General features: G+C 45.7%; 2 long non-coding RNA genes across 5 annotated transcripts; one reads left to right on the top strand and one right to left on the bottom strand.

The window, feature by feature from the left end:
• The first annotated feature begins 34,785 nt into the window (after positions 1-34,785).
• LOC309611606 lies at positions 34,786-247,574 on the top strand. Of its 4 annotated transcripts, none has more exons than XR_014234623.1 (3): positions 34,786-34,798; positions 243,515-243,821; positions 247,274-247,574. It is a non-coding gene; the product is annotated as an uncharacterized lncRNA (long non-coding RNA). The 4 variants fall into 4 exon arrangements; XR_014234624.1 differs by lacking the exon at positions 34,786-34,798 and adding an exon at positions 190,545-190,726 and having other exon boundaries at positions 243,534-243,821; XR_014234625.1 differs by lacking the exon at positions 34,786-34,798 and adding an exon at positions 190,545-190,726 and having other exon boundaries at positions 243,531-243,821.
• LOC309611612 lies at positions 54,100-77,392 on the bottom strand. Its single transcript, XR_014234633.1, has 2 exons — positions 66,057-77,392; positions 54,100-60,001 (listed from the first exon to the last, which is right to left on the bottom strand). It is a non-coding gene; the product is annotated as an uncharacterized lncRNA (long non-coding RNA).
• Positions 247,575-278,377: the final 30,803 nt, after the last annotated feature.

The following is a 278,377-nucleotide window of genomic DNA, read 5'->3' as shown; positions in this document are numbered from 1 at the left end:
TCCTGGTACTTGTTGGATATTGCTGCTGCAGGCAGCTGGGCTCTCGGGGTCAGTTTGGCCCCTCCCAGAATAACTGGGATAAGAGGACAGCACGACTGTGGGTGTGCACATGCCCTAGCGCATCTCTGTAGACTTCTGTAACATTTGCGTGAGTGAGGACTTATCTATTACTTGAGTATTTAATAAGTACATAAAAAGAAAACAATAGTATAAGAATAAAGGGAGAGAGAGTATGCAGCAGGCCCAGCAGAGGGTCAAGTTGCCCTTGGTGAGTCCCCTTCCAGAGCTGGCCTGTGCGTCTCGGAAGGCCGCTCTACCTTAACTCACTGCTGGAAACACCGGGCTCGTAGCTGCTGAGAATCTGATGCTCATTTAAAAAAAAAAAATTTTTTTTAATTTTTTGGTCTCACCACGTGGCATATGCGGTTTTAGTTCCCTGACCAGGGATCGAACCCACACCCCCTGCATTGGACGCACAGAGTCTTAACCACTGGACCGCCGGGGAAGTCCCCGATGCTCATTTTTTCCTGTGGCTGGTGCTGCCCTGGATCTCTCAGAGCCTGACTGCGGAGCTGGAGGAGGGTTATTATTCCTTAAGGCGTCTCTGCCTCTCCTCCCGGACTCACCCACCTAACCAGGGTGGCCTCTCTGGGAACCCAGGGAAAGTGCTGGACCAGCTCCCATTGGAGAGGCAGTGGGTCTGCACAGCCGGCCTGACATCTTGGACCCATGGGTCTGGGTTAAGAGCTTGTGTCTCAGGGAAGTGCCTGCTCCTTGAGCAATGAGATCTGCCCTCCGTCCTCCTTCACCCAGGCATGTGGAGCCGGGAACCCCCAGCAAGAGAAAGCAGGCTGGTGATGCTCAGGGTGAAGGTGGGACGGTCCTGGGCCACCAAAGGTGGCTGGAGCTGCAGGATGGCCGCTGCTGGCAGGGCTCCAGGCAACTGCCCGGGGAGCCAAGAGCACAGGTGGGGGCCCTGAATGCCCAGCCGAGCGGGCTGAGGGACGCAAGGCATTTCCTGCACACGCTAGTCGCTTCTGCTAAACCTTCCAACCCGCCGACGGCAACTCGTCAGCTTGCAGAGGGCACATTACGGCTGGGTCCCGACTCTGGGAGACGGTGTCTGCCCATCCTCTCCTCCCTTTTTCCCTCTCCTCCGTTCTCTCTCTCCAGCCTAAGTTGCTGTGGCATCACAGGAGTTGTAGACACCCTTGATTTTGTGCTTAACAAAGTCTTGAGGGGCTCTGTTGATGTCTTGCCACACCGCTGGTGTTTGGAGGGACGGGACCCTTTGGTGAGCTGCCACTCCAGCCTGGACTTGGCTCTGTGTTCATGCTGGGCATCTGGCCGGTTCCCGTGTCGACGTGACTAGGATGAGGCAGTCTGCTGTCACATTTCAGGGCGGTGGGGTGGCCAAGAGCCTAGGATTTGGAGTCAGCGGGCCTGTGCTCAAATTCTAGCTCTGCCATTTACCTGCTGGGTGACCGTGGGCACTCAGGCTCCTTGTCGGTAAAAGGGGGGGATAGTAGAAGCCACAGTACGAAGTCGCTGAGCACGGAAGGAGATCACTGCTGCAGGGCTTAGCTCAGTGCCAGACACACAGCACCCGGAGTCATCAGCTGTGACGAGGGTTTAGCGCTTTCAGGGACGGGGTCGGTGTATTTCTGACTCACTCCTCTGGGGCAAAATTCCCTCAGTTTGCCCCCTTCCCTCCCATCCCTAGACATGGACTTTTCCTTGAAAACTTTGAAGGGTGTTTTTTTGTTTTACTATTAGGGAATTGAGTCCGCTGCACCAACAAAGTTCTTTATTAAACCCAGCAAAGACAGATGTCAAGGTGGCTGCTCAGTCATTCTGGGGTCACTTCCCCGCCTCCGCAGGGGCGGGCGTGCAGGGGACCGGGAGTTAGAAGAGCCCTCTGGGGACATCCCTGGTGGTCCAGCGGTTAGGACCCTGTGCTTCCACAGCAGGGGGCCCGGGTTCGATCCCTGCTTGGGGAACTAAGATCCCTCGTGGTGTGGCAGAAGAGTCCTCAGGCCACTCAGGCCAGGAGGAGAGGTTCACTTGACCTTGTCAACCCGGGCAGGGGGTGGCAGGAGGCAGGAGGACTGTGTTAGGACCCATGTGACCTGAGCCTGCTGCCACCTCACTTGGTGGGGGTGGGGGGAGGCTTCCCGTTCCCTGGAAAGGTCTTTTCAAGTCTTATGAGTGGAATCAAGACTCTCCACATGGTTCCCCTGTGCTGACTCACCGGTGGTTTTCATTCCCAAAGCCTCCTCTGCGGTGTTTCGGTTCGGGGGGGTGGGCGGGGAGCTGTGTGGGCCCCGCTTCTCCCACGGCTGAGCTGGGCCCGCCTCGCCCTTCACCTGACCTTGCAGGGTAAACTTCTGGTGTGTGGTGTGCTGTTTCCTAGTGGCCGAGAAAAGAAATGGAGAGTGAGCTGCTCTTTTGCATCATTTCGAACATTTTTAGTTCAATAAAAACAACCACAGCAGAACCAACCTTCTGCGGAACACACCTTCTAGAAACACCTCGTGCTCTCCTGAACTCGTCGTACCCAGATCCCGTCTCTGGGCGCTGCTCTCACTCAGCTCTGGGACAGGCCTTCCCTGCCCTGTGAATCCTTCCCAAGCCGCTGGCCACAGGGCTTCCTACCCCACTGGTCAGGGCGGGTGTTTTACATCTTCCTTTTTTTTTTTTTTAATTGAAGTATAGTTGATTTAGACTGTGTTAGTTTCAGGTGTACAGCAAAGTGATTCAGTTACACATATACACATATTCTTTTGCAGATTCTTTTCCATTATGGCTTATTACAGGATATTGAATATAGTTCCCTGTGCTATACAGTAGGTCCTCGTTTATTTTATATATAGTATTGTGTATATGTTAATCCCAAACTCCTAATTTATTCCTCCCTCCCCATTTTCCCCTTTGGTAACCATAAATTTGTTTTCTATGTCTGTGAGTCTTTTTCTGTTTCTTAAATAAGTTCATTTGTATCATATTTTAGATTCCACGTATAAATGATACCATGTAATATTTGTCTTTGTCTGACTTACTTCACTTACTATGATAATTTCTAGGTCCATCTATGTTGCTACAAATAGCATTATTTCATTCTTTTTCATGGCTGAGTAGTATTCCATTGTATATATGTACCACATTTTCTTTATCCATTCCTCTGCCAATGGACACTTATGTTGCTTCCACGTCTTGGCTATTGTAAATAGTGCTGCTATGAACATTGGGGTGCATTACATCTTCCTTTTTATTAGTTTATAGCAGATTGCCCCAATCAGATGGTGTACACCAAGGGCAGGGATTAAACCGCGAACTTTTCAGAAGATCTCTGTAAAAGCAAATAATACTCACTATAAATGAAAATCATTCAAACAGGAAAATGCAAGGAGGAACGTCCATTTCGGTTGAGATCCAGCCCCAGAGACAAGCACTGGCCATGCTCGTGCTGACACCCCCCTGCTCACCTGTGCCAGGTGATGTTTGCACAGTCATTGCACAGATGGGATCACACTAGCCATCACTGTGTGGGAACTGACCAGCACCACTCTTCTTTATTTCTTTCCTACTTTCCTGTCTTGACTCTGGGCCCACACATCTAGTGTAATATTTTGCGTGAAGTCGGTTTCTAAAGAACCTTGATTGATGGCCTCGACCATCAGTGATTCAACACACATTCCTTGAGAGTCAGAATGACAAGTGGTTAAGAACACAGCCTTGGTAACCAAACTGCCAGGATTTGGAGCCTGACTATATCTGTCTGACCTGGGCAAGTAATATAAACTCTCTCTGACTCAGTTTCTTCATCTCTAAATTGGGGATTAATCATAGTGCTTACACCCTACGTTTACGCTAGTGCTCAGTTGCGTTTTAAACAGTGCCTGGCACGTGGCAAATGTTTGGTGAGAATGACGCCGGCTACCTATTAACGTGTAAGCCCTGGGCATGTGGGGAGCAGAGGCTCCGGCAGCTCTCACTCATGCAAACCCACAGAGCAAGGCTTCTAATCACGGTGGTACTGAGGAAGGGCACTTAGTCCAATCCCAGAGACGCCGGAGAGCATCCTCTGCAAGGGTCCACGTAGGGAATACATTTGTACCACACACACTGGGACACAGGTGGGATGAGACGGTCTGTGGCTAAAGGAGACCAGCTGGGTGGCCTCCTCCAGGCATTCTAGTCTCAGCCTTTGCGGCCCCCACTGGGGAGGCCTGGGGGTGGGCACATTGGGTGGGTAGCTCTGACTGCATAGGCCGCACCCCAGCACCTTGGGCGGTGAGTTCTTTTAGGCCCTGACTTTCCTCTTCTCTTATTCTTGCATCCTTGACTTTAGTCCAGCAACCCCACCGAGCCCTTCCTCTCTCCTCCTGTGCTGTTCATCTTAGTGGCTGGTGATCCTGAGTCCGAGGGCCACCGTGAAAGCAACAAGGAGCTCAGCGGTTTATTTCTGTCCAACAAGGAAAGATCATGATTCCTTTTGTTTTCTGGTCCAGATACAAGAAAGGAGAGATGGGGAGAGGCCAGGCTATATGGTACTTTAATTATACCCAGACAAGGTTTTTTTAAAAAGCCCACACCAGCCAGCCTTCCTGTGAGGCTGCTAAACAAATCACTCTCTTTCGGGGCTCGCCCTTGGTCCTGGACACGATGAGGGGGCGTCTCTTTGCTCTGTTCCTACTGTGAGCCATCGAGGGTGAGTGACGGAGGGCTTCCTGAGGAGGGAGTGAGCCGGGATTCCATCTGGTTTTAAAAGCCCACCGTTTTGGTTAGATGCTCTTGTTCTGTTGGCTCCTAATGGATGGAACCATCACATACATCCATGTTTAAGTGAGCTGCAGTGTAATTCCAAGCAATACATGATCAGTGTGTATATTTAGCAGTGGGACACATGGTTTAAGGTTCTACAAAATTCGCCTTCATAGTATTGCTTCTGGGGTGATAGGGAGGGAGGTTGCATGAAGGGAAGATGGTGGAATTCAACATAAGGAGGTTACCTGAGTGGAGCGGGAGACCTGGGCCAGATATACCTGAGGGAGTAAACAAGGTGGGGCAGCTTCTGAATCCACGGTGAACTGGTCAAATGGCCTCAGCCAAGTCCTTCAACCTCCTTAGCTTCTCCTTCTTCTTCTTGTAAATGAGGAACAGTGAATGGTGTTCCAGATGCTTGTAGGTGTCTCTCCTTGGTCAAGTGCATCTGGAAAACAATGACTTCTCCATCTTTTCTCTTATGAAACTTGTTAGCATATTACAGGCTGTGCAAATACCTGCAGGAAGAGGACTACTCAGGGTGTTCAGTGAGCATTTCCCTCGACTTTTGACCACAAAACCATCTTTGTGTGGTGATGGTGGTGATGAGGGGAAATATTGGGAAATGCTGGTCCAGGGGTCCTTCCTGCTCTCAAACTCGATGTGAAAATCGTTGCCTGCACAGTGCACATTAGTGGTACGGCCGAGCGTGCCTCTGCTCACATCTGCTTTAGGAAGGAAAGCCTTGGGCAGCATCTTGTAGCTCAGCGCCCCTACCAGCCTCCCGGAGCGTGGCATCCGGAGACGCTCCAATCCCAAACCCAGCACCTGAAGTCCTTCCAGGTCCCTGGTGAGGGCCTGCTATCATTTCCTTCGTCCCCGAGACTTGCACGCCCAGCGACCCTTGGGCCTCTCCCTCTGCTCCCCACACCCTTGTGTCCTCCCTGCCCAGCTCCCCAGAGCTGTCCTTGCGGGCCCCGCCCTCCTCTGCCCGCCCCCTGGAGCTGTCATTGGCTGACCCCAGTCTCTCCCTGCCCTCCGCCCCGCCCCCTGCTCCGCCCCCCAGCCCTGCTCTGAGCGCTTGTCCTTCCTTCTTCTCCATCCCGCTTCCTCAGCTTGAAGCAGAAACTCTTACCTGAAATCACTAATGTCTACATCTTTAGGCTTATTATTACTTTGCCTTAAAAAAAGTTTTTTCAAAAAAAAAATCAAAATAACTTGCATTTACATAGGATTTTCACCATTTTATCATCGATACCAAGCCTTTACCATGATCTCATGTAATTGTCTCAAATTTGCAAGTTAGGGTCAGAGATGCAGCCCACAGAGCAGAAGCGCTCTAGGGCGTACGTCACCTGGTCCTGGCGGCGGCAGAAGTCCCGAGGGCCCTTCCTTCAGGCCCCCTGCACCTCGGTGGCCTGGCCGACTCCGTAGACCTGAGCGCCAGGCCAGCTGGAAGGCTACCCCTTCCCGTGGGCTCCCCTGTCTATTGGGGGCTGATTCCCAGGCTGGCCACACGGGGCCACGTCCTCTGTTCCCGAGGCTGGGGAGTGCGGATGTGAATCGTCCCTCCGGGGGGTGCTTGGCCGCCTCGTCGGGAGCCCTGGTGTCGTCAGGATGTCTGGAGTGTGCAGGATTCTGAAACCAAATTCTCTGGCCTGTATTGGAGAAGCAAATTTTATTATCTAAACATTTGCAGGGGGAGTGGAGGAAGCCAGGTGGGAGATGCCCAGGGGCATGTGGGTGATTACGCAGCGTCGCGTGCAGTCACACTCCAGTGCTGCTTCCGTCCTAACCAGGGAACTCGCCCTGGCCAGTCCTGCTGGCTGCCTCCGGGGAGGGGCCCATCCGCCTGGCCTCCTCTCTGTTGCAGCCGGTACAGCCTTGGAAACCGCCCCTCCCCGCCCACCCCACAGCACTCCAGGTGGAACTGCCCCTTGGTCAGAGCTGTCGTGGGACAGGGAAGCTGTGGCCATGGTCACGCTCCACGCTGGGGTCCATGAGTGTCTTCAGCACCTTCATGTATCCTGTGGCTTATACCTGACGCCTTTCTTTAAAAAAAAAAAAAAAAAATCCCCCAATGTAAACAATTATATAACCTTCTCCTGCATCTCATTACAGCATCAAAAACATCCTGAAAGACACAGAAAACGCTGGATGCTTTAAGTCAGACGTACTGAGACACTTTGTTGTGAGTTTCAAGCGTTGCTACCCATCCTTTGCTGCCCGGCCTGAGCCCTGTCTGCTTCCTTCTTGGAAACAGGGACAAGAGGCCGGCACCGCAGGTCAAGCCCATCTCTGCAGGGCCAAGGCAGACCAGGGCAGCATTTAACTGAAGTGCCATGTAGAAAATTTTCCTCTTATTCCAAACTTGCACTGTTAACGATGGAACATTTTTTTCTTGTCACTTTTGGTGGAAATTTCAATAGCTTTTTTAAATTCGAAAGACAACATATAGAAAATAATGAAGGGACATAGGAGAAAATAGAAATGAACTCCAATCTCACCATGCAGAGATAGCCACTCTTGACATTTTGTTATATTTCTTTCCAGTTATATGTTTATACACATATATGTATGATTTATTGTAGTTTCGGTATTCATTGTGTATATAATTTTGTGTAACTATAGCTTTCCACTTAACATTAGAGCATAACCACGTTTCCACATTGTTAAATTGCCTTGAAAAACACCATCTTGGACTTGCTGCTGTTTTTTCCATCTTATGGATGTACCATAATTTATTTAACCATTCCCATATTATGGGACAAATACACCAGTGCCAACTTTTTACAGCTATATATAAAACTTCGGTGAACATCTCTGCAAATCAATCCAAGTTTGTAAAGAGACATCAAGATTTGACTGTTACTTAAAGAGCCCTAGGCCAAAAAAGGAGGAAGAAAATGCACGAATATTAAGAATTGACCTTGTGTCCCAACCTGTGGAAACAACAACAGTTAAGAGTACGATGCCGGGGAAGGAGCTCTTTTCTAGAACATGCCACACACTTTCTTGGCTTCGTTAAGTCGTCACTAAAATCTTTATTATTTTCACCTGTAGGGCAACCAGGTTTTAAAGATTTTGTATATCCAGGTAAAAGTCATAAAAGTCACCCAAGTTGTGATAAGCAGTCATGGCCAGTGGGCATGCAGACTCCCGGACAGCAGCTATTTTTGCTCCTGGCTTTTCCTTGTTTCTGGTCACCAGCCAGCATGTCCTAGGCACTCTGGGGCCAGGCTGGATGCTTCCCTCTGAGGAGTGTCAAAGTTGTCACTTTACACATCATTCTAAGTCTGTAGACTGAAAAGGAGGCAGTCTTGAGGGTGTCTAGAGAAGGGGTCTTGGCCTTCTGAAGTGATTTGTCTCTTTCCTTGAGGTTCAGAGGACTTTTTTTCCTGCTAACGGCTGGGTTCGGAGCCTCAGGGGTGAGATAGATTCTGAGTGCTGCAGAAGCGGAACGTTATGACTCTCAAATTCAAGGTTGTTTCTTTTCAATACCCATAAAAAAGATTTGTAGAAATGTCTTAGCTAAAACGATGAGGCGTGCAGCCAGCCGTACACCAGCCAACGCTCGTGATGCTGATGTGAGGTGCCGGAGGGCGCCCAGAGAGGCTGTCCAAAGACGCCCTCCGGGGCAGAAGCCCCCCTGGACCACCCCACCCCACCTTCTCCCCGAGATGCCCGGTGCCGAGGACCACTCTGTGGCAGAGGGTCAAGCATTAGACCCTCCAGATTCTTTTTCTCTAGGGCACTGGCCTCTGCCAGGTGCAGCTGGAAAGTGAGAAACTGTGCGTGTGTGACTGCAGAACAGAGGTCTGCAGCATCTGATGTTCACGGGTGGAACTGGGCCTCCAACCGCCCACCCGGCCCTGCACACGTTACATAACCTCACTCTGCTTCAGCTTCTTCATCCATAAAATGGGCCAAACCTCCCGCCTCTTAAGCTGGTTGGGATCCTATGTTGAAATATAGGAAATGTAGTGAAAAAGCTTAGAAGGTCCTGGCTGAATGTCACATTTCTTGTGCCTCATCCCACAGAACAGTCAACGGAGGAGCGGAGGCAACAAGCTAGGACCAGCCGGGCGTGGGGGAGGTTCGAAAGACGGGGGGTTCCCAGTTCGCGGAGAGACCTCGGGGGGAGATGATATGTTTCCCTGAGCAGAGTCAGATTTCCTTGCGCCCTGGGCTGATGCTCCCATGACAGGCGTGAGCGGGGCAGCTCCTGCAGGTGAGGGTTTGGACACCCAACCCCTCCTCACCCCGGGGCCCCCAGGCAACCCGTTCATATTCCTGCCCTTCGTGTCTTCTCTGAGTTTCAGCTGCTGCCTTGTCCGCGAGGTCCTGAACACCGTGCTTATGGGTCAGCTTTCAGGGAATGGAGGTGGTCCCCAGGGCCTGGGCAGGCTGGGGAATCGCAGGGGACCCAGGCAGAGGCAGGCGCAGCAGGGCAGGAGGGTGGAGGGTCTAGGGGCCCAAGGCGCTGGGCCAAGGGCAGGTGGAGGTGGGGCTGTCCCCTCATCTGTCCCTGCTGTGACCTCCAGGCTCTTGCCAACCCCGAGAGGGAGACTCTGATGGGTCGGATGGTCCCAGTCCCCCGCCTCCTCCCCGGGGAAGCGCCGCGGAACAGGCCACCTCACAGCCCACCGAGCTTACCGTCCAGCCCAAGGAAGGCAGCCTTTGGCTTGGGACCCAGGCCCAGTTCCCTCCAGGTGCGACCACGTGCCCTGAGCTGTGTGACACAGAGCGTGACAACTTCCACACTGGCCACCTCTTCCCGGAGGGCTCTGGGGCCTGGCTGGCCCGGTGCTCTCATGGGCAGCTGGGCTCGTGGCACATAAACAGCCCAGCTAGCCAGGAAAGGGCCTTGACTTGTGCCTGGCATGTGCCAGACCCTCTGCTCGTGGGAGCTCAGAGTCCCAGACTGGGTTAGAGCTTCCTGACCCGGGTTTCCAGAATGGGGTGCATGTTGTGCTGAATTATTTTTTTAAAGACCAAAAAAAAAAAAAAAAAAAGCAAAAATCTTTCTCAGGGTGTAAGTCAATCTTCACAGCTATTCCTGGTGCGTAGGAGAGTGAGCTTTCTTAACGTTTTCTTGAAGTTTCTTAAAGGAAATCTCTCACCAGTTCTCTCGGGTGTGGCACTTAGCTGCTGGGAACAGACACGGTTTATCTTGCAGAGAAACTGTTTTGCAAGAGGTTTCCCACAATTATGGTCTGAGGGAGGGTCCTTGCTAGCTTTTCTTAGTCACTTGGGCTTAAGGGAAAGGTGGGTGTTTTTTTTTTGGCTGTTCTTTTTCTTTTTTTTTTAAATCTGAAAGCAAGAGCGATCTGGGAGCAGGCCACATGGGTAATTACCCTGAGTTAGGGAGACAAAAGGACTGCTGATCGGCATTTCTGTGCCCCTGCAGGTGGGTGATGGCTTTGGGTGGAATGTCACAAACTACTCAGACTAGGGGGTGAGTCAGAAATCCTTGGGTCACTTGTGGTTTTCTTCATGGTTTTGGTGTGACTATTAACTTGTTTTTACTTAACAAGAAAAACAGGTGTTTGGGTGTCTGTTTGAAATACTGCTGCCCTGCTCTTAGCAGCTTACTGTACTCCCATGGCTACCCCAGGTTGGTTGACACCAAATAGATAAGTGAGAACCAGGGGCTGCTGGCAAACCCTTTAGATGGGGCATCCCTGGGCACCAACACTGAACCTTAAACCCCAGATCCTGTGATGTTCGTGAAGAGGGAAGGGGAGCTTGGAGCAACCAATCATTCTGAGGCAGGAGATAGATGGGCCTCAGGCTGAACTGCTGGAGTTTCTCCCCTGTGGACAGATACTCCGAAATAGCAGGAGCAAGAGAGGAGCTGAGCCCTGCCCAGATGAAAGATAAAAGACCACATATTCCTCATTCTGGAGATCAAGGAGAACTTCCCGACTACACATGTGCACAAAGGCTCCTTGAAGGTCAAAAAGGGAGGGGCTGCCACCCCGTAGTAGGTGATGTCAACCTACCCATAGGCCTCTTCGCTAGAATCCATCTTGGCTAAGAGATGTGCATGCACACAGGGGAGGGCCCTGAGATAAACCAAATACGGACTCAGAACCAGGCAAAGCAAGATAATTGGCCAAAGGAAACCGGAAGAAATGCCCCATAATTGTGATTCAAACTACCACAGAGGCGAGACTCTCTCTCTGAGCCCGCCCGTGTGTCTATCCACACGTACCTTTTTCCTCCTAATAAACACTTTGCTTGTTTCACTACTTTCTGTCTCTCTGTGGAAATTCATTTCTACACAGCTGACGGGCCAGGGCCTTGTCACTGGCAACTCGTCCCTGGTGGTCTAGAGGCTAGGATTCAGCACTCTCACTGCCGCGGCCTGACTTCAATCTCTGGTGGGAACCGAAATCCTGCTTCAAGCCGCTGCAGGTCGAGGCCACCCGAGCTCAGTTTGAGGAGTTTAAAGTGCTCACTGTCGGGCACTCACAGCCACTCTGGAGCGAATGCCCCCTTCGGAAGTGAGCGTGTGTGCTCTGATCTGGCTTTGATGCTCTACCTGCCGCCTGGATGAGCTAACGGCTCTCACCTTGACCTCTGTTGCTTTTTGGATGGAAGTAATAGTAGCACATTTGTCCAAATGCTGCTTTGGGCTTTCTTTCCAGCTGGCCAGATGCTGTGGCTTTTCCATGCTCACTAATGTCCACACGCATGTGCTCTGTGTCACGGGTACCAGGAGACTCCCCACGAGCCCTCACGCCCTGCCCCGTTCCCTGGCTACAGGAGCCGACAGTTTCCCTCAGGTCCTCAGGCCTGAAAGGATGAGTTTCGGGCTTTCCTGCTGAGACCTTTAGAAATGAGAACATTTGTCTCCTATCAAGTCTGTTCTGTTCACAGGGATGAAGGGGGAGGGAGGCACCAGCTTGGACCCTCTGCCTCGTGACTGGAGGTGGCTGGAATCTACCAGAAAAACAGACCAGGAGTCTTTTTCACCAGGAGCTAAAGGTGGCCCCAATTGTCCTTTTACCCCCTCCTCATGCCCCTGTCTTATAGCTGTGTCTGTGACCCTTAGACGTGGAGTTCTGCAGGGCTGGGGTTTTAATCTGCAGCTTGGAGCAGGGGGGTTTGGCTGCCAAATTGTCACAGCCCAGTGTGTACCTTCTCACAAAGCCAGGCCCCAAGGTTTGGGGCCCCCTTGAAATCATGGACTTTCCTGTCGATGGCTGGGAGCTCCAAAGATTTGCTGTCTCGCCACGTCCCTGCAGCTGGCAGGAAGAATCAGGGCAGCTGGTGAGTCAGAGACTTGGGGTGTTAGACATGAATGTCATTTCCGAGGGAGATGGCCAGTGCAGCATCGTACGTGCCGGTGGTGCAGCCGGGAGAAACAGCTGCGGCCAGTCGCCTTTGTGCTCTTTCCTGCTGTGTCCCCAGTCCTTGAACATGCCTGGTGTGTAGCAGTTGGATGACTCCGTTCCCTTCTCTTGGGGAGGTAAGAGGCGGTGCAGGGTGGGACGCTAAGTGCTTCACCAGTCACTGTCAAGGCCACCTTTTACCTTCTCTTCCCGTATGTAATTACTGGGGGGGCATGGGGTGGTGTAAGCAAGAGGGCTCTTGCTAATGAATGAGCACATCGGCTAGGGCTTCCTGGGCCCTCTTCCTGCCCTTGCCAGGGGTGGAATTCCTGGGGGAAGCGGAGCGGGAGCTGGGCAACGGTGGGGGGAATCTGCCTTGTGGATAAAGTAACGTTCTCTCCAGCTCCTCCTCGCCAGAAGGTAGAACTCCATCAGGATGAAGCCCAGGACCAGCCGGAAGCAGCAAATGAGAGATTCCTTCCAGCTCTGAAATTCCCACACTCAGGGAACAACTGTCCCCACAAAGCCTGTGGTCAAGAGGCCGGGGGGTGGCTCATCGCCCCCAGCCAAGGAAGCCAGAACGAGCTACTGTGCAAAAGGGTTTTGGAAAGATCTGAGATTTCCCAGGTGCCGGGAACCCCATAGACTTCCAAGCTGTGGATGAGGCTGGTGGGTGAGATGTCTGCCCCGCCGGCCACACTGATCTAGTGCAGAGATGGCTCTGCTAACCTCTGGCCACTCAGGGGGCATTTGTTATGCCAGTGGAGACCATGAAAACCCTGAAACCCAAAGTTGCAGTGTCAGAGATGGACAAGGGTCTTAAAATGCACCGGAGCTACTGCTAAGTTTTTCCTTGATTTGATCAGCATTGATGGAGCATCAATAATACAGAGGGAACTGAAGCAGATTCCAGAGGACGTAGCCATCGCTGGTAACAGATGAGATGAAATGTCCAAACAGTAGCTGCTGTCACACTCCCCGGAGCCCAAAGTTGTTCTTAGGGAAATGGGGAGGAAGTGGTCCTTAGAAACTGCCAGTATTTTAAAAATCCAGGACTTCCCTGGTGGCACAGTGGTTAGGAATCCACCTGCCGATGCATGGGACACGGGTTCGAGCCCTGGTCTGGGAAGATCCCACATGCCGCGGATCAACTAAGCCCGTGAGCCACAACTACTGAGCCTGCGCTCTAGAGCCCACGAGCCACGACTACTGACCCCATGTGCCACAACTACTGAAGCCCGCGCACCTAGAGCCTGTGCTCCGCAACAAGAGAAGCCACCACAGTGAGAAGCCCACGCACTGCAACAAAGAGTAGCCCTTGCTCGCTGCAACTAGAGAAGCCTGCGTGCAGCAACGAAGACCCAGTGCAGCCAAAAATAAGTAAATAAATAAATTTATTTAAAAACCCAGATCCAATCATGGTTTTTGTTTTTCCATCTGGCAGCAGCTCTGGGAACACAGTTACCCCAACCTACTTGCTTGCCGCGTACCTGCCCAGCCTGATCTTCCCATCTAAGACCAGGCTTGAACACAAAGCGTGGAGGGTTGGTGCCCAGAAGAGGGGCTAGGAGGAGGGGAGCCCCCGCAAAGCAGCCCGGTGCCCCCTCCTCCTCTGTCTTACTGGTTTCCGAGAAAATCAGGGTGTGTCTGGGCGAGCTTTGCTGTGTGCGTTCCATGAACCCTCTCCTCCTGGGGCTGGGCATTGCCGTCCCTTTACTCTCCCACCATGACCAATGACCTCCATCTTCCTCCATAGTCAACGCTCTACCAAGAGGAGTTCTCATTTTGTGCAAAGCGGTGTGGCCAGGGGAGAGATGAGCCAGGCCTGGCCTGTCCTCAGAGAGAAAGGAGTCCAGTGAGTCCCATGCAGGATCTCCCAGTTCAAGCCAGCGCTCCCTTTCTGAGTGGCTGGGAGGCTTTGAGTTGTAGACACGTGTGAAGCATTCTTTATTATTTGGGCCTCTCTTATGAGCATCGCTGAGGTCAGAGGGAGCTGTGAAAGCAACTTTAACACAAGTGCCTTGGAGAGAATCGTGGAGCAATTGCACCTAAAATCCTTTTATTTTTAAATTTTTGACCACACTGCCTGGCATGTTGGATCTTAGTTCCCTGACCAGGGTTCGAACCCGGGCCCCCTGCAGTGGAAGCGTGGAGTCTTAACCACTGGACCGCTGGGGAAGTCCCCTAAAATCCTTTAATATGCTGTCTAGGTGGGGATTTTTTTCCTCTGTTCTCAAGGTCACCTTGAGGGGAGGAAGCTTCCTCTCCCCTTCCCTGGAGGGTTGGGTTGAACACTTTGTTTTTCTCCACTCACCTTGCTGACCTGCCCCCAGAGAGGAGCTGTGTCACGTCTGACTGGGGAGACTAGTGAGAGCCTGAAACACGTTGGGCCACATTTGCAAGGAATGTGACCACCATGTTGTTTTTGATACCAGTTTCTCTTTCTCGCCCCATCTGAGTCTCACCCACTGGGAAGAACAGCCAGGGCCACTCTGTTTTCTTTCTGGAGGATATGCACAACGGGGGGAGAACTGGTCTCTCTTGACAGCCCATTTCTCTCCTGTCATCTGCGGGACTTAGTGGCCAATACTTAGCAGACCCAACTCTCCCCTTTGGCAGTTCCAAGGGCTTCACCTGGGCAGTGATACTGGGAGTCTCCAGTTTGGTCTCTGGGACCAACCAGGTTCCCTAATCCAGCCTTTTCACGGAGCTATGAACTTTGTGAGTTTTGGGTCATTTAGTCTTTATTTTCATCAAGTTTCTTTCATGGAAATTCAAGTTTTCTTGAGCACTGACTACCCATAAATACTCTTAGAAGTGACAACACTCATTAATGAGTTTGCCCTCCATGTCCTTGTTGTAGTGACATCTCATGAGCTACATTGGCCCCATTGTCTAGTCTTTGCTCCACGATGTCTGGGGCCTCAGCTGGGGAGACACAGAGGCTGAGATCAGGAATCATCCAAAGGCTTGCCTGTGTTTGTGGTGATTGATGCTGGCCATTAGCTGGGACTTAAGCTGGTGCTATCGGCCAGAACACCTACACATGGCCTGAGTTTTCTCTCAGCATGGTGGCCTCAGAGAGGTCATACTTCTTACAGTAAGTCTCCTACATACGAACAAGTTCCATTCCGAGAGCATGTTCGTAAGTCCAATTTGTTCATAAGTCCAACAAAGTTAGCCTACATACCCAGTTAACACAATCAGCCATATAGTACTGTACTGTAATAGGTTTATAATACTTTTCACACAAATAATAAATAAAAACCAAACAAACACAAAAAATGAAGAAGACATTTTTAATCTTACAGTACAGTCCCTTGAAAAGTCCAATAGCTGGCATACCGGGGCTGGCATCGAGTGGACAGGCAAGAAGAGTTACTGACCGGAGGAGGGAGAGGAGGTGGGAGATGGTAGAGCTGAAGGATCGTCAGCAATAGGAGGTGGAGGGCAAGCTGCAATTTCAATCACGCCGGACGTGATTGGGCATGCCAACTCACGTTTGCATCTTTGAAGGTTCGCAACTTGAAGGTTCGTATGTAGGGGACTTATTGTACATGAATCTCTGGATTCCAACTACAAGGTGGAAACTGCCTCAGCTTTTATTACCTAGCTTTGGAAACCAGGTGCGACACTTTTGCTACACTCTTGAATGTAAGCAAGTTCCAAGCTTGTCTGGATTAATTAGATCCCACCCCTTGGTGAAGAATGTCAGGTTCTGGGAGAGCAGGTGGGATCAGAGGTGTTCTTGTGACCACCTTTGGAAACAGAGTCTACCACAGAACTATCAGGAGACCCAAATTACAGATGCTTCCTCCTTTGTCTGTCCTGTTCTACAGGTGGACACAAGGTAGAGAACAGCAAAAGCTGGCGGGAGTGTTCTCAGGAACCGTCAGTCATGGAAAGAGTGGTGGGTTTCTCATATATTTGACCAGGAAGTACATGTGGAAGGCAGGGGACTCAGGGACCCTCGCTTTAGAACACTGTTTGCTGGCTACACACCCTGATCTGGACTCCTGAATCTCAGCTCTTGCAATGTGCAGCTAACATTCGCCCCCTTGTCATTTTGGGCTAAAAATACTGTCATGAAGGGGTGGTGATAGGTTTCCATCAAAGTGCTTTGTGCAGAGCCTGCAACTTAGTACATGTTCAATAAACAAGGCTGTGGTTACCATCGCCTGACTTTCTCATAATCTTTACTGAGTGTCCCACACAGGGGACTAATGTGTCCTTTCTCTTCTTCAGACCTATCTGAAGATGGTCTATGTACAAGAAGAAGGTTTCTACCTGGCTACCGCACTAAGGGTTTAAAAAGTCGACCCTCACCCTTTCCAACTCATGTCCCTAAGAGGCAAGGAAGTTTGGGATAATAATTTGGATATTATAGTATTTGTTCAAATAGATAGGAAACTGCCTTATTATAGTATTGAAGTATAGTTGATTTACAATGCTGTAAATCACTGTACAGCAAAGTGATTCAGTTATAGATATATACTATATGTATGTATTTTCAAATCTTTTCCATTATAGTTTATTACAAGATATTGAATATAGTTTCCTGTGCTGTACAGTAGGACCTTGTCGTTTATCTACTCTATATATAGTAGTGTGTATCTGCTAATCCCAAACTCCTAATTTGTCCCTCCCCTCCTTTCCCCTTTAGTAGCCATAAATTTGTTTTCTCTGTCTGCCAGCTTGAATGCCAACATCAAATAAACAGATGGTCCCGGCAATGTTTGCAGCCATTAAAAATCATGTTTTCCAAGAATATGTAATGACAGAGGGAAATATGATCTAATGTTCAGTGAATTGCTTCAGTATTCAAAACTGTGTACCCAGGATGGTCTGGTGAGTCAGCTGTAATAACCACAGGCAGGAGGAGGGGTCAGCCAAACCCTGCTTATTCATTCTTACGGATGGGGAGATGGGGAGGAGGCCCCAGAAGAAGACGCAGAGCCCTGGGGGAGTCAGTTAACACCCGGTTGACAGGGTCAGAGGGGAAGGAGGATCTTGCTGAGCAAGAAGGAGTCAAGGCTGCTGGAAAGGGATTGGGCAGCGCCATAGACAAGCCTCCTCACTGTGGACCATGTTCCCATGAGCCAGTCCGGTTGTGCCATCCCAAACCTGTCCTACCCCTTTGACTGGAGGCCATCGGTTGCTGCCCTCTTTTTTGGCAGGTCCTTTAGGCTCCCCTAAGGTCCTGTCTACATGGTTCTTATTTTTATTTTATTTTTAAAATTTTATTATTATTATTTTTTTGGCCTCTCCGCGAGGCTTGCAGGATCTTAGTTTCCCAACCAGGGATTGAACCCAGGCCCACGGCAGTGAAAGTGCCGAGTCCTAACCACTGGACCTCCAGGGAATTCCCTTATTTTGATTTTAGAGTACTATTTGAAAGGCAACGTGAACGCAGGCTAGTCCCATAACTAGAGGATCAGCTTCAATGAATCTCTGTGGCTTCAAAAATAAATTGCACATGTAGTTTTCAGTTGTCACCACTAATAGTTATAAATAACTTGCTTTGGGAAAGGTTGATCATATCTGTGGGCTTATTATGGTCATATGAATGGAATCTATGAGCACAGATTTGGGTGGCCTTTGCAGACAGTGGTGTTGCTTTATTTATAGCTGTTGGTTTAGATAGAAATGGAAAGAAAAGAAATTGTCTTAAAAAGGTGAGGAAATGGAAAAGAACAAATTCTGGTTCAGAGGGACTGCTTTTGATGTGCCATTGGCCTATCTCAGCAGCCCCTGAAAACCCAGGATCACTTAAGGAGAGAATAAGGAAGAGAGTGAGGGGTTCAGGCTTCAGGAGCCTGCCAACTGGGGGTCTGGTCACCTCAGCGGCTTCTTGGTATTCAGGCAGAGGGCATCCTAACCTTTGCTTCCCTTTCCTGCTTCTTTCCTTAGGTATTATCAGGCATCACTGCATTCACTGGTGCCTGTCTAAATTCCTTCTGAGGGAAAAGTTTTGGACATTCTTGTAAAAAAAAAAAAAACAAAAACAAAACAGGAAAAAGATTTAAAAAAAAGCTTGCGTTATTTCACAGGAATACATGCTTACTTTTGAAAATATGCATGTTGACTCTTTGCTATAAATCCTTTTTTTAACAATTTTTTATTCTTAAGTTGTTGTAGATTCATAGGAATTTGCAAAGATGGTGCAGAGAAGCCCTGTGTGTTCTCCATCAGTTAACCCCACCGGTTACAACTTAAATAATTATGGTACAATATCAAACACAGGAAACTGGCCTTGGCACAGTGTGTGTGTATAGTTTTATGCCGCATTGTTACATGTGTAGATTCCTGAAACCAGCACAGCAATCAAGGTACAGAACTGCTCCATCACCATAAAAATCCCCCTCGTGTTTCCCCTGATAGTCACACCCCTCTCTCCCCACAAACACGAATCTGTTTTCCATGTCTATATTTTGGTTATTTTGAAAATGCTATGTAAATTGAAACATACAGTATGTGACCTTTTGAGACTGCATTTTTTCATTTGGCAGAATTCCCCCGAGTTTCAACCTGCTATTCCTTTTTATCGCTGAGTAGTACTCCATTGTGATGTTAATTTTATGGGTTAACTTGGCTAGGTCATGGTTCCCAGATATTTGGTCAAACATTATTCTATTTGTTTCTGTGAAGATATTTTTAAAGATGAGATTAACATTTAAATCAGTAGAATTTGAATACAGCAGAGGCCCATAATGTGAGTGAGCCTCATCCAATTCATTGAAAGACTTAATAGAAAAAAGATTGACTTCTCCCAAGGAAGAAGGAAACTGCCAACAGACTGTCTTCAGATTTGAGCTACAACATCAACTCTTCTCTGGGTCTCCAGCCTGCCAGGCTATTCTGCAGATTCTAGGCTTGACAGTCTCCACAATTATACAAGCCAATTCCTTAAAATCTATCCATCTATCTATCTATCTGTCTGTCTGTCTGTCTGTCTGTCTGTCTATCTATCTATCTATCTATCTATCTATCTATCTATCTATCTACCTATCTATCTATCTTCTATCTAGCTCTAGAGAATGCTTACTAATACATTCATAGTATGGTTGTACCAGTACATTTAACCATTCACCCATTCATTGAAGGACATTTTGGTTATTTCCAGTTTGGGGCTATTATAAAAGAAATAAGGTAACAATAAAAATTTGTGTAAAAGTTTTTGTGTGGACCTAAGTTTTTACTTATCTGGGATAAACACCCAGGACTGCAGTGGCTGTACTATTTTACATTCCCACCAACAGTGGATGAGAGATCCAGTTCCTCCAAATCCTCATCAGCATTTGGTTTTGTCACTATTTTCATTTTAGCAATTCTGATAGGTGTGTAGTGATATCTCATTGTGATCTTAATTTGCATTTCTCTAATGACTAGTGTTGTTGAACATCTTTTTATGTGCTTATTTGCCATTCATGTATCCTCTTCAGTGAAATGCTTTTCATCTCTTTGCCCATTTTCTAGATATGAGTCAGATATATGGTTTTGGAGATAATTTCTCCAAGTCTGTGGTAAGCAAAATCTCAAAGATTTCCCTCCAATATTCCTCTTCCCTGATTATTCAGTCAAACATTAATCTAGGTACTGCTGTGAAGGGAGTTTTCAGATGCAATTAAAATTAGTAAGTGAGGGACTTCCCTGGTGGTCCAGTGGTTAAGACTCCGAGCTCCCAATGCAGGGGGCCCAGGTTTGATCCCTGGTCGGGGAACTAGATCCTGCATGCATGCTGCAACAAGAGTTCGCGTGCCACAGCTAAGACTTGGTGCAGCCTAAATAAATAAATAAATAAATCTTTTAAAAAAGATTAGTAAGTGAGTGATTTTTGAAATAGGGAAATTATGAATTATCTGGCTCAATGTAAGTACATGAGACCTTAAAAGTAGAAGAGGAAGCAAGCAGGGGACAGAGAGAGAGAGAGAGAGGGAAAGAAGAAGAAGAAGGAGAAGGAGAAGGAGAAGGAAGAAGAAGAAGAAGGAAGAAGAAGAAGAAGAAGAAGAAGAAAGAGAAGGAGAAGGAGAAGGAGAAGAAGAAGAAGAAAAGAAGAAGAAGAAGAAGAAGAAGAAGAAGAAGAAGAAGAAGAAGAAGAAGAAGAAGAAGAAGAAGAAGAAGAAGAAGAAGAAGAAGAAGAAGAAGAAGGAGAAGAAGAAGAAGAAGAAGAGGAAGGAAGAAGAAGGAGGAGGAGGGGGGAGGGGGAAGGGGGAGGATGTCAGAACGATTTGAAGTGTGAGAAGGATTCAACCCACCATTGCTGACTTTGAAGATGGAGGAAGTGGATCACTAGCAAAGGAATGCAGGAGATGTCTAGAAGCTAAGAATGACCCCAGCAAGGTAATGGCAACATTAGTCCTGCAAATGCGTGAAACTGAACTCTGCCACCAACCAGAATGAGTCTGGAAGATTAATCACCTGCGTCTCTAAAGGAACACAGCCCTCCTGCTAAAGGAGACCTAGAGCAGAGAAACCAGCCTAGCCTACCAGACTTCTGACCTACAGAACTGTAAGAGAATGAATGGGTGTTGTTTTAAGCTGTTAAATTTGTGGTAATTTGCTATGGAAGAAATAGAGAACTAATATCCAGTCTGTAGTTTTTCTTTTCATTCTCTTAACAAGATCTTTTGAAGAGCAACAGTTTTTAATTTTGATGCAAGTCCACTTTATCTATTGTTTTCTTTCATGAGTTGTGCTTTCGGTGTCAAGTTTAACAACTCTTTACCAAGCTCTAGATGTTGAAGATTTCCCCCTACGTAGTCTTACAAATGTTTTATAGTTTACATTTGAAATTTAAATATATGACCTATTTACAGTTAATTTTGTACAAGATTTGAGATGTGGTTGAGGTTCTTTTTTTTTTTGCCTTTGGATATCCAGTCACTCCAGCACCATTTGTTGAAAACTCTACCCTTCCTCCATAGAACTGCTTTTACACGTTTGTCAAAAATCAGTTGGCTGTTCTCGTGTGGGGCCATGTTTTGGTTTTCTATTCTGCTCCATTGGTCTATGTGTTTATTCTTCTGAAATACCTCACAGTCTTGATTACTATAGTTACATAATGTCTGAAAATTGGGTTGAGTGACTCCTATTTTATTCTTCTCCCTTGAAATTATTTTACCTATTCTAATTCCTTTGTCTCTTCATACAAATTTTTGAATAATCTTGCTTATATTTACAAATATTTTGCTGAGATTTTGATAGGAATTACTTTAAACCTGTACATCAATTTAGGGAGAATTGACATCTTTACTATGTTGAGTATTACAGTCCATGAACATAGGGTGTCTCTCTATTTGTTTAGGCTTTTTAATTTCTTTCATCAGCAGTTTCTAGATCTTAGCATACAAGTCTTGTACTTATTTTGTTAGATTTATACCTAAATATTTCATTTTTTAAAGGGATTGTAAATGGTATTTTATGTTTAGTTTTGGCTTCCAGGTATTCATATGAAGATATAGAAATACAATTAATTTTTGTATGTTAATTTTTTACCTTGAGACCTTGATGAACTCCCTTATTAGTTCTAGGAGGTTTTTTTCTTGGTAGATTCCATAGAATTTTCTATGGAGACCATCACGTCATTTGCAAAGAGCAACACTTTACTTCCCTTCTTATCTGTAAGCCTTTTATTTACTTTTCTTGCCTTATTGCCTTAGCTAGAACTTCCAGTATTATGTTGTTAATAGTGGTGCAAGCAGACATCCTTATCTTGTTCTTGATCTTAGGTGGAAAGCAGTCAGTCTTTCATCATTAAGTTTGATGCTAGCTACAGTAAGTCCCCTACATACAAACCTTCAAGTTGTGAACTTTTGAAGATGCGAACGTGCGTTCACATGTCCAGTCACGTAAGTTAGTTCACTTGTCTGGTGTACATTGTCACATGCTTGCATTCTCTACAAGTGGTTATGCTTTTGTGTACTTTACTGTACAGTACTGTATAGAGTACAATAGTACACTATCTTTATTTCAAGCCCAGGATGTCCGGAAGCAAGTGTAAAAACTGTGGTGATGTAGCTGGTACTGCTAAGAAGTGCCAAGCAATAAAGATGGAAACAAAAGTGAAAATAATTGAGAGAGTGGAGCAACAAGAGGAAGAAGAAGTAACTGAAGAACCAAAGAGATTCACGATGAAGGAAATGACAAGGGGATTTTCTTTATTTGAGGATGCACTGTTAGTTTTTGAGACACAGGACCCAAACCTAGAACGGTACATGAAGATTGCAGCAGCCATTCAGAACGCAATCCAGTGCTACCGTGTCATATATGATGAGAAAAAAAGAGCTACTACCCAGACATCACTGGATCAGTTTTTTCAAGTGGGTAGATAAAATTGAATCCAGCAAGGAACCAGAACCTATGCCATCGAAGTCGGGCGTGAGTGAAATTGCAGCTTGTCTTCCGCCTCCTATTGCTGACAATCCTTCAGCTCTACCATCTCCCACCTCCTCTCCCTCCTCCAGTCAGTAACTCTTCTTGCCTGTTCACTTGATGCCAGCCCCGGTATGCCAGCTGTTGGACTGTACTACTGTACTTTTCAAGGGACTGTACTCTAAGATTAAAAATGTTTTCTATATTTTTTGTGTTTGTTTTTCATATATGATTTGTGTGAAAAGTATTATAAACTGATTACAGTACAGTACTATATAGCCAATTGTGTTAGTTGGGTACGTAGGCTAAATTTGTTGAACTTACTAACAAATTGGATTTATGAACACGTTCTTGGAGTGGAACTAGTTCGTATGTAAGGGACTTAAAGTATAGTTTTTGATAGATATTGCTTGTCAAGTTGAGGAAATTCTCCTCTATTCCTAGTTTTCTGAGAGCTTTTGTCTTGAACAGGTACTGAATTTTGTCAAATGCTCTGTTCTGCATTAATTGATATGATCTTGTAATTCGTCTCCTTTCACCTGTTGATGGTGAACTACATTGATTGATTTTCAAGTATTGAACAACCTTGCATCTCTGAAATAAACCCCGCTTATCATGTGGTATTCTTTTTATATACTGCTAAATTTTATTTATTAATATTTTGTTAAGGATTTTAGCATCCATAGTCGTGAGATACATTTATCTTATCTATAATTTTCTTTTTTATACTGTCTTTGGTTTGATATCAAGTAATACTAGGTTAATAAAATAAATTTCTATTTTCTGGAAGAAACTGTGTAAAATTTGTGTTAAAAGAAAAAAAATTCCTTTCAGTGAAATCATCTGGGCCTGGAGATTTCTGTTTAGGAAGTTTTAAAATTATGAGTTAAATTTATTTATTAGTTATAGGGCTGTTCATAGTATCTCTTTCATCTTGGATAAATTGTGGTGGTTACTAATTTTCAAGGAATTTGTTCATTTCATCTAAATTGTCAAATTTATGCATGTAGTGTAGTTTGTAATATTTCCTTATTATCCATGTGATATGTTATATCTCTTGTTTTATCCCATTTCATTGATGATACTGGTAATTTGTATTTTCTCTTTTTTGCCAGTCTTGCTAGAGGTTTGTCAGTTTTATTGATCTTTTCAAAGAATTAATTTTTTGTTTCATTGATTTTCTCTATTGACTTTCTGTTTTCAATTTTATTGACTTTTGCTTTTTCTGATTTTCTTATTTCTGGTGCACCCCCTCACCCCCTGCAGGAAAGATTTGAACTGTGTCATGGAGGTGAAAGTGAAGAAGTGGTTGGGGGTGAGGAAGATATTCCCATCCCTACATTTGGAGAGTTGCTGATGGGAGGAGGGGATAGGTGGTAAGGAACAGCCCATGGAATGGAGAAGGGGTTTCCAGACGATCCTGTGCATTTGCTCTCCTTCTGTCTCCAGGCTGCATTGTAGAGTGAATTGGAGGCTGTGAGGAGATCAGACCACCCCAGACGCTTCCCGGACTCTCTTGAAGGGGATCCTGAATCTAGCAGGGCTCTGGGCACTGGAGGACACAATCCCTCTTAAACCTTTAAACCAGTCAGGAAGAAATGGAAGAAGAAGCTGAGACTCTTTTAGCCTCCATGTCTTGGATATGTCCCTCCCACTTTCAGCACCCATCTGGAGAATTCTGGAGACTCCTCATTTGCATTTAAAGGAATGTTTGCATAGGAGGATTCTTTCTGAAAATGTTTGCATTTGGGGACTCAAATCTCCTGACTGGGTCCAAGAGTTCTTTCTTGTTTGTGGAGGTAAGGTGGCCTGGACAGCGCCCAGCCTGACCTCCTTCCCTGAAGTGGGATGTGTCTGCTCTTAAGCCTGCCCAGGTTGTCAAGGGGGCGGGGGCTGGGGGTGAGCACTGCCCACAGCACAGCGGAGCACTCCATTCTACTTAGGAAGACCCAGGCTGCCTTTCACATATAACCACGCGAAGGGAAATCTTCCCAGACCTTTTGGAGTTCACACAGCCCTTATAAAATGACATTTTGATGAGCTGAGCATAAATGAATTGGAAACATTCAGACAATATTTCCCCAGGGTTTAAAAACCAAGGAGAAACGTGCTTGGCAAAGGGTCCAAGGGACTGGGCCAAGAGTTTGAAAAATGATTTGAGATTTGTGATGAACTCAAACTACCACCAATTTCTCTCATCTCTGCTTCTGCAGAGAGCCCTGGAGAGGGGGCCTCAGGCAGGAGGGGAGAGCTCCTTTCTCTCCCAGGGAGGAGAGAGAGCCACTTCGAAACAATTGTCATCTAATGTGGGGCTTTCTATCTGGGCTGAGTTTGCTATCAGATCTGTCCATCCATCCATCCATCCATCCATCCATCCATCCATCCATCCATCCATCCATGCATCCATCCATCATTCCATCCTTCTATCCATCCATCCATCCATCCATCATTCCACCCACCCATCCATCCATCCATCCCTCTATCCATCCATCCATCCAGTGAGCAGTTATTAAGCACTCACTGTGTGCATTGCTCTGGAAAGACAGAAGGTAATGAGCCTCAGCACCTGACCTTTCAGATCTCAGCATCATGGTGGGAGAAGCTTGAAGACAGGCAGGGGCTACAGGAGTCAGGGGAGGAATGGTACCCATTTGAGACTGTCAGGATGATAAGCTTGCCAAAGTTTCCAGTATCACCCTGGTGGGGAGTTAGGATGCCTCCAAGTTGGACTAAGGACCCACAAGATGAGATGCCATTTGGGATGGAAAGTTAAGGAAGGGGTTCACCCTACACTTGAGTCCAAAGCTGTACTAAACCTTCTCCAGGACAGTGGAATCTAGACATGACGGCAGTGGGAGGGTCATCTTTGTTAGGGGAGAGCCCCTCCCTCTAAACGCTGCCCTAGGACCATTGCTCGTTACCCCATGCAGCCTCCACCACAACCCTATGAGGAGATACTCTTGTCCTCCTTTAGAAAAAAGAGGCTTAGGGTGAGGAGTCAGCCCAGGGTCACCTGGCTGGAAAGAGGGGAGCTGGGACCTCAATCTGGGCTTATTGGCGCCTGCCCTAAGTGATGGGGCACCTCTCTAGCAGGTGAGAGCAGAACCAGGGCACCAGTTGCTACAAAATCCAGGCTCTGCCATCAGGCTGGGGATGTAGTGTTTGACCTTAGCCAGGAAGGGCAATGGCTGAGAACGGCATGTCTGTAAGCTGCAAGGATTTGCCGGCCCATGGAGGTCTCTTGGTGCACCTAAATCCTTGTTGGTGCAGAAGACAGAATCCTGGAAGAGATTTGCAGGCCAGGGGATCTGATTTCTAATTACACTGACCCATCCTGCCCCCAAAGGGAACTTTTCATACATGGACTTTTTTTCTTCTTTCTTAGACACGATTATGTTTTGGGTCTGTGGTATAAACTTAAATACTGGGGAACTTAAGATGAATATTTCAGCCTTTTTTTCCCCCTTGCCTATCCCTTACTCTCGTCATCGTGCCCTGCTGGGCGAAAGGATTCTCTGAGTGACGTCTGCACACTGGCCTGCTTCTAAATATAGAATCACCACGAGTGCAACAGCTACAAATGCAGACCAGAGCAGGGGTGTGGTTCCGGGGATGGAAACACCTGGAAAGCAATGGTGTTTGTGCCCTAATTGTCCAGACTGAAGAATGGCTCTTGGAAAAATTCCAAACAAATCAAAGTACTGTATAGATTTCTCTTGATATGTGCAGTGGTGGCATTACTGGGAAAGTCAGTGTATTTTAAGCCGTGTTAAAAAAAAAAAACGCAACACAATGCTTACATGTAATACGGGGTTCAGTTCAGGCTCAGATAATAATGAATGGATTCTCACCTACACAGATGTCAAGAATGACGTTCGAAAATCACGGGGGATGTGGCGTGATTCTTTGTTGTGAAAGACTCTCCCGGAGTTCCTGATTTGTATCTGACAAATGCTGTCAGAGTCCCTCCCCCATCATGGTGACAACAGAAAAGGCCCCATCGACTTCCTAAATGTCCCTAAGGAGGCCTTGCCTCCCTTGATGAAACCCACTAGCGTGAATGAGACATTTTGGAAAGTATTCTCAGGTGGGCTACAGATGCCACAGCCTCTGTTTGGTAAAGGGATGCTTCTCTCTTTTCACCTGAGAACACAGGACTGTTTTAGAAATCTAGAAACTTCTGAGGCCCATCCAAAATTAGCCCCTTTGAAACACAACATGTTACAATGGTTTTCCTGGACAGGTGATGTTTTTCTTCGTGTACTGCTCGAAATGAGAAAATGACGGTCACATTCCCAAACAACAACCAACAAAAACACCTTGTAAAACAAACTGGTGCTTTAGAAGGCCAGCTGCTCTTAGCGCCCAAACTTATACAAGTGTTGCCAGTTTCTAAATATGGGGGTGGTGAAAAATCATATGTTTCACCAGCCCCAATCGCCATGGGGATAAAGGCAAAATTCTGTCTTCAGCATCCTTGGCGTGCCCTCTGATGTCAACAAGCTCCTCAGGCACAGCGTCTGGGTGAAGATGCAACAGCATGAAAAAGTGCTTGGGCTCTTTTGGGGGCAGCAGTTCTGGGGATTCTGAGGCACCTCCAAGCACAGGTGCGATCTGAGTATGAAGGGATCAGGGGACCCTGTCCTTGGCCAGGCTGGGACAACCACTCGTCCCTGGTGTCCCCAGCAGGGATTGGGGGCAAAGCTGGGAGACCGTCAGTGTGCTCCGTTCTAGACTCTGTTCCATCCCAGTTAAGAATCCAAACCTCTTTGGGAGCTGACCCTTCCTCATCAGGAAGTTTGTCTGCATAATACAAGGTTAGAGCTCCTGCTTCTGTACCTGGCCTGGTGATAGGGCCCAAGAGAACAGGAAAGAAGAGGAAGCTGGTTCCTTGCAGGAAGAACCCCTGAAAGTGACCCACCAGTTCTCCAACCCTCCGTGCACCACAAGCTGTGCTTCTGAGGTGCCCTAATGGTCAGAGCTACACATGGCTGGAGCTGGCGCACTGGGCCCTTCACGGATGCACGTAGCCCCAGATGCAAGGCCGCTCTCTTCCTGATTCGCAGAGCAGGTTGTAAAGTTTGGATCAAGAGGAACACCAGCTCTCTGTTGGAACCACACCCAATCAATTCTCTCTCAGAGGTGTGACAGCAAGTCTGTAGCCTGAGGGTTGGGTGGTGAAGTTTGGACCTTTGGTCCCTACAACCCTCAATTCTCTTCCTCTTTTAATCCTTATCCCACCACACAGTCCTAGGAGGGAGATGCTATGAAGCCCTTGTTACACACCAGGAAACAAGGCCCAGGAAGGTTAAGTGACTTGTTGGAAACCCGCCAAGCCCCAAGGAAGGGCACCAAGATGCAGCCTGCTTCCAAGCCTGCAACAGAGCTTCGCTTTCTGGAACCTGGCAGAATCAGCCTGTTCTGCTGATGACAAACCTGGAGACCCAGGTTCTGGCACCTGCTGGCCGGGGGAAACCCTTCATGCAGCCGCAGGCCTTCCCTGAATGGTTGCAGCTCTCCACTTCCAGGTGTGGCCGGCTGGCGCTTCCTGCCTGGTGGCCGGGTGGGGCACGTGACCAGTGCTGGCCAATGAGCTGCGAGCCAGTGGTGCTGTTCACTTAAGTGCTGTGTGAGCCCCTCCAACACAGAGGTGGGCAACATTTGGGGTGGAGGTCCCTCTATCTGTGGGGTCCCTGAGGGACCCCAGCGAGCACCTAGTGGTGGGGCTACAGTTGAAAAAAATCAAGACCTTCCCAGCCGTGGGTACCTGTGGGGTTATCTGGTGGAAAAAGCCACAGCCACAGAATTGGGCATCCAGGGAAAGTGTTACTCAGAGAGATGGGAGCAATTCTAGGGAAACGTTGCCTGAGTCGAGAGATTCCCCTCATGTGGCTGGATGCAGCATGGATCTAGGTCATTATCAAGGCTCTGCCGGTGCAGGGACCAATGTGGACTTGAGCGAGGGAGGGGTAACATGTTCAGTCTTCACCACGTCTTCAGTGCATTTTGCAGAATGAGTTAACGTATGGTCCTTGGGCGTGTGGTTTACACCAGGGCTCCTCAAACTCTGCTGTGCACATAAATTCTCCGGAATCTTGTCGAAAGGCTGATTCTGCTTCAGCAGATCTGGGGTGGGACCTGAGATTCCACATTTCCTCCGGTCTCTCAGATGGTCCCGATGCTGTCGGTCAGGACTGCACTTTGAGGAGTGAGGGTTTAGACACCAGAGCGCCTTCTAAGAGCAGTGAGTGTGGGTGAGATGATGGGCTCAGACCCACCTATGCAGGCCCCGGTGGTCCCTGGAGAACCACCTGGTGGCTCGGGGTCCCTGGGGTGTTCTCATGATGCTAATAGCTGGTGAGAGACTATACTGCTGGGCCTGCACAAACAGGTTTCAGAGTAGGCTGGGTTTTATTTCGGTCTCTGAAATTTTGCCAATTTGGCCACAGAATAGATTGTCAGCTCCAAAATAAGTTTCATTTTCTGGCATATCGAAATAATTAGAAGTAAGAGATCTTTTCCTGCTCTTTTTGAATCAAGAAGATAATGAGGCCCAGTGAACCAAAGCCAAGGCACTGAGGTAGGTGGAATCCTAAGATGGCTCCCAAGATCCCTGCCTCTGTGCACACACAAACCTTCTCCCAGCTATTCAATCAAACACTAACCTAGGTGCTGCTGTGAAGGGATTCTGAAGATGTAATTAAGGTCCCCAGTCAGTTGAATTTAGGGAAATAAGATTACCCTGGGTGAGCCTGGCCTAATCAGGCAAGGTCTTAGAAGAGAGATTTGAAGTGTGAGAGGGACTTGAGAAGGAGATTTCCTTTGCAGGTTTTGAAGATGGAGGAGGGTGTATGTCAGGGAAAGCACTTGGCCTCTTGGAGCTGAAAGTGACCCCTGGCTGACAGCCAGCAAAGAAACAGAGATGTCAGTCCTACAACTCAGTCATCCAACCACCTGAATGAGCTTGCAGGTTGAATCTTCCCTAGAACATCCAGAAAAGAATGCACCCATCTGACGCTTTGATTTCAGTCTTGCAAGATCCTAGGCAGAGAACCCTCCCACGCTAGCCATGGACGTCTCACCTAAGGAGCTGTAAGATGACAAATGAGTGTTATTTTAAGCTGTTAGGTTTGGGATAATTTGATATCCCAAACGATCTGAAATAGGAAACCAATACGGCCACAAGAGGAGATCTTTATGACCTTAAGAACTTTATGGTGGCCCCGTGCACATGGAAAAGCCGTGTTCATTTATTTATATGGACCTTATGGGTCAGAATTGTCACAGATCAAGTGACTGGAATCTGAAAGGCATCGTTTTTCTACCTTAAAGCTAATTTTGTATGTAAAATTTGGTTTATTCTTTTTTTCTTGTAGGAAAAAACGTTAAGACCATATATAAAGGGAAGAACTGTTATTTCCTTAAAGTGATTTGCCTGGTAAAGACAATTGCAGTAGTTTAAGTACAGTATTTATGTTTTTCTGTTCAGTCCAGTAGGGAAAATATGGTTTGAAAAGGTTTGGTAACCACTTACGCTCACAAAGGGAGATGGGGGCGGGGAGTGGAGGCGGGGGACCGAAGCTAGGTCAGAATGTTGTCATACATTCTGTTGACTTTTTCTGGTTAAATGTTATTCAGGTTTGTAAAGGAGATCTCAGTTGCTTTCTTAGTCAGTCAGGGCTGCCATAACAAAATACCATAGACGGGTGGCTTAGACAACACACATTTATTTCTCATGCTTCTGGAGACTGAGAAGTCAAGATCAAGGTACCAGCAGATTCCGTGCCTGGTGGGGACTCTCTTCCTTGTTTGCAGATGGCTGCCTTCCTGTTATGGCTTCCTGTGGCCTTTCCTTGGTAGGTGCTAGTGGGGAGGGGAGGGTTGATGGGGAAGGGAGGGGGAGAGAGAGAGAAAGGAGAAGAAGAAGAAGGAGGTGAAGAAGAAGGAGAAGAAAGAGAAGAAGAGGGAGAGGAAGGAGAAGGAGAGGAAGAAGAATGGGAAGAAGGAGAAGGGGAAAGGGAAGAAGAAGATGAAGAAAGAGGAGGAGAAAAAGGAGGAGGAGGGGGAGGGGAAGAGTGAGAGGAAAATGGAGGAAGAGGAGAAGAGGGGTCAGCAGAGGGGGAGGGGTGAGGGAGACAAAGAGACAGAGCTCTCCTGTCTCTTTCTCTTCTTATAAGGTGTCATCACGAGAGCACCGCCTGATGACCTGATCTAAACTTAATCACCTCCCAAAGACCCCCACCTCCAAAAGCCATCACATCGGGGGTTGGAACTTCGACATCTTAAATTTGGGGGGCGGGTCACAGAAATTCAGTCTATAACAGTTGTTTGGATAAGAGGTATACAATAGTCAGTTTGATTACCCAGATGTGTTGGGGTAGCATTTTCCATGGGAGCTACCAAGAAAGACTCCTTGGAGGCACATCTTATTCCTCTGGGCCCCTAACTGCAGTCAACAGGGAACTCTGACTTGGTTGGTATCAGACTTTAAAGATTCTGAAGAGATTTCAAAGATGGGACTTTTCATGGATGATCTTACAAACTCTGCAGACTCAACACAGTTTCCAAATAGCACGACATCATTTATTATTATTACTATTTCATAATTGCCACGATGATTTGTGTTTTCATGGGGGTACAGATGGCTGATTTGGGGGAGAGTCCATGTTTTTTATTCTTTAATTCTAAGTTCAAGTTTTTCAACAGAAGCGCCTTGCTCTGGGGGAGCACTGCATCCCCCTCTGCTATCCTTCCTCCATCTCAGCTCTCTTGACGATCAGAGGAGGTAATGGCTGGACCTATGTTTGGGGTGTTGTGAGGGGTCATTTAGGTAAAACCCATGTTGAGTGCTTGACTCCGGTGTCATTGAGGGATCTATCTAGACCCATCTCATCAGCAGAAGGTTGGGGGAAGTTGGGGAAGGGGTGATGTGGCCCGATTTGAGGTGTAGCAAGCTCTGTCTGTGGTGGAGTGCAGGAGCATTACCCATAGAAAGGACCACAGAGGCTGGAGAGCACCAGGTTGGCTTCAGGGAAGGGGACCTGGGAGGCAGAGGTGAGGGACCAGGTGGTAGATTCGACGTGGGTGGTGCAGAGGACAGAGGAGGCAGGCGAGACCGCAAGGCTCGCAGCCAGGACACGTGGGCAGATGGAGGGAGGAGCAGGGGGAGGGCACAGCAGAGAGGGGAGGCGTGGCTTAGGCTCCAGACTTGATGTACTAGATGCTCCTAAGTACCGTTAACTGGAGAGATTTAGATTCTGTTGAGAAAATTGTCCAGAGCTAAGGAGGGAGGCAGGGATGGGCTATGGAGAGCCACTGATAACTACACTTTTTAACATCCATGTTTTTATTAACCTTCCCCCACCCCGACCATCCCCTTCTGTGTTAATCTCCTGTGGCTGCAGTAACAGATGACCACAAACTGGCTGGCTTGTGACAGCAGACATGTATTCTCTCACAGTTCTGGAGGCCAGATGTCTGAAATCAAGGTGTCAGCAGGGCCCTGCTCTCTCTGAAGGATCCAGGGGAGGACCCTTCCTTGTCCCTCTAGCTGTTGGTGATGGCCGGCTATCCTTGGTGTCCTTTGGTTTGTAGATGCATCTCCAGCCTCTGCCTCTGTCTTCACGTGCTGTTTTTCACTGTGTGTCTCTCCTCTTCTTATAAGGACATTGGTCATATTGGATCTAGCGCTCAACCTAATTCAGTATGACCTTATCTTACCTAACTATACCCACAAAGATCCAAATTCCAAATCAGGACACATTCTGAGGTTCCAAGTGGACATGAATTTTGGGGGAGACAACTTCCTTACAGCTTGCATTTCAATATCCACGTGAGTAAAATGTGGATACTAATTTCAGGAACACTATTGCAAATTACACGGTAGTATGAAAATTTTCATATGTAGCACCAGACTAGTGCAAAGCTGGGATTGCCCGTTTATGTGATGTATGAGTAATGAAGCTGGCTCTGGCACTCATGTTTTTCTCCACCCAAGACCAGATCCAGAACCCAGTGTCTTTCCAGCTCCCCGCAAAGAAGCCAGTCATATGAAAATATCATGCATCACAAAACTCTACTGAAAGTTTCCAGGGAAGGTGCAACTCACAGTCACCAACTGGCACATCGGGGCTGGTCCCTGCAGGGTTATTTTTCTGACTCCTTCCTGCCCAGCCTGGCTCAGTGGCTCCTCCCCTCCTCCAGGAGATCCTTGCTCCCCTTCCACTGTGTGGAGTTGTGGCAGGAAACAGCTGCCCAGCCAGGGGCCAAGTCCCCAGCACCCCTGGCATCTAGATGGGACCCCTTGACCAGTCCTTGCCAGTGAAACCAGAGTGGACATGATGTGCATCGCTTCTTGATCCAAGGGGTTGTCCACTGGGTGGAAGCCACCACGAATTGAAGGATCCTGGATCCCTGAATTGCCGTATGGAAGGCTGCCTGCTGACCATTCATGGCCTGTGAGCAAGAAAGAAGCTTCCAGGGGAAGTCTCTGAGCTCAGAGGCTTATCAGCCACAGCACTAAGCCTCACGCCATCCCCAATGCAGCTGCCAAGTCTTCATCCCTCATTGCCCGGAGGCACTTGGTTCTGCCCCAGCTCCAATCCCAACACATATCCCAGCCCTGAACAGTGTTCAGTAGAACACGTGGTGGCCCAGGGAGCGGGGCCCCCGCCTTAGAGGGTGGTCGGGATTATAAACAACCCAGAATTGTTCTGGAGAAAGTTAAACTTAGGCAAATATGATGTTTCAGGATTACCTGGGGATGGAGTGGGGCAGGGGGGCAGGGGGACAGCCTTGAGGGGCTGAAGGAGGCTCTGCATCACCCAGCACACGCCTAAGTCCCGCTCGTCCCTATACCTTCCAGACAGCACCCCTTCTGCCGCTTAGAAAATGCCAGCATCACTTTTATCCCTAATGGGACTCATTCCATTCTATGAGAGAGCATGTGCTGAGGGGTCTTGTTTTTTGGAGAACTTAATTTTTTTTTCACCTGCTCACCTGAAAAATTCGGTCCTAAGTACAAGACCATGGTACCACTGACGCGACCAAGATTTCCACCCCATCTCATCTGAGTAAAGGACATGCCTCTTTTTGGCACTGCAGCATCACTAACGCACGTGAGGGTACTTGTTTCCCCACTTAGCTGTGAGTTTTAAAGCTCTCTCTTTTTTAAAATAATTAATTAATTAATTAATTAATTTTTGGCTGCATTGGGTCTTCGTTGCTGCGTGCGGGCTTTCTCTAGTTGCGGCGAGCGGGGGCTACTTTTCGTTGCAGTGCGCGGGTTTCTTGTTGCAGTGGCTTCTCTTGTTGTGGAGCACAGGCTCTAGGCTTGTGGGTTTCAGTAGTTGCAGCACATGGGCTCAGTAGTTGTGGCTCGCGGGCTCTAGAGCGCAGGCTCAGTAGTTGTGGTGCATGGGCTTATTTGCTCCGCGGCATGTGGGATCTTCCCGGACCAGGGCTCGAACCCGTGTCCCCTGCATTGGCAGGCGGATTCTTAACCAGTGTACTACCAGGGAAGCCCAAGCTGTGATTTTTAAAATGATGATGCAAGCCTGTGGTTTTTGACCCTCATGTCTGTTGAACTTGATGTCCTCTTAACTGTGGCCACTTTTGAACAGAATAGTGCTTTAGTATATTTTATAAGGCATCAGTTATTTTGGCAATTTCATTCACTGATTCATTTATTCAAGTATTTAATGAGCAAATATTTTGTACCAGGAACTGTTAGAGGCCCAAGGATCTAACAGGAAACAACTCCCAAGTTTTTTTTTTTCACTTTGAATTAAGTTGTAATTAAGTTTACACACTATTTCTTCTTATGTTCAGGTTTGCATTCTGCAGCTGTGTTTGATGCTGGGAGAAGGTGACTTCTTCAGAACCTGGCAGACAGGGCGTGGAATCGTCTTTCTGCCCCTGAGTTTTCCCTGAGTGGTGAGGGCCATGGGACTGCTGCCTGCCGGTCTGTGTATGCAGGACGCTTAACCAGAGACAAGCAGTCAGTGAATTACTTATTTTGCATGACTCATGCATCACTGTTTTGCATTTTACAAATCAACTCATGTGAGTGCACATTTATCACACTCTTTTTGGTTTATCAAATACCTAAAAAAAAAAAAAAAAAATCGCTCCATTTCCCAAGGCAACATCATCCTGGTCCCTCCACCCCTGAGCTTGCTTCCTCCTTCTTGGGCTCACCAGCCCGCTCCCCCGACTCAGCACCATCACATAACAGAAAAGCGCAAGCTTGGGGCACTTCTAGAGGAGTCCTGACTGCTTAGGAGAAGGCAAGCAGAGGACGAGATTCGGGGGGAAGGTGGGCAGTGCAGGACCAGCAGTTAAGCCTCCCACAAAGGCCAAAGGCAAAGCTCTATTCGTCTCCATTTAAGCACAGAACCACCTTCATGGATTTTGTTGAGGCCCGTCCTTACTCTTATAGGGCTGAGATGTGGACATTTTCACATTTGCATTTGCTGATTTAAACTTGGAAAAGCGGGGTGAGGGGGTGATGAATTGGGAGATTGGGATTGATATATATACACTAATATGTATAAAATAGATAACTAATGAGAACCTGCTGTATAGCACAGGGAACTCCACTTCGCTGAACAGTAGAAACTAACACAACATTGTAAAACAACTATATCCCAATTAAAAAAAAAAAAATCGGAAAAGATGGCTATTTTCAAAGCAATCAGAACATGGTTATTCTATTTGTGATTCTCTGCACAGCTGAAAATATTTCTTCCCGTCTGTCTGGGGCTCCATCACTGGACGCCCCCAGTGGGTGGGAAATACTAGCATAAACTTGAACTGGCTTGGCTTAATTTGCTGCACGGGGTGATATCCATCCCCCAAATGCAATTTTGCAAGCATCTGATTCTATGTGCGTAACCAGGGTTACAATCCCTGTTCTATGTCAAAATGTTATGAATGAAAAATAGGGGTAAGTCTTATTGCCACAAAAGTTACTGTGCTAACTTTGAATTGGTAGGTCTTTAAAAATTCTTTTAGACTTACATTTTCTGATGATAAAAGTGATATATACCCACCTTCCAAATGTGGAAATCAACAAAGCACTAAGAAAGAGGTCGACATCTCATATGATCCCAGGTAGGATTTGCTTTCTCACCAGTTTTATTTTGGGCATCCTTAATTCACTAAGACATTTCCCACCTTCTCCCTCTATGTCTTTAGATGCCTTTGTCATCTCTCTGAGGGTGCTCTTGTTGAGAGAAGGGCGTTTCCCAGATAGATGAGCTTTGGGACAAAGCTATGACCCAGACCCCAGACCCCCAGGGAAGGCAGACCTTCTTAAAAAAGGACATTCAAGGCAGTTCCCAAGGACGAAAGAAGGGGATGGACAAGGACCTTGGAAGGCACACCTGTAATAATAATTAAGACCTCCACCTGGCAAGCATGGGTCCAAGTGCTTGATGAGAATGAACTGGGTCCCCCGCTGGTGCAGTGATAGCCCATTGCCGATACCACAGGAGGGGTGAGGATGGCTGAGCACCCAGGGGGGCTTCCTGTGTCAGGTTTGGCCAGCTGGGGTGATGCCCAGCCTGTGTACCCTGGCATCAATCACTCTTGTATGGTACCTGAGTGCCTGGCACACAGTAGGGACCTGATAGTTGTTTTATAGCCTAAATATATGGTACTTTAAAATACCAACCAATAATTAATAGTATTGTAGGAAATGATGTTGTTTCTGAAGAGGAAAGTCCCCATGCTCTCCCAGCTCCAGAGGTCTGACTGCAAAATCCCTTCTCTGGGTTCCTCCGTTCATGTCCAGGCGGGATGGCCAACTGTCTGGGTTTCTCTGGGTTTGTCATACCCATATGTGAATCACATACCTGTGTGAGATTTGCCACCCACAGTGTGCTCCCAGGGCCGTGGTGCTCTGGTGGTCAGTGCAGCCAAAGCCCACGTCACCTGCAAGGCCAGGTACCAGGTTCCTGCACCTGGCTCCATGAGCTGGGCTGGGCCCCTGTCCTCAGCTTGCTTCTCAGGTCTCTGAGGGATATTTCTTTCCATGAGTTCCACAAGCTCTTGTTTTATCTTCCTTTGACTTATATTTTAAAACCATTTGAGAACTAAAATACTGCCTGCCACATCAGTAAACAAAGGATGTTGCAGCCATCAAGCCATCACATTACAGCCGCCTGAACTTTGAGCCCTGAGGGAACTCAGGATGAGAAAGCACAGGTTGCTGGCCCCAGATAGCTGAGGTGCATAGCAAAGGAATGATTTCAGTGAGCCCAGACTCTTGCATCTTCCCATGCGTAGAAAAGCGCTCAGTTCCTTGACATGAGATATCTGGTTTTCTTTTATTAACAGTAATCTTTCGATGTTCCAACTACATGGTCTTTTGTTGCAAAAACTCCTACATACCCTGGCTTCCCCACCTCCACCATAGACATGGCAACACAACCTCCACCACCATCACCACCATCACCACTAATGCTGTTATCATAACACCCGCTACTACTGAGGCAGGAACTAGATGGGCTCGAGGTTAGACATTTACAGCCAGCCTCCTGTTTACACCTCCAGATAGAAATAACAACAGGGAACAGGGTGAATAGCTGAACTCTGTCTCCAGTTGACACTTTAAGATAACAGAAATGGCAGGGGCACAGAGGAGCTGAGTCCTGCCCAGATAAAAGATAAAGAGACCACATATATCTCATTCTCCCAACCACACATGCACAGAAAGGCTCCTTGGGGGTCAGTAAGGGAGGGGGCGTCATCCCATAATAGGTGGTATCAACCTTCTCATGGGCGTCTGTGCTGGAATCCATCTTGGGAAAAAAGTTGCATGTCGGGGAGGGCCCTAGGGCAGGGCAGGTGTGGAAAAAGAAACCAGATAAGTGGGCAAAGGTAAACAAAGACCCGGAAGAACTGCCCTACATAAATGACTTAACTGCCTCGTTACTGCACTCCTCATTTGGGAGGACGCCCACACCCTTTCTCTCCCGCTGTGTGTCTCTGCCTTGCTTCTGTCTTAAGTAAGCAAACTGTTTCTCTGTGTGCTCTCCCACTTGTTGTGTTGGGTCTCTAATATTAAACTTTGTACCTGTGTTTATAGTTTTTGCCTCCTTGAAACATTCTTGATTCCAAAAGGGGCAAGAGCCAGGGAAACTTTTCTTCTAGCCTCTAGTCCCTAGTGGTCTAGTGGCTAGGATTGCTGGTTTTCACCCAGGCTACCCAGGTTCAGTTCCTGGGCAGGGAACTAAGATCCTGCTTCAAGCCACTGCTCACTGCTGTCTCCTTAAGATCACTTCCACAATCACTACAGTTGCCACCGCTGACACTAACACCTCCATGATCACCATCACTACTACCACCCCCCAACCCACTTCCCCCACCACCATTACAACCACACCATCATTCCAATGATCACCACCACTGACGCCATCACCACCACCAATTACATCACCTTCACACAATTACACCACCGCAGTCATCATGAGCGCCTCTATTGCCGTTGCTACCATTAGCATCACCACCACTGGTCACCACCCCCACTCCACAGATGGGCAAGACTTCATAGCAGAGGTTTGCAAATCGCACTCGAGAAACCCTCAGACTCTGATGAACCTCTGAGGGGTGGAGTGGAAGTGGGGACGCAGAGGTCACTAAGCAGATGGGGGTCCAGGCTCACCCTCTTCCGCGTATGGTTCAATCTGAGAAACCCTCATTATTTGCTTTTCCTATTGGAGCTCCTAATCAAATTCCATCAAGGTTCTCAGATCCTAAAAACCGTTTAAGCCACAGCACGCACAGTGCTTCAGTATATACTTTGGCACATTAATGAGTTGCTTCCAAGAAGCGTTTATGAAAAGGCACATGTAAATGCCCAAGGAGGGCACACAATCAAAGGAGAAATATAGTGGGTCTGTTTGTCACTGGGGAGTGGGGTGGCTGTGGGCGGTGATGGGGAGAGGCCTGGACCCTACACTCCTGGGCTGGTACCACGGAAGGCAGCTGGAAGGAAGTAAGAGGGGAGAAGAAAACTTGAAGGCAGCAAAGTCAAGAACTGTTTTTGTTTCTGATGTGTATTCAGGATGCGATAGGTTAATCTAAGCTTGCAACAGCTGGGAGGCTGGGCAGTTTCCTGCAGGACTCGGCGTGATGACAGGCTTTCCCTTCCAGCCCTGCCGCCCACCGCCTGGCCACTCTGCCCCCATGCCAGGGTAGGCGGCATGTTCTGGGGAGGGTTTCTCCCTCTGCGTTCATTCTGAACATCTTATCCTTGGAGTTGAGGGAGTCTTATCTCTTTGGGATGATAAGTGCTGGACAGCTTTATTGGATACTTCTCTCCCTTGAAATTTTACTCTCTGGGGAAAAATACATACTCTCCTTAGATATGAAACACATCATGTTTTATTAAAATCCAGGCTGGAAACAGATCTGAGACTTCCAAGCAGGTCCGGCACTGATGACAAATCCTTCATTAATCTACTCAACAATTGTTTCCTTGCCCTGCTGTGTCAGACACGGTCACACCATGAGGCCAGTGTGAAATCGCCCACGTTCCAGATGCTAGCCGAAGTTTTCTTTCTTTTTCTGCTCTGAGGAGCAACTAGATGGGCATAGGGGTGAGGATGGGGGTGTCGAGGCCGGAGAGGGATGTGTCATGAGGGAACCAGACCCCAAGGTCTACTTCTGGGGTGCGAGCTCACATGCCTACAGGCGGCAGGTGGTGGGTGCAGAGGGTAGCTGTCGGGCGGGGGTGGGGAGCTCTGGGGGACATAGAGCTCGTGACCCCTCTCAAAGGAATGAAGCCACTCCACTCCGGCCAGTTCTCGCCATGGGAAAATGAGAGCCATTGCTGCTCTCATCTCAGACGGTCTGATTCTGCCCGCCCCCGCCCCTGCCTGAAAGAAACTACAATCTGAATTTTTTAAAATGCAAAAATGCCTGATTTTTAAGCGTTGACAACGTATTACTTTTTAAAAATGATAATACCGTGCAGGTCAAATGTACACATTTGGGAATAGTATGTGGCCTCCAGATAGCTGGTGTGCTTTCTCTCCGTGTTTTAACCAATAAAGGACTTCCGGTCTCCAAGTGAATGTACAGGGAAAATGTCAGAATATCTATGTCTAAAGAGGACTCAGCTGGTGAAGATCCATTTTCCCCGACACAGGCAAACCTTTAAGAATCTGTTGGGGAGCAGCCCTGATCTAAGATGCTTCCGGTAGGTCAGGATGCTCTAGGTCCTTTCTCAGGGCAAAAAAGTGTTGTGCTCAGAACCCTGGTCATGGGGTTGAGGGCTGGTATTTTAACTGTCACCAATGCTGATTGCCCCTGCCCCAGTCACCTGTTTATTACCTGTAAAATGAGAGAACCGGGTGGGGTGCAGGGATTTTAAAATGTGTATGTGTGTGTGTTTAACACTCTTATTTAAAACTCGGGGATTCCCTGGCGGTCCAGTAGTTAGGACTTGGTGCTTTCACTGCCAGGGAGCTAAGATCCTGCAAGGCGACAGGTATGGCTGAAACAAGCAAACAAACAAACAAACAAACTCAAAACGCAGCAAATGATGCAGATGCGTTAAGAGCTTCTGCAGAGAAGGCAAGGGGAGGGGCTGCAGACTCAAACTCCCCTCCCGCACCCCAGACCATATATCTCTTCCAGAATCTCCACTCTGAGTCTATGTTCCCTCATGCTCCTCTAAGAGCCAAGTTTTTGGGGACACACATTTGGACGGATGCCTTTAAAGAGGAGGGCTTGGCCAGAGCCACTTCTCACTTAGAGAGGAGAGTGGAAAGTCCAGAACTCAAGGCAAGTCATCTTCAAAGGTAAAACATATTTTCCTCGTGAGTTAGAACTCCCACTTCCACTAAGCAAAGAAATACAGCCTAAAGAAACTTCAGGAACAGGAGACGTGGTCTTGGAGGAGGCATGGGTCCAGGTACCGTTTGGCTATCATTCATTAGTGAAAAATCACAAATTCAGTCCTTAGGACTTTGATGGAAAAAATTAGATGGATTACGTCCTGCTGGCAAACCAGGCCCTGGCAGTGCCAGTTTTGTGCCAGTCCAGCTCCTCCTGCTGTGCATCTGGCCTTCAGAAACGCAGGGACCACAAATGCTGATGTGAAACGTTGAGGATAAGCTTTGGTAGAACCAGCAGAGGGAGACAGCATTTGGAGTGAACTCTGTTCTCAGACAACATTTGTCACAGGTGCCCGGGTTGTTACCAATGAACCTGCACATTTGTGGAATTAAAACTGAGGCTAAGAGCTTCTGATCAGTTGTAATGGCAATGATGATAACGGCTATGTTGGACACTGTAAGTGGATTTCCTCATCGGATCTGCACAATGACGCTCTGAGCAAATACTCTGACAAGTTTCACAGAGGAAGACCCCCGGGATGACAAAGCAACAGAGGTGGGAAGAGGGGGTCGGAGTCCCCACCTTGACCTGTTGCCAGGCCCACGCTCAAAGCCGTTGATGCTCCTACGAAGCCAATTCCTGCTTATCCTACTGGCCTATAGTATTTGCGAGGGGCTCTTGGCACCCTTGTCTGTAGTACCACCGACGGAATCCCTGCTTCCTGGGGGATGAACACAGAGATAAAATGTGACACAGGTGGCCTCCCAGGTGACTGCCAGCCCGCAGTTCCCTGAGGCCTTTCTGCTGGCCCAGGCAGTTCCAGGAGGGTCTGCAGTTCACTCCCATCAGGGCTAGATCTGCAGAAACTTCTGGTTTGTCCTGTCCGTTCCACCTTCCCTGGCAGATTCTGGGTTGACTCAGAAGCTGAGTGCCAAGGTGGCAACTAACAGTGCCTGGTTGCCCTGAGTTATGGACTGAATGTCTCCCCTCCAAATGCATGCTTCCAAGCCTAAACCCCCTATGCCATGGTATTAGGAGGTGGGCCTTTGGGAGGTGATTAGGTCATGAGGGTGGAGCCCTCATGAACGAGATTAGTGTCCTTGAATGAAGAGACACAAGAGAGATGGTCTTTCTCTCTCTCCACCATGTGAGGCGGTGAGGCTACAGCAAGACAGCGAACCAGGGAGGGGCTCTCACCAGGTCCTGGACCTGCTGTACCTTGATCTTAGATTTCCAGCCTCCAGAAAGGTGAGAAATAACTTTCTGTTGTTTAAGCCGCCCCGTTTATGGGATTCTTGTAGAGCAGCCCAAACAGACTAAGACACCTGGCCTCCATTCTGCAGGAGAGAAATGCAAAGCTGGGTCCATCTTTTGCCTTCCCCTGGCTCTCAGGGACCTTGTCACATCTCGGAACTGCAGGAGGCAGTCATGTGGGCAGTGTGGCTTCTCCAGGTGCTGGGTGAGAGGGCCTGGGTCCTCCTGGGGGCTCCTAGGAACGGCAGGCTGGCTGGGAACTCAGGGAAGGAAGAAGCTCCAGACAGAGCAAGAAGGGGCAGGTGTTACCTGAGAAAGGAAGCGAGGGCACAGCAGGGCTGGCGGTTTGAGGCCTCGGCCCAGCCTGGAGTTGGGACCAGATGGGACACTGCAAGAGGCTGCCAGCAGATGGTGTCTGCAGTTCAAAGCTGGTCCCAGAGTAAACATCGGAAGTTGCCCTTGGGCCAGAAACACATGTTTTCACAAATGAAACAAAGCGAGGCTTAGAAATGATTATCCCCAAGAAAAGAGGGTTGTCCTTCTCCCTCCCACCCTGTTAGTCCCCCTCCCCAAATTACAGTGAAAATGGCTGTGGTCAGGGCTGTGCGTGGATGCTTTGTGTACTGGCAGGAAGTACAGTGTGAGTCACACGTGCTGACACTATCTAAGTCCCCTGCTCCGTGATTTCCTTTGGCAGAACCATGGGAGAGCTCTGGAGAGACCCTCGGCATTTTCATGTTGAGATGAGCTTTGGGAAGCACCTGCTTCATGCCCTTCATTTCAGAGACGAGGCCTTGAGGACCAGGAGAGCAGGGGGCCCTGACCAGGGCCACGCCGTGAGCTACTGGGCAGAGGAGCCAAGGAGTTGGAGCCAGAGGCCCGCCTGAGGTCACGGCTGTGCCGTCTACTAGTTACGTCCTCTTGTGAACACCTGCTCTCTCAGAACCTCATTTTCTCGGCTGCAAAATGGGAATAATAACGGCACCTATTCTAGTGTTTTGGTGTCGCTTGAATAGGTAAAAGCACGTTCAATGCTCAGCACTGCCTGGGATGTTAATCATTTTTATTCTGCTATTATTAGTGGTTTCAATGCCTTATTCATTGAAATGATTAGTTACTCCTCCTTAAGGGTTTATGATTCAATTTAACAGAGATTTACTGGATCCATACCATGTAGCCAGTAATGAGGCCAAACGTATGGCAACTCGAAGGCTTTAGCCTGGTCCCCTGGAAACCTGCAGTTTCCACCTGGAGGTAGGAGTTGAAGAGATGGCAGTGGGTGTGGCTTTGAATGTGGACTGGAGGGAAAGGGGCGGGACCTCTGAGCACAGGAGGAGCCAGGGAAGGAGGCCAGGAAGGGTGATGCTTGCAGAAGGAAAGCCAGGAAAGGGAGCCAAGCAAGGAGAGAGATTTGAGGGAGAGTATTAGTAGGAAGAGGGCTGAGGCAGGGAAGAAGCTGACAGGGAGAGAGTTGATGTCTCTTTATGCCATTGAGTCGAGACCTGTTGTGTTCTCCCGAGGGAAGAAGGCAGGGTGGGGCTTGCCTTCAAAGCTTACACCCTAGAAGGGCACCCAAGGATAAGAAGTCTTGGGCAGGGAGTCCATGGACACGGCTTTGTGCTCTTGGGGGGTGAGATTATAGCCATTCCCTCACTATAGTCTCTTTGGCTTCTTTAAGCCTCAGTGTCCTCATCTGTAAAGTGGGTCACTAATAGCACTGGCTTTATAGGCTGTTGAAAGGACCAAATGGGGAAATACACAGAAGTGACTTAGGCCCATGCCGAATACATGTTTAATACACGCTTGCCCTTCTGTTTAGGCTTCGGTTTTCTCATATTTAAAAAGGAAGATTACAACAGCCTTTCTGCTCTGGAAAGAAAACGAAAAGGGCCGTGTGTGGGAAAGTAATCTGGGAATGTAAACTTGCAATGTACTATTTATTGTTGGAGGAGACTTCAGTTCAGTTTTGTTGGGGGGATGGGAGGGGGGCACATCAGGGACACGGGGAACTTTATGCGTTGAGTTAGGAGAACAATATACAGACTCACACGCTGGGTTTTGAAAGAAAAAGAAATGGTCTGAAAGAAAGCTGTGTGTTTTCCCAACAGATTTGTGGAAGGAACGTAAAATCCCCCATCACTGGCCTCTAGTTTAATAAAAGAAAGGGAAACTTGATTTATGGGCCTGCCGACTGTATCAGCGCCGTGCAGTAACATCAGTGAGGTGGGAGACGTCATTCCGGGCAAACCAAACTTTCAAAGTGGGAGTGGGCTGCTTGTTAATTACCAATGCCTGCTAATCTTGAAGGTAAGTCAGGAAACGTTTGTGAAACTACTTTTCTAGCAGTGATAGTCGGGGGCACATACTGCTAACAGAGGTTCACGTGTGCTCTGCCCATCACATTATTGATGGTGAGTCTTTCAAAATTGTGTTTCCAAATGTTCCAGTTTGAGCATGATGCTTTATGCCAGCTGAGAACTCTTTTTATTTGGGGAGAGGGTAGATAACTCCTTTTTGAGTTTCCCACTGTGAATTTCAACCTGCAATGGGCTAGGCTGTCTGCCCCTCGGTGATGAAATTACCCGTGAACCCGCTCCTTGGTGCTCCCTCAACAATCTGGTACCACGTTGAACACGACGAGGACGTCCCGGAGCTGGAGAAGGTATGTGGTGGTTGTGACCACGTCGAAAGGCAGACGTTCCATCAGAGAGAAGCTGGTGAGAAAGAGGCTAGGGAGGGAATTCCCTGGTGGTCCAGTGGTTAGGACTTGGCGCTTTCACTGCCGGCGATCACTCCTCGGGGAACTAAGATCCCGCAAGCCGGGCAGCGTGGCCAAAAACAAAGCAAAACATAACATAACAAAACAACAACAACCAAAAAACCCTTAAAAGAAAAAAGAGGCTAGGGAATGGGATGGCGGCCCTTCATCCAGGGGCTGGGAGGGATGGAGAGTGCATCCATTCCGATGCAAATTCTCCTCCACCAACTGCGTATCCTACAATTCCCATCGATTCTGCATTACCCAGATTTAGTGCAGACCCCACAGGTTCGGGGGCTCAGTTCCACAAGCCCACCCACCACTTCAGACACCAGTTGCAAGTCCTGGGTCCCCAGGCTACTCCCACTTCAGTCTGACAACAATTTGGGGGCCCCGTGACCCTCTCTTCAGGTTCCAAAATTTGCTAGAATAACTCACGTTGTTCAGGAAAGGGCTATACTTAAACAATCACCACTTTCTTATAAAGGATACAAAGGAGCAACCAGATGAAGAGATTCGTAGGGCAGCAAGGTCTGGGTGGGGGGCAGGCTGGGAGGGTAGGGCGGCAGGTGCAGAAGTTTCTGTCCCGGTGGAATCAGGGCGTGCCACCCTCCTGGGACATCAACATGTTCACCAACTAGGAAGCCCCTCAGCCTCGTTGTTTCAGGTTTCGTCTGGGGTTTCATCACGTAGGCGGGCTTGAGTTAACCATTGGCCAGGTGATTGAACTCTATCTCCAGCCCCGCCCTGGAGATTGGGGGTGGGGCTGAGAGTTCCAACTCCAATCAGGTGCTGGGCAAGGCTCTGCCCTCTCAGAACCTGGTGGTCTTTCTTGGTGAAATGAGGATGGTGACAGGACCTGTCCTTGAGGGTTGTCATCCAGATTCGACAGAAAAGGCCAGTGAAGGCTGGGTGGCCTGGCACCACGGGAGCTCTGAAAGGACAGGATTCAGGGTCATGCTGAGAGCTCGAAGGGTATGGACAGCAGAAACACCACACTGTTAACACATCCCCCAAAAGCCCTTAACGCTCTAAAAAGGTAAAGTTAGGACACATAGCTTTGTCAACATTTGGAATCTGTTGTCTTGAGAGAAGGTCTTGGTTGAAAATCTAAATAGCTTGGAGACCGGTGAGAATGATGATCATTAGTACCAAGTCTGAGCCTTGATGGGCCGTTAGGGGAACAAGGCATTTTCGGGGCCATTTCCCTAACGGACTGGTTCTGGGAGGAAAGGCCAGGTCCTTCTACAAACATCTTGTGTCCAGGACTGTGAGGGACATATCCCAATCTAGATAGCCCTTAGACTTGACCTTGATGGCCTTTCTTAAGTTATTATGATTCTGTTTATTACCCTCATTGTTTCTTAGGAGGAGAAATGAGCTCTGCAAACACTTTGCCACATACTTAGGAAGCTGAGTTGATAATTGTGATCAGAAGTGTCTTTTGGATATAAAATATGCATCAAGTGAAACCCAGTTTTTCCCTCACTTCATCCTCACCTGGGCAACTTCACTGCTAAGGCGTTTCGCATGGGAGCCCCGGGGCTGTGCAAAGGAAGCAGAGCTCCAGGCCTTTGAGAGGCTTAGTCAACAGAGACAGGATTTAGGAGATGGGACTCCTAACTCCAGCTGTGCCCGTACACGCCTGAGCACCCTAGGAAAACAAAGTTCCAACTTCTGGACGTTGGTTCCTCAATGCAAATCAAGAGGATTCGACCAGATGGCATTTATTCGTTAGTTTTCCAGTTCTCACCGCCTGTGACACGGATGATCCCACCACCGTGAATGATGCTGCTTCCTGAGCATTTAGCACATGGCAGGCCTGGAGTCATCACTTCCCACCCCCAGCCTCATTCTCCCCGCCGGTGACTTCAGGAAGCCACACCTTACCCTCCTTTGCGGATGAGGAAATTGAGGCTCAGAGGCTGAGTCCACTGGGCGACAGAGAAGAAGCTGAGAAAGAGATAAGGGGAAAACTGGCTTCATTAAAGACTGAAGACCAGTGAAGGGAAGCTGCAACAGAAAGGTGGGTGTGGTAGAAGACAGCTGGAAAGCTCTACAAAAAAAGAGAGAGAGAGAGAGACCCCCAACCTCCTGCATAAGAGACTCTGCCTGGCTCAGGGCTGGCCCTGGCATCCGCATCACTTTCTGCCCAGGAGTAAGGGATGGTCCCCGGGTAACTCGGGAACCTTGGTGATGGCCCTCCGGAAAGAAACAGTTGGACCTTTGCCCCGTGGCTGATAACAAAACAAAGAAACATTCAAATAAGGTGACACGGAACAGAAGTGAGAGCCATGGCAAGGTTATCTGAAGAAAAACAGAGCAGTTTTGTCTGTGGGCCGTGGGAGGATTGAGCACTGAAGCTTTCTAACCTGTTCTCTGCACAGCCCGTTCCCCCCAGGATTATCTTGAAGGCAGGAGGGAGGAGAGGGAGCAGGGAATTGAAACCATTTGGTCTCGGGGCTGAGAGTGTGTTTTGCAGATTTGGCAAAGAAATGTTCAGTCATTACTTTTATTAACCCTTGCTTGGAAAACAGAGGGCACACGCTTTGGATAGGCAGAAAGGCAAGGTGGAAAGCCAGGCACCAGGCCTGGGAGGCTTGCAGCCTGGTTGAAGAGAGCCATGCGTCTCCTTGCCTTTTTAGTAGATGACAATATTGTGTCACCTCCACTGGGGGATGGATTAAACGTACAGGTGGTTGCCAAAGTAACAGATGGTTCCTTTCCATTTTGCCTCTTGAGTGGCTTACTTTCCTATCTCATGTTTCCCCAATACAGCACCCCTCACCTGTGTCCCCTGACTTACCCACCTCCTCGCCAAGCAACAAACACGCTCCAGCCAGAAATCGTGGTACTTTTGGGCTCCGTATGAAGGTTTGGGTCGGAAGTGGCCCACGCCACGCAGAAGGCTGAGTGCCACAGGTCTCTGCACTGTGGAGGGTCCCAGCCCATTGCTGGAGAGCTGGTAACCTCAGCAGCACCCGCTGTGGTGCTTAAAAAACTAATAAAGAGAATAATAAGTTTCCAGAGCAAGACTCTTGGGGGAGTGATTTACCCATAGCATTACAAATAAGCATTAAAGGAAGAGGGGGAGAAGCTCAGGCATTTTTTTTTTTTTTTAAAGAAATCTGGTCTTTAATAACATTTGTAAACCTCTTCACCAACTGAAGACCCTTGGGGGGAGAGGGGCTTGAAGAACTCTTTTATGAGTCTTGCCAGCTGCATTCTTAGAAGTTCCTTTTTTCTCTTCTGGTAGAAAGGCTTAACGATCTTTATGTTTTGCAGCATCTATTGATCAGATTTGGGTAAAAAAACTCAAACCTGTTCCCTGAGGTTGGCTGACTTCTCTTTTCTTTCTAAAAAAAAAGGAACTTTTGCTTATCTAAAGTTGGGGCAAAATAGAATCTAAGACGAACGATGATGGTTCAGAGAGAAACCCAGTGACAAAGGAAAAGTCCAAGATTGACAGACACCAATGTCTGCTTAGGAAGAAACAGAGCGAAACACTATGAAGTGACACTTCAGGATGACAGCTGCTCTAGAAATCCAGCAGAGTCTGAGGTTATTACCAAGTGTCAGCAGAGAGCACACTGGTGTGAGATCTGAGCATTATTTTTTTTTTTAACATCTTTATTGGAGTATAATTGCTTTACAATGGTGTGTTAGTTTCTGCTTTATAACAAATTGAATCAGCTATACGTATACATATATCCCCATATCTCCTCCCTCTTGCGTTATTATTACTATTATTCATGAAGCTTAAGAATTAGCTGTGCCTGTATTGACAAAGAATCACTGAAACATCATTTTCTGAACAAAAATAAATACCAGAGTTCTGGTTTCCCTTTTGAAAGACTGTGGGCGTGGTGCGTGGGAGCGGGTAAGGGGCGAGTTGGTGTCGGGTTGTCAACAGTTAGAAGCGTCCCTGGGCAAGTCCCCCCCTCCCAGGGCAGAACCATCAGATGCCGTTTCTGGCTGTAACCGCCTAACACGAAAGAGTGGTGTCTGTGTTGGTCACTGAGCTGGGCTCAGTATGCAAATTTATTTAAATCTCACAGCAAGCCAGTCAGTAGGTTTAACTGGCTGCGTTTACGGATGAGGAAAGTGAGGTTCAGAAAGGCTGAGCCACCTCTTTGAGGTCACCCAGCTGTGAGCAGTGGAGCTGGGAATAGGTTCAAGGGCATCTCTGTTCCCTGTGCTGCTGGATAACCTGCACAGAGCCCCCTAACCCCCACTTCCCTGCTTTTAAGGCAGGGCCTTCGATGCCAAGCTGTCCGAGTTTAGGCAGCTATGCAGATGTTGGGGCCATGTTTCCACAGCTGGCCCAAGAACTTGATGCCTGATGCACGTCTGGGTGATCAGTACGAGAGCAGGGAGTTTGGGGAGGAAAGACCAGAGATGGGAATATGATTTGCCTTCCTTTTCATGGTTCAGGACTCAGGGTTGCTACAGTTTGCCCCACGTGAGAGGCAGGCGTCTGGTTTTAACTAGATGATGATCATGGAACCTCCAGTAGAGTGTGTGCCCATCAGGATGAAATACTGCGATTAATGGAATTGTTAGAAATCAGAACAATCATTTTATGTCTTGCGCTGCTTGGGGCAACATTTTCCATTTACACAGGACTTTGTATCGTAACGGTTTGAGACATGATATCTTGTAGATGCCATCTGGAAAAGAATATGGATGTTCACCAACAATGAAGACCCATGTTCCCTTCCCTGGGAAGGTGATCCTTGAGGCAACAGTGTCCTTCCACTTAAGGCACAATGTCACAATTTAGCTACAATATTATCCCCTTTTATTTCCTTTTTGTCCCTGTGGAATCAAGGACTTCAAGCTTTAACATAAAAAGGAGCAATTCCCTCTGTGGCCATGCTTCTTTGAAGGAGTTGATTCCATCAGCTGTAAACAAAAAAGGGTGATGTGAGTGACTTAAGAGTGGCTTTCACAGCCTGTACGCTAGAAAACCACGGGCTTATTAGCCTCGGCACAACTGATCTGTAACACATTCCAAATTGTGCATTGACTTCTTTACCACGATTGAAAGCTGATATCTTAGAAATCCCCATAAATGATACAGACAAGGTCCCTTTTGGAAAAGAAGCTGGTATACCTCAGTGCAGACCTTCCCAGTTTGGAACAGTTCAGGCTCCATTGCTTTAGGCCAATTTACATCCCTGGGCTAGTTTACATCTGTCTTACATCCCACCTTCTAGCCCTTAGAAGATGCAAGGAATACTCATGTGATACCCCCACCCCCCAACATCTATCTGCTTTGGAATGCTCCAGAAAGAGAGGAGGGAGGAAGGAGTCTCGACAGTATCAGCCAGGGGGCCAGTTCTGTCAGGACACTGATGAACAGCTTCTGAGGCCAACGCAGAGCTGCTTCAAGTGGTGTGGCATCAAAGCTTACGGAGCCACCATCCCACAGAGCAGTGGTTAGAAACACAAAAGCAAGCTATTCTCATTACCTACTGAGCATAGCCTGCCCTTGAAAAGTTCTCCCAGGGGGAAGACCCTTTTCTAGAGGTGATGCGAGGGCTTCTCATTACGTTGGCTTCTCTGGTTTCGGAGCACAGGCTCTAGGCGCTTGGGCTTCAGTAGTTGTGGCTCACGGGCTTAGGTGCTCTGTGGCATGTGGGATCTTCCCGGACCAGGGCTCGAACCTGTGTCCTCTGCATTGGCAGGTGGATTCTTAACCACTGAGCCACCAGGGAAGCCCAGTGGTTCAGTTTTATAGAACAAAGAGCAGGATTTGGTGCTGAGATTGAATAAAACTTTTAAAGTGCATGTGAACCTCTTGAAAAGAGCATCATTTATAGGTGATGAACTTTTGTTGTTTGTAGTCATTTCCATAAGAAGCTTGAGATTAGTCTTTCTGTTAGCAATGTGATGTCTTTAGGGGGAATCAGACTTAGAACTGCAGCCTCTTTCTCTGGAACATACATTTTACCCTCTGTGCGTGTATTTTGTGCTTTGGATTTGAAGTCCTTAAGAGTATTTCTCCAGAAATGAACCCAGTCTTGCAGAAGCTGACCTCGGGAATCTGTAGCGGTGACTTGGACTTGGGTCATCAGGAGGTGGTAGAGTGGAGAGGTGAAGCATGTGGGGCAAATCCCAGCTGCACTATTAACTAGGAGTGGCAACATGGGAAGATGCCTACTTTTTTGTACCTCAGTGTTCTCATCTGTGAATTGGGGATGATGATGGTAAGATATGCTTCATAGGTTTATTGGGAGGATTAAACAAGTTCATAATACATACAAAGTGTGACGAGCACTGCTTGACACATGGTGTACGCTCAACTGGGCTAGTTGCGTGATGCCATCGAAGTGGTTGTGACAGTTCCAAGTAGCAGTAGAATTGTGTATTGGAGTTTCGGTGTCACACAGTCACCTTCCAAAGGCTGTCTAATATTTTCCCCGGTCATCTTCAGAGACGCTTTTAAAGTCAATTACATGTATGCACATTCCTTCCTTTTGTGCTGTCAGAAAGAAAGGAGTTGGATATGGTTCAAAACCATGGGGAGGAGGCCAATGAGATAAAGTTTTCTATGTGGACCGAGTCAGCTCTTGTAAACTGTCTGTCTCTGATACTCAGAGAAGCAGCTGCTCCATCTCAGCAGGACCAGCCCTTGATCCTGCCTGGCACAGTTGACAAGAGGGGGGAATCCTGGTTGTGCTTTTCGACTTTGCTCGCAGGTTCTGCTCAGCCTCACTCTCACCTGCCCTGCTGTCTCCTCACACTCCTCCTGGTGCATTCTGGATGGCCTTTCCAATGCTTTTTTTTTTTTTTTTGGTGAACCATTTAATTTAAGTGTCACATACATGGAGAACAATGTGTGCATTGTGCTGAATTATTACAGAGTCAGCACACGCCACCTAGATAAAGACTTTGAGCATTAACAGCACCCGATATGCTCCCTTCCTGTCTCCCTCCAAGCATCACCTCCTCCAAAGGTAACTAGTCTCACTTCCCTCACAATAGATTGATTTTGCTGGTCTTATTACACTTTGGATAAGTGGAACCATACAGTATGTGGTCTTTTGAGCTTGGCTTCTTTTGCTTAATATTCCACCTGTGAGAACCCTCTGGGTTGTAGTTCTTTCTTTTCCACTGCTGTACAGAGCTCTATTGTATAAATGTATTCATGAATTCTATTTATTCATCCCTTCTCCCTTTATGGACATTTGAGTTGTTTTCAGTTTTGGACCATTATGAATAATGGTGCCATGAACATGTCTTTTGACAAATATATGTTGGCATACCTGTTGAGTCTGCATCTAGGAACAGGATGATGGGACATAGATGTGTTTATGTTCAGCTTCAGTGAACATTGCCTAACAATTGCCCAAAATGGTTGAACCAATTGATAGCCCCACTAGCAGTGTACGTGTGTTCCTTTGCTGAATATCTTTACAGATACTCGATACTCTTAATTTATTTTCTGGAGTGTGTGTAGTAGTGTCTCATTGTGGCTTTGATTTGCATTTCCCTGACGATTAGTGAAGCTGAGCATCTTTGCATGGGCTTGTGTCCCTCTGTATGTCTCTTTTGGAAAAATGTCTGTTCCAGTCCTCTGCCCATTTTTTAACCTTTTTTTTTTTAATGTTGATTTGTATGAGTTCTTTGTATATTTTGGATATTAACCCCTTATCAGCTATACCATTTGCAAATATCTTCTCCCATTCAGTAGGCAGCTTTTTGTTTTGTTGGTAGTTTCCTTCGCTGTGCAGAAGTTTTTTAGTTTGGTGTAGTCCTATTTGTTTATTTTTGCTTTTGTTTCCCTTGCCTGACATATCCAAAAAATATTGCTAAAAGTGATGTCAAAGACTGTACCGTCTATGTTTTCTTCTAGGAAGTTTATGGTTTCAGATCTTACATTTAAGTCTTTAATCCGTTTTGAGTTTATTTTTGTATATGGTGTGAGAAAGTAGTCCAGTTTGGTTCTTTTGCATGTAGCTGTCCAGTTTTCCCAACACAACTTATTGAAGACACTGTATTTTTCCATTGTATATTCTTGTCTTCTTTGTCAAAGGTTAATTGGCCATGTAAGTGTGGATTCATTTCTTGGCTCTCTATTCTGTTCCATTGATCTGTATGTCTGTTTTGGGGCCAGTACCATACTGTTTTGATTACTGTAGCTTTGTAGTATAGTTTGAAATCAGGGCATGTGATGCCTCTAGCTTTGTTCTTCCTTCTCAAGATTGTTTTGGCTATTTGGGGTCTTTTATGTTTCCATACAAATTTTAGAATTATTTGTTATAGTTCTGTGAAAAATGCCATTGGTGTTTTGATAGGGGGGTATGTTCCCTCTATACCCGTGTTGTTGAGAGTTTTTATCATAAGTCAATGCTGAGTTTTGTCAAAAGCTTTTTCTGCATCTATTGAGATGATCATATGATTTTTATACTTCAGTTTGTTAATGTGGTGTATCACACTGATTAATTTGTGGATATTGAATCATCCTTGCATCCTTGGGATAAATCCCACTTGATCATGATGTATGATACTTTTAATGTATTGTTGAATTCAATTTGCTAATATTTTGTTGAGGATTTTTGCATCTATGTTTATCAGTTATATTGGCCTGTAATTTTCTTTTTCTGTGGTGTCTTTGTCTGCTTTTGGTATCAGAGTGATGCTGGACTTGTAGAATGAATTTGGAAGTGTTCCTTCCTCTAAAATTTTTTGGAATAGTTTGAGAATAATAGGCATTAACTCTTTAAATGTTTAGTAGAATTCACCTGTGAAGACGCCTGGTCCTGGATTTTTGTTTGTTGGGAGTTTTTTTTGTTACAGATTCAATTACATTACTGGTAATTGGCCCATTCATATTTTGTATTTCTTCCTGACTCAGTCTTGGGAAATTATACATTTCTAGGAATTTATCCACTTCTTCTAGGTTGTCCATTTTATTGGCATATAATTGTTTGTAGTAATCTCTTTTGATCCTTTGTATTTTTGTGGTGTTGGCTGTAACTTCTTTTTCATTTCTGATTTTATTGATTTGAGCCCCCTCTCTTTTTTTCTTGATGAGTCTAGTTAAAGGTTTATTAATTTTGTTTATCTTTTCAAAGAACCAGCTCTTAGTTTCTTTGATATTTTCCATTTTATTAGTCTCTATTCATATATTTCTGCTCTGATATTTATGATTTTTTTCTAGTAACTTTGGGTTTTGTTTGTTCTTTCTCTAGTTCCTTTAGGTGTAAGGTTGTGTTGTTTATTTGAGATTTTTCTTATTTCCTGAAGTAGGCTTGTATTACTATAAACTTCCTTCTTAGAACTGCTTCTGTTTCATCCCATAGATTTTGGATCATTGTGTTTTCATTTTCATCTGTCTCCAGGTATTTTTTTTTATTTCCTCTTTGATTTCTTCAGTGACCCGTTTGTTGTTTATTGGCATATTTTTTAACCTCCATGTGGTTGTATTTATTTGCAGTTTTTTTCTTATAGTTGATTTCTAGTCTCATACTGTTGTGGTCAGAAAAAATGCTTCATATGATTTCAATCATTTTAAATTTATTGAACCTTGTTTTGTGGCCTAGCATTTGATCTATTCTGGTAAATGTTCCATGTGCACTTGAAAAGAATGTGTCTTCTTCTGCTTTTGGTTAGAATGTTTAATATATATCTATTAAGTTCATCTGATCTAATGTGTTGTTTAAGGCCAGTGTTTTCTTATTGATTTTCTGTCTGGAGGATCTGTCTATCGATGTAAGTGGGGTGTTAAAGCCCCTACTATTGTTGTGCTACTGTCAATTTCTCTTTTTATGTCTGTTAATATTTGCTTTATGAATTTAAGTGCTTCTATTTTGGTTATATTTATATCTTCTTGCTTGTTTGTAAAACTCTTCATTTCTCCTTCAAATCTGAATGATTGCCTTGCTCGGTAGGATATTCTTGGTTGTAGATTTTTCCTTTTATCACTTTAAATATATTGTGCCACTCCCTTTTGGCCTGCAAATTTTCTGCTGAAAAGTCAACTGACAGTCTTATGGGCATTCCCTTGTCCATAATAAGTTGCTTTTCTCTTGCTGCTTTAAAGATTCTTTATCTTTATTTCCTCTTTGATTTCATCATCAACCCATTGGTTTTCTAGTAGCATGTTGTTTAGTCTCCATGTAAGCATTTTTTCCCTCATTTCTCTTTCTTCTTTATCTTTAACACTTGCCATTTTAATTACAACGTGTCTTGGTGAGGACCTCTTTGGCTTATCTTGTTCAGGACTCTCTGTGCTTCCTGTTCCTGGATGTCTTTTTTCCTTTCCCAGGTTAGGAAGGTTTTCAGCTACTATTACTTCAAATAAGTTCTCTACCCCTTTCTCTTTCTCTTCTCTTTCTGGGATCCCTAAGGTTAGTATGCTTGATGTGGTCCCAGAGGTCTCTTAAACTGTCACCATTTTTTAAAATTCTTTTTTTCTTTTTTCTGTTCAGCTTGGGTGATTTCCACTACTCTGTCTTCCAGTTCACTGATCTGTTCCTCTGTGTCATCTAATCCACTGTTGAGTCCTACCAGTGTATTTTTATTTAGTTATTGTATTCTTCAGCTCTGTTTTGTTTTCTTTTACATTTTCTAACTCTTTGTTAAACTTCTCATTGTGTTCATCAGTCTCCCAAATTCATTGAGCATATTTATAATCATTACCTTGAACTTTTTATTAGATAGATTGCTTATCTCCACTTTGATTAGCTCTTCTTCTGGGGTTTTATCTTGTTCCTTTGTTTGGAACATATTCCTTTGTTGCCTCATTTTTCCTAATTCTCTGCGTTTATTTGTATGTATCAGGTTGGTCAGTTATGTTTCCTCATCTTGGAGAAGAAGTCATAGGAGATGTCCTATGGGGCTCAGCAGCACACTCCCCTCTCTTCATCAGAGCTATATAATCTAGGGGTGCCCTATATGTGGGCTGAGTAGGCACTTCTGTTGATGCATGTCTGACTACTGTGGGTATGCTGGTAGGTGGGGCTGGCCCCTGGTCTAACTGCCTGCCAGGAGCTGCCTCGTATGAAGGCTGCCAGCCACTGGTGGTCATGGCTGGGTCCCAGTGCAGCTGGCTGCAGGTCCTGGGGGTCCCAGAGCTGGTGCCGACCAGTTTGTGGGTGGGACTTGTCCTGCGGTGGCTGGCTGCAGATGCTGGAGTGTCTGGGGCTGGTATCATCCCACTTGTGGGTGGGTATCAACTCACTCGTGTGGCTGCTGTGGGGCTCAGGGCCCTGGAGATGGTGCCAGCCTGTTGGTGGGGAGGGCCAGATCCCAAGGCTGCTGGATGTGGGGCCAGGGGTCCTGGGGCTGGTACTGGGCTGCTGGTAGGTAGGGCCAGGGCCTGTGGGATCTCGGGGCTTGTGTCAGTCCACTGGTGGGTGGGCTGGGTCCTGGGTCTGCTTGTGGGAGGGGCTGGGTCCCTGTGCAGCTGGCTGCTTGGCCTGAGGGTTCTGAGACTTGTGCCAACTGGCTGGTGGGCAGGTAAGCCCATGACCTTAATAGACTAGAGGAAGGAATCCAAAGTGGCACTTGCCAGCACCAGTGTCTTTGTGGTAGAACGAGCTCCCCAAATGGCTTCCACCAGCATCTAGGTCCCCAAGGTGAGTCCCAGTTGCCTTCTGGGTCTCTGGGAGGCTCTCCAAGATCAGCAAGTAGGTCTGACCCAGGCTCCTTTCAAATGACTGCCTCCGCGCTGGGTCTTGGAATGTGTGAATTTTTTGTGTGCCCTTTATGAGTAGAGGCTCTGTTTCCTACAGCCCTCAGGCTCTCCATATGCAAGCCTCACTGGCCTTCAAACCAGATGATCTGGGGGCTCATCTTCCTGGTGCAGGACCCTGAGGCTGATGAGCCTGATGTGGGGCTTAGACCCCTTGTTCTTTGGGAAGAAACTCTGCAATTATGATATCCTCCCATTTGTGGGTCACTTACCCAAGGGTGTGCTATCCAAGGGTTTGAGTCTTGACTATACTGTGTGTTCACCCCTCCTACCCATCTCATTGTGGTTCCTTCCTTATACCTTTAGTTGTGGAAAATATTTTCTGCTATTCTTCAAGTCGTTCTCATCAATAGTTGCTCTGTAAATAGTTGTAATTTTGGTGTGCCCATGGGAGGAGGTGAGCTCAGGGTCTTCCTACTCTACCATCTTGGCCACTGCTCTGAAATACCACTGATTTTTGAATATGGATTGTGTATCCCATAACCTTGCTGAGCTTGTTTATTAGTTTTAATAGATTTTGTTGTTGTGGATTCTTTAGGATTATATATATAATCATATATATCTATATACATATATGTATATAGATATATATGACTATATCACCTGCAAATGGATATAGTTTTACTTCTTTTCTAATTAGATACATTTTATTTCTTTTCTTCCTGAGATTTAGTTGATTTTTCTTTCCCTGGACTGCTGCAAGCCTTTGATTAATTTCCAGAGTTCTGAAAAAGTTGATTTTGAGAAATTTTGCCAGTTTTTATATTGGTTTTCTGGAGAGGCAAACTTTTGGAGGTCTTTACTCCTCCACTTTTGCTGATGTCACATCAGTCTTTTAATTGGAACATTTGTTTTATTTCCATTTTATATAATTATGTCCACCTTATAATTTGTTTTCTATTTGTAATTTGTTTTATGTTTCTTTTACTCTCCCTTATTGCTTACTTTTGTATTAATAAAATATTTTTATTGTCCAATTTCCCCTTTTCCATTAGATAGTTATTTTTATATTCTTGGCCTTTTATACTTGAATATAAATAAATATTTTTTTCATCATTTCTCAGACAATATTATTATCTTGAAACAGTTTAACTTTGTTTACTCCTCTCATGCCTTTTGTGCCATTATAGTAATCATGAATTTTAATCCTACATATATTTTAGTTTCCGTAAGACATCATTATTGTTTTGTACAATTAGTATTTGTTTACATTTACCCACATGTATGCCTTTTTCCTTGCTTTTCTTTGGTTTTGTGTTTTTTTTTTCTTTTCTGGTGGGGGGGAACATTTTCTTTTTGCTAAAGAGTATTTCATTCAGTGTGGGTTTTCTTCTGATGAATACTCTCAGGTTATTGTTGGAGGGACTTGAGGTCTGAAAGTGCATTTATTGTGCCTTCAATTTTGAAAGATATTTCACTGGGTATAGAATTCTTGGTTGTAAATTTTTTTTTTTCTTTCAGCACTGTTGTTGATCAACTGTAAGCTGTTTTTGTTAACTGTAAGGTTTTTGTTTTTAATTAACTGTAAGCTGTTTTTGTTAACTGTAAGCCTCACTGTTGCTCCTTTGAAGGTCATATGTCTTCCCCACTCTGGCTGCTTTCAGGATTTTTCTTTTTTTGAGTTTTTGGTTTTCTGTAGTTTTACTATAGTATACCATAGAAGATACTGTCAATACTCCACATGTTTTCCCTGGAAGCCTTTCACCAGTAGGTGGTTAGATTGAGATTGAAGCAGGGACATACTGAATGACACAACAATTACAACACTTCTAATATTAATAAATTTGAAATAGCCATAATGAAGTTTATTTTCGTGTGAATCTTAGATTCTTTTGTTCTAGAGAGATGATGAGCCAAGGCCAGTTTTTGGCATATAATTAGCACTCTGTAAATATTTCAATGAAATGTTTTAGTAAATCTTTGAATGAATGAATGAATGGGCAGATGGTGGATGGATGGATGAATCAGAGCAAATTGATGATCAGGCCAAATTGAAGAAAAGTGGGCTTCAGCTTTTGATCAGACAGTCATCTAGTTTTCTTGAACAGGTCCCTGAAACTCTCTTGGGGTCATTTCCTTCAGGTCACTTTCTTCACTTGTAACAGGAGGGCATTGGTGTGGAACATCTTAGGGTCCTCTTCTAACTCTACTGGTCTATGAAATGCCTGGCAACAAAGTATCTGTGCACAGAGCTCTGAAGTCAACTGTCTTGGTGGCTTCTCGGCTCACCTCAGGGATTCCAGACAGAACAGACTTGACTAGTTTGTAAGTTTTTCTGCACGATTTCCTCACATCTGGGAGTAAGGCATTGACACTGGCTGTCCTGCTCCACCCCAGATCAGACGTTTCCTGTGCTCCCACAGCTCTGGGTCAGCTTCTTTGCCTTCCTGCCCAGCTGTCCAGTCATGCAACTTCCTGTGTGCTGCCTTCTTCACCTGTGCTCAACTCCCAAGTGCCTGGTATAACATCTGACACATGGTGGGAACTCAGTGAGTCATGAATAAAAGAATTATGTTCCTATATTTTTCTCCTGGGACAGAAGGAGCTCCGTGGCATAATCTTCTTATCAGGTGGAAACTTCTTTCTCTCCTCAAGATGTGGTTTATATGTAGTGGTGGGAAAGAGATCGTTTTTTAAAAATTAATTAATTAATTAATTATTGGCTGCATTGGGTCTTCATTGCTGTGCATGGGCTTTCTCTAGTTGCGGCGAGTGGGGGCTGCTCTTTGTTGCAGTGCGTGGGCTCTAGGCGTGCGGGTTTCAGTAATTGCAGCACATGGGCTCAGTAGTTGTGGCTTGCAGGCTCTAGAGCACAGGCTCAGCAGCTGTGGTGCACAGGCTTAGTTGCTCCACAGCATGTGGGATCTTCCTGGACCAGGGCTCGAACTTGTGTGCCCTGCATTGGCAGGCGGATTCTTAACCACTGCACCACCAGGGAATCCCAAGAGATTGTTTTTTAAAAGGAAGGGAACCAGACTCCTTAAAAGTTCTTCCTTGCATGTTAGCTACTAACTTATGGGGAAAGGGAGGAAGGACCTTGGCTCAGCTTCCTCCTTCAATTACACCCCTCCCCATGTCCCTGTGCTCTGCATTCCTGGTCTGGATACCACATCTCTCAGACTCAGAAGGCAAATAAGTTCCCATGCAAGAGGAAGATCTGTTTGTTCGGGAGAATGTTGTGTGCAGGTGTGGTCTGGTGCTTGCTTGAGTTCTTGAAATCTCACCCAGCAGAGCTCACTCAGCGCCTTATCCATAGCTCTCAGCAGCAGCAGTTCTACTTTTGGCTTCTTGTATTTTCTTTGTTCCAGTCCACTGAAAGCCTGTGAGACCCTGACTGCCTCATATGTTCAGCCTACCGCGAGGGGAACCCGTCACTGTCTGTTGCTTACTTTTCCTGTATAGGTTATTACAGAATATTGAGTAGAGTTCCCTATGCTATATAGTAGGTCCTTGTTGTTTATTTTATATATAGTAGTGTGTCTATATTAATCCCAACCTCCCAATTTATCCCTCCCCCCACCTTTCCCCTTTGGTAACCATAAGTTTGTTTTCTAAGTCTGTGGGTCTGTTTCTGTTTTGTAAATAAGTTCATTTGTATCCTTTTTTTTTAGATTCCATGTATAAATGATATCATATGATATTTGTCTTTATCTGCCTGGCTTACTTAACTTAGTATGATAATTTCTAGGTCCATCCATGTTGCTGCAAATGGCATTATTTCATCCTTTTTATGGCTGAGTAATATTCCATTGTGTATATATATATACCACATCTTCTTTATCCATTCATCTGTTGACGGACACTTAGGTTGATTCCATGTCTTGGGTATCATAAATAGTGCTGCAGTGAACAATGGGGTGCATGTATCTTTTCAAAGTATGATTTTCTACAGATATATGCCCAGGAGTGGGATTGCTGGATCATATGGTAGCTCTATTTTTAGTTTTTTAAAGAACCCCCATACTGTTCTCCATAGTAGCTGCACCAACTTACATTCCCACTAGCAGTGTAGGATGGTTCCCTTTTCTCTACACCCTCTCCAGCATTTATTATTTGTAGACTTTTTAATGATGGCCATTCTGACCAAAGTGAGGTGATACCTCATTGTAGTTTTGATTTGCATTTCTCTAATTAGCGATGATGAGCATCTTTTCATGTGCCTTTTGGACATCTGTATGTCTTCTTTGGAGAAATGTCTATTTAGATATTCATTTACTTACTTTTCAAGTAGAAAGTCCTTTCTGTGGCAGCCTTTACCTACACTGTGGGAACTTAACCTTCCTTAAACCTGTTTTATTTGAGGAAAAGATGTTGTGGTTTTCAACCTTGTCTACATCTGCTCCAGACGGGCGACCTCTGATGGACTCCTCAGAAAGTCAATGACAAAGATTCCTCATCTGTACCAGTGACAGCAGTGGACGTGAATGAAAGCTCTGGCCCCTGGCTTCAAATCTGGACCTCATGGTCCACTAACTGAGGCATCTTGGGACAGAATCCTGTCGCAGGCTCTGTTTCTCCATCTACATATTGGGGACTTACAGCTGCGAATAATAAATGAGATGGTACACGTAACAGGCACAGCAGAGTACCCAACTCGATACATGTTAATGGTTGGCATTGCTGCAGGCACTGAGACTTGGTAAATATTTAATACCCATTTCTTCCTCTCTTCTTGGCCTAGAGGAGTTTGGATAACAAGTCAGATTGTGATTTCTCTCTTTACTTCAGCAATCACAGGAAGAACCTAAGCCCAAAAGTCATCTCTTCTGACGCCCCCGTGGTTCCCAGCAGAAGTTGCCAGCATGGGGGCCTCATGGAAAAACCATTACAAGCATCCTCTACTTTTCAAAAGTTCGACTTATGCCATTCCACTTTTACAAAAGACCTACATTAGTACCTGTTTTTGCTCATCGAAAGAAATCCCAAGAAGATTTTTACTTTTTTGGAAAAAGGCAGAAAGTTAAAGTAGCGATCAGCCTGTGTTTTGCTTTGAGCCGTTAGAGGCAGCGCGCGCCCCAGCAGCTAGAGTAGCGCCACCAAGTGCCTTCGCCTGGAACTACACTCAGCATCTCCGCATCAAGCCGCCATAGCTTTGAACTGTGTCTGCCAGCCTCTGTGCTAGATCTCTATTTATTTTAAGCGTCTGTTAGCAAGATGGGTCCTAAGGTAATTGATTATTTGCTTTATGCTACTTCTGTTTAAGAAAGATTTCCTAGGGACGCTCCGCTTTTGGATAGCGGGGAGGGGGGGGGCGGTTTGGGAGGGGAAGTACCCTTTTAGGAACTCTTTCCTTATTTGTTATTTGCTGAACTGAAAGGTTCTTCATTCCAAAGACTGCCTACATTTCACGAATTGCAGATTTCCTTCTTTAAAATAAAATGAGGAATTTCCTTTGGAGACTTTAGTAAAGTCCTGTGGGAAGACAGTGATCTGGTGGGGTTAACACTCTGTCTTCATAGAAAATCAAGGTTCCTCTGTGGGTCACAGCTGCTGTGTCATGACTGCTCTTTGCAAAAGGAGGAAATACTATCAGTTATGAAAAACGAAAAGTCATTGAGGGATTAACGTTGGGTGAAACCCCTTTTGCAATTCAGTAGATCGCAGTCTGCAAAACCATGGTGTATTATGATGATTGTTATTTCATTTTAGAATTCTGAGAATTAGTGACAGAAAAGTCAGAGACTGTGACTCCTTTGTGTCAGTTTGTGATGTTTGTCATCTTGATCTTCATCAGATAGTAAAAGAAACCACACCACTCATTAGGGATTCTTTTTTACCCCCTCTGTTAACCAAAGACTTTTTATTGTAATTTTATATATGGTTTGCTTGACTTTCTTTTTTAAAAAAGTCTTCTTAGGATGATCAGTTTTGTTGAAGCCAGTAGGTTTGATCTCCCATGGCAGGGAGTGCCTGGGGGTGTGGACTTTGGTTCTAACACTTTCTTAAGTGACAACCTTTTCCTATTGGAGGAGCAGCTGCTGAATTTGAAGACCCTTTTTCCCAGAGATGGGAGTCTAGAGCCTAGCTCCCAGGGGGCTTAGGTGATCCTTCCCCAGACCGGGTCTCATAGCACGGCCCTGATTCTCAGCCCTGAGCCATTCTGCAGAAGGACGTGTGGATAGCTCAGTGGGCATCTCTGTATGTGTGAGCTGACTGAGTAGACACAAGGGGACTTGATTAGGAAACATGAGTCATCTCAAGGAGTTAAAAAAAAAACTGAGAAAATTGACAATTCTTAAATCTACAAAGCATGCTTATTTCGGAGTGATACCAGCTTTGCACTCCTACCATGTGTCAGGCTCAGGGCCCACTGCTCTCTGTGCATTAGCTCCTTTAGTATTCCCCAAAGCCCTGCAAAGATTTCCCCCTTTACCAATGAGAAAATGAGCTGTAGAAAGGTGAAGGGTGAAGGGCATTGCTAAAAGTCCTAAAACTTGTAAGTGGTGGAGCAGAGGCAGAATCTTCGGTGAGCACGAGGGAGAGATGACCTTAAGATGCAGCACGAAGGATTTAGGTTAGACACGAGACTCATTTGGGGAAAATAAATCTCACTGCAAGGCTTTGCAGTGAGTTACTGTGCAGTCTTCTGGACGCCTTTAAAAAAGGCATAGGATGACTTTTGCAAAAGCCAAAAGATGGAAGCAACCCAGGGGTCCATGGACGGATGACTGGATAAACAAAATGTGTTCTATACATAGAACGGAATATTATTCAGTCTTGAAAAGCAAGGAAATTCTGACACACGCTGTAACATGGATGAACCTTGAGGACATTATGCTAAGTGAAACAAGCCAGTCACAAAAGGACAAACACTGTATGATTCTGCTTATGTAAGAGATACTTAGAGCAGTCAATCTCATAGAGACAGAAAGTAGAATGGTGGCTGGCAGGGGCTGGGAAGAGGGGATATGGGGGTTGTTGTTGAATGGGTATGGAGTTTCAGTTGGGGTGATGAAAAGAGTTCCGTGGAGGGATGGTGGGATGGTTGCACAACACGGCGAATGTACTTAATGCTACTGAACAATACACGTGAAATGGTTAAGACGGTAAATTTTACGTTATGTGATGACCACAATTAAAAACAAATAGGATGGTTAAACGCAGTACTTCCTGAGGGTGAGGGCTGGTCTCTAGGACAGGTTGTCGTGCCCTCAGATGCCGTGTCACATGTGCTGGGAGAACTGATGTAACTGTCCTGTCTTCCCCGGACCTGGCCCATGTCCCCCGATGTTCTCTTAATTGTTAACTATGAATTCTGCCTCATATGCTTAGCTCTTAATGTCTCACATGGCTGAGTACCCTCCACCAGGGCTCATCAAGCTTGTGCCCCTGGGAGTGGTGTTTTTGTGGGCAAGCCTGGCTCTGTGGTTTCTAAGACGTTGACTACGTTTCGTGTTGCAACCCTGGGAAGAAGGACTGGGTGCTTTTTGCATGAAAAAAACGTTGTGGCCTGATTTACATGTGGGTAAGTTTTCAAGAATAATTACACACTAGACTCACTGCGGAATGTGTGCTCCAAAAAGGAAAACAAAGTGTGATGGTAGTTATGAGGCAGATGGAAACATCAAAGAGCTTGTACTGCTGTCAAAGTTCCAGACATTTTGAGGCACAACTTGTGATGAATCAAAGAGACCCTTTAGGTCAGGATTCAAGGTTTGGTGGGAGACATCCTCGGTGAATGCCTCCTGCTGGCACACTGAACTTTTCCTCCATTGCTACTTTGCAAATCTGCAAGGGTTCAAGTGCAAGGGTGTGTGCTTTTCTCTGCCTTCTCTCTTCTCCACGGCCCTTAGTGCAGACACTAGTGAGGCTGGTGTCTTTTTACATACGTAGTGCCTATTTGTATTTCTCTTTGCGTGAGTTGCCTATCCACAGTCTCCTGTTTAAAAAAAGGTTTGAAACATATATCTGCTGTAATATAGACCTGAAAGTTGTTAAGAGAATAGTAGATCCAGAGCCTTCTCATCACATTTTCCTTTCTTTTTAGATTTCTTTTTAATTAAAAAAAATTTTTTAACATTTTTATTGGAGTATAATTGCTTTACAATGGTGTGTTAGTTTCTGCTTTATAACAAAGTGAATCAGCTATCCAGATACATATGGAATCTCAAAAAAATTTTTTTAATTAAAAAAATTTTTTTATTGGAGTATTATTGCTTTACAATGTTGTGTTAGTTTCTGCTGTACAATGAAGTGAATCAGCTATATGTATACCTATATCCCCTCCCTCTTGGACCTCCCTCCCATCCCCCCATCCCACCCATCTAGGTCACCACAGAGCACCGAGCTGAGCTCCCTGTGCTATACAGCAGGTTCCCACTTCAATCTATTTTACATATGGGAATGTATTTATGTCAAACCTAATCTCCCAATTCGTCCCACCCTCCCCTTCCCCCCTGTGTCCACATGTCTGTTCTCTATGTCTACATCTCTATTCCTGCCCTACAAATATGTTCCTCTGTACCATTTTTCTAGATTCCACAAATATGCATTAATATACGATATTTGTTTTTATAGTTGATTTACAATGCTGTGTTAGTTTTAGGTGTACAATAAAGTGATTCAGTTATGTATATGTGTGTGTGTGTGTATTCTTTTTCAGATTCCTTTCCATTACAGGTTCTTTTGTTCTTTTTGTGTCTATATGAGAAGCTAGATGTTAATTAAACTCACTGTGGTAATCATTTCACAGTATGTGTAGGTCAAACCATTATGCTGTGCATCTTAAACTTATACAGTGCTATCTGTCAATTATATCTCAATAAAACTGGGAAAAAAAGAAAAGAGAAAAAAATTTTAAAGAGTTTGTTAAAATAGAATGATTATTATGCTTTACTAAGAGTGATAGAAAGCAATTTAGAACAGATTTTCTTTTTACAATAGTAATAGTGAAACAGCAATAAATGTTCTGGCTAAACTTTACCTCCTCTGCTTGAATATGGATGATCAATTTTATGTAGAAACTGTTTCTATAAGTAAAAACAGAGCACTATAACATTTCTGGATCTATGTCATATGGACAGGAGGCTGTGTTAATATATATATGTACACACACACATATATATTCTTTATTGGATTCTTTTCCCTTATAGGTTATTACAAAATATTGAGTATAGTTCCCTGTGCTATACAGTAGGTCCTTGTTGATTATCTATTTTACATACAATAGTGTGTTATCTGTTAATCCCAAACTCCTAATTTATCCCTCTTCCCCACTTTCCCCTTTGGTGATCGTAAATTTGTTTTCTATGTCTGTGGATCCGTTTCTGTATTTTTTTTTTTTAGAAGTTTGTTTGTTTGTTTGTTTATTTATTTATTTATTTATTTATTTATTTATTTATTTATTTATTTATTTATATTTGGCTGTGTTGGGTCTTCGTTTCTGTGCGAGGGCTTTCTCCAGTTGTGGCGAGCGGGGGCTACTCATCATTGCGGTGCGCCGGCTTCTCATTGCAGTGGCTTCTCTTGTTGTGGAGCACTGGCTCTAGGTGCTCGGGCTTCAGCAGTTGTGGTGCATGGGTTCAGTAGTTGTGGCTCGCAGGCTCTAGAGCACAGGCTCAGTAGTTGTGGTGCACAGGCTTAGTTGTTCTCTGGCATGTGGGATCTTCCCGGACCAGGGCTCGAACCCGTGTCCCCTACGTTGGCAGGTGGATTCTTAACCACTCTGCCACTAGGGAAGTCCCTTGTATCAATTTTTAAAAAAATTCCACATATAAGCGATATGTGATTTTTGTCTTTCTCTGTCTGGCTTACTTAACTTAGTATGGTAATCTATAGGTCCATCTGTGTTGCTGCAAATGTCTTTATTTCATTCTTTTTGATGGCTGAGTAGTATTCTGTTGTATATATGTACCACATCTTCTTTATCCATTCATCTGTCAATGGGCATTTAGGTTGCTTCCATGTCTTGGCCATTGCAAATAATGTTGCTATGAACACAGAGGTGCATGTATCTTTTCAAATTATGGTTTTCTCCAGATATATGTCCAGGAGTCGGATTGCATGTTCCTATGGTAACTTTATTTTTAGTTTTTTAAGGAACCTCCATACTGTTCTCCATAGTGGCTGCACCAATTTACATTCCCACCAACAGTGTAGGAGGGTTCCCTTTTCTCCATATCCTCTCCAGCATTTATTATTTGTAGACTTTTTGATGGTAGCCATTCTGACCCGTGTGAGGTGATACCTCATTGTAGTTTTGATTTGCATTTCTCTAATAATTAGTGATGTTGAGCATCCAGTATGGTTTCTTATATGGGACGTTAATTTCATGTAGCTGCAGAGTAAAAACAGTGTGCAGAGGCTGTGCTCTGATCAAGCGGTTGGCACCTGGAACACCATGACAGCATCATTTTAGAAGAGGTTATGCATGGTGAGTTCCACATCTCTATCTAGACAGCTACTCATGTGGCTTTCTATCAACATAATACAGTCAGGTTACTTATGCTGTGGGTTTTGGAAGGTTGTATTTCACTGGTGTATACCAAGTCTGGGCAGAAAGCTAAGGAGAATGAACGCTGAAATCACGGACCTCTTTATTGACTTTCTTAGGGTAGAAAGAAAAGGGGAGGGGTTCTTACTTTTTTCTGATTAAATTATTTATAATTCTGGATGCTAATTCTTTATCTGTAATGCATGTTGCAAATATTTCAATCCATTCTGTGCTTTTAAACCTTATTTTTGTTCTTGTTGTACACAATAGAAAAATGTATGTAGTCCTTTTCTTTATAGTCTTTGCAATTTATTTCTACTCTACCCTAAATTTACAAAAACGTTTATCTTATATTTTTCGTAATGCTTTTATAGTGTTTTATGTTTGTTCTTTGATTCATTTGGAGGTCAACTTTATGTGTATGGTGTGAGGTAGGGATCTACCTTAATTCTGTTGCAGTAAACTTTATTGATTGTTCCAATTGAATTTATTTAATCTCCACTAACTTGAGATCCCATCACTTTTATATTTACTTGCTTACACACACACACACACAGACACACACACACACAACTAAATTCTAAATTCTTGACTCCTTTTAAAGGAGTCTGTTATTTAACTATTGATCTAGTTTTCAAGAAACGAATCTTTGGTTTCATTTAGCAACTCATTTATTTATGCTTTTATATTTATTAGTTCTGCACTTTTTTGATATTTTGTGGTTTTTGCTTCTTGAGTTGAATGCTTAGTGCATTCATTTTCATTACATTTTTTCTAATATTTGCATTAAAGACTGTAAATCTTTTTCAGAATAGCTCTCTGGCTGCAATTTACAGGTTTTGATATGCAATGCTCTGTATTTGTTTTAAAATAGTTCACTATTCTGTCTGTTTTTGATGTTAATTTATTAATTTTTATCATGTAAGTGGATGTGTTTGAACTAACACTTTGCTACCAGATTACATCACTTTTAAGAGTTAGAGTAATATTGTGATCTTGAACGCTCTAGCAAATAGCTTGACAAAGCAAGACTAAATTAAGTCTTACATGTATACATATATATATATTTTATATTTCAGTGACCACATCTCCTTGTTTTAGGTGTAACATTAGAAAATTTATTGTACACTTAGCTTACTTGGCCTATTGTATCCTAAGTTCTGGGCACACTCTCTCCTCAAAAATATCATATTCAATAGCATTTTAAATCTAAAGAGAGTTTGATGATACAGGCTTTAAAACAAATAAGCTTAATTTGAACCAAGTGTTTTAGGACAAAATATGTCAATTGTTTACAGATTGGGTGTGAGAGAGGAGATGCAAATTCAAGGTACATTTTTTTGTCTACCTAAAATGTACATCTTTTACTTGCTTGAAGACCCCTTTATAAAAGTAGCAAAATCAGCAGTCTTCTTTAATGTAATCAAAATATTCTTAAAGGTACAAAAAAGAATCATGTAGAAAGAATACTGTAAAAGATACTTATTTTAAGAATAAAAGACTATGAAAATCTTTTATTATGTTCTGTACAGCCAGTGACTTCCACAAATTTTCAGCGACATAAAGAAGAAAAGAAAAGGATATTTATATCTAAATACCCTCTGACTACAGTTCTTGATTAAGAGGTGGATATTCTAGGAGGGAAAAAGATACACCGAAAAAAATAACATACAGCAGTGGAAAATTTCAAGAGCAACAATCTGGGAGGCATGAGTAAATGACTTGGCTATGTCTGTTTTTTTAGAAGGTTATTTTAAAGTTCTCAGATGAATTGGGTTTTTGGTTCTTTTTTTGCTATTAATTTATAATTTATGGAATTGAGTTCAGTGAAGGCACCCTGTGAGATTTCTGCTTTGAGAAACCTGTTGAAGTTTTCCTTGAAGTCTGATAGTGGCCAATTTTTGTGAGGGTCTTGTGTGTTTGAAATTAATGTGTATTTTCTGCTTGTTGGGTATGCATTTCTCTATTCAGTTATTCCTGTTAATTATATTATTGAAATCTTCTAGATCCTCACTTTTTGGGGATCTATTGTTGAGTTTCGGAGGAGGTGCATTAAAGCATCTGTTGTGAGGTAGGTTGACCACTTCTTGCTTTCTATCAGTTTTTTAATGAAATATTTCAAAATTAGTTGTCAGGAGCATCAAAGCTGCTGATTGTTATATAAAATTTACTTTTGTAATAGATATATTTTTCTTTGTCTTTTTTGATGCTTTTGTATTTGAATTCTATTGTCTGGAAGTAATATTGTTCCAGTGTCTATTTGTTAGTATTTTCCTGCTATGTTGTTCTCTTTTTAATCTTTTCTTTGTATCCTTTTTGCATCATTTTGTTTCAGGAGTGTCCCCTAATCCCAGAATTTCTGCCTTTATAGAAGAATTTAACCTTGACTTTTTACTGATGTGTTTGAATTCATTCCTGCAATGTCGGTCTATGTTTCGTCTCTAAAAAGCTGCCTGTTCGTCTCTTTTTTAATTAAAAAAAAACTTTCTTGCCTTCTGTGGATTGATTGCTTTCTTCATTTTAATCTGTTCTTTTTTATTCTAATAGACTGAAAGTAATACATCTCAATTCTATATTTTTCTGGTGATTACCATTAAAACTTTGATTTAGGGACTTCCCTGGTGATACAGTGGTTGAGACTCCACACTCCCAATGCAGGGGGCCCAGGTTTGATCCCTGTTCCGGGAACTAGATCCCACATGCATGCTGCAACTGTAAGGAGCCTGCCTGCCACAACTAAGGAGCACACATGCCACAACTAAGAAGCTGGCAAGCCGCAACTAAGGAGCCCACCTTCCACAACTAAGACCTGACGCAACCAAGTAAATAAATAAATAATAAAAAACTTCGATTTACACATTGACAGTTATTTTCCCCTATTGATGTTGACTTAATTACATCTATATTCCTCATTCCCTCCTGTCCCATCTGAACAAAACATGAACCTTTTTACTTTCCCTGCTATCACCACTTCTCATTTTGAGACCATCTGGAATAAACATCAAGATTATTGTTAATTTTTTCCTACAGTCAATACCTATTTAGATATAACTCTATATTTTATTCTTTTCCTATCACTTTTTTTTGTTCCCTGACCATCTCTTAGATTGTACTGCATTTTGCTGAAGGATATTTTCTAGTAATTCTTTCACAGAAGGGACCTGAATAGTAAGCTTTCTGTGTCTGTCTATTAATCAGGTGTTGCTGCATTAATGCTATACAGCAATTAGCCCATGGTCCTGTGACTTATAATGACAAACATGTATTTTGCTTACTTGTGGGTCAGCTGGAGTTTGGCTGCTTCTGGATAGGCTTGGCTGGGCTTGGTTCCAACTGTAAGTCAGATTTGGATCTGCTCCATGTATCTCATTATGGGAGAGCAGCTCCTGGAGTCATACTCTTCTCATGGCAAATGAAAGGAGTCCGAGAGGCCAAGCCAAACCACATTCCAAGGTTTTGCTCACATATGATTGGCCAAAGCAAGTCATATGGTCAAATCCAAAGCCAATAGCGTGGGGGTATAAACCTCACCTTCTCTGCTGAGATGCACTTCAAGGTACCATAGCCAAGGGAGGGAGCAAAGAACTGAGAACAACAATCCAACTTACCATGACATAACTGGAATTTTTCCCCCTGATACTTGAATGATAGTTTGGTTGGGTATAGAATTTTCTGTACCCCTCTCCTCCTCCCATTCCTCCTCCTTCTTCTTCTCCTCATTTTCCCCCTTCTCCTCCCTCTGTCCTCTTTTTCTTCTTCATAAAACCTATCTTCTCTTATACCTAGAAGATTTTACTTGTAAGTGCATGGCAGGCTCTTGCACTGCACACTTTCCTGATGTGGGAAGTCCCCTCGGGCTCACTTTTCTTTTTAACGTATCCTTTATCCCAGGAAGGGCCTGTAATTCTTTGTCAGCTGAAAGATGCATTCGTGTACTTGTTGAACATTGGTTGAGTGCTATGTGCCAGGTGCTCAGGTGAGAAGCTGGGCATCTGAAGATTATTTGCAGAGGTCCTGCCTGGCAGGAACTTTTCATCCAGTAGAGTGAGACCTTTGTGTAGGGTTATGGTACTTACAAAATATACAATATGATGTCATTTCTGCTTACCGAGGTGGGGAGATGGATGGACTGGTTGGGAGAGAGTTTATAGTGGCTATGAGTCTTAACTGAATCTTGAAAAGTGAGTAGGCTTTTTCTGAGCAGTGGAAAGGGAGGCTGTGAAGGAGACGGGGGCTCTAGACCCCATTCCAGGCAGTGACGCAGTGAGTCTCCAGAAAGTGCTGAACAGGGGAGATATGCAGCTCCATGTGGTTTGGGGTTTCAGAAAGACTCATCTGGTAGCTGTGAGGAGGAGGGATTGGATGGGGCAGGTCAGATGGGGAGCAGTGTCAAGAGGCTGTTTGGAGTCCTGGGAGTTGGTCAAGAAACTAGTGCCCATGAGGGTCTTCCTGAGTTGGAACCTCTGTACGCACTCATGTACATGCATACACACAGACACACGTGCACACTCACGTACACTCACACACTGCCAGATGCAGAAGCTGCTGGACCAAAGTCACTGCTCAAGCTGGTGCCAGGTCGCATTTACCACGGAAGGAGAGTCCACGGAAACAACAGCTCCTGAGAGCCAGTTTCCTTAAGAAACCATCTCTTCTCGGAGCCCTTGGGGACAGGAACAGGGCTGAGCCTGAGAAGGGGAGTAGACCCTCCAGGGGATATAATTGCCTATGTCATGCAGCTGCAAAGTGGGCAAAGTAGGCTTCAGCACAGTTAAATAATCATCTGACAGTTCAAGATGAAGTGATCAGTGTGTTTGGGGGAGGGTGGGGGGAAATATACATCCAAATAACACTTTCTATTGTGCATCAGAGGAGGTGAGAAGGAGAAGGAGGGTGTTTTGTCTAGTCCTAACGTGTGCTATTAGTAAAGTTTTTATAGTCTTGGCAAAAGTTTACTAGGAAATCAGGGCATATGATTATTTCAGGGACCCATTTGAATCCAAATAAGTAAGTTTAGAAGTATTTGGCAGTCTGTTATTTTTGTTCAGTGAAGTCACACATGTCCATTTACCAGCGAGACCTAATTCCAGGGCCTGGTTTTGGGCATCCAGATTTCCTTCTCAGTGACTGGAGGTCCCTGGCATGGAGCTTCATCGTTAAAATCTGGGTCTAGGATAGGAGTGTTCTACATTTTGGAAGTGGTTTTATCCAGTATCTAGTTAATGCTAACTATAATTGGATTTAATTTCCAACAAAACTCAACTGAAACCCCCTTTCACTTTCATACTATTTTCTTGCAGAAGAGTTACAATTAAGTTACCCACAGCATTGTCAGATTTTATTTTGGGTTGAAATGTCTCATGTTTGACTTTGGCACAGAAACAATTTCTTTTGGAGAAGGTCATAAAATATCCTTTCAGCTCTTCTCTTGTAATAGAAAAGTAGAAAAAAAGTATCTTCACTTTTGTCTATTTTACCCAACAAGGGCTTATTGAGTCCATGTCACAGAGCTTAAAACTGTTAGGTGTCGTGTGGGATGGGGTCTGTTTACAAAATACATGCCAAAATGCTTCGTTTTTCTAGAGGCCACTTTTCTAGCAGCCTTGATTATCTGGAACACAGCCAATAACGAAAATGTAGTAAAAACAGCCACCAAACTGCCAAAATATTATCAAAACACCAAGTACAAAGCTCTGGCTCATAACACACACATATGTTAGGTGCCCCTGCCCAGTCAGTTTTACTCTTCATTTAGAAACAATAGAAACAATCTTGTCTAGATGATTTCCTTGACCCTCAGCAAATTAGAACTAAGGATTGAAATGAGGAGCCTTCCAAAAGTAGGTACCCTGAAGTCAGAGTGACAACTGACAAGCTGACAGTAAGGCAGGAGAGAGGGGAGCTACAAAAGCAGGTAGAAGCAGATGACAGGTAGGTCCACTTACTGAGCTGGACCATGGGCAGGAGACACAGTACAGCAAAGGGTGGAGGGCACCAGGAAGAATTCAGATTTTGATCTATTTCGTGACTGTACAACACATTGAGAAAACCGTTCATCCCATATGATTAAAATAAAAGCAACTTTGGGACTTCCCTGGTAGTCTGGTGGTTAAGACTGCACGCTTTCACAGCAGGGGGCACGGGTTCGATCCCTGGTGGGGGAACTAGGATCCTGCATGTGGCACGGTGTGGCCTAAATAAATAATAAAAATAAAATAAAAGCAACTTTGAAACTTTGGATTAAAGGAAGATTCGCTCTTGTGAGACTTTATCTCAGGCTACCACTGAGAAACCTGTAGCCTTGTAGCAGAGGTACCCCATCATCATGGTCCAGGCAGTCAGCAAGTCCATGAGGGTTTGCTTCTGTCTGGGTAGCTGTGGAAGCTGAGTGCAGGGCCCTGCACGGAGTGGGTGGCAAACATACCTGTTAGCTCTTCTGGTTCCAAAACAAGATGGAGTATACTCATTCTCCTCTGTTCCCCTCTCCCCCAAAGTATAACTAAATACCCTGGAAATTATTGAAAAGACAATTACAAAAGGACTCAGAGCTGAAAAGGAGGAGGAGGATGGGATAGGGACCTCAGGACTTGAGAAACAACTATGCGGTGAGTTCCTTGGGTCTTCATTTTATCTCCTAGACTGGGTGCAGGAGAGGTCTGCAACCTGGAACTGCCAACACGAATAGGCAACAAACAGACAGACAAACAAGAAAAGCCTGCTGTCTCTGGCCAAAGGACTAAGGAAGGAAGTCCAACAGAGATCTAATGGGGACCCCCAGCCTCAACTCTACAACCACAGCCCCTGCAGGGGGTCTGATCTGTTTACAGCAGAAGCAGCAAAGCCTTGGCCATTCCAACCCCTGATCACAAGCTGACCAAGTGGGTGATCTCATACACTCACAGCTGCAACAATGAAGCCCTGTGTCTGCCTGTGCTCTACCCAGAAACGTAAGGAGACCCAGGCCCGATGGCTTCTGCCCCTTCCTCCACAGATGGTCACCAGCAGACAGTAAACAACCCAGACAGGCACCTTCTGCCCCTGCAGAAAACATCATCATAGGTTGAGCAGGAGAAGTAGCAGCACCAGAAGAACAAAATTGACAAGATAGCATTGTAAGTGCTCAAAAAACTAAATTGTCATTGGAACGAAAGCCCAAAAAAGTAGCACTGAACCTATACTCTAAAACTAAACAGAGCAACTGCCTACTAAAATAGAAGACTTAAATAGGTCAAGATCAAATGATTAAAATTTCCAGGATACGGGGCGGGGGGAGGGGGGGAACCTTCATCATACCAGGAAAACCACAATTTGAATGAAAAAAGATAATAACTGGTGCAATTCCAAGATGACTCAAATGTTGGAATTATTGGACAAGGATTTTAAAGCAGCCATCATAGAAATGCTTCAACAATCAATTACAAATTAAATTCTCCTGAAACGAAAGAAAGAACAGAAAATTACAGCAAAGAAATAAATTATAAAAAAAGAAGTAAATGAAAATGATAGAATTGAAAAATACAACAACCAAAATAAAAAACTTACTGGGTGGACTTAATAGTAGAGTGGAGATGACAGAGGATAGAAGCAGTGAACTTGAAGAGAGATCAATAGAATTTACTTAGTCTGAACAACAGAGAGATTATAGGCTGGAAAAACATTGGAGAGCCTCAGGGATCTTTGGGACAATAATAAAAACGATTGAACAGTTCTGTCATTAAAGCTCTAGAGAGTAAAGGCTGAAAATGTATCAGAAGAGATAATAGCTGAAAACTCCCCAAACTGCAAAAGATATAAATCTACAGATTCATGAAGAGGAGCAAATCCCAAATAGGAAAAGCTCAAAGAAGTCCACACCAAGACACATCATAGTCAAACTTGTAAAAACTAAAGACAAAGAAATATTCTTAAAAATAGCCAGAGAAAAATGACACATTATCTATAAAGGAACACTGACTTGAATGATGGTGGATTTCTCTTCTGAAACCATGGAGGTCAGAAGGAAGTAGCACAATATTTTTCAAGTGCTGCAAGGAAAGAACCATTAGCCCCAAATCACATAGTCAGTGAAGCTATCCTTCAGGGTTGAAGGAGAAAACATTCTCAGATGAAGACAATTTGTTGCTAGCACACCTATCCTTAAAGAACGCCTAAGACATGGATGTATATACACCACCAAATGTAAAATAGATAGCTAGTGGGAAGCAGCTGCATAGCACAGGGAGATCAGCTCGGTGCTTTGTGACCATCTAGAGGGGTGGGATAGGGAAGGTGGGAGGGAGACGCAAGAGGGAGGAGATATGGGGATACATGTATATGTATAGCTGATTCACTTTGTTATAAAGCAGAAACTAACACACCATTGTAAAGCAACTATACTCCAATAAAGATGTTTAAAAAAAAAAAAAAGTCATCCTATCCAGGATATATCCCAGATCAGTTAAATCATGACCTCTGTGGGTAGAACCCAGGCATCAGTATCTTTTCAAAATGAAAATTTAGGCTAGCTATTTTTTAAAAACTGCAACAATAAATTCCAGTGTCTATATAATCAAAAAAAAAAAAAAAAGAATGCCTAAGAAAGCTTTCCAAACAGAAGGAAAATGATAATGATAATAGAAAAAAGGCTAGAACCATCAGAAAGGAAAGAGCAATGGAATGGATAAAAAGAAATAAACATAATAGGCTATCCTTCATCCTTCATCTCATGAGTTTCTTTAATCACATTTTATGGTTTCATGGTCGAAGAAAAAGTTATCACACTGTTTGATGTGTTCAATAATTGTAGAGGAAATACTTTAAAGGTGATTATATTTATTAAATTGAGGTAATAAAGAGACCTAAATGAAAGTGAGATTTCTATACTTCACTTGAAATGGTAAAGCATCCACATCAGTAGGCAGTGATAAGTTATATGCATGTATAATAATACCTAGAGCAACCACTAAGGAATCTATACAAAGAAATACTCTCAAAAACGTTATAATTTAATAAAAATGAAGCATCAAAAATGTTCAAGTAACACAGAAGAAGCCAAGAAAAAACAAACAGGAACAAGAAATAGAGGGAACAAAACAGAAAACAAATAATAGATTTCTTGGATTTTCTACATAGTCTATCATGTCATCTCAAATAGGGAGAGTTTTATTTCTTACTCTCTGATCTGTATGCCTTTTAATTCCTTTTCTTGCGTTATTGCACTGGCTGAAACTTCAGTACCATGTTGAGTAAGAGAGATGGGAGCAGATATCCTTGTCTTGTTCCTGGTCTTAGCATCTGAAAGCAGTCTTTCATCTTTAAGTGTAGTGTTAACTGTAGATTTTGTTGTTGTTGTTGTTAAACATTAGCTGTAAGTTTTTGTAGATGCTTTTTATTAAGTTGAGGAAGTACTTCTCTATTTTTAGTTTTCTCAGTTTTCATCATGAATGGTGCTCAATTTTGTCAAATGCTTTTTATTCATGTATTGATATAATCATATGATTTTTCACTTGATATGTTGACATGATGGATTACACTGATTAATCTTCAAATATTGAAAAGCCTCGAATTCCTGAAATAACCCCACTTGGTCATGGTGTATAACTCTTTTTACATATTCTGCATTATGATTGCAAATATTTATTTATTTATTTTATTTTTAATTTTTTTAACATCTTTATTGGAGTATAATTGCTTTACAATGGTATGTTAGTTTCTGCTTTATAACAAAGTGAATCAGCTATACATATGCATATATCCCCATATCTCCTCCCTCTTGCATCTCCCTCCCACCCTCCCTATCCCACCCCTCTAGGTGGTCACAAAGCACCGAGCTGATCTCCCTGTGCTGTGCAGCTGCTTCCCACTAGCTATCTATTTTTACATTTGGTAGTGTATATATGTCCATGCCACTCTCTCACTTCGTCCCAGCTTACCCTTCCCCTTCCCCGTGTCCTCAAGTCCATTCTCTATGTCTGCATCTTTATTCCTATCCTGCCCCTAGGTTCTTCAGAACCGTTTTGTTTTTTAGATTCCGTATATGTGTGTTAGCATATGGTATTTGTTTTTCTCTTTCTGACTTACTTCACTCTGTATGACAGACTCTAGGTCCATCCACCTCACTACAGATAACTCAATTTTGTTTCTTTTTATGGCTGAGTAATATTCCACTGTATATATGTGTCACATCTTCTTTATCCATTCATCTGTTGATGGACACTTAGGTTGCTTCCATGTCCTGGATATTGTAAATAGAGCTGCAGGGAACATTGTGGTACGTGACTCTTTTTGAATTATGGTTTTCTCAGGGTATATGCCCAGTAGTGGGATTGCTGGGTCGTATGGTAGTTCTATTTTTAGGTTTTTAAGGAACCTCCATACTGTTCTCCATAGTGGCTGTATCAATTTACATTCCCACCAACAGTGCAAGAGTGTTCCCTTTTCTCCATACCCTCTTCAGCATTTATTGTTTGTAGATTTTTTGATGATGGCCATTCTGACTGGTGTGAGGTGATACCTCATTGTAGTTTTGATTTGCATTTCTCTAATGATTAGTGATGTTGAGCATCCTTTCACGTGTTTGTTGGCAATCTGTATATCTTCTTTGGAGAAATGTCTATTTAGGTCTTCTGCCCATTTTTGGATTGGGTTGTTCGTTTTTTTTGATATTGAGCTGCATGAGCTGCTTGTAAATTTTGGAGATTAATCATTTGTCAGTTGCTTCATTTGCAAATATTTTCTCCCATTCTGAGGGTTGTTTTTTCGTCTTGTTTATGGTTTCCTTTGCTGGGCAAAAGCTTTTAAGTTTCATTAGGTCCCATTTGTTTATTTTTGTTTTTATTTCCATTTCTCTAGAAGGTGGGTCAAAAAGGATCTTGCTGTGATTTACGTCATAGAGTGTTCTGCCTATGTTTTCCTCTAAGAGTTTGATAGTGTCTGGCCTTACATTTAGGTCTCGAATCCATTTTTTTTTTTAAACATCTTTATTGAAGTATAATTGCCTTACAATGGTGTGTTAGCTTCTGCTTTATAACAAAGTGAATCAGTTATACACATACAATATGTTCCCATATCTCTTCCCTCTTGCATCTCCCTCCCTCCCACCCTCCCCATCCCACCCCTCTAGGTGGTCACAAAGCACCGAGCTGATCTCCCTGTGCTATGTGGCTGCTTCCCACTAGCTATCTATTTTACATTTGGTAGTGTATATATGTCCATGACACTCTCTTACCCTGTCACATCTCACCCCACCCCCTCCCCATATCCTCAAATCCATTCTCTAGTAGGTCTGTGTCTTTATTCCCGTCTTGCCACTAGGTTCTTCATGGCCTTTTTTTTTTTTTTCCCCTTAGATTCCATATATATGTGTTAGCATACTGTATTTGTTTTTCTCTTTCTGACTTACTTCACTCTGTATGACAGACTCTAACTCCATCCACCTCATTACAAATACCTCCATTTCATTTCTTTTTATGGCTGAGTAATATTCCATTGTATATATGTGCCACATCTTCTTTATCCATTCATCTGTTGATGGACATTTAGGTTGCTTCCATGTCCTGGCTATTGTAAATAGAGCTGCAATGAACATTTTGGTACATGACTCTTTTTGAACTATGGTTTTCTCAGGGTATATGCCCAGTAGTGGGATTGCTGGGTCGTATGGTAGTTCTATTTGTAGTTTTTTAAGGAACCTCCATACTGTTCTCCATAGTGGCTGTATCAATTTACATTCCCACCAACAGTGCAAGAGTGTTCCCTTTCCTCCACACCCTCTCCAGCATTTATTGTTTGTAGATTTTTTGATGATGACCATTCTGATCGGTGTGAGATGATATCTCATTGCAGTTTTGATTTGCATTTCTCTAATGATTAATGATGTTGAGCATTCTTTCATGTGTTTGTTGGCAATCTGTATATCTTCTTTGGAGAAATGTCTATTTAGGTCTTCTGCCCATTTTTGGATTGGGTTGTTCGTTTTTTTGATATTGAGCTGCATGAGCTGCTTGTAAATTTTGGAGATTAATCGTTTGTCAGTTGCTTCATTTGCAAATATTTTCTCCCATTCTGAGGGTTGTTTTTTCGTCTTGTTTATGGTTTCCTTTGCTGGGCAAAAGCTTTTAAGTTTCATTAGGTCCCATTTGTTTATTTTTGTTTTTATTTCCATTTCTCTAGAAGGTGGGTCAAAAAGGATCTTGCTGTGATTTATGTCCTAGAGTGTTCTGCCTATGTTTTCCTCTAAGAGTTTGATAGTGTCTGGCCTTACATTTAGGTCTTGAATCCATTTTGAGTTTATTTTTGTGTATGATGTTAGGGAGTGTTCTAATTTCATTCTTTTCAATGTAGCTGTCCAGTTTTCCCAGCACCACTTATTGAAGAGGCTGTCTTTTCTCCATTGTATATTCTGATTGCAAATATTTATAAAGGATTTTCACATCTATTTTCATGAGTCATGTAAGCTTGTACTTTTCTTTTTTAAAAATACTCTCCTTGTTTTGGTATCAGGGCAATACTTGCTTTATAAAATAAATAGAGAAGTGTTGTCTCTTACGTTCTGGAAGAGAGTATATGAAATTGCTATTAAAACTTCTTTAAAGAAGTTTTTCTCCATTTATATAAAACCATGTAGGCTTGGAAATATCTTTTTGGGGAGCTCCAAAATTTGACTTCAAACTCCTTAATAGTTGTAGGACTATTCAAATTGTCTGTTTCATTTAGGGTAGATTGTGGTGGTTTGTGCTCTTTAATGAATTGGTCCATTTTGTTGCCAAATTTATGCATGTAGAGTTGTTTGTAGTTTTAACCTTATAGACTTTTGAAGTTAGCATATCTAGTGATGACTCTTCTTTCATTCGTAAAATTGGTAATTTGTATTTATTCTCTTTTTTCTTTGCCAGAATTGCTAAAGGGTTGCCAATTTTATTGATCTTTTAAACAATCAGCTCAGTTTCATTGATTTTCTCAGTTGTTTTTCTCTTTTAATTTCATTGATTTCTGCTCTTATATTTACTATTTCTTTCTGCTTGCTTTGAATGTATTTTGCTCTTTTATTTCTTAGGTTCTTGAGGTGAAAGCTTGGATTGATTTGAGACATTTTTCTTCCTAATATATGCATTTAGTATTATAAATTTCCCCCTTTGCACTGCTTTAGCTGTGGCTCACAAATTTTCATACGTTGTATTTTCATTTTCATTCAGTTGAATGAATTTTTAAAAAGTCCTTTGGGACTTCCGTTTTGATCTATAGATTATTTAGAAGTGTGTTGTTTAATTTCCAAGTGTTTTGAGATTTTCTTTATTGATTTATAGTTTCATTCCATTGTGGCTGGAGAACACATTGTATGATTACAATTCTTTCAAATTTGTTGAAGTGGCTCATTAATTGAAATGAATTTGTTTTATGGCTTAGGATATGGTTTTTCTTGGCATATGTGGGCAATGGTAAAGAATGTGTATTCTGTTTTCGTTGGGTGGAGTGTTCTATAAATGTCAATTATATCTTATTGGTTGATAGCGTTTTTCAGTTTTCTTGTTATCTTTGCTGATTTTCTGAAGAGTTGTTCTATCAACTGTTAAGAAGGGGATGTGGAAGTCTCCAAAAATAATTGTAGATTGGTCTATTTCTCCTTTCATTTCTATCAATTTTTGTTTCACATATTTTATAGCTCTGTTGTTGTATACACATTTATGATTGCTAAATCTTCTTGGTAGATTGATCCTTTTGTTATTATATAATGTGTCTCTCTGCTTCTGGTAATTTTCTTTGCTTTGAATTCTATATTCTGATATTAATATAGCTATTCCTTCTCTCTTTCAATTGAAGTTTGAATATATACATATATACAAACTTCAATCAAAGTTCGTAACATCTCCACTGCTTTTTTTTCCAACCCTGCCTATATCATTATATTTTAAGTGAGTTTCTTATGGACATCATATAATTAGGTCATGTTTTTTGATCCACTCTGTCAATCTCTGCATTTTAATTGGTATAACCATTTACAGTTGATCCTTGAACAAAATGGGTTTGAACTGTGTGGGTCCACTTATATATGGATTTTTTCCCCAATAAATAAATACTGTAATACTAAATGATCCAAGGTTGGTTGAATCCACAGATGTGGAACGATGGATATGGAGGACTGACTGTAGAGTTATACACTGAGTTTGGACTGCACAAGGGTCAGCGGCCCTAGCTCCTGCATTGTTCAAGGGTCAACTGTACATTTAATGTAATTATTGATTTGTTATGGCTTAAATCTGGCTTTCTTTTTTGGTTTTCTGTTTGTTCTTTCTGCATTTCTCTCTTTTCCCCTGCTTTTCTGTGGGTTATTTGAACATTTTTTAGAATTTTATAACTATAGAGTTTTAACTTTAGAGTTTTTGAGTGTATCTGTGTGACATTTTAGTGATTGCTCTAATAATACATTATATGTACATAACTTATTACAGGCATCATTTTACCAGTTCAAGTGAAGTGTAGAAATCTTATCTGCCTTTATGTCTCTTCACTCTCCCCACTTGTATTAAATATTTGTCTTAAATATTTCGAACCACATTAAACAGTGCCATATTTTTTGCTTCAGATGTCAATCATAATTTAGAAAACTCATGAAGAGAAGGAAAATCTATTATATTTACCCATATTTTTGTTTGCAAACTTTCTTCCTGATTTTCTAAGATTCCTTTTATCATTTATTTTTTATTTATAGAACTTCCTTTAGCCTTTCTTTTGTGGTAGGTGTTCTGGCTACAAATTCTTAGTTTTCTTTCATTTGGGAATGTCTTGATTTCCCCTTCATTTCTGATATTTTTGCTACATATAGGATTTTTCTGATATTTTTTCTGGATTCTAGATTGACAGTTTTTCTCTTTCAGCACTTGAAAAATATTCCTCTTCCTCCTGGCCTCCATGGTTTCTGATGAGAGATCTGCTGTCATCTGAATTGGTTTTCATCTATAGGTAAGGTGTCACTTTTCCTTTACTGCTTCAAGGTTTTTAAAATTTTGTTTTAATTTTCAGAAGTTTGAATATGATAGATATTTGCATGGTTTCTTTGGTTTTATTCTGTTTTGGGTTTGCTCAGTTTCCCGTATCTGTAGTTTATGACTTTTGCCAAATTTGGGAAGTTTTCAGTTACTGTTTTTTTTTTTTTTTTCGGTCCTTTTTAAATTTATTTTTTATTTTTTAACATCTTTATTGGAGTATAATTGCTTTACAATGGTGTGTTAGTTTCTGCTTTATAACAAAGTGAATCAGTTTTACATATACATATGTTCCCATATCTCTTCCCTCCCCTGTCCCTTTTCTTCTCTCTTTCCAGAACTCTGATGACATGAAAGACAGACCTTTTGTTACAATCCCACAGATCCCCATGGCTCTGCTTATCTTTTTATTTTTATTCTAATTTTTCTCCATTAGTCAGATTGAGTAATTTCTATTGTTCTACTTCACAGCTCACTGATTGTTTTCTTCTGTCTCCTTCATTCTGCTGTTGAGGTCATCCACTGAGCTTTTAATTTCAGTTACTGTATTTTTCAGTTCTAAAATTTCTATTTGATTTTTTTTATATCATCTTCTCTTTCTTTGCTGACACTTTCAACTTATTTGCTGAGTGTTTTTATTTTTTCATTAGTTTAAAGTGTGTTTATAATTGCTTGCTGAAGCATTTTTTTATGATGGCTACTGTAAAATCTTTGTCTGGTAATTCTAACATCTCTGTTACTTCAATGTTGGTATCTACAGATACCTCCCTGGCGGAGAGGGGTAGGAGTGGCTCATTACTACTCCTCATGTGGCCTCAAAGGACATCATCAGTGGGGGTGGGGAGGCATTGGCCTCATTACTGCTGGGCTCTGGTGAAAATCGTGACCTTCCACTCTCCATTGAGACTACTCCAGCAGGGAGGAAATAGAAACTTCCCAGGTGGTTTCCATCAACACCACGTGGTGGTAGAGGGTGCTCCTTATTGCTTGGTGTGGGTGAAAGCCTCAGCTCCATACTCAACGTTATCTGAGAGGGAGTTGGGTCACCTCCTTAAACCTGCTGAGGATGGAAGTCTAGGCTCTCCATTTGGCTTTTGCTTGGTAGGAGTGCAGCCATAGTTTTTTCTATGGTGTTTGATTGGAGTAGGATGTTTACCACCTAAAAGTTTTCTGTCTTGCTAGAATGTCCTTTCCTTCTCCTGTCCTTTGGTTAGAGAGAGCAGGCTTTTGCTGGGGCTATTTTTGTCTGTAGTCGTTGGTGTTTTCAGTTTGCTTGGCTTCTTCAGCTCCAAGTCTGGGATATATGAGGCAAAAAGTTGACTCAGAGAATGCATTACTGTTTTGTTACTTGGGTTCTGAGTTCCCTAGTTTGTTTGCCTTCCCCCCACCTTTCAGAGTCTCTCTTTCTCTCTATATATATTATACTAAATGTCCAGGGTCTTTAGTTGGACTTAGCAGAAGGAACAGGAAAAAGTACATGGACTTCACCTTCCTGTAAGCTGAAATTCTGGCATTACATTTTTAACGATAAGAAACTTTCTCATTTTAACTAACTTGTGATTGGTTTCAGCCTGGTGGATTATTAATTTTTAAATGTGATCAAAATCCAAATAAAATAAAAACATCACTAAAGGGACTGTATTGAATATACCACCTACCAATTATACTGATTTTTTGAACAGTGACTAGCTTCTGTGAGCAAATCTTGTAATCGGAACCCTCACTGTAGCTTTCTTCTTAGAAATCTGTGTTGAGAAATGCTCTACTCCACTGGGCTTAAGTAGGATTAGCATCTAAACACGTTGCTTAACAAAGCTACACTTTCTATGCAAACTGATTTATAACAGGGAAATCTACTTTTGACATCTCTTTTTTAACATTTTAAAAATTAATTAATTAATTAATTAATTAATTAATTAATTATTGGCTGTGTTGGGTCTTTGTTGCTGTGTGTGGGCTTTCTCTAGTTGCCGCGAGTGGGGGCTACTCTTCGTTGCAGTGCGTGGGCTTCTCATCTCTGTGACTTCTCTTGTTGCGGAGCACGGGCTCTAGGCACGCGGGCTTCAGTAGTTGTGATGTGTGGGCTCAGCAGTTGTGGTGCACGGGCCTAACCCGCATCCGCGGCATGCAGAATCTTCCTGGACCAGGGCTTAAACCCATGTGCCCTGCATTGGCAGGCGGATTCTTAACCACTGCACCACCAGGGAAGTCCTTGACATCTCTTAAAGGAACACATCCAGATAATTCATAACAAGCACTTACTTAGCAGAGCTGGATTAGCAGGGGGAAAAGAAGTCATTCAGTAAAAACAGTAGATCTGCCATGTGTGAGAAGGATGGTAGGTCCTGGAAGATGGAAAAGGAGAAGTGGTCCCTGATCCAGCAATTCACTGTCTAGTGGGAGAGAGATAGTGCAAAGAGATGATTTCAGTGCAGTGGGATAGATGCTAAAATAGTGGGGAGAAAAGTCCTAGAGGTACCATGACAGAGAAGCTAACTGTCAGGGAGGATGATGGAAGGTATAACGGAGAGGCAAGAAGCAACTTGTGGACTGAGATTCTGGGGACAATGACGGTGTGGAGGGAACAGTCGTGGGGGAGAACCTGTTACTGCTGAAGGACAAAGTGGATGTGGAGCCATGTCAGAAGACATGGCTGGAAATACAGACAGGGACAGATTACAAACAATCTGGATGGCCTGGATTAGTGAAAATTCTTTTTAAGTAGTTTCTTTAAAGAAAAAATGGTTTTGAGGAGTTAATGCTCTTTAAGTTTTGATTTGTAGATTTCTAATAGTTAAGAATATGGAAGCAAGACTAGGAAGATGCAAAAAATGGGAAACCCTGTTAGATGTGGAAGAAGTGGAGGTGAGACCCTCCAAAGGCATTGTTGAGTCAGGAAAATAGAAGAGTAGGGCAGGGTGGAACGCGTCTGCACACATGCTGGGAAACGTTCAGTGGAAGAGGTATCTTTCTGATGGTGGGTGGCCCTGAGGCATAGAGCCGGGCTCAGTGGGGAGCCAGTCAGGCTGCTTTCTCTTTGGTGCAGTAATGTTTTCACAGGGTGATGCACAGGTGCCACGGGCTGCCTCATCACGGGGTGGGTTCCCTGTGACTGGAAGCATGCAGATACTGGAAAGGTTGGCCAGTTACCCATTGGGTTAGTTAAGTTATTTGAAAATTTCAGCATCCAGTGGGGTAATTGGATGAGATGATCTCCTGGGCCCTTTTTTAAAAACAATTTTTATTGGAGCATAGTTGATTTACAATGTTGTGTCAGTTTCTGCTGTACAGCAAGGTGAATCAGTTATATGTATACATATATCCACTCTTTTTTAGATTCTTTTCCTACATAGGTCATTATAGAGTATTGAGTAGAGTTCCCTGTGCTATATAAGAAGTCCTTGTTGGTTATCTATTTTATATATAGTAGTGAGCACACGTTAATTCCAAACTCCCAATTTATCCCTCCCCCTCACCTTTCCCCTTTGGTAGCCATAAATCTGTTCTCTTAATCTGTGAGTCTGTTTGTTTTGTAAGTAAGTTCGTCTGTATCATTTTTTTTAGATTTCCATGTGGTCTCTTTGAAGAGGAGGAAGAGAAGGAAAAGAAGGAGGAAGGGAGGGAAGGAAAGAAAAGGAGGGAGGAGGGAAGGTAGGAAGGAAGAAAGGGAAAGAAAGAAGGAAGAGACAGAGGGAAGGAGAGAAAGCAGCTGTCAGATTTGTCTGCGGGCCTGGCCTGAAAGAAGACTTTTCTGTTACCAATAAATACACCACTTGCTCCAGCTGCTGTGACGGGCCCAGGAAACCTGTTCACACATGAAAGTGATGTTTGCTTTGTTCAGTGCTGCCTTCTTGCCTCTAAATAGATCATCACAACCCAAGCATCCTCCGGAGAGATACCATCTCCAGGGGAACATGAAAAGGAAACCCTGGGAAGAAAGGCAGTCAAAAGAGTGACACAAATGTGACAAATGAAGGTCACAGAGTGACAGTCTGTGAATATGCATATTTTTCTGGGTCAAGGGGAAGTGAAGACTTGACTGTGGAGGGGAAGCTGGGCCTTTTCCAAAGCCAAGTGCCTGGGGGTCTCTGCAGCGCCAGAAGAGCCGCTGACTCTGAGCTCGCTGCCCCCCCAGGGCCAGGTCCACTGCCCTGAGGTCCTGGGGAAGGAACCTCTTCCAGGCAGTTGGCACCAGCGTCCTTTCTGTTTTGCAGCAGGCAGGAAAGTCATCTCCCGGCTCCCTCATCAACTGGAAAAACACACCGGTTGCGGCCAAGTGAAACAAAATGCCCCTCCCTGCCTGGGAGTTCAACCGGCATCCCTCTGACAGCTGGCCGTGATGGAGGACCACATCTGCTTCCAAACCCAGAACTGTTGTCTTTGGATCTCCCTCCAGCACCCCAATTCCAGGACTTGGGGCCTCCCAATGAAAGCGGCTGGTTACCGTGACCTCTTGAATCAATTCCTTGTGTCCCAAGGGCAAAGACCATGTTCAGATCCCCAGCTGGAGCCCCACTTCTTGGCCGTCTGTTTGTCGTTCATGCCACTGCTGCTTCCCTGGGGATTTGGGGAGGATAATCTAGAAGAGGCAGCAGGGTATAAGGAACAGAAAAAGTAATAATCCTGGAACGAGCTGGATCTAATTTTAAATCTGGGCTCTGCAATGTGCTGGTTGGGTGACCTGGGCAAATGCTAGCTCCCCTGGGTCAGGCCCGGTATAATTTCTTCAAGAGCCCTGCAGGTTCAGGATTTCAACCTACTTTCCATGGGGGGAGGTGGAAGGACTGCCAAGACCATCTGGCCAAGGTGAGACCGAGCAGGATTTGAACCTGGGCTGGTCTGGCCACAGGGTCACCCTCTGTCCCCTACTCCACACTCACTGCCACAGGCTGGGAATGCATCTGGGCCACTGGCATTCCCATAGGTCTCATAACTCTTCTTGTGGGTGAGGGTGAGGGGGGCTGAGGAGCCCTTCCCGCCCAGAGGAGCATGCATTCTCCTATTCATGGTGTGGCATGTTTATTTCACCCTTCTTTTACAGTTAGATACCAAGATTGCTCCCAATTTTTACTATCATAAATGAGACTGTGTAAAACATTTGGGGTCATAAGTCTTTTCTACGTCTGTATTTCCTTATGAGACATACCTAAAAGCTGAATTACTAGGTCATAGGGTATGAAAAACTTCAGGCTTTAATACCTGATGTCAAATTGCTCTCAATAAGGGTTTTGGTGGTTTATACTCCCCTCACTCAGAGACTTTTTCCTTGTTACTGGAGGCTCTTTCTGAGTTAAGGTCAAGGCTGGTGTTTTGATATTTCATTAATACCCAAAATACCCATTGTGTGTGTGTGTGTGTGTGTGTGTGTGTGTTTGGGGGAGGAAGGGCTGCAAAATCATTGTCTATTAAAAAAGGAAGTCCTCAAAGTCGCCCCTTTTGTCTTCCTGACCTGTTGTTTAAATCCCTTAGTATACAGACAATGCACAGAGAATATAAGGAAATTAAAAAAAAAAAAAAAAGAATCTTGTCTAGGATGGTGGGTTATGGGAGGTTTTCTTTTTCAGTCCAAATGTTTTTATAATAAAAATGGGAGGAGAGAGGAATCTCATCCTTAACCAGAATGTGAACCCAGCTCTCTTAGACGTTAGGCATATCAGGGTAGACTATGCCTGTCGATAAACTTTTTAGTTGGAAAATATGGAAGGAACGCCCTTTGTCCCACTTGGAATCCAAAGTCCAAACCTGGCCTGTCTGTCCTCTGGACAGGCAGACTGTGATTTATTTGCTCTGGCCCTATGCCTTGAGCAGGTGCTTCTCAGCTGTCACGCCTCAGAGTGACGTGGCCTGGAGCCAGCCCCCTGAAGCTGACCTGGGATTTACCCGAGAGCAAAGGGCAGGGCTCGCAGGCAGCTCAGGTGGGCTCCCCGAGGAGCACCGGTGATCAAGCTCTGGCTGACCCCGCTGACTGGATGTGGGAAACAGTGGCAGCATCTTTGAATGCAAAGATGAAGGGTGACCAGTGAGGTCCTGTTACTCAAAGTCCTAGGGACAGGAGGCAATGGGTTCCACCTGATCACCTTCAGAGTCTGCATTGCATTTATATCCCATTACAAGGGGGGGGGGGCGGTGTCTACCATCTTCCACTTACTTCTTGCCTCCTCGGTTACTGGGAACGGTGATGCCAGGAGTCGACTCGGGAGGAGTGGTCCTGAGACAGGGGGCCAGTGGCAAGCCCCTCCTGGTGCTCGGGCCGCCACTCTTTATCTATCATGTGATCTGTGCACAGAGAACTTTCATGGTGTCTTATTTTTCCTTTTAAAATCAATTTTATAGTAATAAAAATATATTACTACTATACTATAATATATAATATTATATACTATAATATATAGTATATATTATATAATTATATATTATACTATATTTATACTTATATATTATAATATACAATACTTACATATAAGTATATATAATATATAATACTTATAATATACATAATGTAATGTATTATATAGTATAATATATATAAGTATATTATACTATATAATATATATAAAATATAATATCATATATGTTATAGTATTATTAGTACAATACTATAATATACAACTCTAATATAATATAATAAGAGAAATAGCAATAGAAAAGAGTGAATGAGAATGAAAAAATCGTAATCTCTTCAATCAGAACAACACCATTAACATCTGTTATAGGCTGAATCATGTCCCCCACAAATACATATGTTGAAGTCCTGACCTCTAGTACTTCAGAATGTAACCCTATTTGGAGATAAAGTCTTTAAAGAGGTGATTAAGTTAAAATGAGACCCTTAGGGTGGGCCCTAATCCAATCTGACTGCTGTCCGTCTAAGAAGAGGAAATTTGGACACACAAAGAGGCACCGGGGTGCACTCACAGAGGGATGGCCAGGTGAGGACACAGCAAGAAGATGGCCATCTGCAAGCCGAGGAGAGAAGCCTCGGAAGAAACGAGTCATGCTTACTCTCTGATCTCCGAAGTCCAGCCTCCAGAAACTGTGAGGAATAAACGTCTGCTGTTTAAGTCACCCCATCCATGGCATTTTGTTATGGTGGCCACAACATCTCTCTCCATCTCACACACAGTTTAATAAAATTGGAGCCATTCTGCACATACAGTTTTAGACCATGCACTTAACGTCGCATTGTAGGCATTTTCCAGTGTCCGCCGCTCTCTGTTCCCAGGAAGATAAGGTTCCATCCTTGGATCTGGGCATTCGAGATCGTGCACAGATGGCCCTTCTGCCTAGCCACGTGACTTGCTGGCTGTTTCCCAGACTTGCTCCGTCTCTTCTGCTCTTGCCAAACCCAACCTCCCCAAAAGTGCTTTCGCGTAAAAGTCATTCTAGGCCTAGATCATACCTAGAGCTGTTTCACCATGCAGCCGCTGGCCACACGAGGGCAGGGCATAAATAAACCTACCTGTGTCCCTAGCACTTACCAGGGTCCCTCTAACATATATTGTTTTCCACCAACCTTAGATGATACTACCTTTTTAAAAGGGAGGATTGAGAATTACAGGCAGAATTAAATTACTCATGGGCCCCTGTCTCCTGTTTCCATGGATGTTAGAGAAAGGATATATATTATGAACAAGTTGGGTTTATAATATAAATAGGAATGCAAGCTTGGTTATGCATTAGAAACAGAATCAATGTAATTCACTGTATTAACAGAATGAAAGGTTAAATTAACCAGATCATTTCAATAGATGCGAAAAGCATTGAACAAAACCTGATACCCATTCATGATAAAAATTCTCAGCAAACCAGGAACGGTAGGGAATTTCTTCAAAATGGTAAAAAGCATTTACAAAATTCCTACAGGCAGCATCAGACTTGGAGGTGAAAACCTGAATTATTTCCTAGACCCACTTCTCCTCCGAGAAACCTTTCCTGACTCCCGACTAGGTCAAATGCCCGTTCCCTCCGGGCCACCCCCTCCTCCAAAGCAGTGACCACAATTGCAATTGAAAATGTTTGTGCCCCAGTGAGGTCCGTGTCTGTTTCCTGATCTACGCACTAAGCTCTGTGGGTGAAAGCCTTCTACTAGGTGCTGCCCTGTGTCCACGCGGGGCCGAATGAACCACACAGTGAGGGATGGGCCGTCTGTTTGCCCAGCGCTTCAGGCCTGGTGAGGGGGGAGGTGTCTCACAGAAGCACATTCGTACACATATAAACTCCACAGGAAAGAGCAATGCTTCTAGATCATTCTGGGCCACTGCCCCATAGGGGATAGATGCTAGTGCTTTGTTCTTCTGACTCGCGAGAGTTTTAGGGCTGGAAGGGCTATTGAGTGTCATCCCGACCCAAATTGTTAGAGGAGGTCACTAGGGTCGCGATCTGAAGTGTGCGCACCAAATGCACCCTGAACCCTAGTTTGGAGCTGACAGGAGTGAAAACTGCAGAGGAATGAGGTCTGCGGGCAGCAGCCAGTTCCCATGTGGTGGCTCTTTGTAATCCTTGCCCCTGGGGGGACTGACACCTGCACTTTGAAACGGCTGGAGGAACACTGCAGCTCCCAGCATCCTGGGGCAAAACCCCTGCCCCGTAGGCTGCTGGCAGACCTGCCTTTGCTCTGGTCATCAGAAAGCTGGCTTTGCTCTCGGGGTCACCTGACCAGGAGGTAGGTCCTGGCCTAACCCCTTCTCCTGCCTGGAAGCGGACTTTCTCCTTCTTTCCAAGGACAGGTAGGCAGCTCCTTATGGATTAAGGCCAGCAGCGACAACTCCAGAATTCCTCCACCTGATGGGTGTTGGGAGGAGGAATGGCAGGTCTGGGAAGCTCTGCTGGCAAAGACTTTGTATGAGATTCACAAGATAGCAGGGGTGGAGGGTCAAAGAGGAGAGCTGGGAGTGGCTGGGGAGAAGCCAAAGCCTGTGCACCCCAGCCCCTTGGAGACATGTGTCTCTGCCACTGGACTAGGCTGGTTTCTGCACTGTTCCTCCTGAACTGTGTCTCGTCCGACTGCTCCCTATGGTCAAGGGAATGGAAGAGAGGAAAGAACAGGTGCATTTAATCTACCCATCAGTTGTGGATTTCTTAAAGGATACATAATCCTCGTGTTTGTGGATTCAGCTGCCTCTTTCCTGAGCTCTGTAAAAGGATTATTATTTTGCTTAAAGGAAAAATCATGACTCTTATACAAATGGAAAAACACACCTCAAAGGTTGATTTAATTCATTAATTGGTGAGGAAACCGGTAAGACGTTACAACCAATCCAAGAGGAGAAATGAAAATACCACCCATCGATAGGCAAGTGGGAATGCTGAAATGAATTCACAAATAGATGCAAAATTGACAATAACCACCACTGAACAGAGTTCATTTACGTGTATATAAACAAGAATGGTGTGCATTCCTACAATTTGCAGAGCTGTAAAATAGGTCCAAGATGAGGACAAGCAGAGAGAGCCAGGAAGGGTACTCTAGATGGAACATGCAGTAATTTTCCCCCCCCAGTTTTAAAGCCTTCACAGATCTGGGCATGGATAGCAGCAGGAGACTTGGACATTTATTTCACCAAAACAAGGCAGCTGAGGCAGGAGATGGGCTTCAGACAAATGATGACGAATCAAGGTACTGGACTCCCTGCCTGATATGTGCATGTGAGGAAGAAGCAGAAGCTGGGAAGGAGGGAAATGGAATAAACAAACAAACAAGAGTTAAAAGAAAGCCTAAGAGAGGTGGGAGGGGAGCTCTGTTTGCTCATTCACTCCAACACTCATGTCCTCATCCTTTACTGGCAGGAGTACAAGCTCAGCCAGCTGCACGTGACCCCCCTCATGCAAATCTTAGTGGGAAAGACACAGTGAGGACAGGTTGAGTAATGGCCCCCCAAAATTGTCCATGTCCTCAACTCCTGGAATACGTGACTATTGCCATATATGTCAAAAGGGACTTGGCATGTGATTAAAAATTTTGAGATGGAGAGATTATTCTGGATTATCTGAATTGGCCTGATGTATCACAGGGGTCCTTATAAAAAGGAGGTAGGTGATCAGGATAGGAAAAGGCAAAGAAGTAGAGGTTAGATGGATGCAGCTGCAAGCCAAGGAATGCTGGCAGCCTCTAGAAGCGGGAAGAGGCAAGAAATGGATTCTCCTCTGGAGCCCCCAGAAGGAACTGTTAGGGAACAGTTGACCGAAACTGCCGCTTTGGCCAGGCATGATAATAACCGCTTGCATGAGTTGTCTCACAACAGGAGGTCCTGATAAGGCACATGGTGCAGCTGCTGAAAACTACCTGGGAGAATTTGGGAGGGGCCGAAAGGAGGGAGGAGACGCCAGCCCATAATATGTCCTGCCAACCTCCCAGAAACCATTGCACTGGATACCATCTTGACTGAGATATGTGCACACCACCAGGAAGGTCCTTGAATGGGACCAGATATGGGCACAAGCAAAATGATTGGCCAGAGACAACCTGGAAAGCTAAAGCCACCACCATAAACCCTGAGACTGTGATCCACGTGGCAGAGCAGTTCTGGGTGCTCCCCGCCCGGGCCCCCCTTCCCAATAAAGTCTTTTGCTTTGTTAGTACGTGTGTCTCCTCAGACAATTCATTTCTGAGCATTAGACAGGAGCCCACTCTCAGGCCCTGGACGGGGTCTCCCTTCCCGTAACAGAAGCAGCCCTTCCAACACCTTGATTATAGCCCTGAAAGACCCATTTTGGATTTCTGACCTCTAGAACTGTAAGAGAATAAATCTGTGTTGTTTTAAGTCCTTACATTGATAGTAATTTGTTCCAACAGCAGCAGGAAGCTAATTCACACTCTGAACAATTGCACTGTAGCATGATTGCAATGCAGAGTGTTTTGATGGGGAAACTGAGAGGGGAGCCAATGACAGGTGTCCTGGAGGAAGAGGTTTCCTGCTGAGACCTGGGGGCTTTGGAGGAAGTGGCTCACAGAGCGTCAGGCTTCTGGTGCTTTTGCGGGTACAGGGATGGTGTCGCACAGTGGATAAGATAAGGGAAGAATCCCGCAGGGGCCCCGAAGCAATGCTTTCTTACATATCCCTCAGGGGTAGAGGGAGGCTGGTGGCAGCAGCCATTGAGGTGTGTTTGTGGTGTTTGTAAGGGGGGTGCAGGCCTGAACCCGTGATGGGGTGACAATGCAAAGGAGATGAATTCCAAAGGCTTTTAGGAGGCAACTGCAGGAAGATGGGTGCTAGATAAATCCAAGGTGGTGTTTTTAGACACAGGGCTTGAAACCATTAATGAGTCATTTGAAATAAGTGTTAGCTTGGCTGGTGGCACCATGGAAGTAGCTGGCAGCTTCCCTGTAAAAGCAGTCCCAGACTCCCTTTGCTTGGGATGCTTAGAAAATGTGAATTTAGAGGTACCTACATTGCCTGACAAAGTCTGTTGTTAACCGGGTATAAAGAGAAGTGAGATTTACCACTGCCTTGCTTCTGAGCCTAGTGTAAAATTCCCTCTAGACATCTATAAAGCATCTTGCTCTTCTGCACATTCCTAAAGGTCACCCAATCCGAAGCCTTAACAGCCATGGCCAACTGCATGGTGCATCTGACATCTCTAAGGTGTCACTTTGGAAGTAATGCCAAGTTGCATTTCTTAGATGCTGGTGGCCTGCGCACCTACATGTTACCTAGTGAACACGTTTTTTTGTCCAGCCATTTGAGAACCTTGGTTTTGATTGTTTGTTTGCCTTTGTGTGCTCAGATATTCTCCCTTGATGAGTATTTGTGAGCCAAATTATTTTGCTGGAGACTCTGGTGTCACGGGTCGCCCCAGAATCAGCATTTTAAAAAAACTCTCTGCTTTCACTTGCCCACTCCTCTTTTTGACCGTGTACATACACGCCCTCTAGCAGCCCTAGTAGTTGTTGTACAGACAAGAACGGCCAGTCCCACAAGCACTGATTCTGTCCTTTGGGCTTGAGCCTGAATTGGGTTACGCTTCTTCCTTGTGGTATGTGATGGAGCCTTTCTCCATAGATTCTTAAATCTCCATTTCTTATTAATTTATCACTTACCACCTTGGTTCTGCTGGGGGGTGTTCTGAAAAGCTGCATTTGGTCTCACAGTGAGTGAAGGATCCATGCTGAGATCCCCATAGAGGTAGGTCAATGTTGGATGATTTATAACTCAGTACGGTGGAAAAGTCTAGAATTGAGGGATGCGGGTCCATATGAAAGACCTGCAGCTTTCAGGGCTCTCTGTCCAAAGGGTCATGCACGGGCAGAAAGAGCTCCCCTTACCTGTGTTTTACGAAACTTGCTCGAAACTTTCTGATCACTTAACTTTGGTCTCTTTCAGTGTCATTACCAAGTCCTGCAAATTTAGGAAGTGCCAGCAGGCAACCTGTTTCTCCGACTACTCAGGCTGTGAGCGGAAGTTGAGCGTGCTCTGTCCACAGCCTGAGTTCTGCTCCTTCCATGTTGGTCTGTGTGTGTTTCTGATGACTCATGGATCAGCCCCATCTGGACACCAACGTCACTTAGAAAAGTGGTAACCAAAAGGATTCCCTGAAATCAGTCAACACAATACTTCTTACTCTGCTTACTAAGCCACGCTCTCATTTGAAGAATTATTTTTATTTTTCTCTGCTAGAATACGTTAGCTTAGAATAGAATAGATTTTTCCATCTTCTATTTCCTCCCCCTATGGGATGATTTTTAGGAGGTGGGTTTCTGAATTTTTGCAGAATTTGGGTTCTGGCTGATGCCGTAATGTTGATTCATGGCAGCTATGTCACAGCAGTTCCTGTTGAGGTTACTGGAAATGGACCATCCTGTGTAACCTGGATTTGTTGGAGCCTCAATTTAGAAATGATTTCTTTACAACTCTCTTTCTTTTGAGCATGTGTGTTGTGGTTAAGAAGGACAAAAATTTTAGAGCCCTGGAGACCGAACAATTTGCACAGGGAACCAATCTGCATAGTGTCTCATATATAAAGAACATTTCTGGGGGTCAGTTAAACTGGGGCTCATGATAACCAGATGACCTGAATCGAGGGTGCAAGTCAGGAAATGGAATTCACGAGAGTAGATGGGCGTGTTGTTCTGTGGCCTCAAACACAGCCCCGCCCTGGGCCTCCTGCCTTTGGCAGCAGGTCTGTCTGGCTATGGTTGCACAATGCCGAATTCCCTCTCCCTGAAGAACCTGTATGCTGGGAGCTGTGGGTTGGAGAGAATGGAGGGGGATCGCCAAGGTCCCATCCACAAGGCCCACCTGAGGACCAGAGGAGTCAGGGCTTAATTAGGCTGCATATACTGGAAAATCCAAAAGGCAGAAGTTTAAGAGAAATGGGCTTTTTCTGTTTGCAAGAAGTCTGAAAGTTGAAAGTCCAGGCTGGGGTCAGAGGTTCAGGGATGCTGGGACTGAAGGCTTAAGGGCTTCTTTGGACTTTCCTCCTAGAAGGTGGCTGATGCAGGTGGGGTGAGGCTGGGTTGGAGGGTGCAGTGGGTTGTCAGTGGTACTGGTGTGGGGATGGTCGCCAGGAGGGCTTCTCTCCTTCATCTGCCACTCTGTTTGCAAGGCAACTGCTTTGAAGAAGGATGAAGTGCACCTGTGGCAAGAGGAAGACTGGATTCCCACAAGGGCGGGGCAGTCCCAAGGAGCCTTGGTGGCTCTTCCAGATACTCATGTGAGCTCCTCAATCATCCAGCTCATCAAGGCCAATACACTTGGCCTTCCATATCCGTGGGTGCAGAACCCATGGATACAAAGGGCTGACTGTACTATGCCATTTTATATAAGGGACTTGAGCATCTGCAGATTCTGGCATCTGCGGGGGCCCTGGAACCAATCCCCTGTGAGTACCAAGGGACAGCTGTATTATCAGTTCCAAAATGGTCACCGCCTGGCACTCTATTAAACACCTAAGTACACCCAGGGCTGAGTCCTTGGCCATATGGAGCTCACTTTCACTGTGAATGACACAGATGTTGAGATGGAGAGAGAAGCAATTACCCAGGAAGGCCCAGCATCCCTGATCCTCAGGAGTTGTTATGGCACAAAACAGCGGGACAACCCCCAGATCCCATCTTTCCCTCCGGCTTTTATCTGTTTTGCTTTCAAATCTTTGACTCTCCTTCTTCCCTCCCACCTCTTCCTTAAACCCTTTGGTTACAGCCGGCAGGCTTACTGTGTGTCACGTGCTCCCTGTCCCACCTCCCTTACCTGGCTGACTAAGGAGAAGCCCATACAATCCAACAAGCTCGTGTCTGGGGGGCATGAATCTCAGACCCAGGAGTCAGGTGTGCAAGAAATGCACCTGGGCCTTTCTTTAATTTAATTTCTCAGGCTCCCATTGTGCACAGGAAGAAGAGACTTAATCTCGGTCCACTGGGGGTCCCCTGCCTCTCCTGTGGATGTGCTTGGCTCTAGGGGATTGGGCTGGCCGCCTGGTCCTGGAGTGGCATCTCTTCACTCGGGGTTGGGACACTGCTCCCCCTGGCTGCTCTTGTTTGTCAGGCCCTGCTGGTCTGTTGTCCTGGCTGCACCCCAGCTCTGCTTCAAGCCTGCGCTCCAGGCCACAGCCTCCTTCCTGGAGCTCCCCCCACCGCCCACATCCTGGAGGAAAGTCCTGTGCAGTTGGGTCGGGCTTGTTGATCCTGGATGATTAAATGGGAATTTGCTCTGCCTGCCTCTTCTGGGGAACTTCAGGGTTTTGGCCACCATGGGCTTTGCCTTGGAGTGTGAGTAACCTTCTGCACACTGATCCCCCAAACTGTACAAACTTCAGGGTGCAGGCCCATCCCAGGACCCTCCACCCCACTCAGGAGACCTTTGTGTAGCTGAGGCCAGAGACGTGCTTTCTGCAGCCACACATTCCTCTTGAACCCTGGTCCCATGCCAGGGCCTGGGCTTTGCACTCAAAGGTAAAGGTAGAGACTTGCATTTCCTCTGCTCTCTGCTAAGTCACCTTTGGGAGAAACAGGGCACAGGAAATGACCCTGTTACCTGTCCCAAGAGAGGACCTTGGAGAAAGAGGGAGAAGAGCCGGGTCAGCATCTCAAGAAATCCCGCCACAGCTACTTAAGGAGAAGAAGAGATAAAGGAGGATCAAGAGAGCATTTTCCCTTTTAATACAACACAGATTAAATTTTAGACTTAAAAAAAAAATTTGGGTCCTTCAGATGGTAGAAAATTCCAAAATATATTAGTAAAAATAAATACACATCTCAATGTTCTTGGGGTTTCTTTGAAGTGATCAGAAGTTAAGAAACTCAGTTACATTATTTTACTTATTTTTTTCCCCACTTTAAAAATTGTCTACTAGCACATCAAGGAGTTTTCAAAGCTTTTTAGGTGCATAAACATCCTATTTCTGAAACCGCTGGTATTATACACTTTCACTTCTCACATACACCAGCTTGGTAATAAGAAACTGTCTGAACAACGTGCAAAATTGAGGTTCTCGGAAATACGTCCGGGGCCTATCATTCCGCAGTGTGTCTGCTCGGCTGTTCCCTCTGCCCGGCGTGTCCCACCCAGTCCTGAGCCCCCTGGCCAACTCCTGTCCCTTTTGCGGGTCCAGCTCCAGCACGGTCTCCCCAGCTTCACCTGGCAGCCCTCCTCCCCTCTGGAGCAGGAGAAGTGATTGCTCACCTGTGATCCATCCTCCAGTAGAGCTTCTCTCTCACTGTATTAGAGAAGTTGGGTCACCTGAGTGTCTCCTGTCTCCGTGCTGTTGGAATCTATGGTTTACCCAAGTCTTAGACATATTGCCTAAATATTTAGACCTGCAGAATCTGAAAATCTCCCCTAACGTTACCTGTTTACCTGGGGTAAACAGTGTTATCCCAGTGTGCATTGGTAGATCTTCTAGATCCTGGGCATTTGGACTTGCACGTCTCATGTCTGTTTTGACCTGGTTACAACTGTGAGAGCAGAAGGGGATGCAGCTGTCAGTTTCCCCACAGGTGAGCTGCTTCATTCCCAGAACCTGGTCTTACTTATCTCTCTATCTCCAGGGCTAATCCAGTGTCAGACACAGTGTTATGGGTTGAATTGTGTCACCCTCCCAAATTCATATGCTTAAGTCCTAACCTCCAGTACGCCAGAATGTGACCTTATTTAGAAAAATTAGTTGCAGATATAATTAGTTAAGATGAGATCATACTGGAAGTAGGGTGAGGCCCTAATCTAATACGATTGGTGTCCTTAGAAAAAGGGGAAGTCTGGACACAGACATGTATTCAGGGGGAACAGCGTATGAAGATAAAGGCAGAGATTGTGAAGATGCTTCTACAAAACAAGGAGCACCAAAGATTGCCAGCAAACCACCAGAAACTAGGGAGAGCGGCATGGAAAACGGATTCTCCCTCACAGTCCTCAGAAGAAACCAATCCTGCCAACAACTTGATCTTGGACTTGTAACCGCCAGAACTGTAAGATGATAAATTTCTATTGTTTAAGACCACCAATCTGCAATACTTTGTTAAGACATCCATAGTAAACCAATACACATAGTATGTGTCCTGCGTAAATATTAATCAAGCGAGTGAATGAATGAATGAATGAACGAATCTTTCCCGTAGCAGAGGACTGCTGAATAATGTCTCATGCTGACTCATGGGCCAATTCATGCTTGTCTGATGACCTTGACAATGTGAGAGCCAATGCTTTGGCAACTTGTTGAATTATGTGATATGTGTATGAAGCATCTGGCATCCAGAGGCTTAGTGACAATTAGCAGGGTGACCTGGACAATGTGGGGTAGCCATGTGAAAAACTGTACTTCTTAGATGAGGGAAGGAACAAATGAGAAACTCTTTTCACAGCCTTTGACACGTGTTAATATGAAGTTATTTTTGAATTGCTTATTCTTTAGGAAATATTTGATTTTTCAGGGGAAACTAATTAAGGAGCATACACATCGGGGCCTGAGTTATGTTAGGAAATCTCCCCCCATTCCAGCAGTCGGCTTTGTTCTGAGCCTCCACGCTGCAAGATCGGCACTTGTGGAGCAGGATGGGGTCGGTCTCTTGTTTACAAGATTGGAGACCAAGATGGGATCTCACTTCATCAGTCCATTTAGCTGTGTTCACACCCTCTTCCTCCTTGTGCCCTGGTCTGAATACACCGACGCTGGTGACAAGCCCTTGTAGTTGCTTATGTCTGTGCCTCTATCAAGTTCACTGACAGTTTCTACTTGAATGTGTTACATTTGAGGGGTGTTGTGCGTTAAATTGTGTCCCTCCCCAAAGGTGTCGAAGTCCTAACCCCTTGTACCTGTGAATGTGACCTTATTTGGAAATAGGGACTTTGCCGATGATTAAGTTAAGATGAGGTCATTAGGATGAGTCCTAATCCAATATGACTGATGTCCTTGTAAAAAGGGGGTATTTGGATGCACACACTCTCGCACGCACATAGGGAGAACCACGTGAAGGTGAAGGGAGAGACCAGGGTGACGCATCTACAAGCCAAGGAATGCCAGCGAATGCCAGCAAACCCTCCCAAGCAAGAGAGAGGCAGGGATGTAGCCTTACCTCCCAGCCCCCAGAAGCCACCAGCTCTGCTGACATTTGGACCTGGGACTTCGAGCCTCCGGAACTGCGAGAAAATGCATTTTTGTTGTTTAAGCCCCCCAGCTGGTGGAACTCCGTTATGACGGCCCTAGTAAACTAATAGGAGAGGTGGTCTGAAAGCTTCATACCTGGAACAGGGCATCATTTGGAAGAGGGAAGCCCAGTTTGCCTTTTCATGAACATGGGCATCTCACATTTAAAGACACAGTTCTGGGTTATCTGAGGATACTTGTAAGCTCCCATCTCAGGCGCAAACTACTGGAAGTCACATTGTGAAGTATTTGTCTTTATGGCATTTCTTTTATGGTTTTCTTCCCTTCTCTTTTTGTTTCCTTGCTTGTCCCTCTTTTTTCCTGGCAAATAGATGGCCAGGAGAATTTTATTTATGTTGAGCAGCCTGTGCTTTGGCCTGAGCCCCTGGTGCCCATATGCCTAGAGCTGCACCAGGTAGGGAGGTAAAGAGTGTGCTCACGAGCTCCCTGTCTTCTCACAGATGAGAGTGGAGACGTCTCTCTGGCCCTATTTACAGCTTGCCCTGCAAGCCCACGTGTCCTCATAGGCCCTGGTGACAGGTGGAGGGGAAACACAGAGCCAGAGAAGGCTGTTACAGACTGGAAGTGGGCGTCCCTGCAAAATTCATCCGTTGGAGCCCTAACCCCCATGTGATGGTTTTTAGCGATGGGGTCACCGAGAGGTAATTAGGTCATGAGGGTGGGGACTCTTATAAGAAGCGGAAGAGACCAGAGCCCTCTCTCTCCACGACACGAAGACACAGTGAGAAGCTGGCTGTCTGCAAGCCAGGAAGAGGCTTCTCACCAGACATGGAACCAGCTGGCACCTTGATCTTGGACTTCCAGCCTCCAGAACAGTGAGAATTAAATGTCTGTTGTTTAAGCCACTCAGCCTGTACGTTTTGTTACAGCAGCCCTAGCAGACTAATACAAAAGCTTTACTTTTCTGCTTCAGAAGGGCGGGACCTCCCAGGATGGAGCAGAGAGAGCTGTGAAGGCCGGGTTTTGAATCTGGCCACTCAAGATCGGCTCCCTGCCCCAGAGCAGGAACAAACCAACTGTGCCTAAAAGAGGGTGTTTTCCAGCCTTGTTGAATGCATTTAGAAACCCCAATGCACGTGAATTCTCATTAGTCCAGAGAATTAAGCTAGCTTCACTCATTTGGAGAGAACCAGTTTGCTGCCTGCCCTACGCAAGCACTTTCTAAGCTCTTGTTATGTGCCAGGGAGTCCTGGGACCTCAAAGATGTATAACCACTGAGACGCAGCCAACGAGATGCCGGCCGTCTTGTATGTGAGTGTGTGTTACAGGAAAGAGGAACACAAAAGGTATTGGCCCAAGGCACAAGCAAGGGAGCTGTCACTTCTAGACGTGACAGCTCTTCTGCAGATGTTACCAGATGTTTCCTCATTGGTAGCTCATCCTCAGACCTTCAGTGAAGGTGGACACCATAGTGACTTAAAAAAAATTAACCCTCCACAGAATTCCACAAAGTGAATGAGTTTGCATCAATTGTGTTCTAGCTTAGAGCCTGAATATTTTATTTCTGCTGATGTACTTAGTTCTGTTCAGAATCTGTCTATTCAGTACCCACTGTTTGGGCTAGATTCCAGGGAGGAGAGCTGTGTGTGGGACAGGGTACCCACCCTCGGCTGTACAATCTTGGGAGGGAACAATGTCACGCATGGAACAAGTACACGCAGTGTGGGGCTGAACGTCCAGCATGAGTTACGGAGGATGGAGTGGGGAGGCCAGCTGCCCTGTCTCATCCAGCCAGGGCTGGGTGTCCCTCTGCATCTTGACAGGTGCGGAGCCTTTAGAAAGCCTTGGAGGCTTTCTGGTTGTGAAGCCGTCGTAAGTGAAGTTTGGAGGCAGCTGTGCATTTGGGTTCGCTGGGCTCTTCGGAACAGACATCTTATTATGGGGTGTAAGACTGGAGACATATACAGACAGAGATGATTTCTGCCTTTTGGAGACAGACAGCTGTCAGCTTTGTCATCTGGGTCCAGGCAATGAATACCTACAAGGTATCTGAGCCTAGAGGTGACATCACAAAACCAGGTCTAACGGAGGTCGATGGCGTGGCAAAGCACACAGAGCTGAAGGATGAGAGAGAGAAAAGAGAAATGAACGAAGCAGGACCCAGGACTCAGGGGCTGGCTGGACCCACAGCCTGAGCCTCTGCATTCTTAGTCAAATCCAACATGGATCAGCTTAGAACACAACGAGTTTGATGCCTGCAAATGCTTGTCCTTTTTCTATAAAGGTTGGTATTTTTAAAACCATTTCTTGCTTTTCTAAAGAACAAAGCCTGAATTCCATGCACAGCGATGACTGTTTCGGTCATACTCCCTTCATGGTTAACAGCATTAAATGACATGGTAAAAGAAACCGACACTTCCTTTTGCATTTATCGGTAATAAATTTTTCTTTGGCAGGTGGAGATGCAATTGAATACTATTTTCTTCAATGTCAGGATGGAACAGACGCTCACACCAGGGAGAACCTCTGTTTGGCAGAGGGAGCCTCTCTTTTTATTCCCATATGGAAAGAGATGTAAACTGGGGGAGCGTTTGCTTCTTCCTAGGTTTCTGTGGTCCACGGTTAACAGTCTTCTCAAGAGAGTTTCAAATCCTCTTTCCAGTGAGCTGCAAAAGAACTTAAACCATTTATGTGTTCTGGTCCTGAAATCAGAGTTACTCAGTGAACTCCCAAAGAGTCCTAAACCACGAGAAGAAGTCAGTCCAAGGTAAAGTGACACGTTTAAAAGTTGCCATAAATGCTGGCGACTGGATAGGATGATAAATCTGGGCCATTTCACAAGATCGGTTGGGTCAGTCATAAAAGACATGAACTTGAAGTATATTTCCTCTTGCCTTTCATGGCTATAAAGATCAATAAATTTTGTAAAATTTAAAGGTAAAGGGTGAGACCTTTTGGATTTTATGTGAACGGCGTGCCTGGTGACAGTAACCGTGTCGTGGCCCTTAGAGGCGGAGGTCATTTACGGTGGATGGTTTCTTGGCATTTTCTATATGCATTTGAGGGGTAATATTTACAAATCACCCAGCACATGGTTTTTGATAAGACGCATAACTCAGGGACTCAGAGTTGTTTTATAGGAAAAAGATGAACGCGCATCATGTAGTTATGATCTGGGCACGTCTCTCCTCCCTCGGGAATGACAGGGCTGGAAACCTGCCTCCCGACAGGGAGTAATAAAGCGTGCCCGTGAAAGCTGAGTCCTGGACCCCAGCTCAGCGCTCCGAAATTCAGGGCTCTCCCAGGACTCCGGCGGCTTGAAGATGCCGGGACAGACGGGGCCGGGCTGGGGCAGGGAAGAGGCCCCTGCCTGAAGAAAGGGTGGTGGATCGTGTTCCAGTGGGTGCGCTCTGTCCCCAACCTCTGCGCCAGCCTGAAGCCTTGCTCTCTGATGCTTGGTTTAAGACCACGGAGAGCAATGGAGATTTGCCCTTCACAGCCAAATTCTGCTTCATATGGAGGACCGTGTGTCCTGTTCGTGCAGGAAGTTCACTCTCTTGCTGAATGGGAGGGAGGGGCAGTGATCGGACCCAAACACTCCGGGTTTGCTACCCACCTGGTTCTCAGGAGCCGGCGTGCAGGGGCTGGGTGAGCCTGCAGACTTCTGCGGCCTCATGACAAGGAGAGGGGCCTGCGGACTTCTGCGGCCTCACTCACCAGAGGCCCGTCCAGCACTTGCTGCGTGCCAGGCTGGGGGCCAGGGGCTGGGGGTACTGCAGGGAACAAGCCCGCCCCCCCGGGGGAGCTCACTTCCTTGAGAAGTCAGCTATCCAATTAATTATGCAACTTTAAGTGGTATTTAATTCCAACGATGAAAGTGGATCTTGGGAGCTTTGAGAGTCGACAATGGGGAGACCCATCTAGTTAGACGGGGTTGGGGGTGACAGTCAGCGAGGACCTTTTGGAGGGAATGACGTTTGATGTCTGGAGGAAGCTGCGGGAGACAGAGGAGGAGAAGGAATTTCAGGCAGGGTTAACGGTGCCCTGATGGGCCAGGGGAAGGAAGGGCTTTGGCACGTGGGGGAAGCTGAGGCAGGTGGGGATGGGCATGGTGTGGCAGCTGAGGGCTGTGTGGTATGAGGCTGCCGAGGAAAGCAGCGGCCAGGCCCAGGAACGCCAGGCAGCCAGCAAAGTATTTCAGCAGGACGGTGATGTGAATAGACCTGTGTTGCTCTGGCTTCTGGCTGGGGAAGAGACTGGGGTGGGGGGATGCAGAGTGGGGTGGCAGTAGTGAGACCAGTTGGGGCTACTGCAGTAGACCAGACGGGGACGGTCACAGGGGCCCGGACTCGGAAGTCAGCCTTGCAGACGGGGAGGAGGGGACTAGTTCAAGGTGACAGATGTGGTTAGATCTTGATTGGGGTATCTCTATTCATTGCCTCCTCGTATCTTCCTTGCCCCCTGACCATCCCTTGTAATTTGTTCAGCTTCTGATTGTAACAAGGGAAATGGTCACACATCCCCAAGGGTTCGTGCCCTTTCACCTTCTCACATAGACCTGCGTGATGACCCACAGCACATACTTGTGAGACCTGAGGTTGCCAATGAAGGTTTATTCCCTCTTGGGTCCCTGTATTAGTCAGGATAGACTAAGTGCTGCAGCAGTAACCAATTTCCCCATAATCTCAGTAGCTTAACAGAACCAAGGCTGGTTGACTGTGAATGCTGTCTGTCCAACAAGTGGAGGTTGTTGGACAGACTGGTTGACTGTGTGGAGGGCTTTGCTCCACACCGTCACTCAGGGACCAAGGCTGGTAAGAGTGCCTCTGTCTTCAGGCTGAAAAACCTGGAACAGGCAGCCTCCTTAGCCTCTGCAGCAAAGGAGAGAGACTGGAGGCTCGCTTATGAGCTTCTCCCCCATGTGTCACTGCCACTCATATTTCATTGGCCTGAACTAGTCATCATGGCCCTGTCTTACAGCAAGGAAGCCAGGAAATGCAGGAAAGCCAACTGAAATAGTTGATGATCAAACGAGACATTCGGGGAGTATTTCTGTTTCTGTCACAAGCCGAGATTCAAGGCAGAGGAGACCCAACAAGTGGGAATCGAGAGAGCTGGTGAAAAGACTCACAGCTCTACACATCACAGGAAAGGTTGTTCTATTACGGGGCGTTAGTTTCCCACAGCCTGGAGAAAAATGCCCAGAACTCAAGTAAAGACCCCAAAGCTATTTCTCCTCTTGTATTTCTCCTCCTCCTCTTCCCCACCCCCCTCCCCTCCTCCTCCTCATCCCCTTTCCTCTTCTTTTTCTCCTTCTCCTTCCCCTTCCGCTCCTTCTCTTTTTCCGTCTCCTCCTTCTCCTTCTCCTTTTTCTCCTTCTCCTTCTTCTCCTCCCCTCCCCCTCCCCTCCCCTCCCCTCCCTCCTCCTCCTCCTCCCTACTCCTCCTCCTTCTTCTTCTTCTTCTTCTTTTTTTTTTTAAATCAACTCACAGTACTTAGTAATAGTTTAATCTGCTTAAGGCAGTATGTGATTTTTCCCCACGCCAAAGCCATGTCTGATGGGGCCACAGCAGGTCTCTGCAGCCCAGGGTCTCCCCTGGACCACTACCCACCCTTTCCCAAGCATGGCACAGCCTGGTATAGCCCTGCCCTTTGCCCTTCGCCATTGTGATCATCAGCTTTCAGATGGCCTCTGGTGATTCTTGACTCTGTTTTATTCCCTCTTAGGACTGACCTGTGTAACTCATCTTGTGGAACAGAGTGTGACTCCCGAGGCTAGGTCATACAAGACGTAGTCCCTTCCGCCACATTCTCTCGTGGGTGACTTGCTCTGGGGAAGCTGACCTCAGTCTTGTGACACTTGGGCACTCGGGCAGCCCCCCATGGGGAGAACTGAGGCCTTCGGCCCACAGCCAGCACTAACTTGCCAGTCACATGCAGGAACCATGTTGGAAGTGGACCCGCCGCCCTAGTCAAGCCTTCACATGACTGCAGCCCCTGCTGACGTCCACCTGCAATCTTAAGAGAGACCCTGAGGCAGAAACATGCAGCTGAGCCACTCCTGCATTCCTGACTCACCAAAGCCATGTGAGATAGTAAATGTTTATTGTGTGGAAACCTTAAGTTTTGCAGTAATTGATTATACAGCAATAGATAGCTAATAGACCGAGAATTCTTTAGACTTCTCTTTATCCCCCTGTGCCCTTCTGCCACAGGGCACTCCCAGATTCACCAGCAGGGTGAACTGCTCCAGCCATTGTGTTCCCATAGTTCGAGGCTTTTACCTTGAGTTCACCTTTATTTCTCAACTGTATTAAAGTTGGTTTTTTCCTTGTCATCCCTTTTCACTTGAGGATGAGCTCCCTGAGGCCAACGGTTTGGTCTGGCTCACCCTTGGAACCCTCAGGATCTGTGGCATGTAACAGCATACACACGCGACAGTAATAGCACATACATATGTAGCTTTTAGTTCAAGCGACATGGTTTCAAGAGCTTTACATATGTCAACACGTTTCATCCTCACATAACCCTATGATAGAAGCACTGTTGTTAGCCTCAGCTTTATACCTGAGGAAACCGAGGCACAGAGAGGTTAAGTAACATGCCCAGGGTTGCACAGTGTGTAAGTAGCAGAATCAGGATTGTGAATCCCAGTGGTCGGGCTCCAAACCCCTGTTCTTTTTTTTTTTTTTTTTTTTAATTTATTTATTTTTGGCTGTGTTGGGTCTTCGTTTCTGTGCCAGGGCTTTCTCTAGTTGCGGCGAGTGGGGGCCACTCTTCATCACGGTGCGTGGACCTCTCACTATCGCGGCCTCTCCTGTTGCGGAGCACAGGCTCCAGATGCGCAGGCTCAGTAATTGTGGCTCACAGGCCCAGTTGCTCCGCGGCACGTGGGATCTTCCCAGACCAGGGCTCGAACCCGTTTCCCCTGCATTGGCAGGCGGATTCTCAACCACTGCACCACCAGGGAAGCCCCAAACCCCTGTTCTCATCTTGCTCTTCCATCCAGTTTGGACAGTGTTTCTTGGGAAGGGAATAAAAACATGTCAGGCAGGCCAAGGGCTTAAGGGAATAGGGCAAAAAAGATTTATTAGAGGGAGACTAGTAAGTACAGTAAGTCAGGGAATGACAGGAAAAGACAAATGGGCAAGTTTAGACTGTCCGGGGAATAAAAAGTATTCTCCTGCCTGGAAGAATAGTTTTTCCAAATTCTAGATTAGAAGCTTGATTTCAGTTTGGGATTAAATCTATGGAACTGCAGACAAGGGGTGAATCTTGTGGATTGTTAAGTCAGGGAAGTCTGAAATAAAATAAAACTAGCTCAGAGGAAGTCATTAGTATTTGTTTGTTTTTATATCTATCTGGGATGAAAGCCTAGGTCATCCTAGCTCACTGCTTCCTTTCGGGCCCTTTCCAACTCCGTGTATCTGAGTTAAGTGTGGAGAACAGACCAGCAGACATGGTACATCTCTGTGCTTCTTGCTAAGTGATGCTGCAGGCCGCCGCTTTCTGGTGCATGCCTGGAACCGAAGGCAGGAAGGCAGCACCAAGCGGGCAGCAGGTGGGAGTTGAGGGCTGCAGCATCAGCAGAGGAATTCCCAAGGAGAACAGAAAACACCCATCAGAAAAGCAACCACGGGCAAAATAAGGTCCAAGACAGCCATGTGTGCATAGGCTGAATTCTTCCTGGGTTTGGTCCAGGCTATTAAAAGAGAGCATGTGTTTGAAATATTTAGGAAGAAGCCTAATTGTCATTACAGCCTATGAAGTGTGCTCTTGGGTAGAAGATCATCCTCATGGCAGGATGCGCTGTGGGGAAGCTTGTACAAGGGGAGGAATTTCTTTGTCTGCAGACTTCACCTGCTCCGGTGATGTCTGATGCACAGGAATAGCCACAGAGGCCGTACCTGCCGCGAATCTGTCGCCTATGCATTGAACCACTCACACTAGGGTCTCCATTTTTAAGCCATGAGTAGCAGCAAGGTTGGCCTGGACCACATCGATGGTGGAGTAGGGGAGAGTGACAGGCTGACAACGGTGGGCAGAGGGAAGAAGAGGGCCTGTTTCCGGGCTGAGAGGGGAGTGGCATGCTAAAAAGGTACCCTGAGCTGGGGCTGCCTGCCTGCGTCTGCTGCGGCTCTGGCAGTCAACCCAAGCTTTGAACTGCCTCCAGGGACTGGTGTCCTCGTCTTTCATGTCATGACCCTCTTCAGCACTGTGTCATTGACAGCATTATCTCAGACTTTAACAGAGGGTGGTTTACACTACGAGAGTACAAGATACGTAGATAGAAAATGATACATAGATAGAAAGATACGTAGATAGAAAATGATAGGTGCATAGAGCACTTTATCGACCTCACTGTTTTTTTGCCCTTAGAACAGCACGTCCTGCCTTGGGCCACAGGCAATGTATGCTGGCCTTGAGGAGCTGGGAAAGAAGAGCTGCCCCAGGCCTTTCTCGTGCCTTCCTTAAGGATGCTGTTCATGACTCATCCACCACAGGGGGACCGATGGGGATTCCACCACGGGTCAGCGCTAGTCAGAGCTGCTTCTTCCAAAGAACGCTTTCTTTGTGTCCAACAGACAGTCTGAATTGTAGAGCTGCCTGGGCTACCTCCTTTGTTTGTTTATTTGTTTGCTTTGGTTTTGGGTTTTTTTTGGCCACACTGCGCGGCTTGTGGGATCTCAGTTCCCCGACCAGGGATTGAAGCCAGGCCCTTGGCCGTGAGAGCGCGGAGTTTTAACCACTGGACCACCAGGGAATTCCCCTCCTTTGTGATGGCTGGGGGGACACCAGAGCCAGAGTGCGGCCTGGCCCTCCAAGCATCCATGGTGTGCGGGGTGTCATCTAAGTGGCTAGAGAGCAGGAATGGGATGAAGGATTTGGAGGGTCTGGCCTGAGCCAGCACCCAGAGGGGCTGGGCTGGTCATAGGACCTGGGGAAGAGCTTGTGGCCTCTCAAAGCCTTTATTCCATGTCCTTGACTTCTTATGAAACAGGCCCAATACCACCAGACTAAGGAGGTAAGGGGGTGGACGTAAGAAAGTAAGGAATCAGTCTGAAATTTGTAAATGTGGATCAGTGCCGCAAAATGGAAATTCTTGTGTCAATATTTTTTTGAGCCAGCACTCGAGGGACCTGATTTCCTTAGTAGAGTAATAACAAACATTTCCTTCATTAATGACGTAATGTAAATATTTCCTTCGTGTGAAAGTCACTGAATTTACAATAAAATAAAGACATTTAAATACCAACTTGTATTTTAGTAAATGACATTAGAAGCAAAAAGACCAAAGGTCATGGCGGGACCCCTGTGTTTGTTGTAGACTAGCTAAATCATCACCTGGGTGTTTCTGCTGTTGCTTGCAAACTGCTCCATGCACAAAGATACTATTTAAAAAATTCTCTCCATAGCTTTAAAATTCACAATTTTATCAACTTATTCTTATCAGTTACTGTAATACAATTTTTTGTCTAACCTCTACTTGTAGCATAAGTTTTGGAAACAAGATTGTTCTTAAATTTTACTCCCAAACTTGACAGTGTGACCTTGGGAAGTCTTGCTTTCTTCTTGAAGTTTTTGATGTTCTGTGTGCAAAGTGGGTATAATTGAGTCTTTCTCAGATCTGTCTTGAGGAATTAAAGAAATAACACATGCAGAAGCACTCAGATCAATTTGCTTCCACTTTATCTGATTACCTAGGTCAAAAGTTTACCTGGCTCATGGAAAAAAGAGACCCAGCTTTTCCAAGTGGGACAGATTACTTAGCTGTGCTTTGTATCTTGGATCTGTTCCTCATCATTGGGCTGTGTTCTGGGTGAGCACTGAAAGGGGTAGATAAATTAATGCAGGAGGGAAAAGAAAAAAGACTCACGCTTGGCAGGCACAAGGGCAGTGAGAGAATCCTGTGATTCTGGCCATACACTGGCTTAAAGACTACATTTCCCAGCTGCCTTTGCAGCTGGATGTGGCCAATGAGACGTAAGAGGAAGTGTTGTGTGGGGATTCTGGGTAGGTCCCTTAAGGGATGCTAGTTTAGCTGGGTGGTACAATTTCCCTTTTGCCTTTCCTCTTTCCCCTTTCCCCTTTCTGGAACGTGGACAGGATGACTGGAAACACAGGTGACTTTGGATGAGGAGGTCATGCACTGAGGATGGTAGAGCAGAAAGATGGAAGGAACTCACGTGCTTCTCCAGGTGAATCCAGGTATCCTGAGCCACCTGTGCCTCCATTTATTTTAGACACAAAATAAGCATTGGTATCACACCTATCTCCCAGGGGCTTCTCTAAGATGAGATAATGTGTATAAAATATTTAGGGTAACGGCAGGCCCACAGAAGTAGGTATCAGGTGTTATTAAGGTGGTGTTCCCCAGCTGGGAAGAGGTTCAGTTTGGCTGGTTAGTCCCTGATGACCTTGTGGAGCTACTGTACTAGTCCTGGACCACCCGCCTTCTGTCTTTGATGTGTGAGAATAAACCCTCCTCTCTTTGAGTTGCCATTATTTTGTGATCCTTCTTAACTATAGGCTGAATTTAATTCTTAATGAACGTATCTGCCAAACTATTCTATCAAAGGTGACCACAGGAGCAAAGCAGACCTATTTACTACATTTGCCTTCCTCTCAAAGTCCCACCTAGTCCCAGAGTTTGTGTGTTCCTTCTCTGTCATTATAGGCAGAACCTACCTGGTTATCAGTGGCCAGAGTTGGAATGGCTGCTCACCCATATGGAGTCTTTGCGCAAATCAGAAAAAGGTACCCCTTTCCTAAGACACCTCTCTGTCACTTGCAATAAAAATGTCTTCATGCAAATTGACATTGCCTGTGATGGGAAGTAGCCTTGCACATGATGCTTCCTGTACCACCATTTGTAGGCCCCTTGAGCCGGTGGCTTCTGCCCACCATGGAGTCAATGTTCAGGCCAGTATGTGACCTTGAACTTCTTTTCCTAGGCCTTCCACCCGTACCTAACACAGGCCTTAGAACAGCCCAGCCAGGGGGCCGGGAGCAGAAAGGGGCCATGATTGTGTTGGATGGGGCAGAAGACAGGTTCTAGCAAGTCCCTGCTGATTAATGACTTTTTACATGAGCAGCTAATTTCTGTCCCAATCACTTGGACCAGTAAATTGGCAGAAGCACTGCTGTTACTCACATTCTGGCCCATGTTTCAAGCTGCCTGGCAGGCTGAGGCTGTTGCTTGGCAGGCTGTGTGCGCAGGGTTGGCTCCTGCAATCAGCCCCTACCTTGGAGCTCTCTGGGAGTCCTGAGCTCCCTGCGTTCCCCATGTTGTTTTGTTGTGAACAAGATAGATGGGGCTTACATAAATAAAATCCCTGCAATGGAAAGAGAAAACCCAGGACTTGGATTTCGTGCTTTTCAAACGATATTCAGTCCAGGTTTCCAGTGCTGGCTTTAGAATAATCCCCCTTTCCCTCTTTAGCAATTTCCCACACCTCTGCCTGCCCACCCACAGTGGATCGAAGGAAATGGGGGAAAATGGCCAAAGCCCCAGAAGGAAAGGTGCCAGAGCTGTGAGATAGCTGCTGTCGACTTTATAGGATGGCCAACGTGGGTCTGAAGAAATATGAGCTGACACAGAAAGGACTCATGTGACTTCAGAAATCACCAAGTTTGTTGTGAGAAAGTCACTTGCCCTAAAAAAAATGTTGGGTTCCTTGTCTGTCATGGTTTAAGCGTTTTCATTTTATTTTCTGTTTTATTTTAAAAATACGTTTTTAGTAGTTTCAACTTGAAACTACTAAATATGACAGGACAACATAAGTTCTTTTGAAACTGCACAATGAATCTTGGTAGCAAGTTGTTCATTCTGAAGGATATATGTCTTAGGTTGGTACTACGTGGAACTGTCCCCTGGTGAATTTATTTAGATCCTTTATTCTTGTTTTTCCTGGTCCCATCTTATTGGTAGCTTATTTGAAAGCTGTGGTTTGTCAGTGTTAGGTTTTTTTGAAAGGCAGCAGCCAGTAGGCCAAAGGTAAATCTTCTTTATAACTTGATGCGTATAAGATATTATTATAAAGTAAGGGAATTAAAACGTTATTTACAACACAACTGTATACAATAAAATAAATGCTGTTTTTTTTCAAAGCAGCTTCCTAGGGGATGTAGACTTATTCTAACCAAGCCTCCAAGGGGCCTGGTTCAGAATTGATCTGGAACTTTCCTCCCTAAATTCCCCCAGAACCCCAGGATGGCTCACAAGAACACCAACTGGCCGGGGTAGAGCTGCGTCTTATTTCTGGTGCCCTTTTGGTTCTCCACTTGACTTCAAATGACTTCAGACTCTTTCCAGAAAGCTAATCTGCCCTCAGAGGACAATTTGCCACAATTTAGAATTCTCATCAGAGAGGCCGCAGTTCTGAGGGACCTCCCAAAATGTAGTTTGAAAAGTGTTTTGAGTGAAGAAGTTTCATTAGGGTGAGCATGTGACCTCCCATGGAGAGGACGTTGATGGGAAATAGTCACTGATAATACAAATTCAGATGTCTTTTCAAAGAGCAGTTTTGAACAGTGCATCTGATCTGATTCTAACCATGGTCTGTCCTCCCATTCCAAGTGGGAAGAACAGAATTGACCCTCCCTGACCGTAAGAATTAGACTGAAAAAGGGAGCTTTCATCCCCATCCATTTAATCCAAGTGGAAGTTGAGTCGTAGCTGAAAAAGGAATGTCAAACTTCTGTCAATACTAAAAGCCTTCTTATGAATCACATACTTTTAAATATTTTGATTAATAGAGGGAAAATGAATCACATAGTGAAAGAATTGTATTTTCATTAAAATGCACACATGTAAAAATTAAAGGACAGGGGAGAGGAAATAGCCCAAGACTTTCTGAGTTGATCCAATCAAAACAATGGAGTAAAAAGATGCTCAACACTGCTAATTATTAGAGAAATGCAAATCAAAACTACAGTGAGGTACCACCTCACATCAGTCAGAATGGAGAAAAAGGAGCTCTCTGACACTGTTGGTAGGAATGTAAATTGATACAGCCACCATGGAGAATGGTATGGAGGTTCCTCAAAAAACTAAAAATAGAGCTACCACATGATCCTGCAATCCCACTCCTGGGCGTATATCCAGACAAAACTGTAATTGCAAAAGATACATGGACCCCAATGTTCATTGCAGCACTATTCACAATAGCCAAGACATGGAAACAACCTAAATGTCCATCAAGAGATGAATGAATAAAGAAGATGTGGTACATATATATGCAATGGAATACTACTCAGCCATAAAAAAGAATGAAATAATGCCATTTGCAGCAACATGGATGGACCTAGAGATTATCATACTAAGTGAAGTAAGTCAGAAAGAGAAAGACAAATACCATATGATATCACTTATATGTAGAATCTAAAATATGACACAAATGAATATACATATGAAACAGAAACTGACTCACAGAGATAGAGAACAGACTTGTGGTTGCCAAGGTGGGGAGGAGGGAAGAGTTAGGAGTTTGGAATTAGCAGAAGCAAACTATTATATATAGAATGGATAAACAGAAAGATCCTACTCTATAGCACAGGGAACTATCCTGGGATAAACCATAATGGAAAAGAATATGAAAAAGAATGTATATATATATGTATAACTGAATCATTTTGCTGTACAGTAGAAATTAACACAACACTGTAAATTGACTATACTTCAATGAAATAAAAAACCAGAAAAAACCCCAAAAAACGATGGAGTAGTTTGAGGCCCTTCTGGCAATCAGCGTGTGCTGTGGTGTCTCAGCTGAGGTCCATGGACTTAGGGGTCTCTATTTGCAAGAACAAGCAAAGACAAGAAATTGGGGATCAGTCAAATGCTCGGGCCTACGAGAGATCCGGAGCAAGAGGGATGGGTGCCTTAGCCGCGTCCATCTGTCCATCCCTCTGATGGTCATGACGCTTTCAGGAGCCCTCTCTCTGTTCTGTTGGCTGGGGGCTACAGTGAGTAGCCCAGTTTCACCTGCTTTCAGTGCCCCTCTTAGATCCGTGGGTAGGACTCAGAGAAATGCCTCCTGAAGGAATGAGTCCAGGTGATGCAAACATTAAGAAAGGCAACAAAACCTCTTCACCCTTCACCTCTGGAGTCCTGGGGCGCAGCCTGCACAATTGCTCATGTCCTGGGCTCAGAAGAGCCCATGCTTGGTTCAATGCTCTGCTCTCGCTGTCTTGAATTCCTGAGTCCAGGCATATCTCATTTGAAACCAATTGAAGGTCTGGGGCAACCCTGCGTTGAGCAAGTCTATTGGCTCAATTTTTCCAACAGCCTTTGCTCACTTTGTGTCTCTGTGTCATACTTCGGTCATTCCCACAATATTTCAAACTTTTTCATTAGTATAATATTTGTGGTGGTGAGCTGTGATCAGTGATCTTTGATGTTACTATTGCAAAAAGATTATGATTTGCTGAAGTCACAGATGACGGTTAGCATTTTTTAGCAAAAAAGTATTTTTTATTGTTATGTATATATATATTTTAACATAATGCTATTGCACACTTAATAAACTACATTAAAGTGTAAACATAACTTTTATATGCATTAGGAAACCAAAAAAATTTGTGTGACTCGCTTTATTGCAATATTCAACTTATTGCGGTGGTCTGGAAGTGAGCCCACAATATCTCCAAGGTGTGTCTGTGCTTTTTGAAGAAGGGGCCCCGGTTTTCATTTGCACTGCAAATTATGTAACTGATACCGATCATCAGTCACCTCCCAAATAACAATTTGGTGGTGCCTGCTTGGTCCGAAAGAGATCACGTGACTTCAGAAAATATGGAATTTGTTATGAGCAAGTCACTTGCCCTCAAAAAAAAAAAAAACAAGAGGGCTTCTAGTCTGTCACAGTTAAAAATTCAGTTAAAGGGTTATTTACAGTATGTTTCATCCACGTGAGAACTCTTGGTAGATAAACTTGAGAAGGCGTGTTACAGATACCAGCAAGTGTGGGGAGGCCGTGCAGGTCACCCTCAGACAACGGAAATGGGAGGAGGACGATCTTTTTGTCAACCCCTCATTTCTACCAGGAGCTAATGACACGACTACAGACAGGCCAGCCGTCCCCAGATGGTCATTTACAAACCTGCTGTGAGTCTGAAAGTCAAGAAGCCGCCCTCGAACCGTGGACACATTGACGGTTGTCAGTGATCTGCTGAGCTGACTGCCGTCTCTCTGATCATTGAACTCAACTGCCTTGCAGCGCGCAAGGCTGTAGGTTTTCATTTCCCCCCTTTTCTTAAAATTAAAATATGCCACCACCTGGTGACAGGGGAGCCTTGCTCAGGTGGTCTTTTCCGAAGTCGAAGGCCAGCCTTTTCCCTCCATCCGCTGAGACAGCATCCAGGGGGTGTGGGCTTGGCTGACAGCCCCCCAGAGCTCCTCCTCCCTCACCTCAGCTTCCTCATGGGTCCCCAGGCACCCCAGGCCTGGTCTGCACCAGCACAGTGACCGCTGAACACCGTCCCAGGCTTTCCTGGGTATCTTTCTTTTTTTTAATTAAAAAAAAAAAATTATAGCAGCTTTGTTTGTTTGTTTATTTATTTATTTATTGGCCGCGCACATGCGGGATCTTAGTTCCCCGACCAGGGATCGAACCTGTGCCCCCTGCAGTGGAAGCGTGGAGTCTTAACCACTAGACGGCCAGGGAAGTCCCCTACTCGGTATCTTTCTAACTCGCATCACCAGGCTCCCCACTTCTGTCGTCTCTCTTTCTGCCTCTGCTGTGATCCCCCTGGTTCCTGTGGTCAACATGGGACAGAGATTTGGAACTGGAGCCTTTAGACCAGTTCGAGACCAAGCTCTGCTGTTCAAAAGCTGTGTGATACTGGGCAAGTTACTTAACTTCTCTGTGTCTCTCTTTCCCAACTTATAACTGTGTCGACCTCACTGAGCTGGTTAATCCCTGTGAAGTGCTTTAGGGCAGTGCCTGGCCCGTGGCAGGTTTAGATGATGGCTGTCGTCTCTGGTTTTCCCATGTGGAAACCAGGCCCAAGTCAGGTACCCAGTAGGGCAGCACGATGCCCAGCCCAGCCACGGGCAGCCCACATTTCAACAGAGGGTGTCCTGAGATGGCCCAGGGTGGACCTGAATGCTCCTGCGGATGATGGCTTTTGTCCCTTGGGTGGTCTGCGGACGCCTTTGGTGTGGAGGTGGAGCTGAGGAAACAAAGCCTGGATCCTTATCAGCAGCTTGGAATGAGCAGAGATGTGAATAGAGTGAGGATCTGGGCTTCCTTCGTGTTTACAGAATGTGTAAGTAGAGAGAGAGCATTTGGGGTGTTTGAGGAAAGGGCTGATTGGATTGTCGAAAAGGTTTCTGAAACTTAGAATATTTTTGAAGAAATCAATTGTTATGCTCTTTAGTTTATATGCAACTCATCTCAGAAATAATTATTAAATTATAATAACAACAATGATAATATGACTACTACTACTACTAAGAAAGCACATTCATTAGGTGTTGGCAAAGTGCCAGGCCCTGGACACACAATTTCTCATTTGACCCTCAAAAACCCTCCGTGGAAACCAATTAATATGTTGTAGAATTAGAAGTCCTAAAATAACTGTACATTTTGATTAATAGCAGCAGTAATATTATCAGTGTAAATACTTTTCTGAATAGTAAAATACACAGTTATAAATGGTACACAAACATAAATGTGTTAGGGAAACTCATCGGAGCTTGTTGGTATGATAGTGTGTGTTACAGTATCCTATGCTGACATCCCCGACTGACACAGGAGGACATGGGATCCTGGGAGCTGCGTGTTATTTCCCAGATCACAGCCTCTGAAAGGAGGCGGCCCTACTCCAGGCTCCCAGCCTTTCGGAGACCTCCTGCCTCTCTCTCTGCTCACCGATTCTATGAGAAGATAAAGTGACTTAATAGCAGCTGTTCATCACCTCTCAAGTGCTTGAAAATAGTTCTCCTAAGCAAGGAATGCTTTTTCCCCAAACTATTGTGTTAAAAAAGAAACCTCCTCTGGTTTCCCCACGTCTTTGGATGGGGTCCGTGGTCATGCACACACATCATTTCACGCATGTTGAAAGGAAAAGCAGTTGTCAGTGTTGGTTGTTCTTGGAGATTAAAATCATAGAAAAAGAGGACTTTGCATTTAGACAGCAAGAGTTCCAGAATGATTTGGCATTGTGTCACCTTACGGATGGCGACCAGTTCCCCGGGGCAGCTGGTGAGTCTCTCCACAGTCTTCTGCCCACATTCCCCCAAGCTGCTGCGTCCTTGCTGGGTTCGCATCAGTCCCAGGTCTGGCTGGTGCAAAGCCGGGAAGGGCACGTCGGTGGTGTGGAGGCTGTGTAGGCCGAGTTGGACGGAGTAGCGGCCTCACAGCCCTCTCTCAGGCTCCATCCAACCTGCGTCAGGTCAAACCTGCCTGAACTTTCTGAATCACCTGGAAAAGTGCTATCCAGGCCCGGACAGCTCACTTTACACCCAGCAAATGGGAGGATTCGGGAGAAGAGCTGTCTCCTTTGAGGCTCCTGCCCTCCCAACACACCCTTGTCTTCTACGTCCTTCAGACTCCAGTGCTGCTTCTTCCAGTGAGCCTCTCCTGATTCCCCATCACCACCACAGGGCTGGATGCCTCTCTGTGCCCCTATGGTCCCACTGCACTACTGATCCCTGTTCTCACCGTATCGGATTGAAATTCCTGGTCCTGTGGCCCCTCGTTTCTCCTGGTTGGGGAGAACAGTGTCTTAACTGCCTTAGCATTTCTAGCTTACAAGAGGGGCAGTTATTCATCATTGCTTTCTTACCCTGACTTAGTCTTCCTTAATAGATGGAACTCTGTCCTGCTAGTTCCCTAGTCTGGAAGTCATGGGCAATGGAGTCAGTCTTTGGCATTTTGACAAGAGACGACCTTTGTGACTTCATGCCCTAGCCACGGTCTCCTTCTGGATCTGTCCCAGTGGGCGTCATGACACCATAAGTGTCATCCCAGAAAAAAGCTATCGTACCCTTATTGAGTCTGTAACCAACGTGACTCAATTTCTCCTTCTTCCTCTCCTCCCTTCTTCCTATTCATTTTCATTTTTTCTTTTCTTACTATAACCTTAAAAAAACCCTCCTCAAAGGTATAACAATTGTAAATATTTATGCACCCAACATAGGAGCACCTCAATACATAAGGCAAGTACTAACAGCCATAAAAGGGGAAATCGACAGCAACACAATCATAGTAGGGGACTTTAACACCCCACTTTCACCAATGGACAGATCATCCAAAATGAAAATAAATAAGGAAACACAAGCTTTAAATGATACGTTAAACAAGATGGACTTAATTGATATTTATAGGACATTCCACCCAAAAACAACAGAATACACATTTTTCTCAAGTGCTCATGGAACATTCTCCAGGATAGATCATATCTTGGGTCACAAATCAAACCTTGGTAAATTTAAGAAAATTGAAATCGTATCAAGTATCTTTTCCGACCACAACGCTATGAGACTAGATATCAATTACAGGAAAAGATCTGTAAAAAATACAAACACATGGAGGCTACACAATACATTACTTAATAATGAAGTGATTACTGAAGAAATCAAAGGGGAAATCAAAAATACCTAGAAATAAATGACAATGGAGATACGACGACCCAAAACCTATGGGACGCAGCAAAAGCAGTGCTAAGAGGGAAGTTTATAGCAATACAAGCCTACCTCAAGAAACAGGAAACATCTCGAATAAACAACCTAACCTTGCACCTAAAGCAATTAGAGAAAGAAGAACAAAAAAACCCCAAAGCCAGCAGAAGGAAAGAAATTATAAAGATCAGGTCAGAAATAAATGAAAAAGAAATGAAGGAAACAATAGCAAAAATCAATGAAACTAAAAGCTGGTTCTTTGAGAAGATAAACAAAATTGATAAACCATTAGCCAGACTCATCAAGAGAAAAAGGGAGAAGACTCAGATCAATAGAATTAGAAATGAAAAAGGAGAAATAACCACTGACACTGCAGAAATACAAAAGATCATGAGAGATTACTACAAGCAACTCTATGCCAATAAAATGGACAACCTGGAAGAAATGGACAGATTCTTAGAAATGCACAAACTGCCGAGACTGAACCAGGAAGAAATAGAAAATATGAACAGACCAATCACAAGCACTGAAATTGAAACTGTGATTAAAAACCTTCCAACAAACAAAAGCCCAGGACCAGATGGCTTCACAGGTGAATTCTATCAAACATTTAGAGAAGAGCTAACACCTATCCTTCTCAAACTCTTCCAAAATATTGCAGAGGGAGGAACACTCCCAAACTCATTCTACGAGGCCACCATCACCCTGATACCAAAACCAGACAAAGATGTCACAAAGAAAGAAAACTACAGGCCAATATCACTGATGAACATAGATGCAAAAATCCTCAACAAAATACTCGCAAACAGAATCCAACAGCACATTAAAAGGATCATACACCATGATCAAGTGGGGTTTATCCCAGGAATGCAAGGATTCTTCAATATACGCAAATCAATCAATGTGATACACCATATTAACAAATTGAAGGAGAAAAACCATATGATCATCTCAATAGATGCAGAGAAAGCTTTCGACAAAATTCAACACCCATTTAAGATAAAAGCCCTGCAGAAAGTAGGCATAGAGGGAAATTTCCTCAACATAATAAAGGCCATATATGACAAACCCACAGCCAACATTGTCCTCAATGGTGAAAAACTGAAACCATTTCCACTAAGATCAGGAACAAGACAAGGTTGCCCACTCTCACCACTATTATTCAACATAGTTTTGGAAGTGTTAGCCACAGCAATCAGAGAAGACAAAGAAATAAAAGGAATCCAAATCGGAAAAGAAGAAGTAAAGCTGTCACTATTTGCAGATGACATGATACTATACATAGAGAATCCTAAAAAGGCTACCAGAAAACTCCTAGAGCTAATCAATGAATTTGGTAAAGTAGCAGGATACAAAATTAATGCACAGAAATCGCTTGCATTTCTATACACTAATGACGAAAAATCTGAAAGTGAAATTAAGAAAACACTCCCGTTTACCATTGCAACAAAAAGAATAAGATATCTAGGAATAAACCTACCTAAGGAGACAAAAGACCTGTATGCAGAAAATTATAAGACACTGATGAAAGAAATTAAAGATGATACAAATAGATGGAGAGATATACCATGTTCCTGGATTGGAAGAATCAACATTGTGAAAATGACTCTACTACCCAAAGCAATCTACAGATTCAATGCAATCCCTATCAAACTACCACTGGCATTTTTCACAGAACTAGAACAAAAAATTTCACAATTTGTATGGAAACACAAAAGACCCCGAATAGCCAAAGCAATCTTGAGAATGAAAAATGGAGCGGGGGGAATCAGGCTCCCTGAGTTCAGACTATACTACAAAGCTTCAGTAATCAAGACAGTTTGGTACTGGCACAAAAACAGAAATATAGATCAATGGAACAGGATAGAAAGCCCAGAGATAAACCCACACACATATGGTCACCTTATCTTTGATAAAGGAGGCAAGCATATACAGTGGAGAAAAGACAGCCTCTTCAATAAGTGGTGCTGGGAAAATTGGACAGGTACATGTAAAAGTATGAAATTAGAACACTCCCTGACACCATGCACAAAAATAAACTCCAAATGGATTAAAGACCTAAGTGTAAGGCCAGACACTATCAAACTCTTAGAGGAAAACATAGGCAGAACACTCTATGACATACATCACAGCAAGATTCTTTTTGACCCAGCTCCCAGAGAAATGGAAATAAGAACACAAATAAACAAATGGGACCTAATGAAACTTAAAAGCTTTTGCACAGCAAAGGAAACCATAAACAAGACCAAAAGACAACCCTTAGAATGGGAGAAAATATTTGCAAATGAAGCAACTGACAAAGGATTAATCTCCAAGATTTACAAGCAGCTCATGCAGCTCAATAACAAAAAAACGAACAACCCAATCCAAAAATGGGCAGAAGACCTAAATAGACATTTCTCCAAAGAAGATATACAGATGGCCTACAGACACATGAAAGAATGCTCAACATCATTAATCATTAGAGAAATGCAAATCAAAACTACAATGAGATATCATCTCACACCGGTCAGAATGGCCATCATCAAAAAATCTAGAAACAATAAATGCTGGAGAGGGTGTGGAGGAAAGGGAACACTCTTGCACTGTTGGTGGGAATGTAAATTGATACAGCCACTATGGAGAACAGTATGGAGGTTCCTTAAAAAACTACAAATAGAACTACCATACGACCCAGCAATCCCACTACTGGGCATATACCCTGAGAAAACCATAGGTCAAAAAGTGTCATGTACCACAATGTTCATTGCAGCTCTATTTACAATAGCCAGGACCTGGAAGCAACCTAAATGTCCATCGACAGACGAATGGATAAAGAAGATGTGGCACATATATACAATGGAATATTACTCAGCCATAAAAAGAAATGAAATGGAGGTATTTGTAATGAGGTGGATGGAGTTAGAGTCTGTCATACAGAGTGAAGTAAGTCAGAAAGAGAAAAACAAATACAGTATGCTAACACATATATACGGAATCTAAGGAAAAAAAAAAAAAAAAAAAAAAAAAGGCCATGAAGAACCTAGTGGCAAGACGGGAATAAAGACACAGACCTACTAGAGAATGGACTTGAGGATATGGGGAGGGGGTGGGGTGAGATGTGACAGGGTAAGAGAGTGTCATGGACATATATACACTACCAAATGTAAAATAGATAGCTAGTGGGAAGCAGCCGCATAGCACAGGGAGATCAGCTCGGTGCTTTGTGACCACCTAGAGGGGTGGGATGGGGAGGGTGGGAGGGAGGGAGATGCAAGAGGGAAGAGAAATGGGAACATATTGTATATGTATAACTGATTCACTTTGTTATAAAGCAGAAGCTAACACACTATTGTAAGGCAATTATACTTCAATAAAGATGTTTAAAAAAAAAAAGAATTACAAATGCATATAACCTTTGCAATTCTATTTCTAGAAATTTATTGTAGAGACATACTTTCTCTTAGAGGGAGAGATAATAAATAACCTAAATGAAAAAAAAAAAAAAACCCTCCTCATTATTTGTTATTAATTGCATTTATATCCTAGTTTGTCCATGTTATTATTATTTTTTGTCACGAAAAAGTTGTTGTTATTGTTGTTGTTTTTAAATGTAGTTGAACTCTTAACTTTTTTACAGTTTCCGAATTTTGAATCATAATTAGAAGCAACAGGATTGTAGAATTAATTTTTTTCTACAAGATACATATGTAAATCAGTTTCTTATACGCTAAGCAATCTGTACAAGTCCTCTTGGAATTCATTAGGTTGGATTTTGACCTTTTCTTTTGAGTCAGGTCATTATTTGAAAACCCTTTGCATTCAGCAACATCACAAATGTGCATGATACGTTGAAGATGGGTCTAGCACCCTTCGGCTAAAAGGAAGTGCACCGAGAGATCATAAGATATTTATCAAGTGTTACATCACTAGTTGAGTGGCGGTTAACCCCACCACTTTTCTCTGACTAGTATGATTTCCCACACAGGGAGTTTCTTCACTTGCGTTTGACTTCCTATGTGGGCTTATACTGCATAGTCCTCCTCTCTGCATCAGACCCAGGGGATCCAAAGCTCCAAGTAGGGTGCTGGGTCGTGCTTTGTGTTTAAGAAACATTAGTTGAGTCTCCAACTGCAAAGGTATGGACCTTCCAGGTGCATTTTCATCCGCATCCCTGACAACATACTCTACCATTGAGTCAGCATCCATACATTTCCAGAGTCACTTGAAAAGCTGCACATGTGGTTTATAGGGTGTCAACTTAGAACACAGTTGTGTGGAAAGTTCCACTGCAGTGTACTGGAGAGCCACTTGACAGTTCACGATGAACTTTTATTTTCAGCATCTCATTTTTTGGTCCTGACTTTAGAAATGAGGAAGTTGAACCTCATATATGATAAGTGACTTGTCCAAGATGACCCTATTGCTATTCTAGCTTCTATAGTGCATCTGGCGCATGCTGTGTCCTCAATGAAGAGCATCTGAGGTGACATGATTTTCCCAACTCCCATTCCAGTGCCCACATAACTATCCCATGACAGGCATGATCTGAGACGGTGGTCACTGGCTGGTTTTCCTCCCAAGGTCCTCTACATCAGAGGTCCGCGGCCTCTTAGGAACCGGGCTGCACAGTAGGAGGTGAGCGGCGGGCGAGTGAGCGAAGCTTCATCTGTATTTACAGCCGCTCCCCATCACTTGCATTACCGCCTGAGCTCTACCTCCTGTCAGATCAGTGGTGGCGTTGGATTCTCATAGGAGCGCGAACCCTACTGTGAACTGCGCATGCGAGGGATCTAGGTTGCGCGCTCCTTATGAGAATCTAAAGCCTGATGATCTGAGGTGGAGCTAAGGTGCTGATGCTAGCCCTGGGGAGTGGCTGCAAATACAGATTATCATTAGCAGAGAGGTTAGACTGCACAGAGACCATAATAAATCAATTGCTTGCAGACGCGTATCAAAACCCTATCAGTGAGTGGCAAGTGAAACAAGCTCAGGGCTCCCACCAATTCTGCATTATGGTGAGTTGTATAATTATTTCATTATATATTACAATGTAATAATAATAGAAATAAAGTGCACAATAAATGTAATGCGAGTGAATCATCCAGAAACCATCCCCCCACCGTGGTCCGTGGAAAAAGTGTCTTCCATGAAACCGGTCCCTGGTGCCAAAAAGGTTGGGAACTGCTGCTCTACTTGGGCAGTCAGGAAGGCAGGGATCATTCATGCTAACCCCTGCCCTTGTGTCCCACTCTCCCTTGGTGAGAAAGCCTCATTTTCTCAACATTCACCATTGGAAAAGTGTATGATAATAATAATAACCACCAAACACTGAGGGCATACAATATGCCAGTTAATGTGCTATGCATTTAATTCTCACCCAAGCCTTCTTTTTTTCCCTTTCTTTTTTTTAATTATTAATTTTTATTGGAGTATAGCTGCTTTCCAATGTTGTGTTAGTTTCTGCTATACAGCAAAGTGAATCAGCTATACGTATACCTGTATCTCCTCTTTTTTGGAATTCCTTCCCATTTAGGTCATCACAGAGCACTGAGTAGAGTTCCCTGTGCTATACAATAGTTTCTCATTAGTTAGCTATTTTATACATAGTATCAATAGTGTATATATGTCAATCCCAATCTCCCAATTCATGCCACCCACCCCTTCCCCCCTTTCACCCAACCCTGCTTAATGTTAGTATTATTACCCTTATTTTATAGAGATGGAAATTGCGCTCAGAGAGGTGATAGAACTAGTTCAAGGCCAGACAAAGGAAAGGCTTGAGCCAGGTGGAGACACAGGTCTGTAACGGCCCCAACACTTTACCCATCGGACTTGGAATTTCCAAACACGTTTTTGTTTTACAATCTTCAGGCACGGAAGTCCTCATCTGACAGGAGGCCGTGTTCCTTTACATTGTGGGAAATGCACTGACCATGAATCACTGTTGGTGGAGAGGGGTGCTCTGATCCCTCCCTCCCGGCCATCCCTGCTCTCAGGCTGGGCCACCCACTTCTGATGGAGCCTTCAAATTCTCGGTGTCTGTGGGAAGAAAAGAGAGGGAGTTTGTTTTTCACTTTTGCTGCAATCATTAATTTTCTTTAGGAAAGCACCTTGTCTTGAGAGAGAATCGTAAACACTGGGAGAATGAGAGGACCTTGGAGTGAGCTTATGTGTGCTCCAGACTTCCGCCGGCTGACCCTCGGCTTCCTGACCCAGCAGACTGGCAGCCCCTTGGCTTGTGGGACAGACATTGGCTGGAGGCCAGTGTCCGAGTTGAATGGCTCAGGCCGGACAGTCCTTCTCTCCAGCCAGAGTGGCAACGAGCCCACTCCTGAGAAGGCGCCTTGGCTTGGAAAACAAACTGTGTGTTAGACGTTGGCGTCCACATCAGGGATCTGAGGCCAGAGACATGGCCAGGCATCTTTAGGAGGCCTGGCTTTGCTGCTGGGCTGCTGCAGGCTCTCAGGAGAACCAGACCCAGTGTAGGAAATGTCCTATCACCCAAGAGAGAACCCAATGTCTAAGAACTGATATAATTGGGAGACCAATAAAAATTAGAATGTGAAGTAGGTGGCCTGGAGTAGCTGTGATGTTTACTTTTCTTTGAAAATACCCTCTTCCTGTCTCCCTACGGTTATGAATCTATTGCACACCCATCCAAGAAAATTTTGAAAAGCAAATAAAAATGTCCAGTAACCATTCTACCCGGAGATTTAACTTCTGTTTTTTAAAAATGTACCTACCAATCATTTTATTTTGTAATCCAGACGTCAGGTGTGCAAAACCAGATTGTGACCCGTGATCCGTGACACCCTCTCATCATAAAATGCTTTATTTTGTTTGTTTGTTTGTTTTCATAATGAGCATCTCTACCCAATACGAACACTAGGTCTTTGACGATGACCTATGACACCTTTGGGCTCAATGGTTTTCCTACAACATACTCACCTAGCTACATTTTTTTTTGTCTTACTTGAGCATGTGCTGTATACACTCCTCCATGTGCCTCTCAGGGGGTCTTCTGTGGTGGAATTCCATCACTTAGGTTGCTTTCCTCTGCATTGTCCTTTGGATCTCAAAATGGACCACCCGTTTATCTCTCTCTGCACAAGGGCACTTGGGAGTTAGGAGTGTCCCTGCTTTCGCTCCCTCGTTTATCTCTGGGGCTTCAGCAAAACCACCGCCAAGCCCAGCCAGGTGTCAGCTCAGCTCTCCCTCGAGGGTCCTCCATAAAGGAGAGGCTCCACTGTCCTTTGTGGCCTCGTAAACTGCTGTGGTCCGGCGCGTATCCTGTCATCTGAACCCCTACCACCTGAGCTATGAAAGTCACATGTTTAAAAAATTATTTGATAGAAATCGGAAAAGGTGTTATTCACCGTCATGTACTTGAAAACCCTTCTCAGCCTTCTCCAGAATTCACTTTTGTTTCTATCTTGCCTTTTGTCATTGGTTTCATCCGTTGGTTATTCTTTTATAGCCCTTCTCTATATTCCCAAATTTCTCTTGTTTCAGACCAGGATTTGGGTCTGACTTTCCACACCCTGGTGTTCACGAGGGGGACAACTCAGGCTCTTTTGAGAGCATATAGAGCTGGTTCACAGGTACAGGAGGAGAACTTTCCCTTTCTTTCCCACTCCCTGTCCTCTTGTTGCCTCTGTTATTGATTTTCCCAGCTCTTCAGTCTATGTCCCTATGCCTCTCCTTCCATCCGGAGTCTGCAGTAGAGAAGTGTCCAATCGTGGTGGGCTACATGCCTTATCTAGTGAAAGTCTTGTCTTATGGATGCCAGAAGCCACTCACAAGCATATAAACAATTTTTGATGTTCCTTTGAGATTGATAGATAGTAGGCGATAGTATATGTTTCACAGCATTGCTACAAATAAATGATTTAAAAAACAAAATAAGGGAACTCCCTGGCGGTCCAGTGGTTAAGACTCGGTGCTTTCGATCTCTGGTTGGGGAACTAAGATCCCACAAGCTGTGTGGCAAGGCCAAAACAACCCCAAACAAAGACAAAAACAAACAAAAAACAAACAAAAAGCAACAAAAGCAAAAAAAAAAACCAAAACAAAACCAAAACTCCCAACCAACCAACACCCCAAACCAAACCCTTTTCTACTGTGATTAGCATTTCTACCAAACTCAATCTGGGCTTTTGAGTTTCCAGGCACTCTATCGGTGCATAGGGCTCAGTTTTTCTTCTCTTTGATTGTGTGCTTTCCTTGTCCCCATCTTTCTTTCGTGTGCTGTTCTCATCCGAAACCAGTCCAGAGCTCCCTATGCAGTTACGTCAATGTCAGGCCAGACCGGGCCTGGGCACAGAGAGAGGGGCTGATGTGGGAGACCCCGAGGGCAGTGTTGGTGGATCTGTGAGCTTGCTGAACGGTCCAGGCCCTCTGACACATCCCGAGAAGACAGACCTGAGTTCTGGCCCCGCCCTGCCACTTAGCCCTCTAAACTTGGGAAAGCCAACCACCCTGACAAAGCCATCGTTCCACACAGATCCAGTAGAGAGAATAATAGTCCCCACATCCTCACATGGTTGTGATGGATTAAACATATGTCATGTGTCACCAAGGCAACTGACAAAAGTAAGTGTTCACTAAATGCTGAGTGTTCTTCTTCTTTTGAACAATGATAACAAGTCTACAGGGAAGGGCTGGCCCCCACCTGGGGCTGACAGGCGCTGTGTAGGTCGCACAGGCCACCCACCCCCTCTGGATGCTGGGCTCCTGGTCCCCTGCTTCCTGGCCTGTTTTCTCCTTGCCTGGATCTTTGCACATGAACTCTGCCACTGCTTGTGCCTTTCTTTCAAAATAGGTCCCTGGCTGCCTACCTGTAGCTGGTACCGTCCAGCCACCTCATGATACCTCTGTGGAGCTTGGTCTCTGGTGACCTGTTCCGCTCTTTGCTCCAAAGGCCCTCACGTGCGTATTCTTGCCTTTGCACTTACCACGGGTTCAGATGGCAAGTGCCTTGGAAACGGGAATAGGGTGTCCTCATCCCATCCCTGGCCCCTGGCAGGCAGCTGGCCTCAGGGCATCTTCCAATGCTTTTCGGCCAAATGCATGAAGCGCTGAGTGAAGGCAAGGAGAGGAGGTAGATGGATCGCTCCACTTCCTTTGTTGAATCCAGCTTTAGTAGAACGTTCCTTTCTAGCTGCAAATCCACAGCAATTCATGTCAAGCACTTAATTTTAACATCTTCGTTTCTCTTGAATGATCCCTCAGGCCAAGCCAAAATATATCCACCTTTTAATAGTTTCATTAATTTCCTTTCAAGTCATTTCAATTGGATTCAGTACAATTCATTCGAACAAATATTTACACAAGGATCATTAGGTGTTGGGCATTGTTATGTGGGCATGGCTGAAAAGGGGACGGTCAAGGTTCCTGCCGGGACAGAATTTACATTCTACAAGGGAGCAAGGTGCTGAGTTGCTAACCCAAAAATACACAGGGTAAGTTAATTTTGATAAGAGCTACCAAAACAAACACCAACACCACAAAGGAAGCTGAGTGGAATAACGGGCTGTGACTGATGGTGATCTGTGTACGTGGGGGTGAGGCCTGAATGGTGAGGGGCAGCTGCCTTGTGGAGATCCAGGGAGGAGCACTCTAGCAGAGCAATGGATGTGCAAAGGTCCTGGGGTAGCAGAGAGTCAATGTATTTCAAGGACAGAAAGGAGGATAGAGTGCCAGAGCACTGAGGGAAGGAGGCCAGGGTGAAGAAGTACACAGGCATCTCGATTGCAAACAGTGCTGTGTTTTCTCAGGGCCCCGGTACAGAGGACCCTCTTTGGACTCAGTATGTGGGTGCCGATGGCTGCCATGAATCCTAGAGCCACAGAAAAGGGCATTACCGGGAGGAATCTAAGTAAAAACCCAAATAACAAAAAGATGTTATGTTCACAATCTGTGAAAATGGATAGCAAATTGGAAAAATTTTTAAATGAGCACTTTAGGAAATCATGTTTCTTTCATTTGCCTTCTGTCACGATCTCTGAAAAGGTGAAAAACGGTGATTAAAGGTCTGGGACGGAGAGTTGAAGAGCTCAGGTATCAGTTACCAGGCTTCCCTGGTGGCACAGTGGTTAAGAACCTGCCTGCCAATGCAGGGGACACGGGTTCGAGCCCTAGTCTGGGAAGATCCCACATGCCGTGGAGCAACTAAGCCTGTGCACCACAACTACTGAGTCTGTGCTCTAGAGCCGGAGAGCCACAACTACTGAGCCCATGTGCTACAACTACTGATGCCCGTGCACCTAGAGCCCATGCTCCACGACGAGAAGCCACTGCAATGAGAAGCCCACGCACTGCAACGAAGAGTAGCCCCCGCTCGTCACAACTAGAGAAAGCCCACGCACAGCAACAGACCCAATGCAACCAAAAATAAATAAATTAATTTTCAAAAATCATAAAAAAAAGATATCAGTTACCTTATTACATAAAGAATATGTGGTATATATACACAATGGAATATTACTCAGCCATAAAAAAGTATGAAATAATGCCATTTGCAGCAACATGGATGGACCTAGAGATGATCATACTACATCAAGTCAGACAGAGAAAGACAAACATCCTATGATCGCTTATATGTGGAACCTAAAATATGATACAAATAAACTTATTTACAAAACAAAAATAGACTCACAGACATAGAGAACAAATTTATGGTTACCAAAGGGGAAAGGGGAGGGATAAATTAGGAACTTGGGAGTAACAGATACACATTATTATATATAAAATAGATAACCAACGAGGACCTACTATATAGCACAGGGAACTATACTCAATATTTTGTAATAACCTATATGGGACAAGAATCTGAAAAAGAATATATATATATATGTCACTTTGCTGCACACCTGAAACAAATACAGTGTTGTAAATCAACTATACTCCAATTTAAAAAAAGGTATCAGTGATCTTTTTTTAATAATAAATTTATTTATTTTATTTTATTATTTATTTTTGGCCGCACTGGGTGTTCGTTGCTGTGTGCGGGCTTTCTCTAGTTGCAGAGAGCGGGGATACTCTTTGTTGCGGTGTGCAGGCTTCTCATTGCGGTGGCTTCTCTTTTTACAGAGCACAGGCTCTAGGCTCGCGGGCTTCAGTAGTTGTGGCTCACGGGCTCTAGAGCACAGGCTCGGCAGTTGTGGCTCATGGGCTTAGTTGCTCCGCAGCATGTGGGATCTTCCCGAACCAGGGCTCGAACCTGTGTCCCCTGCATTGGCAGGCGGATTCTTAACCACTGCGCCACCAGGGAAGCCCAGTATCAGTGATCTTATTTCAAATAAAAAGGAGGCAAAATTGGCATAAACCTTGGGCCAGATTTCTCTTGTACCAAGTCCAGAATCAGCATGTACAACTGAAGCCAATGTACCTCATCTCAGACTTGCTGGACATTCATTTAAGGCTCCAGACCCAGTGTGTGCAAACAGAGCAACATTTCTAGTTGAAAAAGCTCTCAAGGACCATGGATTAGATACCCTCTCGAACAACAATAGCAACAACCATAGAGGGTTGTATTTACTGAAGAAGTCAAACAGTTCGAGAAGAGCTGTGGGGAACAGGGTCAGCACACAGAAAACAAGCTGTAAACTCAAAACGTCTTTTGGAAAAGGAGCCGGCATGGGCCAGCTTTAGAGGCACCGCAGCGTGCTTGTTATAAATTCTTCTCTTCTGGCGCTCTGTACTTTTTCTGATCCACATCAGCAATGATCCAGCATCCAAAGCAAACTCAGCTTAAACCAAGAAACCAAACAAATGGTGATAAAGACGATAGTACCCTAAATTCAACTCCATTTGAAAGAAGAGAACAAAAGGAAATGGCTGTTATTGCTTGCAGGAACACGATTTTTTTTTTTTTTTCGATTTTTTAAATTGTAGTTCATTTACTATGTTGTGTTAATTTCTGCTGTACAGCAAAGGGATTCAGCTATACATATATACATTCTTTTTCATATTCTTTTCCATTATGGCTTATCACAAGATACTGAATATAGCTCCCTGTGCTATACATTAGGACCTTGTTGTTTATTCTATATATAATAGTGAGTATCTGTTAAATCCCAAACTCCTAATTTATCCCCTCCCCTTCCCCTCTGATAACCTCAAGTTTGTTTTCTATGTCTGTGGGTCTATTTCTGTTTTGTATATAAGTTCAATTTGTATCATGTTTTTATGGGTTTTTTTGGGTTTTTTTTAAGATTCCACATTAAGCCGACCCCTTCAAATGGCAACAATGACACTTAGAATGGAGTAGCTTATCATAATCAAGTCATTCCACCTTGTGGAATAAAAAAGAAACGCACATAAGAAAAATGAATAAATGCAGCATAAGGTATTTTCCGCCCATTATAGGAGAACATTTTTTTTTTTTTAAGAGATTGAACCACAAGAACAGCTACAATTACGACACGCTTCTCAGAAGGCATTTGGGGAAAATCATGTAGTGTGGTGACAGAGCAAGTCTTTCAACATAAAAAAGCCCAGAAACTGAGCAAAAGCATGTATTTATTTCAGAATCACTGCATACCTTCGAGTAATAAGTGTTGCATGTTGAATCCTGCGGAAATAAACGGTAAAAAGGAGAAGAGCACACAGTTATCTCCACAAACTGATAAACAGGGTCCATTCTTGATGTTTTTGAGTACAAAATATAAACAAAAGTGACTTAGAAAAACAACAGACAGCGGTGCAAGTTTCAAATTTCAGTCAGGAGATAGTGCATCTCACCTCAAACAAGAGGCAGATACTGTGCTTCTTCCAGAAAAGGAGCTGAAGAAAAATGAGCATTATTCCACACTTACTTGTGGTTCTGACCTAACAGCAAAACCAGGTCACAGAAGATCACCTAAAAATTCAGAGACCCTGCCCCTGAGCACCCCAGTGAACGGGCACTGAAGGAAACTTCCACGAGATTGCACCGGGAGGAGGAAATATTACAAAGAAATAAAAAGGAAAGTCTGAAACCAAATGTGAAATTAGTCACGAACAAGAGAACTTCTTACCACAGAAGAAGAAAAGAGATTAGTGGCTCACCAGTGCATTCCTGGATGGAATGATTTCAAACTCGTTATGAGAATTCAGAATTTGGAGATTTCACAAGCTATGCTGAAACTGATTCCACCTATGGTATTTTAGATATAAGAAAATCAGTCTGTTGGCAATATTTTTTTCCTCTTCAACTTCAACGTTTGCTGGCTTTTAGTTTTTTTAAGAAATGTACATTTGGGTTCTTAGTTCCGGTCAAAATGGAGTAGCTCCATTCTTTCTAGGTCCTTCCTCTTACAACTAAAAAAAAAACTCTGGACATAACACAGCAAACATAGGAAGGCTCTGAAAGGGGGAAAGAAGAAGATGAACTGTCTAGGGACATCAAGACTTGAGTAATAACATGGTGGGGAATTCTGTTTGATTTTTTAATTTAATTTCTTTTGCCTCCTAAATAGCACAAACTGTTGGAAAAGTTTGTAACTCAGAACCACAAATAGATACAAACAAAAAAAGCTGTAAGTAAAACCTGCTTCTTCTAGCCAAAAGACTGGGAAGAGGGCAGCCTAGCAGAATAGAAAACCTTTTCATATTACCAGCTCTGTATCAGTCAAACACCGACAAAAAAAACTGTCTCCCATTCCAGGATAAGAGGGGAGATCATCTTCTACACATTCCCACGTCCAGTAGGTGGAAGCAGGTGATGACACTCTGATTCCCCTGCTGGGGGATTGATCTTCTACCCAATCCCCCACCTGGTAGAAGCAGGTAGTGAGACAGGCCTGGGACCTGGGACCCTTTGCTGCCGTGCTGCAAAGCTTGTACTGGACACACCTCTCCTTGAGCTTCAAAATACAAAGAAACTCTATGGGATTAAAAATAACTGTGTGCATGCACAATTGGGGCAAATTCTGGACCAAAAGATACAAAAGACAAAAACAACAACAACAAAAAACAAAACCTCAGCTACCACTTCTGAAGAGCCAGGAGCAAAAACATGGTGCTGGGAGCTAAAGCAGGGTACTGAGTATGCCCCCTGCACTCAACACCACCTAAGGGGTGGGCAAAACACCTAAGCCACCCCTCCAGCCCAACCTGTGGACACACCCCTTCCCTCACCCCATATAAGGAACAAGCTCGCCCCACCTCAGCCTGCGAACAGCAAGGGAACCTGTTGTTTGTTCTCACTCCATCCGCCGCCCCCCCACCCTGTGCTGCATCAGGGGCCCCTTGCCTGGGGGCAAGTAAAGCCTTGCCTGAAATTTTCGTCTGGCCTCTAGTCAATTTCTATTGATTGGGGATTTCTCCCCACCTCCCCCACTGGGAAAGCAAACGGGGAGCAGATCTTTCACTCTCCCACCACAGAAGCAAGCGGTGCTCTGATTTTCCCACGACGTAGTGTCAGTGGAGACCAGTGGGACCTGAGCCCCACCCTCACTTGGAAGCAAAGAGACTGAGTGAGGCTGTGCGAGTGGGGAGTCAGGACTGCGTTCCCCACCGCCTGGTGTCAGAGAGCAGCATCAGTGATGCAGAACTGGGCTCTGCAAAATGGCATGATTTGGTCCTTCATTTCCATCCCCTTGACTGGCAGCACTCCACGGAGGTAATATTAAATGATCCCCGGCCATGATGTGAGCCCTGGGCTTCATCTTCCTTTTCACCGTCGGCGGACTGACAGGCATGGTCCTAGCTAATTCATCATTAGACATTGTCCTTCGTGATACCGATTATGTAGTTGCACATTTTCACTATGTACTGTCAAGAGGGGCACGTTTCCACCCCCATGGCAGTGGAGCCCAGCAGAGCTCACAGCCCACTCAGTGAGTCAGGGCTCATAGGCGCCCGGCTGTAAAGCCATTTTTTGGCTTCTTTTAACTTACTTGTACTTTCCACATGTGACAGCATGAGCATGGGAGTCTTTGATCACACAAGAGTAAAGCAATGCAAAAAAGAATTTCAAATCTTGTAAATCTCCTCTTGGTTTGGCCCCCGGAGCCCAGTTTTCTGATCTGTAAAATGGGGTTGATGACAATCATTCCAGACTCACAGGCTGAGTGACAGTTGAACGTAGGCCTCTGGCACAGGTGCAGAAATTTGTGCCACAATTTCACATTGACGTTGGTCGCCCCGGTGACCTGTCCTGAGCCATGAAATGAAATGTGGGTCTAGGGACGTGTGGGGTGTCACACAGCCCACGAGGCTGACTGCGTGTGAAAGCTTTGTCTTGCCTTTGAGGGGAGGGTGTGGTTATGGCCCCTGTAAGGGGATGCATTAGACCTGTTTCTTGGGTTGCCGGATTTAACAAGAGACAAACTGGACATCCAGTGAAATGTAACTACCAGATAAACAATGAATAATTTTGGGTATAAATATGTCCTGGGCAATATTTGGGATATGCTTATACTAAGAATCATTTGTTGTTTATCTGGAATTCAAATTTAACTGGGCATTGTGTATTTCATCTGGCAACCCTCCCATTTCTCAAGGCCACGCATTTGCTCATCTCAGCCACTGCTCTCACCTTCTTTGCTGGTTGCAGCTGTGAGCATTTGAGCTTCGCTGATTCTCCAAGATAATCTGGACCGGGTCCCCTCTCCTGGGTCCATGAGTCTCACAGTGGCCCAAGGCCAAGGCCAGGCTAGAATCAGCCCCCACCGCTCTGGAGTCGTCTTTCCCTGACGCTTCTGTCCATCTTGTCGTGGGTCATCTTTTGACTGTTATTGGCCTGAGACCTGGGCAACTCACGGCCCGGCTTGCCAGGAGGTGAGGGAGGAACGGTCTGCTGGGCAGTGAAGAGCTGGGGTCTCCCAGTGTTCCTGCTTCACCAAGGTGGAGAGGCTTGCGGGGTACAGTTCAGAGCCACGAAAGTGGGGAGTCAGGGTCCACTGCGGCCACCTTTCTTCCGCACCTCCCTCTCCCATGCCTCCCTGCCCACGACCCAACATTCCCAGCCTTTAGAAATTCCACGTGAGTCCCTTGCTCAGGGCTAGGAATTCAGTCGGTGGCTCTGGGAGGTGGTGGGACCAGTGTTACCGCCTCTTTCCGGGTCTTTCCAGGAGGTTCTGCGGTTTCCCCCCAACCCCCGCTCCTGTGTTCTGGCTGCTGCCCTTCTAGCACATTCCCACAGTCGGTTTCTTTGGTGGCCCGTTGTAGCAACATCCCTGAAACTCCTGAGGAGCCCCGCCTGGCCAGTGTGTTTCCTTTCCCCCAGCGAACGTGGGAACGGCAGGCGTCCGCTGGGACGCACAGAGCACGCGATTTCCGCCGCTCTCTCGGCGCCAGCTTGCTGTTGGGAGCCCCTGAGCGCTGAGCCCTGTGGGACCCACGTGCCGGAAGTGTGGGCGTGGCAGAGCCCCCGGCAATGTGGGCGGGGCAGAGCCCCCGGCGGGCGCCCTGGGCCCCAGCTCCTCCTCTGTCCTCAGCAGACAGATGTGTGGAGCCGCCCGCTGGCTCACCAGAGCCAACTGGAAGATCTTCAGGAATTTGGTGAGCTGGTTGTTACCCACAGCCATTATTAAACATTACTTAAATCTTCAATTAAATAAATTATACCCAAAGCAAAGGTAGTAGATGGTCATGAACTCGAAACTTACCACTTCTCATGATTTTACTCTAGTTTACGATTATCTGTCGCAAGGTTATTTACATCAACTGTATCCATACAGTAAGGATGCTCTACGATATGATGGTATATGGCTGCCCGTCTCTTCCCAGTTCCGGTCCCCAGAGCTGGGTGGTCCCCGGCGCTGGGGGTGTCCTCCGGCTGCTGCCTGCCCAGCTCAGGCCCCACGCCCTCTGGGCTGCTGCTAACAGCGAGCGTCCTCCCTAGAGGAGAAGCAGCCGGGCTGTGAAACCACACGACGGCCCTGAGCGTGCCTCCCAGCTCTGCTTTTTGCTTTTTGTGTGTGTGTCTCAGCTTCCTCCTCTGTAAAGTCAGAACAATCACATATACCCACAGGTTTCTCAGGAGGGTTAAATGATGGCCATGGTGATGAATAATGGGGTGTTTGTCTGTGTGAGTGTATAAAGCTCTGTCGCCACAGAACTTAGATTCTAGTAGTGGAAACAGATAAGAAATGAATAATCACGAAATAATATCAGATGGCAAGAAGGAAAAGCTACACCCAGGCAAGGGAGCAGACAGAGGCAGGGTGGTCAGGCCAGGCATCTCTGAGGGTCCCTCTGGTGTTGTGAGTCTCCTTGTACTGTGTCCAGAGCCCCAAGGTGGGGGGGGGGGCTTGTCCACTGGTCCCTTGACGCCTGCTGTGCTGTCACCGGAGCTCCTCCCTCCCCCACAGCCCCTCCTGTCCTCCTTCCCTCTCCAGCTGGTCCCATTCCTATTCCTCCCCCCCACCCCCCCTTCTCTGGAGCGTCTCCTGCAGCACTGCTCAGTGCAACTTCCTGGCAGGAAGTTAAATGTCCTGGCCAGGTCGCGAGGCCCAGGCCCTGAGCTCCTGGAGAGGCAGTTCTCTTGAAAGCAGTGCCTCCAGCCGGGCCGGGCTCGCTAGAGAGCATTTCCCAGGGAAGTACTCCCTGGGATGCAGAAGATTCCCTGGGCCCCCCAAGAGACACCATCATTTGCAATGATTCCTTCAAAGTTCAATAACAAAACTTAAAACAAATTTTTTTTATTGGAGTACAGTTGATTTACACTGTTGTGTCAGTTTCTGCTGTACAGCAAAGTGAATCAGTTATACATGTACATCTAGCCACTCTTGTTTTAGATGCTTTTCCCATATAGGCCATTACAGAGTATTGAGTAGAGTTCCCTGTGCTCTACAGTAGGTTCTTATTAGATCTATTTTATTTATAGTAGTGTGTATATGTCAATCCCAATCTCCCAATTTATCCCTCCCCCCCTTATCCCCTGGTAACCATAAATTTCAATAGCAAAACTTTTAAAGGAAGTATTGATGCATAATATTTCTTTTCATTTATTCATTGGTGCAGAGAGATCATGACGGTATAAAAAATATGTGATAACATGGTACTGCCAGATAAAAGGATACATTGTGCAAGTTTAGGGGGAGGATTGCAGTAGGTTTTCATACACCACGTGAGCCATATGACGCTGATGCTATGGTTAGAATAGGTTTTATCAGAATGATTCTAAAGGGTGAAACTTTCGCTGTTAGGGGCCTAAGTTGTAGTGGCCATGATGAAAAAGGACATGTTCTGGTGTCCATGTCCAGTTTTCAGCACAGGGACAGATCCCCGTGCTGGATGGCTGTGATGGATTGTTCAGTGCCCAAACTCAGACCCTGCCAAGGACCTCCCCAGGACGATATAAATCACCTCACCTGTGGAGTGACCCTTGGCTGCCCATGTCTCCCCCTCAGCAGCTGTTCCCTGGACACCCTGCTGGCTCTAGTTGTCAGGTGTTTTCTTCGGAAACCTCCCACTCCCACCCCCTTCTCTCTGGTCCCCATCCCTACCCCTCTCCTCTCTCCTCTGGCCTCTCCCATGCCCCTCCCCCAGCATAACCATCGCCATCCCCCCCCAGGCTCCTGCATCCTAAATCAAAATGCCAGCTCCTGCAGGTCCTCTGCTCACCCCAGAGCTGTCAACAGGTCTCTGCAATGCAGACACACCCCTGGCCTCAGCCTGAGGCAGTTTCTCGTGCCTCCTGGGATTTGATCCACGCACGTGTCCCACACGGTGGGAATGGCCGGGCTGCCGCCAGGCGCCTGCTCCCAGCCAGCCTGGTGTGCTGGGCCTGGAATGCTGCCCCCTGACGTGGTACCATTCATACGGCGCACACTTCCTCGCGGTGGGCAGCTGTTTGCAGAAAGTTTTAGCGGAAAGATGCAAATGAAGACGAGAACATTAAACAAAGAGAAAGAATTAAAGCCTCCATAGCATGTGCCACAGGAACCAAGAGAGAGTCCAGAGCGGAGTGTTTTTGGAAAGTGATGCGGAAGGTGCAGGGAGAGGGAGGGGTCCACCCTGAAGCTTTTGCCCAGCGGGTGTAAGGCTAGGCTTGCGAGGCAATGAGGAGAGCTGTGGGCACTGGTTTATTGCCCAGCATGACAGGTGACAGATCGTCTCTAAACCAAATGCCTTTCGTGTCCAGAGCTAAACTTGTCGGGTGGCAGGTGCGGAGCCAGCAGGGAGCAGGGCTCGCCCTGCAGAGTGCCTGGGGTGGGCAAGGTTGCAGGGATGTGGGGAGCTGGACCCTGTAGTGAGGGTCAGTCTCCCCAGGGCCACCTGCCTCCAGACAGGAAGGCTTCACGGCTGAGAGCTCCCTGGAGCAGGGCCTCTCCATCAAGCCATATTCCAGACGGGCTGGGTCTGAGGCATGCTGGGGACACTGTCCCACTTCTGGGGGCGCAGCTGTCTCCCTCCCCCCCACCCCATCCCATTCAAGGCAGTCCCACCACGCTGGCCTGAGTGGGTCGGGTGTCCTGGTTTGCCCAGACATGCCGAGGCCTGGCAGCCGGGGCAGCCTTTTGGAGTGAGACTGGGGGACCCCAGTGGGCACCCCAGTGGGCACCTCGTACTTGCTGGCCTTTTGGTCGGTGAGGGGCCACCCAGCCGGCTGATGGAGATCCAGCGGTGCAGCTCCCACCTAACCAGTGTGGTCAACTTTGCCTGAACAGGGATGTGGGGATTTGAAACTTTTGAAATAATACAAAGTTTCTCTAGTTGAAAAACAAAAATTACGTTTTAAAGACGTGGGAGTGTGGGTGTGAGTGGATTGTTTTCTGTTTCGGTGGCGGGCAGGCAGGCAGAGATCCCGCTGGCCTCCGCTTTCTGGTGTGAACCACGCTGTTCATGCGCTTTGTGACCTTTGTGCTTTTGCTAATTATTGTGTCATTTTAACTCTGGCTGCGTTTTAATCTTTAAAACAAATGGCGTATTCTGAAGCAAGATCATCTAATTATTCAAGGGATGATCTTGGTGCTAGTGTTAAATAAAAATACACCCACAGTCAGTAATTTTGAGATGAAAGTTCGATGAGATAAAACGCCCTAAAGAAGACCCCTAAACATCAGGAAATACCGGGCTGCTACCTTTAGAACAAGCATCCTAAGAAATTTTTGAGATGATGCTGAAAATCAAAGTAGCATTAAAGATCCATAGATAGCCCCAGCACTTTACCTTGTAGTCAATGTGAAGGAAAATCGCTCCAGCATGACACGAGGGCTTCTGCAGCCCACTCCTCATCTAGGATGTCTCACCCTGCATCCTTAGGGTCAAAGCTCCCAGAGCTCCCAGGGCGGATCATTTCCTGACAGCTGCAGCTGGATGAACACCCCATGGGGCAGCAGCCTCTCCTTGTCAGTTTCTTCAAGAGAGGGGTCAGTGGATCCGTTCCCAGACCCCATTTCCATGCCTCCAGCCTCAGCTTCACCCACCGGATGTGCACAGAGAAGGAACGGGAGGCTGCGCCAGTACCCCGCTGACCGTGGGCCCACGTGGGGCACGGGATTTGAAGAAGGTGAAGGGACTCTGACCTTTTACCTGTACACCTTGGTAGCTGCTGGATATCTACAGTTTTTGCAATTTTAAAAAACAGCTAATTAAAAAAAAAATAAAGGAAGAAGGACTGAGTTCTGCTGTGGAACTGGGGCTTTCCTAGAAAGCAAGGAGGAGGTCAGTGGGAAATCTCAATACAAGGTGGTCAAGCATCTGCCCGCTGCCAGCCGCTGGTCCTACTCTGCAGCACAGTCACCTGAGCAGAGGGCAGCAGAGCCGCCCTCAATCAGCTCCATATGCCTGAGTGACAGCCATCCGCCAGGGGCCGTGGGGATGCGTTCAACATCTTAATCTACTTGGGCTGCGCTAACCAAAAAGCATTGACTGGGTGCTTTAAACAATGGAGGGCATTAATTTCTCACAGTTCTGGAGGCTGGGAAGCTCCAGATCAGGTGGTGGCAAGGTTTGGTGTCTGGTGAGAGCTCTTTTCCTGGTTTGCACACAGCCACCTTCTTGTATTCTCCCACGGCAGAGAGAGAGGGGGACCTCTTGGTCTCTTCCTGTTTTTATAAGGGCACTAATCCCATCATGGGGGCTCCACCCTCATGACCTCATCTAAACCTAATTCCGTCCAAAGGCCCCACCTCCAAATACCACATTGGGGATTAAGACTTTAACATATGAACTTTGTGGGGACACAGGTGTTCAGTCCACATAATAGAGAGGGGCTCAGGATGTTCAAATGGGAGTAAATGTTCCTTAGGGGGATTCCTCCACAAGAGGCTGCTCTCTCTGGGCTGGGGGCCCACCCCACCTCGCTTCCCATAAGACTCTGGGACAGGGCAGCAGTGCCTCCCGCCCCCCCCACCCCCACCCCAGTTCCACAGCATGGCCCTCACCTGTGCTGTCCCTGGCTTGGCCACCTGCAGAAACTCAGAGAAAAGGGGCAGCCAGGTCTGCAGGAGAAAGGAGGAGAGAAGGGTGGAGATGAAACCCCTCCTTTGTTCTAAGAAGAGGCTACTGGGAGGAGCCTGGGCAGATCCTTTGGTTACAGGAATTGCCTGGGAAGTATCAGGATGGCTCCAGCCATCAGACCACTGCCAGAGAAATGACCATTAGCTGGCAACGTGGGAGCCTTGTGTCCCTGTGGCCAGGGAAGTCTGGGAGAGAGAAAGATGAATATTGAAGCTATTGCAGAGTGACGGGTCAGTCTTCTGTTGGGAGAGACGGAGTCCCCTGCTGTGCATAACCCAGGGAGGGGCCGGCAGACTCCGGAGCCTGCCCCATCGTTGTGAGAGGCTCAGGGGTACCATCTCATGGAAAAGGGAGCTAGGGGCCATGTCCTGAGGCTACAAAATGCACGACAAGCACTCACTTAGATGGGGAGAGCGGTAAGGAGTTAACCCAACTCTAGCATGAGTGCCCCCATCCTCCCCAGTGGAGCCTCCACATTGTCCATACACCACCGTGTGCTCAGCTGCAGCTCTGCAGGGCACTGCCCTCTAGAGATGGTGCCACCTCAGTGACTGGGAAGGACTCAGTCTACAAGCTGGGGGACTGAGAGCACATGTTAACAGCACTTCCTGACTCTGCCCAGTCCTTCCCAGGACCATGCTGCCTGCAGCCCATCATAAATCCAGTCACGGCCCAATCTCTTTGAAAATGATTTTGCATATGGAATTGAGCAGCTCAGGGCAATGCAAAGTTACGGTGCCTCAACGCAGAGTAGCCAGCCCTGCTCTATTCTGAGATGAGCATTTCCATTGCTCAAACATTTCAGACCAGAATGGGATCCTGATAAATTTGCCATCTGTATATGTGGTCCACCCATTTCCACTCATTGCGTCAGCAGACATTGTTAAGAGCGAGCTGCAATGTAAAAAGATTATTTGTCTTTTTTTTTTTTTTTTTTGCAAAAGATATTACAGAAGAGAGCTCACTCTGAACCTGAAAAGAGGATTTCTGTGTTAGCATGGTTTTACAGGTTTTAGCTTCTGTCTGGGGGATGTTTGCAAGCATTGCCTCCTTTCTCTGCATTCATTTGTAAAGCAACCTCCTACATGGTGCGATTAAAATAAAAACTTACTCAAATGCTTAGTCAATGCTGAGCAGCCCTTCTTTCATATGTACCCTATGAATGAGTTCTGAAGTAACAGGCCTAGAAAATGAAACTCCTCAAAAAGAATATGAAAATGATTTGAAAAGGTGCCAGAAAATACTTTGAGTGTGTGTGTGGGGCGGGGGGAGGGATATCAGCTCATGGGACTCTTCCAAGACCTCCAGATTGTGATGGCAAATGAACAACCTTGAGAGTTGATGTGGGGATAAATGACCCAGGTTTAAAGTGGGAGGCCCACCCATCTTGGACACCATGGGGGCGTCTCCTTTTAGTCAACGGTCCACTTCTAAATGCATGGACTCATGGCTGCCTGTTGGTTACGTGGGTGTCGTCAATGCTCTGGCTTTGGGTCTTGCTCTGCTACTTCTTAGCTGTGTGGTCTGGGGCAAGTTGTTTAACCAGCCTGAGTTTCCTTGCCTGTAACATGTAGATAATAATAGCACTTACCCCACCGGGTACCCCTTCGCCATCCCTCAGAGCTCACAAATTAGATTAATCACAGTCCTTGGTTATAACAGTTTCCACCTCTGATCTGTGTGTGGCTTTGTCATTTATTTAGCTCTGTAATGAGTTATTTACAATAGTGTGATGGGCACCCATGTTTCCATCACCCAAAACGAAAGCTATGACCAGGACGGTAACCTACATCTCACTTTATGGTCCCCAATATCTCATTAACACCTTCTCTCCATTCCTGAGGTCACTATCATCTTGAGTCCTGTGTTCCTAATACCCCTGTTTCCCTTTATTTAGTTTTATGCTTCTGTATGTATTTCTAGAAGGTATGGATATTCTTATCTTAATTGTTTTTAACTTTGTAAAGATGGTATGCTACATGTAACTTTGGGGGACTTACTTTTTTCACTTAATGTTATACTGTTAATATCCATCCATGGTATTGTGTGTCACTGTAGTTCACTTGTTCTTACTGGTGCATCACAGGGTATACTGTAATGTACTCATCCACTCTCCCACTGAGGGGCACTTGGGAAGTAGGGGCCCAGACTTGTGCTAGTTAAAACAGTGCTGTTATAATCATACTTGTGCACATCTGCTGTTTTACAAGTATAAGAGTTTCTCTTGGCTATGAATCTTGGAAGGGAATCATGACAGAGAACATATGAAAGTTCAACTTCAGGCGATCATGCCAAACCATTTTCCAAAGAGTTTGCACCAATCTACAAGGCCACAAGATTCATCTTCTCTAACACTCCATCATATTAGACTTGTTAAACTTTTTGCTAATTGAATGGGTATAAAATGTTATTTCATTGTGATCTTGATTTACGTTTTTCTTTGTGAAGCTCTTTATAAATTAATTGGGCATATATGTTTCCTCTTCTGCAAAATATCTCTTGGTTTCTGTCCCCCATTATTATCATGGGTTGTTTGTGCTTTTTTTTTTTAATTGATTGGTAACAGTTCTACATATCAATATCTTGTTCCAGTTTCCACTCTGACTTTTCACTGTTTAAAATTATCTCTTGGTGAACAAAAGTTCTTGATTTTGATATAGCTAAATGTATCATTTTATGATCAATTTTAAGTGCTTGTTTAAGAAAATCTTTAGCTCTCAGGAGGTATAAAAGATTGTCACCTGTATTATCTACTATGAATTTTAAAACTTATTTTTGACATTTAATTTTTTACCTTATCTGGGGTTATTTTCCAGTTATAGTTTGAGGGAGATAGCCAAGTTCCTTTTTTCTCACACGGTTAACTATTTTTTCCAACTCCATTTAATGATGAGTCTCTCCTCTCCTCACTGACCTTCTTTACCCCTCTCTCAGATACCAAAATTCTTTATATGCACAAGAGTCTTTTTCTTTGATCTCATTTGTATTCCATGGTCAAATTTTCTATCCATGAACCAATACTACAATGTTTTAATTATTCCAGCTTCATAAAAGTCCAGATGTCTGGTAAGGTAAGCTCTCCCTCACTTCTTTTATAGAAATGTCTGCCTATTTTTGGTCCTTTACTCCTTCAAATAAGTTTAGAATCATCTTTTCAGGTTCAATTAAAAAACCTATTGGGAACTTGATAGGAATTCACTGAATGTATAGATTACATTACAATATTAAATCATATTATCTGTGAACATGATTTATCTCTCCATTTATTAATATCTCTTTTAAAAGATTTTTTTTTTGATGTGGACCATCTTTAAAGTCTTTATTGAATTTGTTACAATATTGTTTCTGTTTTATGTTTTGGATTTTTGGCCGTGAGGCATGTGGCATGTGGCATGTGGCATCTTAGCTCCTACACCAGGGTTCGAACCCGCACCCCCTGCATTGGAAGGTGAAGTCTTAACCACTGGACCACCAGGGAAGTCCCTATTAATACCTTTTAATAAAATTGGATACTTTTCCTTTTAGAGGTCTTCCACATCTATTGCTAGATTCATTCTCAGGGAATTAATATTTTCTGAAACTATTATAAATGGTTTCTCTGTAACTGAACAGGACCCTATGGGGCCTTTATGGGACAGACCTCTCATCTCCTCTGCCTACTTCTTGTTTGTAGAAAAACTTTAGCCTCCTAGGCCGAGTTCCAAAGAATAAATTTAATCAGAGAAGTGAGAAACTGCAGAAACAAAGGAAAACAGTCAAACAAGACAAAATAATAAGAGTTAAGCAAAGTCAGGGGCCTTTAGTTACTTCTCCAGGGCTAGAGATAATATTCTGGGCCAAATCCTTCAGCTGTGTTGCAGATACTGAAACCCCCACCAGGGAAGAAGTTAATTATATGCAGCCAACAGCATATAGACCCCAGATTGGTTGGTACCTCAACCCCCCTCCCTCACCCTGTCTTTAAAAACATTTCCCTGAAAGCCATTAGGGAGTTTGGGTCTTTTGAGCACTAGCTACCTGGACTCCTTGCTTGGTGCCCTGCAGTAAATGCTGCACTTTCCCTCACCACAACCCGGTGTCAGTAGATTGGCTTTACTGCGCGTGGATGAGCTGACCCAAGTTTGGTTCCGTAACATCTCTTTAATTGTACTTCCTAGTTCTTTGATGTGTATACATTTTATATCTTCACTAAATTTTATTATTTCTAACAATTTATAGAGTTTTGGAATTTTCTATGTAAACAATCAAACCTTATGCAAATGATAACAGTTTTACTTCCTTCATAAAATGATTTTAAGGGTGAATTGGGGTTATGCAAACAAAGCAAATCTCAGTGGTTGGCAGCTAGTAAGCACTCAAGAAATGCTTGTATAATGTTTACTGACATTATTGTCATTAGTAATTGACGGAAGAATTTTAGAAATTGTCTTAACCAATTCCTTCATGTTAAAGGAAGAAACAGAATCCCAGAACAGCTTAACGATTCAGCAGGGATCCCACAGCTGCTCCATGGCAGGACCAGCCCAGAAAACCTCAGCCGCTGGGCTACACAGTCAGGGGTCCTATCTCTTAATCCCCAACCACATACCAACGTGTACTTCCGTCCAGCACACACACCTGCTAAGAGGAGCGTTCGGTGAGTGGAGCTTCCCTGCACCCCCATGACAAACATTTATTAAACCAGCAGCATGAATTAAGCTCCTTCTGTGTGCTGGGCTTCCCGTATCACGCACACTTCTGGCAGAGGAAAAATTTAACACTGTAACTCAGATGTGCAGAAAAGGGTAATTTATTTCATTTAAAAAATTCTCCATAGAAATCTCATTTCCTGCTGACGGCGGTTGGGATGGAGGAGAACCTTAAACTTGCCTGCTGAAAGCAACTTGGAGTCTTTGGGTTTAATTCACTTTTGGGTAAATACATAGCTAAATCAAATTCATATTTCCTTCCAAAAAGGTGTCTCTTCCCCTGCTTCTGTCCCAGGATGGCAGCTGAAGAGGGAGAAGCTGATGGATTCTTGTCGTATGTGGTGGGGCCACTGCACTCATCTAACCTTTGGTCCATAGAGGGTGTTGGTTGGGCTGGGGCTGACCTGATCCTGTCTTTAAACATCATCACTGGGCACCACTGGGTCTGGCTGGCCCTTCTGTCCTTTGGGACCACCACAGCTCTGATCTCCTTGGCCTTTCAGATCCTCTCAATATCAGCCTTGTCTGTCACCTGCTCCCAGGCTTTGTGATGATGACCTCATGTCAGGTCAGCTCCCAGCTACACCTGTTTCTCCTCTGTGGGCACATAGGAGCACTGGGCCTTTTCAGGCCACGTGGAAGCAGAGGGAAAGGCAGGGGTGTTTACCTGGATACCCCCCAGCCTTTCTGGTGTGGATGAGGAACAGCACACAGGATCTTCTCAGACCCTAGCTCAGCCCCTACTTCTCTCAGAGCCCTTCCCATCTCGCCCTCTCGTTCTCACCAGGCTGGGGGTTTCTCCTCCCACCTCTGCCAGGAGGGGTTGTAAGCAGCTCTTTGCAGGAAACTGCCCTCAGCAGGAAGCCCCTTTCCTTGTCACTTTAGCAAAGCTATATTGTAACTAACTTTTAACCAGGCACCCCATGCTCTACCCATCTCCGGCCGAGCACACCTTTCAAATCTTTTAATCACACAATACCTTGCCCAACTCGTTGGTTCTTTCCATAGATTAAAGAAGTAGGAATGAAGAATAAGTAATTAACAGGTGACTGGATCTCTTCTCTAGCTTCCCCTTCAGTAATCTCACGAACAAATGGTGTGACCAAACTGTGTGAACAGGATAACGTCTGGAGGAACATCACAGGGAGTCCACGGGCGTGCGTGCAGGAGGGGCTGGCGACGACTCTGACCTCCTATCTCAATGCTTAACTGAGATTACTTCTGGTCCTTCCTTTAAAACTTTCACAGCCAAGCAGAATCTTCGGAGGTGGTCCTTTGGGGACACGGAGTCCACCAGCTCCCCAGATTGCCGGCATTCTGATCAAAGACAGTGTTCCCCTCTACCAACGTTTATGAACTTGACTCTGTAAGTGGCAAGCAGCAGGACCCGATTATTCGGGAACAGGATGGGGACGCACCCCTCTTCTCTCTGCATCTCTTCCTCAGCCACTCTCCTCGCTGCCAGAGGGGGTCTCCCCTGCTTCCCGAGGCTTCAGGAAGCTTCCGAACGGAAGTCCTCACCTGCTCCTCATTCAGGCTTACAGCAAACCCCACGGTCAAGCTAGCCAGGTCTTTCTTGCTCTTGATCGATTCAGGGAGCTTTTGGAATCTAAAATAACGTGTGTCCTCTCTTACCAAAGCCTGACTTTAAAGGTGCTTCCCTGTGACCTCTGAAAATGTCAGTTTTGACATGCAGATATCTTCCTAGCAGTCTCCTGATGACCCACAGCCGGCTTTGGGGTCGTGAGTCAGACGCAGTTGTGCAGAGCAAGTCACGCTCCCGCTCTCCACTTGTGTGTGGAGGTGACTGTCTTTGTGGACGAGGCACCCTGTTCTCCTTCTTTAGCCCATCTCTGAGCTAAAGAAGGCCAGATCTGACTGTTCTCAGCAGCCTTTCTCTACTTCGTCACTGCCCAGGATGCTGTAACTAAACATGTCCTTCAAGAATGGCCTCGGACTCACCCAACAAATCCTTGTTCATTCACCCACTGGGTCTCCATGCAGCCTTTATTGAGGACTCGCTATGGGTGTGGCCGTGAGAACCCAGAGACTACGACAGAAGAAAGCCTTCAGGTTGCTTGAAGGGGCACAGAAAGTGCAGACAAGACCAGTAGCAACTGTGCTTAAGTGGCAGTTCCCACATAACCGGGAAGAACAGGTCCCAAGAATCAAGGAAAAGCAAGACTGGGGGGTCTCGTTTCTTGGCTCGTACATAGAAGAAGGCTGAGCAGTATTTACCCTTGCTAAGGGCCATGGGCTTTACGCCCAGTACAAGTCTGAGATTTTGCCTCTGGGGACCACTGTTCCACCGGGGCTGGGGCCAGAGTGTGTTTCCAACGCTGGCCGCCTGGCTGCCGACCAGGAAGGCAGGTTGCTGTCCTATTCCACCCCCTGATGTGCTTTAGGGAGGGCAGGTGCCTCGGATGAAACCACTCAAGCCATCGGATGTGGCAGGCCTGCTTTCCAATGCCAACAGAAGTTAAGGAAATTACACACGGCCCCAAAGGAGCTCTTTGAGAGCTGGGTTATTGTGAAATGCGAAGTGGGGTTGCCTCTGGGAGAAGGCTAAAAGAAACTCGTTTCAATTTTCTTTGGCCTTTGGAAGCATCAGCCTCAGCAGCGTTCACTGCTGCCAAGATGAGCTTTCCGTTGAGAGTCGGGTTCCCCAAATTGTGTTGAAAGGTGACATGGTTTTCCTCACACCAGCAGGGCCTTAGCATGACACCAAGTGTGTGTGTGTGTGAGTGTGTGTGTATGTGTGTATGAGTGTGTGTATGTGTGTATAAGTGTGTGTATGAGTGGCTGTGTGAGTGTATAAGTATGTATGAGTGTGTATGAGTATGTGTATGTATATGAATGTGAGTGTGTGTGAGAGTGTGTATGAGTGTGTGTGAGTGTGTGTATGAGTGTGTGTATATGAGTATGTGAGTGTGTATATGAGTGTGTGAGTATGTGAGTGTGTGTATGAGTATGTGTGTATAACATGTGCACATGGAATTCTTTTTGCACATCTCTTAAACACTCTCCCCAACACAGAAGAGTGTGGTTTTTTTTTTTTCTTTTTTGCTGCTGTTGCCTCTGCTGCTTTTAGCCTAATTTTTCTTAGGTTTTAAAAGGTGTGTTAGAGATATCTCAAAACCCTTTCCTCCAAATTCTGAGATGTTCCTCAGTGGGCAACGGAAGGGTGGTGTGGATGTGGACAATGGTGAAGATGCACAGAAGTATTTATTAAGGGTGTCAATGCTGAATATTGGAAAAGCTGCGCATTCTGAAATATGTCTTACCACTTCTATGTCCAGACATGCGTGCTGTATTTTAAACATTTTATGTTATTAAAAATACAATTAAACATTAAACTAATATTTAATATTAGTATTAAAAATATTTGCTGGGTTGTATCAATAGAACTGACAGTGTCTTACTACCTCATCTTCACCATTAATTTTTTTTAGTAAAACTTAGAGTCTTAATATGGCCAAGGAAAGAACGTCCTAATGAGATGATTATCTTCTTCTGATGTTTCTGCTTTATAGAACTTGATCCTCTTTCCTGGAGTTTGGTGAGAATAAGGGAGCATGTGTCTGTCTGGTAACAAAGGTCCCTGTGTTTGACAGCCACAGGGCAAGGACGGGAATGGTGTCAGTCGGAAAGTGAGATTTGTTCATTTATTCGTACGAATCCCAAGAAGCCAGGCGGTTTTGGTCACCATATGTGAATCAGAGAGAAAAGGTCCATCTCATCTTCCAGCTAAAAATAAATAAATACATAAGTAAAAGAATGCATTCAAGTCCTTTGAACAAATAAGAACAGCTAATGTTTTTGACTGCTTATTGCATGCCTGTTCTCCATTCTAAGGGCTATGCACAAAGTCACTTGTGTCTTCTCACAATTGCCCTCTGTGGTCCACGGTTGTATTCTTTTCACCCCCATTCTACAGATAAAGCCACGAGTGGAAGACCAGCCTGCCCAGAGCTGCACAGCTAATAAGCAGCTAAGTTGGGACTCTCCCCCAGCAGTGTGGTCCAGGCCTGACTCCCTTCTGGCGACCACCTTCACAGAGGATGCGAGGGGCAGGTGCATTTGATGTCATATTTTGTCCTGGGCCCGTGTCCATCCATTTCCCCGCAGTCTGCCAAGATTAGAGCTGGAGAAAGATTCTCTAGTTCTCTCTTTAGAATTCTAAGAGTGGGCTTGGGGGGGTAGTTCGGGGGGCTTCTAAGTGGGCACCCACCCGCAGCTCCCTGTGGTCCACTCTGCCCCCCTGGGTGACAGCATGGGGCTGCTGTACCAGCAGCACTTGGGCAGACCACACATGGGTCCAGGGGTAGCGGTGGGATGCTTTATCTTTTATGCTCTGGGGCTCTTGATAGGATTCTTTATTTCACTGCTTTTCAAATCCTTTGCATTAGGTTGTACAGGAAGGAAGAAAGAAAGCCTTGTAGTTTTTATTTATTTATTTTTTTTATTTATTTATGGCTGTGTTGGGTCTTCGTTTCTGTGTGAGGGCTTTCTCTAGTTGCGGCGAGTGGGGGCCACTCTTCATCGCGGTGCGCGGGCCTCTCACTATCGCGGCCTCTCTTGTTGCGGAGCACGGGCTCTAGGTGCGCGGGCTTCAGTAGTTGTGGCTCACGGGCTTAGCTGCTCCACGGCATGTGGGATCTTCCCAGACCAGGGCTCGAACCCGCGTCCCCTGCATTGGCAGGCGGACTCTCAACCACTGCGCCACCAGGGAAGCCCAGCCCTGTAGTTCTGATCCGCGTCCTTCGGAGGCTGGTGGGGGTCTGTATCTGGAGTCGTGTGGACACACCTGCAGAGCCTGCAAGGGCACCCAGGAAGTGGCAACCAGAACAGACCTTGCCTTCTAGGGGCCGCCCTCACCCCACTTCCAGGAACAGGCTGGCTGCAGCCTCGGGACATGATGTTCCCAGGAAAGGGGAAAGGCGATGCTTGCGTCTGTGCAGAAGCACCTAGCACGGGGAACACTGACCTCTATGGAACCTTCTTAAGTTCAGCAGAGCAGTTCAGCTTGGCCAGCCCGTCTTCCTCCCGACACCCGTCCCCCCAGCACTTCCTGGAGGGTTCTTCCTGTGCTCCCGAGGCTGAGATGCGGGCCCCAGGCTCTGTGCTGGCACAGCCCATGGAGCAGAGGCTGCGTGCCACAGCTGTCCCAGTCTGGCCCCGATTTGTCCCTACTCGCCTCCCTCCCCTTGTGTGGAAGAGGGGCGACCAGTCTGCCCAGAGCTGCTGGCGGAGGCAGCAGAGGCAGATGCATGGGAACTTGGCCACGGGTCCTCTAACTCCGGTGGTCAGGACACGGGGGCCACACGGACCCCAGATCCTCTGGGTCCTACCCCCACGAGTGATGACCACAGAAGCAAGGCGCTCGCTACAGCTGCAGGAAGAAGAATGCTCTTCACCACCACCAGTGATTTAAGAATAGAATTCACTGGCTCTGCGGCTGTTTCTCAGCGATGATGCCACTTTCCACGCCCCTCCTCTCACCAGAGCCCCTCCCACCCCCCACCCCCAGCCCACGTGTAAGCAAGGGCGCCCGCAGCTGATGGACGGCACAGATTCTGCCAGGCCTCCGAAGTGGACGCCCGTGAAGCAGCTCTGCCAGAAGCAGATTTTATAGAAAAGGAAAGAAATGCAGAGGATTTGGGGGCAGTAGAACTACTCAGTACGATACTGTAGTGATGGATACATGTCATTTTACAGTTGTCAAACCTATGGAATGTACAACACAAAGAGTGAGCCCTAATGTAAGCTATGGACTTTAGTTAATAATAATAATAATGATAAGGCTCATCGTTGTAACAAATGTCTCACATTAATGCAAGATGTTAATAATAGGGAAGACTGGGGAGGGTGGAGGAGGGAGTATATGGGAACTCTTTGTACTTCTGGTTATTTTTCTGTAAACCTAAAACTGCTCAAAAAAAGTCTATTAATAAAAAACCACTTAGAGTGAAAAAAATCAATTAGTCATAAAAAAAGAGAAAGGAAAGAGGAAGGGTGCAGGGCACCGTCTGTTCCCAGAGGACTGCTCGTGTGGTGTAGACACAGCCCGGCCTCGTCAGGGAGCAAGAGCCCCCGTGAGCTCTGACAGCTCTTGAGATTGGGGCTGAGGCCTGGCGACAGGACACTAGGCTGATGACAGTTTCTCTCTGGCCCTTGGCTGCCAGTGGGATTCCATACAAAGCCCTGATTTGGATGGAGATGAGACCCGCCAGGAGGGAAATAGGTTGCCTTCATAAGGAGAGGTCCTTTTCAGGTCAGACTGGCCCATGCAGGAGGGGGCACGGGGGCACCCCCAGTCCTTGGTCACCTCACCACCCGGGCACCCCAGTGCAGCTTTCTGCTTCAGAAGGCAGGGATACTGCATTCCTGGTTTGCACAAAGGTGATGCCCTGTGGCTGGCATAGCCTGGTCCAGGTGAGCAAACTGAAATGACCAATCCTAGAGTGTTCACTGGACCACTCCAAAATCGGGAGAGAGACTCTTAGCTGTGGTAAGCGAACCTTCTGGATATTGAAAGGAAAGATCTTAGGGCAATACGGGTTGTCACATAGAAATAAAATAGCATTAATAGATTGCTATAAAATTAATAGAATAGAAATGTTTATTGAGCACCCACTCTGAATATGGTACTGTGTAAGGTAGCTATTTGATAAAACGTTGGCAGGGATGGCCTTTATTAGTTTGTGTAAAATCTGACCCTCGCCTTTAGCATTTGGCCGGCTGTCTTCTAGTGGGCGTTTCACTTCACTTGTTTCTTGTTCACTTCAAACGCTCGTTGAGTGACTTCCAGGAGGCAGACGTCATGCTGGGTCCTGAGAATGTGGTGACTCCAGACTAGAGCTCCCGGAGCAGGGGAGGAGCTGCCCTGGGCACCTGTGCTGATACTATTGGCAACTACTCTGAGGGCCGGTGGGGTGGTACCAGGTGGGGGAAGGACACAGACACTTAGGGAAGAAATGGCTGCCATGTCAACTTGACAAGGTTAAGAGGGTGTGTAAACCCATATGTCTCAAGCATCCCATGACGTCCTTGTGATGCTTGCCTTATCCACGCACTGCCGGCAGACTGTTGACTTGGTCATTTCCTTCATGATGGCTCACTTGTGCGTAAATAACTGGATTTAGGGTGCATACTTTACATTGCTATCAGAAATGAAAAACCAGTATCACTTGTCATTAATAAATATCAGACTGAAGCATATGATCAACTTTATATTGATAGAAAAAGACCACAATGAAACAAAGCAATGTTCTCCATTCTCTGGCCCATTGGAGGCTGAACCTCAGGCTTGTTCTCTCTGTGGAAAAGATAGATCCGCAAGAACACAGACCAGTAAAAGCAGCCACTTTTTCTCCTTGATGAGGTCAGAGTTCAAAGAGAATGGAATAGGACAGACCTGTTTTCCTCAAAGACCCAAGGTCTAGGGACAGCTAAATCTTTCACAGCAAACAGTGCCCATGGATGAAATCTTGTGTGTGTATTGCTGGTTCATTCATTACTTAATTCCAAGAATGTCCTTAGATCATCTGATACATGCGAAGCATCCTGATAAGTCATTGAGGAGAACACGAAAGAGACATGACCCTTGGCCCCAAGGGACCAAAAGCCCTAGTTGGGAGATAATAACTGTATCCCCCAATGTGGTCCAACACACATGGAATAGGAGCCCTAGTTAGGCCAGCACACACTGCCTGGGAGGGGGCACTGGGAAGAAAGATGTTCCTTCTGTTGGGCTGAGTGAGCTGGACGTTCTGCTCCAGAAGGTCCTTTGAGCTAAATCCAGAGGTCTAATTGGGATTTTAGCAGAGGCTTCAAATGAGAAGGGGTAGTGAAGAATTCAGAGAAAGCCTTGCTGATTCATTAGATTTTAAGGCCACTGGGATAGGGGCTTCCAGAAGATGTAAAGGGAGTTTGGGTCAGATCCTGGAAGGCCTCGAATATCACTGAGGAGCTTGGGGTTTTGGTAGACAAAGGGGAGCCACTGAAAGTATTTGGGCAGAAGGTGACACAGAGCTAGTCTTTTAGGAGTTACTTGGCAGTGCTGTAGAACTATGAATGGGAGCCAGGGAAATGACACAGGAGGTGTAATGAAGCAGTCAGGGCCAGAGGAGAGAGAGCCTGTGCTTGGATGTACAATGGGCGCACACAGGGAGCATACCCACACATGTTGCAATTGGGTTATTATGAATAGCATGGCGTCTGCACATTACATAACATGTGGCTTGTGTATATTTCATTTACACTCTTGGAAATGAACACATAGAACATGGCAAATTTTATTCATCTTCGAAAACTCACTGTATTGAACATTGGATATTCCAAATGACAATATAGTTAGGCTTTGTGAGTACTAACTACATCCAAGGTGCTGTCCTCAGCCCTTCAAATGTCTTAATCACTTAATCCTTACAACCACCCAGTGAAGTAGGCACTATTATTATTCTTGTTTTACCTGTGGGAAACTGATGCATGCAGGAGTTAGGTAACTTGCCTGAGGTCACACAGATAACCCCAGAACTTCTCTAGGATAACTCGTAATGGACTTCCTTTAAATAAAATTCCATTCAGGCATTCACGATGTAATTCCTTCCACACAGTGGATTTCACAACTTTTTTCGGAGCAGAGAACTTGAGCTCAGGGAATAAGCACCCAACAGGTGCAGGTTAGATGTGGAAGGATGCACTGGAGAGTTGGCTCTTAAGCTTACTGGTCAGACATTTCTGAGAAGCTTCTTCACCAAGGTTTACAGTCAGTTTCAGAGGTGAATAAACCTTTTCAGATGATCGGAAAGATGTGCTCTTTTAGTATCCTCTGAAGAATAACCTTCCCTTCTGTAGTTTGCTGATAAAGCAGGAGTCAATCCATGATATTATCATCATGACATGAATGTTTTGCTCAAGTTCAGATGTCTAATAAGAGCCATTTTCTTTCCGAGGGCGTGTTATCAGTTTCACGAATATATGCTCTGTATTTCATTAGTATTCTTCTAGCAAAACACGATTCTGAGTCATTTCTGTAATATCTGCTCTCGCCTGCATGTTGTTTCTCAGTTTTTACAAAAATTGCCTTTTCTACTTACTGGCAGAAAAATTTAATACCACACAAGCCTAAAATGGATGTGCTGAGAAAAACACAGCACACCTATGGAGTTGTGACCTCCCAGCCCATCATTCTTGATCATCTATCTCCAGGGAGGAGCCTTGAGAGGGAAGACTAAGTGGGAGGGAGAGAGAAAAGTTCTATAATATGGATGGATATTCACCATCATGACTTCCTCAGATATTGAGCCAAAATGAGGTTCAGAGAGGTTGTCAGAGGATGTCGAGTGAAGAGAGATGGAAAATTGGAACCAATATGTGAAGAGCTGCTTTATTCATCACAATCAGAGGGTGTCTGATTAAATACCACTCACTTGCATTCAGTGGAAAGCAGTTCTGACCCAGCCTGTTACCCTGTCCCAGGTGGATACTTTCTCTAGGATGAACAAGAAAAGATGGTCTCTACTCTACTAGCTAGTAATGTGTTTCTTTCAACCGGAGGTACCTAGGTCCCTCACTCTATCTCATTATTGTAACAATGGTCTAGCTCACCCCTTAGAAGCCAACCAAAGCATTCTCCTCTGTGCTGTGCCCACCGGCCCCTTCCATAGCAGTGATGCCACAGTGGGTCTCTGTCCCAAGTGATCACATGTGTTTTAATCACTTGCTTTTGAAGGACCCTGAAGTTCAGGCACTGTTCTGTGACTCTGCCCCTCCCATTTCCACCGGATGTAGATTCTCCATCATTTGAGGTCCATCTGTTTTCCAAAGTGCATGTCTTTGAGATGGAAGCCCCAGACAGGGCTTCTTCTCCCTCTGCAAGTAGGGTTTTGACAAACTCATCTCATTGCATAGCCACGAAAGACCCCCAGGAGGTTCTAGAAACTTCTGATCATGAAGGCCACCTGAGCAGACCTTCTCTGGGTGTAAATCAAGTTGTTTTCAGTGGGTTTGTCTTTGCACAAGTCTCTGACAGGAGGCTTTGTTTCCTGAGCCCCAGACTGAAGGCAGGATCTAGAGATTGTGTTACTGGATCTTCTCAGTTGCTTTCAGCCCATGAGAGTGGTTCTTGCTTCTTCCTGGACCGTTGCGAGAAACTAAATGTGACTGCTTGGAAGTGTCTCTGGTTGGTTCTCCAGTCCCCATGTTGCTAGCTGACTGGCTCACACCTCTGAGAGCTCAAGGCTGGCAGAGCTGAACACTGAGGACCCCTTTCCCTCTGGTAGGTGGGACCAAGAATGAACTGGGAGGAGGTTGCCGCCTCCAGAAGAGGTACAGGTGCCTCAGGGAGAAGCTCAGATAAGGAGAAAGCAGAGTGGAACCCCTTCACCCCCTCTGTTATCTGTTACCGTGATGAGGCTCCCGACCTGGGGAATGAAGCCTCGGTCAGCTTGGTCATCGGCCACTCACAGACACATTGTCAGGGGAAAGGGCTTGGGACCCTCTTGGATGCATGAGTCAGTGCCAGGAGTGCGAGGGGAGGCTTGTCCGGAGGCCCAGGAGCCTGGAGCTGCATTGCGTCCAGGTCCTTCAGATGCACATCTCAGGCCATTTAGGCGACTGGCTCCTGGCTCTTCACCCACAGGCCTGGGACCTCCCGCTGCCTCTCAGGGCAGAGCAAGGGCTGCTCAGTACTGAGACTAGCAGTCCTGTGTGCGGAGCCTGGGATTCACAGCCCAGAAAGGATAAAGAAGCAAATTTCACAGTCAAGTCATTTCAACACTTTCTTTTGGACATTTACTATAGCACAGTTGTATACAAAATACTGTGGAGTATATGATATGACAAATCCTACCTGCCCTCCCCGCCAAGGATATGAAGTTCTAGCAAGAGTGACCAGCCAACAGGCCAGCTCTAACCAAGGCTAAATCAGATGGAGACCCTCCTGGACTTTTATATATGCCTTTAGAATATATATACCTTTAAAAATAAATAACCTTGAACAAGTTTGGTCATTAATATATTGGGGCCTATAATAGGGACTAAATTTGTCCTTTCATGAACTGGCTGAGAAACCCTTCATGACAACCCTCCCCCCAGGCCATCGAAGTCAGTTTCAGGAATGTCCTCCAAGCCATGTTGGTACAGTTTCCAAATGGCCCATTGCATTTCGCTTCTATTATTTTATAAAAATGAACAGGAAACAGAATGAAAGTGTTGTATGCTTGTGATAAGAAGCTTCAACTGTATACATTCAATAGAGGGAAGGCCAAGTTGAAAAATCACTGGAAATACTGAAGGCTTTCATTCATTCATTCACACATGCATGCATTCACCCAGCAAATTTCAACTGACCACCTACTGTGTATAGACAACTCTTCCAGGCAGACTGAGGTGCCTGCCCTCAGGGAGCTGACAGTCTAGTGAGGGAACAGGAATAAACAAGGTGCATAATATGTAGAGTGTAGACAATGAAGAGGGTCATGGATGAAGAGCAAAGCAGGAAAGGGGTGAAGAAGTCACATTGGGAGAATGGTATAATTTGAGAAGGGTGCCAGGGAAGGCGTCACCGGGAAAAGGTGACTTTGGGGTAACACCCAAAGGAACAGAGAACATGATGTACTCAGATTCCCAGGAGGAAGCCAGCTCACGGCAGAGAGAGCCGCAGATGCAAACGCCCTGAGGCCAGCGCCGATGGTGAGGCTGTGGCCTTCTTCTGATGTTGTGTCTGAGTCTGTGTTGGTCAATGGGGAGCACTTCCAACAGCTGCTGGGGCAGAACATCTGGAAAATGGGCTTTTCCTGAAAAGTTTTGGATGAACATAACTCACATGAACTTCAGCCCAAATGACCAGTCTGTGAATGTTGGGCACCAAATGTGATTTGCTTAGTAATGAAACATTACTGAACATGATTCCTCTTCCTTTGGTGTTCTTGCTCACTTACTCCCAGTGCCTTGAGTGGTGCCAGGCGCATAGCTATGACTCAATTAGAGTTTGTTAAGTGGCTATTCCAGAAGACACATGAGGGCCATCAGTGTGGCATTTGTCAGCGGGCATCCTGGGCCTTAGATGAGTGCCCCATGGGGCCTGTACTGTCTAAGAGCCAAGCATGGGAGCCCATGGGCCAGTCACCTGAGAGGTTCTGAGAAGCCCTGAGCACAGGGGCACGGGGGAGGCGACACTGGCACCTTGCAGGTTCAACCAGCGCAATCGTCAGTAAGAGAGTTTTGCCAGGTCACCTTAAAAATAATCACTCAATCCCGAATGTCCTGAACACGCTCAGTACCATGGAGCCTCTGTTTCCAAATTTCCAGGCAAACTGTTTTTTCTTCTCATCAGCACACTGGAGGGAGGACTGGATTTCCCTTGCTGCCAAAAGTGCCCTTGCTTTCAAATTCAAACCCCAAAGCAGCAGTGTGGCTGTTCTTTAAGCTGATCCGTTCAGAGTAACCGCAAATGCCAGCCCGGGTGATGGTTTCTAATTGAATGTGACTTTCTTTGTTAACGCCTGTCCTTGCCCCCAGCAGCAAACTGACAACCAGGACTTGCCTTTGTGAGCTGAAATGATGTAGCTGATAACCAACAGCCTGTATTAGTTTTTCCTGATAATCTCACAGTACTTTTAATGAGATTGGTGGCAAACATGCCGTTTCTGGGGCAAATTAATTTGTCCTTGCAAAACAGAGTGTCAGCGATTTTTATTTCCTTTGTGTCTGACATACAACTGGTGGTGTTTTCAATGGCAATTGATACAACCTAGTGTTTCGGCTGCACTGTGAGAAGGACAAGATTTTGCCAAGGGCAATAAAATCAGCATAACCACAATTAAATGTCAGATGACTGACATTTGGAAAACGGTATGCTGATATGTCTCCCTTCCTTCTCTGTTCTGTGACTTAGCAAAGGGCCAAAGAGATAAACAAGGCAGCTCAGGTAGTCGGGCCACGGAGGAGCAAAGTGGGCATGAAATGTAACCCTCTGTTCTTTCTGTGCCCTCATACTCAGTAGATGGGTACTTGCATTCTCTGTATATGTGCTGTTTGGTGACTTGCACTGATGCCATTTTGCATTGCTGAAACCATGAAGGTGAAAACTGGCATAAGTGTTGGAAATACTGCACCCAACTCTTCCAGTCTCTCATTTCCAACGTATTGTTGCCCCCATCCCCAAACAAAAATCAACTCGAATTTTCTATCATAGTTGGAAGAGTTTTGGCCGCAGTATCAGTCATGGCAGTTTCCATCTTCTTTGCTGTACATCTTTTATCCTACCTCCTTTAATCAAAGTTTAGGATAAAGTTTTGATTTGGGCAGATCATGGAATAACAATGAGAATTAGCCATCTCTTTCTGAAGTTAGACAGAAAAGAACTTGCATGTTGAATCCACCAATGCAGTTTTAAAATTTAATGCTCCTAGAATGTTAACTGGGGCATTTTCTGCTGTTAAGGGACCGATCACAGAAGAGAAAGGGATGCTAATATCTTCTTTGATGAGCATTGGGGTCCTGAAGGATATGAAAGACCTGCAGGGCAGAGTGGGGTCTCTCCACTGGCACAAGGTAAAGAGTAGGCGGGTGTGGTAGATTTCATTCTACCCTCTATTTAATTTCATCAACAAACCAGTCAAGAACATGAGAGGCTGTCCCCAGAGCTCCTTTGTCCTGTTAGGGGTTGGCCTCATTGGCATGGCTGGCTGTGGGTTAGATCACACGTGCTAAAAATCAGCAAAGAAAGGTGATATTAACAACCTGAAACACTATGTAAAATGGGGCCATGGATCAACTCTCTTTCCTTCCTAACTTTTGATTGACAGCTTGGAGCAGCCAGTGGTGACAGCTGTGCCCAGAAGGTGAACATTTTCCCTTGAGCTGAGGTCTCAGTTCTATTATTCTTAACTTGGAGTTAAAAGAAGCAAATCATACAGGTAAATAATTAGGAGTGGCTTAGAATCCATCATAGCAAACAAAAGCCAGGTATTTTTAAGCGTTTGCAACATTGGCATGGACAACAGAGCTAAATAGAGTTCTGTAGCCCCAGGATGGGCATGACTCTTTCCTGAGTCACACAGTCTGCTTGTCCCCTGCTGACATTCCTGTGTCTTTGATAGAGTCCTTAGTAATCTATCTCTGAAGAGAGTTTTCCAGCTCAAAAATCATCATGTTCAAAGAAAAAAAAAAAAATCATCATGTTCAAGACCCCATATGTGGGAGAGCATTTTCAGTCATGAATCTTACCCAAGACTTTTGGTTCAAGTGATTTGGGGGAAAACATGGGTCCTTCCAGAGTCCACAGGTCATGTGGATGTATAATTCAGTTGGTCTTTCAACTGGGCAGGATTAAGGACAACTTTTAAAATGTTCAGATCAGCCAGACAGCTCTGTCTGTTTCAAGCAGGCTGGAATTCGGGTTCAGCCAGAAGCAGCACTTGGTCCAGGTACTTGAATCTCACCCTGCCCAAATCTTTATAATATGGGAACTCAGATTCCCTTGGCTGGACCCTTCCCTCAGGCAGCAATATTTTTTTCTTTAATGTGAACCTGCCAAGATCACTGATGATCGCTTTTACAGCTTGGAATAAAAAGTTGTTTGTGATCCTATAAATAGGACAGCATATGGTTTTGCTTTTTACCTAAGACCATAGATTTCATTTGTCTTCATATTCAAGAGAAGGATAAATAAACTGCTTCCCTTGCACAGTGGCTTGGCCACCTGAAAAACCAGTATCTGAAATCAATTCCCAGCGGGAGAACTGTGCTTCGCCACATCTCTCTAAATCAGTCTCAGATGTTCTGGTTCTGACTCAGGATGCCACCCCGTAAATGCCAGGGTCTTCCATACTAGACGAAGACCACGTTGCTTTCTGGGTGCTCACGGAGTCACATCTGTGACCGAAATACTCATCATGCTCAGAGGTAAAGAGAAATGCTTGATATTACGCACGAATGGTATCACTTAACCTATCCTCCAAATTATCTTCATTTGGTGGTTAGGCTGGGTTCTTTTTGGAATTTCCCCAATTTCACCCAAGCAGATCACATATTTTCATAGGCGCACCAATATAAATGTATTTAACATAATAAATATTGATAAATATATAAATAAGTACAAGTAAATATAATGTATATAGCACTGCTAACAAGTATAAATATTAAATATAAATAAATGTATTGTGAATGTATATTTATAATACAAATATCAATAAAATGTTGTTGAATGAATGAATGGGTCCTTCCCTAAAACAGTCTAAGTGTCTTGAATAGTCACCATGATTCATTCATCTCGTATAAGCAGTCTCTCTCTGTGCGTAATTAATATGACAAATTGAATTTTTTTTTTTTTTTTGGCCGCGTGGCTTGTGGGATCTTAGTTCCCACACCAGGGATTGAACCCGTGCCTGTGGCAGTGAAAGCAGGGAGTCCTAACCACTGGACCGCCAGGGAATTCCCAACAAATTGATTTTTATTTGTCGTCATAAAATGGAAAATTGTTTTCTGCTATTCTGACTGTCCTAAAGTTAAAATAGAACAATGTTGTAATTTTAGGGTTTATAATTTTTTCCACCCAGAAAATCAATACTTTCTATCTTCCCGATTTCTTATTTAAAAAGAAAAAAGAAAAAATTATGACAAACACAACCCAATGACTATTCATACTATATTTAAGCACCAAATCAATATTTAAAATAATGTTGCTAAAAATTAGTTCCAGATGGCTGACAGGTTTAAATGTGAAAAGCAAAACAAGTCAACTTTGAGAAGAAATCACAGGAGACTATCTTCATGATCTTGACAAAGTCAAAGGTTTCTTAATGCGGACACCAAAAGCACTATAAAAGAAAAAAATGGATAAAATAATGTCATTGATGTCATGTTGGGTACTGAAACTGATTTCCTCCACCTGGATGACAAAGAAGGCTATGAGAATCAGAAAGAGCCTGGGGGTGAGGCATTTTCCTTCTCTTGGAAGAACGGGTTTTGGAGAAGAGTGTTGATTGGCAAACAGGTAAACACTCTTTGGGGGGCAGAAAGGTTCGTGGGTGGCAGCATCAGCCACTACCATGTGGGGCTGGGGAGCTTGCAATGTGCTGGCCCTTTATGCACGATATCTCTTTCCATCTTAATGGTGACCCTGTAAAGTAGATAAGATGCTAAGCAAGGTCAAATGACTAGCCCAAGATCAGACAGCTCTTAAATGGTAACTGGGAAATCTGAGCCCATGTGGGTCCAAGAGGGCACCATGCCACACGCTCCCTGGGTGCAGGCCATGGGGCTGTGCCCTTGACCACAGCCCAGTGATTGATTCCCAAGCTTAGCATGAGTTTCTGTCTGCTCCATCCCTGCTTTCTTCTGATGAGACCTCCTGTTTGGCCACGTGTTCCGTTTTGTTTCATTCTGAGTATGGATGAACTGTTTGATAAAAAAAAAAAAAAAATCACAACATAAATTCTAAACGAAGCATGTATTCAAAGAAATGGTGCTGTTAACTTTCCTTACTTCTAAATTATATTTTCATTGGAAGTCTTTTCAGCTTGAGGATCATATGACACAATTAGATGATAGGGAACAATGACACCGGCTCCTCCGTGTAAGTTCCAAGGTAATTCAAGGTGACAGTTAACTATTGAATGATTAGAGAAAGGCCTGTTGGGACCTGGCCCAGACTCTATGTCCTTGAATCTCCTTCCCTCCATGGTGTCTGGTACACTTCACGTTGCTGGCAGTCAACGGCTGTAAGATTTATGAAGAACGAGGTAATCACACTCGTTTTGGGGTCTTGGGCTATGAACACTTGAGTGCCATGTAGCATGTTAATATCAATTAAAAACTCCAACACCCGTCCGCTGAGGTTAATCGTATTAAAAGACTTGGCACATATGCCTGGATATCAGAACGTATTTTAGCCTTTTGTTTTCAGAAGTTCCTCCTATGATTTAGACTCAAAAAGAAACTTCAAGAGTTAACATTCAAACTTCCAGATTGAATGTATTACCCATGTGCTGTAGGGTGTGAATAAAAATTTGTAGCATAGGTTTTGAATAGATGCCTTCATGTGTGTGAGCAAGAGTGTGTCTGTGTCTGTGTGTATAACCCCTGACAATTTCAGGATGGGGCAAAGCTCTGTTGGTGCCACAGTTTCTCTGCACACCTCAAGTCCCAGATCAGAAGCCGTGTCGCTAATATCCGTAGCTCCTGATTAGTCTCTGAATTGCTCTAGACCCTTGCTACTCAAAGTGCAGTCGTTGGGCTAGCAGCAATCGCATCACCTGGGAGCTTGTAAGAAGTGCCGAATCGTGGGCTTCCCGAAGACCTTCAGAACCAGAATCCTCAGGGCATCTGAATGCCCACGGCAGTTTGAGAAGCTAAGAAATGCTACTCTCGAGCAAGCATGCAAAGGACACTTTCTCCCACTCTGTTCCGAGCATATTTCTATGGGCCTTCAGATCCCTGCTTTGGTCATTTTGTAATTAAACATGGTTAGGGGCTGAGCATTTTAAAACTTGTTCGGCTTTCCATGCTTGTTTGGTGTTATATCTAGAATTTGGGGGCCCTTGGTCCGATCAATTCCTTACTTCTTTGTTCACCAAGCTCTTCTCTGGAGAGAAGGAGGATTACAGACAGAAGGGGATTCTGCTGTAATAGGAGCTGGCGGGATCTGGCCAGATGTGGGGCTGAGTCTCCAGGCTGAACAAGGGATCTCTCTGAGACAAAATGTCCCTGTCGGTCTGCCATCAGGACCAACAGGGTATTTTAGTAGAATGTTTGGAACTGAGCTACAAACCTGCCTTCAATTCTGGTAATTGCCTACACTTGCAACTACTTTTTTGTTTCATAAAGAATAAACAAACAACACTTCTCCCCAGCAAAATCTAGATTAAAAAATATTTTAAAATCCTATTTTGCCACTTTGACTTTTTACATAAATGACTCATGGATTTAAAGGCCATTAGTTCTAAGGATCCGTTCTCCTTCTTGGATTTACCCACTTATCCCCAGCTTGAGTGCCTTGAGTTTTCATAAAATTTGCTTTGTCGCATTAGTGTGACTTCAGTGTAGCTGTCATTCTTGGACTCTCTTTCCTCCCCTCTTCCCTCTCACCAGCCTCCATTTCTGGCTACACACACCAGCTTCATTCGCATTTACTCCCAGCCTTGACTCCTAGGTTCCCAGCCCCGTGCACCCAGGTGCCTTGTGCCCAAACGTTCTTCACTGGGCCCTCAGTCTCTTGTGCTGGAAGGAAAAGCCTGAGTATCTTCCCTGTTTACCACGAAGAAGTGAGTCCACTGCAGCTCAAAGCCAGGTTTTGCTGTTTCTATGACATCTCATGGACTTGTCAACCGTCCTATAAGGCTCGGTAAGAAACAGCCTCACGGAAATTCAGCCAGGCTTCAGTTCACACTGTGCCCCGGGTGAACAGGTTGTGCAGGAAATCTGGCCCAGCCTCATCAGCTTGGAGACAGGGGACAAGGGAAAGGCCTTTGGGGACTCCAGAGTTAGCCAGGGCCCTCCCTGGCTTCCGTGCAAATCAACCCACGCATTCATGACATGGGCAGTGTGTTCTCAAGCTGTAAGGAAATCAGCATTTTGTAAGCAGAATAGTATTTTAGTTGCACTGGAAGTGGAGGATGGGATTATCCTGCAGCAAATCATTTGTACAATGAGGAACCCTCCTGTGGTGCAAATGCAGTTCACTTAATAAAAGCCTTCTAAAAGCAATGCACAAACCCCACGTGTCCATAAATACATTTATAGACGTGCAGATACATCAGATAGAGTCACACCAGCAGCTATAAACAAACCCCCGCATACTGGTGACTTAAGTCTCCGAACGATCCAGCCATGTGGTTCCTAGTCGTCAGGCCCCCTCCTTCCCCTAGTGACTCAGAGACCCTGGCTCCTCCCATCTCACAGCCCCCATTGTTCCGAGCCTCAGAGGCAGGCGTCTGCAATCAGCCAGCAGATGGGAGAGCTGGAGAAACCCCACCTGCCTCTCAAAAGCCTTGGCCTGGATGGGACGCACTTCTCATCACCCCCCATCGGGAAGAACTGGACGCACGGCCCCAGCAGGCTGCAGTGGGGCTGGGTCACGAGTTCTGGGCACAGGTCACAGTGTGCAGAGGGAGTCCCACATTTTGGTTGACAAACACCTTTTCCACCACATCTTACTTGCTTATTCAAGGTTTTAACAAGCAAATCTCCTCTAAGATGTCTGACACTTCTTATGTGGAAGTTTGAGTGACTGGTGTATCTTTATTTATGGAGAGTAAATCGAAGCCCTAGGGAAATTTATTTGTATTTTGGCAGCTGTGGGAGGAGAAACAAAGATTCCAGGGACTTCTTGTGCTTTGCAAAGCCTGCTGTTTTCATCACTATGTTATTGATTTTAATTTAAAAAAAAAGAAAGCAAGCAAATGAGAAAGGAATTAAGTGCACAGAAGCAGCTCTGTAGCCTGTTGACTGAGACAAGGCTCAGGGCTGTGCGGGCCTCGCCTGTGCGCCCACCATCTGATTTATCTCGAGTCTGTTTCTCGAGAATCAGGGTTGCAGAGGAGTTGCTGAGCCTTTGAAGAACTGGCCCAGGGCTCAAGCCAGCTTGGCACTGTTTACTTCCCTGGATTTCACAACTTTACTGGAACCTGCAAAGAGTTTTGTTTAGCTTTTTTTCCCCCGCTAAAACACAGACGTACCAAGTTCTTGTGAAACTAAAAGTCATCCGGTAACCAAATCCCAGCCCCAATCTCCTTTGTTCTGAGTGCAAACATCTCATTAAGGGCTGGGAAGGATGCAGCCTTTGCCTGGAGACACAGGGCCCTAGAGGGAAGGACCCAGTAGTGGAGTCCCACAGACTTTGGTCTTGACCCAGTTCTGCCACCTGATGGCATCTGACCTTGGGCAAGAATCCTCATTTCTTAGGCCTCAGTTGCCTTATCTATAAAATGGGGCCACATCGCCCACTTTGCCGAGTTGCCAGGTTGGATGGAGGTATGGGGTGGGGAGCGGCTCACGTGTCCAGTAAGCGGTGGGTGGGAAATGGTTTACATGGAGTCCACTCCTGCCCCCCGTCTCCTTCCCACACCCCCTGATGAAAGAGTCCTCCTCAGCCCCCTCCTCTCTGCAACCCAAACCCCACGTCTGGTTCTCTAACCCCAGCTTGCGTGCCCCACCCACCCCTTTGTTCTCCTATCAGGGAACATCTTCTCTCCAGGGTCTCGGGCTGCAAATACACATGCCACACACCAGCTCCTCCTTTCCAGGCGTCTCCTCCTTCCTCCCCCATTCCTGTTTCATTCCACCATCACTTCTCAGGCGCCTGGGGGCACCTCCGTGTGAGTTTCACTCTTCACCTCTGGTGATCTTTTTTCTGCCCGTTGCACCAGCCACTGCCCCATCCCTGGCATCCTCTGTCGCTCCAGTCTGCCTTCCACATCAAGGCCAGATGCGCTTTTTTTTAATTTTTATTTCATATTGGAGTAGAGTTGATTAACAATGTTGTGTTCGTTCGGGTGTACGGCAAAGTGATTCAGTTATACGTATATACATATCTATTCTTTTTCAAATTCTTTTCCCATTTGGGTTACTACAGAGTATTGAGCAGAGTTCCCTGGGCTATCCTGCTATATTTAAAATAGATAACCAGCAGATGAGCTTTCTTACAGCTCTTCTCCCCTGGGCAGCCTGCTGAGGTCACCTGCTTCCCACAAGGTAAGAGACTTGCTAATGACCGCCAGGCCCCAAACATCCTGGGTCTGAAATAAATCTTAATCTGATGGTCAAAGTCCTGCAGTCTAATCCCATCTTGTTCTTCTATCTCCCTCTCCTCTCCTCCCCAGCTGAAGAATTCCAGTTCAGTCTGATTGAACTAAACATTAGCCAGTCGAAGCCACTGACATTCATGGAAAGAATGAATGCCTCCCCCATCCTGCTTTCTGGACCCATCTCCTTCACTCTTGGTCTTCCCATGCCTCGACTGCATTCTTCATTTCCCCCCTCCTGCTTTCTGGACCCATCTCCTTCACTCTTGGTCTTCCCGTGCCTCGACTGCATTCTTCATTTCCCCCCTCATTTTTTATTTTATTTTTATCCTCACCCCCACCCCTGCCCCAACACTTAACTTACAGAATCACTCACCCACTGGTGTTGACAGTCCTGGAGAGGCAAGTATGCCCAGAGAAGACAGGTGCAATTGAGTGAGGTTTAAAAATGAATGCTAGAATTATTAAACATCCCCAGACCTCGTTTCCTTAGGCTTTAGAGTTCAAATTTATAAATTTGAATAAATTTCATTACTTTATTTACTAATCCAGTTTCACAACCAATAATTACATCCCCTAAATATTTTAAGCTGCATTTAACATCTAATATATTTTATTGTCCTTTTAAGAATTCCCAACTTCCGTAACAAGCAAAACTTTCCAAGCATTTAAAACAATTTCTGTAACTCTGATGAATTCAACTTACCATGTATGTTCAATCCATGTACAACCTAAGACAAATCATTTTCTACCTTTGAACTTATATCCTGATTCGAAAATCAAATACCCAATTATATATTTTACAATCAGTAGGCTAATTTGTTGGATTTGTTAAAATTTCCAAAATATTACAAACCTTTTAAAGATGAAGCACACACTGATTGCTTACTAAAATTAATGCGGTTCATTTATGGGTTTGATTTACTCCTCATTTCTCTGCTTAATTGTGACCTTGTGTGTTAAGAGACACATGTGCACCGATTTCCCGGAAGGAGCAAGTTGGAGTTTCTATCTCATGGACCCACCAAAGGGATTTGGTCTGAGACTCAGGATTTGAGTTTTCCCAGCAATATTTGTATTCACTCTGGCACAGATACCACTACTTACCCAGAGAAGTTCCTCTGACCTCAGCCCTTATATCAAAGGTGCACATTGCCCGGTTCTTGGTCCCTTTGACTCTGTGCATTTCTGGTTTTCTTCTTCATCCCCACTCATCTGGCTTTAACAACTCTCCACTCACCCTCTCTTCAGAAATTCACCTCCTCCTATCAACCGCCAGAGCCTCTAATTTCACACATGGTTTCCACGGAAGGGAGTCAGTGATCTGTTCCCATTTTTCTTGTTGGGTAAGCCCCCAAACTCTTAGAGGTGTTAAAATGACATGGAGAGGATTCTCCATCTCTTGCAGGCTCTGTCTCTGGGTTTACACACTGAAACCCTGCAAGGACCGGGGTCTTGGCAGGATAGGGGTCTGTCTCTTCTCTGGGCCTGTTTAGGACCTACTGCACATGCCCATCAGACCTCACATACCTTTGAAACTGCAGTGGGTTTTCTGTGATTCACATGCTGTCCTCCCCTGCCTCATGGTAACTACCATGTTACAGGCAGGTAATAAATTACTGTCATCTTGCTGAATGCATTTACCCTGGAGGGAGGGCCAGATGGGAGAGTGGTTCGCTCAGGGCCACACAGACCACTGATGGCAGGAGTGGGATGGATGTCGGCTGCTGTAAGCTGCACCACGTTGGCTGTGCTTTGCACCTCTAGCTCAGCTGCTCGCATAAAACTAATAGGTTTGCTCTTATCCCCATATCCTCAAGGCGGCTTTTAATGATAGAAACACTAATTCATATTCCCCAAATGAGAGACGCTCTGAGATCGTAAAATGTCATCATAATGTTGGTCCTTGGGGTTAAAACTTTGGTCAGTCACTGCAGCTGTGGAAAATGTTCAGCTCGTGAAGTTGTAAAAATTACATGAAATACTGTCGTTTGGTGGGCTGGGTACCTTCGGCTGCAGAAAGGTGGGGTGGGGGTCAGATATTGTGTTTGTTAGGCTTTTTTTGCTAGCAAGAAAGAGAAAACTGGAGGTCACCTAAGAAAGAGAGAGAGTTTATGGGAAGATTCAGGAGTATCTCATAGAATCAGAAAGAATTTTGAAGAGTGAGGCCTGGGAAGGGGTGGGGAGCAAGTCAGTCCGTGTCAGCCCTGGTCCCCGGCGGGCAGAGGAAATAGTAGAAGCACAGCAGATGGGGACGCAGCCCTGTGGATGGTGGTGGTGGGGGGATATGTCATTTTCTAGATTTGCAGACACCCTCCAAGGTACCCATTCTATCAATGCAAACTAACCTGGACTTAGAGAAAGCGCTGCTGGAGTGGAGTTTTGGTTACCATGGAGAGGATTGCTAAGTCACAAAGATGTTAGGAGGAGGACCTGGGAGAGACAGAAAGAGGTGTGCACGTGGAAATATGGCTCCTTGGTCCTTGAGCAAAGAGACCCAGCCCCTGCCGGGGAGGACGGCTTTCCCTCACACCCTGAGTCCACGGCACAGGGTATATACTGAAACACTATATAGATATAGATATAGATGTAGATACAGATATAGATATAGATATATATAACTTTTTCAAGTTCTTTTCCATTATAGGTTATTATAAGATATTGAATATAGTTCCCTGTGCTGTACAGTAAATCCTTGTGGTTTATCTGTATCTTTTTAAAATCTTTTTTTGATTAAAATTTTTTAAATGGTGGTAAAAATATATATAACATAAAATTTACCATCTTTTAGTCATTTTTAAGTGTATAGCTCAGTGGTATTAAATACATCATAATATTGCGCTACCAGCACCACCATCTGTCTCTAGAACTCTTTTCGTCACCCCAAACTGAAACTCTGTACCCATTAAACAATAACTTCTCCTTCCCTCCTCTCTCAGCCCCTAGAAACCATGGTTCTACATCTTATCTCTATGATTTCTGACTACTCTAGGTGCTGCATATAGATGGAATCATACAGGATTTGTCCTTTTGTGACTGGCTTATTTCACTTTAATGCATAATGTCCTCAAGGTTCATCCACACTGCAACATGTGTCAGAATTTTGTTTCCTTTTCGAGGCTGAATAATATTCCATTGTATATATAGACCACATTTTGTTTATCCATTCATCTGTCATGGACACGGGTCACTTCCATCTTTTGCCTACTGTGAGTGAGCTGCAACAAACATGGGAGTACAAATATCACTTTGAATACCCTGCTTTCAATTCTTTTGGATATACCCAGAAGTGGAAGGTCTGGATCATATGGTAATTCTATTTTTAATTTGTTCTCCATAGTGGCTGCGCTATTCTACATTCCTACTAACAACGTTCCAATTCCTCCACATTCTCGCCAACACTTGCTATTTTCTGGCTTTGTGTGTGCGTGTTTTTTTTAGCCACATGTTTGTTTGTTTTTTTTCTGGCTGGTTCTCTCACAGGCTTTCCCTCGCCTCCCTCTAGCTATGGGGATGGGCCGTTTTCCCAGGCGCACCATCTCGGCCTGGGGAAGCCGTGAGAACGGATGAGTGCCTTTTGAAGGAGGCGTTTGGCTTTTGCAATGGAAGAACCTTGGTGTGTGGGGAGCATGGGAAGATTTCCTTCTGCGGCTGGGGAATGACGTTGTCATGTAAACAGGCTAACAGACCTGAGGAAAGGGCTATGGCTTTAGAACGATGAGGATGGAATTGTACCACGGTAAGAGCTGCCAGGAACTAAGCAGCTGAGGGATTGAAGAGTTCCTTTTGTCTCGTGGGCCAGTAAGGGAGTTGGTAGAATGATGATGGAGTTTGCCTTATCCAAGCAAGCCTGGGTCTCCCAGAAAATTTTTGTCTTCCACCAGAAGGTCAATGTAAGAAATTATTTCTCAATGTTAACTATTTCCTTGAGTCATTTGGTCAACTTCCTTTCTCTTCTGAGGCCAGTAGTAGAACCCAGTTATGTTTCCAGGATGTTGCTGCTTAGGATCAAATTCTTTCGAAGACATTCAGGGGATGTTTTCCTGCCAGGCATGGGAGCCCTGTGCTACAGACCAATAAGGCCCTGTCCTGGGGCGGGGTGGGAGCGCAGGCGTGGAGAGAATGAGGGGGGCATTGAGGGGGTGGAGGGACTCAAATTGCCACCAAAATAAATGCCAGAGAAAGCCCCCAGGCTCCTTGCTGCGTAGAATTTCCTCTCAGCTAGCTCTCTGCAAGACCCAGTGACAAACATTCATGTACTTAACACATTTTAGCGAATCATATAAAAAGCCTAGACAGATTTTTCTCTGAATTGAAAACCGGATTTAGAGAGCAGATTAAGAAATACTGTCCTTGCCGTGTGAATAGCTTTTGAGGGAATGGCGTCCCCACTGCATAGAAATGCTGTGGCTCCTGCCCACAGGCATTTAGTGTGTCTTTCTTGGTGAGGGGGGATCAGAGCCAGCCACGGAGCTGGGGCCCAGCCTCCACGCCCACCCCACCATGCATCCTCCGTGCCTCTCCTTTCCCCTACCCAGGGCCCCCAGCAAGCAGCATACTTTCTATCTCTATTTCCCAAAATCCTTTTCCCCTAACCCCTCTAATATAAAAATAGAATCTGGCAAACCATCACATGTTAGCACAAAGCTTTTACATAGACTTGCTTTTATTTATTTGCTATCGGCGTATAATTGATTTACAATGTGTTAGTTTCTGCTGTACAGCAAAGTGATTCAGTTATACATGTACATACATCCACTCTATTTTAGATTCTTTCCCCATTAGGCCATTACAGAATTTTTGTTTTTGTTTTTTTTATAAATGTATTTATTTATTTTATGTTTTGGCTGTGTTGGGTCTTCATTGCTGTGCATGGGCTTCCTCTAGTTGTGGCGAGTGGGAGCTACTCTTCGTTGCGGTGCGCGGGCTTCTCATTGCGGTGGCTTCTCTTGGTTACGGAGCACGGGCTCTAAAGCAAAGGCTCAGTAATTGTGGCACACGGGCTTAGTTGCTCCGCGGCGTGTGGGATCTTCCCAGACCAGGGCTCGATCACATGTCCCCTGCAATGGCAGGCGGATTCTTAACCACTGTGCCACCAGGAAAATCCCATTACAGTGTATTGAGTAGAGTTCCCTGTGCTTTACAGTAGGTTCTTATTAGTTACCTATTTTATATATAGTAGTGTGTATATGTCAGTCCAAATACATAGACTTGCTTTAGACTAAAGCCTACTCTGGGTTTTACAGTTTACCTCAGGCTGCCATTTAAATGTCTTGGATGATGAAATAAAAAACCGGATGAACGAACCTAAGAGCCTTGTCTGCCCTGGACGGCAAGGAACGAGCCCTCATTGCCTCTCACACAGCGGCCATTGCTGTTTCCACAACCCTTGAAGCCGATTCTGAAGTCCGCTCTTACCTTCTGCATCTGTTTTTACATTATAAGGGAAATTGGTGAGTTTTTGCATTTGCTGTCAGTTCGTTCATGGGACTTGTCACTCCCGGCCTTCACACATCATATTAACGTGTTGTTTAGTTGAGCACAGTAATAAATAAAACTTTGGTTTATTCTTAGACCCAAAGATAAACGTTGGGAGCTATTAAATGCTTTTCGAACTTAATAAGGCCTCCCAGGAGGAATTTGCCTTCAGTGAATCACAGAGTGAAGTCTAGAAGTGCCAACCCAAGTAAAATTACTGACGCTCTAATCATGGTTGGCTGATGTATGCACGTTGTTATTTTCCCCTCATCTTTCCCAGTGTGCTTTGTTCAACATTTATTGAGGCTCCAGGTTCTGTAGAATAGCTCAGCAAGACACAGTCTCTGTCATTCATTCATTCATTCATTCATTCATCTATCCATCCATCTGTTGAGCAGAACTCTATGCCAGGAGTTCTATTCAGGTGTCAATAATTCAGTGAGGATGGTTTAGACCGGGGGTCCCCAATCCCCGGGCCTCGGAACGCTACTGGTCCAAGGCCCATTAGGAACCGGGCTGAAGAGCAGGAGGTGAGTGGTGGGTGAGCGAGCAAAGCTTCATCTGCCGCCCCCCATCGCTCCCATTACCGCCTGAACTACACCCCCACCCTGACTCATGGAAAAATTGTCTTCCACGAAACCGGTCCCTGGTGCCAAAAAGGTTGGGGACTGCTGGTTTGGTCTAAGACATACAACGGAATACTTAGAGAACAGACACTCAATTGGATATTCACCCAAGAAAAGTGTTGTTTGCAGAATGTATTAGTTATCTAAAACAGGCTTTAAGCAATAAACGTTTATTATTTTCGCAGTTTCTGAGGGTTAAGAATCTGGACATGGCTTAGCTGGATGTCTTTGGTTTATGACCTCTCGTGAAGTTGCAGTCAAGAAGCTGTTGGTCAGGGCTGTGATCTCACCTGAAGGCTCAGCTGGGGCTGGTGGTGTCTGCTTCCGGTGGCTGCTGCCAGGCCCTGACCCCTCACCACCTGGTCTCTCTAGAGAGCAGCCTCATGACACGGAAGCTAGTGTGAGAGCACACAAGACAGAAGCTACTGTCTTTTTATAACTTAATGTCTGTAGTGACATTCCATCACTTCTGCCATATTCTTTGTTAGAAACAGGTCAGTAAGTCCAGCTCAGATTCAAGGAAGGGAAAAACACAAGAGTATGAATACCGGAGGTGACTTTTGGCCTTCACACGTCATGTTCATGTGTCATTTAGTTGAGCACAGAAATAAATAAAACTTTTGTTTACTTTTATATCCAAAGATAAATACTGGGCATTATTAAATAGTGTTCTAACTTCACAAGGCCTCCCAGGAGGAGTAGATGGGCCATGATCAGATGGGGACTGCCTACCACAAAGGGTGTGTGGGTCAGGGGTTCAGCTGCTAGTAACAGACCTGATCCAAGTGGCTCAAACACAGCATTTATTTTTCTAAAATAATGAGAAATCTGGAGGCGGGTAGTTGCTGGCCTTTGCTCAGAGGCTAAGGGCTTTGTGATTCTTCTAGCCTTTTGCTTACAGCTCCAAGATTGTTGCTGGAACTCCTGCCATCATGTCTGCATTCCAAGTAGCAGTGGAATACATTGGCAGTGGAGGAAGGAGGTAAAAAGAGTGCCAGTCCACCATCTATCCTCTTCATTCCAGGGTGTTCCATTCAAAAGCTCAATTCACATTTCCATGGCCATCGCTAGTTGCTAGAGAGACTGTGAAATGTAACCATATCCGCCATTATCTCAAAGTGCCCATTGCCTCCAGCCCCTTCCCACCTCTCCTGGCTACACATAGACCTGACTACCCTTCTTCTATACCACCATGCCTGCCCCTCGAGCCAATGTTGTGCCCCTGAAGTCACAACTTCACTAATGATTGCTCTTGTGTTTTGTGAGTTTGTGTGACTGAGCAGGGGAACCTCAATACCCCCTCCATCCCACTCACTCTCAAGCCCACAAGGAAGGCAGCATTAGAGCTTTATCACTATCAATGGGGGCACAGAAATCACAAGTGCAACCTCCTAAGTACAGCTCAGGAAGTTAATTCAAATATCTGAAAACAACTTGGGTAAGTTCACAGTGCAAAACAGACTTAGGAACTGGGTTATTCATTCATCCATCAGAAGCTCTCTTCTGAGTGTCTGGAGTGTGCTTGGCACCGCCTGGGGCCACTGTGGAGAATAAGAGAGGCAAGCATGGAGTAACTCGGAGAGTCCCAGACCCACCCTGCTCTGCCAGGGGCTTAAATGAGTCCTGGAGTGCCATCTGCCTGGCTTTGGTCTTCCCTAAAATAATGAATAGTTAGGAGTCCAGGTCCTGGAGGAAGACCATCTAGGTGTGGGTCCTTGCCTTAGCACTCCTGGGTCCCCTTGGGTGAGCTGCTGAATATCTCTGGGCCTCAGTTTCCTCATTTATAAAGTGCCCACCTTAGAAAGCCATTGGAGAATTATATGAAAAGAAGCATGTTGCTTAGCAGAGTGTCAGGGGCACAGTAACAGCTGTGCTCATATCAACCAGAGAGATAATTGTGATGATGATTATGGGGAGAATAATGATTGTTTCCATTTTAGAATGTGGTTATCCTTTCCTTACTTATGAGGATACGTCTATCTGTATATATTGTCTATTTTTCCTAATGCAGAGAGAACACGTTTACACTGCAGATGGACCCCCTTGCCTCCTTGTCTCCCAAGGTAGGGAAGATTCCAGAACAACCCTTTTTTTTTTTAATTTAATTTTTGTTGAAGTATAGTTGAATTACAATGTTGTGTTAATTACTGCTGTACAGCAAAGTGACTCAGTTACACATATATATACATTCTTTTTAATATTTTTTTCCATTATGTTTTATCACAGGATATTGAATATAGTTCCCTGTGCTCTATGGTAGGACCTTGTTGTTTATCTATTCTATATATACCAGTTTGCACCTGCTAATCCCAAACACCCATTCCTACCCTCTCCCACCCCTCTCCCCCTTTGCAACCACCAGTCAGAACAACCCTTGATTGGTCCAGATGCCCATACAATTCTACAGACAAGTGACACCTGACTTACGAGCTTACATGTGGTCCCAGGTATTCTTTTAAAGTCATAACTGTCATTGTGTTTTCCCAGAAATAAAATGATATAAATTACACCCAGGCCAGCTCATGAAAGATATAGTTCACTCTTAACACGGCTTACCTTTAGCATTAATAGGACTAACCTGAGTTCTGGGTCCTGGGAATTCGGGGAAGATAACAGAATAAGAAACAGAGAAGAAGAGATTTAAAGGAGACAGGTATGCTGAAGCAAACTTTTGAAATATGGTCTGTTGACTGAAAAAAAAAAAGCACAACCTAAAAGTTGAGAATTATGTTTTATTTGGCAGACAAAACTGAGGACTTAAGCCCAGGACACAGCATCTCAGATAACTCTGAGGGACTGCTCTGAAGAGGCAAGGGAAGGACCCAGGATATATAGGAGTTTTTGCACAAAGACTGGGTAGTGGGAACATCAAAAGATTACTGTTAATTAAAGAAAATCAGACATCTCTAGTTAAGGAATTCAGTGCTTTTCTATGTATGGGAAGATGCAAGAGTCTGGGCTCACTGAAATCATTCCTTGATATGCATCTCAGCTATCTGTGGCCAGAATCCTGTGCTTTCATCCTGAGTCTCCTCAGGGTGCACCACTGGGGGTGGCTGCAGCAGCTGACTGCTAGATGGGGGGGTATCCTTTTTCTACCCTGAGTTCCCGCAGGGCTTACCTTCAGAGCTGCTGTAATGTGATGGCTGGATGGCTGCAACGTCCTTTGTTTACTGAAAAGGCAGGCAACATTGTTCATACACAGTCACTTGCATCTCCATTCTTCAGTATAATGTCCACCTTCCCATGTCCTTCCGCTCTTCTTTTGCTGAAGCCAAGGTCACCTCACCCTGGGGAGGCGGTCAGTTTAGGGACAGACAGCCAAGAAGGCATACCCATACCCAGGTATGTGCTCCTTCACAAGAAAATGCTTGTGAACTCAAGCACTGAGTTCTAATTGTCAACATTTAAGGGAGTTTGTAAAGAGTCATTCTTTGACAAACTATGCCAAATGCTACAATATGTGCCAGGAATATGCTAAGTGCTGGGAGCACAGACATGAACATATACGCAGAGCCTGCCCTCACGGTGCTGCATTTTTGCAGAAAAGATGTTTTGCTGCAGAGAAGTCAAATCAGACACCAGGGAGCCTCACCAGGGTCCCTTCTGTGGTCAATGCCGGGGGCTGCTCATTGCCTCATGCCTGCTGTCTCCCCTCGTCCAGGTCCACAGGCTGTCTGTAACCTCAAGTGTGCTCGCCACGTGCTTGCCTCGTGTTACAGGTGGGGACCTGGTTGTCGGGCAGTCTTCACCATGCCAGGACTGTGAATTAGGACAATTCTTTTCTTTTCTGGAAACTAAAATGAGCCGTCTCACTATCCCACCACACAGTCGATGGCATAGTTTCCTTTTCCTTTCGGTGTCTGGATTTTATCCCCCTGGGGGTGCTGTGCCGTGAGCCTGCCTCCTTGGTTCAAAGCCCGTGTATGTTTCTGCAGGAAAGAACTTCTGTATTAATGGGGTTGCTTAGCAGGCAACAAACTACTGGTCCCTGGGAGTGGGCAGCTGAACAAGTCTGGGCATGTCCTTCCCATCTGTCTTAGTTCTGAGTCTGTCTTCCTGTGACTGTCTTAGTTCTGGATCCTGTTCAGCAGACCAGGAGCAGCCCGCAATTTTGGAGGGAACTTGCCTGTGTGTGATGAAGACTGGGTGTGATGATCCCTTTGAGGACCATCGAAGTTTTACCATGAAAATAACCCTCCACTGCGGGCACTAGGGAGTTTTAATAATGGAGAATAATGCTTATGTTGTTGTGTTAAGTGAAATAAAGCAGGGCACAAAGTTATGTATACAGTGTGACTACAACTATGTAAACCAGGGGAGAGAGAAAGAGAGAGAGAGAGAGAGAGAATGTGCATGAGCAAAAGGAAATGCAGCAAAATATTAATAGCGCTTTGGCTTTGGGAGGTGAGATTAATGGTCTCTACTCCTCTGTATTTTCTAGATTATCCCCAGGCAACATTTATAATTCCTACAATCATAAAACAATAAACTTTATATTAAAATATACATGGTTTCAAGACTTGATACTTTCCCTCCAGCTTTAAGAACATCTGATAAAAGAAGCTCTGGTTCTCGAAGCAGCAGCTGCTATCTTGATTACTGTATTGTTAAAAAAAAAAAAAAAAAAAGGAGTCATTTGCCCCCCATGACAGCACACCGAGACTTAATTATAGTTTCAACCCCTCCCAGAAATGTGACCTTCAAAATAGTCAATCTGAAATTTATCGATCAACACTAGTGAGGAAATCTGCAGGATGAAGACCCTTGCTTTCCCCTTCCAGTCCCAAAAGTAGAAGTCCTGGCCCCAAATAACTCTTTCTTTTCTTTTGCTAATAACCTTCTTGCCCCACCATCTTTTCTATAAAAACCTTCCATTTTGTACAACTCTAGAAGGTTGCTAGAAGGAATGTTGCCCAATTTATGAACTGCCAAAGAAAGCCAATTAGATCTTCACATTTACTTGGTTGAATTTTGTTTTTTTGACAGTATTCTCTCACTATTAATGAGATAAATGCTAAACAGAAACTAGTGTCAGTTGGGTAATCAGTAGATAAAATTGCCTATGAAATGAAAACAAAACAAAAGCAACATGAAAACAAAATTAAAATCTTGTATTCTATGTCAGAAGTGAATTTCCTCTTCAGGACACGTTAAGAAATGTTCTGAGTAAAATTAAGGTAATTTTCAATAGTTTTCCAAGCCTACGTTGAACAGAAAGATGTAGTAATCAATGCTGTTTTCCTTTACTGCTTTGTAGATCTGTCTAGAAACTCCAGGGTCCAGGGAGGTCAGAGATGACCATCTTGCCTGCGCTTGGCAAGTTCTTTTTTGCGATTTCTAGTATGGAATCGTGGGATCATTTTGCTAGAAACTGTCAGTGCCCTGATCAACTTTTTAAAAAATATAGTTTATATACTGTTTGTTGCAGACAATGAGATCTTCCTTCCTTCCTTTCTTTCTTCCTTTTTAAAAATTGTGATGAGAATCTTTATCATGAGATCTAGTCTCTTAAAATTGAAAAAAAGCACTACCATATGATCCAGTAATCTCACTTTTGGGTATTTATCTAGAATAATTGAAATCAGGATCTCAAACAGATATTTGCACTCCCTTATTCATTGCAGCATTAGCCACAATAGCCAAGGTGTGGAAACACTCTAAATGTCCATCGACAGATGAAAGGATAAAGAAAATGTGGTATATACATGCCATGGAATATTATTCAACTTTAAAAAAGAAGAAAATCCTGCCATTTGTGACAACATGGATGAACCTGCAGAACTCTATGCTAAATGAAATAAGCCAGTCACAGAACAAATACTGCACGATTCAACTTATATGAGGTACCTAACATAGTCAAACTCATAGAAGAAGAGAGTGGAATGGTGCTTGCAGGGGTTGGGAACAGGGGGAAAATCGGTATAAAGTTTCAGTTGTGCACAATGAATGCATTCTAGAGATCTGCTGTACAACAGTGTGCCTGGCCAATTTGGGAAGTTCTAAGAGAATGAGAAGGTTCGTCAAATCCCAAGTGATGGTGGAGTTGAGACTGCATTGAAGACTCCTATGTTTAGGTACCCAAATAATTGATCGGTTGATTAGGATAGAGGCCACTATATCAGTTATGATTAGAATTAGTTGTACATTACAGAAACCTCCAACAACAGAGGCTCAAACACAAGAAGTTTTATTCTCTCGTGGAAAAGAAACCCAGAGGCAGGCAGTCTAGAGTTACATGGCAGCTGCCCAACTTGGCTAACTCAGGCCCCTTCCAGCTCATCATCCTGCCCTCCTCAGGTCGTGGCCATACCAGCCGCAAGGGGGACTAACAAATGCAGAATTGTTCTCGGAAGAATTATCCTGTGCCCAGCTGAAAATCAAGAGCTCCATTATTGGGGGCAAAAGGAGAGCAGATATAGGGTTAGGCAGCCAGCAGTCGCTGCCATGACCACAACTTAAGCTATATTTGGTAGAATGTTCCTGAATCTCCAGGTGAGGCATGGCAATCTCTTAGCAGTGTCCCAGCAGCCTATAGACACATAATAAAGCTGTAAGATAAAAGAGCTGCTCCACACAGCCCAGTTTCCCTCAGTGCAATAGGAGCAGGATAACGACATCAGCACTGCCATTCCAAGAGGGGATGATGGTAGGTACCCAGGGGCTCCTAGTCCAGAAATTCTGAAGTCTTCCAGGCAGATAGAGTGAGACCCCCTCCCCTGAGGTGCAGGGTCCCACCATCTGTGGGTTCATCTTTGGGGGGCCTCCCCATGCATTGTTCTCTGGGGCCCCTGGCTGTATATCATGTGGGTTGGGAACCTGCCCTGAGCTGGGGCAGCACAGTGTTTCCAGCCCACCTCCTGATGCTGACAGCTTGGAATTCCATAGTTGAATAGTAAATGCTTTTTAAAAGTTGAGGTGAAGTTCACATAATATAAAAGTAACCACTTAAAAATGCATAATTCAGTGGCATTTAGTACAACCACAGCACTGTGCCACCATCACTTCTAGTTCCAAAATATGGTCATAACCCCAAAAGGAAAAGCTCTCTCCATCCAGCACTTGCTTCCCATTCCCCCCCTCCCGCCAGCCCCTGGCAACCACTAATCTGCTTTCTATTTCTGTGGACCTGCCTATTCTGGATATAAATGGAATGGTACAGTGTGTGATCTTCTATGTCTGACTTCTTTCACTTAGCTCCTGTCTTCAAGGTTCATCCATGTTGTAGCATCAGTAATCCATTCCTTTTCATGGCTGAATGCTATTCCATTATATCAAATGCTTTTTTTAAGCTCATGGTTTCTTTGACAATTCAGGTTAAAAAAAAAGCATACACAGTCAGCTTCTGATCTATTTGCTTCTAGTCAGTTCCACATGGCTACAAACATACCCAGAGTTCTTGCCAAGACATTGGTCTCAGACCTGCTTTATTTCCTTTCTTTCTTGCCTCTAACTTCTCTCTCTTTTGATCAAATGGTATCTCCCCTGAGTCTTTCTGAAACATGGTGTGGGGAAGGCCATGCCTTTCTCTTCCTCTCTTTCTGAGTCACTTAGGCCTTGGTCACTCAATGACCATCCCAGGCTCAGCTCTTACTATTTGGCATCTAGAAGCAGTTGACTTTTTTTGACTTTACAAGGCCCTGAATTTCTAAACTCTCTCTGTTCCTTTCCTGATGATAACAATTCCATTGACTCTCAGACACCATTGATTGTAAAACAGACCATGATCTTATGCACCACCAAAGGAAAAAAAAACCCCTCTGCTAATTAATCACAACCTGTCATATAGTACAAATGCTGTTACAACATTAAAAAAATATATAAGTGCATCTCAGAGTCCCTGGCATGCAGTAATAATAATAACATGAATGGCCAACATCTACTGAGGTCTTACACGGTGCCAGGCATTGTGGATTATCCCTGGAGAGAGTTTTCATTATTATTATTATCTCTTTCACACATGGAACAATGGAAGCAGAGGAGTCAAACCCAGCAGCCTGACTCTACAGCCCTTGCTCACATCCTGTTGGGATATATTTTTCATTTGCCAAACCTGAGTACATTTTCTGTTCTTTCCATCACCCAGTGACCAACACTGATGGTCACCTGTAGGAGTGTGCATGTGGGTTGGAGGGGATTTTCCCTCTAGGACCTTTCAGTTTAGAGGGAGGGGTAAAGGATTACAGTAAAACAGGAAAGCGGGAAGGGGAGAGGGGTATCCATTGAGAGCCTCACTCAGACTCATGCTCTATCCCTTCCCTGGCTCACATTCGTCTCTGTGTTGCCAGTGCCCACCGTCTGTGGGACTGTGCCCCTCCAGCCTGTGGTCCACAGGGAATGTGGATCCCTCTCTCGCACTGTCATAGACCGGATCCCATGGAAGGGCATTGATGGCTCAGCCTGGCTATGCCATGGGGTTACTGCTAGTTGATAACTGATATCTCATCTTCCCTTCTTGCTTAACTCAAAACCAGATTATACTTCAGATGGCAATGTATCCAGTGAAAAGAAGACATTTCCAAGACTAGCTTGCAGCTAGGAGAGGCCATGAGATTTAATTCTACTTGTGGAACTGTTATTTAGAATTTTCAGTAAGACTCCATAGTGGTGGGGCTGGGGGAGGCATTATACACTTTTTTGTCTTCCCTCACTTCCTCCTAATGTCAAGATGGAGAATATAGATTTGCTGGCTGGAGTTCCAGCAGCCATCTTGGACCATGAGGTCACTCTGACATTGAAAGCTATGCTCCAGGATGGTATATCAGAAAGACAGGAGCCCAAGGTCCTAGTGATATCTTGGGCCTGCCACGTCAGCCCCCGATACCTGTGCCAGACTGCTTTTACCTGAGTGGGAAATAAAATCCTAATTTAAACACTTGTTTCTTTTTTCTAGTAATATGCAACCAGATCGAATCCTGGCTGATGTACTCCCCCACTGTGTGATAGGTGGTTTAGGTCGGGTGGGAGGTACACTAGGATGATAGAACCTCCAGGGCCAAATAAAGCAGGTAGGGGAGGGTCCACCAGGCAATAGTGCTCTTAGACAAAATGACAGCATACCCACTACAAAGACCTGTCACTTGCTGGGTGCTTACTAAGGGCTCAGCTCTCTGCTATGTGCTACACCTGCATCATTATTTAATCCACACCAAAATGCTGTGACAAGACTCTCTTGTGACCATGGTTACTCTCAAGGTACAAATGAGGGAACAAAGACTCAGGAAGGTCACTTTACAAGGCCACTTATTTGGGAGCCAGGTTCTAATCTGGATCTTTTTGACTCAGGGACAAACCCTTAAGCCCTGGACCCCAAAAAGCTGTGCAGATATGAAAGCAGGAGAGTGGCCCAATCAGATCTGTGGCTTTGTCTCATCACAAAAGTGAAAGAAACAGATCAGAGAAGGGAGTGGTACCTGGCAGGCCAGAGGCAGGAAGACACACGTCAGAGCCTGCCATGACTTGGACTAAATGGAGACGGGCAATGCCTGTGAGGTTGCGCCGAGCGGTCCCCGGGACCAGAGTGTTTTCACCGGTAACTCCTTCTCAACCCCTTGGTGGGGCTGGTCCCTATTAGATATGAGATTTAACTCGTAAGTTTCCACTAAGAGCCACTATAGATGAATGCACTATCTCAAGTTCATGTTTGATGACACGTTATAACCCATTACTGGCCATCAGGAAGTATGCTGATTTTTTTTCAATACAGTTTTTTTAATTATGATCTTTTCAAGGGGCAAACTCAGATTGCTTGGGGGTGTACGTGTCCATGTGAAATGAAATGAAAATTAAGAAGCTAATGCTGCTATTGAAAAAAATCACTCGGCTCTAAATCAAGACGGTACATCTGAGGAATAGTCTCCATCTGATCTCTTGGCAGTATGTCTCAGACCAAAGAACTATTTAGACACTAAGGGTTTTGTTTGGTTTTGTTTCACCAGTTATCAAGCCTAAGAAACTTCCCAGTTATGCCAAATCCTGCAAAATGATGAAGACTATCATTTGCCGTTATTTACAACGGAAAAAAACCATTCATAAGTTCTTCCTGTTTGCCAAGAATGGAGGATTTTCACTGCCTTGGCTCTTAATAACACTTTTGCTTTATGTTTTTCTTGTTAACATTTCAAGAGTGTAGTCTGTCTTCAGCAAATCAGAGACAGCTGATACAAACAGTAACTAATAACATGTTTGCCCGGACGAACGGTATCATGCTACATTCACTAGTGTCCACCGAACCCCCTGATATAATACCTTCCCCATTTGAGCACTGTTTGTCTTGGTTTTCTTCCAACCTCACTAGCCGAGGGCTCTGGGCTCCATTCCTGTTTTTACACATTATCTCTCTCTGTCATCCAGACCAGATCTTTAATTCCCTCTCTAGGACACACTCTCCAATCTGCCTCCAACGTTGAGTTTTCCCCAGAAATCCAGACCTGCTAACATCTCCACATGGATGTCTGATAGGCACGTGCAGATTAAGATGGTCAAAGCAAGAACCCTCTATTTCTCCCCGCCCCAAACTGCCTTCTGTCTCAACCTTCCCATCTCAGTCAAGGGCACCACTCAGTTGCTCAAACCAAAAATCTAAGGGTTGTTTTTGATGAATGTCTCTCCTTCACTGCCCCCAAATCCAACCCATTCATCAGCTTTACCTCCAAACAGTTAACTCTGGTAGGTCCTCATCCTCTATCTCTGCTGCAATCATCAGACTCCCAACGGGACTCACTGCACTTCCTGTTTCCTCTTGGTCCTACACAGGGCTTTACACTCAGCAGTAAGAGTTAGCCTTGGAAAATCCAAAGCAGACCATGAAACTCTTCTGTTTAAAACCCTCCAGTGTCTCCTCGTTGACCTTGCATAAAATCTGAGCTCCTTCCTTGCCCCTTTCCCAAGCCCATTCTTTCCTCCCTGTTGCTTACCAAGCATCAGCCTTGCTGGCCCTCTCTGAGGTCCCGAGACACACCTCACTCCTTTTTGCCTTGGGGGCCTAGGCTCTAGCTGGTTGCTTGTCCCCAAATGCTGCTGGTTGGCTCCTGGCCATCATTCAGAGCTTAGCTTAAATGGACCTCTCCAGAATGGCCCTTCTAGATGGTCTACTCATCTCAAGTAGTATTCTTCCACCCTATGTTAAGTTTTTGCACAGTTCATATTGCTAGCCTGGATTTTTCGCATGCCCTTATTTTCCGTCTCATCCCACCAGAATGTTAGCTTCATGAGAATAGAGACCTTTGTGTCTTTTTTCCTGCTGTGTCCCCGGGACCTGCATCAGTGCTTGGCCTCTGGCAAGCATTAACTGAATATTTGTTGGATGGTTGAGTTTCCAAAAGTCTTGTATTTTGCGCCATATAGTCTGACATCTTCTCTATTACAGTCTGCTTTGTTACATAATTTTTTGTAACCGTGCAGCTCATTCATAAGTACTGAGTTTTCAAAGGTGATGCATATTTAGTATGTGATTAACTCATTACAAATTCTAGACTTTTGAGTGTATCCTGTGACTCAAATACTATATTGATGGGAAAACTTTCAAGTAGTCAACCATTTTACCAAGTCAATGGCATCTATGACTAATAGACATTACTTAGAGATAGTCCTTATTATTCCATGCACTTTACATATATTAACTTTTAATTCCCATATAACCCTGTGAGTCTGGAACTATTATTGTCTCCATTTTGCAAATGGGCTGGGTGTATTCGTTTTCCAATTCTGTGTAACAAATTACCATAAACTGAGTGGCTTAAAAGAACCCCTATTTACTATGAGTTCACAGTTCTGTGGGTCAGAAGTATGGGTAGAGCTCACTGTGTTCTCTGAGCAGAGTCTTACCCAATGAAATCAGGGTGTTAGCTGGGCTGGGCTCTTGTGTGGAGGCTTTGGAGGAAAATCCACTTCCAAGCTCATTTGGTTTGGTGACAGAATCCAGTTCCTTGTGGCTGTAGATCTGAGGTTCCTGTTTCCTTGCTGGCTCTCAGCTCTTAAAGGCTGCTCTCATTCCTGAGCGCATGACCCCCTTGTGCTTTGAGTCTCTGACTTCCTCTTCTGCTTTCAGCCACGGGAAACTCACCTAACGGGGTCAGGCCCAGCCATATATGCCCTTATCTTAAGGTCAATTGACTTGGCCTTCATTACATCTGCAAAATCCCTTCCCCCAAAATAGATTAGTGTTTGATTGCATACCCAAGATACAAGACTGAGACTACCATTATTGTACAAACAATAATTAAGCCCAAATTATAATCCATGCTCACCAATGATCTTAATTAGAAAAACTTCTAGATAGCCATATCAAGTGTTTCGTTTTTCTTCTTCATTTTTACCACTTGACAGTGACGGGGGTCACTGAACAGCAAGAATGTTGTCAGTTTAAGTCTAATACGGTGCTTTTGGGGGAGTAAAAGATGAGGTGCCGGGACTGACCCTGAGCAGTTGTAAAATACGGCTCCTGGCTCTGCTCTCCGCAGAGGTGCTGGCAGAGGCTCATCTGGTTCCAAGTGAATGAATCAGAGAGAAAGGAATGTGATTTAGTTGAGTTGGTGTTTCCAAGAGATGAGCGTCTGTGCCATTCTGAGGAGGACAGCTGCTTTTTACAACTTCGCCTTCTTGGAAAGGCCCTGTGTGCCCGTGCTCCCTGTGGTATAGACCAGGGTCAGACCTGCAGCTCCCCGTGGCCAGAGCTCCTAGCTGGCACTTAGCAACAGCCCTCCGCTCTGCTCTTGGGCCACTGTTTCCTGGAGAGCTGGAGTTTGCAAGGTTGCTGGCCCTTGCCATCAACCAAACCATCCTCAGTTCTGAGGTTCCTTCATATTTTAATTCACATGAGGAAAAGATGTAAACTTGAGATGCTGGATTCTTTTTGCACTTAAAGAATCAGGTTACTGCCTACTGTGTCAGATATCACCTCACACCAGGCTGTGAGTCCAAGTAAACAGTAAAGTTCAGAACTGGAGTGGACCTTTGAGATCATCTGGTCCAGGGATTCCAACCCCGACATGCCTGGACACCTAAGGCATCCAGAATTAGAACCCACGGTCTTTGTGTACAAAATTTTGTGTTGTGTATACTTCTATGGCTCTTTAGCAGAGCCATCTGTAGCTTTTGTCAGACCCTCAAAGGCATCTTTGTGCACCCAAAATTAAGAACAGCTGATCTAAGGACCTACTGTATAGTACAGGGAACTATATTCACTATCTTTTTAGTAATCTATAGTTGTTAAATTGGGGACTTTCTGAAGATGATAAGAGGACTTTTGGAGAATGACTAAACCCACACTCTGGAGTGAAGAGAATTTTTACCTCATACATGGGAGACACCAAGCTATAAAGACTATCCGGAAGACCTAAACCAATGGAGAGACATGCTGTGATCTCAGATCGGAAGACTCAACGTAGTAAAGATGTGAATTCTCCCCAATTGATGATGTGCATTTCCTTTCAAAATCCCATCAGGATTTTTTTATAGATACAGAAGAGCTGACTCTAAAATTTGTATAGAAAGAAACAGCAATAGCTAAAACAATTTTGAGAAAGAAAAATAAAGTTGGAGGAGTCACATTACCTGGATTTAAGACATCATTCAGACTGCATGATATTCAGACTGTGTGATATTGGGGAAGGGATGAATAGATCAATGAAACAGAGCAGGAAGTCCAATACAGGTACACACAAATATAGCCAACTGATCTCCAAAAAAAAAATTATCAAAGGAAGAATAATCCTTTCAACTAATGGTGTTGGAACAATTGGACATCCACAGGCAAAAACCAAAATCAAACAAACAAAAAAGAACCTTAATCTAAACCTCACACTTTGTAAAAAATTAACTTAAAATTGATCATAGATCTAACTATAAAATACAGTACTCTAAAGCATTTAGAATAAAACAGGAGAAAAATTTTCATTACCTAGACCTAAGGTTAGGCAAAGATTTCTCAGATATGAGACCAAAAGCACAATCGTAAAGAAAGAAATCCATCTACTGGACTTCATCAAAATAAAGAGTTCTGCTCTGTAAAAGATACTGTGAAAGAGGATGAAAAACACAAGCCACAGTCTGGAGAAAATATTTACAAATCACATATCCGATTTAAAAAGTTGCATCCAGAATGTATAAAGGCAGCTCTAAAGTCAACGGTAAGGACACAAATAATCCAATTAAAAAGCACGTGGAAGATTTGAACAGACAGTTCACCCAAAAAGATACACAGATGACAAGATGCACGTGAAAAGATGTTCAACCTCATTAGTCATTAGGGAAATATAAAATAAAGCTATGAGGAGAGACTACGCTCACCCACCAGAACAGCTAAAATAAAAAATACTGACAATAGGGCTTCCCTGGTGGCGCAGTCGTTGAGAATCTGCCTGCCAATGCGGGGGACACGGGTTCGAGCCCTGGGCTGGGAAGATCCCACATGCCGCGGAGCAGCTACGCCCGTGAGCCACAATTGCTGAGCCTGCGCGTCTGGAGCCTGTGCTCCGCAACGAGAGAGGCCGCGATAGTGAGAGGCCCGCGCACCGCGATGAAGAGTGGCCCCCGCTTGCCGCAACTAGAGAAAGCCCTCGTGCAGAAACGAAGACCCAACGCAGCCAAAAATAAATAAATAAATAAATGAATAAATAAATAAATAAATAAAATTAAAAAAAAAAAACTACTGACAATAGCAGTGCTGGTAAGGATAAGGAGCAACTGGTCCCTCATACACACATTGGTGGAGATGCAGAATAGATGGTACAGCCACTCTGGAAGACAATTTGGCAGTTTCTTAGAAAGATATAGCTATATCTCTATCCATCTTATAAAGATAAAGATATCTATATCTGTATCTATATATCTGTTACCATATGAACCAGCAACCCCACTGCTGGGAATTTACAACAGAGAAATAAAAACTCGTGTCCGTGCAAAAACCTGTACACAAATGTTCACAGCAGCTTTCTTTGTCAACACCAGTTCAGTCCTTCAACAGGTGAATGGATAAACAACCAATGGTATATCCATGCAATGGAATAGCCTTAGAAAGAAAAAGGAGTAAATATTGATACACATAACTTGGGTGGATCTCAAGGCCAAGTGTGTGCATGTGAGTGTGCTGGGGCTATTTTGGAGTAGACTAGTACTTTTGTGTCCTCAGTCATGTCCCAGCAGAGCCCAGGAAGCTCTGCACCCAGCCCTTCAGCACCGCTGGCTTCCCCAGCTCTTTGCAGATAGCGGCCCATCCCCTTGGAGTCTGTCTGTGGTGTCCAGCCCCACAGCAGGGCGTGCTCTATCTCACTGATATTTTCCCAGCAGCCTTCCCTTTGGGGAACGGGGCTTGATCCTCCATCCCACCTGGGCCACCGCTGGCAATTCTCTCTAGGAACTGTCTTCCCTTTCTCATGCTTCTTCTCCACATCCCAAATCCTACCTCTTCTGTCCCTCTAACGCATCCCATTACCATAGTGAAAAGTGCCACCTCCACATCAAAGGGGACATTAGTCTCAGCTGTAATGTTTTAGGGTTTTTCATAGAAAGACTAGAATCGTGTACTACTTGGCACTGCATTTTAAAAATTGATGTCATTTTTCTTTTATTACAAACGACAAAACACACAAGAGCATGTAAATCAGGTCTGCATTGGCCCTCCCCACTGGTCAATATCCTGTGCTGCCCGTGGGGTCTCCCTCACGGAGGCCAAGCCTTCCCCATGTGCAGTAGGTCTGGTCCCTCCTCCTACTTGACCAAATTTTTTTTCCCTCTGGTTCTCTCCTGTAGCATCAATTTTTTCCTTTCTGGTAAATCATTTCTTTCAGTGAGTATACAGACGAGCTATTATTTCTCTCATCTTAACGGAAAAGGAAATTTCTCTTGACCCCATTTCCCCTCCAGTTTTAGCTCCATTTCTCGAAAGCGGTGTCTCTTCTCACTGTCTTCTGTCTCTCTCACCCTTTCTCCAACTCCACCCAGACCTTCACCCCATCCTCCCCAACGAGACCTCCTCTTGCCGAATTCACTGATGCTCTCCGTCCCCACCTCACGTGACCTCTCAGCAGTGATTTACAGGTGATCATTCTCTCCTCTTAAAGCCCCTTCTTCACTTGTCTTCCTCCCACCTTGTCCTCTCCTCCCGACGCTGCCTCCTTTCTTTTCCTGCTGACTCCTCGTCACTCCTCGTCACCCCCTGACCCCTGAAAGATGCAGGGTCCCGGGCTCAGTTCTTGCTTCCTTTTTCTACCCTCATTCTTCTGGGAACTCCTCCAGCCTCCTGGCTTTACAGACTATATTCCATCTAATTGAAGATGCCCTTAATTTTAAAAGCACCACTGAGTTCAGTTCCACCAAGGATGGAAAAAACACTGCCAATTATACTCTAACCTCCCATCATTCCAATGTCCATCATGTCCCTTTGTTCTAAGAGTCCCTGAGCTGTTCTGGGGTGAGTGGCACAGCTTCTCTGTCCCAAGCCATTGGGGTTGGGGGCAGGGTTCACACTCTTTTCTCTGTTCCTTTCCCCCAGCTCTCTTCATTGCCCAGCCTGTGGGATCATGGAGAGGTCTTGGAGAGGTATCACCTGGTACTGTGACCAGCCCTGCCACTTACAGTGGAACTTACCCCCTGAGGTTGTGCAGTGTACAACATGAACAGCTGTGTATTGTTGCCTGGTTTCACCCACTCCTACAAGTCTTTTCTTCTCTCTTCATAATACCCTGGCCTCGACTTTTGAAACTTAAAAGCAAGAATGAGACTCTTTAGTTCTGTGCATTCTTCTCTGTCATCCCTGAGGCAATGGCCATACCCTTGAGCCCATCACCATGGCTAAAAGTAGTGATGTCCTAATTGACATGGGCCCGGGAGCCCATCCCAGAATCAGTCACAGTGGGATTCTCTTGTTTTGCTTCATCCAATCAAATTTCTCCCCTGGGTATGGGGGGTGGAGTCAGTTCCAACCAAACGTCAAGGCTGCTGCCAACAGGGAGGGATGGAATGAACATGGGGGCATCCATGGGGTCTGCTTCACAGGGTCAAAGGCCAGGGAGGGTGTTTTGCAGATGGAGGGGACTTGGGCCTGTGTTTAGGCCCGTGGGCAGGAAAAGGTTAAGGAGGATGGAGGGAGAGGGCCTATGTGTGATTCGGAGCAAAATCCTGGAGAAGAAGTGAGGTGGAGAGAGGGGGAGGGGCTCGATTTGAAATGAGGGATGGATCTTCTCCCTCAAAGGAGGGTGGTGATGAGACCTGTTAGTCAAGTGAAAGGAGGACCGCTGAGGATATTCCCTGCCACCCTCGTGTCTCATGTGGGGCAAGCACAGTCTTGGCATGTGTAGCTTCATGGGACTCTTTGGGAAGTATCAGTGGATAATTCTAATTGACTCTTTCCATCAGTGAGAATTGTTACCATCTTAAGGGGTAGGGCACTTCAAGGCTAGGGTTTTTATTCACTTCTCTAATGAACAGAAAGTACGTCTACCTTACACATATCTGCAGAATTTGGGAGAACACATCATGCGGTAAGGGGATGTGTGTGCAAAGGTTTTTTAAAAAGTCCTTCCTGGGAATCCCTGTGGCCTGGTGGTTAGGAATGTGGCCTCTGACACCAAACGGCCTGGGTTCACATCTGGGCTCTGCAACCCTGGGCAGGCTCCTGGCCTTCTCTGTGCCTCGGAGTCTTTGCTAGGAGTGGGGATGATGTCGCTACCTTCCTCACAGGGCTATTTTGAGGATCAGAGGTCATAATACCTGTGTGTGTTTAGGAGACTGACTGGCACATTTTAAATACTCTTAAACGTGAGCCATCAGTATTTGTAAGAATCCTGTGACAATGCTAGTATGCACTGTCTTCAGACCGTTCGCTGTCTTTAGGAGTGAAACTTGTTTATTTTCCTAATTCACGGAAACCTAAATTCTTCCAGTGCTATTTTCATTGGGGAAAAAGCATGCCGATGTTTAAAACGTGTTTCCATGTAGCCACATTTAAAATGTCATCACTGGTTCCTTTCTGGTCAACTATGCAGAAGTGAATCCTCTCTAGAACATTCCGTATTAACAATCATGGGAGGTGGTGCTGATTTTGCCTTAATGAACGATTTATTTATGAACGTATTGATGGCAGCCCCTTCTCGCACCGGTGCCCTTTCCCACTTCCTGGCCCGGATGAGAAGAGCTTTGGAAGGAGGGGCAATCAGGGATTGACACAGTATTCCTGGGATTATCTGATGCAACAGTACATGCAGCACACAGTTCCACTGCCCTTCCACGGTGGTGGCCCAAAGCTCCTGCTATAAGAGGAGGCCTTGCCCTGGAAGACTCCAGAAGCTTCACTGAAACAGCGTGGCTGAGGAAGAAACCACTGGTAAAGCAATGACGCCTCTGGTAGGGCACTTGCGGCAGGAGGGAGTGGCCACCCCTTGGAGCCTACCTTTCCCAACTATTGCAAATTTCTTTAATTCATTCCTGGTGTTTTTTTTCAATTAGTAATTTTTCAGTTCCCCCAGGGATTAAGGAGTTGACCTGATACAAGTCTTCATAAGCAGAGGCTGGCTTTCTACATTTAGCACAAAAATAACAATTCATAATCCCTGCTTCAACAGCCCTCACAGCCTCCTGGCATCAATGCCTGCTTCTCGTGGGGCTGCTAGAGCCTCATGTCCTAAGATGTGTCCCTTTAGGACAGGCTGCACATGAGCCCACCTCACCCACCCCCATTCCCACTCTCCCCCAAAAGAAAACACACTGCAACGAACTGCACCACATAGCTGTTCTGAAATTCCGGAAAACCAACAGGCTTTCCACTCTCCTGGAAAAAAAATCAAAAACCAAAACACTGCCAGAAACACGAATATTTGGCCAGTTGACTAATATACTGCAACTTTCACAGGGACCTCAAAGCACTTGGTGTTGTCTGATAGAAAATGCCCCGATTGTCCTGTTGAAAGAACTGAGATCTAGAGTAATGAACAAGTATTATTTCCCTAAAATGAATCCAGCTGTAAATGGAGAATGGGTTTCCTGACCCCTCCCGGGTGCACACAGATACCGCTTGCCTGGGTCTTCTGTCCTCTTCCAGAACATCATTTCCTCATTTGCCCTCCAGGTTTTAGGGGTATCAGAGTGTGGCCTGCACAGTGAGAGGTACTAAGTTAGAAAGGGTGAAGGGCACCGGTGTTCACCCGTGGTCTTTCATGGGTCACCCTCCAGAGGCCAGGGTGGGCCTGATGCAACCATCGCCACGCTTCTTGGCTGCTGACAGGTTGCTCAGCGTCACACGGATCTGCTCTTCTGTTGCCTCTCATAATTTAAAAATGTGGGAAGCTGTGGAAGGCTGCCCCACCCCCCGGGATCATTCCAAAGAAAACTGGGAGGCAGAGGCTAGTCTCAGTTCTTGCACGGAAACATTCATCAACGGTTTTTAAGATTTCCAGGGTTCTACTTTCATTTCATTCCTTGGGACTTGAATATTCAAATCTGGCATAGTCTTGAAGCCTGAAAGACGGATTGAAGAGATTTTGTATATCACTTGATCCTAAAAACAGGGCACACGACCTCTTAATAATAGCTTTGAAGAGATCATGATTTTAGAGCCCGTGATTTATTACTCTATCAGAGGAAGAGGTGCAGGAGAAAACGTGCACTGAAATAAGCATGACTAGGGCAAACTAACCTCCTGGAAGGAGAAGATGCTACCTCATTCCCCTCTCCCCCTGAAATGCCCTGAAAAGAGCAGTTTAGTGCAGGAGTTTTGCAATCCGTTACAAAATTTCAGTGTCTCTTGGAGGTTCAATTGCATAGGAAGTTCATGCATTTTCTTTTTCAGCTGTTCCCAGATCTCCTAAATAAAGCATTTCCCTAGTGTAGGCTCCCAGGGCTACATGTAGGGCAGTGGCTGGGTCTGCTTGCTGGGGTCAGGAAGGCTGTTCTTCCAGGAAGGGCTGCAAAGACCCTGGGAACGGGACCAGCCCAGTTCACAAGTATGAAGAGAATGTCGGGAGAGGAAGTGGTAGCTGTGAGTCAGCATGAGTCATCTCGTTCCAATGAGAATGAAGATTGAGGTGTGCGCCTTTTTTTTTTTTTTTTGAGTCTCAATCGTGTGGACATCATTGGGAATGGAGGGAAATAACTGACTGTATGGTCGTTGCTTTTCAAGTTTCAAACTGACATTCCAGGCGGGCTGTGCCTGAGCCAGCATCTGCTTTCAGATCTTCACAGCCTGGTCCTGGGAAGGTGGAGCTCTCAGCTTCTCCCTGGTGAGTAGGTTTCTGTCACTTTCATGTTCATTTCTGCAGTTTGCCTCAGAGTCTCAGCTCTAGGAAAGCTGAGGGGTCTTGGAGTGGATACCGTGTTTTCGTTGAGACATTGAAGATCTTTGACTTTAGAAAGGTGGCTCCCCCGCCCTCATCCCTGTAGCTACTGTCTGTGAGCCTGATTGTTTGGAGTTTCTTAGCGGTTCATTGTGAGAATGCTCATCCTGTATTACCACCGAGGAGACCAGTGATGCTTGGCTGGTTTAAAAGAAGCTGTTTGAGACTCCTCTGTGGAGTCGAAGGGAAGTTCAGAGGTGGAGGTGGGTGACTGAGCTAACTAACCCAGGGGTGCTGAGGCCGGGCTGGCTTCCGCTTCTCAGAGGTGGAGGAAAGACAGCTTCTGAGCAATTTCTGGCCGCGTGGTCTGAGCTGCCCACTTTTAGTGCAAGAAATACAATAAAGAGGCAGAATTTTGGCTTTTCTCTCTAAGAGCATGAGAAAGATTCCAGGAGCTTATTCGGTGTCTTTTGCCTTTCCTTAACACTGAAAGGCACAAACGATAGTAAAATCGGAAAGAAAATTATGCCGCGGACTGGGGGGCAGGGGCTGAGGAAGGGGGAATTGAGTGGTTTTGAGACCTGACTTCACCTCGGTATGTGTTTCTCAAGCTGTTAACATTCTGATAAAGCTTAGCTTTACTGTCAAGTAAAATACAGGAAACTTTTTTTTTTTTTCAAATGTCGTCTGGTTACTGTAAATGAAACGGTTAAAATGTCATAAATACCTTATGATAAACATTTTTCAAATTTGCTTAAAAATCTGCACATCAGTAAGCAGGGTATGACAGAGCTTTTTCAGTACAGTCATTTGAGTGTGTGGGCTTCCTGGGTTAATAATGAGTCAGCACCTGATTTCTAAAATTGGAGCAGCTGAGAGAACATTCGATTTGCCCCCCAGCACAGTGTGGTGGCTGGCGGGCCCCCTCTAGGAGGATTCGGCTGTTTGGTCTTCCGTTAAAACCAACTTTGATGCCTCCCCTGTTTTGGTGACGCCTTCAGCTTCGGTCCCAGCTCTGCCATGTGTGGCTGGGAGGCCCCTTTGCTGAGGGGTCCCTGTGCCGGACCATCTCCTTTGGCTGATGCTGATGGTTTTTAGGTTATGCCATGACCGGATTGGTTGAGTAGATGGTTGGTTCAATTAAAAATCCAGAGTTTATGAAAGGCTGGGGTGGCCCAGGGGCTGAAGCTGTCCTGGCTGAGGGACCCGGTGGGAGAGGCGGTCACCGTGTGAGCTTCAAAGCCCAAGTTCTGCAGGTGACACGTGGCGTGGGAAGACTGTCAGCTTAAAATCTGAGAGCGGGATTCTGAGGAAGAAAACCTCCCTCCAATTTTATTCTTCTTATCTATAAAACGAGAAAGCTATTAAGAAAATTTTTAAAAAATTAATGATTGGGTTGCAGGCTAGCAGCTCAAGGGCCCAAGGCAGGCCTGTTTGAATCCATTTCCCCCCCCACCCCCTCTAAGTTCTGCTGACCTGCCTGGGATTGGTTTCTTGTGTTCCGATGACTGTTGGTGGGGATCCCATATTCTTTGGGTCACAGGCCCTGATGAACCCTCATGTCTCAAGGCTCTGATAGCCTTGGGCTTCCAGACCGTGCGTGACACCACCCGTTTCAGGGGCCGCCTGGGAGGACTCAGAGAACCAGCGTCTGCCAAGTGCGTAGAAGAGGGTCTGGACTCAGAAGGGACCCCCTCAATGTTAGCTCTGCTAGCTTCTCTTCTTACCTGTACCCTAAAGGCTGGGTACCTGTGCTCCCCGAGTTAGTGCCTTGACTTTTTCAAGCAAGATCCTGCGATTCCAGTGTGATCAGCGTTGTTCCAAGGCTGAGTCACAGGCATACAAGTGTCAGCTTGGCGCCTCAGCCAGGCAGAGACCAGGGGTTTCCAAGGTGGGAGACCTGCCCAGTGTCTCTTTCTTGGTGAGTAATCTTCATAAGCGCTCAGAGAAGTGCCGTCTTCATGGAGAGAAGAGTCCGTAAAAGGAGAAATGCCTTGGGAGGTGCCTCTGTGTTCCACGTCTGCCGGCACTTTCTCCTGTCCTCGTTTCAGAGACCACACCAGCTATCAAACTTGTGTTTATCACTGTCTGTAAAATCCTCCCGGATAAACACTGTTGGGAAGTGGCTTTGAAGTGGCTGATTTTATCCTAGATATTGATTGTGTCGTGTAGAAGTCAGGCAGTTGTATGGATGCTAGAGGTCCACTGGTCTCTTACCCATGAGACATAAGCCTGTGAGGAACTGCTGTTATCATTTCTGTAATCAGGAGAAAGAGTCATTTAAAAAGGTCAGAAATAAGGCCATGGCTAGGTCTGAAAAGAGAGCATTTATTAACGTGATTTGCTGCTTTGTCATGTTTTTCTAACTACCCAAAGATGCTGATTCTAAGTGTGGATGCAGGCAGGGAGTAAAGAGGGAAACATTCGAGGATAGAAACTGAGCAGACGTTTTAAAAGGACATCTACATCCAAAGCAAACAAACAAACAAACAAATGCTGAGAGTTTGATGACATTTGGAAGTTGCCCGGTGCCCTATGGTCGTGGCATCCTCAGCCTGGGGACTGGCTATGGCTTGCTGGCTTGGTCCCCCACTCTCCACTCCTAGTCAACACCCCGACCTGGGCTCTCATTACCTCCTGCCACGAGGTTTCCATGGTACCCGATAGGTGTGTGTGTGTGTGTGTGTGTGTGTGTGTGTCCCCCGCTGTTTGGCAGTTTGGGCAAGTTCCTTAGTTTCTTGGTGTCCTACCTTCATCATCGTGAAATGGGAATATAATAGCACCACCCTCGAGGGTCCTTGTAAAGATCAGTGATAATTGGCACACAAGTTACAAGGAGATTCAACAGCCATTAAGTACACATTCAGTGATTTAGAAATATACCCGCACACCTTTCCATCTCTCCCTGGGCCCTGAACCCTGTGAATCCAGAAGGAATTGGCTCTCATGCCCCCGAAGTAAGATCCTGTCTGTGTCATGAATTACATGGCATGTTCTGTATTTGCAGGACATTTATGGATTAGGTGAATGGGAAGTGCTTCTTGGTTCTCTCCAGGAATACCTGGGGTTCTAGGTGTCACGACCATCATCACGACCATCATCATCATCATCCTTACCCTTCACATCATCACAGTGAGAGCAGCTCCCATTTCATTCAGCTCCAACCATATGGTAGTAACTTTCTGTATATTACCTTTAACCCCCTCCTCCCAACATACACACATTCCCACCCTGGAAGGTAGAAAGGATGGCCAGTTACTCAACTCACTGGAGGTCCAGGATTCCCAGGCGGGTGTATCAGGCAGAGCAGTTGCTTCAAGGAGTGCATTGGTGATGGGAGAGCCCCTTACCCCCATCAGGAGAGGAGAGTCAGGAAAAGCAGGGGACCGGGAGGGTTCTGTGCGTCATCCAGCAGACTGAGGTCACAAGCCAGAAAATATAGGACCACTGAATTCAGACCTGCCCCCGGGGTGGAAGCAGCTGGATTCTGTACTCATGCTTCCTGTCTTAAAGCCAGCTACAGTCAACTTCTGGTTATTTGAAAATCATCATAGTATATGGAGCTGACTCATATTGAAAATATTAAGTAAGATACACTTAAAACTAAAACCCGGAGGAACATAACAGGACCTTTCCTTGTTGATTCTGGAGGTATTCAAGATCATGCAGTGCCTCAAAAGCCAAATCTTTACACTCATTCTGCAGGGGTCCAAGAGAAGTGTGTCCTTTTGCTCTGTCTGCCCTCTCCGGAGTGGCCCCGTCAAAGTAAGGCACCAAGTGCATTGTCCACCTCCTTTCTGAGCTTAGGCTTTGCATCCCGGGCACTGGCTCCAGCGTGTACGTCAGTCTTAAATGGCACCACTTTGTGGGGAGTTTTTCCCCGCAGCTGCCACTTGTGCCATAATGCAGAGGACCCTCTGCCCAGCGCCATGGGTGGGGCAGTGCTGCGGGGCAGGGTTTGGGCTCCTACCAGACTCAGGAGGCTTCTGGTTAGACCACAGAGCTCAGGCAGGGAGAAGCCAACAACAGATCAGAAGGAAGTCGAGGCCACAGGAAGGAGGGGTGGGTGGGATGTTTGGCTGTTCTCAGAGGATTACTTTGATAAAAAAAAAAAAACCAAAAAAACTGGTTTTATTGCATCTTGTATGATTGGAAAAGCTAACAGTGATGGCCAGTCTTATCCATTACAGTTTTCTTGCTTATCTTTTGCTTTCAGGATTGATTATCCTGCAAGTAAAGACTTCTGCTACAGGGGCTTTTAGCCCTTCTAGCCACCCTGTCTTTCAAAAATGTATCATACTTAAAACATTGGAATTTTTAATGATGGCAGCAATGTATCATTTTAACTATTCTCACTGGACAAATCATTTATAGAGTGTGAGAGGGATGCATGGGTTTCTATCAGTTCAGCTAGATATAAAGGGGTATAAAGGGAAATTACAAAATAACAGTGCCTCCAGCAAGTGTTAGATTTATTTTCTCTCAAGTAGAAAAAGACAAAGCAAGCTGTCTGTCCAGGGTGAAGGTCAAAGGGCAGTCAGTTCGTTCATCTCTCTTCTCTGCCATCCTTAGCATTGACGTCCTTCCTCAAAATTGTCTTATGGTTTTATGAAGGCTGCTAGAGCTCCAGCCATCACCTCTGCATTCCACTCAGGAGGAAGGAAAGAGGTGGGGGCAAAAGGCTAAGAATCTTAGATGTCAGGCTCCTTTAAAGAACCTTCCTAGAATCCCCAACTAACCCTTTCTGCCTAAGTGTTTCACTGGCCCCCTATCTGTAGAGGATCCTAGGAAATGTTGTTTTTTAACTGGGCACATTGCTGCCCCTGACAACAGGGGTTGTTGACAACACAGGAAGCAGAGGAGAAAGGATATGAGAGGGGCAAAAAGCAGACATGAAATAACCACGTTTCTCTCACTGGAAGTATCAGGAGGGGGGTACAAAGAGACTGGGGCTTCAAGGGCTTTGAACAACTGGAGGAGACATTCAAAGGGACAGAAATCACTTGTTTGATTTTTTTGTTATATCTAAGTAGGATTTCTTTTCATTCATGCATTTAGCAAATATTTCTCATTTATCCAATAAAATAATGATAATTCGAGCACTGCTTTGTTTATGGAGTGTTTGCTTGGTACCAGGCACAGTTCTGGATGCTTTGTACATACGACCTCACTTAGTCCTTACATAATTGTGTGCAGATTCTATCAATTATCGTCCCCATCACCCAGATGAGGAACTTGGGGCACAGGAGGGTTTAAGGAGACGAGTAAGGTCACACTGTTAGTAAGTAGAGGAGCTTGGCTTTGAACCCAACCGTCCGGTTCTTGGACCCAGAGATGTGAACCGGCAGACAAGGTCTCTGCTATTTATATCTTTCTGGTGAAATAGACATAAATAAGTTCAATAAGGTCAGGCCGCCATGGGTGCCCCAGGAGACCGGCCCAGGGAAGTGGGGAGCCCTCACCTCTGACAGCCCCTCCTGCCTGGGGAAGACGCATTCTTCCCCCCCACCTCCCCACTAGGGGACACACCAGGAATCTCAGCTATGTCTGGCCTCATGACTCGCCCCTTTCCTCACAGCCAGCTCTTCCAGAGAACTCTGGCCTCCTGAGTCAGGACCACGCCCTTCCAGTCCTGAGGGTGCAGCAAGGAAACTGCCCAGACCTGGCTTCAAAGGCTGGGCAGGGTTCCAGAGAAGAGCAGAATGGCTGAAGTAGAAGAGGTTGGGCTTCAAGGGGCTGCAGTTTATTCACATCACTCAATCTGATCAAAGGCCAGAGAAGGGGGAACTGTCACATTGTCCACTCCACACAACTGCCTGTTATCTAGCGACACAATCAGGGCCAGGAGGATGCATGAGGACAGGATGGATTTGGGGGAGGGGGAGTGTTTGCTGTTACCCCACCTTGGACCTAAGGCCCCTCCTGTGCTTTGCTTGCTCTGCACCATCCCAGGGCCTTCCTCCTCCAGCTCCTGTACAGATGGGGTGGCCAGTGGAAGACATAGTCTGCAGTGGGGTAGCTGGGGATTTTAGGAAAGCTCCTTAAAGGACCTTGACATCTAAGAGACTTAACCTTTTCCCCTCAGGTCCCTCCTTCCTCCTGTGTGGAATGCAGAGGTGATGGCTGGAAATCCAGCAGCCTCCTTGAAACCATAAGACAATTTGGAGGAAGGAAGCCAGTGCTAAGGCTGGCAGAGCCAGCAGATGGAGCAGGTTTGGGAGGCCAGGAGCTTTACCTGGAGATGTGACTCTTTTTGGAGTGGGTTTACCTGCATGATGCAGAGAGAGATGGGAGAAATCACTGGTGGAGAGATTCAATCTGTGGGTCAACTAGGAGGGTCCATAGGGTTGTCAGGGTCCCTTCTGTGTGCAGCTGCATTTCCTATCTCTGGTATAACAGGCAAAGGCTCAGGGCTGCAGAGTCACTTCCATGGCCCTCAGGTGCTTTTGCGTTCGTGGGCCCTTCCTGATGAAAAAAAGTATCATGACTGTCTTGGTACAAAGATGCATGTCATCCAGACTGGATTTATTCTTATATATTCAATTTCATTATACTCAGGTTTTTCTTCTGATGTGAAAATAAACTAAAACATTTTATTTTGAGAGTATTATGGGCCCAAGGCCTTGTCCTCTGTGTGCCCAGTGTAGAGGAAGGCCCTGGGAGGGCCTCATCATGGAGAATGGAGGCTGGTCCCGGTTGGGGGGGATGGCTTCTGGACTGTGGGTGATCTTTGGGACTGTGAGTGATCCCCCGGACTATGGGTGGCCCTCTAGACTGTGGGTGGTCCCTTGGACTATGCGTGGCCCTGGCAGTGCCTCTGAGGATGGCAGGCGGGTCTGGCCTGTGGTGTATAGCTGGTGAGCCTCAAGTCAGCTTCGGAAATGACGGTGTGGGTTTTCAGATAAGGATTCTCAGAGCAGAGTCATCTACCCTGTGTCCACTTTTACTTCCCCATTCCTCATTCTCCCTGTAATTGCTCCGCTTATTCAATGGGTTTGTTCAGGGGGTAAGGGTTTCAGTCTCCAATGCTAAGGCATCAAAACTGGAACACTCCTTTATTCTCCAGATCTCTAAATTACATGAAATCTGTTCCAAGCTTACCCTGCCCCTACTTTACCCCCTCAACCTGCCTGTTGGGGAATTCAGATTCTTTCATGATTGGGGATCCCTGTTGGTCCTGGTATCATTAAACAATCCTGGGGTTACCGGGTTCCAGAAAACCGGGGCTGGAGGTGGGGGGAGTCCACTGAGGCGGCCGCCAGCACGGCTGCTTCAACGCTGAAGACCTGAAGCAGTCAAGGTGAGGCCCCAGAGCTACGCAGGGTCCTACTCCAGCCGAATGGGGGCCCGCATGACCCGGGGCTCTGTCGCCTGACCACAGAGCCCTGCCTGGAGGCGCGCCACCGCTCCTGGGGTCTTGGCGTGCGCTCCCAGCCTCCGTAGCTGCCCTCGGCTGTGTCCGGTGGGAGCTCCTTCTGCACGCCTGTGCTGCCCGCTGCCTGCTGCTGGACCTCTTCTAACCTAGACCTCCGTCTTGGCCTGGGGGGCAGAAAGAGCCGTGATAACAGAGGGGAAGAAACAGAAGACGCTCGGGGAACCCATGGGAGTCACATGGTGTCCTCTGTGGCTTCCCAAACCTCCAGAGCAAGCCGTCCAATGAGTGACTGCAGCCACATGTGGCTAGTGTGATTGGGTACTGAATTTAAATGTTTACTTCATTTCAGTTAATTTAAATGTAAGGGTACATAGCCACATGTGGCTAGTGGTTACCCTATTGGACGGCACAGATCTAGAGCTTGTTTTCCTAATCCGGGCAGCTTTGAGAGTCGGGCTGTCACCCTGAGGAAGGATGTGGCACTGGGGTGAAAGTTCAGAATTGGGTACCACATGCGCTGAGGTCCCCCGGAGGGTGGGTATCCCTCCCAGGTGGAGGACCCTTCAGCCAGGAGCTGTGGGCCAGGCAGATGGGGGTCCAGGGCCTCTGCCACCAGTGGCCGTGAGCCTCGATGTCCCCATCTCAGGGGGATAAAACCCCAAGTGACTCTCAGGGCCTCGAGGGCCCCAGCTGAGGGGCCTGTCCAGGAGGAAACCGCGGCTGGGTGCCTGACACCTGGAGCATTTCTGCCAGTGGGGTTGATGGCTTTTTCGAGGTGCGGGGGCCTCAAGTGAGGAGCACACAGCCTGACCGTCTGTGCTTGTGGTATTTGATGGTGAACTTTCCTGTTTGGGGATAAGCATCCTTAGTTTTGTTTGCGTGAAGCCACCCCAGGGACTAAGCTCAGGCGTGGTTCCTGTTACTGGCCTCCTACACATCCCCCAAGTGTGTCTTTTGACTCTTTTGACTTTTTAAGAGAGAAGCATTAAACTGTGTTCAGCCATCATTGACAAGAAACATGCAAGCGGGGGGGGGGGGGGGGGGGGGGGGAGATGATCTGCCCCGGGGGGAAGATGGCAAACCTCGGCCCCCGGCCTTGCAGCTCTCAGCACAGCACACGTTCTCTCAGGCGCAGATGATGACCTTGCACACGTATGGGATCGTGGGCTGAGACGCACTGCCATCCCTCCCCTGAGGCACCCCCCAAATTCCAAGATTTCGCTCCTGGCGGCTCCCTCAGGCCCAGTGCCGTTTGCTCTCGGTCCGTGGACCGTCTGTCGGTGGGGAGGCTGTGGGGCACTATGATGAAGCAGCTGCTGGAGCTGAACCTCCGCTTAGACTGCTACTCGCTGCCTGGCAAGTCATCTGTGCCTCCTGACCTCAGTTTCCTAATCTGTGAAATGGGAACAGGCACAATGAGCACAGAGGATTGTTTCGAGGATGAAAGGAGTTCCTTCATGAAAAATTCTTAGAAAAGTGCCACACATAGTAAGTGCTTTATAATATTAGCTTGGAATTGATGCCTTTTTGCCATTTACCTGTTTTAATTTTCCCCTTTTTTTTTTAAATCAAGGCATAGATGATTCATATGCCATTTACTCCTGACCTTTCTTTGGGCCCCAGATCTCCACCCCAGCAGTGGTCCATCCACTCCAACCTCGGCATCGGAGGAATTCTGGCTTTTTTTCCAGGCTCAGGGACAGCATGAGCTGTGGAGCCCTAGACCACTGGGGGAAAGAGATTCAATAGTCCATCCTTTCCTTTTTTTTTATTTTTATTTTATACTGGAGTATAGTTGATTAACAATGTTGTGTTAGTTTCAGGTATACAGTAAAGTGATTCAGTTATACATATACATGTATCTATTCTTTTTCAAATTCTTTTCCCATTTAGGTCATTACAGAATATTGAGCAGAGTTCCCTGTGCTCTACAGTAGGTCCTTGTTTGTTATCTGTGGGGTTGGCCAAAAGGTTCGTTCGAGTTTTCCGGAAGACGTTACAGAAAGACCTGAATGAACTTTTTGGCCAACCCAATATTTTAAATACAGTAGTGTGTACATGTCAACATCCTTTTATGCACTCATTATTCAACAAATGTTTCTTAGGACCTATGGAAGCAGGGGATGAGCAAATGTGATTGTGAGGAGGGCTGCCAGAGGAGGGGGCCCAGCAGTGCTGGGCGAGGGTGTCTCCCACATAAGGGGTGGCCTCTGGTGGTGCCTCTGATGAGAAGATATTTGAGCGGAGGTCTGAGAGGAGTAGGGGTGTGTGTGTGTGTGTGTGTGTTGTTTGCTTTTCCTGTGCAGATCTGGCAGCTAGAGCGGAGCTCTCGCTCCCCCTCACCAGCTCTGTGGCCAGGAGCCAGTCACAGAGCCTCTCTGGTCCTCGTACAGCATGGGCCAGGGGACCCACGATGGCAGGTGCTCAACAGCCCAACTCGGAGTCAACATCATCACGAAGACATGCTTCACTGGCCACTGGGAGTTCCCTGGGTTCGAAGGGCACTCCCACCACCCTCACAGCCCCTCTGTGTAAGCCCCATGAGTCAGGGGTCCCCAACCCCCAGGCCTCGGACCAGTATTGGTCCACGGCGTGTTAGGAACCCGGCCGCACAGTAGGAGGTGAGCGGCGGGCGAGCGAAACTTCATCTGCTTCTCCCCATCGCTCCCCATCGCTTGCATTACTGCCTGAACCATCCCGCCCCCCCGACTCCATCCCCGGAAAAATTGTCTTCCACGAAACCGGTCCCTGGTGCCAAAAAGGTTGGGGACCGCTGCATAAGACGGGGATGCCTTATGGCATAAGGGGTCATCTGATCTATACTTAAACCCCTTCTCTCCTTCCAGACACAGCTTAATCCAACGCCTCTTTTCTGGTATTTGCACATTTTGGACCTAGCTCTGCCCCTGAAGCCACTCCATCATAACCATGATCATAATTGCAGTCATAATTCAACACGTTCATTGAGCAATTATTCTGTCTCCCAAACTGTTGAATTATAACGTGAGCCCCAGCTTCTTCCACGCCAGAGCCCTTCCAAATGCATGGACATCACCACTTGTATTCAAGCTCTTCCTTCTTCCTTTGGTTCCTGAAAGATGCAGCAACTGTGACCCCGTGCTGCCCTCCTTGGCACGGACTGCAGCTCTCTGATGTCCCTCTTCACACGAGCACCATACCCTCCCTCGTAAGGGATACTAGGTTGAGGTTTGGGGCCAACACGCCCATCTGTTGGACCCGCAAGCAGCTGCCATCCCTGCCTCTGTGTGGGGACATGTTTAAAGCCACATCTCTCTCATGTTGCATTTGAGGTGCTGACTTATTTTTGATTTTTTTAAACAGAAGTAAAATTTTACATTCTCCTTAGTTTGATCTTCTAGATTTGGCCCGTATATTCTCTAATTAAAATGTAAAGCTTCACATCATCTGCCAGTTGGAGAGGTATCCCTTTTATATCTTTACCGGAAGATCTTTTGAATCAGTGTAGACCAGGAGCAGAGATCTGTGGCACTCCACTAGCGATTGTCTTCAAGGTTGCCAGCATTTAACATTCTGGGGCACCTCATCGAATACAAACAGCTTACCTTGCTGCACAGGTTTCAGTCATGTGGGTGAAAGGACGAGGAGCATACAATCAGATGTGTGATGTGATCCCATAGACTGGTGGGGCAGGCAGTAATAATTTAGACACTCAGCCCGACTTCTGGTGGGTAGTCATCCTCCTTCTCTCCCGTTCTGTTCTTTCTTTCCCTCATCTTCAAGCATGGGGAGCTTTTGGCAAGGCTGGCTAACTCTTGGGCAGTTGTTTATTAGATACGAGCAGTAAGTTACCTTAAACTTTCAGAACATTTGAATGCTCAGTTGTCAAATGATTGCTGTTTTAGTTGTTTTACATAGTCACATCCTCAGAGTTTGTGGGTTGGATGCATTTGATTCACTTCAGATTTGTCTTTCAAGCTGGAGCCACTGAGCCCAGCCTGACAGACGGGTGGCTGTCTGTGAATGGTCCCTTTGAAGTCCCCAGAAGTGCCAGCTCAGGGTTAAGATCTGCAGAGGGAGAGGTGAGACGCAGAATGAGCGCAGACTGCCACCCAGCAGCACAAGAGGTGACTGCAAACCACGAGCTTCCCCGGGAGAAAGTGAGTCTCCCAGGCTCTGTCTGCTGGTCCAAAGCGGGCATTACCTGCTCTGTGTTCACCAGCTGAGTCCATCACCGGGGGACACTTGGATGGAACAGGAATGGTCACTCGAGAAGGGATTCTCTTTTCCAAGAGCACATCCAGATGAAAGGCTTTTAGGATCATTCAAGTACATTATTTCCGAGAAGATAACTCTTTTGTAATCCCTTCTGGGGCAGCTCGTCCCTGGCCGTGGGGAGTCTCGCAGGTGCTCTGAGGTTGGTGAGTGATGGGGCACACCCTCCGGCCACGGGCACCCAGAGGGCAGCACCTGGAAAGGGGTGCACAGGGGGCGCTGTTTAGCTGGTGTGTCTCAGCATCTCTTGAGATGACCATACGGATTGTCTCTTTTAATCTGCAAATGTGGTGAATAGGCAATAAGGTTTCCAGCTTTAATTTGTTTGAAGAAGGTTCAGAAATAAAACTGTATAAAAAGCTGTCCAGTGGAAAGCATGTTGCTCCCACGGTCTCCCATCTGGTTCCCACTGACCTCCCCCACTCATCACCCTATTCTTAGTGTCTTACGTATCCATCCAGACTTTATGCAAATATAAGCACGTAGTTGAATGAGTCTTTTTCTTTTCTTTCCTATTTTCCATAAAAACTATCACAGTCGTTTTTGACTGTGAAACCACTTTTGTGTGTGGAGAGGATCGGCTTATGGGCTCTGAGCTCAGCAGCCCTGCGTTTGGGGCTGGCAAATCTCAGGGTTCTAGCGGGGCTGGCTGAACGTCCCCCTCTTCTCTGTACTGGGGGTGAGGCCCTGAGCTTGCCCAGGTGTCCAGGGGACAGGCAGGCAGGCCCTCGCACTCTGGGAAGGCACGTGTGGGCTCCGGGCCCCAGCGAAGGCCCAGGGAGCCAGAGGGGTGGGCTGCCAGGATCAGGCAGTTCTAAGACACGTTCCCAGGGGATGTGTCTCCATTCCCCAAGGTGACAACCTGGAAACCGGCTGAGGACCAGGAAGGAGAGCAGTGGCTCTGATGCCCTGTGCTTCATGAGGGTCCCAGACCCCTAGAGTCACCTTGACACCAAATTGTATTTACAAAACAAGCAGATCCGGAAACGGGGATTGCGGGTTCAAAAGAATTAATCTCAGAATTCTCCTGAGCAAACCTCCCCGCCTAGTGAAAGTCAGTGCTCCTGTGGTGGGAGACGGTGCCCCAAGCAGTCACGGCTGGCTTTCTACGAGCACCTGCTCTGGGCCAGTGTCTCACACGCTGTCACTCACCGAATCCCCCTAAATGATGGTCCCCATTCCTCAGAGGGGAGGCGGCGCCTGAGTCACTGTGCTGATTCAGGCACCGCTTCCCCTCTGAGGTGCTGCTTTTTTTTTTTTAACAGATTCAATATAAAGTGGAATGAAAGGGGCTTATTATTATTTTTTAAAATTTATTATTTATTATTATTTTATTTTTGGCTGCGTTGGGTCTTTGTTGCTGAGCTCGGGTTTTCTCTAGTTGTGCAAGCGGGGGCTACTCTTCATTGAAGTGCGTGGGCTTCTCATTGTCACACAGCTGACAAGTGGGGTAGCCGGAGTCCCAGGCCAGCCCGTCACCCAAGGCCACAACCATGTCAGCTTCTCAGTGGACAGCTGTCCTCATGGCAGCCCCCGGGCCTGTGGGACAAGCTGGATTTTACCCTCAGAGCACCCGGGGGCTGAGGAGACAGAAGGCAACTCAGAGGCCCAGGGTGGGTGACAGCTTTGCCGAGAGAGGGTGGCCCGGCCCTTCTGTCCATCCCTGTTTCTTTCAGACGCCAGGCTGGCCCGGTAGCCTCCTCAGAGGACCATTTAAATCAGCAGCAGGATTTTGAGCTGGATGGACTTCCACGCTTTTTAATACCTTTAATTTGACTCCTTCTCAGCACAGCATTGACTCTGACGGAAGAGAAAGCAAATGACAGGTGTTTATTAAGAAGGGGACTTATTTTCGGGGGAACGAGTTTGGGGGAAGAGTTGGGCAGAGTCAATGACAACGAAAGTGAGTAGGAGTCCGACTTTGTGAGTCACCATCGAGGGCCTCTGGGTGTGTCATGGGCTGGCTTGTATCTCCCCCAGGTTCACATGTTGACGTCCCACCCCTCCAGTAACTCAGAAGGAGACCTTATTTGGAAATAGTATCACATGTAGTGAGGTAAGATGAGGTCATCCTGGAGTACGGTGGGCCCCTAGTCCATGATGGCTGGTGTCCTTACAGGAAGGGGACTTTTGGGACACCCACATGGAGAGGACGCTGTGTGAGAGTGGCCAGGAGCTACCATGAGCGAGGAGGGAGGCTCGGGACAGATTCTTCCCTGGAGCCTTCAGAGGGAGCGTGGCCCTGCGACACCTTGATCGCCGACTTCTAGCCCTCAGATGTGTGAGATAATACGTTTCTGTGGTTTGAGCCCCCCAGTCATTTTGTGGTGGCAGCTCTATGAAATGAATACGATACGGTGCACATCCTTAAAGGTCCTGAAGGAGGCGCCTCTGAGCAGGTCTCCATCCGCGTCCAGCCCAGCGTGGATTAACCCTCAAGAAGCATCTGCCCACAAGTGGATGAGTGGATGATGGACGCAGGCAATCAGGTTTTATTTAAGCAAATAAGATGTTCGCACTTTGTTTTCACTTTTCCTGAACTGCCGAAAGGCAAAGGCTCAGAAATGGGATTTGGTCTTTACATTTGCTTAAAGAAAAAGTTAAAAAGGAAAGAAAAGGAAAAGCGTGCTTCATCTTTGTAAGTGATGGGATTGATGCTCCGTCCAGTAGGTAGACTACGGTGTGTGGCCCCATAGGGGGCTGTTTGGGGCTGTCAACCCCCAAGGGCCCATGACTGAGCCATGAGCTCCATGTGAGCAGAGAACCTCACACGAGAACCTCCCCGACAATCGGAACTTTCACCCGCAATGTCGTTTTCCGGCTCCTTTCCCTTCTGCCCACGTTCACATGCATCACTCCAAATTCACAGAACGAGGGCAGGGGCTCCCTAGTGCCTGGGAAGTCACATTTTCTGAGGGGATTTTTTGCCGCATTTCCTAGTTATTGAGCACGGGTGTCTGTGAGTCTAACATAAACATGGGTTTGACAAGCAGTTCAGAAAAACAGGAACCATCAATTCATGAGAACTTAAAGAAAAAAATAGTTTAAAGAACCGAGAAGTTGCCACATTATAGTGAAAGAATGTCAGGTTTGGGAAATGACAAAAGTGAGCAGTTTTCACCTCGAAAACCTGGTGGAATCAGTTACACAAGATGTAACCACACACAAACATGGGCATTTCTTATCATATAAGAGCATTTACAGTCAAGAAGCTTCTTTCAGAGTATTTCATGGAAAGTTATTTTAGCAGCAAGTCGAGCCTTCAGCGATGAGTAGTCGTCAAGTGAAACCCTGACTTCAAAGCCAGGAGACGGAGGAGCCCAGACTCAGAACAGAAGGCCACCGGCAGGGTGGGTGCCCACGTACACAGCCCCCGTCTCGGGCATCGTGTGCTGGCCGGGACGCCCTTGTGGCTGGGCAGGGGATGCACCTACCGCGGGGGTGCCCTGCTTGCCACCATTTGCTACAAGTGCCAGCTTTTACATTTTTAAATAATTCTTTTATTGTAAAATTGAGGGCATGATTTGAAGCAGAGCAAAAACTGCTTATAAAAAATACTGCGGGGCTTCCCTGGTGGCGCAGTGGTTGAGAATCTGCCTGCCAATGCAGGGGACACGGGTTCGAGCCCTGGTCTGGGAAGATCCCACATGCCGCGGAGCAACTGGGCCCGTGAGCCACAACTACTGAGCCTGCGCGTCTGGAGCCTGTGCTCCGCAACGAGAGAGGCCGCGATAGTGAGAGGCCCGCGCACCGCGATGAAGAGTGGCCCCCGCTCGCCGCAACTGGAGAAAGCCCTCGCACAGAAACGAAGACCCAACACAGCCATAAATAAATAAAAATTAAAAAAAAAAATCTTCAATAAACAAAAGCCCAGGACCAGATGGCTTCACAGGCGAATTCTATAAAAATAAATAAATAAATAAATAAATAAATAAATAAATAAATAAATAAATAAAATACTACGTCTGTGGGATGTAAATGGCTTATTACCTTAAGGTACTATCTGAAGAAAATACAAATTCACCAGGTGAAGGTGGCCTGAAGGTAGGGGTGCTGTGTGGCTGTCCCAGGACAGAAAAGGGGTTCTGCTGGGACCCCGTGGCAGCACCCAGACCTCTGTCCTGACACCAGGCGCAGGCTTTAGAAATTAAGACTGGGAAAGAAGTGATGCTCACACATATTCCTATTGCTAGAACTTTCTGCTGTTCCCGTTCACACACATTTGCTTCCAGTCTTTTCCCTCTGTACTTATTTAGTAATTGCATATGTAATCTATAACATAATTAATCTTCTTTAACATTTAGACTAGTACACTTTAAGGAACACCCTTTGCCTCATTTTTGTGGTCAGCTTACCTTGCCGTCGTGCACAACTGGTCTCTCTTCAGGGGACTCTCTATTCAGGGATGTCTTTAAATTTTGCCCTCCCTGCTGAAGAGTTTTATGGCATAAATCTGATAAAATTGTAGCTATACATCAAAAAATGTAAAGGATTAAACCCAACCTCCAGAAATATTGATTTTTAAAAACAAATGTATAAACTAGCAGATTGTTCTGGGGAGAGGTGGTTTAAAGGAGAGGTCTGTGGCTTACTAATTATTCTTTTAAAAATTGCCTACTCATATTCTTTGCACCCTGTTTCCCCTTCTTCCCTCCCTCCCTCCTTCCCTCCTCTTTCTTTCTTCCTTTCTTTCTTTTTCTTTCTTTCTTTCTTTCTTCCTTTCTTTCTTTCTTTCTTTCTTTCTTCCTTCCTTCCCTCCTTCCTTCCTTTCTTTTTCTTTCTTTCTTTCTTTCTTTCTTCCTTCCTTTCTTTTCTTTCTTTCTTTCTTTCTTTCTCCCTTCCTTCCTTCCTTTTCTTAATTTCTCCCCTTTCTTTCCTCTCTCCCTTCCTTTCTTCCTTTCTATTTTTGTTGTTATTCTGTAAGAGCTCTTCAAATATTCTGTATTTTAAATCTTTGATATATATCCTGCAAGTATTTTTTCCCCAGTCTGTTGCTTGACATTTTACTTTGTTTCTTGTGTCTTATTTCTTTTACAGAAATATTTAATTTTTATGTAGTCCAACCTGTTATTATTTTCCTGACCTCCAGGTTTTAGCTTGCCTAGAAGGTCTGCTCCCACCTCTAGATTACAAAAATATTCTCACATATTTTTTTCCTTCAGGTGATTTGTAATTTTGTTTTTGAGATTTAAAATGCCAAGTGTATGGAGATTTATTTTTGTTTATGATTTGAAGTGTTGGGGGGTTGTCAAACTTGTCTCTAAATGGCCAGCAATTTTTCCCAGCACCATTTACTAAGCAGTTCACTTTTTCCTGCTGAAAATATATTTTGAGTTTATATATTTTAGGTTAGGGGAGTTGGAAGGGGGTGACATAGGCGATTTTGGTTGGAATGTGGGATTGAGGTCTTTGACACAACCCCTCTGCTTTTCAAACATCCTGACTTCAGGGCTGAGGGATGCTCGGCGCTTTTAGAGAATGTGAAACAGAAACAGGAAGGGGTCGGGGCAGATAAATGGGGACATATGAACAGTGAACACAGTTGGAGGACAGAGCAGCTACAGCAGAGGGGAGAAGATGTCAGGAGAGGGCTGAGGGGAAGCTTGGAGTAAACGGGTCCAGCGGGCGGCCAGCTCATGGAACACAGACGCTCAGGTGGACACAGGCCAGGCCGGGCCAGTTCCCGGGACACTCATGGGCGCTGGGAGAATCAGGGTCGGATGGATATCTGCATATTGAGAACCTTTGACCTGAACCTGGAAAAGTAGACATGCTACCCAGGTAGAAAAGAAGCCTGATTTTTCTGGGACCAAAAATAAACAGATCAATGACGATCAGGTATGGACACAATCACAAGATCAGGTATGGACACAATCTATAAGAAAGAGCCAACCCCACCAGGTGGAGGTGGAGTCGAACCGGACGATTAGAGGGGCCGTCAGGTCTGCTAAGGGCTCGAGTGGATGGAAATATGGGGAGGGCACCCAGAGGGCCGGCCTGAGAGCCCCCTTTCAAAGAAGTCTTCCTGGGAGGCTGTGATGTCTGTCTTACCGCTGTGAAGACTTAGGGTGAGACCATTAAGTCCCCAGGGTCCATGGCAGAGATGGGCTGAGCCAACCACGTGATTGTGCGACCTGTGCATCACACAGGTCCCCGTGTTCACAAGGTCGGTGCCTGATTTAATGCTCTGCTGTCACCATCTTGAAATTCTTAAGAGTGTTTGAACAAGGGACCGTGCCTGTTCCCTGGGCCCCATGTGTTCTGAATCTGGGCCTGGACGTAGGTAACAGGGCCCAGCCGCTGTCCTGGGAGCCCAGCTGTCGCTTGCAGCCCTGCACGCCCCGTTGCAGGGAGCCCCCGATGGAAGGAAGGCAGGGCCTGCGGCAGGCGAAGTGGACTTGTCCGTGGTGACTTGGCCTCTCCACGGCTGCTTTATATAACAGCAGGTCCTGATTTATGAAACGTGGCTTGAAAGCAGCTTACGGAAATGAAGGGGAAGGGGGTGAGGAGAGAATTCGCGGAGAAATTCTGCCCCCGTGAAAGAACCTCCAGCCACACGACTCCCTGCACTTGGGCTGTGTTCTCTCTGCTGGAAGAGCCCACAGAGAAAGGAGGCTGCCAGCAGGAGGCCCAGGAGCTCTGCTAAATGGGTGTCTCAGCCATGCTCTTCTAAACAGGATCCCTTCCAGAACGAAGAGTCCAGGGGCCCGAGGGACTATATCTCTGTCCTGAAAAGGCACACTCCAGGGGGTGGAGCTGTTGGACCACGTTTCCAATTGACCCACCCATTCCTGGGGAGCCCTCAGGATTGAGAGAATCGTGCTTTGTGTTCATGATTGTCTCAGCACCCATGGTCCTGCCGCTTTGCGGACCTCCTTGTGCAGAAGGAACCACTGTGGCCTCAGCATCCAGCACTGAGAGAGCCCCAGAGGGATGGTTCTGGACATTACCTGGACAGGAGGCTCAGGCACCCCTACTTGGGGACAAACTTGCTCTCAAGTTATAAAGAAAGCACCAGGGGGCCTGATGCCACCCCAGGTTCCTGCCCCAATTCTCCTAAACCCGTGGCTCCCAGGTGAGTTCTCCTGGATTTCACGGATCAGGCTGTGACCACTGAGCGCCCACTGAGGTCAGCCTGCCGCAGGGTCCCTGGAATCTGGTAGCTCAACAACACGATGGTGAAACACCCAGAACATCCGGCTGCAGTTGCCCCCCCTAGGAAGCAGAGGCTTCAAAACAACTTCTTCTCTGCTGTTTCCATGTTCAGGCCACCTGTGGGTCAAGTCGTTCATAATGTGGCCATGGAGGTGAGGGTGTAGACCACAATAAAGGCTATGCTCCCCCAAAAGCCTACAGGCAAGGGTAGAGTTGGAAAATCCAAGTTGATCCAAGAGATTTTTTTTTTTTTTTTTTATTGCAGGACTTCTCAGAGCCTTTGGCCATGCTTTGTAAATATCCAAAAATAGCATAAAATAGGCAGTAGATGGTAGATGGTGGGGAAACCCTCCTCTCTTTTATTTTTTGGAGAATTTTATGGAACCAGAGTTCCAGTGAATGCAATTTGGGATAACACATTTCAATATTATAGAAGATTAAAAGGAATATATCAGTATGGGCTGAAAGAGAGGTGACATTTGGATTGAAATTAAAAAATGGGAAAAGAACCCCATATGGGAGGAGTGGTGTGGTCAGAGGCAGAGCCCAGTGGCACGTGGTGCCTGCAGGGCTGGCCGGGGTGGGAGGAGGAGGTTGGGCACTTTGTTAGAGCTTCGATTGCCAGATCACCGCACAGGGCCTTTCACCCGCAGGCAGCGTGTGTGTGCCCGCGCGCGAGCGCAGTACTTAAAGGTTTTGAGTAGAGAACAGGATGATGGAGCTTTAGAAAAGTGACTTTCTGGGAAGAACTGAAGACCTACTGGAGACTCAGAGCCTACTTAGAAGGCACTCGGCGCGGAAACTTGCCGTGCGTGGCCAGGAAAGGACTGACCTGGACCATGGTGGGGCCACAGATGGATACGCGAGAGCCGCGATTAAGACAGAAGTGGCAGCAGGGAGAACTGGCTGAGTTGTGAAACTCCAGGCCGCCCGTGTCACCCTTGACAATTGAGAACTCAGAGCAGATGGTAACACCTGGGCCCGCCTGTACACATGGGTCAGGCGGGTGACTGCGACCATGTGAGGGGTGGGCACGGGGTGGAAGTAGTTCCTCTCACCCAAGCATCAGGAAGATCGCAGAGGGATTCCCCCTCTTTCTCTCGTGTGCATTGGCTGAGTGGCACCAATAACAAATGGGAACGCCTGTGTGCCAGGTGCACATCGTGTCAGCATGCCCCGCCGGCCACCATGGCGTGGCCAGCTCCTCTGGCCAGTTGTCTATGCGGAAACTGTGTGGTGACGAGGAGAAGCTGGAGGCCTAGGCAGGCCCTTCCAGTGATGGATGGCTGAGCACTGCTGGTCAGTAACTGCAGTCCCAGACATGCATTTCATAAGGTATATTCCACTTGAATGTGGCTCTTTTAAAGCAGAGGACTTTCTTGCTATTTGGAACCTCCAAAATCCGCTGCTCACGGAGCTGCCTTGTCCTGGAATCTCACAAATTTGCACGTTGAAGTTCTTAATAAAGGACTAATTAGATGATTCAGACAAGCCCTGTGGTTTGGAAGTCACAGGTTCTGGGGCTGAGTGTCCATGCAGGAGACAGAGGTTAAGGAACAATATCTCCTAAACCCAGGTTTTATGTTTGGATCACAGGCAGCACTACCAGACCATCTCCCAAAGAAATTCACCCGGTCTCTGTTCTCTGTCCATTCCCATCTTCTGGCCCCATCCCGGGCACAGATTTCTGTGTGGGCACATTTCTGTGTGAACATGCTCTGATGTGCCCTCATATGCAGACACTGGGACCATGACATTTTAATCCCTCCTCCATCAAGGCATATAACCAGGACAGACTGACTGATGGAAGGTTTTTAGTACTTAGAAGGGCAGACACGATCATCGTCTTACATTACAAAGAACACCAGAATATACTATGGGAAATATTTCTGGTGGCAATGAGGAAGTAGTGAGATTTGAATGAAGTGAAAACCCACAGATATTTTATTAAGCACCATAGGTTCTGATGAGGACGCAACCATCAATCAGAAAGGAATTCTGGTGGAAATGACTTACAGTGAGGGGTATACGCCTAAGCTGAAGGGGGCTCTGGGCCACAGAACTGGAGGTCAGCGGGGAGAATGACTTATGCTGAGACCATGGTGCCTGTGAAGGAGACGGCATCTGGACCAGGCCTTGAGAGGCACGTGGACTTGGATGTGCAGCGGTGATGACAGAAGGCTGTCCAGGTGTGGGGGGCAGCAGGTGCGGGAGCGCGGAGGTGGGCGAGTCCAGACTGTGCCTGAAATGAGTGTCGGGGGTCACGTGGCTGGGGCAGGAGTGAACAGAGGTAGAGGCGGAACTCAGCAGGAAGGGAAAAGTGTGTCCTGATCAGACCTGCTGTGACATAAATCTGCAGATGAGCGTGGCCCCTCACCCCAGAGCCCTCAGGACACGCACTCTGCCACGGTTGACGTTGCTCAAAACAGGGCTGAAATCCCCTCCGGGGGAGGGACTCCTCACAGAGCCCTGGAGAGCCACAATGGAAAGAGCCCTGGCCACCCCAGCTGTGAGCCAGCCAGGCCCGCACGCCTCTCACTTCACCTGGCAGTTTCTAAACTCTCTCCCATGGAATTTGTCACTCTGTTAAGCATCCAGAAAAAGCACAGTGGCCCCCAAAAGCTTCTTCCAGAAGAAGAGCTTGAAAACGGAAACGTAAGCAGCCAAAACTGTGACTTCCAAACCACAGGGTTTGTTTGAATTACCTACTTAGTCCTTTATGAACAACCTCCATGTGCAAACGTGAGATTCTGGGACAGGCATTTCAGTGAGCAGTGGATTTTGCTGGTTCCGAATAGCAAGAAAATGCCCTGGCTTTAAAGAACCAGATCCCTTTGGGATATTCTTTATTGATAACATGTCATAGCAGGAATATGGCTCCCAACTACGTAGCTGGGGTCTTTCTTTTGGGGATGCTGGGGTCTTTCTTTTGGGGATGCTGGGGTCTTTCTTTTGGGGATGCTGGGGTCTTTCTTTTGGGGATGCTGGGCTCTTTTTTCCTACCATCATGGACTTGTCACAGTGCTCAACGTGGATTCAATTGCTTCTCTCCACAGCTATCTCTCACTAACTCCACGGGGCGTGTGTGTATCTGTGTGATTCCGTGTTGTTGATGTGGCAGTCTTGGCTCTACACCATAGTCCTTATTATTTAGGATTCCACTGAGGGGATAATACTAAGTTTTGTGAAATCAAAGTTCATAAATTGGCTGAGCCCATGTGGGTTGAGGGTCCTCTGAGCTCTTGCAGGCTGGCACGGCCTCAGCTGTGTCCGGTGGCCCAGAAGATGCAAACCCTGGACACCTTGCAACTGTTTGTAAGCAAATAGAAAAACCAAAGTGATTTTGAAATGTGCATTAGTTTGCTGGGGCTGATGTAACAAAATACGACAGACTGGATGGCTTAAACAGAAATTTATTTGCTCACGTTCTGGAGGCCAGAAATCCGTGATCAAGGTGTTGGTAGGTTTGGTTTCCTCTGAGGCCTCTCTCCTTGGCTTGCAGATGGCCGTCTTCTCCCTGTGTCCTCACATGGCCCCTCCTGTGTGCCCGAGCACCCCTGATACCCCTCTGTGTGTCTTATCCCCCTCGTCTTATAAGGACAGTCATGTTGGATTAGGGCCCACCCATATGACTTCGTTTTGCTTTAATCAACTCTTTAAAGGCCCTACCTCCAAATACAGTCTTATTCTGAGGGATTGAATGGGGGTTTAGAACATCAGCATATAAATTTGAGGGAAACACAATTCAGCCCACTTATGATGCTGCATTTCAAAGACTCACATCCATGCCAATGGATGAATTATGCAGACAGTGGCTGGGTGAAATGTTTGGCCAGTTGATACCATCGTTCTTGATTATAAAGACAAAATACCTTCACCATTGCATTCTTCATTCTGGGGTCCATGTTTTAAATAGCAAATTCAGAATTTTGCTAGCTGGAGTATTAAATCTCTTTCTGGTTCCAAACAGTACAGTTCCATCTCTACATATTTTGACCCATGTGACTCTCATGCTTGTGGGCGCACAGGGGCTCCTGGTGTTCGGAGCAGGACCATTTATTCCCGTGATAAGGGGCTGTACCACCTGCTAAATGGCTTGATCTATTTGGTCCCCCCGACAGAAGGCAGCTCTCGGGGTCAGGCAGGCTGATGACCAGTTCAACTCCTCCCCCTGAGACCTGGCGACTCCCTCTCAGGCTGGAACTTCCTGCCCCCAGGCAGGTCTGTCCCATCATAGGGAGGCTTCCATCTGGCCCACCTTCGAGGGTTCTTCTCTAAGCACATTTCAAGGTCAAATTGTATAGGCTCATTCTCCAAAGGGTTGGCTATCTTTGGTGGTGCTTTTCTGCTCTAGATGTATGGGTTTTATTTCTTTTACTTGGCAATTTTTGATAGTAATTTCTCCCACATGTTCTATTCACATAGGGATTCACTAAGGTGAGGACCAGGAGGAGACAAGGAATATCTGAATGAATAAGTTAGGTCTCTCTCCCAGACTTTTCATCTATTTTATGCTCTTAAATACTATCCACTTGACCTTTCCTTGAGAGCTTTGGTTCTTTTATCACTGGAGTCCCACAGACCAGGGTTTGGACTTTGAGCCCACCGCTTACTAGTCACGTGAGTTAGGCTAATTCAGTCTGCATCCCTGCATCTCAGCATCCTCATCTGTAAGATGCAGGTAAACGATAACACCTATTTCCGAGGCTGCTGCCAATGTTGAATGTAAAACTCAACACAGAGTTCGACACCGAGTCAGTGCTTGGAAAATGTCAGCTACATCATAACTTTTACTCTCACTTTGCACTTGCTGTGGCATTTCACAAAGTTATTATTCCTTTCCCTAGACTCACCTCAAGCTTCGAGAGGACCCAGTGACCATCTTCTATAACCCCGTCTATACCTCTCTACTCTGTAACATCTCCTTCCATGACCAGGTGCCGGGCCATCTTCTAATGGCTGGAAAAGTTAGGTTTTCATTGAGCCAGTCCGTTTATTGAAAACTTGCCAACTTCTCATCCACATTTGGCCCCTTGTACAGAGCAGTTCAATCTGTCTGTTCTCACATCCCTCTTGTGTCCCTCCAAGATAAGCCCAGACCCAACTGCAAACAGGTAGGATGTGATTCTCACCTCCTGCGCCTCTCCCCCCTGAGGCAGCCTTGTCTCTTCCTACTTCTCCCAACCCACATCTCTTCAGCGCCCCTCTGATTCACCCTCCCAGTCTCCCTTCCCCTTCACCCCGACTCTGGGCCTTGCTCCTCTTCCTTAGTCGGCTGGCGGTGGCATCTTCTTTGGTTTGCTCCAATTTTTATCTCTTCCTCACCCTTAAAACCTACCAACGCTCACCCTCAACATCTCCAGAATCCACCTTCCTTGGAAGGGATGAGGAGGCGGATTTTATATAAACCAATTTAAAATTTGATGTCTTCAATGATTAAGTTCTTTCAGGAAATCATTGATGTTAGATTCTGAGACATCTTTCCTATCTCAAAGAGTGAAGTCCCATCTATGGGATGGGGCTCCATCTTTCTCTGTAGGATCAATAACAACAATGTCCAAAAGGATCTGAGTTACTTCCTAGCTATGCCTGAGCTGTTCGGCGGTTTCAAACCTCGGCCTCAGATCACCCTGACCAAGTGAGTTCATATGAGTCCCTAAAAAGGTGTTTCCCACCTAGAGTGCAGCTTGTTGGCCAAGTCTGGGGGTGGACTGTTAGTTTGGACCTCAGACACACTTACTCACAGAAGACAGGTGCCAGGGAAGGTCCCCGGGTCCCGAGTGAAGGCTTGTTCACCCTCCCTGGGGTGACTCTGAGACTAGGACTCCTGACAGCCCCATAACTTTGAACACCAGGATGCTACGTTCCTTACAAGTGTACGTGAAGACCCACCGATGATCCCATGGGGATGCGGGGTCCCTCCTCCCTTCCCTGCATCAGCCCACAGCTTGTAGGGTGGCAACCTCAAAGCTCCTCAGGGAAGAAGGCAGGGAAGGGAGGTGACAAACGTCCCCTGCAGAGTGGGAAGGAGACCTAGATTCTCAGATTCCCTCCAGGGGCGAAAAAGGGATGCGGGTTTCCCTGCAGGCCAGGACACTGGGGAGAGTCCTGAACCAAGATCAACATTCCCTCCCAGATATCAGCTATTATTAATGACAGAGCTGGTGAAGAACAGGGTTTTCGTACGTGGAAACAATGAGATTCCTAATCTCGCATCCCAGCACTCACCAGATGTGTCCACACAGACCAGGGAGAGGAAGGCCATTCTTGAGTGAACGGTGTTCACAAGTTGGACAGAATTTGTACATTTGGTTGTTCTTTTTCCGACTCAGATGGAATAGTGTGCGGTGGGCAAAAACAAATGCCTTGACTTCTAGCTTTTCCAGAATCTCGGGCAAGTTAACCTCTCCAAAGTCTTGGTGTTATGAACTCCAACTGGAGACAGAGCCCATCTCATGGCTTCCGCCTCACGTAGGGATGCTGTTCTGGCCAGTGGCTGGTGCGGAATCAGTGAACAGCCCAGGAGGACCCCACCTGTGCCGTTACAGCTCTTCCTCAACCTGGCCTCGTGCCCAGGACCTTGCGCGGAGGCAGAAACAGCCTCTAAGTTCGCTGAGAATCCCTTGCAAGGAAGGGTGGGCTTTGTCTCGCCTTACATTCGATGGGTCTCACCCTGAGGGCTGCAGAGCATCACCTTCAATGTGGATCAGCTTTAAACTGAGTGACAGGTCACTAGAGGATTTCTTTACTACTTGGGGCTTTCCGAGAAGCGTCTGTGCTTCGGTAGTTTTTGTCTTATAAAAGTTTCCCACCTGCAGTGGAGTTTATAATTACTTCAAAGCTTTTTATAAATGAACTAGATTTCCTTTGCGCTCAGGATAATTTACAGAGTCATCAGTCACTTCACTGCAGCTGGGAGCTTCACACAAACCCCGCCAATGCACCTTGAAAATGAAACCGCGTGTAAGTGGGAGCGAGGAAGCATCCCTCTGAGGGAAACAGAAATGACTGGCCAGCAAATGGTTCCTCCAGCGCATCTGCTTGACATTTTTAAGAAAAAAAATCCTAAATCACTCACCAAGATGATGTGAATCTCATAAATGAAACGATAAGGATTACAACTTAAAAGAACCATTCCGTCTAAAACTCGTATTAAAATACCCCTAAATGATTTATTTAACATAAAAGGGCCGGAGGGCATGCCTTTCTGCGCACCCCTGCTCCATCCCCAGATTCTACCAACACCGTTTCTGCTTGGGAATTTTTTTTTTTTTTTTTTTGTCAGCATGGATGTTACCTTAAATTATATCACTTGAGTTAAACCGCAAATAAAATCACACATAATGCAGACAAAAATGACTGTACTTCCCAATTTCGAGAATGTGACCTGCATGTGAACTAGACATTTGTCTTCCTAAACCCCAGGAGACCCCAGGATTCCAGAAGGAGTCAGAACACACCTCCAGTTGTCTCTTTCCTCGGATTTGTGGAATTCCTGGCACATGCCTTTCAACTTCCATTTCTGTGAACAGTGTGCTCTTAGCCTCAGGGCTTTCTTCCTGCCACTGCTCCTAATTCATTACTTTATATTCGCGATTGCCCTTCGGGAAAAGGAGAATCTTGTTTCAGAATTGCACCTGGGCATTTTAAAGCAAATACGATGCAAATGCTTAGTTGGCCTTGTCTGTACATTCACTTCAGAGTGAAGAATGAATATGTAAGGCTGGGAGGGGGTGGGGTGGGCGGGGAAAGCATTTGCATAATGGTGTTTGCTGCAGGGGGAAACTGAAACCCGGGCTGTGTAGGTGGAGCCCTGTTTCCTAACGTCAGCGCCGTCGCCCACGACCGCCCCCGCCGACACATGAGGCTCTGCAGCCGCCCCCGGAGACAGAGGGATGGCCGGGCGCTGGGGGCCGGAGAACCAAGTGTGAAACCAGAATCAACACCTGGAGCTGGGCCGGCTGTGGGTTCCCTGGTCTCACCCGTTAAGAAACACTCCTTCTTTTCTCCTGAGGCGTGTGTGAACCTCTATCAGTGGGGTCTTATCTTGTGTGACAGGGCAAGTCTTGAAAAATGGGGATAGATCACATTTTTAAAGAATTACTTCTTCCCCGCCCTGAGAGTCAGTTTCTCAGTCGGCTTGAGTGTTGCAGAGCCTGAAACCAGAGGATTAGGGCAGCCCATGGCCGTCTATTTCATCGAGAACAGTTCAACCCTCGGGGTGTCATAAAGGCAGCTCCCTGGAACGGCATCTTTCACCTACTCGATCTGTACCCCTGATGTACTGCAAGGCAGTTTGGGTTTGTAGTAGTTTGAAAATTATATGATCTTACATGTTCTGCCGTTTTTGCCTAGCTAACGTCTCTAAGCAGCAGGGTGAATCTGGGGCAGTTGGGGGGTAACACCAGAGTGTTTTTCATACAAGACGGGTTTGCTCTCAGTACTAGGTTTTCTGCTGTAAAATATATACTTCTTATAGGAGTTGTGAGAATAGGAGCCTTATGGTAGCCGTGTTTCTTTTTGTTCTGTCTTCAGCCAGCAGTTGGCTGATACCCTTGCTGGTCAGCAGTGGGGAGATGGTCTCTTGGACGAGTGGTCCCACCCTGGAGGTCTCAGCCCCATGGATGTTCTCAGGCCCTCTGAAGTCCACCTGCATGTCAGCCATTGTAAATAACTGAGAAACTAATGGCTCTGGCATTTATGTAGTCTATGACATAGGGGCTCTTTTAATGTATATGATAAACATTCTTTTATATGCCTAAACTACCATTTTAAAAAAAATTACCAGCTTATAAAAATAGAACTAGTAGCATAATGTGTGTGAGGGGGTGATGACAGAGGCTCAGGAGACGAGTGGCAAAATGTTCTTTAGGAATTTTCACTTATAAACTTTGATTACTGTTCATTTGGCCTCAGGATTAACATCATGGAACTACTTTTCATTCTTCCATAATGGGTATAACTTCTCACCATCTACTTCGTAATTTAAAAGTATTTATTTTATGGAACATTGAAAAGAAGATAATTTACACATGTGGGATTTTATTAGGCCTCCGTGGGGTGTTTGCACTGAAAAGCTGCGATTGAGGCCGAAAGACAGGAGCCGGGGAGCTTTATTTAATTCACCTAAACATTTTAACTGGGCTGTGTTACTTTTCTTGTTACATTTTGGAAGAAGGAGGGAAAAACAGTTTTAAACCTAGGATTGGGTTATTACACGCGTTTATTTCCACACATTATTACATAAAGGATATTAGGTTCTAGGCAGGAAGCCACCCTAAGGAATAGTGCTTTTGTCCTTAGGAAGGTCACAGTTTAGAAGGGCAGACAGTTGTGAAAGATAATGTGATATCAACAGTCTTGTTTCCCAGGGGCCAAATGTGTGCCAGGCTCTGGACCAGGTTCAACTTGTGAATGATCTCACTTCCTTCTCACACAGTCCAAGAGAGTGGTCCTATTATGATCCCCATTTTACAGATGAGGCAATTGAGGCACAGAGAGGTTAAGTAACTTGTCCAGGGTCACACAGCAGGTAGGTGGCAGGGCCTGGATTTGAAGCCAGACAGTTGGATCCCAGAGTGCATATATTCTCAACTGCCAAGGCACTAAACCACACTATGAACGAAGCCCTCTGGGAACACAGAGAAGAACTCTGAGGCTTCTGTCTGTGGGCGTCCAGGGTGTGTTCAAAGAAGAGTTGATGTTTAGCTCAACCAGGAAGGGTTGGGACGCCTGTGTTGGTTAAATACATAAGGTGGCTTCTCCTGCTAATGACAGTAGAAGGAAAGTGTCCCAAGGCCATTTGTTTGCACCTAAAGATACATCACATTTTAAAGGACCCTGGTTACCCTTCGTCTTCTTCAATCTCACGCCACGGCCATGTGGTTAATGTTGGTGAGGATGACATTCCTGTCCCCCAGAGCAAGATGTCACTTCTCATACACGTCATTCAGGGCATAAAGTGAGTAAAAATACAACGCTAAAGAGAATATTTCATCAGGATATGCTGACTGGGGATTTCACTTACTGAAGTCTAGTATTAGACTTACTAGAAGGTCTCCAGTAAGTCATGAGAAAAATCGATTTTGAAATGTTCTGATGTAGGTGGTACGCACCTGAAAGATGCCAAGCCAGGCTTTGGAGAAGCCTGATGCCCCTCCTGCCCTTCGGTGGCTTTTAGTTAGAAAACGAAATATTTGTTTGGTGCCCGCCATGGCCAGCCTTGCACGAGATCCTCTTGGGGCAGCTCACGTGCCAGTTCAGGCAGGAGGGTGATGGTGCCTCAGGAGGAGGTGCTCAGAGCCCAGCACCGCTGTGAGCGAGGAGAAAGCCCAGCGTCCTCCTGCGTGAGCAGTGGGAATGTATCTGCCTGACAGCAGTGACCGTGTTTTACCCGTCTTTGTCCCCTTCCCGCCCTGTCCTCTTCTCCCCTCTCCATCCCATGGTATATGTTGGTGCTTGTTATGGGTTCTTACGTTGAAGCCCCCAAACCCCCACTACCTTAGAATGTGGTGGGATTTGGAGATAGGTCTTCAAAGAAGTAATTAAGACAAAATGAAATCATTTGGGTGGACGTTAATCCAATATGACCGGTGTCCTTATAAGAAGAGGAGATTAGGGCACGGACACATGTAAAGGGAAGACCACGTGAGAACACAGCGAGAAGGCAGCCACGTATAGGCCAAGGGGAGAGTCCTCAGAAGAAACTGAGCTTGCTAACACCTTGATCTCAGACTTCTGGGCTCCAGAATTTTGAGAAAATCGACTTCTATCGTTTAAGCCCCGCAGCGTGTGGTGCTTTGTTATGGCAGCCTGAGCAGACTGATACAAGCACTGATGTATTTTTGTTGAATAAACCCATGGTGAGATGCATGGGGTGGGGGGGAACTGTTGCATAGCTAGAGGAGAAGCAAACCGTAGAGGTCTTGCTCAACCTGGGCAGAGAATTTAAATTCAGTGTTGGAGGCAATAGGGAGCACAGTGGGTCCTAGTGCAGGGGAATTCCATGGCCAAAGCAATGTTTTAGGAAGACTGGTCTGGTGAAGCTCTAGACTTCTGAGCCAGTGAGAGGAACCAGGCCTGGGAAGCATAAGAAGGCTTGACAAAGGGCTAGTGGATAACTGATGGGAGATGATGAAACGAAGGGGGCTCCTTCCTTCCCTGTATGTCAGTGTTCTCTCCTGGAGGGACAGATGAGAATCTCTGAGGGACCAAGAAATTGGAATTCTACCTGGAGACAAGCCCACAAAGGCTCTGATCCGATTGGACAGAGACCAGCTTCCTCACTTATATAATGAGAGCGAACGAGCCGGTCTCTAAGGATTTGAGAATCCACATCCCTGGAGTTCCACAGGGCAGGTGAGATTTTAGGGGGACCTGGTGTGTTCCCAGCGCCAGACAGATGCTTTCACCTAAGGGGTGTGGCACCCCAGATACCCGGCCCTGGAAAGTGAAGAGAGGGTGAATTGGGGCATCCATGATCAGAATCCATTCGTAGACCAAAGAGGCCATGAAGGGTGAGGCCCATGGGCAGCCTGATGGGCTCCCGGGCTGACTTGGCCACTAGCGCTTCAGTGCCACAAGCTTTCTTTGGCTTTTCAGCCACTGCCAGCGGGAGGCTGGCTGGGGTTCCTTCCCTGGTTCTTGCTTCGGTGGATCTTGGTTACACATTAAACTCTAGTTCAATATCCTGTTGCTCTTTATTTGTACTCAGGGCTGCACAGTGATGAATGAGTGAAAGATTAGGGCAGATCAAATGTCAAATCTCAGCAGATGCCCTTATGATTAGAGTTGTTTCTACAAAGCAAAGCAAAGCTTACGGTATCAAGATTATTTTTTAAAAGTGCACTTTGATCAAAGTTGAATCCATATTTCTTATTATTTCAAAGTTTAGAATGTGTGAACACCTTTTAAAAGCCCTATTATACAGAGCTATTCTGAAACCAGTAAGGCCAAGAAACCTATGAGCGTTATTTAGCATAAAATGAAAATCAAGAGCCTTTATATTTTAAACTCTTCAAGAATTATGCTAACCTACTTGGTCAGATTCCATAGCAAAGACTGTTGAGTCCCAAAGAAAATAAAATTCCTGGGGCAGGGGGAATTGGAGTTTTATAAGATGGCGGCTGGATGAGAAATAACGTTGAAAGTAGAAGGAAGTCTAATGATTATATCATGTAGCCCTTTGTCATGACTTAGTCTTCTCTGTTTCAACAGTTTCATCTGACTTTCTATTATTTTCTGTATGTTTTAACTTCTATTTTTAACTTTCTTTATGAGTGTACAATTCTAAGGGACTCTCAGAGGGACCTACCTGGGAAGCCTGGGGTAACACCTCTGGGCTTTCTCATCGTGCTAAGGCTTGGAGGGACTAAGAGAACTGTTTTCTGTTGAATTTGATTGGATCTTTCGGTGTACATTTCTGTGTCTTTAGTTAAATGGGATGAACTGTTCAGTAACGTCGAATACTTTAGGGATAAAAGAGGAATCCACACTTGTAGACCCTTTCCTTCAGGAATGGATGGTATATAATTGCAGAGGCTTTCGGATTTAATTAAGAATCTTTCCAGGTTAAGAGTGACAGAAAATGCAACTCGAACTGGCTTAAACAAATTCTAGCACTTACCATCTCATGTCAGTGAGCAATCTCGGAATAGGATTCGCACAGATACCTCTCAAGTGAAGTGAAGACATTTCAACTTTTTTCTCCTCCTGGCTCTGTCTCTAATATGTTGACTCCCTTCTCAAACAGACCCAACTTTAAGGGCCTCAAGTGGCTGCCACTCGTCCACCGGGTCCAAATCCAGCAGCAAAGAGCTTTTGTCCCAGCATTCCCTGCAGAAGTGCTGAAACTCACTCTGATTGGACCAGCTGAGGTCATGTGCCTATCCCTGAGCCAATCACAGGGGGTGAAGGACTGTGATGTCCTCATTGATTTACCTGCCTTATTATCGTCACTCCTCTCCCTGGGCAATGGAGTTATGAAGATTGAGAACGGATCACTAAGGCAGCAAACCACAGGTGTCCACTAGATTTTACTCACTGGCACAGGTGACTCACTAAATGTATGCTTCCTGGTGTGCAAAGGAGCCATGTCTTGACTTCCAAGTAGCCACCCGTCACTTACTTGTCACACTAGCTATCCCTTTTGTAGGTTGGCTGGAAGAGGGACCTCAGTATCTTCCAAGCTAGCCCCTTACAAATTGAGTATTATGTCTATTATTCTTTTTTTTTTTTTTTTAATTTTATTTATTTATTTATTTATGGCTGTGTTGGGTCTTCGTTTCTGTGCGAGGGCTTTCTCCAGTTGCGGCAAGCGGGGGCCACTCTTCATCGCGGTGCGCGGGCCTCTCACTATCGCGGCCTCTCTTGTTGTGGAGCACAGGCTCCAGACACGCAGGCTCAGTAATTGTGGCTCACGGGCTCAGTTGCTCCGCGGCATGTGGGATCCTCCCAGACCAGGGCTCGAACCTGTGTTCCCTGCATTGGCAGGCAGACTCTCAACCACTGCGCCACCAGGGAAGCCCAATGTCTATTATTCTTAAGCCTGGCGTGCAGCTGGTGGCAGGACAGTCCCTATTTAGATATTGTCTGTCGTTTCTTCCACCTCCCTCCCAGCAACCCCAGCTCCTGGTGCCAAGTGTCTAGCTCCTTCCGTATTGGCCCAAAGCGTTGTCTTTTGTGTTTGAGAAGGATTTCTTATTTCATGCCTCCACATTTTCTTTCTGTGAAGCAAACACAGGCCTTTTGTCTTTCTGACTTTTTCTACATGTCATTTAGCTAGGATGATTTGCTTCAAAAATGCTCTCTGGTGTTGATAAAATGTTTTGTCTTCTCTTATGCCCAAGGAGCAAGTCCTTCCTTAGCAGAAAGTATCACCTAAAGGTTCATCTGTTTTGCCAGTCAAATGCTGCAGAGATGTTCTCTCTAATAAGAATCCCTTTTCTCAGTTTTGACCACTGAGAGGTCGATCAAGGCCACTTAGCAGAACAAAACAACCTCCTATTTCTTTGTCGTCCAAGTTCAAGGCATATTCAGTGAGTTCTCAATGATTACAACCAGCAAGCAAAGGATGGCTGCTGTATTATTTGGTGAAGTTCATTGTTTATTGGGATTGTTCAGTTCACTTTTAGACCTCACTTCATTTTCAGCCATTTAGAAAGACACTTATTTGTTCTGCGAGAGCATTTGCAGTCTGTTTCTGATTAGTTAAAATGGTCTTGACCAGGGCTAAGTTCACATTTCAGCTTTGATTTATGCCTTCCCTATCTGCAGATATGTTTCTTGTTACCCCATACAACAGAAGACCTCTTCTTATTTATTCCTTCTCATTTTCATGTGAACAAGGTAATTTGGTATCAGAAATACCTAGGCAAGGCTAGGTATGCTAATGTTATAAGAGAATAAGATATGGAGAAAATATATAAAATTCCGGATTACTGGGGCACAGAAAATAACCTAAGCAATTTCTGGAGTTGATGATTCCAAATTCTCAGGTGTCCTTCTTGAGAAGAGAAGACATGATATTAGAACTGTTCAGAGAAGTGTTCCATGGAACTGGGCCAAGGCCTTTGATGAACACATGTCCACAAAGATAGACTGTACACTCCAGCCCATTTTGAAGAGAAAATGTGGCCACCAAGGTCAATGTTTTAAGTTCTGTGGCCATTTATTCTCTATTCCCTCAATCTCACTGGCCCTGAATCTTGTCTAAAATGTGGGCAGTGTAGGAGCCCAAAGAACGACATGGTAGTCAGATTAAGGAAGAAAGACAGAGTTCACAGAAGTCACTGATAAGTCAGTAATCACCTCATGTCTTAGCTGGAATGACCCTCTCAGGGGCCCTGTCTCTATGAGGAGAAATACAGGTGTCTCAGCCTTTTGTCCACCTCTGAGCCTGGGAACTGCAGTGGACACCCTTCACCTTGATCCCGCACCTTCAGCCTTCTCTTACACAACCCAGCTTTGCAACAGATGTTATGGGTGGCGTTTGTATTTTCATTGTGTTCATGGGTCTGTCTGGCAAAATGCAAAGTCTTACTGATAACGTGTGAATTCTTCCAGCGTAGAAATGAATACCGTCATCCAGATGTACGGAAAACAAGCCCACTTAAATATTTTTAATAACATATAACTTTTATAGGATGATGCATTCTAGTTATTTCATCTTAACCTCTGCCACAAAAGACATTTGAAGACCTGAAGTGGGTTCCATGAAAAAAATCCAAATGTAACAGCCTTGGAAAAGATGGTGTGTGTGTGTGTGTGTGTGTGTGTGTGTGTGTGTGTGTGTTGTAAGATGTTAGAGTGAGTGCTTTTGTTTTCTTTTCCCCCATTTATACAGACTTTTGTTCTGCTCTTAGATAAAATACTAATAAACAGGAAGTTGAAAAAAATGTGGTGCAATTGTTCTGAGTGTTGTTTTTCTTGTGAGGCTTTATTACGGGCCATCCCAGACCATCCTATTCAAAGCAGCCCCTGTAGGTGGTGATGTTAAAAAAGAAATGAACCAGTCGGGCTGCTGGAGCCGCCAGCTCTGCAGCTGCCTGCTTCCCACGTGAAGCCTCAGCCTTCAGGACCCTGGGGGCTGCTCAGACTTCCCAGTGGTTTCCTCTTTATTGGCCCTGAACCAAGTTGTAGAATTTTAAGGATGTGAAAGTAAGGCCATTCCTATGGAAAAAAATATTTTTCTTCTTTACTCCTCATTCTGAGTACACGAGACTTTTTCATTTCCCCTGAATGCTCATTTTTGTGTGTGTGTCTGTGAGTGTGTGTGTGTGTGTGTTAAAGAACCAGGAGCAAACAATTAGATAGGAATGTGCAACCTTTATTTATCTTTAAGACAGTTCATTCGCTACAACCGTGGGCTGTTGCCATTTGGAACAAGTGGTGAAGAGAATCTGAATCTTGTTTTCCTTTGCTGAAAGGGTGACTTTAATAATCACGGCAGTAGTTCATTTCATGATCTATGATGAGGTGATCGGCAAGAATGGATACTCCTGAAAGTAACCCTCACCTCCCCAGGCCCTCTGCCCTCAGTGAGTCCTGGCCTGTTTGAACTGGGGTCTGGGAGCTCCGGCCCCTGGGACAAGCAGAAGCTAGACAGGGGAGGTGCGGGGATGTGTTGATTCTTGTGGGACAGTTATCAGTCACGGTGTAATGTCACCTCCGTTCTAACCCTGCACTTGTGGGGTTCCTGTGCTTTTCAGGGCTTCCCCGTTCTGTGTGAGGGCTTGCAGAACCAGGCCTGGAGTTTTAGACCCTCTAGCCTTTTACCTTTTTCCCCCATGATGGTGTCACCTCCTTAGATGTCCCATAGCTGGGGATGCCAGGCAGAAAGAGGGGGGCAGAGCTGCAAGAAGGGGGAGCTGAGGAAATAGGAATGCTAGGGAGGGGGCAGGCCAGGCTCTGTCCCAAGTGTGCCCAGGGTCCCCACCCCTCCCCAGAGGCACCCAGAGGACCCCCTTCCACCATCACCCGGGCTTTTCATCCATAGCCACCTGGGTCTCATCTAACCTCCCCAGTGCCTGCTCTGGTCAAGCCTGGGCCCGTGGCTGATGCCTGCACCACCCAGACAGCTGCCTGTCCTGAGTCTGCCCTTCTGTCTTGCTTGCTTTTGCACTTAGTACTAAGTGAAACTCAATGTTAAAAACTAGAAGGAAAAGATAGAGATGCCGTCACAAGAACGTGAGCATGGGCAGAGGTAAGAGGGAGAGTGCCAACTGCCCAGAGCCTGCCCCAGGGATCCCATGGTCTGGAGCCTCGATGCCATTCAAACAAGCTCTTGTTGCTGTGAAAGTCAAAACATGAGAGAGAGTAAATAAATCCCTTCTCTGTCACCCTGAACCTGGAGAAAAGCAAACCCTTGGGGCCGTAGGATTTCACCAATTAGAAATCCCATGAGGTCTTTTCTGGGCTTAGCCCTCTTCGGGGAAGAAGTAGGATGTGTGTAAGTGTGTGACATCCTCCCAGGTTCTGGGGAAAGGTTCCAGGGAGACAAATGTCTCCATGTGGAACTTGGTGTTTGAAGGACTTTTCAGGGTCATTTTAGGCCAAAGAAGCCTGATTTTGACAGGATTAACCAGTTTGCTTTCAGAGGGCAGTGGTCACTGTTTCTGGAGATGGTGAACAGTGGGTTTCCCTAAGATGTTGCACATTTTAGGTTGAGTACATAGGTATTCGGCACTCTCATGACTATTTTTACCATTTTATTTTCTGTTCAGAGTCAAGAACTGTAACCACCTAAGTTAGCCCCTGTCAGTAAATAGAATGTCCCAGCAATGGAGCATCTAAATGCTTCCTGGACCAGACCCCTGCCATGTCTGTGAAGATAAATGATTGGAGTTAAATCCAAAAGTCGAGTCAGGTGAAGATATTCTGCAAGAAGTGTCGGGTTGCTTTTGTATATTCTGGCTCCTGAATTACTGAGTCTTTTCTTAGATGGCTGGGCTTAGAGGTTAGAGAGCAGATAAGTAATTTTTCTCTGTAATGCTGAGCATTTTCACTGATTTCAGTCTTACTCATTAGAAAATAATCTGCTCACCCACAGATGCCAAGGGTTCCAGAACAGAACCACTCTGCCTCCCCCTGTAGCTGGGTTAGACCTCTTTCCCCCTCTGTGGCTTTCACAGTCAAATGTGAGTTGACTGGCAGTCATTTGTGAGCGAGAGGTATTTTTGAAGCATGCTCGACCCCACTCTGTCACAATATTTGGTGGTGGTGGGATGTGTGTGAAATAAAATATCCACCCCAGAGTCCTGTGAAGGTCACCCACCCTTGGATTCTGCCATTCGAAAGTTTGGACATTATTACCCCAAAATGCAATCCGACTGAACACCAGTTTGTAAGGGCCCTGTTATGAAATTGCAGGAATTTCCATGACCTATGCTGTCTGAGTCGTTTTTAAACATTGGTGCCCTGAGCCTGATTAGCCCATTTTTATTTCTGACAATTTATACTTAAGGAGGGATTGAAAATGAATTTGATCTGTTTCACTTTGAAATTTCCCAAAGGTCATTTTACCAGCTTTAGACCAAAGTCGATAATGCTTTCGTTTTAAACATAGTTATTTTCTTTTCATGAAGTGATCTCTCCTTGCTTGGTGTGTGGTCTAGTGACTTGAAGATTTCAAAACCCTACGGTGTGAGCAGGCTTGGTCTTAAGAGTCTGGCTCTGGTGTGGCCGGGCTAACTTGGCCCATTCATTAATCGGCCTGACTTTGCACCAAACAGCATATGACTGGCAATTAGATTTTGTCCAAAAGAAGGAAACAGTAGAGGACCTCAATGGTGTAATTTTAGAGCTTTAATGTTTGGTCACTGGTCTGAAAGATCCATTCTCTTCTATAAAGATATGTAAATATGTACTCTCGGTAACCCCTCCCTCCAGATAATTCATAGAGCCTACAATTAATTGTGCCAAATCAGGAATTTGCTTTTCTAGAAGATTTTCCTCTTTTTCTTAGGAAATCTGTTAATAAATCTTCTTGGTCATTGTAATATTTCCATATATATTTATATATTGTATATTTTATGTAGCTAATGTATATATACCAATGATGAGTCCTTTTTAAAGAGAAGAATAATATTAGTTGATTCACCTCCATTTCTTTTCAATATCAAAAAGGACATTATAATAATCCCAACAGGAGAGGGTTCAGAAATTGAAACAAGTTGACATCTGCTGAGTTCTGAATTAAAATACAGCATTTAGCTTTCTTTTTTTTTTTTCTCTGTTAAGCCTTAATAATTTTTACACATCAGGCCTTTTTAGATCTAAGGTAAAAATGATTTAGAATTATATTTCAAATTAGAACTGTCATATGATCATTCACATATTTTGCTGTTGTTATGATATAGTAAACAATGCTCTATAATCAGTAATTCACATACTGGGTCAGTGATTTTTATCTCCAAATTCACCCACATTGCATGGCATAAATATTTCATAATTGCTTACCTATGAAATTAGTATTTCATATTTGCTTGCCTATGCAATTAAGTTTTCTGTGATGCTGCAACTCATCTTGTAGTACACAAGTCAAAAAAATTAGCAAGATGCATGTGGTTCCTTGTACAAAACGAATGACACATGCTGGCCTTATCCATAATTTTTGGTGTTAACAGATGAATTTGAAAAATGAAACTTGCCTTTCCTAGCAGCAAGAAAACCTTTTTCTTTTTCTCTCCTCCTTCCTTTTTTTTTTTTTTTTTTTGGTTCTTTTTAATTTTTTAACCACTAAATCATCAACCTCAGCCATCCCTTCTTCAGGGGAATTACTCACTGTATTTTCTGTTGGGATCCATGATGAGTTTCCTGTTGTTTCGCAAAAGTTTACTCAGTGGTGAGAGCGAGATCGCGTACAGAGGACTCATGATGGGTATGAGATAGCAGCCTGGCTAATTTTACTTCTGAAATGACTTTTAAAATAGTAGTTTTTAAAGTGTGTCTTTTACCAAACCAAAACAGCAGTATTTATCACTGGATCCTCTCCCTGCATATAGGCTTTCTATGCTAGATGTCTGGTCTCAACTTCCATTTTTCTCACACCAGTGGCCCTAAAGAAGGCCACTCTGTTTTAATATAACTTACATGTAGCAGGAAAGGAAAAGGACAGTGCACCAAATAAACCGTATTCCTATTTAATCCTCACCATGCTGAGAAGGTTTGTGAATATGAAAATATTCTATGATTATCCTTACATGAGATGCCTAGGGCTGTGAAATCCAAAGAGAAAGAAAGTATAAGAGGGATTACCAGGGGCTGCGGATAAGGAGGAATGGAGAGTTATTGTTTACCGGGTACCAGATTTCTGTTTGGGATGATGCAAATTTCTGGACATGGATAGTGGTAATAGTTGTACAACATTGTGAATATGCTTTTTACTACTAAATTTTAAGCTTAAAAATAGTTAAAATGGTAAATTTTATGTTATGTATATTTTGCCACAGTAAAAAAAAAACCCACATGCACGGAAGTAAGGCATCTGAATCACTATGTGTAATAAAGTTAGATGCTAGATGTGATTTGCAAGGAATTATAGAAATTATAGGGGGAAAAAAATCTCAAGAGCCACCACTGAGTCCAGACCTCTGGTTTTACAGATCTGAGAGCTGAGGCCCGGGAGGAAGCCTGTTCTCACCCCTGAGTGATGACGGGAGACCAGTCCCGGACTCTTAGATGACACTTGTCTGCCTCTCCCCAGAATGGCCATTACTTCTCATTTGGAGTAACTGTGCCATTGGTTAGATTAGCTTTGTGATAAAGCCCTGCAGCTAGGACCTTTTAATCCTGCAGCCTTTGATCCAGACAGTCCATGAGTTAGCTGGGTGTGTCACTAAGGGAAGGCTCCGAGACCAGAGGCTGATTGATTCCCCAGCCCCGTGACTGGTTTTTTTTCATGGGAAAATCATGTTTGAAACCAAAGTGGCTCCTATAGTGGCAGTTTGCAGCCCACTGTCTCTCCCTGAGTGCAAGACACTGTCACTCGATGTGAGTTTGGGATTAGATGGGCTCTATCCATGCTTTCAAACCTTAATTCATATTTAGTTTACATCTACTTTCCTCAAGTGTACCATCTTACCAAGGGAAGTATATACGCGAGACTTATCCATGTGATGTTTGTAAACTGGTTTAAATCAGCTCAGGAGCTAAACCCTCATGAAACAAATTTCAATAACCACTCTATGGCGTTGGAATACAATCTCTCAAGCCTCTTCTATGATATGCCTTTATTTTTTACTCCAGTATATATCCCCCATCATCAAACAAGTTCTTGAGCCACGTTTGATTTTAAAAATTCCACTTCGTTGGAATTAACACGAATTATGTTTAATTTCACACAAGCTGTAGTCCCACTTGTAGACGACTTGCCTACTTCCTGAGGGTAAACAGTGCGCCCGTGCAAGGTTTTATTGTAACACATTTGTGCCCAATGTCAGCATTAATAATTCTGGGTAGAGGCTGCAGTGAAATGAAGAAACTGCCCGAGCGAAGGACCACAAATGCTTGATGTGTGAGACAGGCATGTCAGTGAAACAAGAGCATGACATACTTTTTCTTTCCAAATGAGGCAGCGCTACAACTAAAAAGCCATTTTGCCTTTCGCTTTCTAAAATACGTCTTGCTGGAGAAAATGATCGCTTCATCCCATCCATTGCCCGTGGAGATGCCGTTCGGAAAAATCTTGCACGAATGACAGCACTTCTGGGGGATTTATAAGTGGCCATCCCACGCCGTCCCAACGTGGAGCCAGATATATCACCTTCAACATCAGGGTTGTTCCGGGCTGTTTTCTGTGGTTAGTTTTGTAATTCAGCTCACTGGGAATCTTAGGCGAAAGTATATTTCTCCTAATCTGATGAGTGTTTCCCTGGGTCTGAGCTCCTTCAGAAGTGGACCACACACGTTCAGTTGGGACCACCTGATGTAGAAAGGAGGAAGGTGAAGGAGCCGAGTGGCTGGATGAAAGTCACCGAGGACAGCCTGGTGATCCAAGGCTCTTGAGAATTAAATGCGTTGATCTTGCCTGAAGGGAGCTTGGGCGGGAAAAGGAATAGAACTCACCAACGTGAAGGTGACTGATGCCCAGGAGATAAAAGCAGTGTTTAGCACGGTAGGAAGCGTGACCAGAGTAATGGGGTGAAACCAAGGAGGGACGTCCTGGAATTTAATATTAGAAATTAACTTCCAAACTGGGGTGTGTCCATCAGAGTGTGAAACGGGCTTATCAGAAAAAACTGGGAGACTGGTTCTGGTGACATTGTCAAGAAGGTTAGAAGGAAAAGCTGATGAACAGGATGAAGTAGCAAATAAGGTGTGTGCTGGAGGAGCACTGAGCCAGGTGAGGGCCCAAGGGACAGTGTGGCTTTTTACAGACCCGCCCCCACCAAGCGAAAGGACATCAGGGAAGCCAGGTCTACACCTGCAGCTCTGCCCCTGAATCAGGAGCTGCCGAAAGCTGAGCTTTTTGTCACCTTAACACCTGGCGTCCCAAATTTGGCCGCTGGAGTTCCTCTGAAAGCCTCTTTATTACTGTGAGTTAGTGTTATGAGGCCACAACAGGGAACGACATGGATGACCATGACAGGTGTACCTTTTCTTTTATTACATCTTTGGACTTTCCAGATAAATTGCAGAATTCTCATTCATATCGGAACATTTTCCATGAAAACAATAGTTTATTAAAAGTGCCCAGAAATGTCCCCGTTGCCTCCCTGAGTGGTCTGGCTGGATTTGTTTTTCCCCTGCAGGCAAGGAGATTTATTCCCATAGCAGGGGTTTCCAGTGTCATGTTGACAGTCTTGAGACAATTCTTCCTGGCTTCATGTACTGACCTGCTTTTAAAATAGTCCTGTCACACTGCTAGGTAGGCAAAGTCATATTTTCATCACAAGGGAAGAGTGCCTTTTCTCAACGTGGAAAGATCATGATCCATAGAATAGTGATTCTGTGACCAAAGCTCCTTTCCCCTTTAATTTCTACAATTGCTTTTTAAAAACTGCATGGAATAAGTATCTGAATCAGAAAGGAGGCCCCGGCTTCCTTCAGGTTCTCTCGGGAGGAACCTCCGTGTCTGTGTGGATTTCTCCTCCATCCCTCCCTCCCTCCCTCCTTCCTTTCTTCCCAAACATCTCCTCTTCCTCCTCCTTTTTGTCCTCTTGCTTTTTTCCCCAGCCCCTCATCTTCTCTTTCTTCTGCACTTTTTTTTTAAAAAAAACAATGCACATTGGGCTTCCCTGGTGGCGCAGTGGTTGAGAATCTGCCTGCCAATGCAGGGGACACGGGTTCGAGCCCTGGTCTGGGAAGATCCCACATGCCGTGGAGCAGCTAGGCCCGTGAGCCACAACTACTGAGCCTGCGCATCTGGAGCCTGTGCTCCGCAACAAGAGAGGCCGCAATAGTGAGAGGCCCGCGCACCGCGATGAAGAGTGGCCCCCGCTTGCCACAACTAGAGAAAGCCCTCGCACAGAAATGAAGACCCAACACAGCCATAAACAAAATAAAAATTTAAAAAAAAAACAAAAAAACAATGCACATAAATTGCTTTAAAAAATACAAGAAAAATTATTTTTGTATTTTTGCTTGAAAAAAAAAGACATGAATTAAACACTGAAACCGCCCCTTAATATATTAATCTACAGGAAGAGAAGAAGGCCAAGGGAAGCAGCAAATAACAGAAGCAGAACTATTTTATTATTTTTTTTCCAATTGTGGAGAGACTCAGAGAGGTTTGCACTCCCACCAAGCGGACCATACGTGGTCCATGTTAGGTGACCGCCCCCGCCCCCAGGAATGAGATGGGTCACAGCACCAACAGTGGGAAGGAACAGAAAAGCCACAATGCCCTGGGTGGTCCGAGAGGGAGTGCCACCTGGGGCTCACTGGCCTTCCCGGTGACCATGGCCATCTGCTCTCCAACGTGGTACCGTGGGCCAAGCAGGAGAAGAACCTGGTTAAGGAGAAACAGACACCAAGGGCTCCCCTGGGAGAAATCTTGTAATCTGCCAGCTGCGGGGACAGTCTTATCTCCAGACATCACCTCCCCTCCTCCCAATGCCCACAGTTTGCTCTGAAAAGAGACCAGAAATCCTGCTTTGAGAGCTTCATGAACACACGAGCCTCCCTGAGGTGTGTTCACCGCTGGTCTGGGAGGCTGAGCCCAGGGGTGGGATGACCACAGCCCACCTCCTCAGTCTTTCCAGGGAAGGGCAGAGTGGGGCGGGGATGGCAGATGGTAGTGTTAGGACTTGGTGCAGGCACGGTGGAGGAGGGTCTGTGGGGGACACTCAGGGACCAAGGAAGTCTAAAGGATGGAGACCCAGGCTCACCGAAGTGCATGGTGGGAGTGAGGAACCTTCTCCAGGAGGGAGGGATGAACCTATTACTCGGATTTCTTCCTCTTAGTATAAGCTCAAACACCCAATACTGAAGACACTGTCCTCTTGGCTTTGGAAGGCTCCACGGGCAGGAGATGGCAACCCACTTCTTAAACGCTAATGGGATGTCCGTGGTGCTCCAGGCAGGGTGCTTGGTGCTGGCCAGGCTGGGTCCGCCAGCCACGGGGTCCGTCCTGGAGAACTTGCAGTCCAGCCAGACACACGGATCTGTGGACCAGCAACCTCCGTGGAAGGGGCTCCACGGGCTGTGGGGTGGTGGCCACTGATTTAAACAGTGGTGAAGGCGGCCTGGTAAGAAGGCAAGGACGTGGGCGGGGCCAACAGACGTCTGCCGTCCTTCCCGACTCTTCACTTGCTGTCATCTGCAGCCGGTTAAACCCCCTACCCCGACCCCATGGCTTCCTTCTCTCTAAATGAGGGTAATAAGAGTATCGGCTTCAGAAGTTTGGGCAAAGTCGATAATTTACACTATGCGCCTAGGACAGGACCTCAGCAAATGGTAGCTGTCAGTCTTGGTCACCCCAAGGTACCCATCTGTGCCCACCCTGGAACTGTGGTGAGTCCCAAGCTAGGAAGTGGGCTCATGCTACCTGACAAGCTCATCCGTCTGCCATTCATGGGTCCATTTAGCAGATTCTCACCCAGGGCCAACTCTGACCAAACCCCGTGCTGGCAGGGGACACACTGCAAGCCTGATTGAGCCTTCCCCAACACTGGTCACCCAACTACTCGAAGGAAGCCTGAAGCACGAGGCCTACGTGTTGCCTGGTGACAAGGTCTGTCCTCCCAGGGAGAGGTAACAGGAGGTACATTTCCAACCACAAAGTGACATTTGCCCTTCCATTCAAATGAGGGGTGGTAGCGTCTAAAGAGAGAATGGCTCACTCCATCTCCACTGGCTTCTGAGTCACGGCCACCAGCAGGGACCAGACTCTGGCCACCCCCATGGAAGGCACATGAGAGAGCTGGGGAGACCACGTCCAGAGAATCAAGGTGAGTCTGGGTTTGAAGACAGAGACTGGGTTTTGCTTCCCACTGGCAAGAAGCAAAGATAGATCATTGACACTACCACAGTGTCAGGCTTCTCTGTGAATCTGAGTGAAAAATGACAACGGTTTCCAAGTGACTTCTGGAAATAAACTGTGGGTAAATAGCATCTACTTAAAGCCTGGAAACCGAGTTTCCTTTGGTTTGTGTTTTTAAATGCTTTGACGATGTGGTTTGCTTCTCTCCAAGAACAAAAAAGAAAAAAGTAAATAAAGGCTGACAGTGGAGTGTGATCCAGAGCCAAGCTATTCTAATCGCCTGCCGCCACCTGGGGCAGGACGGTTGGTGACAAGAACAGACAGTCGGGACGGGCATGAGATCCATCCCAAAGGCACCAAACCCAACGTTAAGACGAAGAAAACACGCATTCCAGCATGGAGCAAATGTTGCCATTCTTAGGAGGGCAAATGCAAATGAGGATGATTTCAAGGATTGTTTCTACCTTGTCACCAAACGGAGACATTGCCAAGCGCTCGTGGCTGTGCTTCTGTTCGCTTGAAGCGATTAGGGCTCATTCCCTAGCAACAGGCAGCAGCGGAAAGAAAGCAGAAAGCATTGCAAGAATGTCACCTAATAAACACAGTGGGAACAGCATCAAGGACAAAGGCAGCCCCAGAGGAAGGGACACGCCAGGCAGAGTACGTCACCTCCCGGCCATCTTGTCTTTGCCCGTGGCCACAGGCAGGTGGGAAGGGTCCTGCCGATGCGGAATCCCTCTGATGTGCTGAAATATTTGGAAGATTTCACATTGGATTTTGCAGGCTCACGTGGCCGCTCTGGATTCGTTCCATCAGAAGTGCTTTAGTGCTATCTCATAACTCTTTTTTTTCTGTATTTGTCCTTCTCAAAACCAATCTGTCAAGCAAATTTGCTGATCAGCTGTCCCTGGGACCTCTGTGCACTGGCTCAGAACCTCAGTCTGGTGTTGTGTTCAAAGGAGCAGGCAGATCGGAGCCTCTCAGAATCTAGAAGCAGAGCCCCCTGGGTTTAGGGGAGACTGAAACCCCTTTCTCCCACTCTGCTTGGACCGCAGCTTTCCTGGTACTTAGGCACTGGTTTTTGTAACTTCCCAAATGAGTGCCACTGCACAGGCAAGAAGAGAGCTCTTAATAAATGAAGTCCAGTTGGCTTTGAGTTTAGAAAATAAATCAAATGGCTATTTCCCACTAATAAGACAGTTGCAGAGCAGATAATAAGTCGTAGCCATTCTTGTCCTCTGCCTGTTCCCTGGGCCCCTGTACTGCTTCCTTTTCTAGCGGCTCTGTCAGAACCCTGGTGGGGATTTCCTCTGACATGGCTCCCCTGGGGTTGAACGGCAACCTATATGGACACATTTTATGCTACATCTTTTTTTTTTTTTTTTTAACAGAATGATTAACAATGAAAGAGTTGGGTTTGGGGAGAAGCCCCTTTTAAAACAAACTATGGAAAGTAATTGATGGGTAGTGGCAGTCTTAGAAAACACTTCTTTCTGTAACCCTTTAAAAACTCTATTGCTAACTGCATGTAAACTCCTTCATTAATATCCTGGATCTGGTACCCCTTGAGCTCTATGATGTGAATTAAGGTCAAAGGGTGCTAAGGAACAGAGTTCTTATTTGAATGTACATTTTGGTCATATAACATCAACGACCATTTCCCTTTCTGTTTGAAAGGTCTGTGTGGTCCCAGGCATGAGGTTCTGTGGTTCAGGGGCGCTGCTGGCTGCAGATTTCGCTTGGGTCTGCTACAGCTTGTCTTAAGCCGAATTTGTCTTAGAGCTTAATTTCCATTTTCAACAAATTAGGCAAAATGAAAAGTGGTCTTTGGAAAAGAGTGAATGAGTGACTAATCCATTCTTCAAACATCTTTCTTGTGATAGTTAAATGGTGGTGATTCACTAACCCATCTCTTGATAAAATATAAAGCATGAATTCATGGTCACTAAACAATCTGACAAAACTACCAAACCATGTTCCTGGTTGAAGATGCATAAAGGCCGATGTTTCTCTGGATCTTTTTACTGATCCTTTGATGGGACTTTTACTGAGACAGCTTTAGCTTTCATCATGGTGAAACTTTTTGTGTCACTCTGGGTTTTCCTCGTCTTGGACAATGTTAAGTGTTAAGTGAAGGGCACCCCATCTTATCAGAATGTTTTTTCCAAGACACGCAGCAGGAAGTAGTGGGCTAAAGGTCTGGACCCCTATCTATTTCAGGAAACATCATGCTTGTCGATAGTAACTCTGTCCCTCCGTGCTCTGTTCACCGTGGTTTGCTTGCTCTGTGCCCATCCCTGTGACTCGGTGTCAAAGCGGGCTTCAATTCCACTTTGTCACCCACGGCCCCACTTTCTTTTTAGTTGATCTTAGGTAAGGAAGTGAGAGGACATGGAAAGGATTTGTATTCTGTAAATAAGAGTTTAGTCTTTGCAGATTTTGAGGCTGGAAATCAACAAAACAAGATTTGCTCACAGAAGTGGTTACTTCTAAACTAAGTATAGACTGGAGATAAATCTGACAAGCTCTGACATCTTTAAATGTCAAATCCACCGCACAGCCCAGATGACATCGTACCTAATGATCGAACTCCCTTTAAAATATACTTCATGTAAATACATTTTTTGTGAAACCACAAGCTGTTTCTCTCAGTTTTGTTTTCAGCTGGCTTTGATAAAGAGATTGGTTGGCATCTTACAGCTAATTAAACAGCTTTCAAGCCAACATCATTGAAGAGTTTTAGACTCAAAAATATACTATACTCTTCATGATCCAGGGGTGTTCACGATGCTTTTTAATTGTGCTAACAGACCCTGTCAGAGGAGAATCATTTTAGCTCAAACTTGAGTTTCCAACACAAATCGTCCTATTTCTGATGCTGCAGTTACAGGGTCTGATCTCTGTCAACTTACCAACACGGTAGGTTGAATTCACACTAACAAGAAAAAATGCAATTCCTATGTTCACTTAGATATATTAGTATTTGTGATATTGCACATTTCTTATACTTGTTACATATTTCATATGGGGACTAGAGAGCTGTTTTTTCTTTGTGGAAAATAGAAAATGAAATGTGAGAGACCTTTGTTTCCAGGGCAAGGATTCTGAGTTTCTGAGCTTTTTTTTCACTCTTGTCTGTATGGCTTTTTTATTTTCTTTTTGCCAGTTGCAGTTATTTCTAGATTCTGGAAAATTATTACTTGCTTTAAAGAAAAAAAAAAAAAAAGCTTGGTTTTCTAATTTTAATTTTACAGTGTAACCTGTCCTAACCCTTAAAGCCAGATTGCTCTAACAAAATTGTGTCATTTCATACACAATGGATTGGCTCTCAGTAAAAATGTGTATCTAATAAATGGGGGAGAAAACCCTTACTTACACTTAGGAATGCCTCTAAATGTAACAATGGTGTTTTAAAACCTTGGTGTTAACACGTGCATTTTGTGAAAAAAAGGAAGAATAAGTTAGCTAGTTGCAGGTGAAGTAGCTGTGCTGAGAACATTAATTTATAATATGGAAGAGTTTACCTTTTGATTTTTCTACTTGCCAAAAAATTGGGAATTTTAAAAAAATGCTCTGAATCTTTCTTCAGTGAAAGCTTTTGTCCTGTGCTACCCTGATCATAAGAAATTCCCAGGTTATAGATACAATTGAGGGGGAACTTGAATTTGTTCCGTGAGCACGGCCTTTTTACTTGTGGTAAAACAGAGTTAAAATGACAACGGTTCTGAAGAAAGTGCTTGAAGACCATGTCATGTTTCACTCTTTCCAGATGACTAAAATCACAATCATTTCCAAGTCTTATGTCGGGGGAAGGGGATATATGTGGTTTAAGAGTGGCAAGTATTAGCTAAGGTCAGGGGTTTTCTGAATGTGAATATTCGATTATGCTGGTTAAGGGTGAGGGCAGATATTCTAGGGTAAGATACTCATACAGAAAATGTCTTAAAGTAACAAATTCAGGTGATTCCCAGAGACTTCTTATTCCCTCTCATCTTTCATTGTAGGGTTCATTCAAGGTTTTTTGGTTTGTTCTTAAACGCTGTCGTCTTACACAAGTCAGGCTGCCTGCTCTAAAGTGTCAGATCAGTCCCATAATATTGAAAGAGCTGGATCATAAAAACAAGAAGTGTGTAAATTCTGAATCACATGTTAAAACATGTCTGATGGTGAACAGCCTAACACATTCTCTTGACCAGAAGATGTTATTACATTGATATTGTCTTCAGTTCAAGTTTACGAAAAGCCATGCCATCCTCTCCCTGAGAATGCTGTAAATTCACCACAAATGTGTCCATCCTTCTGAAGGATTGAAAATTCCTCCAAAGTTTTCTGTCCATTAGTACATGTTCTCAGTGTTCTTCCTGAGTTGTGTTATTTGTTTGTAGTGCTTTTTCAGTGTTTATTTTGCTGCCCTATGTTTTAGGAAGAAATCCACTTTCAGAAGTAATGACTTCTTACCCTCTGTGGGTGTTTACTTTCTTTATTACCTTAAGAATTTTCAAGTAAGAATAGATTAGGAGAATATATATTTGTGCAAAGAACATGGAGGGGAAAGAATTAACTAATTTTTAAATTGTTTGAGATCAGGGGACTACTGGGCTGGATCTATTGGGGTTTTTCAAATTGTTCCTGTATTTAATTAGCCAAAGCACTGAGCAGTATTTCTTTCTGATACAGATGTTGAAAACAGCTTAGTTTTTCTAAATGTAAATAGCAAGGACTAATGCTCTTAGTATTGCCTGTAAAATCTAGAAATGTCTGCAGGCTGTTGTGAACAATTCTGTCTCTTTATGGAGAGTTGTTTGGGCTTTTTAGAAACTCATTAAATTGATTGTGAGTGCCTCAGTGTTATCAGGAAAAGGAGCTTTAGAAAATGGTTTCAGAATGTGTCATTTTCTCCTTGGTTTAATCTGAGATAGTGTGTGGGCATGCTGGTATTTTAAAAGGCTAAAAATGTACATAACGCTGTACCTTCAAATATGAGATAGGATTGCAAACAAGAGAAGAGTTTTCTTAAGTCTTCTGTCTGAAATTCTGCTTTTCTTCCAATTAGTTAATTCTTGGATTTTTAGCGAGGATTCTTTCATCCTTTTTTTATCTTCAATTTGTTGTTGGCATTCAGCATAAACAAATTTTGAAAAGCCATGGCAGCTTTCTATCATTTTGATCTGAATATTTAATGTTTCATCAAATAAAACCCTGTGTTTTCATTTTAACTAGTTTCATTATTTTTTTTAATGAAATGATTTGTGGTAGAAGACTGCTATTTGGTTTCAATATTAATATATAAGATGAACTACGTGGGTGTCATTTATTTTCAGTAGTAAATAACTGCTTAACCGATTCTTTTCCTTTAGCATAATTCAATTGACGCCTTTAGAATTTTGCCCTTCACTTTCACACAACATTTGATGTGTGTGGATGAAAAATAAAAATTACATGTTGTATCATTAAAAACACCTTTCATGGTGTCATGTGGTCAGAATCAGGGAATGTCATGTAGCTGGTTTCAAAATCCAATCAGTAAGTTAATCATTAATTATTCTTGTTTCCAGGAAACTCTACTTAGGTTATTTCAGAATTTGAATTTGCTAGAATTCTTGTTTTTAATCTTTTATGTGTGTGTGTCATTTTAACCTGCAAAAGGGGTTAATTTAGCAAGATTAGGTACCTTTTCTGTTTGTATTGTGGCTTCTTCAATTTCTCATAAACTATTTAGTAGCTAAAATGTTGAAAGCAGTTTGGGAACAAAATGTCTGCTTCAACCATGACAAAATTGGCCACAGTTTGCCGATTGGGCTGATAACAAAAGCCAGCAACACAAAATAGGTAGAAAAACAGTTTGTTCGGTGATGTGAGACCACTGCAGGTCTTTTTGCATGTTATTTTTTTCATTCTGGTGTTTATGTTGTGCGGGCAGAACGTGGAGAGAGGTTTCTGCTCACCCCTAATTTTGATTAACCATTTCAGCTAGTGGATTTCTTTTACAAACTTCAGAAAAGAAGCTGCTCCCCTGGCATCTGAGACACATTTGAGTTAAAATCCAGCTTTGCACCTAAACCCCACGTTTCATCCGGGCTCCACCTGCTTGTAAATGTCTCGAAGCTCATAATTGGATCTTTTCAAGCAGCACTGTAAATTCCCTTTTTTCAAGACTTCAATGTGGAAATATATGGCTGTGCCTGCATTTTTGCAAGTGTAAAGCAAAAACGATAGTTTGCAGTTTTAAAAAAATTCCCTATCTGAGCATACAGTTGACAAAAGTTTTAACAACGAAAAGTACACATTGCCTCTCATGTGGTCGTCACAGACTGTAAACAAATATGAATGTCTTACATGAGACAATACATTTTTTCAAGTGATAGGACGAGATAACAGCATCCTCTCTCTCCTCTCTGTTCTTCTGAATTCTCATGCCTTGAGTGTGTGTCTGATGGTCTTTTTTTTTTTTTCTTTCTTTCTTTTGTTCTAAAAATCAGATACTCCAGGGCAATAATTAGGATGAGGGTTATGTTTCTACTTATCTAATCTTTGTTTTCACAAATAAATACAAATAACTCAAACTGAAACTTGATGGCTTTGGTGATAATAAAATAGCAGCCACGGGGAAATTTTCTTCATTTTAATGTTCTTTCACAACCCACATTCAGTTTCGGTAGGAAAATTATTAACCTTTTCAACAGCATGCTAAAACATAGGTTCATAATAGACGCCTGAGTATGATTTGCAGGTTTTGGTTCTATTTTGAGATTTTTTTTGGTGTGCAGAGTTTTTTCTTTTTCTTTCTGTCTTTCTTTTTTAAATGGCTTTCTTTGACAGCGACAGTCATGACTTGGAGTCCTTTCGTTGGTATCTTTTCAGGGTGGGCACATTTTAGAACATTTGTATTTATTTTTTATGGTGGGAAGGGAAGATACCTATTTCCTATCCTCCTACTGTTTTGTGCTGTGAAAGAGGAAATGTTCTTTAGTCTCATTGTTTTCCCTCATTTGAATTCTTGGGTGGACGTTGTGAATCCCATGCCCCCATTTTAAAACAATCCATTTGAGCCACATTTCAGAGAGGGCAGATGGCTCTGGGTTAGGCATCTGACTTGACTCCTATCTGCCTTGGGTGGCCTTGTGTCAGTGTCCATCAAACCAAAGCAAGTCGGGCCAGTTTGGGCTTGTGGTCCTGAGGGTCTGCACAGCCACCGGCTTGGATGGAAGGCCTGGGATGGTGGGGTCTCCCTAGCTGACTGCTGCTAGTCTGGCACTTCTGGAAAGGGCGTGGGGGGAGGTGATCATGGTCTGGTAACTCCTGTGTCTTGACCTGAAACACACAAGGGGTGGAACGTGGGGTGGGAGAGGCGGGCGCGTGGGATGCTCTCGGAGGGCAGTTTCCATTTTAGGCGTCTTCTTCCCCATGTCTGGCTGGGACAGTCACACCTGCAGGGAGGGCCCTGGATGGGACATCGTCCTACCCCACGCACACTGCCCTGTGTCTGATAAGGCTGTGCCTCGTGACTCACGGTCCCCTTCTTTGTTGCATCCCCGTGGTTTGTAAGTCCCCACCCTCACCTGGTGCCCTACCCTACCTGCTCCCACCGCCCCTGCAAAGTGGGAATGGAAACTGAGGAGCCCTCATCTTGTCTGTATCCAGTGCTGCCACTTTCAGTGTCATAGCCTGGGTTTGTGTTTTTCTTCTTCTTCTTCTCATACTTCCTGTATGAGGTTCGTTTTTTTAAAATGATAAACAAACTATTTTTTTTACCTTTTTTTTTTTTTTGACCTGGTCATGTGTTGCCTCCTACCTGTCCGGTTGTGAGCCTTTGGCTGGCGCTCCCCACCTGAACATCACCAGGTGTCAATGTGAGCAGGGCCCCAAAGCAGAGTGGGCTCTGCTCCCCTCTCCTCCCAGGGTGGCAGTCAGGAGGGTCAAGCTGGTGGAGACATTTTCTAGTCTCCTATTTGAGAGAAATGCCAGTAGACAGCTGGCTCGAGATTTCCCCTCAGGCAAAGGGAGCGGGGGAGACGAAGGCTACCGTGTGGGAGGGTGGGGCTTGGCCAGGAAAGAAATGTGATGCGGAGGGGAAATCCCGGGTGCAGGTGTAGTATCCCATGGTGCCTGCGCTACGCTATACAGATGAGCAGCAACTGGAAAAGGGCATTGGGGGGATGAATCATACCAACATTTCTCCCGAGGTCACCCCGAGAACATGTTGAAAGTCTCAGATGGTTTCTGGGCTGCTGGCTTCTTCCTCCCACTGTGGGGATCCTGGGCCAGAGCCATCCAGTGAGGAGCTTGGGTACAGTTGACCAAACTGAGACCATCAGTAGATGGCTGACCTGCAGTCACCGTGGTCACAGGGACTTAGCCCGCGGCCCAGGTATCACTCACTACTGGTGATGCTTGTGCGTGCGTCACAAACACTTGAGGGCTTGTGAAAACAGACATCCCTGGGTCTCATCGCCAGAGTTTCCAATTCAGAAGGTCTGGGGCACACCCTGAAAATCTGCGTTTCTGAAAATTCTCGGGTGATGCCGCAGATCCAGAGATCCACACTGAGGACCACTGGTTAGGGCCACGGGCCGTGGGTGACTGGAAAACCTAAAAGCCTGTAGGTTGTCTCCATTTTCCCTCTAATTCTGAGCTGCTCTTCGTGTGTTCTAGACCAACCTTAGAGGTAAAACCAGCCTTTCAGAAGGCCCTTTGCATCTCTTGGTAATGGTATAGCAAGGTTACCTGTAATTTTGACCTTTTACGATGTCAACCAGACTATAGATCTGCTAAAATGTTTTTGAGGTTTAGTTCTTTGAAAAGGAGGTTTTCTTTTATGGATAGAGAAAGTGACCAAGGCGAGGGGGATGGTACTGACATCAGGAAATAATCCGGTGAGGCCCGGCCCTTGGGTTGCCCATCCTCATCTCCATTAGTGGAAACCTTTAGTATTAACAGAGGGAGGTATTTTGTGGGTCCCTCTCGGTACCAAAAGGTGGGCAAACTTCCGAGATCCTCAGGGGCTCAGGGTGTTTGAATGACCTGTGAGCTCCTGTTCATCCCAGAAGGTGGCAGAGTGTCAAGGTCAGGATGCTGGACTGGAGGCTGGGTGCCACCGTGTACTGGCTGGTGGTTGAACTTCCCCTGCCCCCCAGGCGAGAGAGCTGCTCCTAAAGCAGCAGCAACCTGAGAGCGCGGATGCTTAAGGGAGAGCACACATCTGGAGCAGCATCTAGCAGATGGGATGAGCTCAACAAACGATGGCCAAGAGGACCCGGCTGTGTTCGGGGCAGCCCTGGGGAAGGCTCGCACTCTGCTGACGGATCAGTTAAAGGCTGAAACTTTCTGAACCACGGGTAAGTCTGTAATGATGCGTGGCACACTTCGTAAAAACTGCTTCTCGGGGAGGTCCCCTCAGGAGAGGTTCTAAGTCTGCTCAGAGTTATGTGGCTTTCATTCTAAAAACGGGCCCCCCCCCAGAAGCAAAGGAAGGGGGCCCCTCAAGGGAGGCTCCTCTCTCCCCTGCCCTGATGTCTCTAGTAGCACAAAAACTTAATCTTTTACACACGGGATCCATATCACTCATCCCTAAAATCAGTCTGTAAAAAACAATGACGTTTTCTGAGCACGTCCTCTAGGTTTTAACTTTCTGAGACGTAAAAAGCCAAGGACTCCTGAGAGCGAACACCTTGCCATTGTCTAGCGGGTCCCACCCTCCTGGCAACTGTTTCAAAAGCTCAAAAAAATTGGCTTCCAAGCCTGTCCGAATCCAACGTGAGTCAACACGAACAGGATGTGAGCGCCTGGCCGGTTGTTTTCCCAAGCGTTGACGGAATCCTTGCTGCACAGCGGGCTCGGGTGTGTGTTTTGCACATGGGTGACTGGGGGCTCTGGTCTGGCTTTTCGGCACTGAGGTATTGGCAGTGTCATGGATGTTACAGCAAACTGAAATTTGTGCTCCTTGCTTCCCCGCTCCCCTGCCCTGGTACTTACTGCCTGGGAAATAGAAGTTTGGATGGAATCAAGGGGAAATGCCCTGACCGGTGGCCCATCCAGTCCAGGGATAGGCGTCTGAGCTGCTGTCTCTCTCCCCTTCTCAGTTTCCCAGGCTAGAAGCCTCCCCTCTGCCATTAGGAACCAAAAGGGTGTGATCTGGGAGCTGACTCGGGGAGCATCCAGAAGATTGCCTGGGCTGCATTTCAGGCCCCTGATGAGGACTCGTATTCACAGTGTGATGTACGTGACCCTGAGGCCATCCCTCAGATCTGAGGGAAAGCGGAGCTGGGTACCCACAGTGGGGAGACCTACTGGGGGCCCCCTGAATGCTACAGACCTGCAGAAACAGCACAGCTCAGCCAAGCTGGGAGTAAGAATAAGGAAGTAACGTGTGACCAGAAGCTTCTCTAGGAATGTCCTAACACAGGGGAGGCGCTGGTGGTCTCCATCCCCTCCCAGTGTCCGCTGGCATAAGGGAAGCCAGATGTGCGATCAGCTCTGAATTAGGGGCAAATCTTTTAGCGTTCCTGGATGTTCCATCTTGGGTTTCTTCAGTGTTAACTAGACGGCCAGGTCAACGTGAAGTCACTCAGGATTTGACTGATGCGTGCAAAAGCTCGCACACAAACTAGCTCAGGTTTTACAGTGGAAAGCTGCAATTCAGAATCTAGGGACGAAGGTAGGAGAGACTCAGGTCTTGGTCCCAGCAATGTCTTTTCCAGTGTGACCTTAGGAAGATTGCCGACTTCCTTGCTCTGTGTGTTTGTAAAATGCAGGTTGACCAGATGATCCTTCCAGCCCTGCCACCTCTCACTCTGTGATCCTGGTCCAAGTAAACGTGGTTGGGTGGTCCATACCAAATCCTGCCTGGGCTCTTGCACTTTGGTTTTTTCTCCCCACTCAGAAGTAGGGTAACTGGAGAGGAGCGTAGGTTCCTAAGCTGTCTCTCTATTTCAAACTAAAGGAACAAGGTTGCCCCTTCCACCCATGTCAGCCACTGATGCATTTCTTAGTTCCTGTTTCTCTTTGCCCACCCAGGAAGGCACTGTGTATAAAATCTTGGGCCCAGATTCAGATATTGTCACGTTAGAAAATGCTAGCTCATGGAACACACATCAGGAAACTGGTTTTCCCAGCAGGCTCATTTGAGCAGTGTTCTCTCCAGAATGTTAGCGACCACACAGCCAGGTTCATTATCTCTCAGAAAGGCTGGTATTTCACTGCCACTAGGATAGGAGGCCTCTGAGAAAAAAATAATAAAGGCTGCGGGAGTCTGTGTGCTTCAGCTAACTCATATGTGGAGGGCACTTGGGGAAGGTATTGAGGAAAAACAACACAGAGTTTCAGGAAATAAATGCCGACTGTCACAACTGTTTTGTGAGTGTCAGGACAGCAAGGACTCAGTCAAAGAGAAGCTTTGCTGTCTGCTGCCCTGTGGAACCTTGCCGGCAGAGGTTCCTGTGGAAGAGGGGTTCCACTCCAGATATGTATGGGAAGCACACAAGAAACTAATGTAAACGGCTTTCTTTATTTCCTAACTTCTCAGGGTCTTCTGCATGTTACTGTGCATTGTGAATGAATGTCTCCCGGAAGGATGGAGCTTTTCCAGAGTCATGCAGCCCCTCCCACCCCGACCTTTTTGCAAATAATTTTGTGCCATTAACAAAAGTCAGGAAATGGAGAGGGGCCAGGGCAGCTGGCTTTCCCCGTGAACTCAGGGTTGCATCTGGGGCAGATTGCATGCGGAGGGGATTGCAGGGTCCTCAAGGAAGCTCTGAGCAGTCATGGGCAGAGCCCATTTCTTCCCTGACCATCAGTAGTGGCTGGTCAGAGAATATGGCTGGGAATAGCAGGCAGGTGTGGATTTGACCTTGCTCCCATGGCAATGCTGTCTCCACCCCTGTCTTCCTACTCCAAGCGTCTGAGCAGCAGATTTAAGCACAAAACCGGTCTTTGGGGGAGGTGGCGCCATTCGTATTTATGAATCAAGCCATCCTTCTGTCAGTCTCTCGAAGTGTCCCTTCACTTGTTTGGGAGAACTAAGAATGAGATTCCGCAAACGATGTGCTGCTTGGGGGTCAAAACATACTGGTCTCAAGTGGCAAGGCAGTTTTTAATAGAATCATAGGTTTTGGAGCTGTTCTTAACCCTGTGCTGTCCTCAGGGTCTTTGCTTGGTCAAGGTCCCCCCTCTTAGCATCTCTCCTTCCCTCCACCTCGCTGAGGCTGCTCGGTACAAGCTTGTCTGATCACGATGCTGTGATGTCCCTGGGAGCCCAGCTCTCTTGGAGGGGAAGAGGAGAGGGGACCAGAAGTTCAGCCACCATCCTCCTCATCCATCCTCGCTGGACTGTAATTCCATGGTGACCTCTTTTAAGTCTCTTTGGACCCCTGGGGAGAGGTGTTCAGGACATCACCTGGGCAAACACCAGGGTTGTCCTGAGAGTCCTGTGTGACTTCAGCTAGACCAACAGGAGCACATAGGGGAAGGGCCTCGGTGTGCCCCAGGCTTAGACCTGGACCCAGAGGGGCAGAACTGACTTCAACTTTTCAGTAAACAGGCAGTGGGCTTCTGGGAACATCTGCCTTCACAGTCTCTTGTGAATTATTTTTAAACTGATGCCCCGCCCCCCTATCCCCACCGCAATCTTTGTTGATTATCACTGTTTGAATAGATGCTGATAAATTTGATTCCCCATCTTACTGTGGCATTTACGATCTGTCTTTCCCTTTTCGGTTTCCATATACTGGAGTGACTGTGTCTCAATGCGGTTGGCAGTGACCTGTGTTTTTCGTGCATGTTTTTGTTTCAGAATAACTGGGAGATGAAACAGGAAGCTTTATGACACACTTGCTCGAAAATGACACAGGCACCGAAAAACCAGGACTCAGCCCCCTGCAGCACCTCTACCTGCTGCCCACAGCCGAGTGCAGGGGAAGGGCTGGCCCTGGGACCTGACTCCATCTGCCATGGACTCTAAGGGCCTCCACATTCAGTGGTGATGTCTCTGCGATATTGTGGTTACGGTCTAGTCTGGTCGGTTTCTTATTATCTGGCCAGTCTCTGTGTGTCTTCATCCCTTTTCCTTCATTAAAAGCATAACTAAAGAAAAATGGATTGTTTGCTTATTAGTTATGTTTAAATATTGATAGAAAGGTTACCAGATAACATTTGAGATTCGTTTCTCTAGGACCACAGGGCAACCCTGCCATAACCACACAGATCATTATGACAGCGTCTAGAAGAAGCGCGTTGAACCTGAATCACTTATTACTCAGCCTGGTTTGCCCTGCCTTTTCTTCTCTCTCTGGAAGACCTCTCATGAGTCAGTATTAGCATGTTAACATTTAAGAAAAACACTGGGAGACGTTTGGGAGTCTTTCCCCACACCCTCTCTGATCATGATCTACAAATGGTGCCCCCAAACTATCAGCAACCTTGAGCTTGCTTGCTACTGGAGACCTTTGTCTTCTCAGCTGCCTTGCTCCCTCCCTCCACACATCAGTCACCCATTCACTTCTTCATTCCACAAAGGTTTCTTTGGGGCATCCCGTGGGCCACGTTCTGGAGACAAGGCTGAGGATGGGATCAAGTCTGCCCCAGCCTTCTCAGAGCACCTCTAGCCTGCTTGTGCATGGGCATCGATCGCTGGGCTTCACTCACCAAGTGCAGGAGGTGCCGGGCAGTTCATCACAGACCGATAGCACGGTCATGTCCCTTAGATGCCCTGATTTCTTAAATCCACCCTTCACGTCGGAGCGCCTGGAATTGGCAATTAAACATTCTTTAAAATGAGTAAATGTCAGAGCATCCCTTCTGTGGGGGGCGGGGTGTGGTCCCCACTCTCTTCCCCCACCCTTAGTAAGACATCTCCATCCTCCTGGGGACCTGGCCAAAGAGACCATTGAAAGTAGCCTTCCAGCAATGCCTGTCGGTCTTCACGTTTAAGCTTAGCAGACATGCAAGTATAATTTAAAATGACCACGTTGTACTGTTTCACACATCTCAGAATTAATTTATGTGTAGATAAATAGTAGACCACGATGATCATGTCAAAACTCCCTACTGCCCAGCACAGTATATACGAGACGTATATCCGGGTCTCAGCCCAAAGGTCCCCAACTCAGAGGGGTCTCTCTGACCACCTGTCCTGAGAGACCTGCCCCCCCCCCATAGTTATCCTGTTTTTTCACTTATGAATCAGCTGTCACCTTTCACCCACCCCTCAGATTTCAGCTCTATAAAGGCAGGTTCTAGTCTGTCTTATTCCTCAGTCTGTCCCCAGCACCTGACACTCCGCTCAGTGATGACGTGTTGACTGGATCCATTATCTTACTGCTTCTCAGAGCAACGATGTGAGGTTGAGCAGCCCAGTATCCTAACCACTGTTTGGTGGATTAGGAAATTGCCAGTCCCTTTACTCTGACGAGGTAAGGAGGTGAACAGAGTAGCCTCGGAGAGGACTCAGGCTTTCTGCCGGGTCACCGCCCAGCAGGAAAGGTTGATCATGAGCTATCTGCCCTCTGGGTATTCAGATTCTCATCTGAAACCAAGCTTTGCATTGCTAATAAACATCCTTCAGTTACATTGTGTTTGCTGACGTTCCGGAAGATGGCAGGTGACCATGTAGTAGAGGCATGTGTCCTCCGAGGAGTGTCTGGGGGACAGGGCTCTCAACCTTGCCTCGGACGACTCACCAGACTTCTCTGGACGCTAATCTCCTTTGCAGAACACTAGGAAGACCAGATGACATGATTCCCAAGATCCCACCCTGCTCTGAGATTCTTTTCTTCCACCTCTGCTGGTTCCATTTCTCTGGGTTCTAGAAGAGGAGGAAACAGTGCAGAAAAGTATCACAGGGCAGCAGAGACAAAGACCCCGAGAGTGCCAGGAACCCAGGCACAGTCGTGGGTTTGTGGACATGCCCTGTGGGTAGATGGTTGAAGTAATGGTTCTGAACCCAGGCCAGACATTAAAATTACCCAGGACTTTTAAAAAATCCAAATGCCTAGGCTCCACCAGGACTAATCACACCAGAATTTGGTTGAGGGGAGGGCGGGGGGCAGGCACAGACATCAGTGTTTTTTAAACCTCCCCAGGTAAGTCCATCGTTTAGCCAAGGTTGAGAACTGCTGGTCTAGGGTTTTATTGTCCACTATGGTAGCCACTGGCCACAAGTATTTATTGAAAACTTAAAATGTGGCTAGTGTAACTGAGGAACTAAATTTTTAATTCCTTTTTATTTTAATTAATTTAAATGTAAATAGCCACCTGGGACTGATGGCCACCATGTTGGACATCTCAGATAATAGAACACGTCTATTGTCACAGAAAGTTCTACCAGACAGCTCAGTCTAGGGCAACTCTTGACGCCTGTAACTGCCTAGTGAACTGACCCTGAAAGAAGTTGGTCATTGCCCCTGTCTGTTACCTTGACTAAGGCCTGCTCTCCTGTCTTGGGCCTGCAATGTATTTTTCACCTACCTTTTGAGCCAGAGCTTGTACAGCAGCAAGAGTGGTGGGACTGAAAGGAATTTAAAATATTTGCAAAAGTCTAAGCCCCCAACTGAAGTCATCTGGCGTTCACTCTGGCCATTTACCCGGTTGCATCTTTGAAGACCCAGCCCTGGAAGGGGAACTTTCTGTATGATTATTTAAGCAGTGGGAAGCAGGCCTTCCAGAAAGAGCTTTTGGAAAAGCAGATTGCCAGAAGAGGGGTTTGGAGTTTTGGAGGTGTTTGGGCTTTTGAGCTGGGCTCAGCTCGACAGCTCGGCAAGCTCTACCAGTTTGGGGTTAGAGCTGGAGAAACAGAAGCCAACGCTGAATCACTTTCTGCTTATCGCTTGCAGACTGTCAGATTTTTTTTTTCTTTTTTTGGAGGGAAAGCACCTTACAACAAATAATAATACTATTTTGAATTTCAGAGCTTTCCCTTTTTCAAAGCACTTTACCACCTCTGACTTATTTTGTCCTCACAACAAGGCTGTCCCATAAGTAGGGAAGGGATTTTTAGGGCTTGTCACACACTCCCAAGAGCTTAATATTATGGAAAGAATTTACAATTCAAGGTGAAAACTCTGAGGTGTTGTTTTGTCATTTCTGGCCACACTCAAGTAGCTGTAGCACGACTAGAATCAAATGTACCCCGATTTTGCGCTCCTACAGTGAGTTGTGGTTTGAAAGGAAACGTAGGACTTCACATGGGTTCTGTCTTGTTTCATCCCAGCTTTCCAACTCATGTGAGTTGATTCTTTGAAACCATTTTTTTCTCAGAGGTTTGTGTGATTAGTAAATTTGATAAATATGCTTTCAGTGTCTCCCTCCAAGTTATCCTTTAATTCATTGATTTTTATATTGAAGTACAGTTGATTTACTATGTTGTGTTAATTTCTGCTGTACAACAAAGTGATTCATATATATATATATATATATATATATATACACATTCTTTTTTTATGTTCTTTTTCCATTATGGTTTATCACAGGTTATTGACTATAGTTCCCTCTGCTATACAGTAGGACCTTCCTGTTTACCCATTCTGTCAAGTTATTTTTTAAATGGTGACAGGACTGGGCCTTGGGGCCCTCCATGGAAACATTTCTTCTTCCCTCCAATGGTTATAACTGGTGCAAAACTAGCTACAGAACGACACCATCCCCTTGGAATCTTTAACCTTCTCTATGTGTAGAGCTGCAGAGAATCATTTCAAACCATACTTGCCACAGGGGAGAGAATACTGAATAGTCTCTCCAACTAAGACCTCCCAGGCGGCCAGCCTGGCCGTCTCCAGCAGCTGAAGTGGGATTCAAGGTAGCAGGATTGACGCCATGCCGTGAGTGGACCTCTTTGGGATGTCTGTCCTGCCAACTGTGAATTCTTCTGGTCACACCATCCTCTGGCCCATCTTTTGTATCTTATGTGCATAGGATCCGATGAGAGGTTTTCAGATGCTTTACTGAAAGCAAGACACACTTTCTGGGGCATTCCCCTAATCGACTGTTCTGGTGAAGCTCGTCAAAACAGGAAATGAGGTTAGCATGGAATGACTTTCTCTTAGAGAACTCGTGTTGCCTCTGTAGAGACCACCACTTTCTTCCCAAACGCCTGTGAGCTTTGCCTCACACCTCTTCTGGTCTTGCCCGGAAACCGGAGTGAGTCTGTAGTTTTTAGAACCCATTCTTTTAGAAAGTGGTGGTGATATTTGCTCGTCCCCAGTCTTCCAGAGCCTCTCCTTTTCATTCCAGTATCTCTAAGATGTTTGCAAGTCGCTCTGAAGTTAGATCTGCAGGTATTTCAATCCCAGCACAAACATGGTTGAGCTAAGGGTTCCATGTACTTGTCCAGATGGACGTGGTCACACACGGGCTCCCCACCTGGGCTTCAGGTGGCTTCCTCCTCATGCTGGTGGGCCCACGTGCTCCCTTTTCATCAGAGGTGCCAGTAAGAGAAAATGAAGCCGGTAGAGATGAAAACTTCGTGGGGAGAAGCCATGTTCCTCCCCTGCTCCCCACGTGACCATCTGGCTCAGAAATGCACAGTGATTGAAACAGCGGGGCCCGGCTTCACTCCTGTGAGTCCTCACATTGGGTTCTGATTCCGTCATCAAAAGCCATGAGGGTTTCATAGTTTTAGGCGAGCTGCAGCATGCTTATGGAGGCTGAGGCTTTCTGAAAAATGGCCCTACTTGAAATTTCTAGATTTAAGTATCTTTTTGTTAAGACTGAAGTACTTTTGAGTCACATTTGCTTTGATTCAGTGGCAGGGAGTCTGCCTGGGGAAAGTCTAGCCTTGACTCACAGGCGCCTGGGGAGCACTGATGTCTCCAGATGGGAGACTTGGATTCCCTTGTGAAGGTCTGCCTGTGCATGATGCTCTCACGTCTGTAATCCTGGGTCTGTCTCTCTTTTCCCATGAGTTATCTGGATCTCAAAAGCCATCTGAGTCCCCATGGCTGGGAATGGGGCACAGCCACTCCACACCACGACCTTCAGCTGGGAGTCCCTGCCTCGCTCTTCCCAGGTCTCCAGGTACCGCGTTTTCAGTGATGACTGGCTAAGTAGATGGATTAATAAAGGTGCACCTTGAGAATCATCCCAGCTCTCTGGTGATTCACAACATTATTTCCAGTCCTCATAACCGGCCGCAGAGGTGGGATTATTATCCTTTTGTTTCAGCTAAGAAAACCGAGTTTCCCTTTGTTTCAAATCACAAAACTAGGAATGTGATGGTTCATCTTGATTGAAATCCAGAGCAGTCTGGCCTCACTCATCCCTCTCACGCTGCCTCTCTGTATTACATTTTATAAATATGTACAACAAGCAAATGCCATTTTTCCTTATGAAGGACTCTGAATGGTAAGTGCCAGTTGGAAGGAAGATACTAGAGCATCATGGAAAATGGGGCGATTGGAAATCAAATGATCCGTGCGAGGTCCTGGTCCCCTTCTTGCTGCAGCAGCCCTGCAGGAGGGTGGCAGCCCACGAGCATCTTCTGGGGTAACTCAGTGACCATGTTGGTCCTGCCTCTTGCCAGCCTTGGGTGAGGATCCTCAGTCACAAAAGGGTCAGGATGTGGACACACCTGTTCTCTGAAAAGTGCCTAATTCTCAAAGTGTGGTGGGAGGGTGGGTGAAAAAGGCAGAGGCCCCACCCTGGCCCCTTGGCGCCAGTATCTGCTTTTCAACAAGATCCCAGGGGACCGGAGAGCACAGCTGCTTGCTCTGCTCTCTGGGCCCCTTGAGGTCAGAGCTCTGTGGTCACACCTTTCACCTCCAAAGCCCAACATATGCCTGCCTGACGTAGGTGCTGAAGAAAGGCTGGTAAAGTGAATTTGGTGTTTATTCTTCTGAGGAGCTCGTGGGGTGGGCGAGGTGGGGAAATCAGTTAGACAGAGGCTCCTGGGGCCCCAGGCAGGCCTCCAGCCCTCAGCTAACAGCGGGGCCATTCAAGAATCAATGAGATGGAGAAGGGGGTCAGGATAAGGAACCGTGAAACGAGTTCCACCCGTGGAAGTGGTCCTCGCTGCCATTTGAGAAGGAAAAGCAAAAGATGAGGGAAATCTGTCATCCAAAACTACTAGTGTCCTGTCTCCAGCTCTTAACAGTTCTGATTCCGTTATTTTTTTCATCTTTGGAACCTCTAGAGGCAGCACAACACAACAGTCCCTGTAGGGGAGGAAACCATTTACTGTGTTTGCCCAGGACGATCCCATCCATGCCCGTTAGACATCAATTAGTGCCTGTTAATTCCTTTCCACTCTGCCTTTCACTCTCAAACGCGTCCTGGTTTGGACAATAAAATAGTGGGAGCTCTAACTTTAGGTCACCTTATATCTGCTTTTTAATTTTCCCAAGAAGTTGCTTTATAAACACTAATTCTTGCACACAACTGTCACCTCTTCCAGAAGGAAAGGGTTTTGGCGGCTTACGCACGGTTCTGATAGGGCTGCCCTAGAATCAGCAGAGTCAAAAACGGGGGAGTGAGAATGAGTGCGTGCATGTACACCCATGTGTGTGTGTGTGTGTGTGTGTGTGTGCGCGCGCACATGTGGTGTGCGTGTCTGTGGTGCGAGTGTGTGCTTGTGTGTGTGACGTGTGTGATGTGGTGTGGTGCGTGGGTAGACGTGAGCTGGGTGCCCGTGGCACGTGCGTGTGGTGTGGGTGTGTAATGTGGGCGTGGTGCGTGGATGGCCGGGTGTGGGCACCGCTGTGTGTGCTGTGTGTGGTGTGTATGTGTGCGCGTGCATAAGCCTGGACGTGGGGATGGCACGTGTGTGGCATGGGTACAGATGTCTGTGGCTCAGTGTGTGCGCTCAGTGTGTGTGTGTGTGTGGCCTGTGTGCTTTGTGCATGGCTGAGCGTGGGTGTCTGTGGTGCGTGAGCGCCCGTGTTCCTGCGTGTGTGGTGCGTGTCTGCGCAGGGCGCACAGGCGGAGGGGGCGTGGAGGCCTGGGGGGGTGTGATGTGTTTGTGCCTTTGACTGTCTGTGGTCTGTGTGTGCATGTGTGTGTTGCGGTGTGTGTGTGTGTGTCCACGGTATGTGCAGGTGGCCGGTGGGTGTGTCTGTGTGTGGAAATGGGTAGGTGGGGGGGTGATTTTGAGCCCTCGGGGGTCGTTGGCAGTCTCCCTTCAGACCCACCAGACACCACGGAAAGGGAGGCCTCTTCCCACCGCCACCCCCGCCCCGGCACTTTGGGGAAGCCACTCTGAGAAGTGACGTGGACGGAAGGGATGGGGACATCTTCCAGGCCTGGTGAGCCCAGGCCCTGAGCCACCTGCACTCGGAGCCCTCGAGGGTGGGCCCGGGCCATGTTGTTCATGCCCAGCTGGTGACTGGCACACAGTAGGGCCTCAAGAAGGATGTGCGCAGGGCAGGATCACTCCGGAAGCCCCTTCCCTCTGCCCTGCTCACTGACTTGGGGCACTCGAGGAGCGCTCCTTACTCCGCGTCTCATGCCCAGTGTCTGTGCGTGAGGAGAGACGAGCTCGGTGCCCCCAGCTGGCACCCCGATACTGCATCCTCCTGGAGAGACTGCAGAGGCCGCCAAGCCCAGCCAGGCGGAGCCCTTCTTCTGGTCAAGGCCAGGTTTCCACAGTGATCAGCACAGCGGCTAGATGCTGACCACGGGCGAGGATGGCTGGCCTGGCCCATGGCCGGCATGTTCCCCTGCCCAGCCCTCACCTGCTGTCCCCTCCGGAAGAGCATTGCTCATGTTAGCTGAGGGCCACCTGACTTTCCCTGACCTGTCTCTTCCCTAGGCAAGAATGACCCCGGAAAGTACTTCTGAAGGCATGGTCAGTGCTGGGGGCCCTTCCTCTAGAGTTGGAGAAAGGGAGATGCCATAAATTCCAGAACTTGATCCGTCGGGCCCCAGGTCTGGTCTGCGGGGTCTCTGGTCTGCATGTTTGATCTCTCGGAATCTCGGTTTCCAAAATCATCAGCTAGGGAGAATAATGCTTCCCACGCCGACCTAGGAGGGTATTTGCAACGATGTATGAAAGCACTTAGCCTAACGCCAGGCGCAGAGTACAGAGTCAATAAATGGTGACCATCATCCTATTATTTGAATGCATAAAAATTGAGGTTTAAAAAATAATAAATGTATCAGGAAGTGGTAGAAATATATCATCAGCGAAAATACTCAGATGGGATCCTAATGACCTAAGCTGTAAAATCACAGCAAAAGGAAGAAAAGATCTAGAAAGCAAGGGATGCAGAGACAGCAGTCTCAGGAAAAAAAAAAAAAAAAAAATAGGGTTAGAGAGAGAGTGAGCCAGAGCAGTGCAGGGCCAGTCAACCAGAGCACCGTTTCCTCTGCCGTGACAGTGTGACAAGGGCCCGATCCTGAATCTGCAGAGCCAGACATGGTAGAGGGACATTGATTTGCTTTAATGTAAATATTTTGATGTCTTTCTTTTTCCTGAACTTTTAACCTTGCTGGTAAACAGGGTTCATACAGTAAATGAATTGCTTTTCTGAGAACTGCCTTTTGAGGAAATAGGAAGAAAAAAAGGATTTTTATTAGCTAATTGTCAGTCTCGTGCATGATTAAAAGCTTCATTATACTGCTTCTTAACTCTGCCTTCAGGAGACGCTTGGCCACCAAAAATTGATGAAAAACACTTTAAAATGTGTAAACACACCAATTCAAAAAAATAGCAAACCTCACACAATAAAGGGAGAAAAGTCATTCTGTAGAAGGTTTCCGAGACAAGAAAAACAACCAATCCAAACTCCAGTTTGTTGTTTATAATTAGAAACTCCCTGAACTTCATTTCCCTGGAGATTCGGGCCCTGGCTCACCATCTTGGTTCTTTTCCAGCCCTTGTAACTTCTGAGATGTTAATGGAAGTCAAGAGGGCATCTGAAGTCCTGGCAGCAAAGGCTGAGCCTTAAGATACACATGTAATAGCCTTTCTTTCTCCAGGCAGGTGGCTCACAGCCATCACTGTTTACTAACACTGTCCCCGTGGGTGGATTGTGCAAGAGTATTTTGTGATAAAGGAGAACCAGGACAGGGAACTAACCAGAACACGGAAGATCTAGGTTGTAGCATGAGCTTTTCACTTGAAACTGTCATTTAACCTCTACCCTGTAATTTTCTTAACTGTTAAGTGAAGATAGGACCTTTGGGCTGTGAAGCCTCAGGGAGATGTGGTCAAAACACCAGATCTGTAACTTGCTTTGAAATAGTTGGAGGAAAAGAGAAACCCTCTCCATATCAAGTTGTGATGGAGTCGCATCAGCCTCGTAGTGGATGATGGCAAGTCCTTGAATGTTCCTAAGACCCGACAGCAACCCCAGCCTCCGAAAACTCTTCCTCTCCTGACTTTTATACCTACAACTGTTGTGTCTCTTTAGGTGAAGGCTGGCAGAGCCTACCTTTCAAGTCATGCCCCCATTGGAAGGGAAGCCGAGGACACTGACAATGTTTCAAGTCTCCTAAGATATAAGGCAGGGTTGATAGGACTTCTAAGAGAGTTTCTTGCTGCGCTCTTAGAAGAAGGAGGAAGAAGCAGAGGAGAAGGGGGCAGAGAAGATGAAACAAAGGGCCAAAACTTTAAATATTTATTTATTTATTTATGTATTTATGTGTTTGTTTATTTTTATTGCTGTCTAGTTGATGTACAATATTATATGAATTTCAGGTGTACCCATAGTGATTCACAGTTTTTAAAGGTTATATTCCATTTATAGTTATTGTAAAAATACTGGCTATATTCCCTGTGCTGTACAATATATCCTTGTAGCTTATTTATTTTATACATAGTAGTTTGTACCTCTTAATCCCCTACCCCTATCTTACCACTTTCCCCTTCCCGCTCCCCACTGGCAACCACTAGTTTTGTTCTCTATATCTGTGAGTCTGTTTCTTTTTTGTTATAGTCACCAGTTCGTTGTATTTTTTAGATTCCATAAATAAGTGATATCATACAGTATTTGTCTTTCTCTGTCTGACTTATTTCACTAAGCATAATACCCTCTAGGTCCATACATGTTATTGTAAATGGCAGAATTTCATTCCTTTTTGTGGCTGAGTAGTATTCCATTGTGTGTATATATATATATATATATATATATATATACCACTTCTTTATCCATTCATCTCTTGATGGACACTTAGGTTGTTTCCATATCTTGGCTATTGAAAATAGTGCTGCTATGAATGTTGGGGTCCATGTGCCTTTCTGAATTATCGTTTTTGGCTTTGTCAGACATATACCTAGGAGTGGAATTGCTGGGTCATATGGCAGTTCTATTTTTAGTTTTTTAAGAAACCTCCATGCTGTTTTCTGCAGTGGCTGCACCAATTTATGTTCCCACCAATTTTAAAGATGTGATTTAAGCAAACCACAAAATGTATTAAGAGAGGCAGCTCGTGGGAAGTCAATTCCTAAGGCTCTGGGTTCCCATCATTCTCCCCTCCTTTCTTTCAGAATAAATTAAAGAATGGGCTAAAGTCCAGGTTGTGTGTATGATATTTTTATCTGATGGATTACCTCATACTCCTAATCAGAGCTTATGTGTTGTAAAGCACCCCCTTCCTGTTCTCCAGGCACCTCACTTCTGTAAATGTTATGAACATACACACATATGAGTCTACTCTGCAGAAAAGCCTAAGGAGGTCTTTGGTCCCCCGCAATTCATCTGAAGGTTTAGTTCTGGAAGGCCTGAGCTTGCATTATCAGCAAACTGTTCCACACACTGCAATAGCTCTGTAAATCACCACTCTCCCAAATCAAACAAGGGGAGACGTCAGTAAATACTACAGAATGGAAACTTCTCCTTCATTTTCTGACCTTTCTAGTTGACAAGGGTATCAGTCAGTGCAACGTTTGTTGGGACTGGTAAGTCTGAATATTCATTTGTAAGGCTTTACTTGTAAATAAAATATTTTTCAGAAATTCAGTTGCCTGCCGTTCATACTTTTTTTCCTCTTGATTCATGTCAAACGATTTTTCTTTAAAAAATTTTATTTATTAAATTAGAGTTGATTTACTATAGTTGATATTGTGCTGATTGCAGATGCACAGCTTCAGATTCTTTTGCATCATAGGTTATTACAAGATACTGAATATAAGTCCATGTGCTATACAGTAAGTCCTTGTTTATGTATTTTATACATACTGGAGTGTATTAATCTATTAATCTATCTATTAATCCCATACTCCTAATTTATTCCTCCCCCTCCCCTTTCCCCTTGGGTAACCATAAGTTTGTTTTCTATGTCTGTGAATCTGTTTTGGCTTTGTAAATCTGTTGATTTGCATTGTTTCCACTTCAAACTATTGAAATTGGAAAAATTGTGTGCTGTTTTAGGATGCACTTGTAATCTTGAAAAAGTCATTTAGTTGTCGTGGTGCTTTCTGTCCCTGCTCTGGTTGGTTGGTTGATTCTAGTATCTACAGGGCTCTTCCTCCCTGGGTTCCTAGTAATGACCAGGCAGCTGGCTGTCCAGCCAGATGATGAAATAGGAGTTTTTAAGGCAAAGACTGCATGGGTAGTATTACTAAATATAGCTCCTGTGTATGTGCACGTGTGTGTTTCTATCTCGAAAGTGCTTTGCAAAGTTACATAAATACTTGTATGCAAGCTGTGGTGTGCCCCGAGAAAAGTATATTTGAAAGTATTCCTTCCACTGGTAAATAAATCTTCCCCAACAATTCATCCTTACCACTGCTAGTCACGTTTGAATCTCCTTCGGCTCTCCTCTCCTGAACCCGTTAGGAAAAGGGCTCCCCGAGTGTGGCAAATACTCCTTGTTTCTTATATTGAGTTCAAACAGGAAAATTCTAGTGTTTACTGGAAAAAAAAAAAAAGAAAAAAGTAGTGCCTACTTTATATCTGTTGCACCACACTGGCTTAAATGACAAAACAAATAAACACAAGCACTGGAAAGCTGGGCCTCTCTTAAAGCAAAGGTTGTGAAATTACAGGGTTCAAATTAGGCAAAACTTTCAAATCCTCTAAGAGTAACATGTTGGGGTGTCATTTAGATCCCCCCCTCCCAGTGCCTGTAAAAATAGATTTTTAGCTTGATTTATGCCAGTGTTTGTAACTTCAGCATGAAATACGATCTCCTCTGATTCCTCCTTAAATTCAAGGAGAAATACATCTTTCCATCAAATTGAGACATGAAAATAATGTTTATTGAAAACCTTTGAGCATATTTGTTTTAAAAAAGCACTTCCGTACACTCATCCATGGCCCATTCCTCCCCATTTTAAGATGGAGAAATGAAGGCTCAGAGTGGGCAAACGACTTGCCCCAAACCACCCAGTTAGGAAGCGGCAAAGCTGGTACTCAGAGTGGGTTTATTTAACCAAACTGTTTAAAATGTGAACTTAGTTTGTGAAACAGCCTTATGTGGTTGGTATTATTGTCCCCAGTTTATCACCCAAGGCAAAGTCATACAACTAAAGACCAGCAGGACCAGAACAGGGGAGATAAACGCTCCTGAGCGCTTTAGGGTTTGCGCATTTCCTTTCCGCCGGGTCCAAGTGCAGGATGGACGCGTGTAAGGAACCTACTTCCAGAAAGGGGCTCCCCTCTGAGAGTCGATGCCTTTCCCTCACTCTGTAGGTCCAGAAGACTTGTGCTGTCTAGACTGACACAGAAACATGCGGCTCTCCTTTTTTCTGTGTCTCATCACGGAAAGGAGGTACGAACACTTGGGAAATGGGAGACCTCCCTTTTCTGGAGTCACCAGCAATCAGCTCCAAGAACCTGAAAACAAACCCTCGGCAGGGAGCGTGGAGGCCTCTGTCGGGGATTCTCTGAGTCTCTAGCGGGGTAGCACAGCGGCCAGATGCTCCTGATTCAACATCGGGCCTGTGTGGATGGCACCCAATAGGGCATCTCGGGCAAAGCAACACAGTCCTTCAGCCCCGCAGTAAACCCTCGTCCCGTTGACAGCTGCTTCCAATCACTTCTTCAACTGAGCGCTGAACAGTCAGTGAAGGTCAGATACAGGATCTGTTCTTCTCGCCCATGAAGACATTTTAAAAAAGGCTCTGCACACTCACCCCCAAGTCAGGGCCTTGACCACTGTGGACTGACAATGTACTGTGAGGAGAGGGAGGGAAAATCCTTTCCCTGAAAGTTTCCATCCATCGTTGAGTAAACATCATAAATCTATGGCAGAAACAGGTTGCCTGTACTCCAGTTAGCTCCTGCTACAATTTTAGCTTCCAGGCTTAATGCCCTAAACGTGAATAATGTCGTAGCCCAGCACAGGTCTGATTAAGGAGGCGACTTTGCCAACCTCAGGGTCAGAGAGGGGCTCCCCGCTCCCTTCCTTTATTCCCTGTGGCTTAGTAACCACTTCAGCAAATTTCCCCATTAAATATACAAGGCAACTGAGTGCAATAAAATCTAAAGGATGCAGCGGGTGAACACCAGTGTCTCTCCGGGCAGACCTTGCTGGGCGACAGAGAGCAGCTCTGATCTCCGTTTGCCCTCCGGAATCCTAAATGTCCCCCATCACGAATGCCAGCATAAAAGTGGCTCACACCGTGCTTCTGCCCACTGGTCATCTTCAGTCTGTGGGTTACACTTCCAGGACCATCTGCTTCCCAGGTGGTCATGTGGTCTACACATGGAGTAGCTGGACATTCCCTAGGTACGTGTGACGTGATTGATGCCCACACACGGCATCTGAGAACGGGGCTGAGTGTCACACTCAGGAGGTGACTCGAATTGTTAGCACCTCACATCCCATCAGGAAAGGACGGGGCTTTTTGTCTTGCCCAGATGGTGCCAGCCCCTCAAATATGATTATGGGTCCCTTGAATAATTCCTGGATGGAAGCCATATTTGTTGAGCTCTTAATGCATGTTGGGCACACTTAATAAGAAATGCTGAGTCTTCTGTGAGGTGGCAGAGGGTCTCTGCACATGTGACCTTCTTCACTGTCCATAACAATCCTGTCCAGGTGATGAATTATCTCCATGTTTTTCACCTGAGAGCAAGCTGAGGCTTATTATGGGGTGACAGTAATGGAGCTGGAATTTGAGCCCCACTCTGACTCCAAATTCAACATTCTTAAGCAATAAAACTTTCCTCCCTCCCCATCCCTGTTTCTATTCTCATCCTCCTAACACACACACACACCCTTGGGTGGGCCAGTAATACCAACAACTTACCACAGCACAACTGCATTGGTCCAAATTATAGGGATTTAGAGTCTAAATTTTCCATGATATTGAGGCTTTATAGAGTCAATATTTCAGGTAAGTTTGTATTTATCTATTTATTTATTTATGGCTGTGTTGGGTCTTCGTTGCTGCGCGCGGGCTTTCTCTAGTTGCGGAGAGCAGGGGCTACTTTTCATTGTGGTGTGTGGGCTTCTCATTGTCGTGGCTTCTCTTGTTGCGGAGCACGGGCTCTAGGGGCATGGGCTTCAGTAGTTGTGGCACGCGGGCTCAGTAGTTGTGGCTTATGGGCTCTAGAGTGCAGGCTCAGTAGTTGTGACACACGGGCTTAGTTGCTCTGAGGCATGTGGGAATTTTCCGGAACAGGGCTCGAACCCGTGTCCCCTGCATTGGCAGGCAGATTCTTAACCACTGTGCCACCAGGGAAGCCCTTCAGGTAAGTTTTGATTTTCTCTTAAACGGGTTCAGTAAAATTTTTCTGTAAAGGGCCAAATAGTAAACGTTTTAGGCTTTGTAAGTCTCTGTCATGACGATTGAACTCTACCATTGTAGCACAAAAACAGTAAGAGGCAATATGGAAAGGAATGGGAGTGGCTGTGTTTCAATAAAACTTTATTTACCAAGACAGGCAGTGGGCCAGATTTGGAAAAGAATGGGAGTGGCTGTGTTTCAATAAAACTTTATTTACCAAGACAGGCAGTGGGCCAGATTTGGCCCAGGGGCCACAGTTTGAGACCCTACAGTTTGAAACTCAAGCCATCATTAAAACACCCTAGGGTTTTAGACACTGGGTCTGTCTAACCTATCAGAAGCAAGGCTGGGAGCCAGGGCCCTTGCAATAAGGGGGAAGAAGTTGACAACTGTTTAAGAAGCACTGCGGCCAACATTGCTACTATCCCCAGATAGCCAGACCAGCGGGTCTCAACATGTGTTCCACAGAGAGATAGCAACAGGCATTTTGCCAGAAAAGAGTTCTCTGAACTAGCAAGTTCTGGAAACATTGCGCTGGAGAATTAAACTGTTTCCATTATTGCAAGACTTCTCAGGGCCTTTAGTGTGCCAATAATCCTATTAATCTCCAGGAAGGGAAAGCAGTTCAAGTCTCCCCTTCTTGCCTGACCTTGTGCACAGTCCTTTGTGTGTAGGGCATGATGTCTGCAGTCTGGGAAGACTGTTCTAGACCCAGGTCTTAAAGTTTTTCATACTGTCTTACTTTTCTACCTCTTGTCCCACCTGTTCCCACTTGAGGGTACCCACGTCAGTTGCTACCATGCACACAATAGCCCACTTCATTCTCAGAGCAACACTGCAGTCTGGTCAGGGACTTTGGACACTGTGTCTCCCATGACCCAGTGTGGATGAGCTCAGCGTGGAGGGTGTGAGAAGGACAGGGTTGGAGTGGAGGCTGGTGCATCTCTTTCCTCTGTTTCTACAACCTGCTGCTTGAAGGTCTGGTATTTATGATCTGCTAGAATGTTCCAGAACCTCAAGAGTCTCCTGTGCTCCTGGTTTGAGAGACTAGGTGGAAAATCTCCATAAGAACACAGACTCAGAGCTTCATGAAGCCTGACACAGAAACAGTCGGCTTTAGTCAGGAAATGCAGGGACTCTGATGGGAGCACAGATACGGGACATTTATGCCCGGAAGGTCATCACCTCCTGAGACCTCGGTGAGAGGGCAGGACTTGAGGTCGGGAGTCGCTGCTGTTGTGGAGAAACCATCCAGGGAGGGTAGTTTGGGGCAAGACTCTTAGCTCTGGGGAGCTTTTGCTGCATCGTCTCTGCAATAGAAATGCTGACGCTTGCCAGCCTGGGCTCGGAGCGTGGGGGCTGGTGGGGAGGTGTGCGAGAGAGCTTTGCAATGAAGGCTGAGTGATTGTTTGGAGGAAGAGTCTGGGAGCAATTCAGACCTTTCTGGGTCCTTCTGAGGAGCTAGGCATTGTGGCAAAGCTTGGGATTTGACTTACAGGACAAGCTTCTTTAAGCATATGCTTTAGTCGCCAGCTTTGAGCCCACTCTTGAAAACTAAGCGGTAAATAATGAGAGGCCTAAAAAGTTCCATCCAGTCCGAAGAAAAGACCTCCAGCATATGGAACGCAGCGGTTGATGGGGGGAGGGGCTCTGTCCCTCCATGGGGCAGTGGTCAAGGGGTTCCTGAGCCTTATTTATAATGTGTAGTATTTTATGAGGAGGCTGTGAATTATTTCTGTAATTGAAAGTTGGTTTTTAAAAAAGACAAAGGGAATCAGGAAAAAAGATGTGACTTTAGGCTCAGACTCATTTCCATCTCAAAAAGATGGGCGAGTCCTGTGAAAATGTCCTTAGATTTGTTGATCTGTTGTTATCACCCCGTTTTGTTTGTCTCTCGCTCTCTTTTTTTTTTTTCCATTTGTGTGGCCACCTGACTTTCCTAGTGGTGATTACTAAGAAAACTCCTAAACTGAATCAAAACAACAATGACAAAAGCAAAAACAAAGACCCAAGTCACCAGCAGCACAACTCAGACCCTTTTGGCTAGTGTGGGTTTTCCACAGGCCGTCTTTGTGTTTCAAATGCACCTGTTTCCTTTTTTCTTTCTTATTTCCCCGAGAACTACTGAGAAGCCCTCCCTCTTTCCCAGGGACCCAGAAGGACCTCCCTGTGGTGGGACCCACACGGGCCTTGGGGCCACACATTTCTGGCAGAGCCGGGGAGCCCCATCCTCCTTCCCCCCACCTCCCCACCCCAGGATGAAGGGCCTTCCCAGGTGAGGCTCCCCTTCCACCCAGGCAGGTGCCTGGTCCTAAAGCCAGGTTTCAGGGAAAGCCTTTTGTGGCTCTCTCCCTCATCCTTGGTCTGTCAGAGGAGACTTTTTTTTTTTTTTTTTTTTTTGGCCACACCGCAGCAGCTTGCGGGATCTTAGTTCCTCCAACAGGGATGGAACCCGTGCCCCGTGCAGTGGAAGCGTGGAGTCCTAACCACTGGACCGCCAGGGAATTCCCTCAGATGAGACATTTTATGGGCAAAGGGACCCCCTTCTTATGAGGAATCAGTCCACAGGGAGACACTACCCCTATCAGTAGGGCCCTTGTATCTCCTGCCTAGAAAGTACAGTCCCCTGTTTCCTCCTAGGTTGTGAGAAATGGGTTCTAATCCTTCCATTTCCATAGTCTCACCTCCCCGGCGTCTCCATTTTACAAATGAGAGCCTCCGGGCCTCTCTCTGACCCAGGCAGGCAAAGTGAACGTGGCCTCCCCTCACCACAGTGAGCCAGGAGAAAGAGCGCGCAGGTTAAGAGCCAGACAGGCACGAGTTCAAATCCCAGCCCTGACCCTGACTAGCTGTGTGATCCAAGGCCACTCCCCCAACCTCTCTGAGCCTCAGTTTCCTCATTTCTAAAATGGGGACAAGACCAAACCCTGCCCCGCGGGGTTGTTGCCGGGGAGAAGTGACGCAGTGCCTGTGCAGGGCCCGGCGCTAGCGCCCAGTGGAGGGGTTTCCGAGCGGGGCCCGACAGCTCACCAGGAAAGGCTGTGGCCCGTCCATCCCGGGGACGCCGTGCCAGATCAGAGGGAAGCTCAGCAAGCCACTTGAAAGGGACCTTGACTCATTTTGTGGTAACTGAATGTGCAGTTCAGGAAGTGCTTCGCAAGAGCAAACTGGGCTCCAGCCGCCCCCTCGTACCCCTGCCCTCTGCTCCGAGTCTTCGGTGGGAGGATGCCGTTCCCAGCAGCGTTCCCGGCCTGAGCCGGTGCGCATGAGCATGGACCGCGGGGCCCGCGCATGCGCACTGCCCGCCCACTGAAGGTTCGCAGGGGTGGGGTCCGTGGCTGGAGGACAGCACGCCCGCCCGACCACTTGGGTCCACTCCTGAGGCCAGGCGCTCTGCTTTCTGAGCCTCTTGTAACTGGCGCTCCCACGTGTCAGCCCAGCGCCCAGCAGTTGACATTTAATAGTCACAAGCAGCTCCCCTGGAAAGTACTAAACTTCTCACCATTTAAGGATGGGGAAACTGAGGCACGCAGAGGTTATGAAATGCCCAGGCACATGGAGGATGATGTGTCTGGAGCTGGGATTTGAACCCGGGGGTTGGACTGCAGAGGCTGCCTCTTAACTTAGCCGCTGGCATCTAGAACCTGGCACACGGTAAGTCTCAGTGGTTCCTAATAGGAGTGGAAATGGGGCCACTGCACGTGATGTTGTGAGTATGGCGGGAAAGAAGGGTGTAGGGTGACCTCAACCCCTGCTGCTGTTTCCTGGTGGGTGGGGAAGGGGCTGTGAATGTGGAGGAACCTCAGGGCATGTGGCAGGGTCCCCTCTGGCTCCTGGTGGGCTGCCCCCCAAGTCTCTGGTATCAGCTGCCTTGGGAGTTGGCATGGTCGTGTCCACTGCACCCTCTTAGACTCTCCAGCCCCCCGGGCCTCCCACTGAACACCCCCAAGGACCCCGGCAGCAGGAGCCCATGGAGAAGGTACAGAGGCCATCGGAGAACCATGGGGTGACCTGCTGGGAGGCTGGTGCCACTGGGGACCAGAGACTGGATGAGGTGGGGAACCTCTGAGAGGAAGAGGCTGCCTGGCCTTTAGCTCTGATCCGCCCACCCCCATCTGCCACCCCCAGGCTGGCCACGTGGGGTTTCCAGGGAGAGGGAAGTGGGGGCGTGAAGTGACGTGGGAAAGCGGGTGGCACAGAATTGCAGAGCTGGCTCCCAGGCCCTGAGAAGAGCAGATCCTCCTCTGTCCCCTGCCTCAGAGGCCTTGGGGAGCGAGAACTCTGTACATTGAGCTGTACCCCTGCTGGGAAGTCAGGGCCTGTCCTAGTTCCTCATTCAAGGCGCACACCCTAATCCCCAAGGCAGTTAAAAACCCCAAGTTGCCCAACTTGGTCCGGGGAAGCCTGGCCCATCGTCTCACACACCCTTACAGCCCGGGCCCTGGCTGCTAGGCCTGGTCTGTCTGGCCTCCAAGGCCAGACAGTGACCTGCATCCTGGAGTCCACGTGTCGAGGAGGAAGCTGCCATTCTGATGGCCCAGAAACATCTGTTCCCCATTCGTCATTGTCGAGCTCTGATGTCTTTGGGGGCTAAGTTTGAAGGACAGTTTTTACTGTTGTAACCAAAAAAGCAAAAGGAAACAAACAATTACAGGCCTCCTTTATTTCAGAACTTTTTTGTGTGTCAGTAGAAAGCCATTCCAGTAAACAGGGGCTTTGACCAAATTACCCTCCCCCATGATGAGTCGCTGGGGCGTCTCCTCTCCCCTGCTTCACACCCCATTGTGCTGAGAAATGTTGAGATAAATACATTTGGGCTGAGGCTGGAACAAAATGAGCAGAAAATGTTTCATTTTCACCGGGGCTTGTCTGTGCGTCTTTCAGAGGATACCTGTGACGGGGCCAATGTGCCTGATGATCTGGGGTCAAAATGCCTTGAGTAACAGCGGCTGCTGTCAGAGCAGCACCATCGTTTACCTTTCCAGCCTGTAGCTCAGCTCCTACTCTGATCTGGATGTTTCCAATATGCGCTTGTTCACGCGATGGATACGCTCGTTCAGACTCACGGGAACTGTGGCGGCACCCAGATCAGCCCTGAGAGCTCTTACAGCCTTCCCACCCTGGGCCCTGGCAAGCGCGAGTGTCACCAGGTTCAGAACAGCCATAAGATGCCCTGTCTGCTGGAGGCCGAGGGCAGGTGAGCCGTCCTTTTGGAGCTAATGAAGGACCACCGCTTGTCCCGGGACTCAGGGGCGCACTCTCCCACTTAGGGAGAGGTTCTGGGTTAGGACACGAGGAGAGTGCTCTCCAGCAGGAGGCAGGGTCTGTGCTGCTGGGGTGTGACAAGGGAGCCCCTTGGTCCCTCTCTACCTTCCTGCTTGTCATGCAAAGTGTTTTGGTTTCCTGCGGCCGCTGTAATACCCTTGGTGGCTTAGAACAACACAAGTGTATTCTCTGACAGTTCTGGACGCCAGATGCCCAAAATCAGTCTCACCGGGGTCAAGGCAAAGTATCGTTCTGTTTTGGAGGCCTTAGAGGAGATTCGGCTTCCTTGACTGTTCCAGCTTCTAAAGGCTGCCTGCACCCCTGAGTAGTACTGATACTCGAAGAAGCCTAGTTACAAAGATGCGACCAAACCCTGTCAGGAGAGCTGCAGTATGTTAGGGGCTACCCATCTCTGTTGCATCCAGTTTCCTCTGGGGCAGCGCCCCTTCCTTCCATTATAATATCTTGGGGAGGGGGATGGCTGCAAAAGCCACACCAGAGCGAGAGGTACCAGTTCTTCGCCCCCTCTTTTGGTGCAGCCAGTGGGGGACACAACACCACGCTCCGTCATTGGGATGCTGTTTTCTGAGACTTGGGCACTTACCTTGTTCAGCTCAGCAGTGCCCCCCCCCCGACCACATTAGTCCTGCTTCGTGCCTGTTTCTGCCATTCTCTTCTCTTCCCTGCCCATTCCCAAAGCCAGCGACCCAGCCTTCCCCATGATTCAGGGAACTGCCATTTTCTTAGCACACAGGCCCTTTGTGATGGAGTTCAAAGATGAAAATTCTGTTGCTTGCACTCAAGACCTGTGATACAAGGATTGTCTGTCTACTGTGTTGAATAAACGGAGGACTTGAGGATTCATTTTAGTGCCATCTTACAAATGGCTTGATGTGTCTTGGAAACCGGGTCCCGGCATCAAGGCCCTGGCTGCTGTTAATGAGGGGTGTGCCGGGGGTGCTTTGGGGGGAGGGGCAGCGATAGAGGATGGAGCTGGTTTTACTGATCTCTGCCCCTGCTTATCTATTGTACAGCAACAAGTTCCTCGATTACATACAATGGCATCACTATTGCCAGAGCTGTGATGGGGTTCAGAATATGCTACTCCAAAATAGGGCCACCTGGACGTATTGAGTATTTTAAGCTGAAGGGACTTGAGAAAATGCAGCTGGAAGCTTACTCTGCCCTCCACCCCACTTGTCCTTCTTCCCTGAAACAGGTCATAAAACCCTCATGTGAGAGGTGCCCTCCCTTTACCTGGAGGAAAAGAGCGCCCTTATCTCTAAAGACAAAGACGCCAAGAAGAATCCTAACAAACAGACCTTGTTAAGATTCCCCCAGTTTAATACACTCATACTCCTTCACCTGTCATATTCCTCCATGCCTGGATACTCGTCATTAAACCCAGCACAAAATACGCAGGTCTAACTGTCACCTTGGGTCTTCATTTCCTTATGAAGGCTTCCAGATCACGTGAAACTTCTATTACATAAATGCGTATGCTTTTCTCCTGTTAATCTTTGTCAGTTTAGTTTTCAGACCCCAGGACCCCACAATGATCAAGGAAAGACTTTTTCCTCTCCTTCAGCCCTATATTTTCTCATTAAACTCCCACTTACCCCACTATGTGCAGGACACAGAGGATACAGAAGCGGGCATGAGGGTTAGTAACGGCAGGCCAGAGCCTTAGTGAACGCTGGCAGCGTTTTTGTTTAGTTTCATCTCTGAAGCACCTCAGTGTGCAACGCATATTTGTTGAATGAACGAATGAATGGAGGTTGCGGTCCAAACCAGCCTTCCTGCCGGTGGACCGACGTGCCCATCTTAAAGCTGCAGGCACGCTTCAGCAACGAACCCCCAAACCCAGCTGAAGAGCAGTGAACATTGCTCATTTCCTTTTTGTTTTGTTTGTATGTTTTACCCCTCCAGGACTCCCATGGACCAGAAACAAAACCAAAACTCGAATCCCCAACTCGGGCTTTTGCTTGAAGGGAAGAGGGCTCAGAAAAGGGCAGTGAATATTGGTGCTGTACAGTTTTCAAGCATTTTGGAATGACATAGATCTAAAGAAAACAACAACAAGAGGTAAATATTCTTTATCATCAGAATGGATAGCTGTGAAATTTACAGGTAACTTACAGTTGTTAAAAAACTCTTTCTAAACTATGGGTCTTCTTGGAAACTAGCCTGGTGTCCTTGGGCTGGAGGTACCAAGAAGAGCCAAGAGAGACTAATTGTAGCTGAGATCCAAGGAGTCATGGGATGGGGTGGATATCAGACAGAACTCAAAGCCAGGAGAACTGGCTGCAGCAGGCAGGATGTAGGTGGGGGTATCCACTTTAAGAAGCCTTTTGAACAGAGGCTCTAAGTCAGGAGGCAGCCGCCCTGCGGAGAGGGACAGCCTCTGACCAGCAACTCTTGACCTGCTGGCAGGGTAACTGAGAAATTTCCTGAGATACTGGGCTTTCAGTGCTAAAACGGGGACAGTCTCAGGCCAGCTGGGATGGTGGGTCACTCAAGTTCCCATCTGTCTCTAGCGTTCTCTAGCGATGAAAGAGCCTCAGTCCCCGGGGCCACCAAGATGCCCCTGTTGTCCACTGGTTATGCTTGGGGTGGGAGTGGGGTGAGAATAGGGGGAAGGATCACCCTACCATCCCCTCCTGGAGCAGAAGCCAGGGCTTTTCTAGGATTTTGGACTCCGGAGTGGAAGGTGAATGCTTAAAAACCTTTAGGATTTCATGGGAATGCTAAGATTTTCTGTTTAACAATAAATTTTAATATTCAAAAAAATGCAGACATATTTCTCAGAGTTGGGACTGAGTCAGTGTAGAAAATATCCTTTCTCAGGGAAGGACTGGGGGTATGGGATTAGCAGATGCAAACTATTATATATAGGATGGATAAACAACAAGGTCCTACTGTAGAGCACAGGGAACTATATTCAATATCCTGGGATAAACCGTAATGGAAAAGAACATTTAAAAATGTCTATATGTGTGTAACTGAGTCACTTTGCTTTACAGCAGAGATAGGCACAACATAAATCAACTATCCTTCAATTAAAAAAATAATTTAAAAAAAAAGAAAATATCCTTTCTCTAGAGGTGAAACTGCACTGGAGTTCATTTGAATTTCAAAGGGAGTGCAGCTTACTTTGAGCCAACACAGCTCAATGAATCCTACTGTGGCATGTCTTATTACCAGGCATACACCTTAGTGCAGAGGGACTCTGGAATCTAGATTTGGAGTCGTGAGGTCTCTGGCCACTGTTTCCCCTTCTCTCTTCCCAGAGGCTGCTTCTCTCATGGCCCATCTCTCATATTTTGATCCTCTAGAAATGCACAAATGCCTCAACTGCATGTCAGAAGTGCAAAAAAATTTAACTTTCATCTTTTTTTTTGTTAATATCTAAGCTCATCTTGCACTCAAAGCCCCTTTCCTATTGGTAGCAACAAAATTTTTCATTTAACTAACTGACGAGTCCTCAGTTTCTACTGCTTTAAAACTTAGACTTGGTGAGATCTAAGTTTGTGATGTCACCCAAGGTTTCTTTTCCCCTTTTCCTTTTCCAAGACAGAGTCCAGGTGCCAGAAGTGGATCTGTGTGCCCCGTCACATTCAGAAAGGAGGGTCTGGCCTCCCAAGGAAGCAGAGTTCCTCCCTCCTGGTCTTTGGTCATCAACCTCTGACCTCACTGTGTCCCCCACCTTGGCATCTATGTCTGGGGTTACTTGTGGGCTGTTCTCACCATGGGCACAGCGCTAAGGGCTGCTGTGACCTGTGTCTGTCCTCAGATTGGCTGGGAAGTCATCAGTGGCAGGATTATACCACAATTTGTTTATCTAGTCACCTGTTGATGGCAATTTGGGCTATTTCCAAATTTGGAGTCCTGTGAATAAAGCTGTGAAGAGTATGTGCAAGTCATTTTGTGGATGAATGTTTTTTATTTTTTTCTCTGGGGAAAATACCTAGGAGAAATACCTAGGTCAAACTGTAAGTGTATGTTGAATTTGTAAGTAAAAACGATTGTATGTTCCCACCAGCAAAGTACGAGAGTTCCAGTTGTTCTATGTCTTTGCCAACATTTGCAAGGGTCAGTCTTTATAAAATTTTAAGCATTTTAGCGCATGAGAAATGATATCTCATTGTGGTTTTAATTTGCATTTGTCTAATTACTAATTATGTTGAGCACCTTTGCATGTGCTTATTGGTCATCTGCAAAGTGTCTATGCTTGTTCTTTGCCTATTTTTAATACTGGATTGTATATCTTTCATTATGGATTTATAGCAATTCTTTATTCTGGATACAGGTACTTTGCCAGCTAAATATATTGTGAATATTTTCTCTCAGTCGATGGCTTGTCTCTTTTTAAAGAGAAGAATTTGATGGGGACCAATTTATCATAAAAAATTTTGATTAGGGCTTTGCATGTCCTAAGAAATCTCTGCCTGCCCCAAGATTGCAAAGATCTTCTATGTTTTCTTCCGCAGGTTTCGTAGCTTTAAGATTTTACTCTTAAGTTTATAATGGATAAACTTAAATATGTGCTGATTGATTTTTATTTGGAGGTTTTCTAGATACTCTGTTGGTGATTTCTAATTCCCGTGTGGTCAGAAATACATGCTGTATGATATCGTATAGATCATAGGCAAAAACAATTACTGGTTATCTCTAAAAGAAATTACAGAAGGACAAAAAGGTAGTCTTTTATTTTGCTCACATGTTTACCATTTTTGGTATCTTCTTCCCCTGTTGAAGACCCGGGTTTCCTTCTGGTGTCATTTCTCTTCAACCTGAATAACTTCCTTTCACATTTCTTGATGAAGAATTCTCTCAGCTTCATTTAATTAAAAATGTCTATTACCTGAATTTCTTGAAGGATTTATTTAACTGGATGTAGAACTTTAGCATTACTCATTTCATTATCTTATCATCCCATGATCTCTGGCTTCATTGCTTCTGATAAAAAGTCAAATGTGATTCATCTTTGTATCTGTGTCATTTTCTTCTCTGGCTGCTCAAGATTTTTTATTTTTCAGCAGTTTAACTATGACATGCCTTTCTGTGGTGTGTGTGTATGTTTATCTTCCTTGGAGTTTATTGAGATTCTTGGGGTTTACAGGTTAATGTTTTCCATCAGATTTAGGACATTTTCAACCATATTCTTTTAAATACTTTTCCTGCCTATTTTCCCTCTCTTCCCCTCTGAGATTCCAATTACACATTTATTAGAATGCTTGGTATTGTACCAAATGTCACTGAAGCTCTTTCATTTTAAAAAATCTGCTTTGCTCTATGTTTTTAAGATTGGCTAATTTGTACTGGCTTGTCTTGTAGGTCACTTACCCTTTTTTCTGTTGCCTCCAAGATGTTAGAGCTACCCACTGAAATTTTCATTTCTGAGTCATGTCAGTTCTGGAACCTCCATTTGGTTCTTTTTAAAGAATCGTTTCTGTTGCTCTGCTGAGATTCTCTACCTCTTCACTCATTATGGCAATGTTTTCCTTTAATTCCTCAAATATATTTATAATAGCTGTCAATACTATAAATTTCCAGTCTGCTAATTCCAACATCTGGGTTACCTTGGAGTTCTGTTGATTGATTTTTTTCTTGAGTAGGGGTCACATTTTTCTATTTCTTTGACTATCTAGTAGTTTTTTTTATTGTATACTGTTTTTGTGGACAATGGGTTTAGAGATTCTGTATCTTTTGTCTTGCTTTGATGGTAGCAGGCAGTTCATTATGGCATGTCACCTTGAAGTTGTGGAAGCTTGATTTTTACTCGTTAAGATGGATCTGTTTTGGACTTCCCTGGTGGTCCAGTGGTAAAGAGTCTGCCTTCCAATGCAAGGGACGCGGGTTCGATCCCTGGTTGGGGAACTAAGATCCCACATGCCACGGGGCAACTAAGCCCGTGTGCCACAACTAGAGAGAGAAAAAACCTGCACACCACAGCTAGAGAGAAGCCCGTGAGCCACAACTAAGACCCGATGCAGCCAAAAATAATAATAAATAAAAAGATGGATCTGTTTTGATAGTTTTCTTAGTCTGAGGGAAATGTCTTTAATCCTGGGACATAATCTTTGCTCCCCTCCCCTCCCCCTTCCCTGGATATCAATAGAATGTCCAACATGTTTATGAAATCTCTCCTGGAAAAACTGGCAGGATTCAAACTCCAAACTCTGTCTCTCATTAAACGGGCAGCAGTTAAAATCTCTACTCAGCTTTTAAAAGTTTTAGCTTCTTTCAGGATCTAGCTCTTCAATTCCCAGACACTCTGGCAGCCCTGAACTCTGTCCTCTGACACTTCAAACAGTAAGACTGCAGCTTTCTGTCTGGCAGATTGAGGAGAGCCCTCAGCAGAAAACTGTCTAAACATAGATCTCATCCAGTGCGGTTCCTTCTTTCAAAGGTCAAAGCCCCCTGCCTGCTTTTGCTTGCTCTCCAATGCTTCCAAATCGTTGGTTTCTAATATTTTGTTTGGAGTTTATACTTGTTATCTGCAGGGGGATTGGCTCAGTAGGAGCTACTCTGCCATCATCAGAATTAGAACTTCTTCTATACCCGTTTTAAAGATTTTAAAATGTATTGCAAAACTGGCCTTCACAAATATTGTACCAAATTACATTCTCACTGGTGGTGGATGAGAGTCCTTGATATCCTGCCCCCTTGGCAGCCAGAATTTCTGAAGCTAAATATCATGGAATGCCAGAACCTTAGAGACCACCAGATACAGTTATTCCTGGTTCAAGGTCTCTGGATCCCAAAAGGATTCATGAAGGTAGTATAGGGTTGAAGGACAATTTTTCTAAGTTACAAACACTATTTCCAAATATAAAAAGCAGAGTTACCCATAACTAAAACTTTAAGTGACATTACTTTTGGTTAAAATGACATATTTTTCATGGAGACTTTGGTTTCTTTTTCTAGTCAGAACTTCTGCTTGGTAGTTAGTTATGTTTTTGGCCAACCCAAATTGGCAAAATGCATTATTACTGATAAGCGAAGTGTGGCTTTTAGGACATAGGAACCTTGGGGAGAAAGTGAATCAGAGGAATTGTTGGTGGCCCTGGGCCCTTTGAGCAGTGATGGGCGTTTCCTGCAGATGAATTTTGACTTCATCACTGGATCTGTCTTTGTCTGGATAGCTTTGTCGGCTAGAGCTTTAGCCCCTTTATTTACTGAGGCCCAAGGAGCTCAGAGAGCTTTGCCTGGAGTCACACAGACTTACTCCCAGTGTGGGTACAGAGATCAAAACCCAAGATCAGCCTTTGTTCTGAACACAGAGGCACATCTTTTATTTTAATAATTTATTTTGTTTATTTTTATTTTTGGCTGTGTTGGGTCTTCATTGCTGCACGCGGGCTTTCTCTAGTTGTGGCGAGCAGGGGCTACTCTTCGTTGCGGTGCGCGGGCTTCTCGTTGCGGTGGCTTCTCGTTGCAGAGCGTGGGCTCTAGGTACGCGGGCTTCAGTAGCTGTGGCACACAGGCTCAGTAGTTGTGGCTCGCGGGCTCTAGAGCACAGGCTCAGTAGCTGTGGCACACGGGCTTAGTTGCTCCATGGCATGTGGGATCTTCCCGGACCAGGGCTCGAACCCGTGTCCCTTGCCTTGGCAGGCGGATTCTTAACCACTGTGCCACCAGGGAAGCCCCTACAGAGGCACATCTTAACTGTGAAGGAGTAATTCTGCTATCTACCATGGTTCAGAGAGAAAAATAGAAAAAGGTAAACTCAGAGAAGAGTATTTTAGAGAACTGTCTTGGGAGCATTTTAACAGATGGGCAGCTGTGCTCTTTGAAGTGCCTGTGATTCCCGTGTCACTAACTTTCAGAGGCAAGAAAGACCCGGTGGAATCCAGGTGAACAGATTTTCGCTGAGCACGGCACCCATTGTATCTTACCAGGTTTTCCTTTATTTGCTACAATATTCATTTCTTATATTTTGATGCTGGATTTGGCTTTGTGTGTGTGGCTTCACTTCAGTCCTGCTTCCTAGATTTCCAAAGGCAAACACTTGCCATCTTTCGTAAAAGCCGGAAATGACTGGAGTCATGTAAACACACAGATTGCTTTTCCTTTTATCATCACTCCTCCAACATCCAGGCAAATGTTACATATTCCTCAGTATATATTTTCTGTAGCCAAACTTAGGTTTATTTCACCATGTTTTTTTTTTCCAGGGAAATCAGAGTCCCCCATTGGAGGCAGTGGTCATGAAGCCATGGAGACTTTTGTCAGAGTCTTATTGCTTCAAAAGGACTTAGGTCAACCTTTAATTGCCTCTACCCAGAGATACGAGGTGCCTTTTGCTGCGTGGGTACGTGTGTGTGTGTGTGTGTGTGTGTGTGTGTGTGGTCATGTGTGTAAGAGTGAGTGTGTGTGTTAAGAGGCCAGGCCTCTTAGCCATTTTACTTTTACTCGTGCTCTCAGAAGACCAGCCGGCTAAGCAGGGTCAAGTGAGGCCAGGTCACTCCTGCCCGGTGTTGTACGGAGCTGTCTCAGAAATCCAGGACCCAGTTCAGCTGCCTCAGACCCATCTCAGGGGTCTGGGATTGGCATGACCAGATCCCCTGGGAGGCAAGGAAGCAGCCTCACAGGAAGGAGAAGTTGGGCAACCCATGGAGTGGAGAGGCCTCTAACCTCCAGAACACCATAGGCTTTTATCCCCTTCGCCTCAGGAGCAAACCCTTTCCCACTTGTTTTTCCATCCAGCCAGGCCAGCGCTGTCACAAAGAGGGAAGACCCAAGGGCCCCATGTCCTGGCGCTGCAGCCAGGACTAATTTCAAGAGGACACCTGGGGACTTCCCTGGTGGTCCAGTGGTTAAGACTCTGCACTTCCGCCGCGGGTTCGATCCCTGGTCCGGGAACTAAGATCCCACATGCAGCGTGGCCAAAAAAAAAAAAAGACATCTGGAACGGTGCTGGGACAGGGTGCAGCGAGGGGGCAATAGCCCTGCAGAGACTGGCTGCGGAAGGAGGGGGCAGGAAAGGTCTTCCCAGAGGAGGGGGATTCAGCCATCTGTGATGAAAGGTGCAGGACACCGGCAGCAGGAGGCCTGGAAGGCTGTCTCTTCTCCACCTTGAACCCTGTGAACTCAGTCAAATCCTTCCCTTCTCAGTCTTCTATCCAGAGAACAAGGCTGGAAGCACACCAGCCCAGGGGCCCCTCCAGTTGTGCAATGCTAATCCTGAGGGCGGGGCGGTTGCAGATAAGATGTGAAAGGGGTCTGTTCTTGGTCCAGGCCTTGCAGCCCTCTGAGCGGGATGCATGATTCCTTCTGGGGCTTCAGATCCCCTCGCCCCATCTCTTTCTCCTTCTCGACCTTGTCCATTCTCCTGCAGCTGGAACTGAGAGAGCCTCGCTTCCTGCCTCTGCTTTGTCCTTGTCACCATTTGTGACATTTATATGTGGGGTGAGAACAGGACCAGGGGACCCTTTAGACTTTAGGCCAGTCCATTTGGATCTGTAAATTGTGGGGGGTTTTTCTACTTTCATCTGAGCTCTTCCAATAAAAAGATTTGAGAAGCTGAATGCTTTGGACTGCCGTCAAAAATAATCAATAAACAATTTATAACAGCACTAGAAAAGAGTTTTATTTGAGCCAAACTGAGGACTATAGCCCAGAAGACAGCCTCTCAGGTGACTCTGAGGAACTGCTCCGCAGAAGCGTGGTTTTCAGCACAGTTTTACATGTTGTCAGAACAAAGAACATTACATGAGTCAGGGATCCATTCCTTCAAGGTACCAGACCAGATCATCGTGTACATAGTGAGTCAGTGTGGCTTTGGCACCTGGGAAGGGAGTCTTATCATCAAAAAGGTACCAGCATTGGCGTCCCAGGAAGAAAGGCATTTGATCTTTATGTTTAACACGGACCTTCTTTACTTTTGGTCAGTGCACCCTTTTCTTTAATAATTAAAGCAGATGTACAATGTATGTTTGGTAGGCCGCAAACAGGCTGTTTTAGTCAGCATAAAATTCAAGTTAACTCACGTATAAGCCAGAACGACTTCCCCATACCTCAACATGTGAAAATTTCTTTTATCAGGACACATTTAAAAATATGTGTGGGCTCTGAAGCCAGACTGCCTGGTTTAATCCCAGCTCCAGCTCATACTAGCTGTGTGACCTTGGGCAAGTTACTTAGCTTGCCTGGTCTTCGGTTTCCTCATCTGTAGAATATGACAGTAATAGTAGCTATCTCATCATTATTAGGATTATATTAGCTATGATGTATGAAATTCTTTAAAAGTTCCTGGCATGTAGAAAGTACTGTATAAGTGTGAGCCATCATCGTTTTTATATGATTTTGCTTCCTTTCTCTTTGTTCATTGCGCATTTCTAATTGCTAAAAGAGATCCCAAGTTTCTTTTCATTTAGGTGAAAGGGAAGTCTGGCTACCTCCTGCCTCCTTAGCCCTGGCCTGTACATACGCCTCACCTTTGCTTTTCTTGCTGGAGCCAAGGACACACAGTTGTGCCCGTGCCCAGTTAGGGGCGTTGAGACACAGAGCAGATGTACTTCCTAGACTGTGGTTTGGGTCCCTGTACTGTCTTTCAGCTGTCTTTTCAACTCTGTGTAATTTTTGTCATCCTCATTATCAAGGATATTCCTTTCTCATAATTATTTTTTTGAAAATTAACATATGCACGTTGTAAAATACTTCAAGTACAGAAAACCCCCTAACCCTGGTCCGAGGGCTGATTTCCTTCCCTTGACTGGTAATCACTGTTACCAGTTTCCTGCATGTCCTTCCAGGCTGATTCTAGAACAGCATTCATTTGTTAACATCTTCTCTGCTTACCAATCGACACCATTGGTACAGGGGTGTAAATGAGTGTGGGTGTACAGGGCTGGGTGAGAATGACCTCTGGGCTAAGTTGCCCACCTCCCCACAGCCAAGGCCATCTGCAGGCACCTGCAAGCCACCAAGGTTACAGGCCTCGGGGCTGGGCCTTTCTTAGTCCAGAGGAATTCAAGAGCCAGTTCAGTGAGTTGAATGTCTTGGCACCAAGGTCATTGCCTG

This window comes from Balaenoptera borealis (genome assembly GCF_965194805.1).
Source record: "Balaenoptera borealis genome assembly, chromosome: 15".
Lineage (NCBI taxonomy): Eukaryota > Metazoa > Chordata > Mammalia > Artiodactyla > Balaenopteridae > Balaenoptera > Balaenoptera borealis.
Note: the sequence above shows the minus strand (reverse complement) of the source record. Positions and strands in the feature narration are given on the sequence as shown.